General features: G+C 40.7%; 6 protein-coding genes across 16 annotated transcripts in view; 2 read left to right on the top strand and 4 right to left on the bottom strand.

Annotated features, from left to right (window-relative positions):
• Positions 1-1,761: 1,761 nt before the first annotated feature.
• ZBBX (zinc finger B-box domain containing) lies at positions 1,762-46,544 on the bottom strand. 8 transcript variants are annotated; one of them, XM_039489970.1, is made up of 21 exons: positions 46,458-46,518; positions 44,797-44,846; positions 42,267-42,400; positions 40,911-41,027; positions 38,798-38,891; positions 34,591-34,639; positions 34,094-34,203; positions 33,717-33,812; positions 20,737-20,904; positions 19,804-19,969; positions 17,057-17,177; positions 16,343-16,470; positions 16,000-16,103; positions 15,521-15,600; positions 14,122-14,288; positions 12,302-12,618; positions 11,031-11,190; positions 10,200-10,364; positions 6,609-6,857; positions 4,209-4,347; positions 1,762-1,998 (listed from the first exon to the last, which is right to left on the bottom strand). In XM_039489970.1, exons 3-21 carry the CDS (start codon positions 42,332-42,334, stop codon positions 1,923-1,925), a joined length of 2,574 nt encoding a protein of 857 aa, XP_039345904.1. In that variant the 5' UTR covers positions 42,335-42,400; positions 44,797-44,846; positions 46,458-46,518; the 3' UTR covers positions 1,762-1,922. The 8 variants fall into 8 exon arrangements, with proteins under 8 accessions (XP_039345904.1, XP_039345907.1, XP_039345905.1 ...); XM_039489973.1 differs by lacking the exon at positions 46,458-46,518 and adding an exon at positions 46,319-46,439; XM_039489971.1 differs by lacking the exon at positions 46,458-46,518 and adding an exon at positions 46,294-46,381.
• A 13,800-nt stretch (positions 46,545-60,344) lies between these two features.
• SERPINI2 (serpin family I member 2) lies at positions 60,345-78,452 on the bottom strand. The gene is made up of 8 exons (XM_039489604.1): positions 78,188-78,452; positions 75,021-75,248; positions 73,281-73,475; positions 72,984-73,176; positions 71,952-72,049; positions 71,185-71,271; positions 68,018-68,107; positions 60,345-60,432 (listed from the first exon to the last, which is right to left on the bottom strand). Exons 1-8 carry the CDS (start codon positions 78,450-78,452, stop codon positions 60,356-60,358), a joined length of 1,233 nt encoding a protein of 410 aa, XP_039345538.1. The 3' UTR covers positions 60,345-60,355.
• Positions 78,453-83,340: 4,888 nt separating this feature from the next.
• WDR49 (WD repeat domain 49) lies at positions 83,341-147,818 on the bottom strand. Its single transcript, XM_039489196.1, has 20 exons — positions 147,728-147,818; positions 147,194-147,410; positions 134,595-135,035; positions 132,359-132,535; positions 130,862-131,036; positions 122,539-122,706; positions 121,902-122,050; positions 118,916-119,149; positions 111,016-111,180; positions 107,133-107,248; positions 101,119-101,249; positions 99,031-99,129; positions 97,368-97,526; positions 96,256-96,443; positions 95,639-95,836; positions 93,036-93,232; positions 89,891-90,000; positions 88,364-88,510; positions 84,234-84,402; positions 83,341-83,596 (listed from the first exon to the last, which is right to left on the bottom strand). Exons 2-19 carry the CDS (start codon positions 147,350-147,352, stop codon positions 84,257-84,259), a joined length of 3,159 nt encoding a protein of 1,052 aa, XP_039345130.1. The 5' UTR covers positions 147,353-147,410; positions 147,728-147,818; the 3' UTR covers positions 83,341-83,596; positions 84,234-84,256.
• Positions 147,819-154,524: 6,706 nt separating this feature from the next.
• PDCD10 (programmed cell death 10) lies at positions 154,525-182,431 on the bottom strand. 4 transcript variants are annotated; one of them, XM_039488139.1, is made up of 8 exons: positions 182,232-182,426; positions 174,944-175,157; positions 170,396-170,449; positions 161,085-161,202; positions 160,131-160,257; positions 157,539-157,617; positions 156,991-157,073; positions 154,525-155,010 (listed from the first exon to the last, which is right to left on the bottom strand). In XM_039488139.1, exons 2-8 carry the CDS (start codon positions 175,037-175,039, stop codon positions 154,929-154,931), a joined length of 639 nt encoding a protein of 212 aa, XP_039344073.1. In that variant the 5' UTR covers positions 175,040-175,157; positions 182,232-182,426; the 3' UTR covers positions 154,525-154,928. The 4 variants fall into 4 exon arrangements, with proteins under 4 accessions (XP_039344073.1, XP_039344072.1, XP_039344074.1 ...); XM_039488138.1 differs by having other exon boundaries at positions 182,237-182,426; XM_039488140.1 differs by lacking the exon at positions 182,232-182,426 and adding an exon at positions 181,631-181,759.
• Positions 182,432-182,537: 106 nt separating this feature from the next.
• SERPINI1 (serpin family I member 1) lies at positions 182,538-256,437 on the top strand. The gene is made up of 9 exons (XM_039488137.1): positions 182,538-182,690; positions 221,264-221,531; positions 223,455-223,685; positions 227,087-227,281; positions 228,755-228,959; positions 241,524-241,621; positions 252,737-252,823; positions 254,234-254,323; positions 256,120-256,437. Exons 2-9 carry the CDS (start codon positions 221,282-221,284, stop codon positions 256,194-256,196), a joined length of 1,233 nt encoding a protein of 410 aa, XP_039344071.1. The 5' UTR covers positions 182,538-182,690; positions 221,264-221,281; the 3' UTR covers positions 256,197-256,437.
• Positions 256,438-281,173: 24,736 nt separating this feature from the next.
• Positions 281,174-288,358, top strand: part of LOC120372229 — a 13,736-nt gene continuing 6,551 nt past the window's right edge. The window contains exons 1-2 of the mRNA XM_039489144.1: positions 281,174-281,363; positions 287,213-287,363. Coding sequence (XP_039345078.1) covers positions 281,338-281,363; positions 287,213-287,363 — 177 coding nt within the window. The 5' untranslated portion in view covers positions 281,174-281,337. The remainder of the gene's footprint in view (positions 281,364-287,212; positions 287,364-288,358) is intronic.

The raw sequence follows: 288,358 nt of genomic DNA, 5'->3' as shown, positions 1-288,358 counted from the left end.
CTTTATTTGTTCCATATCACAAAACAATCTCCTTGAACAAAAACATGACTTTCTCTCAAAGCACCGTCTTCTACCAACAAACCAACCAACCTTATCACAGTTCTCTGGGCTCAGTCAAAAAATGGAAACAAATATGTACTTGCAGAAATATCTGGAAAGCACTAGGTAAATCTAGTATTAAACTAAAAGAGATAGACGCTCACCCAGTTTCTGAATACAGTACTTTGAAGAGGAGAAACTAAAACCCTTTGATCTGGAATGGCAAGTGAAGGTGGATGGACAGAGATGGATTTTAAGTGATAGGCTGTAACTTTATTCAACTTAACCCCCGAATGCCCCATTTCTCCATACCAGGCATTTAAGCAGATCCAATCCAATCCCATCTAACCTATAACTCAAGATAAGCTCTCCACTGCCTATCCCTACAATTCAGCTCATTCTTCTGAATCTTCTCACCTTCTCCCCTTCGAAAGGGACAGAAGATACCAAAGAGGGACCCTGGTCTCTACATATTTCCAGTCTCCCCTTTTCCCATAGGCCCAAGGTCTGACTGCAAAAACCTAAGTCTCTTATTTCTGGGCACTGGCCCTTTTGGCTGAACTAAACATTCATACAATTCTTATTATTAAATTTCTGACTCCTATTCCTAGCTGGATTTCCATGATGCTGTGGAGAGGGGAAAAAAACCAAAACCAAACCCAAAAACCTTACCAGGCCTCAGCCAATTTTGCCCTAATGGGAAAAATTAGTTCCTGACCCCCTCCTCCCAAAACAGATGTTTCTTTAGATCCACAGCATCCTAAAAACACACACAAAATACAAGGCAAAGAGAGTGGATTCAGCTAAAATGGGGCTATGGGCTTGAGAAACTCAGAGCAAGGGTTTAAATAACGATTGTGGGGAGCAAGGAGCCAGTAGGCTTCTGTGGCTCTCAGATTGGCCAATGGGCACTGGAGTGCCCAAGGGGATGAGGGGTCTAACCTTGCCTATATTCCCCCTTTAATTCTAAACCTCTCCATCAACTTGCAGATCCAATCAAGTCTCCCATCTGTAAACCAGGTGGGCGGGCATTAAGGAGGACCTGACCCTATAGTCACCTGAGAAAAACTGTTTTTAACTATATTCCATTGGGCACCTCCTGGGCCATTCCAAAGACAAATATTTGTTCTGAAGAAGAGTTTGAATGGGTTATCCCTGGCCAAGGATGTTTTAACTGTATTTAAAAAGACGGCGGAAATCCCTCAATCCCACCTTCTATTCAACTATTGTGCCAGCTCATAGGGTATTTGAAAAATGACCTTTTTTACTGATGAAGGTTAACATATTAATAATTCCATGTCATCACAGCCTAGTTTGGGGGGCTGAAATTCATCAATTAGCATCCATTCATCCTGAGGGTAAATAAGTTTTCAGCTAGGAGAATTCTGAATGGAAGCATGAAACCTAAGAATCTGTGCAGCTAGTACCTTTAAAGAAATACAGTTTCTTCCAAAGGGAATGTTTTGCAAAGATTCACAGGAAGGGTCTCCTATAGTCTTGGCTCACTGTGCTCAACAGGGAGAGTCAATTGTCTCTTTCCAACCATATACCGCTGCCAGGTCTTGAGCTTCCTCAACATTTTGTAGCACAGACAACTTGCAGGATCAAGCTTCTTGTTTCTCAACTTTCTAAGGTTTCAGTAAAATGGTCTTAAAAGATGCAATAGTATTGAACACATAGTAATATACTGTTTGTGCTTAAAAAAAAGCCAAAACCCATAAGTGATTTTTAATTTTAGACATGTTTTATTGGTAGGATAGACTTGCAACAACATTCTTCAGCAGTTAACATCTTCAGCACCTGAGAACTGCCTTCTAACAGGTTGCTTGTTTTATGCGATGCAAAGAAAAATAATTATTAGCAAGTTTTGTTTTTTTGGTTGGTCAACGTAGTGCCATAACTTCCTGCTTGTCCCTCAGAATCTCTTTCTCCTCATCTGTATGGCTTTCATCACAATCTCTAAAAAAAAAAAAAAAAAAAAAAAAAAAAAAAAACCACACACACAATACAATGATTATCAACAGTTTGTGTTCAAGTTCCTCAAGGAAACAAATCTTGATAGTATTTTTTGGTCCAGTTTTTCATACTCATCTAATGTTAGCTTGATTAATCATAATAAAAAAGGTATGCTGTGCAATCAGTAAATTGTAGCTTAACGTATACTTTTAGCCAAAACTACTGCGTCCATTTATTTTTCTCAACTTCTGACAAGTTCTTTCTCAACTCTCTCAACTAGGCTTGGTAGAATTTGATTTTTTTTTAAATTTCACTGTATAATATCAATGTTTATTTTTAAGCTTTTTAAATATCAATTTAAATGTTAACAGCTGTGCAGAATTATGGGCGGGTCAGACAATTATTTAATTACAGTGATGTTGAGATTTTAAAAGTTAAAGCTTTAACACCATTAAGCACAAATGGAATATTTTGATGTGTGATGCTGATAAAGTAAATATCCTTAAAATCAAATTTGAATATGTAATCAAGCAGTTTTTCTTACTTTCCTTATATGTAAATTTTGATCATTATTGACAAAAAAATATTTCCATTAGTTTGTGTGTGCATGGTGAAATCAATGTTTACCAACACTGACTAATGAAAATCTAATCCTTCCAACCCCACTCTTAGCTAAGTGGTGAGTCAAAAGTACCTTCATTATCCTGTCTCGACTGAAAATCCCAAGCCCCAGAATGAATAAGCTAAGTAAGGGGTTTTCATTTGTACCATCATCATTGTATTAAATAGCAATCAAGCAAAAAAAAAACTAGTTTGAAATAGCTTTCTAGAATCTTGAGCAGAACATTTCTTCTGCTACTTTTTTATTTAATTTGCAGATTTTGTTTAATTCCCTATGACATGCACCTGCTTCATTATTAACATAGAAATTCTAAAACATGTTTCATTTCCAAAATATTGTACAAAGTTTAACTAATCCTTTGAGGTCGAATCATTATTATTTCCATTTTATAGATGAGTTAACTGAGAGGCAGAGAAGTTAAGGGACTTTTCCTAAGGTCATGCACAGAATTCGTGTCAGATAAAGGATTTTCTGGTTTCCAGTCACATGCTCAGTCCACTGGACCATGCTGTACCATGACTGATGACAGAACAGTTATGGAATCAATGTTTCTAATTAAGCTATGCCTTTTGGTTAGTTGGAAAAGAGTTTCCATAGCAAACTGTTGAGGACTTTCATTAACAAGTGCAATTTTTATGTGTCTTGGCAACAGGGTAAGGTATTTAAAACCAAAACCCAACATTAATAATCTATAGGCATTTACCAGCAAATTACACAATTTTCATGATTTCTGATAGCTTTCTCTCTCCCATGAGAGGCGCAACAAATTTCCTATCACCTAGACCTGTCCACTAACAACTAGCAGTGTCGTTCTACTTTCCTGGCAACAGCAATCATACCACTGTAACTGCCAGATACGGAATTCCAAGTACCGTATCAGAGGGCAGATGCAGAGGACATGGTTAAATGATGGAATTGTACAATTTTTATCAGACATAAAGCAGTGACTGAGAAAATGGAAACATCCACACTGCAACGGTCCAGAAAAGGCTTAAAAACGAAGTTCAGCTCTGAACAGTGTTTGAGAACTCATGTTTTCCAATAAGAAAATAATGAAATTATGTTTTTTAAGTTAAGATTGAACAAGAAAAATAAATTAGACTAGCTAATGCAAATTACTTTGTGTGGACATGAAATTTCACATTTAATAAAGGGGCCCTTACAATTTTATTTCTAACAAAGAATAACTCTCTCTCCAAACAGAGATGTCATGAATTAGCTAGAAATTACTTGGCTAATTTACACAAGCAGCATATTTTTAGATTTATATTACTTCTATCCCAATATATTGCTATAATCTTGGTGGCTGGGGACTATTTTTTCTCATTTTTAATGGACTGTATTCCCTTACACTTTTCATCTTTACATGTTATATTAACTCTGTGATTTAACAAAACATTATGCAGTGTAACAAACATGTTAGGGTGCATTTTTTAATTCTTTTACAACAATCCCATCAATATAGTAAGTCATTCAGATGAAACACATATACTAATAATTGGCCCTTTTAAAAATATAGTATCTACAAGTAGTTTGCCAGTCAAGCATTTTACTATCCAGCTAAGAAAAATAATCAGCAGGTTTAACTTACCTAAAAATATCAACTCTACTGTGGTATTTTATTTCTAGGTTATTATGGAAATCTGTAATATTTTCACTTATCTTCTTTGAATGTCTGCTGAAGGCTGATAAGTCTTCAGAGGTAAAGCTGTAAAGTTTTTCCTGAGGATCTGAAATATTTTATGTCATTTTCAGTAGCCTATGTAACAAAAGTGCAGTATCTACAATATGTGGTCTCTAAAAACTTTCTCAGAACAGAATAGTCATATCAGCAAAAACATGACATCATTAAGATAATAGTGATAAAATACTCTGGTTTAGGATGTTACTGGAAACACAAATTAATTATAACTTTGTATTATATGGCTGCATTGGTGTTTCTATTATTTTCAAGAGTTCATAATAAGGACAAAATATGACAACTTAAAGCTTGAAATACGGGGTCCATCAGCAGCTGCTACTATAGTTGCATACATTCCTATGGTCTTGAAATACCACAGATAGAAAGGGTAGAGAGAGATGATTTGCTAGTTCACAATACTTCAAGAAGACTAAGCAACATGGATACCGACTCCTGGTGATATGTATGCACCAAAAGTTATATGGTCACTATGATCGCTAGAGGCTGCACCACTACTTTATGACACCGAAGATACATAAGATAACATAGCCTTAACTATCCTTCAATTACTTCCATTTTTTCAGAAGCCTGTAGCAAAGTCTGAAGAAGTGGTGTCAGAAGCAGAAATTAAGAGTGACACCATCTGACAGTCTTCTCAAAAGTTACTGGTATTTTATTTCTCTTTCTCCTTTGAGTACTGTCAGTATGCATCCTAACCCCTGGGAGATTAGCAGCAACAGAAACCTAAAAGGATGTGAGGTGGATGAGAACTAGATAAAATGATGACTGCAGGCCTGAAATGTGCATCATAACTCAAAACCAAGACTAAAGTAATGCCGCATGAACATATACATGGAACTCTAAAGTACCAGCATTATATGTCTCAATGATGGAAGAATCTTTTAATCTGGACTACACCTTCCATGTATCATGATGCATCACGGCCAGGGACTCCCAGGAGGCACCATGGTGGCTCATCAAGAGGAGACCATGATACATTATGGAAAATGAAGCCCTGCTCATAGAGGAAATCTGAGGCATGAAGCACTCAAACTACAACTTCTATGAGGGACTCTGCCACACCTGGAGTATTGCATCTAGTTTTGGTCCCCCCACTCCCCCCCATTAGAGAAGGGATGTGGACAAATTGGAGGGAGTCCAGCAAAGGGCAATGAAAATGATTACGGGGTTGAGCCACATGATTTATGAGGAGAGGCTAAGGGAACTGGGGTTATTTAGTCTGCAGAAGAGTGAGGAGGGATTTGATAGCAGCCTTCCACTACCTGAAAGGGGGTTCCAAAGAGGATGGAGCTCGGCTGTTGGTGGTGGTGGCAGATGACAGAACAAGGAGCAATGGTCTCAAGTTGCAGTGGGAGATATCTAGGTTGGATATGAGGAAACACTATTTCACTAGGAGGGTGTAAAGCACTGGAATGGGTTATCTAGGGAGATGGTGGTGGAATCTCCATCCTTAGAAGTTTTTAAGGCCCGGATTGACAAAGCCTTGGCTGGGATGATTTAGCTGGTGTTGGTCCTGCTTTGAGCAGGGGTTTGGACTAGATGACCTCCTGAGGTCTCTTCCAACCCTAATATTCTATGATTCTATGAATTCTAAATTAAAAAATTTGGTTTTCAATTTTTCATCAAAAAGTTTAAATTGTCTGAAAGAAAAAAAAAAGCATAATCTTATCCAACCATCTCTATTCACCATCAATTGTCCTTTAAACAAATGGTCTTCATAAAGGTGGCCTTAAAAAAAACAAAAACAAAAAAAACACAATCCCAGGAGGGAAATGTTTCTTTGCCAACACTGCCTGATAACTGGCATGTGTCATCTTGAAGATGACACATTAATAAGGTTTCCTTTTTGGCCTCTTTTTCCCCCCCGTTTGATTTGATCCTATCGGCAGGGTTCATCTGCCGTGTTCATTATCAAAGATCAAGGAAGCAGGTGGCTGTTAAAAAACTCAGAGACCCAGAGAAGGTACCCGACACATCCTGTCAGATTTCTTTGATAGACATGCAGAAAGTGAGAGATCCATAAGTATGAGCTCTCTGCAATATGTTCCTATGCAGCTGAGCTGAAGATTATATGATGGTTAAAACTAGGAAGACCATTCTATTAAGCCAGAAAACTAGAGTTTTGCAAGGCCCAGAAGGATGTGAGTACTTTGTGCTGGATCAGGTCTTTAATTTTCCACAAATCAGAGCTCAAATAATGATCATGAAAACAACAATAATGTAGTTTGCTTTACATTTTTGCAAGCATAAACACTGTTAAAGGACTCTTACAGTCTCACTGTAAATTACCTGTATGACTTTTTAGTTCATTTTCCAAGCCAGCTAAGGCTTCTTGATCAGCAGTATATTCTAAGAGAGGATCATTTTGTTCAGTTACATCAATGCATTCATTTTTTGAAATTTCAGTAGCAGCTCTAGATAAGGGCTGAGTAGTTAAATTTCTTGATCTTGTCTGAGAGAGTGTACAGCAGATACGATCAGACTTCGCAGCTTTAGAGGATGGTATATTTGCTGACAAAGGTCTTTGTAAACTATTATCTGAAAGAAAAACAAAAAAATAATTATTTCCTTCTAACTGTGAATCAAGATTTTAGATGTATAACAGAATTTGATCTCAATAATGTCATTTTCTGTAATTAAAGTAATAAATTATTATTAGTTTTGGCAGAATCTGATTTTTAAATAATTTTGACAGATAATTTTGATGATTAGTTTTTTAGCATTTTTATCAATTTCAGTTTTCACAGTTGTACAAAATTATTGCGGGGTAAGCAATGAGGTGGTCAGGCAAATATTAAGTACAGTAGACAGATTAATAAAGTTAAAGCTCTATAACGATTTTAATAAATTGTATATTTCAGCACTTGATGTTGATAAAAGTAAATATTCATAAATCAAACTCTAAATTAAAGTTCTCAAGTAATGTTTTTCTTTCTTTGCCTACCTATACATTTTGATTATTATTGACAAATATTTTTCACCTGTTTGTATGTGTGCAGGGACAACAACATTTACCAATAAAAATCTAATCCTTCCAAGCCTAACTATTATTACTGAACATGTACATAACACAATGCAAATTATAATGGGAAATGGCATCTCTGACACTCCTTTTATAGTGCCATATAACTTTCTGGAAAAAAGTATTCTAGATTGCAAGTTAGCACACTTGGTCTGCGTGGCATAGAATTTTTTAAAAATTTGTTTAAAACTATTTGGTTCTGCCATTTTTATTTATGAGTGTATAAAATAAACTAAAATCAAATTTCAGATTTTTTGCACTGAATTCAAAATTATTTAAATCTGTCAAGTAATACTTTCTAAACAATGAAAATGTCAACTTTGTTGCTCAGGATGAGCGAAGAAATAAGTGAGCTGTGTCTTTTGGGAGGGAGATAGTTGAGGTTGAGAAGGATAACTGATGAGATGAGAGAAGAATCATTTAACTGCTCATTCCTTTGGTTTGTTATTATTTAGCATTTGTAATACAATAGCACTTAAAGACTCTGACTAACATCAGGACCACATTGTGCTAAGCACTGTACAAACACATAGTAATAGAAAATCCCTGCCCTAGAGAATTTATAATTTAAATAGACAACACAGATAAAGGGAGAGAGTGGAAACTGAGGCACAGAGAAGTGGCTTACTGAAGGATATGAAATCTAAGATTAAATTGGAGTCTTTTGAGTAAAGTGAGCCGCGTTTGGCCCTAGTATAGTTATTTGCAAATAAGTACTGTAATACATTCTGTTTTGTTTTTCCTAGTGATTAGGTGAACTGAAATAGCCAAGACAACCTTGAGATATGTGCCTGTTATACACATATCTTAAATATGGTGGCTCCAAACTGAAGTGCCATCATTTACAGTATTTCTGGAGTATGGACAGCAGGAAATGGTACTTCTGAAAATTATTACACAATTATCTGTAACTGGCATTGCAGGACGTATCATTTCTTTAATAATAATTTTGATATAATTCTTCATTTAACCTATTGCAGAGCTGCTGCTTCCCCCAATACAAATCCCTGAAATCTCATATCATCATTATCATCCACTACCCACCCCCTATTGTGCACACAGAAGGGGAGATAAATCCAGGTTAAGCATTAATAGCCTATTGATTTGTAGCAGATTACTCCATACCGGGTATTTTGATTTCTTATGTGCAGATTAGTGGAAATTAGTTTGTGAAAATTAGGTATTTCAGATACAAGGCTGTTTTTAATATTAGAATCAAATAATAAAATTTGGCTCTGATAAAAAGAAAAAGCTTTCTAACACGCAAGAGTTCCTGTAAAGATTCTTCTTTAACCAAAGGCAATTTCAAGCAATTAGCTGGTAAAGCATGTACAACTGAAGTTCTATGGCCAATATACACTATAAGCTGTTACAAGCTTTTTAAGATTATAAACGTTCCTAAGGTGTATTTACATGGAGTTAAAATAAAAACTACAAGTTTTAAAACTTGTAGTTTAGAAAATATAATTTCTTCTGCCTGAAAAAGGGGAAGGCAGTGGAAACACACAGTTCCAACTTGTGTAGTAAAAGAACCAACAAATCAGTTAGCTCTCAAGCCTGCCTGCCTGCTTCATAAAGACCAGTGATACAGGACCAAGGTAAACTGGTTATATTTATGTGAATGTTTTGCATTCAACTATAGTACAGGTACAGCACATTCCAAAACTACCATAAAGTGAACGTTCTTAATGACATCAATTACCCTCTTCACACAACTAAAACTATCCTGGAACTCTAAGGAGTTGTCATACACGTTCAAATCTACAAGTTCCCTGATGATGACAGTGAGTTAAAAATGTGAACCACGATGAAATTTAATCATGCAGTGATTGTGCATCTTTGAACATAGTAAGTTCCTGAGAGAAAATAGTTACTACCTATTTTCTCTTTTTATATACACCTTTTATTATTCTCTCACAGGCTCTTTTTAGATTTTAGATCAATTTTATGATGTGTTCTGTGGATTTTAGGAGACCAGGCAAATTGTGGCAGTGATGCACTTGCAAATTTATTTATTCACACTATCACCTGTACTAACCACATCTTTCCAACTACTTCAGAGCCAGATTCAACTCTCATGGAAGAGTCCATAGCAAAGCCTTCACTGACTTCACTAGACATTGATAGGATATGCTATAATAAGCTGTAAGGGAAAAGTCAAAGAAAAGATGGTTAAAATTAGTGGACTCAGTCTAAGGGTTGTGCAGTACAGAAGCCAGCACTTAATATGTTTAGAGGTATATGTATGTTGGTGTTGCTGTCTGCCTGTTGCCAGGGCCACCTACTGTTACATCTCAAACACTGATTGTAGGGAAAGCAAACTGTCATGTAGCTCCTTGCACCTTTAGGGAGTTGCTCCTGTCTGTCTGTTGTTGAGCTCACCCTCAGCCCAACCCTAAATGCTGGCATCAGGAAGACCTCTGGGAGTGCAATTTGAGAGTCACAGTCTGACTTCTGAGTTTGTTACTGGATTTATCCATCTTTCGAATTGAGTTTGCATGACTTGTTTTTGGGGATGCGATTGAGGCAAAGTTGGGGATCCTGGTCTAATTTTTTTTCCAGTGTTCCCCAGATTACTTGAGGAACAACAGAGTACACTTCATTTTTCCAGTATCTAAATCTGTTAAACTAGGTAGACTCTAAAACTACCTATTTTAGAAAAGAATAGTAAACTAGCATTCAAAAAATAATTAATTACAAATTGTATCAGACAGATCTAAGCCCCCAATCCAACAAATCACAGAAGCATGTGCTTAGCTTTAAATCAACGGGACTGCTGATATGTTAAAGTTAGCCTGGGTTTACCTAACCTGCTAAATCAAGGCCTCCGAAAATTGTTATCTTGTCAATATTCTTACCAGTGGGTGACTTGTGCATTAATGTCCATGGTGAAACTCCAGCACATAATTTTTGTAGTTCCAAACTACTTGAAGACCTGCTCAGTTCACTTTGCAAGACATCCTGTACTACAAAATCATCAGCATATTCACTTAAACTAGTGTCTCTGAACCAATGTCCCTTTCCTGAAATAAAAAATGCAACATAAATAGCACCAGGAAAATATTAACACTTTTTTCATGCTAATATTTATTTAGCCTGTGAGACTGTAGCTGCTGTATTATTTAATATTTTTAAAGAGAAGGTCAACTGTGCTATAATTAAAAATTTCACACAAAAATATACATTTTAAAGTGACATGCAGATAATTTGTTATACTTTTTATTTTACAGATTCTATACTTCAACAAGTAAGGATTTAGTAACTTTTCATTAATCATTTCAGATACTTCTAGTGGCTTCCATTAGAGCAACAGAATAGGCATTTTAGGCAGACCATCACATCAAAATTTACCACCAGCAGAAAAGTGTGATTACTGACCAGAGTCCAAATTCTCAGGTGACAGAGAGAGAGAGAGAAATCAAATATGTTGGTGTAATTTACAACTTAAAATAGGGGGCTGGATTATCCTAGGCTTTCTTACATTCCATTAGTTGCTCTTCTTGGCAGAGCAAAATAGCATACCAATATCAGCCAATTTATCATATTGAGCTAAAAATTATACCACAGGACCTAGCACATGCCTATATACAGGTAGAAATACATCTACAGATAAAGGTTATGATGCACTGCAACATATGTACTCAATATGTAAAGTTCAGTTGTGGAGGATTTTATTTCCAGATTGTTACCTGAAACTGAAGTACTCTTTGTAGAGTTGCAATCTGAGAAAGGTGAAGGAATTGAATCAAGTGTTACTTGCTTAGAATTTGCATGCAAAATAAAGAATCCCTCAAGTCCTTGATATTGTGTCAAAGTAGGTTTTTCTCTTAGGGCTACTTCCTGTAACAACTAGGATAAAAGACAAAATATTAAAGACAACTGAAGGCTTATATTGTCTACTTATACTAGATCATGCCAAGTCAATTTTGATACAATGTTCGTATCATAAAACCTGAAATCATTCTAATTAATATATAAGTATTTTTGTGAAAAGTTTACAGTTTTAGACATGGAATATTTCTAAAAGAATAAATCCTAAAAACCTATCTTGCTTAGTAGTCACCAAAGTAATCAGAGTATTACCTCCACTGATCTTCACACTTCTGTTAAGCCATTGAGGGTAGGACTACACAGGGATAAAAAACCAAAACAAAAAAAAAACACAGCTGGGGCAGGTCAGCTGACTTGGACTCATTCTCCAGGGCTGCAAAATCACTGTGAAGGTGTTTGGGCTTAGGCTGGAGCCTGAGCTCTGGGATCCTGGCAGTGGAGGGTCCCAGAGCTCAGGCTCTATCTCAAGCCTGAAAGTCTACATAGAGATTTTTAGCCCCGCAAAACCAAGCTAGCCACAACCATGCTGCGGGTCTTTTATCCCAGTGTAGGCATAATCTGTAGTCTGCAACCATGAAAAGAGAATCAAGATTACTTGCCTTGATGAACACACAAAGACTGCATTCATAAATGGAAGCAAGCAAACAAACCTGCCCCTCAGACCTATATTCAGTGAGAGATGTTTGTAGGTTCCATAGGAAGGCATGCCCAACCTGAGACAGCAAAGTTAAGGGGGAAGGAAGGATGAGCAGCAGGCCTGACAGAGCAGCCCTTCTGAGATTGTGACTAGCTGCCTGTTTTCTCTTGCTCCTTCTGAACTATCCCCACAGAAGACTGAAAGTGGGCGGCTGGGGGTGAAAGCACTTTTATCTTCCCTAGTTGAAAGGCTGAGCCAGTGACAGCTAGCCCCTCCGCCTGCCCCACTAAAATTACATTCATGATTACCACTATTTTTAATGGAGTTACTTTGTTACTACATATTAATGTGCAGTATTTCATGGTAACTACTGTATATAGTTAACTACCAGTACCACTCTACTGCATTGTGCCAAGATAAAATGTTGAAAAGGGAGACAGGGCAACTAAGTAATATTTATTATATTTGGAGAATAGGCACAAAACATTTTACCACTGAAGCCTCTGTAGTTACAGGTAAAATCAAACTCTTGCTTGTGTGGAAACTGTTAAATTCCAGTGAATCTTTACTGTTTTTCAATGATCTTGTCATGAGGGAAGGTTCACTGCTTCCTAATTTAGGAAGGTCAAAAGTCTTCTCGGGTAACATACAAGCACTGAGAGATCTTCTAGAAGTCTTTGTTTTAATGCTTTCTTTTTCAGTTACAGCACTTTCATGAGGACTGCCGAGAACTGTTTCTTCTGTGCTGGAATGGATGCAATCAGTATACATTCTTTCATGATTCACTGTAGATGTTCTTGCAGATGAAACTAAACAAAAAAAGGACAAACTGGATGACTACAGATAGTCTCAGGGAATTCAAAACAAAAATGTGCAGTCTGACAGAATTTTACTGTTAGATAGCCCTAAGATGTCAAATAAGCAATTCATAAGGAGAGCAATTGACTTCCATGTAAACTTACAGCTTGATTTTCAGAGATGCTGGGTAGCCAGAGCTCTCACTGAAATCTATGGGAACCACAGGTGCTCAGCTTCTCTAAAAATCAGACTCATAACAACTCATTATCCATGAATGTATTAAGTCATTTTGTATCTGACATCCCTTGAGGGGCAGCTATCTCCAAGAAAATGCTTTATGAAATTGTAATTTTTCCTTTTAAAAAAGCGTGAGATCTAATTGGAAACAGTTGAACAACTGCAATAGCAGCATTATATTTTTACTACAAAAAAGCGAGACAGCTACTTGGAAGTACATTTCTTTGAAAGCAATAGAAGCTATGGATACATACTCCCGGGACATGAATCTTTTGCATGCAGCACAAGAGTAATGATTAAGGTTTTTTTTTCTTTTTATCTTAAAACATAACTATTTGCCTTTCCTTTTCTGCCCCCAAGGCCACTCATAGCACACCTCACTGTCCAACTGTCAGTTTCTCTTTCACTATTTGGGCCTGAGCTTGAATCAAATGCAAAAAAAAGAGACTGGCTGATCACATACAAGGACTAGTTTTTGACAGCTCGCAAGGAGCAATTTAATGTAAAATCTTAACCTAACATACTAACAATTTAAACACTAATTATTAAAGAAAATGGCATAGTAAAATAACCCAGTTTTCTGATTCTGGAATAAGAAATAAATGTTTTTCTGACTACTGCTTAATAATGACTTCACAATACAAAGCTGCTAAATTTTCAGACATCTTTCACTATTCCATCCACAAAATTTTGCAGGTACATCTATTTAAGTATTCAAATACTGCCTTTGTGCAAGCAAAATCAGACAGACAGCTAACCAGGCACCCAGTCTGTAAACATAAAAGCCTATGTGTACATGAAAATTGATGCACACAATTTGTGAATATATCAATGTGGTCCATTAAAACTTTGAGTTAAGGGGCCATTCTGAGTGGTTGTATAAGCGTACAGTCCATTTAACTCACATTCTCTAAATAAACCTAGAGACTTTGGACCGAATCCCCACCTAGTGTAATTGAGTCATAGTTATGCATGTCATATACCCACATATTGCAAATATTATCTCTCCCTCATAATCAAGCTATAAACTTGTGGCATTACTGTATTCCATGCAGAAAAACCATGACCTAAAATGAATATTCAAAGTATCTTTAAAGAACAAATGTTTTTACTTTTAGCACAAAAAAACTATTGTGTTTAATCGGTTACAATTCTGTCTGCTACAAACACAGAAAGATCATCATATAAAATGCTGTACTGCCTACTAGAACAAAAGTTCTTTTCTCTCCGCCCAAGTAAGGAAAGTGATAGCAAAAAATAATCTTACCAAAATTTACCTTTAGAAATTTCTTTAATGGGAACTGTACTTCTATCATGAGGAACGAAAAGGTCTTTTTTGTCAGATGTAGAAGCAGAATTAAGAGATGTCTTGCTAGTTACACCAGCAGCTGGTTCTGGTAAAAAGTCTGATATTGTATCCTTCTGATTTTCAGGTACTGCATCACTTTGGATTTTAAAAAAAAAAAAAGAAAAAAAAATTCACACACAAAGGCTCCTAACAAACAATCACATCCAAACATTAGATAGTTTTCGGGAGGTCATGGAAGTTGCACAAGTGTCAATGGCAGTACTCTATACTGACTTTAATTTTTAGGACACAAAAGTGAAATAAAACAGTATTAAAAAAGATAAAAGGCCTTGATTACAGTGATTCCTAATTTTGCCTGGATATACTAAATACCCGAGGGTATTTCTTTAAGAACATAATGTAATCATAGAGCCAGCTTTCAATAATATAGCACCTTGGATTTCTTGGCACCCAAATCCTGATATGAAAGTACACAAAGGTCATTGTGCATGCAAGGAAAGATTGTCAATCATTTACAATGTGTGTTGCACATTTAAAGCGTGGGTTTTTTAAAGCACCTTGCAACCTCTTACTCATACAGGACCTTCACTAACAAGTCATCTATGTAAGGTGAGATGAAACCCTTCCATCAGTTAAGAAAAATGGAATAGTCAGGATCTTTGAAAAGACCCAGAGGGATGGGGATGGGGAAGTCAGTGTTATGTATTAAAGATACTAATCACCTAACACAAAGTGAATATATTTTTATGAGTAGAATGAAAAAATACACATCATGGGCATCTTTAAATCAATTAATGCCAACAAGGCCCCCAGATTCCACGGCTGTTTGAATAAGCTGCGTCTCCATTGAAACTTATGAAAAAATTCAGCCACTTCAGATCCAAGACAAGACTGTTCCCCTTCCTCTACCACAAGGATCTCTGCTTTTTCTGCGACCTTGCAACTGTCTTTGGGGCTGCATATCCATATATAATATCATGTGAACGGATCCACAATATAGGCTGTCTTTATGCTTGTTGCCTTCTAGATGGTCTGGGACTCATGGCATTGATTCATCCACTCCTAAGAGTGATTGGAGAACTGAAGCTGCAGTCTCAATGGAGAGCACTGCCTTTTAAAATTTGTTTTGCATAACAAATATTCATATTCAGGCTCTTATGGCCTGGACTGGGTTTTTATAGCGAAATATTTTCTTTAACTCAAAAAAATATACAACAAACACTTTAATAATGAGGTTCAAGGTATGGTACTGTACTGTTATGGTGAAATATTTGCTCAACTATGATATATCAGTCATAACATATCACTGGTTCAGTTCCTGGAAAGTAATGAAATCACAAACTACCCTATCATATTGTTCCATTTACCTTTGTTCATTACTCAGTTTAGTGGATCCAACTTCCATCACTACAGAGTTACATGATTCATTTAGATCCTCTTCACAAGACTAATTAAAAAAAATACAGACAGACACACAGAGAGAGAGACAAATTAGCTAAACAATTCAAAGAATACATCACCACAGTGAGTGAAAAACTGGACAGATTACTTTTGTGTGACCTCTGTACAGTTGGTGCCATCAAGGGAGAAATACTAGGAACATTTATTTACTTTGGAAAACTGATCTTTCTGTGGATGGACTGACAGCATTAACAATATACAAAACAAGTATTTTAACTATATTTCTGATGATCGACAGTATCCCATTTAAGTCTGAAGTCTAGCCAACTCAACTTTTCTGTTTGGATCTTACTAATTTGAAAATTTAATTGCTCAATTTTTTTAAAGGGTATAAGATAATTAAACTGAACCATGTGCAGTTTACAGCTAAGAAACATACACTTACATCACTGAGTACCTCAATTTTCAAAGCAGACTCAAGGTTCCCAGGAACTGTGTCAGACTCTTCTGCTCTAACGAGATCTGTCCAATACTTTTTCATATCTTCAACTGTGAAATACAATTAGAGCAGTGCATTCACTTTTTATTATGTTTATTTTTATGTATTAAGTTACTGGGTTGGGGTTTTTTTGGGGGTGGGTGGAGGCTGTTTTGTTATTTTAACCATCATATGTTTCCTTTGCTTCCTGACTACTTCAGGAAAGAACAATCTACATACATCTTCAGGAAAGAACAATCTACTTGCAGTTGTTCAGGAATTGTAAGGAACTAATAGAAGTCCAACAAACCTATTAAATCATCATCATCTCCTCCTCCTCCTTCTCCTCCACTCTGAGCATCATCGGGTTCATTCATCAATTCATGCTTAGGTCTGAATTCATCTGCTTGAATACCAGATATTTGATCAACTGGCATTCTTAAAATAAGAAGAAAAAGAGGAGTCAAGTCTTTAAAAGTTACAGTATTATTACTATCACTCTCATACTATTATAGTGAACACTGAAACTTCGTACAGACACTCAAGTTTGGGCCTCATCATGCAGATCTGCTTGTGAGAAAGGCTGAGCACCCTTGACTTCCATTGACTTCTGTAGGCATTGATGGTACTTAGTACCTCCCAGAAACAGGGGTTAACAGAATTATCAAGCACCCTCTATGGTTCAGATAATGTATTCTTACAGTAGTAAGCTCCTTACGAGTGAACTGAAACTCCTAATTTTTGTTACTAATACTATAAAGTTCTACAAGAGATTGTTATTTTTGTATTGATATTAAAGAAAACCTCTCTAAAATAATTCAAAAATAATGATTCATCAAAATATGGACATAATTACTAATTTATTTTACAGGAAAAACAACCAACACAATCACCTCATCTAAATTTTCCAATATTTGTTTAATATGTTCTCAAATATTCAGATAAAATTGCTTTAGATTGCTCATATTAACAAACGAAGCTATTTCTGGATTCTTTTATTAGCAGTGTGTGATTCGGTGACTACCTTCTATGCTTCTTAAGCCACAGTTTCTCCATATAGTTCAGGCTTTCTTCTCTGAATTCAATTTTAACAGGTTTTCTCAAAATTGTGAGATGGGTCTGTACCTCACAAACTCCCATGGATTCTATAAGTATAAAGAAAACTGTAACATATATCATTCAAATATGTTAACAATATGCTTTCCTTTTATTAAACTATAAAATTCATTTTAATTAATAGTCTATGCTTGATTTAGATGTCTGCTTATGACATTTAAAAGGTTAATCTCATATTATTCATATTCTGTTGAGAGAGTTATCTGAAATTTGTGGCCCATATGAAAAGTGAGTTTACAATCTAATTTGGATTGATTGGATTTGACTGGGGGGGAGGGGGCAAGCACACACACTCTCTCTCTCTCAGGGCTAAATCATCATACCCTGTGCGAAAACAAGCTTTAAACTGAAGATTTATTCAGGGTGGGTAGCTGACATCAGCTGACTTCTTCTTCTGCTCCTCAATTGGTAGCAAATAAATTGGAAGTTAAAAGGATATATGTAAAGATTCCACTGACAAGCGGTAAAGGAGAACTGTACAGTTAAGTTTTTCTCATGCCTAATAAAAGACAAGGAACTGGCTGTTTAAAACAATGACATAGCCTTCAAGGTATGTGCATTATCTGTACTATGTAAGCTGGCTAATTAATTCTGATGGTCACGTACTTGGAGGTATAAGACCTCAAAAACAGATTTACATGGGATAACCGAGTGTCCAGATTGATATGTAAGACCTCAAACCTGCACACAATTATGTCTTACCTTTATGCATTGAAAGCAACTGGGCTGCTCATATGCATAAAGTTAAGCCCATGCACATTTGCAGGATCAAAGCCCATGGATTTCCAAATAAAAACCCCAAATCACCAAAAAAGGTATTACTAATAAGTGCAAGATTATTCTAAATGTATTAAGTAGCATAGTATACTTCAGAAAGAGAAAGCATAGCAAACTGTTATCTGTATACTAGTGGAGACACAGAATATCCTGCATAAATCCAAGTAAACACGATTTTGTTTCATGGTTCATGATTAACTGATCACATCTCTTCACAGGGAAGGATTCAACCTAATACTCAGAGACTGATGCAGATACTCAGCTATCAGAGAAAAAGAAAATGCACCAAGATGTAACGTACATAATCCTGAGGCATGTGCATTGCTCACCTCAGTAAACAGGCTGTAATTATTAGGCTTTGAATTTACTAGTATAGAGGTCTCAGGTGAAAGCAAGAGAGACAAGATTGGAGAGGTATATGACAGAAGTTCTTTGAACTCTTAGCAAGTACCTTTGAGATGAATATCTGAAAAATCTGTGGCAGCTAAATCTTATTAAATTAGTTTTACAGATTTCACTGAAGAACAGCGGTTAAATGACTTGCCCAGGGTCACAGAATCAGAAATAGAACTCTAGTCCTCTGCACCATCAGTAGACAACACTGTCTGTATACTAGTCCACTATTCTAAATAATAATGAGAATACTTAACTTTAAGGAAAATATATTCACTATTTCTAGAGAATATTATCTCCACCAACAGTGTCTTAGAAACAATTCCAAATACTCAAGTCCCTGTTTGCAAAGTACATAAAAAGGCTAGAATATTCCAGTAACATAATGTGGCCTGCTTGAGCAAACTGAAGTTATAGAAACAGATTAACCAGCATTCAGAGTGCTTCAATATACAAACAAAGGCACTAATATTCATTTGGTGTATCTTACATAGTGTATACTTGAGGAACCATATAACCATCACAATAACAGTATGAAAAAAACAAACAGTAACATTTGAAAAATATTCCAGAAAGTACAGACTTGCTAGCAGTATGTAAATGAGCATGCTTGTTCTGTTCAGTGCTCCATTCTGGTCTTTATTTGGTTCTAGGAAGCCCAGCATCAGTTTCCCTTCACGCCAGAGCCCCTCAGTAAGTCCACCAAGTCCTTTGTCACATACCAATGCTCCTTCTTAAGGACTAGTTTATCAATGTACAATTTGCTCAAATACAGTCTCTTTCATCCAAGACTCTCACAAGGTACAGCTCCTCCTTTCCTTTCCTCCTCCTATTTCAGCTTCAAATAAAGTCTGTTTCTGAGGTCTTTCACTTAGCACGGCCCCTCCTTTGTGAGACTTGTCTAACACAGCTACTTCTTATTCTCTCTCCTGTCACAGTGCTCTGGATTACTCAGGCTTCTTTTCTTAAACCTGTGCTCCCTGGATTCTGGGTCATGCCTCCAAAAGGCTTCTCCAATTACTTCCCTCAGCAACCCTTTCACAGCACCTCAGCCTCAGCTCAAACAGTCCCTCCATTCCTTTTGTCCACTCTTCCCAGTCTTATAAAGCCGAGGTTAATCAGCCAGAGTTTCAGTCAATTGGGCATCAAGGAATCAGTCACACTTCCACCCTCTGACACACATTTTATCAATCTATTTGATGTATTGTTAAATCAGTGCAATGGGTGGATAGGAAATGATTTACCATCTAAGAAAGAGACGTACAGTTTGTGTCATGAACTATGTCACCTTCCAGTAGCATGGTAATCAGCTGGAGACTTAGAAATGGTCATTTTAATAAAAAATTATAAATTCATACATTACAAGTTGATACTGTAAAGGCTGATATATGCTCATCAGTACATAAGCTTTGAGAATATACACTATTGACCAAAATGGGTTCAGTTTTCTTTTTAAAAATGTATTGAGCAGAAACAAATTCATACCTTGTTGAGCCTCATCATCCTTTTTGTGTTCATGATTTCCATTTCTCCATTGAGTTAAAGCTTCTTGAAAGGACTCTGCAGATTCTTCCTCATCAAAAGTACCATACAGTAATAAACCACCATTCTGATTCTCAAAAACTGCCCCTGCTGGTACTGTGGAAACTTCCTGAATCAATTTTTTAAAAAGTGATCAATCAAATATGTCCTAATGGCAACAGTCTTCCCCACCACACATACAAATACCTGATGACAAAGGATTAATGGTTTCGCATCTTAACTACTGAAGGGATTCAGTTCTTGGATGTGGTACCCTTTCTTATGCACTACCTTTGGTTTAAACTGTGATCAAGATAATTCAAGGCTATTTTCGGAAACCGGTCCTTTTGGCCAGATTGAATTGAGATGCCACATCAACAGAGCTCTAAGCCAGACTGCTAAACAAATGCATAAAGTCATGCAGATTTATAGCCACAGAGTTTAAGGCCAGAAGGTACCACCAGATTATCCAGTCTGATTTAGTGTATATCACAGGCCACACGCACACTAAATTCAACTAGGAATGAATGCAATTTCTAAATGAAGTTATCACTACTATTAAGACCATTCATATATAGTGATAAGTATAAAATAGTTTATTACTAAAAGAAAATAGTTAATTCTAATGCTATAGATGTCATCTGCCAAAAGGCTAATAGAATCAGGGCTTGTTTAATTACAAGCAAAGCAGTAGCAATCTGAGGTCCCGCATCTCATGCGGGCCACATGCACAAACATGGATCAGAGGGGTGGACCAAATGGATAGCCTGATCTGACTAGGCAATTTGTGGCACCAGAAATCACAGAGCCAATATATTTTAAGGAATTATGAGCGTAAAAATTGAATTTTCTGTTGTTTTACAGGAATACACAGCTCACAGAAATTCCTCAGCCTACCTCAGCATTGCCTGTTGACGTTAGCAGAGATGAAGACATGTCTGACATGAGCTGATTCTTGCTATTTGCTTTCTTCTGCTCATGATTCTTTTTGGATTCATCAGGACTGAAGTCTTTCATGAACTGATGGGTAGTTTCTAATTTTCCAACTGATACATCGGTTTTTGCCTACAAACAATATAGACCACCAGATTAATTCAAAATAAACACACACACTTTCCACTAAACAATGCTCAAATTACAGAGGCAGAAGCATAAAAGAAACAGAGCAGACTACAGAATGATGTTGGACCGAACATATCCTATCATCAACAATGTGAATGAAACCAAATATTCAGATCAGACACGAATGTAAGAGACTCCCAGATTATTTAATGAATATGGGAGATAATCTATGCAGCGCATGTCATATGTTAAAGAACTTTATAATCAATGTGCTATAAAATTAGTAACTAATGAAGGTCAATCAGATATTGGTTAGATTTTATCTTCTTTAGAACTGCAGCTGGAGAGACCCTTAAGAGGTGAAACTGATTTAAGTAGCTCAAAGAAATACCAATCAACGTATCAAATCTACTGTGTGAGAGACCAAGCGTATGAACTAGTTTAAAGATCTAGACAAGTTAACCTAGGACAAAGGCTGGAAGTAGTTCTTGGATTACAACAATAATTTTAATCACATTGTTGTTTGCATTGTTGTTGTAGCTGTATTGGTCCCAGAATATTAGAGAGATCAGGTGGGTAAGATATTTTTTATTGAATCAACTTCTGTTGATGAAAGACTCAAGCTTTTTCCAACAGAAGCTGGTCCAATAAAGGATATTACCTCACCCACCTGGTCTCTTTAATTTCATTGCCACTTTCCTTTATTCCTCTGCAACTTACATTAGTATAAAGCAAACTGCTCCATAAATTTCATCTTATGAGGCCCATACTTGAATAATTACCTAAATGAGAGAAGGTAAAACTAAAGAGAATAGAAAAAAGAATGCAAATCTCCTCTCTCCATTTGTCCTGTGGAAATATTTTGTTTCAGAGCCACATTTGAGATCTAGATAATACAGTGAACCTAGAGTGCTAAGTAAAAATATGTATGTTGCCACAAAGGTCCCTGTGTTTCCCTCCTGTGTAAAAATATGCATAGAAGAAAAAGCTAATAAGAATACTCCTTGGGTCTCAGGACGAGCAAGAACGTACACGGGAAGTGTGGCCAGAAAAAGCTGAAGAGCCCAAAGATCCATCATAAACCTAGGCCCAATCACTTCGGCTCTGTGACTACATCTACTCCAGGGCTCTCCCTCTAGCCCCATCTACCTATGACAATACACTTGATCTAGTATCCTTGCTGTCACTGGCTTGCACCTCGCATACCATATTCTATGACCTTCCAATGAGTATGCAAGAAGAGTTAATGTTGCTTCAAGCTACATTCGCTGTTTGCCATTTTGACTGCATATATTCTATTCAGATTTTTATCCCATAACTCTCATGATATAGTGGAGGGTACATTTTTTCCAGGGGAAATATACTACTTTGTTGTCTCCCCTAGCTCTGATTCCCCACAACTGCTGGCAACATGGACAAAAGATTGCTACACTCGGAGACCAGAAGCACATATTTAGAGAGAAGACCTTCTCTACATAACTGCATTTCCTCTTGGCATTTTCCTTCTTTCCTTAAGGCATTTTATGCTCATTTGCTTCCCTCCAGAGGTGAAGTATAAGGCCAAAGAAAATGAGTTTCATGCTCTCTAGTCACTTTATATTTGACCACAGCATTCAGGTGAAACTCAGCAAGACTAATATTCCCTGCTCAAGAGATAGTAGTATGTGGAAGCAAGTGAAGCAACTCACTGCATTGTTTGTGGATCTAAATGGTACGATAACACATTTATATATGTCTATCGCCGATATTTGTAAAACTGCCACCTAGAGTTCTATCTATACATTTTACACAGCATTACTCTCGATTTGGCATTTTGCTCATTTGTTTCAGAACAGTTTTGAAATTCTATTTAACTGATTTCAAAGAGAATACTCGGATAAATGTACTGGATTGCTTCCTATATTATAGTTCCTAGCAAGTGAATTTAGATGCTCTCTGAGTTTCTTCTGTCTTGCTAACTAAACAAGATAAGATGATGGTGAAACATTCCAATTGGGGGTAGGATTTTGAAAAAAAACTTAAGTGATTTCAGAGTACAAGTCCCATCAACTTTCAGTGGAACTTGTGCTTTCACAAATCTCATCCATGATCCTTTCTAAACTTGGTATGATATGTAACTGGCTGTTTCCACACCAATTTGTTGAATTTTGAATTAATAAGAATTGTATCTTAAATGCATAAAATGATCTGGTAAATAATGAAAAAGGGTCTTATTCTATAGGCTGAGATTGTGACAGTAAAACCTGTGAATCTACTGCAAACTGTCAGACTAAGAAGTTAAAAAAAACCCACCTCCAATCATCTATTGTGTTCTTTAAAAAGAAATGCTAGTTCTTTCCCCTTTCCCTCCCCACAATTTCTACAATTACCTGCCATCCAGTATGATGGCTCAATTAATCTAAAAATGAATCTAATTTTGCTTTCCAAGCATCAAGCTTCTATAATTTACAAAAAGGTTAAAAAAAAATCATGAAAACAGAACAATTAATAATGAGCTTTTTTATTATGATACTTGTTTTTATACAAACTTCATGGCAGACACGCAGGTGGTATAAATTAATTACTTCAGTGGTGCTCTGACAATTCACAACAGCTGAGGATCTGTCCCTTCCTTTCAAAGGAAAATTTTGACACTGCCACCAATTTTTAAAATCAGGGTTCAAGTATTATTCAGAATGTGTCTATATGAATATTTCCTTCCCACCCCCTCACAAAGACCATTTCACTAAATGTATTTTTAGAACATGAAGATCAATAGCACTTAAGTATTTAGAATGATGGCAGGCTGTCAATCTTTTGGACTAACAGAAACTCAATTATTTTGGCACAAATGTCATAAAGTTATTTTAATGTGAAAGCATTCCAGATAACATAATGTCATAAAGATGATAGCAGCAGATCCAACCTACTTCCATTCCTCAAATGTAATGTATCTTGATTGCCAAGGACTTTCCTGAAGGACTGTAAAAGCAGCAACAAAGGCCACAGATGGATTTTCTCCTTTATCACATTAAAAATTTAAAAAAAAAACTTATTCCTGCCATTTCATACATGCTGAGCAGTTGAGACTGGATGTACAGCTACTTACTTGTTTTCTGAAGCCCTAGAGGCACACTAAATAGATGCTCTAGCACATATCAATACATTCAGTGTTAGGCTTTGTAGGTCAGCTAACACTTTCCCAGAATTTAGCAAACATCATTTTATGTAGTTAGCTTAATTGTCACTGCCTCGCATTTCCCATTATGTGCTGTATTTTTCCTTTGTCTACACCGCTGACACTAAGATTCCTTCTTCCTTGCTCTTTTGCAACACATCTGTTTGCATGCTTTACTAGATGTTTGCCAGAGTCTATACTACAAGGCAAAATTACTATCTATAACTGTTTAGGTATTTGCTTCCAGAGATCAATCATCATGGGGATTTGGAGTCCTAGTACCAGGAGCTCTGAGCAGTCTAGAAGGGCAGTCCCTGTTGAGGCCACGTAAGCGTTTCTTGCTTTGAATGTTCAGACCCCATACAATTCTCCCCCAAGGAGTTCAGTCACAAATTTAATTAACGCATTATTTTTGTAAACGAGCACCATCAGTATGGAAGCATGTTCTCTAGAATAGTGACCAAAGCATCAAGGGACATATCAATCTTTAGCGCATCTGGCACAAATATCTTGCAACGCCAGCTACATCAGTGCCATGCAAACACCTGTTCTCACTTTCAGGTGACATTGTAAACAAGAAGCGGGCAGTATTATCTCCTACAAATGTAAACAAACTTGTTTGTCTGAGCGATTGGCTGAACAAGAAGTAGAACTGAGTGGACTTGTTGGCTCTAAAGTTTTACATTGTTTTATTTTTTGAATGTGGTTTTTTTTTTTACTTAATTCTACATTTGTAAGTTCAACTTTCATAATAAAGAGATTGCACTACAGTACTTATATAAGTGAACTGGAAAATACTATTTCTTTTATTTTTACAGTGTAAATACTTACAATAAAAATAAATATAAAGTGAGCACTGTACACTTTGTATTCTGTGTTGTAATTGAAATAAATATATTTGAAAACATGGAAAACATCCAAAATATTTATATAAACAGTATTCTATTATTGTGTAACAGCACGATAAATAATTATTAATTTTTTAATCGCTTGACAGCCCTAGTTTCTGCTATATAAAGGGAAAAGAAAATATGGTGGCATATATCCTGTCCAGGAAAGGGCTCTGACCTGCTGCCTACAGGTTGCCAGCAGCTAGCCCTCCTGCTGCTTTATAAGGGGGCAGACCCTTACGTCTGACCTTAAGAGCTTCCCAGTTTCAGCTGGCTTAACCAATTCAGTGTACCCCAACTCACTATGGTTATAATCTGTATCTAAAGAGTGTCATGTAAGATAACATTGGAAAACTAATAAAACCCACTGATATTAATATTCTTGCATGATGTATGTACGTGGTGCATACAAAAAGTTATGAAGAGGAAGTTACGTACCTTGTGCAGTAACAACAGTTCTTTGAGATGTGTCCCTATGAGTGCTCCACTGTAGGTGCACTTGCATCACTGCTGTTGATCAGAGAACTTTGAGAGCAGTGTCCATTTGGCCCACACACATGCTGCCCCCTACTCGTGCCCTGCCATGAGGCTAACCAGAGCATGCAGGCGAACCCCCCTCAGTTCTTTCTCTACCAGAGAGTCCTTACAAGAACTCTGAAGTAGAGGGGAGGAGGGTGGGCTACGGAGCACCCATAGGGACACACATCTCAAAGAACCATTGTTACTGCAAAAGGTGAATAACTCTCTCTTTTTCTTTGAGTAGCAGCCCTCTGGATGCTCCACTGTAGGCAACTCCGAACAGTATCCCCACTGTAGGGCTGGAGCTTCGGAGTCAAGTCTTTGGATGACAATACTGTAGAGCCAAAGATAGCATCGGAGGGGGAGTTCCCGGTAATCATATAATGTTCTGCAAAGGTATGCACAGACGCCCAGGTTTCAGCCCTGAAGATTTCCAAGATAGGGATGTTCTTGAGGAAGGCGATAGAGGAGGAAACCGACCTCGTGGAGTGCATGCAAATACCAGATGGAAGTACTATGCTGTGAACCTAACAGCAGTGTTTGATACAGTTTGAGACCCATTTGGAGAGTCTCTGGGCTAATATTGCTGCACCTTTAGACCTTTTCACAATGGAGAGGAAAAGCTTAGGACCTTCATCCTGTCCAGGAAAAAGGCCAGAGCACTCCTAACATCTAGTGTGTGCAGTATAGCCTCACTGTGATAACAGGGTAAAAGGTTGGGAGTTCAATCAGTTGGTTTATGAGAACAGACGAAGTCACTTTGAGGATGAGCTTCGGGTACAGTCAGAGTAACCTTGTCCGGAAAGTATAGTGTATGGCAGGAGTGTGCCATTAGTGCCACTACCTCCCTATTCTCTTCACTGAGGTGATCGCCACCAGGAATACGGTCTTCATGGACAGGTATGTGAGCGAACTGATGGCCTTGGTTCAAAGGATGGCCTAGTCAGGCTTTTTAGTACTAAGTTTAGGTCCCATGATTGGGAGGGGGGAGACATCTGGGTTGGAGAAAAAGGTTTATTACATCCTTGAGGAATCACTTTGTAGTGGGGAGTGAAAGCACTTAGTATCTCTCTAGTTGTTGATGGAAGGGTGCTATGGCCTCTAGTGAATTTTGAGTGAACTAAGGGATAATCCTGATTTCTTGAGAGCCAATATATACTCTAGGACCACTGGGAAAGTAGCAGCTGTCAGGGAAATTTGCTTGGAATTACACCAAACATGAAACCTGGTCCACTTTTGCAGGTAAGTATGACAAGTAGCCAATTTTCTATTCTGTAGTAACGCTTCCTGTATCTCCACAGAGCAGGATCTTTTTATGTGTTAGAACCACGAAGGAGCCAGGGTTTGAGTTGGAGTATCCGCGAGTTAGGGTGGAGAGTGCATCCTTTGTTCTGTGAAAGGAGACATGGAGTGTGATGAAGAGGGATCAGCAGACACTTCACCAACTATGACAGGTAAGGGTACCAGGTCTGTCTTGGTCAGGTGGGAAAAATCAGTATAACATTTTCTCTCGCTCTCTTTAACAGGATTTTTAGCAATAGAGGAAATGTGGAAAAAGCATATAGAAGGCCCTTCTCCCATGAGAAGAGGAGAATGTCCCCTAAGAAGTGCTGTCTGAAGCCTGCCTGGAGTAGTAATGTGAGGATTTCCTATCCACGTAAGTGGCGAACAAGTCCACTGTCAGCGTTCCCCACAATCCGAATATGTTGTGGAGTACTACCGAGTTCATCTCCCACTCGTGGTCATGTGGAAACTTGCAGCTAAGACTGTCCACTGTTGTGTTCTGCACTTCCGGTAGGTAGGCTGCTGAAACTGTCACACTGTGGGAAACATACCAGTTCCATAGCTTTAGTGCTTCTGCACAAAGGAAAGGCTATCTGGCACTCCCATGACGATTTGTGTAGTAAATGAATGCTATGTTATCTATCATGATCCTTGTGTGTACACCTCTGATCAGCAAAGGGAAGTATGCAAGTGTTCCTCACCGCTCTGAATTCGAGGAAGTTGATATGGACGCACCTCCATGGGTGACCATTTGCCTTGTGTTGTGAGGTTGTTAAGATGTGCTCCCCATCCTAGGAGGGATGGATCGGTGGTGAGTCGTAGTGACGGGGAGGCTGTGCAAACGGGATCCCCATGCAGACATTTGGTGGGTATTTCCACTAGTTCAAGGATTGTTTGACCTTGGTGGGTAACAATAGCAGTTTTTTTAGAGTGTCTCTGTTCAACCTGTATACTGAGCTGAACCACAGACAGTTCCTCAGATTTACCCTAGATGACACTTCATGTGTAGTCTGGTCTGAGCTATCACAAACGTGCCTGCAGCCATGTGCCCCAGAAGTTGAAGGCAGTGTTTGGCTAATATTTGAGGGCTGGTCTGCACTGTCTCTGTGGACAGATTGAGGAATCTATGTTGTGGGAGGAGCACTCTCGCTCAAAGAGAGTTGAGACCAGCTCCTATGAACGTTAATCTTTGTACTGGGGTTAACATCGATTTTTGGACATTGATTTGTAGGCCCAAGCTTCTGAATAAGTCCACAGTTACGTGGGTAAGACACAGGGCTTTGAAGGAGGCAGGCGTCCAGATAGGGGTAGATCATGATCCCCTGGGAATGAAGGTGAGATGTGATTACGGAGAGGACCTTGGAGAATACTCTAGGTGCCGAGGATAGCCTGAAGGGGAGTACTGTATTGGTAGTGATCCCATCCTAGGGTAAATCTGAGGAACTGTCTGTGGGAAGGTAATATTGAAATATGGAAATAAGCATCCTGAAACTCGGGGGCTGAAAACCATTCTCCCTGTTCTAAAGCTGGAATAATCACTACTAGAGTGACCACCTTGAATTTTTGAGCCTTGACAAACTTGTTGAGTGCTCTGAGGTCCACTATGGATCTCCAACCCTCCCTTTCTTGGTATTAGGAAGTAGCAAGAGTAAAAACCTTTCCTTCATACTTGCTGAGGTACTGGTTCTATGGCTTCTACGCAGAGGAAGAGATCTGTTGTCACAATAAACTCTTGTGAGAAGTGTCCCTGAAGAGGGATGCGAAGGGGGGTGGGGGGCAGGGAGGTGAAATGAATGGGATAACCATTGCAGATGATTTCTAACACTAATTTGTCAGATGTTATCCCATTCCCAGGTGCAGTGGAACAGAACAAGGCATCATCCAAAGGGATGCAAAGGGTTGGTCAGCATCAGGTAGCTCTGAAGGGAGTGATCTGTCAGCGCCCCAACTTATCCACCACAATTGATGTTTTGAAGTGGATGGTTGGAAAGACGAAGGTTGAGGGTCCAATGGTTTGCACTTTGAGAATCTGGACTCTCTCTTTTGTGGTTCATAAAAGCATTGAGACTGATATGCAATTTAAGTGAGGGTTAAGAACTATATTTTCTCTTCTGTCCAGGTACATAAATCCCCAATGACTGAAGGATAGTCCGGGAATCTTTGACTTTGTGGAGGGATGAGTCCATCTTTTCCATGAACAATTTGGTGCCTTCAAAGGGAAGGTCCTCCACAGTTGTCTGTAGTTCCTTGGGGAACTGAAATAAATGTAGCAAAGAAGCTTGTTGCATCACTACTGCTCAGGAGATGGATCTTGTCATGGTATCAGTCATAGAATATCAGGAAGGGACCTCAGGAGGTCATCTAGTCCAACCCCCTGCTCAAAGCAGGGCCAATCCCCAGATAGATTTTTGCCCCAAATCCCTAAATGGCCTCTTCAAGGAGGGAACTCACAACCCTGGGTTGAACAGGCCAATGCTCAAGCCACTGAGCTATCCCTCCCCACCATGTTGAGCATTGATTGGAGTGCCATCTTGGCCACCAGTTGTCCTTTATTGATAATGGCCCTGAACTGATCTCTGTAAAATTCTGGAAACTGATCAATATATAAACTGAATTTGGAATAATCTAAGTAGTCGTATTTTGCTGTTAGCACTTGATAATTTGCAATGAGGAATTGTAGTGTGGCCGATGAATAAGCCGTTCTTCCAAACAGATAGAGGTTTTTCTAATCCCTATCATATGGTGTTGAGGAGCTCTGATATTGATAGCATCTACAGCAATCAAATTAGGTGGTGGATAGGAAAAAAATTCTGTATCCTTGGCTGGGATGTAGTATTTCTTATCAGCTCAATTACAGGTTGGCACGACAGATGCAGGGGCCTGCCATAAAAGTTTGTCTGGATCCAAGAGAGCCTCATTGATGGGGAGGGCTAGAGGTTAATTGCAGAGTGTCTGCCACCCTCTTAGCTAAGTCTTGGAAGAGACAGCAGAGGGGGCATCACTGCCTCATCTGGTGAAGGGGACAAAATGTTGGTCAGAAGTGTGACCTCTTTGTCGAGGTCCACCTCCTGTTTCTCCCTCATCTCTTCTGGAGGTTCAGCAGCTCTAGATGCAGAGGTTAATGGAAGGTGCCTCATTGATTTGTAATGGGCCACACTTGATGCCCAGTAGGCTTAATGTCTATACGCCTCCCATGGGTCCCATCGGAATGGCAGGAAGGGTCCCGGTGGCTGGCACCAGGGTTGTCCATATCAGGGTGGTTGAGAACCCGGTGGACTGTACAGCTGTGCAGGCCCAGACTGGTAATGGGCACTATAGGGTGCATGAAAGGAGTGATGGGAAACAAGCTCCTCCTGCTCGCTATCAGACTCTCCATTGGACAATGGTGGTGCATGACATGGTGCTGGTAAAGACTCCCAAGTTCGGGGTAGACTCAGTACCGAGTAGTGGAGATATTAGATATTGTAAAGTCTTTGGAGCATCTGAACTGCTGTGTTGCTGTGGAGGTTGGTACCAGTGATGGCTGCTGGTGCCGAGACGATGGTACTGACTGGGTCAGCAATGTATACCAGGCCAAACACGCCAACGTTGTTTGGCATACCACTGATGGTACCGAGGCTGTTGCCCATACTGAGGATTCTTCCCCTAAGCATGGTCTCTGTCCTTATCTCTCCCAGTCAATACCATAGCTTCAGTGCCTGTGCCCATTGGACTTTTAGACATGTCAATGTGTCCCGTTGAGACAGTACCATGTGAGCTCTGGGTACCATGTTTGGCCAGTTTCAGGGCCATCGGTACCAACAATACCGAACATGCCATGGATTTTTCCAACTGGTCCGGGCTCATTCTGAGGATTCACAGCGGCGCTGGGGGAGGGATGTGCTGGCCGCCGCCCGCATGGCCTGGAGCAGCAAAGCTCAGCCAGTGGGAGCCGCGATTGGCTGAACCTGTGGACACGGCAGGTAAACAAACTGGCCCAGCCCACCAAGGGGCTTACCCTGGTTGGCCAAGTGCCAAAGGTTGCCGATCCTTGCTTTAGACAAACAACCATTTCTCTGAACTTCCCAGCAGAGGGCTGGACATTGCAGAGCACACAGGTCTGGGGAAATTCAGGACTGGGAGTATGTTGGGGTCACCTTGCTGGTTGTATCCCAGGCTGGTGGAAACCAGAGTGGGGCTCTGGGGCTGTAGACAGGCTGCTGGGGTCAGAGCTGCTGAACCAGGGCTGTCTACCACACAAATACTTCAGGGTTTGACTGGCATGCTTATAGGTTGATTGTGAACATCCCAGGCTGGGAACTACAGCAACAAAGCATTGTAAGGTACCTAGGGTTGCATGGCAAGTGATCTCACAACCCCTCAACTGGTCTGGACTGCACTGCTGAAGACCAGGACAATCTGCCCCGATACACTGTATGATCTAGTATAAATCCCTTAATCTCTGTGGGTCTCAACTTCCTCATTTATAAATAAATATGACAAACAATTTGTCCTCCTTTATAAAGCATTTTGAGACCTATGAATGAAATCACTGCAAGCACTAAGACTTCTTACTTACTAATACTCCAACCTTATGTTCTGAATGTACAAATTGTGAGAACTGATAGATCACGTAGATTTGATAAATCACTGTTTGTGACTGTTCAATGTGGTGAAAATGCTTTTAAATCCAGCCAAAATAGCTGACAGAACACATATATCTTGCTGTATAAGGTGGGCTAGTAATAGGAGTCCAAGAAGATGATTTACTACCTGCTTTTCTACACTATTGACTACCATCCCTCAATGTGCTGGGTCATCCTGTAACTGTCTTAAATGTTTTCCTCTTAATGTAATCTTTCAAATAATACACTGTGAGTGTGCATCATTCTGACAAAAATACATTAATCAGAGCAACAACTTTGATAATTTATAGCATTACTAAAAAGATTACACTTTTTGGGGAAAAAGGTCTGACATCTGCAAATAAATTTCAGTGAGAGAAAGTACCGTAAGATAGTGACAGGGCACATCTTGACACTCAAACATTGGCTTGTCCAAAAGTACAGTTTGACTTGGTAATAAACACAAATTAAATGGAAAGGAAATATTTAAGTTTCCTAAGATTCAGTCAAAATGCTTTTATACATATTCCCTATATTTATAACAATTTGCATATTTATCTTAAAGTAATTTTCTCTCTCTCCACGGAAGAAAATCTAAATGCTTCTACATACAAAACTCCTGACGTGTTTTCTCTTTGGTTCATTAAACCAGCCCATAAAACAGTGCAACCATAATCAATGTAACAATGAAACAAAATGAAAAAATAGGATAATTATATATAATTTCTACAAACTGAACTGCATAAAAACACCACCTCATTTAACAAAAATCAAATACTGTTTGATGTGTAAAATGGAAGAAACAGTGATATAAAAATTGGACAAAAGTTATTACTATGACCAATTTATGCAATATAGCAAAATGTAATGGATGAGATATAAAGCAGTTTTAAATAAGTGTGCTATTATAATTTTATGCAGAAATCCTTATTACAGTGGTCATTAAAATGTTGTCATTACATCAAAAGAATAAATTGTACAAATAAAAATGTATTTTAAAGATGAATTATTCTGTTAACTCAGGCCCAAATGGCAATGAACTATACTACTTTACAAAGAACATTACACTCTTCAGATTTCACCGTTGTTAAATTATTTGTTGTTCTGAAAAAGAAAAAAAAAACCTTTCCAATTATATCACTATCATTTTCACCAATATGTGATTGTTCATTTGACAGACAAGAGCTAATTGTATGCGGGAATTCTCTACAATTAAAACGTATTAAAGCAGCAAACAGAATACAGTAGTATGTTAATTATGCTAGCAGGCATTTACCACTGTATTTGGCTACTTTTATGACATCCAGATAAATTTGCTGCTTTTAGAGCTGACTCAAATATATCTGCACATGTGATATGAAAACTGCTTGACACCAAACAATCTGAACAACAGATTTATAGGCCATATAGCATAATGCCACCCCACCCCACCCCATCCAGTATGTGGAAGTTTATGTATGCAAAGTCTCTTTAACTAACAACCTGCCACTACTTTTTAGACCCTTGTGGCATGACAGTTATTTCAGTCTAAGTATTATTTTTTTCCATGAGGAATCAAAAGACTAAAACCCATTAGTGCATAAAGTAAGAACTGCACATTTTTTTCAACAGACCATTAGAATCAGGATAATACACATTTGTTGTGTTTTACAGGAAGTTTCTGTATAAACACTAAAGCTCCTTTTGATTAAAATCTGTCTTCTTTTTTCTTAGGTAAAATTTAAAAATCCCACTTTTTATAAATTGTTAAAAAAAATGCACTACACACTGCATGGTACAAAATTCAGCTTATTTTTAACCCAACTGATCTTATAATTTAGCCCTACTTCTTCGGGAGCGATATCTCAGTGGTTTGAGCATTGGCCTGCTAAATCCGGGGTTGTGAGTTCAATCCTTGAGGGGGCCACTTAGGGATCTGGGACAAAAATCTGTCTGGGGATTGGTCCTGCTTTGAGCAGGGGCTTGGACTAGATGACCTCCTGAGGTCCCTTCCAACCCTGATATTCTATGATTCTTACTTATGAAGTTTAAGTACTACTCATGTGCATCAGTGTTTCTAGGATCAGGGCCTCAGAAACAGATTTTGGTATAAATAACAATTGTGGGGTATTAAAACAAAGTTGATGACCTTATTATAAAACAAAATCTCTAACTTACTGATGAATGAAACTGAAAAGTATAGTGAAGATGTAATAATAAATACATCTGCTACAAATAAACACAGAAAATATGCCCTGTGACAAAAAAAGGCTTGTGATGAATGAACACATTTAAGAAATGCAATTATTTAAAAAATTAAGTTTGGAACTATTTACAGAGACAATTTTTATTATAAATACAGAACTACAAAAAAGTCTGTACCTGTAAAGGAATCATTCTATGGAGCTTCAGCGCCCCCTTCTGGTGGACTCTGGCAAAGCAACTACCACAGTAATCTTCCCCACATTCTAAGCATACCTTGAACAAAAAGTAACATCATCAAAAATGGGTTCATAATATACAATTACTGTAGAGGGTTTTTATCCTTGTTCATATTTTCCAAAAATGTCACAAATAAGACTTGAGGAAATAAAATTAGATGTTTTGGGGGGCGTGCACTAATTAATGCACACACCTCATATCCATTAGGTCATAATTAGACATTTTAAAGGAGGATTATTTTAAATTAATCCAATCCAAAACCCATTGGCTAGCTTTCTATACTAAAACATTAATATTTTTTGCTGTCATCTACCCACCAGCAAAGCATTTTTGGTCTCACACTGTCCACATGCCTTCCCCTTCATTTTAGGTTTTCCAGGGATTGCAACATTTGCCATTTTATGTATAAATGGCTGTTTCATTGGCTCTGGAAAAATACAATGGAAGTTAATAATAAAGATCAATATTTTATAAGACATTAAGCATGTATTCTGACTAATGGGAGTGGGTATTTTGGTTCCATATACTTCTTTTTAACACCTTTATAATTCAGTCTGTTAATGTCTTCAATACAGCTATTTAAATATTCTTAAGAAAAAAAACATCATGCAGCACACAGGAAAATAAAATTCAGTAAGGCTATTAATTTTAATTTTAGGCTTCTTAGTGGTAACTATAAACAACAGTGAGGTTCTTTTTTTCTTAAACTATGAAAAGTATCTTCCAAACTATTTAATTAACAACCTCTAAGGAACACATAAAATATTAACATATTACATTTTATTTTACTTGGTGAATACAAACATCACTTTACCATGACACTGTTCTTTGAGTATCTTCAACTTCACTTTTCCTGAAGAAACCTATATTGAAACATTTATACATGTATATATGGAAAAGTAAAAGAATTATCAATAAATATAAATACACATTAAAATGCTAAATGACAAAATTTTATATTTGAATAATGTTGTTTTTAAATGATGTTTTCATTTGAAAAGATACAAAGAAATGTTGGTCATATTCATGATTTCTGTGACAAAACCATGAATTTTACTGGATTTTCATAAAAAGCATAGTCTGTTACCCCAGCACCAGCAAGATTTTTCCATTAACTTATATTTCTATGGCCCCAGTCCTGCAATTCTATTCTCTCTCATAAACAATCTATGGCTCTTAAAGCAGGGATTGGACCATACTTTGACAATAGGGAGAGTAATTAATGGGATTCTCCTGTTAAAGTTCACCCGGTGGCTTTGTTACATAGACTTGCAAGGTACCCATCTGTCACAACAAGATATTATTCTATCCTGCAAAAACCCCTTGAATTCCCTGATGCTCCACACAGATGCAAGAGGTCTGCCTGCAGAGTCCAATTGCAGTATCAAGGCTTGTTGTGGAAAAAGTATAGTGAAATAAAGGTTTTAAATCTTTTTATTATTTATATCTTTATGTAATGTTTTAAGCCATTTTTAATGTAAAATAAAAAACACTTGACTTTACTCATAAATTCCCATGGAAAACCACTTAGTTCCAATTAAACCATTGTATGCCATGAATTAAAAAAAAAAAAAAAAAAGAGGACTTTTACATTTTTTGCCATGCTAAACCATGAGTCTTGGCCACAGCATATACTCTAAAAATACATTCCATAATCTACACCCCTTCTCATAGTTTCACATATTTGGTATGCACACAGAATCTGTCTATGGATTAATTCCACAACTGACAAAGCCAATTGTAGAACTTTAGATATGATAATCCATGTGCATTTGCCAGGCCGAATTGCACAGCCTTGTCTTTCGCCTGCCCCTCTTCCTCACAGAGAAAGTAGTCATGTAGTGGATCAGCTTGAGGTCTGGAATAATAAAAATGGGAGGAAATTTAACAGTACAAATGCAAGGTCATTCACTTCAGGACTAACAACAAGAATTTCTGCTATAAGCAGGAGGCTCATCAATTGGACATGATAGAGCGGGAAAAAGACCCGAGTGTATTAGTCTATTGCAGAATGACATGATCAACCAATGTGATGTGGCTGTGAAAAAGGCAAATGCAATCCTAGAACGCATCGGGAAAGGTATTTCCAGTAAAGATAGGAAAATATCAATGACATTGTACAAAGCACTAGTAAGACCTCTTCTGAAGTTCCGTGTACAACTCCATGTACAAAACCCCATATGTATCAAAGATTAACTCAAACTGGAACAGATATAGAGATGGAATACTGGGATGATTAGGAGAATATAGAGCCTAATTTATGAGAGGAGACTAAGAGATATTGGCTTGTTTATACTAGCAAAATGGAGGCTGAGAGGGATATAACTGCTCTATATAAATACATGGTGGGAGAGGGGGAAGGCACGGTGAACACCAGGTATGGAAAACAGAGAATAGCTATTAATGCTGCAGGCTAACATTAGCATGAGAACAAACGGGCATAAACTGGCCATAGACTGGAAACTAAAAGAATGTTTCTACTCATCAGAGGTGTGAGGTTGTAGAACAGCCTTTCAATAGTAGTGGGCCGAACAACCTAAATAGTTTCAAAACTGAACTTGTTACGTTTATGATTAGGATTATATGATGGGGTTGCCTGCAATAGCCAGGGATTGGACTTGATGGCCCAGGAGGTCCCTTTCAGTCGTATGTTCCTGTGTAAGTCTAACCAGCAATTCACAATCCAAGACAGCTAGGGAACCTCCAGTAACCTGACCTTGCTGCCTGAGGCTGAGGTCTCTGTTCCACCTGCCCCCCGCCATCTAATATTGCCTAAATTTTATTTAAATGCCATTCGCACAGTCTATTGTGCAAGGTACAAGCAACCGTAAAGAGCTCTACATATCTCCTTCTGCAACAGCCTTCTGTGACTAGACCCCCATTTTCTAGGGGAAATAACTGATCCCTTTCAAAAAATTCTCCGGCATTTTTCCTTCCAAACATAGAGAACTCTACAGTGCATCCACTTTCCATCCCTTGTGCATGTTGCACTTTTGCCTTTTTGAAATTGTTGCCCTATGTGTCTTCACCAGAACAGACAGCTTCAGGCAGAGTCTATGCATCTGCAGTTTGAAGTCTAAGGTTGTAAATGTCTCTTTCTGGACTTATATGAATTTTATCATAAAGTTTCTAATTAGGTCTATTAAGTAAAACTAGCATTTCAGGATGAGGTATATAGCTTGGCTTCCTAAAGAAACATAGCAAGAAACTCCCTCTTTATGCATTGTTCAGCCCAATTTATATGAATCTCTGGATAAATCAATTTGAGCTGAAGAATTAGGAAGTGTATATTTATTTCTAAGATGAATTTAGACTGTTTAGACTTGGGTATCCTTTTAGGATTCTTCATACTAATTGAGACTGTGAGCAAAGAAAACTGATTCTGCCATCAGAACCAATATTTTTAGCAGAGATCATAAACATTGTTTGATTCAGTAGGTAGTTCTTGAATCACATGCAGTGCAAGCATGTATCAGTTAATACCTCAAGGCCAAAATCCATATCTAACAAAAACATGAATCTATTTTCCAAGAGCTCTGACACTCAGGAATGTATGTTGTTATAGGTGGCGCTAGTAGCACTGGATACAATTAAGGTTCCCCAACACTTCCCATTATAAGAATATGTTTTCAACTGCTTATAAGTTTGCCAAACTGTTTGGACTGAAATTTCCCAAACGGGCTGAATATTTTTGTAAAGTTTCACCAAAAACAGTTCAACCATTTCCATGAAAGAGATTAGGGAAAAATACATTCTTTTGCCTGTGTAAGAAAAAAAAAATTTGTTGAGAAGCCTAATACCCTGCATACTTTGGAGAATGGACTTGAAATTTGGCCTGGATATTGCTTTTAGTACCAGGGATATGTCTTTTACTGCTCTTGAGGAAAAAAAATGCCCATGTTATAAACCTTGGAAAAATCTGAATTTGCACATATTTTACAGAGACTTGCCAGCACTTTTAGCAGGGGCTGAGCAGGATTTTGCCTGCAATTGCTGCAGCACTGGACACCAGAACTGAGAGCAAGGACAATGTCTCTCCTGCACTCTCAATAATGCCCCCTTTGCTGGCAGTCAGGCAGCATGGAGGAGAAAGCAAACTGATTTGAATGTAGACATAACAAGAGTCAGGTTGGGGACAAATAGAAGAGGGAGTAGATTCCAAAAATCAGCCTGGGCAGGAGAGTACAAGACACTGAATGATGCATGGATCCTGTGGTAAAACGCATAGGTGATTATTGTAATTAAAAAGACTATCATAATGTAAGTGCTCAAGAGAACAAGAAGACTAAATTAAGATTTCACAGGCAACCTTAATTCTAGCGATCCTTAACTTCTGACTGCTTGACTTTGCAACCAACCATACCATTCTTTTAATGTAGTTATTTTGTATGTACTTGTATGTATATTTCACTTTGCAGAATACACCTGTTTATCTTGAATCTCCCCTTAAGCTAAATTTTTAGTATCTTCCTAAAGAAAATTGAGGATTCCAAATTTTTCAGACTTTTCTTCTATAAAAATGTTTCCTGGTAAAGGGTTTCTACACACACACAAAAATACTTTGGACTGTAAATATGATAAATTTAGCTAATACAGCACAGATTTATACTTGGGTCTCATCTAATGCCCACTGAAATTAATGAGAAGATTCCCAAATTCCTGCAGTGGGCACTGGATCAGGCCCTTAATAATTTGTCTTTGTACAGGTAGCACAACCTTACCCCTTAACTAACCTAATTTATGTAATACAACATAACACCAAACAATTATTTCAAATACTGTACTCCAGAACTGAATCTTCCTCTAGCTCAGTGGGATAGTATATGCTTTGTACAGAAAAACAAATACCTTTGAAATGTTATTTATAAAATGTTCCATTTCTCATCTTAATACAATACTTAAAACTGTCTTATTAATTCAGTCACATTACACCAAAATAGTGAATGACTATAACCAACAAAAATCTCTTCTAAATCTTGTATTTTATGAGACTATCTGCAAATCCAATGAAATTTTTGTACCTTAACAACATTTTCTTTATTTTGTGACCATACTTGAGGTTGAATGCCCAATGGTCCTGCCTGTCCAGATTGCCAACGATATCCACTTGATCGTCTAGGAAAAACACAACACCCAAAACTTAATTACTAAGCATATTTCTCCTGTAAATTGGGATGGATGAATCATTTTCCCAATATGCAGATTTGTAGTTAATATCAACAAACAGGATACCAGAAAAAATTAGGGAAAAAAATCTTCTCTGTAGTAGCACGGATAACATAACTCCCCTTTAATTTTGATTGCTTTCATGTCAGGATTGCAAACCTGAAATATTGACAAAGTAACTCTTGTTGGATAATTTAGCAAACTAAGTATTTTTTACTGTCACATATAAACCTGCACATTACATTAGTTTCCTGGATGTTTACAAGTAGTTTGCTCTAATGACATGCCCCCAGAAGTAGATATCATTCCACTGTGAAAACTATCTACCCAGACAGCTGCTGTGACAATATCCATCAGCTTTTTAAATCCCTTCATTGTCTCCCATGCCAATGTCCACAGCAGATTTATGCTGCTTGTTACCTTCAAGGTCCTGCACAATTTAGTACTTTTTGCCTTGTCTTTTAGCTCTCTGTCACCTCAACCAAGACACACAACTCAGAGCTTCCTTACTATCCATCTCCTTGCCTTCTTCCGTGCAGCTCGTAAGCCTGGAAGTTTTCTTCTGGACCTAGTCTGCTATGATTCTATACTCTCTTCTCTCAAAACACGCTTCTTCCACAAGATCCATAAATCCTAGCCCTCCGCTCAGAGAGAGAGAGAGCTGGAGTAAGACAAAGTGCAAGAGAGATTAGAATTTTAAAAATTATGGAACTCGCTTGTGTGCCTGTCAATTCTCAATCGTCTATTTCTCTTGCTTTCTCCCCATTCCTTCTGTCCTCTACCTGCTCTCTCTTTAAGTAGGAATAAATGTAAGATACTGTGTCTTTGTTTTTGTCTGAAAAGCGTTTAGTATACTATCAGTGCTACACAAATTAAATAATTAAGAACAGTAGCAGCACCTCTCTGATAGCCTATCTTGAATTGATTAGTTTTGAGGTGCAGCCAAGCTGGTGGTCTCAGTCTCAACATTAGTCTTGCACCTTTCAAAACCACTACATTATTTTTAGCAAAGAAGAGATGGCATAAAATCACTGAAAACCTAAACTGGAAGCTAAAGAACTATCATATTTTAGCTATTTGTTGAGATTGTCAGAGCATAAAGGCAACTAGAACCCAGCTTTAATTGCTCTGAGAAAAAGGAATTTAGAAATTAATTACTATGATCCAACGCAATTAATGGCACTTAGTGCTCAAATAGCATTATATACCTTTTAAAGTGCTGTACAAACATTAATGAATTCATCCTTATAACACTTTTGTGAGGTAGGAAAATAAGTATTATCCACATTTTACAGATAGGGAAGCAGACACAGAGGTTACAATTATTTGCTAATGTCACACAGTGAGTCATTAGCAGAGCCAAGATTAGTCTACGGCTCACTTCACCAGACAATGCTCACTTCCTAAATGGGTTCTTTCCATCATATATAAAACTATTACAATGTTCTAGTCTTTTTGTGATGTTATGTACATGCATTTAACTCACTGAAACAGTGAAAGTGAGATACACTAGGAGATACAGGGTACTGATTGGCTGACTTAACTCCAATGTTACAATCTCACTGGGAAAAAAGAAAAAGAGAATGTTGGGGGGGAAAAGGAAACGGGCTGGCAGTTCTGATATCATATTCCACTGGGGAGGAGAAAGAGAAATGATTGTGACATCAGAGGTAAATCAACCAATCTCACAGGAAAGACTTTAAAAAAAAAAACCCACCAAGCAAAAAACATGCTTATCACAGGACAGCAGGAGGCTGTGGAGAGGAAAGGAAAGGAAAAGAAAAGAGGAGATAAAAGACAGAATAGGGTAAACAAAGAAGAAAAGCAGGCAAAGGAAGGAGCTTAGAGGGAATAGTGCAGAACACCACCAAAAATGCTAGTCTTCCACAAACAATTTTTCAAAAGAACACACATCTCATTGGGATTCCTTGATTTTACAGTTGAAAATTCCAAAGAAATTTCACCTACTCCCTCCTCTCTTCTTTTTCTCTGCTCATACTAGATTGTAGTTGCTGCAGTTTCTTCTCCATCTCCTTGTTTTCTAGTTCTAACTGTACCTTCTCCAATTTCAGCTCTTGTACATTTCTGGAGAAATTAAATTGAAACATTTAAATGTGTATTAGCAGGAAAATTATAAAGACATTCATCAGAACATGAAGGAGAATGAAAACAGGTACCTGAATAGATTTGAAGCAGCAGGGCTGTTTTAATAACTTTTAATATTGAAGGTGTGTAACCCGCATCCCCCACAGCAAGCCTAAAACTGTCAGTTTTTTGTCATTTTTCAGACAGGGCTATTTTCAGGGCTAAAACAGCTGTGTGCGCCCAGGAATACTTAACCACAGAAGAGGAGTTTGCTGGAACTAGTCAGCTCCATCGCTCCCCTGAACTTGTGGATGACTGACAAGGAGAGATGGCGATCTACTCCACTCCACTCTCCTGAGTGGATTCAGGCATGTAGGAGGGGAAAATAAAGGGGGATAGCATGCCCTTCCTCCAACATAGGATCAGTCTAACCAACCAGCAAAGCCTTCCTAGTATGGACACAGTACAGTAATTAAACTGTGTCCATTCCAGCACTTATACTGGTATAGCCATGCCAGTAAAACAAGCAAAACAAAAACATACCCCCAACCAACATAGCTATTCTGGTACCAGTTTTAAGCATAGATAAGTCCCTTCATCCACAAAGAATTTTGAAGACCAGGGAGTAGATTTTGCTCTGCATTCTGAATTGGACAGAAAAATGGACCCTGGAGATTTCTGAGGCTTGGAACAACATGTTCCATGTTCAGTCAGGGGGATAAACCACTCTATTTTGAACAGAATAAACTTTGGAAGATATCAGTGGGGCAGAGGGAAAATGAATTATCATCAAGAAAGTCAGGACAGGCTAGATTTAGGACTTGCCTATTTTGAAAAGTTACAATGGTAATGTTGTGTGGGTTAGGGGTGTAATTATTTTTTACCGACATACCTATGCTGCTATAAGACCCTATGCGGTATAACTGCATCCATACTCAGAAGGTTTTGCTGGTTACTATGCTGGAAAACCCTCTTTAGGGTAGACAAGGCCTTAATAAAGACAGCATATATTAGATTATCTTCATAGCAATAATTCCCATGAATGAATTCAGTAAGTAGGTTAAAAAAACCTAAGGAAGAGGAGGCAGATAAGAATAAAAGCCTGGAAAAACAGTAGTAGAGAGACGTATCTATGATTCTTACTTTTGTGCAAACATAATCTCATACTTAATGTTGCATATAAAGTTATTAAAAGCGTAGAGTCAACATCTCTATCATAGTCAGAGGAAATGCACTTACTTCACTTTTAATTTTACAGAAGTTCCAGTTTTTGAACCTGGCAGTATTACAAAGTCATTGATGTTCATGATTCCCAATGTGAACTCTTCTTTAAAAAATCAGAATGATTTGTGAAATTCTTTGTGGTTAGTAACCTGTTCAAATGGAACAACGGGATTGAAATTAATATGTTGGAGCATTGTAATAGTTTCTGCAATTTTTAATGTACAGAAAAAGAGTTGGAAAGCAGAAATTCATTATATAATATGGCTCATGTGATCCAGTTTCAACTTTTTCAAGACAAAACATGAGCATGTCCATACTTGTCATGACACTAATCATGTTTTATTTCATTGCATTTTGGGAAAATTCTCACAATCAGAAGCACCAGCAGCCTGAGAGACAATGCATGGCCTACTACCCAAATTTCTGGAATGGCTGAAGATCATGTTGTGCATATATGGTTTAGAGAGTTCCAGCTATATAGCAGAATGACATTGTTACAGCCTAATCACAGGAATACAACCATGAGCCAGACTAGGATGCTGGCAAGGATGACTCATGATTAGCAGTCTCAGTTTCTTAATGCACACTAAACTTGGTGAAAAGTCCTAGTACAGAAGCACTGAAAATGGTGACCATTTTAATGCTGAAAGAAGTGTCAGAATCATGCACCAAGTGCATTTATCTAATGTGACTGGATGCCCTTGGCAAGACATGATGCTCCATTCATCTCAATGGATGTTCAATAATAAAAAAAAGAATCTGCTGTCAGGGTACATGTGGTCTAGCAGCAGTGAGGCAGTTAAACAAGCTGGCACAGCTATTCTAGTTTTGATTCAGACGCTGAATACTTATGAAAAATTAAAAACCCATACAACAAAGGACTGAGGCCAGCTTAGTGGCCTCAAGTAGTATTTTTTTAAAACTATATTTCTAAGCCATTGTTTAGATTTAATGCCTGTAACACTGTTGTGACAGATATGGCAACTGTCTACAATATTCGTGAAAAAAAACGTATTGAACCATTATCTGCTGATTACTTCCTGGAGTCTCAAAATCAAAGGTCTAAGATGTATAAAGGAAAAACTAACCTATTAATGTATCAGAGGGGTAGCCATGTTAGTCTGGATCTATAAAAGCAGCAAAGAGTTCTGTGGCACCTTATAGACTAACAAACCTATTGGAGCATGAGCTTTCGTGGGTGAATATCCACTTCGTCGGATAAACGTATTGGAGCAAGAGCTGTCATCCGATGAAGTGAATATTCACCCATGAAAGCTCATGCTTTAATACGTTTGTTAGTCTATAAGGTGCCATAGAACTCTTTGCCGCTTTAACCTATTAACGGATATTCTAGTTCTGAATCTGAGAGAGTTATGAATTTATAACCACTGAGAACATCCAGTTGTGTATCTGGAAGGCTGCCACCTACCAGAGGTTGGAGTTGGGGTGACTTCTGGTAAGCTTTTTAGCATGCACAAAGGCTCTTTTATGTTTGTTTGTTTAATTAATGTTTTGTGTGTAATGCTTTCACCTTAAAAATAAATGTGCTTGTTTAGGAAAAGTTGTGTGGTAACTTATAACTGTTGCCAATTACACCTCTGGAGTGCAAGCAAAGTGCAGACCTGGGCCTGTTCAGGCAGTCTGGCTTGCTGGGAATATTACAGTGTAGGCAAGGAACTTCACAGCCTGGAAAAAAAATCATTTAGGAGGGAGAGAGACGTGGGTCTCGACCCCAGAGATATGATGGCTGAGGAGCCAGGAGCCTACAGTGGGTGCCTTCGAGGGACCACAGAGCAGGAATACAGGTGCAGTTGCCCTGAAGTGTGACAACTGTAAGCTTGTCTAAACACAAACTTAACTCTGTGTGAACACACTTATATTGGTTTAGAATTGGTTATATCAGTTTCACTTGCCCCATTGCCAATGTACATTTACAGGAGCAAGCTAAACTAATACAAGGCTGGTATAAATCAACGTAAGAGTATCCATGCACTAAGGTGCACTGACTTAATTAAATCAGTTTAAAAATCACACCTTTAGTTAAAAGTGCAACTTTGTGTGTAATAGGCAATGCCTTATACGTGCAGTTCAGTGACTCCGAATCAAAATTAGTAGCTTTTACAAGCACTAGCATTTGTTTTTCCACATAAATAAAAAAAGAAATTTGCAGACTTTTTTCCCTGTTTCCCATATGGAGCAGTCTCAGACTTATAACAATTACATTATGTGCAAATTAATCAATACATTTTATTTATCAGCCATTTTCATGTCACTGACTGCAATTAGCAAAGTTTCCTTTTAATAAGACTTTATCAAGCCATAGCAGATCCGTCATTTTCTTACATTAGAAAGAGAGGAAGATGGTATACATGAGTCATACTGCTTTGACCATTTTCTTTGATGAAAGCCTGTAATAAATTATTACGCTTTCTGTCTGTGCATTTTATCACAGTACAACAATGGAAGGCAAAAAGCAAATTCTTAGCCATTCAATAATCTGAAGCACTTTATGTAAAAGTAGAATTTTCAAAACAATTCTCTTTACCTTTAGCAAGTGACCTTAGAACAAGACACTAATGACCTGCTGCTGTCAGGCTGTTCAAAAAGATAATCAGACACAAAACATCTGACTTATTTTGGGGAAAAAATATGATTTCACTTTACAATGATTTACTTTGTTATTCTTTTCATGTCTGCTGCAAGACCATTCTATCAGAACCAGAACAGATGGCAATCCTAAGTGACTTGGAACTAACGCTTGAGTATACCATACAGAGACCTGGATTAGATGTCAAGTTTTGATCTTTTGACCTTGAGTGGAGTTGGGGTATAAATCAGGGAAAGGATGGGCTCTAACAAGGATGCAGGATTCCCCGTACAGTAGAATCTCAGAGTTACAAACACCACAGGAATGGAGTGAACAAAATATTATGGTTCTTTCAAAAGTTTACAAATGAACATTGACTTAATACAGCTTTGAAACTTTACTACACAGAAGAAAAATGCTGCTTTTAACCATCTTAATTTAAATTAAACAAACACAAAAACAGTTTCCTTACTTTGTCAAATCTTTTTTTAAGACTTTCCTTTTTTCTTAGTAGTTTACGTTTAACACAATACACCTCTACCCCGATATAACGCGACCCAATATAACACGAACTTGGCTATAACCGGGGCACGGGGCTGTACACTCCAGTGGATTGAAGCAAGTTCGATATAACGCAGTTTCACCTATAACACGGTAAGATTGTTTTGGCTCCCAAGGACAGCGTTATATCGGGGTAGAGGTGTACCGTATAGTATTTGCTACTCTTCCCGCCCCCCCCCTCCCATCTCCTTAGTCTGACTGCATACTTCTGATTCCAGATGAGGTGTGTGGTTGACTGGTTAGTTTGTAACACTGGTGTTCTTAACTCTGGCGTTCTACTGTATTTCTAACATTAAGACACTTTCAGGCACCTGCGCTTGCTTTAAAAACATCTCGAGAGAGGGCCCTTGAATTTACTCTGCCTATTTCTTGGAAATTCAAAACCTCAAGCAAATTAAACTCTTGCCTTTAGCAATTTCATTAAAACTAACTCTTCTCTCAGCTAAGTAAGGTTCACGGGTTTGATTGCTCCTCCGATTAGCTAGACAGAGCTAGGAGGGAGAATTTCAATGAACTTTTACAGAGATGCAACATAACCTGAATCATGAGTTAGACTTATTAAAAGTTCCATGTGTCTCTAGCCATAATGCATACAGCACGGTAGGTGATTTACATAGAAACAAGGGGAAATACTATAATTGGTGTGCAGCTGTACCGCCATAAAGGGCACGCTGCCATAGATACGTGTAGGACCGTCTCTAGGGTACATCCCTAGGGTCTCTAACACCCACCCCAGCTGCATTCTCCCCGCCCAGGGCGGGGGCTGCTGGAAACCAACCATCCATAGTCCCCCTCCCATGCTCCCACCCAGGGATCTGCTGGAGTCCATTGCCCACCCCATCTCCGTTCCCCTCCCGGGGCCTGGGCCAATGCTCCCCCGCCCCAGAGACTCCCCATCTCCGTTCCCCTCGCGGGGCACCTGCTCCCCCACGGTCCGGGCTCCGGCCGCCGCTGCCTCCCCGCCCCCGAGCTGAGTGGCGGGGAAGGGGCGTCTCCCGCTCCGGCAGCAGCGGTTGCGGCCCGGAGAAGCGGCTCGCCCGGGATCCCCTCACCCACACCTGCTGGCGCTGCAGCACCGCCGTGCGCATAGCGACCGGCGTACGCTGTTCCCAAGACAACTGCGACGCGGAATGTACCACTGAGACCGCCGGGGGGGGAGGAAACAGAGATGGGAGCGCGGAGTTGGCTGTGGGAAAGTCCATTCTGGGCGGCTGCGGAGGGGGGGGGAGGTAGAGGCGAATCCATGTTACACCATGGTGAAGGGAGGGGCAGTGCTCGCTGCAGGGCCCTGTTGGGGTGGCTCCCCTGGTGCCCATTGGTTCAGGCCGTGGCTTGCTGGTGGCTTTACCTAGAGGAGTTGTTAGTTCTCAGGCACAGCTGGCAGATACGGTGACCAGACAGCAAGTGTGAAAAATCAGGACCAGGGTTGGGGGCGGGTAATAGAAGCCTATACAAGAAAAAGCCTCAAATAGCAGGACTGTCCCTATAAAATCAGGACATCTGGTCACCCTACTTGCAGATAAGCACCTAACAGCCCCCAGTAGCCCAGGACAAACTACACCAGCCCTACCCTGGCCTGCCTGGGCACCACCCTATTGCCCCCAGCTAATGCAGTGCTTATCACACATGCAGCCAATACACCCATCAGTGCTGCTTCCCCCCCACACACACGCACAACACATCAAGGGATGGCCCGACCCTATATTTTCAGCTCTGGGTGTTCAAAAACCAGGCTGCAGGCTACCAAATATCATGATATGACTTTGAAGTCTAAGATTTCTAAAAAAAATAATACATTTTGGGTTCTTTGTATGGGCCTGTTGATTACTGAATTTAGGGTGCACTACCTTTGTGTTCCCAAGCATTTCTCTCCAAACATGAGGGCTTGAGACTTACATTCCACACCTGCCCCCTGCACACTGCACCCTCACCCCCCGAAAGCTGAGATTCTCATGTAGTACTTTGATTCTAGCAGCTGGGAGTTTAAGAAAGCATTGTGAGACTTGCACTGAAAGCATGAGATTTGGTAAAGCTATCGCTGCTGCCCCCAAATCAGTTGGTATTGCTCCCACCATATTACCTTAAGGCTAGGCAGTCTTCCCCCCAACCAAGAATTCAGTTTGTACTGGTCCCCTACACAGAGCTCTCTGTGGGAGGCTTAGGTGTCCTCCTTCCAGAACTAGAGCAGCGGGCTAAGAAGCCGTGAGGCATCTTGCAACCAGAACCTATCTGCTATCATAGCTACTTGTATAGGTGGCTCCCCTCACTCAGATGCTACTAACCAAGCACAGGGTTCTGTGTATGTGTGGGTGCCTGTACTACCAGTCAGTGGGATCTGTTTAACCTTCTGCACAAGAGTTTAAGGGACCTCCAGATCATTCAGTCTGACTTCATCTATATCACAGGCCAGGAACACCACCACCCAGCACTTGCACGCTAAACTCAGCACCAAAATGAGACCAAAGCATCACAGCCCACAAAAGACTAGACTTTTCTGTGCCACAAGCAGACAATTGGAGGGACAGGAAAATGATTAAGTGAAATATACTCAGATAATCCTGTCAAGTGACCCACATCCACACGCTGGAGATGAAGGCAAAATAAAGTAATAAACCCACAAGGTCACTGCTAATGTGACCTGGGGAAAAATTCCTTCCCAATCCCACATATGGCGAGCAAAGCCCAGCCAGCCAAGTCCCTGAAAGAGAGAGAATGATCGGAGCCACCTCACAGCAGGGGGGCCACCCCACCCAATGTCACAGCAGATTGGTTTTATGAAGGGATCCCCCTCCACTTCCGCAGCTGCAGAGCTATTTGCCCCACGGCATTCTAGTCCAAGCAGCAGGGCCGCCCAGAGGATTCAGGGGGCCTGGGGCAAAGCGGGGGAGCTGTGGCGCTTGTACTCACGCGGCAGCAGTCCAGGTCTTCGGCAGCATTTTGGCGGCACGGGGCACTTCAGTCGCTCCACGTCTTCAGCAGCACTGAAGGGCCCCCACCACCACCAAAATGCAGACAATGACCTGGAGCGACTGAAGGGACCCCGCCGCCGAAATGCTGCCAAAGACCCCAACTGTCACCAGGCCAGGGCTCGTGGGGCCCCGGGAAAATTGCCCGACTTGTCCCCTCCCCTCTGGGTGGCCCTGCCAAGCAGCAGTGGCAGTTGTCCCCCACCGCAAACCTACCAATGGTGATGGCAGCACTGGATTTATCTTTCTCCAGACTTTGTAACCGATGCAGTTCTGTGTTCTGCTTGGTTCACATTGGGAAGGTTTTCAAGTGCTATTTTATTTTAAAATGAAAGTTTAAATTCGTCAGCAGTTGATGGACTTACCTGGGTGAATTCCTACAGTCAAGGAAATGGATTTAGGCCCTGGAGAAGAGTATGTATTGAGCTGTGCTGCTCACCAGGGTGATTAAGAAATTCTCTAGCCTGGGTCAGGCAGTAGATTGGCAGTTTCCAGTTGTGTCTCTGTCAGCCCTGTTAACAATTGATGGGATGACGCAGATCAGGGAACTGAGAGGCATTCTGTATGTCATTCTCTCCAGTTCATGACGACTTCTGGGATATGCTTGTGTCATTTGTGTGATTCAGTTAGGTCAAGGAAGATCCTCCTTGGCTGACAAATCCTATATTGAATAATTGTGTTTCTGCCATCTGAGCCAAGGTTAGCCTAGCCCACCTCCTACTTTCCCTCACTTCCCTAAGGAGCCTGGTTGGGTCCATGGCAGCATGATGCATCCAGTAGCTGCTGTAGCCCCCAGTCTGTATAGGAAAATACTGGAAATACCCTCCTTCCAACCACCCTTTCTCCCCATCCATGTTCTCTACTCTATTTGTTCTCTCACCCCCCTTGAGCCCAGTCCTAACACCGGGACTCACTGCAAAGGTTTGTGTCTCTTTCTCACCCATGCCTCTTAGGTCTTTTAAAAAAAATCTATTTAGAAGAAGCATCTCTGGGTGCACTGTGTCTAGAGAAGCCGATAAATAGTTGATGGCTGAGTGACTTAATCTGTACCTGCATGCCCCTTACAAAACCTAACTCCAAACCTACCTGGCTGAGGACATAGAAGCATCAAAGTGCTTTTCAAAGTCTCAAAGGAGCTGTCAGCCCCTTAACTGCTCACAGCACCATGCTTTTGGAGTGTTCAGCCCTCACTGGGCTCAGGGAACTTGATCATGCTAAGCAAGCTTTTCTGGAAATCCCCTGATGCGGTGAGCCCCATTTGGGTTGTGCAGCAAGCCACTTGTGCCAGCACAAGCTTTTAAAAACTCCAGCAATAGAATTTATATGCCTGCCAATGAATAATGACCCCCAAACCATTTCCTCAAATGATGGCTAAAATGCATGGCAACACACTCATTTTTAAATCAATCGTATTTCCCAGTTTATTTGCTTCAAGCCTAGCCCTGCCAATTTTGCTAGCAGACCATTATTTATAATTGATGTTCCTTTAGGGAAAAGCCAGTCTTTACAGAAAAGCTGGCATTTCAGGAAAAAAGTGCTTCATTTATGATCCAAGCCAAACGTTAATAAGTGCAAACTACTGTCTGTTTGAGATTTATGCACTGTGAGCTGTACTTCATTTGGAAAATTTGCATTTGTCCCTTATGTATTCAAGCTGGGAGGCACAAAATAAGTTACACAGTTTTTCTTGACTTCATAATCTGTCTGGCAGTATTTTTCCTTCATCAGCTTGGTTTCAGTACAATTTTAAAAATTTTGCACCAACAGGCAATTTTGTGATGAGAGTCTGTGGAAACCCATGTGATTACTTAATCTTAAGAAGGGACCCTGTTCTGCATAATATGTGTGAAGTTAAAACTATTAATACTCTCTTCTCTCAAACTCATATTGGATTGTTTTCTGTTTTGCAATAAGTATGGGTGAAAAAGCACAATAGATCATTACTTTTAACTTCTTTTACACCGAAAAAATGTTTCCAAGAGTAATAGAAACACACTGACTACACCTAAGAAATTAGTGCTCTATTACTTGTATAAGAAGGTGATCAATGTGTGTCACTGGTATTAAAAAATATTTGTTTTGGAGATGCTGTGCCCAAAACAAGCATCTTTTAAAAAAGTGTAAATACATACATAGTGAAATATTAGCTGTGGAAAACAATAGCCTCCTAATCCTTCTGTTTCTATCCCCTGTAGCACTGTTTACATTATAGTTGGACAAGGGGTATATTCTGAAAACTATGCTAGCCAAATTGTATTCCAGACCATACCTCAGGCATGGCATAATTGTCTAACACAGTTATAAATAAAAAAGTCTTTGTCCATACACATTATGGAAACCATGTTACCAATAATTAGGTAAATACAATTGTTAACTCGTTTTCAGGTGTCTTGTGACATTGACTTTCAATGACACATGTATTGCTAACCTGTTTGTTATTGTTAATGCATGTGAAAGACATACTTCACATTTCAATATAATTGAGAGAATGCTCAAGAATACCTTTATTTCAAAAACTGGGAAGGCTGTGAAACCTTTCTTTCAAATTGTATTCTAAGAGAGGAACCCACACAACACTCCTCTCTGGATAAAGTTGAAATCAGTCCCCATCAATTGTAAAGATTCCCATTGACTTCAATGGGCTTTGGATCAGGACCCATAGCTGGAAGATCATCCAGAGCACCTCACTCCTTTATGTAGAGGATTCGGACCACTAGATCTGAATACATGGGGCAGTCGGTGTAGTAAATTTAGAGCTGGTATTTTGAACTTCAGCAAATTTCACCATAAGTATGTTTAGATCATTTATGATCCATTCACAATATTTTGCACCTTTACTCTGCTGCTCAATTCTCATTTTTGTTTTGTTTGTTTAAATCTGATTTTTACAATCAAATGTTATTTTTCATTTTTGGCAAGTTTCAAAAATGCAGATTACATAAAATAGATAAATGCATTATTTCCTCCAGGTTTACTTTTCTTGAAAGTGAATATACAATCCAAGTTCAGAAGGACAAAACTGAAATTCAGCTAAAATCCATCTGGTGGAGTTGTGCTATAAGTTATAAACCCTCCTTGTTTTTCTAGGCTCTTAAAATGCCATTATCTACCTTTGTTTCTAATCTGTTTGTGATAGGTAAAACCAGGTTTGTTATCCTGGTGCTTTTTTATACTCAATCTATACTGAAAATATTTTGGAATAGTCTTTTTAAAACTGTAACCTGTAGTTAGAAAGGAGTCAGGAGTACAGTGTTACAGTTTGGGGCAACTGCACCTGTATTACTCCTCCATGGTCCCTCCTGAGGAGGCACTCTATGGTCCTCATGCCTCAGCTGTCACCTCTCTTGGGCAGAGACCTGCATCCTTCTCCCTCTTGACCAGGTGATAAGGCTGCACAGTTCCCTACCTACACTACGATATTCCCAGCAAGACACACTGCCAAAACAGGCAAGCGCCTGGACTTTGCTTTCTCTTCAAAGGCCGTGAACAGCAGTAATTGCCCACACTTATGTTACCGTACAGCTCTTTGTAAGTAAGCATATTTATTCTTTAGGTGAAAGCATTACAGAGAAATGTCAAGCACGAGGAGATGTCAGTCCTTCAAAACCCACAACTGTTGTTTCCCCCTGGTTACAAGTTGATAACTGTCTCAGATTCAGAACCAGAACCCAGACTGGGCGGATCAGCTGTTTCTTTTTACAGCTTGGGTCTTTGATCTCCAACCTCTGGGAACGGGTATTCAGCAGACAAGCACTCTGTCCTCAGGACATAGCTTCAAAAAGCCGAGTTTTTGTATAACTGTAGGTAGGGAATTTGTATTAACCTTTCCCTAGATATTTACCAGGAAATCCATTTCACACTTATTGTCCCAAAAATCCATTCTCATTTGGCACAATTTCAATATAATCCTTTGAACTCCCAGGCCTCGCCCTTACATACAATCCCAGCCCATAATGATACATAAAGTTTGCATTTAATACCATAAAATTTTGCAAGCATATTGCAGGAATTTGCCATATCTATCACATATAGCTCATTGATCCTTAGCAGGATTGGTTTGCAAGGGTTTGTGCCAACTTTTGTTCTAGTTCTATTCTGGAATAACTGAGTTTTTCTTAGCATTTTAGTTTCAAATTACATAAAAACCCAAATTCAATTGTGGAATAAGTGGGTGCAGATCCCACTGGCCTATGAGGAACTCCCAAGTTCTAATCAAATTTTGAAATTGACCCCTTTTGTACCTTTGGGTAACTTACCTTTGGGTAAGTTACTTAGGATTTGACCCAATATTGTACAGACAGGAAGCATTAAGAGAACCACAGGGAAGTGAGGAGATCTGTTCAGTTCAGTTAGGTGACTCACCATCCTTCACCAAGATCAGTGATGGAATGGTTTTGCCTTCTTAGTCATTTTCCTGGTTAGTGTACGTTTCATAGAATAGAATATTAGGGTTGGAAGAGACCTCAGGAGGTCATCTAGTCCTGCTCAAAGCAGGACCAATACCATTTCCATACTATGTACAAGGTCTCATGCAATTGAATTCTACTGGTATAACTATTCACAGAAAGGAAATTTCAAAATCCCTATGCAATTTGTGGGAAACTTTAAATTTGCTCTGGAAAACCTTGTGTAATTATCCAGTCAGGGAACAGAAACAACACCACTCTTCTTATCTGAGTACCCACAACTAATCACCACAGTTTGAGCAGAGACACAGAGAATTTTTGCAATCAATCTCCTGTAACCCGCTAGGTACCAATATTCTGAGCACATTGCACTTTTAATCACACCACTACAGTTCAAGAAAGTCTGAGGCCTTGCAAACCCCTAAACAGAGTAAAATTAAAATTATGCAGTGTTGTAGCCATGTTGGTCCCAGGATATTAAAGAGACAAGGTGGGTGAAGTAATATCTTTTATTGGACCAACTTCTGTTGGTGAGAAAGAAAGCTTGTCTCTCTCTCCAACAGAAGTTGGTCCAATAGAAGATATTACCTCACCCACCTTCTCTCTCTAAAATTAAATGTGCAATTTGATTTTGTTCCAGCCTCCTTTACGTGCTAGGAGAGGGGTGTTCAAGGTCACAGGGGAAGTGTCCTGAAGCTTTATGTTTAATGAAGGTGTTCGAGGAACATTAGACAGAGGTATCTTCTTAGCTAGGAGGAGATGAGAACTTGCAAAGAGCCCCAGCCAGGGTTGTGATAAACCATTGTGCTTGCCTACGGGGCTGAAGTTACCATCGTGGTCAATAGGCAGCTGCTCACACTCCATACCATAGGCACTAAAATACCACATAAATTTGTCACTGAAGAGAACCCCCCCATCATCCATGCCCCATCTACTGGTTTAGCAGCATTGTAAAAACGGTCCTTTAAACACACCATCCAGTAGCTGCCTGCACATCTCAAAGCTAAATCCTGATATTCATAAGTTTCAATAGCCTGTACTCTGGGGAAACTCCCATTGGAAGTCCTTGGGCTCGACTTGTTCCCTGCTAAGCAATATGCATGCAGCTCAGCATGTGTGCACATCCCTTAATATCTGATGCAGCAATGAGTGCTTCACTTCTGTGACTCAGTTTCTCTGGAAAATATAGAGACAAACTTGTGTCCTGGAGGGATGTTGTGAGGACTATGTTATTAATTATTGATTGCAGATGGCTTAGAACAGGGTTTCTCAAACAGGGGTCGCCACTTGTGTAGGGAAAGCCCCTGGCAGGCCAGGCCGGTGTGTTTACCTGCCCCATCCGCAGGTCCAGCCGATCGCGGCTCCCACTGGCCGCGGATCGCTGCTCCGGGCCAATGGGAGCTGCTGGAAGCGGATGCCAGTACGTCCCTCGGCCCATGCCACTTCCAGCAGCTCCCATTGGCCTGGAGCAGCAATCCGCGGCCAGTGGGAGCCATGATCGGCCGGACCTGCAGACAAGGCAGGTAAACACACCGGCCCGGCCTGCCAGGGGCTTTCCCTACACAAGCGGTGACCCCATTTGAGAAACCCTGGCTTAGAAGATAAAATGTTACTATTACTCTCATTCACACCAAAGGATCACAAATCTGAGTCAAGCTTTGGCTTTGTGGTAAAACCAGGTGAGTTTCAGATTTCATTACCAAGTGTTGCTCAGCTTTCTAATCTGTGGCCTACACGGCTGCCAGTAAAGCAGGGTGATACTTACAAAGGAAAGCACTTTCCAATAACAAATGGAAGGGATTATCTTTAGTGCTTCTAGTGAATACAGCTGCTGGGATAGTGTTTAATTTGTTCATTTTGTAAGGATAAGAAAAAAAACAACTTGTCTTAATCCATTGAGGCTTGTGATGGCCTTGCATTGTCTTGGTTGGAAGACAAGGGTTTTTTTTTCCTACCACTTATTAGGACCCAATCTTAATCATATCCATTTATGAATGTCTTGAAACTGTCTGAAATATTTAAATGTGATGAAATGAAAAGACTGAAGACAACTGAAGCCTTAAGGAAAAAATACCACAAACCGGAAGCTTTATCTACAAAGATTAAGAGAGCTTTAGTGACAAGGACTTAAGAAAATAAAAGCTCTGAAGACTAAAAACAACAGTAGATTTTTTAAAAAGACAAATTAAGATATAAATATAACAAAATGACTCAAGAAATATTTGTTTTAACCACTTAATTGCTGCTTGATTGTGAAATCCAAACAGAATGCAGCTGCTGTCTTCTGCCTGTCTATCCATCAATTTGTCTAAGCCCTCATCACTAGTCAAAGAGATGAATGCTGAACACACAATAAAACCCCATAGTCATTCTTATTTCTTGCTGGAGAGACTTCCATAGTCAAGATCCAGCTCCTGTGAAAGTTATGTCTCCTCCTCCTGGTTGACATGTTTATGGTTCTAGTGGAACATAGCTGTCATTGACAGTCATGATCGCAGAAGGCAAGGCACTCTCTCAGTCCCAAATCTTGGTAGGCCTTTGAAAATGAGGAGATGCACCTTGAATTGAACTCTCTTGAGTGGAGAACCAGTGCAAAGAGCAGAGCTGCAAGATGTGTCCATGGTGACCTATACTGTTAAGCAGACGGCCTGCTATGTTTTGTACCATTTGGAGCTTTTTTCTGGGCATATGGATTAATTCCTAGATACAATGAGATATAATAGTCAAGCCTCAGGGTCACAAATGTATGGCTCACCATAGTCTGCACTGTATTCAGTAAGATGGGGCACAGTCTTCTGGCCAGTTGCATATGGTATGATTTGTTTGTTTGTTGGCTGGTTATGTCCACACCAGCCTTTTTTTTTTTCCTGACACAGCTATTTAAGCATCTTGTGGCACTGAGGAGTCTAAAAATGCTATGGATCAATTCAATCTCAGGACAGATGTCTACAATAGCATGTGCCAGACTGAGAAGTATGACAAGTTTCTTCAAGGCATTTTCTTCTTCCAATCAGCATCTCAGTGTTGCTTGTGTTCAACTTTCACTTGCTGCTCTTTACTGAGACATTGAGGAAGCTGGGAGATGTTGTTATCTATGATTGACATAAAGGAGATGTAGAGCTGGATGTCATCCATATCTTGGTGGCATCTCTGTCCTTGCTCTTTCATCAGCTTTTTCCAATAGCTTCATATCCATGTTGAATAATATAGGGGAGAGGATTGATTCTGGTGGACTCTCAGCTGAGGGGCTTTGGGGACAGAGGGACAACTACATATAACTATCTTCTGGATTCAGCCTGAAAGAAAGAATCTGAGTCATTTTAGGACCCTGAGTTTACTGCTGCAGACTTTACCTAAATTGAGTTGAGCTCTTCTGAGGTCTGAAATGGTTAATATTTTTCTTTAATTTTCAGTGCTCTTTAACCTCAGCCTCTCCAGGTTTTAGCTTGAATCAGAAGTGCCAGATATAATAATAAAGCTGGTTTGCATGAATCCAGTTTTGGAGACCAAACAGACTTGAATTATTATTTATAGTTGGTATTACTGTAACACTTAGGGGCCTCGGTCATGAACTACAGGACTCCACTGTGATAGGCGTGGTACAAAGACAGAACTAAAAGACGGTCCATGTCCCAGTGATCTTACAATCTAAGTAGTGTGGACAAACTTCCTGTAAGGATCCAGACTTTCAGATGCTTATCTGTAGATTTTTTTGATGTCCGGTCATCATTGAGTGCCAGAGTTATGGCTTAATTTTTGCAAATTATTTCTAAAATTAGAGTGTCTCTTTAAAATCCTTATCAGCAGATTTCTACCTCTACTTAAACAGTTCCTTCAAAAACTAGGACATGCCAACAAGTAAAATGGATAGTTCACAATTATGAACAATACTGACTTGCCTTAACAGCAGGACCAAATCAACTCCCTTAGCATAACAGAATACTATACATTATATATAGAGAGAAGAAAGCATCTTTAAAGTATCAAAAGGAATTTAGACAACAATCAAATTTTTGTGGCTGGGAAAAACAAGTAATCTTTCAGATGAACTTTCACTGAAAGTACCTGCAGCAATCAAAAACGTTATTGCTGATTCAGCAGATCTAGAGGCAAGAGGGACAGATGAGGAACTCTGCTTCTCCAGAGTTATATATATAAAATCAAGAGAAAAATACACAGTCACATATTTTTGCCAGACTCAGACTGTCCACCTACTGCTACAGCTGTGTCTTCAGCAGCTTACATGCAAAATGCGGATAAGGATGGTTCAACTCACCTGCACAAAATCCTTTCATTGTTCAGCCACTGCCATCACCAGCGGCGGCTCCAGGCACCAGCGCAGCAAGCGCGTGCCTGGGGCAGCAAGCCGCGGGGGGCAGCCTGCCGGTCCCTGCGAGGGCAGCAGTCAGGCAGCCTTCGGTGGCAGGTACGCTGAAGCCACGGGACTGGCGGACCTCCCGCAGGCAAGCCACCAAAGGCGGCCTGCCTGCCATGCTTGGGGCAGCAAAAAAGCTAGAGCCACCCCTGGCCATCACATACCTAAATGAAGGGGAGCAGGTGAAAATTGACAGAAAATAGATAACATTTGTCTGGGCTTGTAGAGAGCTGAGCTACAAGGAAATCGACTTATTTCATATAATTTCCATTTCTTAACTTGCTAAATAATTTACCAGTTGCAAGGGAAGCATTGTGGAAAATGGACAAATGTTACTGAATTCATTGAGTAGCTACTGGTATCAGCTGGGTCAGGGAAGGTGATGGAATATAAACTTTTTTAGGAGAAACTGATTTGTGCATTTTCAAAGTCTTTATATTGTTATAGGCAGAGCTGGTATTGACCCCTATTTAGGTTGCTTAACGCTTTCCATTTTAAACCTCTTTTTGAGAAGCTGTCATTACCATTGCATGGTGTGCAGCAGGATTTTGAAATTCAGCAGGGAGAGAGCCCTTGGATCGAAAAGTGCCTTTTGTTTATCCCATGAAATTCCATTCAGGTTTAGTGAACTCTAAACTTTTGAAAATTGCTTTTTGCCCTTCTGCTTCTTGAGTTCCTCAGGAAACTGTTGATAACATTCCAAAATAATAACTGAATATAACTATCTTAAGGTATAGGACCATACCACTGCCAAAGCAACAGCAGCGTACACTATATTAGGAACATCTGGAAGCTGCTGTAGCATTGAGGTGGAGTAAGGAGAACCAGACCACATAACTCGATACTTGACCATTCAGACAGGACTGTTTAGAAAAGGGCTGCTCAAATCTTAATAGAAAGAGTATCTCATGGACCAACCCTTCCCTTTCATGATTTCACAGTCTGCCTCTCCTTCCATTTTTGCTAGCAAAGGTTTCCTAGTATTACTTTTCCATATATGGAACTTGGATTGATGTAGTTTTAGTTCTCTTTAGTGGTAATTATTTTGTCCTTTTTGAAAAGAAATTCTCACACTGTCTACTTTTGTTCTTCTGTGACCAGCTTACCTAACTGCAAACCACCAGCAAGTGCTCCGGACACTATGAATTGTTCACAGTTTGGGAATTATGGCTGTGTCTTAACTGCCAAAAATGGTGGATATTTTTACAGCAAGATAACTAACAAGTTAGCATTCTCACTGTAAAATCTTAGTGGAGACAAAGCACAGGTAGTTATTACCTCACTGTATCTACATGAGATCAACATTCTACTATCCCTCACCTTCTTATATCTAAGTAAAAACTAGAGTCATCGCCACTAGCATTTTATAGCAAGATAGCTAATTCACATTAATTATCTCACAGTAAAACACACACCTTTTTGGCAGTGAAGACATAGTAGTCTAAGTAAAAACAACAAGGAGTCCGGTGTCACCTTAAAGACTAACAGATTTATTTGGGCATAAGCTTTTGTGGGTAAAAAAACCTCACTTCTTCAGATGCATGGAGTGAAAGTTACAGATGCAGGCATTATATAATGCCTGCATGACACATGAAGAGAATGGAGTTACTTCACAAGTGGAAAACCAATGTTGACAGGGCCAATTCGATCAGGGTGGATGTAGTCCACTCCCAATAACAGATGAGGAGGTGTCAATTCCAAGAGAGGCAAAGCTGCTTTTGTAATGAGCCAGCCACTCCCAGTCCCTATACAAGCCCAAATTAATGGTGTTAAATTTGAAAATGAATTTTAGTTCTGCGGTTTCTCTTTGAAGTCTGTTTCTGAAGTTTTTTGTTCAAGAATAGTTACTTTAAAATCTGTTATAGAATGTCCAGGGACAGGGCCGGCTCCAGGCACCAGCACAGGAAGCAGGTGCTTGAGGCGGCCAATGGGAAGGGGTGGCACGTCCGGGTCTTCAGTGGCAATTCGGTGGTGGGTCCCTTCAGTCCCTCTCGGAGGGAAGGACCAGACACCAAATTGCCGCCAAAGAATAAAACGGCATGGTAGAGCTGTCAAGTATCAGAGAGGTAGCCGTGTTAGTCTGGTTCTGTAAAAGCAGCAAAGAATTCTGTGGCACCTTATAGACTAACAGACGTTTTGCAGCATGAGCTTTCGTGGGTGAATGCCCACTTCGTCGGATGCAAGAGTGGAAATTTCCAGGGGCATGGTAGAGCTGTCATCAAAGTGCCAATGTTTGCGGCTTTTTTTTTTCTTTCTTTCTTTTTTTCTTTGCCGCTTGGGGTGGCAAAAGAGCTGGAGCTGGCCCTGCCAGGGAGGTTGACGTGTTCACCTACTGGGTTTTGTATGTTACCATTCCTGATGTCCGATTTGTGTCCATTTATTCTTTTACATAGGGACTGTCCGGCTTGGCCAATGTACATGGCAGAGGAGCATTGCTGGCACATGATGGCATATATCACATTAGTAGACGTGCAGGTGAATGAGCCCTTGATGGTGTGGCTGATGTGGTTGGGTCCTCCGATGGTGTCGCTAGAGTAGATATGGGGACAGAGTCTAAGTGTTATTATATCATTAGTGTAATATCATTACCTGGAAGGGACAAGATAGAGTCCCCAGCAGCAAATTGCTGACAAGAGAGCATATCAGAGATTAAAATGAGAGAAATTGTAAGATTGCCTGTACAAAAAAAATAAAAAAATCTATTGTATTACTAACACCACTGGAGTCCTCTTTTGTCCCATAATGCAATAAAAATGTTCTTCTCTGCTAGCATGCTAGGGTAACAATAATGCTAAAGCATTAGCTCTCAAAGTACAACAAAAGTGGACAGAGTACTGTCTGAAAATTAATGTAAGATCTTTCCATCAGCGGATAAGATCAGACTATCTCTTCACATTCCAAGAAGCTGAGAACAGAGAGAATTAGTGACATGTTGAGAAGTGACTAGATTAAGTATGTTTTGATATACACACATTACAAAGAAATCTTGTTGTTAGTCATTTTAGTATAGACTCTGCAATGAACACAAAATCATTCTGTCTTTGTGAAGACAGAAAATCAGCTACTAAACAAATAACATTTTTATTCTGAAATTTCAAACTCCTTCATGCTCTAGCATTGAAAGAATGAAAAGGAAAAGTAGCAAGTTTGGCTGTAATAATGATCAGACTTTAATTTTAGAACATTACATTTTTCTGTCTTTGTTATGATTATAGTGACTCCATATCTCTTCTCCTTGTTTTTTGAATGTCAGGGTTTGCCAGCCTTCCCATAAACACAATTGAACCTAGAAATTGAAAGAGCATTACATATGTTTACTGGTAAACATTTCTGTGGATTTCAGTAACAATTATTAAGAATAAGAACATTTTTTTTTCCATCTATTCCTACTTTTCCTTGTCAATAGAAAATATGTCAGAGTTAAATGTAATGACACAAACAACATTAAATTCTATTCCCCTATCTGGCCAAACTGACCCTGCCAGCCCTTATTATTTGTATGAAGAAAAAATCCTATGCTAAATATATAAAATTTCATTATATCTAAGCTACAATTGTATAGCTTGGAGTACTTAAGATACACTATTTTGTATCATACACCATACTGTACATGCAAAGAAAATATGTGTAGTTCTGTAACAGTGATTGCTTTTTTTTCCTGTGTACCAGAGATTTGTATTATGGACACTTGTAGTAGAGACTCCATATTTAAGGTTACATTCTAAAAGGGCCTAACATACAACAGAAATTCCTATTTTTTCTCTAAAAGTAGGTGACCAATCAGTATGAAATTTCACTGTTTTATTTTTTGTGCCTTTTGAGTTCTCTGCAAAGTTTTTGGTTTGTTTTTCTTCAGAAGTTTTTAATAGGAAATCTTTGTATCTGAGCTCTGACAGAAGTTTATCCACAGTAGTCTTAGCTTTTATTGTTGAACGATCTCTCTTTTAAAAAAGATCATCATTGCAAAACTCGATAGAAAGGTGGATCCTGACTAGATCTGGTGCAGCAGGTAGGTTTTGCATGAGTAGATATACTGTTTAGGGTAATCTTAACTATTGTTCTTCTTCTAACTGAAAGTTTATGCACTGCGAACACAAATCTTAACAATACTTCAGTACATGTCAAGTTCTTGGTATCAATAAGTCACTGTAGTTTTGCATTTTGGAAAGATTAATTAGATCAACACAGTAAGTTACTTTAGGCAGTTAGAAAGAAATATTACAACTTGATGTAAAGAGTTTTTTCTGGGCTAACCCATGGGCAAGGTTAAGATTTTGTCATGGTTATTTTTAGTAAAAGTCACGGACAGGTGGTGAGCACGTGGCCTGTCTGTGACTTTTACTAAAAATAAGGGGGTGCGGGGAGGAGCTAATTGCCAGGAGCTCCAGGCCCCTGCCCCCCACAGCAGCTCGGGGTTGGCGACTCAGAGCTTCAGGGTTCCCGCCACCTGTGACAACTCAGAGCTCTGGGGCCGACAGCTGGGAGCTGTGGGGCCCCTGCTGCCCCAGGGCATGAGGCTGAAGCAGAAAATGTCACAGAGGCCTCAGAAAGTCACAAAAGCCATGATTTTCATAACCCCTGTGATAAAATCTTATCCTTACCCATGGGTTAGACATTTTACAATGATGAGAGGGGTAGCCATGTTAGTCTGCTCCAATAGGTCTGTTAGTCTATAAGGTGCCACAGGACTCTTTGTCGCATTTTACAATGTATGCCCTATTGTGCCTCAAGTCTCTCCCTGTTACTTACTGACAGCTCCAGTAACTCAGACTACCAACCCTAGGGAATTTTAGTCCTCTCTCTCCACCGCCTGGAATAGTTTACCATTATTAAAGACTTTTTACTTTGCCTCAGGAACTAATCCCTTTATGGTATGACCTCCTTGTGACTTCCTGCTGTTGCCAAAGGCCATTTCAGTTTGACTCTAGTATTATACATAGTAAAATCCCATTTTTGTTCCCTATTGAAAGTCTCTTTTTGCAGTGAATTCACTACTCAGGAATAGTGTAAGATTCGAAATGGAAGTCTGGCTCTGGGAGAGGAAGTCTTCATTAGAATCATTTCACAGAGCTGCCTCTACATCTCCTCCTCAGAGGCTACTCAAAAGGCATTGGTTCTCATCCATGGCAGACCCTGCTTCCTTGACATTTATAGAGCATTATTAAGTTATTATGCAGTGTGCTCAGACTTTTTAAAAACCTAGATCAGGGGTCGGCAATCTTTCAGAAGTGGTGTGCCGAGTCTTCATTCATTCACTCTAATTTAAGGTTTCACGTGCCAGTAATACGTTTTAATGTTTTAGAAAGTCTCTTTTTATAAATCTATAATATATAACTAAACTATTGTTGTATGTAAAGTAAATAAGGTTTTTAAAATGTTTAAAAAGCTTCATTTCAAATTAAATTAAAATGCAGTGCCCCCCGGCCCGGTGGCCAGGACCCGGGCAGTGTGAGTGCCACTGAAAATCAGCTCACATGCCGCCTTCGGCACCTGTGCCATAGGTTGCCTGCCCCTAACCTAGATAATAGTCCATTAGTAAGAGGTCATCTTTCCCATTTAATTAGAAGAGATTTTTGCCCACCATGGTCCTGGAGGCTATCAAAAATCTCATGTAGTTTCACTGGTTCTTTTGCATGTGAATTCACTTAAGATTTCCAACTTGGATAACTTATTTTGGATGACAGCATTCATATAAGGCCAGAAAAGGACATCTCTTCACATTGCCCAGTTAGGCAGTGTGGGTATTTAGCATTTTTGTCCCCATGCTATGCAGTATTGTGATACAATGTTCCTTATCCAGAATCTTATCTCACACAGCAATTTATTCTCCTGGTCCCAATAGGTTTTTTTATCTTCATTATAGCCATGACTCTTCCTGTTGGCCATCCATCTAGAATTACTCTCTCAAGTTGATATGAGGTTGGGTCTTTATTTATTTATTTAGCATATTTGAGCTTATCTAATTTTGTTTTTAAATGGAAATATCTGAGAGAGTTATTTATATATTCAGATTCCTCTCCCAGCAGTCCCTGGTTTTCACTCTTTATTGGAGTCCTGGAAGCTTTTTTACCAGTGCAGTGTGTACTGGCAAAAGATTGAACCTAATCTGCTGACATCTGACATGGTTCAGAATTACAGAAGGTTGATACTCCTGTTACATGACTGGGACTGGTGTCCACTAACTGTGATGGCTACTGTTATACTCCTATCACTCCACGGCACTGTAACATCTGAACACCTTTCTTCAGAGCATTAAGTGACATAATTAACCTCTGTCATGTGAGATTTATTCTCTATCTCATCCTCTCTCCAGGATGAGCATTCAGACAAGTCGTATGCGGGAGGGGCAGTATAGCAGCCTCCAGGAAAGGGGGTGATTTCATCAGAAGACCAGGAATTGATCCAAATATTCCAAAATAATCACACTGTTTTATAGAATTTGGCCCATTCATGCCTGACCTAAATAGGATGTATCAGGCCTATATTGGTCTTCAAATGCCTATCATTATGACAGATTTCCTGAAACTCCTTTCCAAAGTTGCTATAACAAAAAGTACTGATTGTGTAATTGTTAAAAATAACAGTAATTCTTCCTCTTTTATGGCAGCCATTACCAGCTTCTATAAATGAGTTGTCACTCCTCTTAATCCCTAATTTAAAGGAGTATCTTAGTTTTGACATTTTAATTTCGGCACAGATCATAAAACAGTAGAGATTTTCATTAAACACTGGTTGTTAAAAGTTATAGCTTAAAAAAAAAAGAGGAATTTTCCCGTGGTATCTCCCCCCCCACACACACACACTCTTTTGTGTGCTGATTGCCATCATATGGCTCTGTAATACAAAATAACCAATAACTGCTGCCATATGTAATGAAATAAAGGAATCAAACATGTTTATTTTGAATGGCATGATTTCCCATTGCATCAATGCCACATGCTCCTTTAGTTCCTTTGGTTCATGTAGTTTATGAAATGTATTTGTGCTAAGGAATTTGCACTACCTAAAGGTAAAAATAAAAACTGGTATCACTCAATTAAATCCTATGTGTGGGAGGGATGGATACGTGGTCTTAGCTTTGAATATTTCTGGAAAATAAGTGTTCTATTTCTGTTTTTATGTTTCTGTTTATTTGGAAGGGGTTTAAAGGATCTCACTTTAGCAGAATCATTTATGATGAGCAAGAAAAATAATTTGAGAAGAGCTAAAGCTAAAATATTAATGCAAGAAGCTGACCTCAAACTTCTGCTGGGACCTAATGCCTATAGGATTATGGAGTCTATTACTATTTAAAAATAAAACATTCTTAATTTCACATAACTTCAAAACAACAGTTTAGACATAAAGCTTATCTAAAAGATTCTTATGGATTCTGTCATGCCCAACTTTTAAATAACTGTATTAGCCTCAATGAACAAACTTTCCTCCAAAATCATTAGAATAGGGGTTCCAAACTCATTCTCTGGAAATGGCTGAATTACATTTTTTTAATTAATACACTTAGGTAAGGGCTACAAAGCTAGGGCAATATACTGCTCTCAAGCCACACAGTAGGTGTCCCAATGGTATGTCACTAGAGGTTTTGCAAAATGACTGAGGGAAAAATATGGTACTTAGGTAGTAACTAATATTTTAGTTAGCAAAGTTAAATGTTGCATTCAGCACCACTTGATTTGGGGAAGAGGTGGAGAATGAAAACCATGTTTAGGACTACCATAAATTCAGCTCTTTATTCTTTTCTGCGCACAGAACCCAGCAGTATCCATTCTCTGGGCCCCTTCTCTTGGAGGTACAGAGCTCAGAGGACAAGCATTAAGAGACAGGAAAAGAAATGAAAGCACTACATGCTAATAGCAGTGTACTTTTAAAAAGGATGTGGATGAAGCGGAAGGCCATCCGCCTTTGTCCAGTCCTCCTATATTGCTCCCTGCCTATATCCAACCACAATAGCTATACTTGCTAAGTGAATATTTCTGCTGAAGTGATTAGCAGTTAAATAGTTAAAGTCATCAGACTTGAGAGGTGATATCCTACTGAGGTGAATGGGATACCTTTTGGCCATAGGAGGCCAAATTCTGTTCTCAGTTATGCTGCTATTAATTGACATCAGCGGTATTGTCAGCTCTCATGTGATGGGATTTATAAACCCCTCACTAAGGTGGAGGCAGGGGAAAGGCTGGAGTAGTACTGGACCAGGAAAACGCTGCCCCTCAAGCACTTGTCTGGGGAAATGAGCAGTATAAAAAGAGCTCCAGCAACCCAGGCAGAGGGGAGGAGAGAAATCATTTCCAGGAGGAGGAGGAGGAGGGGCTCTTACGAGGAGGTCTTGTAATGAGTCTTTCTCCCACTTCCTTGGGACATCACCCAAGAGGCAGGGAGAACCGTGTACAGGGCACAAAAGGGTTGCCTGTATACATCAGCCCTGACACTTGGGGTTTGGAGCAAAGGACTGTAATCAAAGAACAGCCTCGCCCCAAACTGAGACATCAGGTGGGGGTAAGAAGTGGCCCACAGGAAGGTGAACAGGAGGCGGGCAAAGCATAGGTCAGCCTGTGCTGTCACACTTGGCCAGAACCTGGAGGAGTGAGAGAGCCTGGGATCCCCTACCCACCTGAGATTCATCTATGCCTAGCCCTGAGACAGGCAGGACTAGGAGGTTGCTGATAAGAAAGCTGAGCCATCTGAACCCTGTCCCTGACACATTGAACTGAAAGAGACTAAAGCAATAGGTCCTGACTAGTAGACCTACTTGCTGAATGGACAACCGTGCTACATCTCGCAATCTTATTGTGACATTGGATGTTTTTCTATCTATCTGTCAATAGAGCTGAAGCTAGCAAGATGGCTGCCATTTCCCTACAGCCTATCTGCATGTGGAAGGGAAGCTGCCCTGAATAAAACTGGCTTCCACCTCCCACTGTTTTCAGAGAGTTTGAAGCTAGGAAGGTGAATTGGCAGAATAAAGGGCGCAGAAGAGAGGAGTGGTGAGGGGAAATTCTGAGTAGGGAGAATACTGCCCAGTTTTGGGCAGAGAAGAGAGTGGGAGGGAAGTTGGGAAGGCTAAACCGATTCCATATTGTTTTTACTGTGCCATTATCACTTATATCAATGATTGCTAAAAGTTTAAAGTTCTTTCTGTATATCTGTAGCTCATCAATCCTAGGAAGTAATGTGTGTTCTATGTGTGAGTGTGAACCATGGTGCATGAATTAGGTCAGTGGTTCCCAAAGTACATACCATCCTCCTCTTCCTTTATTGAAAGGAAACAAGCTGGGGGGGGGAGAGAGTCGAGACAATTATAGAAAAGGGATGGCAGTTTCCTGTCTTACGGTTGAGGTGAGGATAAGCAAGCAGCCGGGAGAGTCATGCAGTTTTGTGTGCATTAAAAGTTGACTTTTCAACCTGAAATTATCCCACACACAGTGGCAGAAGATTAGAGGTGAGTTAATAAGTCGAAAGACAAACCAGAAAACATGATTTGATTTTTTTTTTAAATCTCATGATTTTGGGAGAACTGACATGATTTTTGATTTCTTGAGGTTGGCAATACTACATCAGTGAAATTATTCCAGATATACAGTAATGTAATTTAGGAGCGAATCTGACCTATTTCTTTTGTCTGTCAATGCAGGAAGACAGCACTGCCTTCATTCACATTAGGAAGGTTCTCTTTACAACCAGAATGGTTAGAATTATTGATTCTCATGTTGGAGGGGGAGCAGGGCAGAGAAAAGGAAAAGAAAGCTGAAATTCTGTAGAATTTTCAACTGGTGTGGGGTCTGGATTAATAGATTAAACAAGCCACATCAGGCTGACAGGCCTGAGATTGAAACACATATGTGAGAAGATAAAATGAAGACAGAGAATGGTCTGTATGTGAATATATGTGAAATTTACATACCTTGTTAAAGAGACACAAATTCAAACCAACAGCTTTCCTAATTTCCTTATTAATAGTACTTTAGATTGTTAAAATCAAAACAACTTTACAAAGATAGTTTTATTTTTACTGTTTATGTTTTTCTTTTTGCATTTCACTTATCTTAGCTAATGGTCAGACTATGCAGTAAGAAGAACACGAATACTTGTGGCACGTTAGAGACTAAGACATTTATTTCAGCATAAGCTTTCGTGGGCTACAGCTCACTTCTTCGGAGAACATGAAAAGGTGGAAGTACCCATACCAACTGTAAGAGTCCAATCAATTGGGTATGCGTACTTCCACCTTTTCATGTTCTCTGTATGTATAAATATCTTCTGTCTGTGTGTTCCATTCTATGCATCTGAAGAAGTGGGCTGTGGCCCATGAAAGCTTATGCTGAAATAAATTTGTTAGTCTCTAAGGTGCCACAAGTACTCGTGTTCTTTTTGCGGATACAGACTAACACGGCTGCTACTCTGAAAAAAGACTATGCAGTGTTGTTGTAGCTGTGCTGGTCCTAGGATATTAGAAATACAATATAGGTGAGGTAATATCTTTTATTGAATCAACTTCTGTTGGTAAGAGAGAGAATCTTTCGAGCTTACACAAAAAGCTTGTCCCTCTCACCAGCAGAAGTTGGTCCAGTAAAAGATATTACCTCACCCACCTTGTCTCTCTAATAGTCAGACTAATCAGTTTCACTCTTATTTGTAATTTGAAGTTTCATAGTCCATTTCACTTCCTTGTTCCCCTGCGCTAGTACAATGTGCTGTCCTGTTTGGGTTGCAGACACTGCACAGGAATGTTTAAATACAAACAAGAACATTTTTTTCTTAATTTTATTATCTTCCATATTTTCCCCATAAAAGCCACATTTGGGGTTAGTGCTATCTGACACGTACCCCTCTGAAAAATCTTAGGAGCAGGAGTGTAAATGCAATAACCTTACCTGTTGGATTATGTTTCAGGATAAACAGGAATGGGCGGTTAGCCACAAACTGGTTATGTGACATACTCATGATTGCTGCCATATGTGTACCTACAAACACAAAGCAATAGACTTTCTGTTAGGGAACAATCCTTAGCCCAGCACAAAGTCTAAGCAGAAGGTTCAGGTGCTGGAGGAGTGCCTTTGGGGTAAAGAAGGCATCTTCCGTCCCCAAGCCAAGGAAGCTGTTAAGAAGCCACCCTGTGTGCGGCGGTGGGAGCGGGGGGACGGAGCTACCTGAAGCCAGTGACTGAAACAGCTCTGTTATTTTCTAATGTCCAGGAGATTGGATGATCCACTATAGAGAGCATAAGCAAAGCTAGGCTCTGCACCATATAGCCAGTCACCTCCCCCTAGGATAAAGGAAGGAACCACACCCATTCTGGTACCAGAGGACTTCAGTGGCCATGGAGGATGGGCTGGATTTCTACATCACAGATTAGAAGTATCAGTCAGTCATTCTCACAAAAGAGAATTTGCTATAACAGATCAGACTATTGTCCCATTATGTCAGGTGTCTAGTATATGGTGCAGTAAGGAGAAGTGATGCATCTATGTAAAATGCCTTTCACTCAGAGTCACTCACACTGGATGAACTGCTGTTCTTGATTACCAAATGACAAATGTATTTTAACTGGCTTTTTTCTTTAGTTACAAATCATAAAGTCAACTGCGCAATTACAAGAACAAATCACTCGTCTATTATACAGCTGCTTTGTAATATGACATTTTCTTTGAGGACTTAGCACAAACTATTAAGATAATAACCTGCTGGAGATATCTTGAGACTTTAACTTCTTCAGCTCAAGATGTGGCATTTCATTTTAAAATTCATCTGAATGGAATATTGTAACTATATTCTGTTTTAACTATAGTTATTACCTTCCTAGCAGGCATCTGTCAAACTGAAAGCTTAAAATGGCCCATTTAAGCAGTGATATATGTGCTCAAGAACAATAGTTTACAACTGAAAATGGGCTGGTTAAGAATTAAGATATGATACTGCAAGACTCTGTCATTAAAATAAAATCAGGGTATCTTCTGTTTCATATTAACATCCTTGCTAGATACAGTAAATCATCTCCATTACAAAGGGCTTCAGGAGCAGCCCCTGGACAATATGGAATTTTGCCAGTCCTAAAAGCTAAAGCAGACGTTATCATAAAGACAAGATGAACTTTTTCACGCAATGTAATACAAATACAGTGCCAACAGGCTGGGCCCAGCAGTCTAGGGCTTACTTGTTACTATGTGAGGGAGCAGAATTCAAATCCTTTGCTCCTGGGTCAGCAGCAGCTGGGAAAACTGAGAAGACAGAGCATTCAGCCTTTGCAGAACTGGGCCTTTTATCACTCCTTAGCCACTTTGAGAGTGACATTGATGAGCTCAAAAAGAACCCTCTTCAACAGGCCTTAATAAGAGGGATGGTTGTCACAACACTGGGCATTTTGGTGGGGGTAGTTAATGGTTTTGAGGTGCTTTGATACTAAGACGCCTCCATCACTGTAATATCTGACCATATCCCAGTCAATAACTTGCCATCAAAATACCTAATATTACAACAATCATCCCTCTGATACAGAAAGAAGTAAATGCAAAAACTGAGAGGGGATATTTAGGCTTTAAGAAACAGTTCGGAGGAACACTATGAGGAAAGAAAATGCAGACAGGAACCAAAAAATCTAATAGATGGTATACTTGGTGTGGGAGCAACCTCTGACTTCCTGCAGATAGTGTTATAAATATCATATGCACTATGTAATTCAATTAGTGTTGTTCGATCCAGGGACAGATTATTTATTAAATACTTAATATAGAGAACACTTTCAAGTAGCGTGTCTGGGAGCTATGAATTCATTTAATAGCTACTAGCAAGCAGATTGCTTTCAATATTTTTCTTCACTAAGTGCTGAGTTGAGAAACAATGCACCTAATTCGCCTCTCTCATACACTCACAAACAGCAAGAGTAATTGCATTACAGTCCATGAAGGTACACAATGCAGAATTTGCTATTACCACCTAACTTTGTTAGCCGTGTTTTTAGTTTGTTAAAAATTCAAATCAAACATATATTAAATTAAAAACCCCTAAAAAGAAAGAGTCCAAGGTGTGTTTTTTCTAGGACCTAAATTACACTTAGAAAACAATTCCTGCAGAGGAAACCAAATATGAAAATACAGGCTTTGACAGTGGCTTTAGCAGTAGTCACTGCTCCACCCAACACTAGGGACTAGAGGGGTGCAGCAGTGATAATGGCCAGAGGCATTGTGCCTATGAAGGAGACTCAATTAAAATGCTGCCAGTGGTATTTGGTGGGGTACAGAGCAGAGCACCATACGACACACAGAATGGAATGTATATAACTACCCAAAAGCTGGCCTTGAAAATTCTCTGCTGGTGTGGAAGGAGGGTGGGGAGATGGCAACATAGCCAGGCTCCAACCTCACATCCATTTTATGGGATCAGGGGCCCTGGCAGTGCTGTGATTCCCTATGCCTTGCATTAAAGAAGAGCAAACATGAGATTCTGACTTCTCAGTACACAAGTTGCACTGCACTAGATCCTTTTGTCCTTCCTCTATCCCCGTTGCACTCATGCATAGACATGGATATTTTAAAAGTGTGCTTACTTTGAGGGGTAGGGACAAGGAAACCATACTGAAATTTGGAATAGGTACAGTGTCAAAAATCTGTTTAAAAACAAACAAAAACAACAATAGAAATCAGCACCGTGATTTGCATGACCTGCATTGATACCTGCTGAGCCTTTCATTTTGTAAAAGTTGCCTTAAAAATCATTTATTTTGGATCCCCGCTGAAGTAGAAGTCACCAAGGGAGAACAGGTGCCTTTGACTGTAAGCATACTGAAGAAAAATATATCAAGTTATAGCCAAATATGTGGGTAAAGACTGGATTTTTTTATGTCTGATTATGGGTTGAGGAATGAAGTCCAGACACACGTAAGCCTCTTGCGTGCATTTTAATAATTTAATTTGAAATGGAAGAACCATGGGTGAAAAGTGCACCCAGTGATTTGCATCCAACATTTACTAAAGATCCGCTTGCATCAAGTTCAGAATACATCAGAGTCATAAGTATTTATTCTGATAAGCAAAGCAAATCTTACTTGAGGATGCTGCAGCTTCACTGCCATCTTCATTGACCTCAATACAAACTTTTTGGATGGCTTTAGAAATGTGTATGTCAGATGATTCTGAAGGGGAAATATATAAGTTAATACATTTTACGTTGAGAGATGAAGGCTCATGCACAATGCTTAACTGTTAAAATCAGAAGACCCTTTCCATGTTCATTTCCTAGTTCCCACCCTCAAAAAATACATCCAAGATTTCCACCACCACCCACTCTCCCATTAATGTTTGATGAGTTAAAGGGTGAAGAAAAAAGAAGCAAAGTCTAGGCTGAGGGAGAAAATATAACATATACACTTGTCTGTAGATACACACATATATTATTCATGTAATATAAGGAAAATGGTCTTGTCGGAACACTGGGATCTGAGAAATCTAGGTCTTAAACAATTTTGGGTCCATTCTGTGTGTGTGTGTGTAATATTTTCCATAAATTAGGAGTCCATGAACTTCAAACCTTAGATCTTCTATACATTCAAAATTACAATTCAGTTGCTCCCCATATTTTAACATCAATCTAAGAATAAGCCACCCTGGTTCTCTGATGTAGAGTGAGGACAAAATTTGCTTCTGTGTTCGTGTGTGCATAGGGATCTGTGCTCGCATGCACATGCAGTTTTGCCTTGAGTATATATACACTGAAAAGTACATAGTTAAAGTACATTATTATAAATGGTGATGACAACTGAAAACAGAGATAAAAGTTTCATAATTGTAATATCAGAATTATTAATCACTGCACCTGTTATTCCAGAAAGGTCGCAGCCACCACTAAATATCTCTGTTACATTGAGGGAGCGCAGCGTTTCTTGTAAGTTCACTGTCTGTTCTATTTTAAACCTGTAGAGCGTATAGAAAACAGACTCATTGTATAATTATCAATATTCTCCCAGTCAATAAATGATTATCAGTGGAAGCAGCAAGCCTAATGGTTAGATCAGGAGGCAGGAAGATAGAAAATCTAGGTTATATCCCCTGTTCTGCCACTGAGTTGCTGTGTGCTCTTGGGCAAATCATTTAACCTCTCCATATCTCAGTTTCCCAATCTACAAAGTGAGTAAGTAGTTAAAGGCTACTTGCCCACTGATTGTAAAGTGCTCTGAGCTATATGGATGAAAAACACTATTTAAGGCTTTGATAGTACTACTATTACGATTTTGAACAAGGGAGACAACGCTTAAAATTATGAAGAAACCAGACATAGAGGTATTACATAGTCGAAAACTCAAGATGTAAAGTGTCATTGAGTGCAGCTGAACTTACCAGTGGATATTAAATAGTGCAAATCTTTAATTTAACTTTAATTTGTCAATGTAGTGTTACTAAATAAAGCACCTAATAAGATCAGTGGTGGCTAAAATAACCATATGAGGGCTCACTTCCAAGCCAATGTTCACGCTCTGCTCTGCCCTCCAGGAAACCTGGGTTCTCATTTTGCCAGGGTCATTTACCAAGAGAGTGTGAAGTGGGTACAAAATGCCACCACTTGTGCAAGTGAATGAAGAGTTTTCATCTGGTAACATTTCACACTTACTTGGAACAGATGTAAAGGTCTACACAAGGTATAAGGTAGTGGAAAATCAAGTCCAATTTGATCCTGTGTTCACTGACACCAATGACAAAATTCCCATTGACTTAAGTGGGAGCAGAATCAGGGCCTGATGTCAGTAGGCTTTCTTGACTATTTTTGTATCTAATCCCTAATGCTTCCATAAACAGGAGATTAGAAGGGATAATGAAAAAAAACCAGAATATTGAGAAGTACATTATATACCTAGGGAGGCTTATTTCTACGTCTTCCTCTTGTGTTTCAGCAAACCAGTCTTTTATCAGCTGAGCTGTAATTAGTTTTTCTACTTCTTCTATAGTTACATCTTCTGAAGGAAGTGTTAAAACTAAGCTGAACTCCTTCCCTTTGTAAGGTAATTCCAACACCTGGTAGCTCACATTATTGTCAGAAAAATGACCTAGAATAAAGACAAAATCATGGGCTGCAGTAAGCAAACTGCAACCACTAAGACAATATATATGATTTTATGGTCACCACACAGACATGCATATTTTACATTACCAAACTTTGTTCTCAGCTGAAGATGCATCATTGGTATCTTAGTTACAGAACCATCTCTCTTGGTAAAATCCATCTCATGGGTAGCTTCTGGGCTGAACTTCTGCTTCCAGTCTCCTTTGAAGTAAATAGCATTCACCAGAATAAGCCTAGTGAGAGGACCAAATTCTTCACTTGAAATGATATTTTTTATTTTGCCTATCAGGGGGAAAAAGGACATGAGCAAAATTTTCACACACTATAAATACCAGCTAGTCTATTTTAAATGCAATAAAATGAGCGTGCATGTAATATACAGGCTGTGATTTTAAAGATTCCCTGTTACGATAACACTCAAAAAAAGGCTATTGCACGCTGACATCAGAGAATAAATAGTTTGTCATTACACTTTTGTACCAGTGAAGTGAATGGGATTTTGCCATTGATATAAATGGGAGCCAGAGCATGTTCATTATGTTAGGAGGGTTGTGTGTATAATATGGAATATAATACTTTCCTGCAGAGTTCCAGGTTATATTGATATTGTCACAGTGCCCTGCACCTGAATGGAGGATTTATTTTTCAATGACTTTCATCTTCCCCTTATAAAGAAACACTTGATTCATAACATGAAGGTTAAGTGATGTACGGGTGTCTATCGGAGTCTGCAGACAGCATTATCTAAAAGGAGGTGTTAATGACGTGAGGACAATTTAAATGCCAACATTAACCATTTAATTGCTTGTTATTTTAGCAGAAACATCAAGCTAATGGGCTTCTCCATTGTTGTTGAATGTAGCAGCAGATATTAGGATGAGTACAGGGGGGCACATGGTTGATGTCAATAGTTGCTTTGGCAAGGAATGAGCAATTCAAATGCCTTTTGCCTCCAAATTTAAAGTCAGCTCTCCACCTGTCCGAAAGGGAAAGGGGAAGGACTCTCTCCTCTCCCTGGTACCAAACCCCTAAGTGACTCCAGAATAACAGCAGCCTCCCCATCACTTACCACTCCTGGATACCCTTTTATCCCATACCCAGCTTCCAAAACCTCCAACTTACCCCTGGCAACTTCGTTGGTTCAGTTATTCAATGTCAATACAAAATGTGCAGCACATCAGAGTTAAAATATAGGAGCAGCATAAAATAAATGGAACGTTATCAAACTGAATAACACACAAAATACCATATTAATTGGAAAAGGAAGGTCAGAGAGAGCTTAGAGGCAGAGTTACATAATTCTGTGGACCCTGTTATAAAATTAAGGTTGACTGTTTCACATTGGATATGGGGCTTTGGCTGCTAGCTTCTATATTTACATGGAGTATCAGAGTTTATTTAGCAGCTGTATAGTGTTCTGAAAAATACTAGATTTTACTAACATGTATTAATGATTTACAGTAAATGTGAGAAATGGAACACTTGTTATTAACAAAATAAATAATCATCTACTTGGCAAGGAGTAATGTGTAAAAATGCCATACTAAATAATTGTATTAAGAAATGCTTCACATGGCTATGAATCAAAAGATTATTAGAGTTAGCAAACAGCCTGGTATTTTTCTCTTTTTAAAGGCTAGTTTCTGGTCTTAATAACAGGCTATAATGGAAACAAGGTACTAACTTCCAGATTCCTTCTTGCGAAGTCTCATATCTGCCACAGATCAATGATACAACCACCAACCCGTTCTATATATTTTAGGGCATAAAAGGGAAGGAACTTAACTAGCAAACAGTGATTTTATGAAAGCTGTAGAGAGTTTTTACCATCTGTTTTGTTTTCTACCCAGGTACTTATGGCCTCTGTGCAAGCTTTTGTGTCTTGGAAATTCACCAGTTTTATAGCAGTCTGAAAAAATTCCTTGTTGCTATGGAGATACTGTTCTTTTACAATGAATCCTTCTTGAAGGTAGAGGGCATTGGCAAGATTAAATGTAAATTCTTTCTTTTCTGAGGTGACAGAGAATAGTGTCTGGAGCAGAGAGAATTCTTCACCTAAGGAAAATAAATGTTAATAGTAGCATCTTCATTTGAAGAACATAAAACAGCTGTGTAATAGCGTCGTTCTCCATATACAAACTGCATTCCCTAATCCCCTGAAGGCTCAGGTGCAGTACAACTAAGGCTGCTTTTGTAAATGAGCTGCAATATTCTGATTGTTTTCTTTATGCTACATGTACATTTTGAAAAAAAAATAGGAGATTCAGAGACCCACCACCACTACCACCACCACCACCACCCTGTCCCCAGAATACAGGTCCTTTCTACCCAAGCTATCTTGTAAAGGTAACTGGTAAGGTGACTAGATATTCCTGAAAACTGTCAGTGGTTTTAAGACTTCTTCCAACATCCCTGTCAATGTCATAAAAAATTATTTTTGTGGCACAAGCCACCTGCAGATGCAGGGAAGTAAGCTACAGCAAAAGGGTTCAAGCCTGGAAAACTCAAAGGAGGCCAATACTACCCCCCTCCAAAGTTTGATTCTGAAAGTGATGAGCATTGCTTGTTGGGGAGGTGAGGGTAGAGAGAGAGAGAAGTAGGAACTCTTTTTGTTCTCTCCCCCACCCAAAACTCTCCTACGCATACCTCCTGTACCCTCCACTGAAACCATTCTCTCTCTTGGTCCTCTTGAGTGAAAGGCATAAACATATTCTATATAAGGAACAATGTGCATTAGCCTACACATACAAGGTTAATTCACGTCACCATCTTTAGTACAGAGACAAATTATGCCCCTCCTTACTCTCACTGGGTGTACCTTACTCAACAAGCAGGGTCAGTGAAATCAGTGGGATTATACCTAGAATAAGGTACTACTCAGCATGAGTAAGGATGGCAAAGTCTGGCTCTTTTAACCTACATGCTCCTTCAAAGGATAGTATTGAATGAGCAAAACATGAACTAAATCTATTTAAAGACAGGGCGAATGAATCTCATTGGTACACTAATTAAATAGATACTATGAGTTGAGTATTCCAAGTGTTTGACTCTGCATGCTTTTCAGTATTGGTAACATGTCTGATAGAGAAGATTTTTGAAGCCACTTTCACACACTCAGGCTAACCTTATCTTTCTTGAAAGACACTGCAGGGGGCGGATAATGAGGGCACCCCTACCGAGTGTAGTTACACTTTAAAATCCACAATGTATTGATTATATATTTGATTTTTTAAAGTTCCCAGGCCAAATGCATTCCTGAAGTAACTCCACTGAAGTCACTCATTACATCAGGGCTGAATTCTGGCCTCCGGGAGTCATTTAACTCTATAATTTAATACATGTAAAAAATGCAGCTTGCAGTGTATCTTCCCTCTTATCTTATGTCCCAGGCTCAGCTCATTCTATTCCTCTCCTGTTGTGTCACATCTTTATAACAACACGGAGATATGAAATCCATTCGTGTTGTAAACACCCACTCTAACTAGTTTCCATTAGTGCCCTATTGCATTGCATAGGCATTTTGGAAACATCCCTTTCTGCCAGTGACTAGCAGCATGACACGTGGCAGAGGTCAGAGACTTGATTTTCTAAGTAACTTGTCTGTTTAAATATTTTCTAAAAAAATTAAAATGGTTAATATTCATCTGCTTAAATGAATGGATTTATTTCATGCACTTAAGATCTATGAATGTGCTATAAATGCCCAGCTGTCCCTTGACAAGTCATTATCCTTGGGAGTCCATGGAAAAAGACCATTGTACCAAACAAAGTGCTGCAATGTTAAAAAATGTACTTTCCACATAGGATTTGATCTGTAGCTCAATGATCTCTATTAGGACAGATTGGATTAAAACTATTCAAAGCAATTAAAATTGACTTACTACATTTCCTGGAACCTCTAATTGAACATGGGCTTCAATTATTTCTACTTCTAGCTGTTAAGAATGCAGTGGTTTTTGTACAAAATGTACAAATTTTAAAATCATTTAGCCAACAAATTTTTGAAAGTCTTTTTCATTGTAGAATTACCTACTGTAGGGTTATTTTTTAAACTTATAATGACTTTCCTATTACTCTTCATTAAGATGATATTAAATATAAATAAGGAAGTGGAGGCCAGGGGTAAGTGGCAGGAGTTGACTTCTTATACCCCTTAGACTAGATTCTGATACTCTTAACTCATGTTTGGGAGCACTGCACTCCGTAAGTAGTCTCGAGACTTCAATGGGATGATTTATGGATCAAGGTGCTATGCAAATTGTATACATAATGTATTAGGCCCTACCAAATTCACGGTCCATTTTGGTCAATTTCACGGTCATAGGATTTTAAAAATCACAAATTTCATGATTTCAGATATTTAAATCTGAAATTTCACAGTGTTGTAACTGTAGACGTCCTGACCCAAAAGGCAGGCAGTTGTGGGAGGGGGAGTTGCAAGGTTATTGTAGGGGGTCATGGTATTGCCTGTCTTACTTCTGTGCTACAACTGGCGGCGGTGCTGCCTTCAGAGCTGGGCAGCCAGATAGCGGTGGCTGCTGGCCGGGAGCCAAGCTCTGAGGGCAGCACCGCTGCCAGCAGAAGTGCAGAAGTAAGGATGGTCTGGTATGGTATCCATGTCAGTGACTGAGCTGGCTGCTATGGAAGAACCTGTTCTGAGAACAAGAAATGTCAGAAAGCAACTGTGGATCAGAGATGGTAGCTACTGGCCAATGTCCTCTATTTACTCTGGTCTGCATCTTAGATATGTCCATTTCTGTTTTACTAGTTAGCTTCATGAGTTTGAGATTGACATTTGATTTGTATTTTAAGATAAGAGAATGAGATCTAGCAAAAGGAGCTAGTGCCATGTGACAGTGATATAATCATTCAAAACCCTGACCATCATGTCATGTGACATGAGCGAGGTACTAAATGCCAGTCACTAACCAGCACTCCTGTGTGTTTCACCATCATTACACAGCATAAATGACAGTAGATCAAGTGATACTCACCATCTTTATTTCCTTGCAGTTTCAAAGCTTGTGTTATCTCATTAAGTGCTTTTCCCTTTGCCCCCAGCTGCACCGTTCCAAGAAGTAAAGCAACACCAAGCGGCGAGTGTATGATGTTCTCCTCTTTAGAAGAGCAATGAAGAACTTGGTAGAGATCCACTGCAAGTTGTGTAGTGCTATCAGCCATAGAATTAGAGATGGGGCTGCAAGTTGAGGACATTCCAGCTGTAATCAAGAGAAGGCTTTGAAATAAAGCACTTCTCATCGTAGCACAGTTTATTGCAGCGTTTTCCCCTCTGAATTATTGGAACTGAAATCACATTATAAAAACCAGAATAGTGATTTAACTTCTCATTACCACACTTGTCTGAGAAGTTATGATAAACAGCATCTAGCTCCTTCCCATAGTTCTACTGGTCAAGTTCTTTATCTCACCCATAAATTACACACCTAGTATAAAAGAAACTTGTTAACACTAGGAAATGTTACCTTTGATCTCTAATAGAATCTTATGTAAATTATCCCTTAAAGTAAACTCCTATACCTGAAAAGAGGTTTAATCTTGATAAACAAATACCTATATAAAAGAGTAGGTTAATGTGAATATTTAAAGATTGTTTGCAAGTATCATTCTGTGCAACTTTGGCATAACATATGAAGTGTTCCCCTGTTAAGTTCACTATTTACCAAAGTTAGACGTTATCCTTTAACAAGTCATAGGAGGGGAAAAGGAATGTCCTTTACAGTAACTCCTCACTTAAAGTTGTCTCGCTTAACATTGTTTCGTTGTTAGGTTGCTGATCAGTTAGGGAACATACCTATTTAAAGTTGTGCAATGCTCCACTCTTACGTTGTGTGGCTGCCTGCTTTCTCCACAGCTGGCAGCCTCCCTATGCCCCCCCCCTCGGTGCCTCCCGCCCGCCGGCAGACCCCCGGATCAGCACCTTCCCCCTCTTTCCCCTGCCTCCTGCCCGCGGCAACCAGCTGGCTTGCGGCATTTTGGAGGCAGGAGAGAGGGGGGAGGAGCAAGGACTCGGCGCACAGGCTCCCCCTCCCTCCCCTGTCTCCTGCCGGCAGCAGTCAGCTGGCTTGCGATGTTTAGAAGGGAGGGGAGGGAGGGGCAAGGAGCCAGGATGCACCGTGCAAAGTAAAGGGGGAGGAGGTGTGGGGGAGAAGAGCCGGGTTAAGGGTGGAGGCTTGGGGGAAGGGGTGGAGTGGGCAGGCTGAGGGTTGAGCCCCCTGCCCCTGGTGCTTGCATTTACATTAATTCTTATGGGGAAATTGGATTTGCTTAACATCGTTTCACTTAAAGTCGCATTTTTCAGGAACATAACTACAACATTAAGTGAGGAGTTACTGTATTCTGTGCTCTCAGTTAAGTAACTCATCCATTTAATCGAGGTTAGCAACAATCATATACACACAGCTATATTACCACAATTGTACATAGTAAAAAATACCAAGCTGTGCTTGATTTTATCTAGAGTGGAATATAGAATCCAAACGGAGATGGTCTGTGGCTGCAAAATATTAATCTGAATCTATACTTCTAACACCTTTAATTTTAGGGTGTTTGGATCTGGGATTTTAAATCAGTGTATTAAGATAACAGGGGGCCATTTGTACAATTCAGAACAGAGATGAACTTTCAGACTCAAAAGTGTGTTTGAATCCAGGATTTTGGTGTGGGTCACTCTTGAATTCCAGGTCAAATATTGCTTTAGAAATGTAGCCTTATAATACAAATGTAAATTTGAATAGATCTGGTTTTATAAAGCACCCTTCAAGTCTATCACAAAAAACATTTTACTAAATAATGAATTAAATTCTGGCACAGTAATACAGCAGATATTATAAAACTTTAAATTAACTCACATGAAGCCCGGAATTCAATGGACTCCCTCCTGCTCAAGAATTACGTTGGAATTGCTAAATTCCAGCTGTGCAAGCACCCAGGGCAGACAAGAGGGAGGATACCTCTAACGACGTCAGCATTGAGTATAAGCCTGAATCATGTTAAGAAACTAGAGGTTGGAATTTTCAAAGGAGTCTAAGGGATCTCCCTTAGGCTGCTTTGAGCAATCTGAGCCTAAACCCCTAACTATCCATTTCAACTGGGCTACACTAAATTCATAATCCAAAGTCCACTGAAAATCACTGGATGTTTTCCATTGACTTTAATGGCTTTAAACCCTAACACGTTAAGTTGCAGAATTATATTTTGAATTCAGTTCCAATTCCCCACTCCCATTCCTGCTGACGTCACCGAAAGCTCTTCCGTTGATTTCAATGGAAATAAGAATCAGACCCATACTTACTGCTCTGTCCTACCTTAAGAAAACTATAGCTAAAAGGAATTTGGATTAGGCAATAATAAAAAAACCCACTTACATAATTAAAAATATTTAGTTGTTTTATGCTAACAGCAACCAGTAATGTGTTTCCTGTTTCCAAAAGCAATTTAAAGAATTAATGCATATGCTTACCTGAAAAAACAGTTTCACCTCTCTCTCCACCCTTCACAGCAACACTATACCTAGAAACTGGTTTGCCTTGAAATGAAAAATAAAGGGCGACAAGGACAAGGACACGATTCTATGTTTATCATGAAAAGCAGCATGATTAATGTACCAAAACCCGTAACAGGTGGCCACAAAGTTTATGATGAAAATTTGTCTTTCTAAAATGTGTCAATATTAATTGGGATGTCTTGCCTTGCGTAAGAAATTAATGGAGAGAACTGTGTTTCGGTTGAATGGGATGACAGCATAACTCTGGGACGACAGAAACGTGACCACCGTTCTAATGTGCCCTTCTGATCCTTTTAGTTTACCTTGAGAGAGTCTGCATTTGAAGCAGAACTATGGACTATGCTCCTAACTTGACCCATAGAAATAATGGTTATTTTTTCCACCTGGTTTCACCTGCAAATTGCAAATACATCAGACATTGTGGGTGTATGTATTTTAAGCATAGCTGGGAGGGGAAAGGGGACAAAGGGTTACATGTGTTTAGCCGCAGTCTATAGTAGAATAGTGCAGAGCATTGGGAGGCTCTTGCCTCCACAAGGCGCAGTTCTGCCTGGAGTTCCCCATTGTGCTGGGGCAATGATTGGGGGAAGGCTCCTTATTCCATCCTCACACACACAGTTCATAAGGGCTGGTACAATTTTAGCCTAAACAGTTTAGTGCAACAAGCAGTGATAAAATACTGTGACATTATATAATAGATATAAGGAATACGTGACAGTGTGGTGTAGAGGTTTTAGGGGGTGTCTACACTGCAATTAAAAGCCCGCAGCTGGCCCATGCCAGCTGACGTAAGCTCCTGGGGTTCAGACTAAGGGGCTGTTTAACTGCAGTGTAGACATTCAGGCTCGGGCTGGAGCCCGGGCTCTAGGACTTTGCAAGTGTGGAGGGTCCCAGACCTAGGGCTGCAGCCTGAGCCCAAAATGTCTACAATTAAACAGCCCCTTAGCCCAAGTCTGCTGGTGTGGGCTAGCCACGGGTGTCTAATTGCAGTGTAGATGTACCCTTAGTCATCCTGAGTATGGAATGGGCTCATCACAAGTAACATATTGCCCCGCTTGCACCTCAGAGCCGCATGACTTTGAGACAAGGGTGGGAGGGGGTTGCCTTCCATTTCTAGAAGGCAAGAAGGAGCATTTCTATGGCAGATTGCTTTTTTTTAAAAATGGCTTCTGCTTGAAGCTAGTCAGTTCTGAATTTTAAGTGGAACTGAGATCAGAATAAAGTTAATTCATGTTACTCAGCACCACACAGTTGACAGGGACAGTATCCTCTGCTCTACCAATGCTCTCAGCCTTGTTCACTTTTCCTTCAGCTTTTCATGAAACCACCTCCATGCCTTCATCCACATGGACCCCCATGCATGGTACACCTCAAGCTCATCTGCAGTGCCCTTGCCCTGCCACAACCAAATTCCTCTTGAAGACTCCTGCCATGGTGCTGACAGTGAATTAAGATGACCTGTATGTGAGGAGCATGTTGTGCCTGTTGCCTATATTCCTCCTCCATGGTCCACTAAGGGCGCTCACTCAAGGGTCCTCAGAGACCCATGTCCCTCTCCCTCCTGATTGTGGTTTTCCCAGGCTGCACAGTTCCCTACCTAAACTGTGCTATTCTCAGCAAGCCAGACTGCCTAAACAAACTAGAGTCTGCACTTTGCTTTCTCCCCAGAGGCTAAAACCAGTATAATTGCCACAGTAATAAGTTACCAGATCTCTCTAAGCAAGCACATTTATTCTTAAGGTGTGAGCATTATAAAGAAAGCATATGAAAACAATAAAAGAACCTACACACATACAAAAAGTTTACCAGAGATTACCCCCCAACTCCAATCTAGTTCTCTGATAGGTATCAGTGCTTCAAAACCCACAACTGGATTTCCCCCATGGTTTCAAGTTCATAACTGTCTCAGATTCAAAGCTACAATGAATAGCTCAGTCTTTCCTTTATACAGTTTGGGTGTTTGATCTTGATCTCTTGTAACAAGTAATCAGCATATAATGGCCCACCCTTGAAGGCACAGCTTCTAAGGGCTGAGTTTCTGCATAATCGCAGGTGGGGAATTTGCATTCACCACCCCCTACAGATTCCCCAGGGAAACCACTTAACACACTTTGTTCCAAAAGTGCATTCTTGTGTGGCACATTATTCAATATAGTCCTTTGAACACTCAGGTCTCACATCGCATCCCCTCTCCCCCGAGGGGCTAAATACAATCCCAGCCCACAATAAAACAAACCATTCATACATTCATTAATACAATGGACCCTAAAGATATTTAAAGTTAATCTAATAAGGTCTCCCAAGGATATTGCAGAAAAAGGCCTATCTTTCACACGTGTTTCCTTTCCCCTAAAATCCGTGCACTTGTCTATCCTTACACTGTAAGCTCCTCAGAGCAGAGAGCACGTTTCAGTGTTTGGAAAGCACCAAGCACATAGTGAGCAGGACCATAAAAACACAGTAAGCCATGATAATAACGTGGAATATGTGAAATGGCTGCAGGTAATTTTTTCATATTTTATAAAATGCCATACAAATTTATGATGCTGTATAAATAAGATGCAGGCAATGTTATAGTACAGTTAAATTGATCTTAGGCACTACTTACTACAGTAAGTAAATAATTGTCAGACAGAAAAGTTGGATTTTTTAATACACTGCTTCTCTTTAGAAATAAATTTATACTCAGGAACAAAATAAAGTTTACAAACATTCAAAAACAGGAGTACCAGTTCTTCTAGCTATAAAAGTGTTCTGGAAATTTATTCTTCACATTCAAGGTCTGTAGTTTAATTGTTTTGTATGCCTGTGCTTGACTTATTGGTGCAATTGTTCACTGACATTTATTTCCATATTGCCAAGGTGATCAGAAACAGCTCTGAAAGGAAGATGTTGAGTTAATTATACATATGCTGTATTTATAAGTCTTTTTAGTTTTTATGTTATAATATGACTATTTATTAATGTCACTGCAGTGTTCTTATAGAGCACATTTTGTTTGCTTTAAATCACTCTTACCGTGAGTTTATCTAACATGTTTTGAAATTCATAAGGAAAAAAAACTGGAGTTCCTCCTACCAGTCAAAACTAGCGTTCTACCCCTTTAAATACTTATGCCCACGAGTTTATTTACACACATGAATAGTCCTATTGAACTCAGTGGGGAAATCACATGTTTAACAGTTTGCAAGATTAGGCCTGCAAAATGATCCAAATTAGCAACCCTCTGCATGTGGAATGGCCAGTAACTTCAGGCAGATTTTTTCTGAAAGGCTAGTCCTGCAGACAAACATGCATGTAGTGCTCTGATTGACTCCTGTTACTTCAATGAGACTTACATGAGTAAAGTTATTCACACTGAGTACCTGGTTGCAGAAAAAAGCCCTGTAAATCCTGTGTAAGGAGCAGGTCCCAAGCAAATACTGAAAGATTTGACCCTAAAGGTGGGGCTTATTCTGTTAAACTGTTTGTGGCAAAGTCAGCTTCATTCTATATATGGTATTCTTTGCACTTACCTTCTTTGTAACAACAGGAAGGTTTATTTTTCTTTCATCTTTGCTTGCTTCTTATTTCTTATCATCTTGCCTTCGTTGCACATTTGCTCACACAGTTGCCTTGTTTTTTGTTCACGATCCAGAATTTCTTTTGGGAACAGGCTCTTCTCATCAAATATAGCTTTCAAGGCTATAAAACAGGAAAGACATTCGCATCAAAAATCAATCATGCTTGGTAAGATGCACTGTTAAAAAAAAAAAACCACTAGAGGAGGGGGAGGGGAAACAGAAACAAAACCAGAATAAATCTGAGAGAACAATACTGACTTTTTGCTTCCAGATCTGCTAAGAGAAGTTTGTGGCTCTTTGGAAATTACTTTTCATTTTGCTCTTCCTTTCTGGCTTAGTCTGTACATTAAGCATTTAGGCCCAGATTCTGCAAAGAATGCCCTGTGGATGGAGTCCTGTGCCTACATAGTCTACTCATATGAAGCACTCATTCTAGGATCTGCACCTTAAAATTCCAGTCTGCCTCTGAAGATGTGAAGCTATGAACCCTCTAACTGAGAGGGAGAAAGAACAGAGGTTGTTGTGGTTTTTAAAAACAAAAAAACAAAACACTATTCTTTTAATTTATTTTAATCTCTTTACTGCTGCTAAAGGATCATAAAAAGCTGAAATCAAATTATCCTGTATTGAAACAAAAGAATTTAAACTGCTAGTTGACTGTCTGCATGACTGAGCAAGTGTATTCTACAATCATGTATTTGGGCACACAGCTGTCTGGTCTCCAGGGATCTCTAGTCCAAGATCAAGGACCAAATTCTGCCCTCTGGTGTGTATATGTCCCTTCCATTAAAATCAACCCAAAGGAAGCATTCAACAATATTTACTGAGTTGCTACCCCGATGCCTGAGAACATCTCTATGAGGAGCTCAGAGATGGAAGGCATACCTGAACCATTCCCATGGAAGAAGGGCGGCCCAAAGAATTCATTAACTTAATAAGGCTTTTATATATTCCTATGTTGTTACCCAGGTGATGCCTTGATCATTTTAAACTAATCAGAACACGTACCTGAGCTATTAAGATTGTGGATATGGCTTAATCACTACACTTAGATGTATGTTTACTTGCATTTTAACAAGCTTTATACATAGGAATTGAGCAATATTCCCAAATGACCATTAACAGTGCAGAGACCATAAAAATAATCATAAGTGCACTAAAACTAACTGTGCAGTGCTCATTACTTCTTAAGCAAGAAGCTGCATCCTTCGTGCAGAGTAGGTGATAAGGAAGCACATGGCTCAAAGAATTAAGAACATCATTTTCACAGGTGTTGAATATCAGCAGCTCACACTGACTTCACCTTGAAGTCAATGGGAGTCTCTCTATTGACTTCAATGGGCTTTGGACAAGATCCTTAATGATTTAAAGGATTAGAATTTTAAATAATTTACCATATCCTGATATTAAACAGAACTAGAAACAAAGGTAATCGGAGAAAAGATTAATTAATCCATTATCTGTGTTTAATACATAACTAACCTGTAACTTACTAATTGGCAAATTTCTGAAGAAATTAGAGAGCAGTTCTAAAAAATCATTCAGAATATATCTGGAATTTATAGTTTATTATATCTAGGTATATGTCTGAGCGTGAATAATCTTGACTATGATTTGTTGTTATTAATACTTAGGGAAACTGGGCATTTAGGTCCTGATCCAAAGGCCACTGAAGTCAATGGGAGTGTTTCCATTGGCTTCAATGGGTTTTGGAGCAGGACATCAAACAGAGTAAAGGTTGCATGTGTGCAAATTCCCTACCTGACAGGTGTTTTGCGAGGATAAATACACTTTCAGGTTGTAAGGTGGTCAGATACGACGGGGGGTGCGGGGCTATATAAGTGCCTTGGACAGGCAGAATTCCCATGACATCAGTGGGACTCTGCACAAGATCAATGGTGCGCTTGTGCACAGGCCTTAATTGAACAAGATAATCAAGCACATGCCTAACCTTCATGGGACTTCAATATGGCTACTAATGTGCTTACAGTAAGTCACTTGCTTAAGTATGTGCAAGATAAGGCCTAACTGCTGACATTTTAAAAAAAATTCTCACCTTTATTTTGGTAACTGATAGCCCATAACTACTAATTGACACAAACTTGACTGACCCAACAAGGATCTATATTAAAGATCCATGTTTGGCTAATAGTTGCTTTCCCAGATTAGTGAGATGCCATCACCACTGTATTATATACTTTGATTTACTAAGTGTTATGTTTGTGACATTTGATCGTTAGTTTTATTACTTTTGTACCTACCAAATTACACCTAATTCAATTCTTATTACACATTGGGTCCCATTCTTTCCATTTTGTGATTTTAGGTTATTTTGGTTAACAGAATAGAATGTACATATCAACGTGTAAAATCTGCTTCTTTAGTCTACGCATCATGAATTTCAGTTGGATTAATGAATCAGTCATACATAAATATAACCCTACTATTCCACACCTGAATCTTTCACAGGAGCAAGACAGAGACAAAGTGAGAGAGAGAGATAACACCAGTAGGTTGGCAAACATACACTGTGAGAAAAAAAGATATTTTTACCAGTTGGGAACAGGCACCTGACTAGTAAACGAAGTTCATGTGGCAATTAATCCAACTTCAATATATAGATTACAGAAGCAATCTTTAAAATTAAAATGTGGACATGCAATGCCAAAATTTGGCCTTGCTGATTCAGCTGCAAAGGCTTTCATTTAATTGGTTCATCCCCCCCCCGACACACACACACTCTCAATGCTTTCCTCATACTTGTCAATTGACCCCTGCTATCTGGCTCACACAAACCTAACAGTAACTCACCTATATCCATAAATTATTGACATTAAAATTGCTAAATTTTGTAGATAAGCCTTATCAAATAAATATTACAATGATGTGTTTTACAACAAGCCCTAAATGCTACAGTAGGATGGTTAGCAGTGATGTTTCAACATCAGCATTTCTGAAGGAGCAGCAGAAAGGAGAAGCATTAGGGGGTCATCAGGGAAAGTGCCAGAGAGAGTGTAGTCACAATAAACAATCAGACAAGCCAATTTTCTTTATGGATCAACACTTAAGCAGTTACATAAACCTTGCCAAAAAAGTCAGCTTGGTTTTGTGTGGGAAGGAAAAGTGTAGGTTGTCAAGAGGTACAGACAACCCATATATATTTTAAAGAACAGTCCGATGTCATAATTATTATATTGAGGATCCATTTTGTGATTGTTTTGTAGGAATATGTAAAGCACAGTGTAATGGCCCAAGGGCACTCAGTAATGATAGAGTAGAGCAGTAAATGTTTTCTCCAGTCAGCCTGCATAGAACTGCTCTGCACTTATCTTCTCACCATTTCCCTCCTTGTTTCATTGAATTTTTGGTTTTCATGAGTGCTTTTGCTATTGCCAGCCATCTGAAGATTCAGAAGTTGGGTGCGAAAAGCTGACTGAAGAATTGTCTCTTTCTGCCATTTCTTGAATGGGGCTACATCAGAGATGGCATTGTTCCTCATGCTTACCTAGAGACCCTTCTGCCCCATCTGGCACCTCCTGTCTTTTTTTGATTGTCAGTGGGAAGGAGACCAGTGTGTACTATGAAATTTTCCTTAAAGGGGTACTCCTCAGCATACTACCAGAAACATCCCACTTTATGGGGACACAAATCAGCTTAGCAGAAATTCACTGGTATTGCCTTCCAAATCTCTCTCTCACACACACTGGGATCGGTTTGTCAAAACCTGTTAAAAATAAGATTGTTCTTTTCTGCCAAGAACAGAATCAGAAGTGAATGCTTCAGAGTAATCCTGTCAATGAACATTTAGGGCCTGATTCAAAACCTACTGAAGGAAAGACCTCCCATTGACATAGACTGCGGTAGACTTTGGATCAAGCCCTTACAAAATAAGAAGCTGTTCAAATAGGATTATGTGTCCTGCTGCTGTGTTGAAGCCCCAGATCAGCAACTAAGCAATAAATCTTAGAGTTCTCTATTACCTTCATCTTATTTTTGCACAGATGGCAAAAGCTAGTGACCTTTATTTTTACTTTTCTGTACTGAAAGCTGGAGTAATGCGAATATAATCAAGGTCTACTTACTTTCTGAAAGAGTAGGGAGCTTCAGATTTTCAGGGCACTTCTTCTCAGTCATTTCCCTGAAGTATTTGTCAGGGTTTAGAACAAAGTCAGGCTTGTTCATTTCAACAACTGCCTCAAGGGCTCCAATATTTAATGACCTAAAAGTTCCTTTAAAATAGCAGGATTATTGAAAAACCAGAATTAATTCCACATAACAGCCCAATTGTATTTCTAAGATATGGTAACTTTTCTTGTCTATCTTCATTCATATTACTCCACTTGTGCTACTATAATACTCAGAGACAAGAAACATTCAGCACTGTAAACACAGCTGTACAGATTAAATCCATGATCATTTTTATTTGAAACAACCAGAGAAAGCTCAGGATTGCTGATTCTTAGCTGAGAATTTAAGGGGGAAAAAACCCACCCAGTTTTCACTTGGAAGTGACACTTTTCACCAGTAAATTTGGATATTCTCCAGTTTCTTCTCTATAATATATAACATCCTCCATAAAATACAGAGTAAAAATAGTTTCGCTTACCTATTTAAATAAAACCAAAGAAAATGGATCAGGTTTCTAAAGATAATTAACAATGTTAAGGGCCACCCACTTATTTTAGTTTTATCACTGACAACAACAATGGGTCTATACTGTGAAATTCCAGATGCTAAAAGATTTTCAATTATTTCTTAAATATGTAATTCAATGTAATTTGAAGCAAACTACATTTGCACTTGATAAAATTATATAATATTTATGTAGCACATCTCAACCAAATCAATGGTGCTGCAACCTCCTTTACGCTGCATTGGCCAAATTTGAAAGTAGAGATGTCTAAAGTACACCTGTAAGAAATGAATGTGCCCCCACCCACAAATCATGTAGCTCATTGAGTTCACTGCAAATTGGACCTATATGTCTGCACCTGGATTCTTTCTGCAGGAGAGCAGGTTGTGTCTTAGTGTAGACATCTATTGTAAGTAGGGTGACCAGACATCCCGATAAAATCGGGACTGTCCCAATTTTGAGGAGTTTGTCCCACGTCCTGACCAGAGTACGGTCAGGACGCCATTTGTCCCGATATTTTGTTTCCTGGTCTTCGGTAACAATTAGGCAGAGAGTCTTTTAGTCGCGGATGGTCTTCGGCGGTATTTCGGCAGCGGGTGCTTTTGTCTTTGGCGGCAAGGTTTATTACCCCCCGCTGAAATACCGCTGAAGACCGTCCTTAACTGAAGGGCTCTCTGCCGAATACCACTGAACTCCCGGAGGGGGTGAGTGTAAAAAAAAAAAAAAAAAAAAAAGTCATCCTCCCCACCCCCCGCGTGGCAGTCCCGATATTTTCCCCTTACTATCTGTTCACCCTAATTGTAAGATGTCCCAAGGAAGAGACTAGAATCATTATTAACTCCCTATCAGTAGAAAAATTCCATTACCTTTGGTTCTGGCTCAGGCTTGCTCCCAAGGAAAGACCCCATAAGATTCTGTACTTACAGATATGCAAGATAACAACTGCTGAGGTTGTGAAGTCAAAATGTCTGTTTACCAGTGGAGTTTTGCATGGTTTTCCCATTGAAGAACTTATGTTTCTTTCCTTTCTGGATTTTGCTTTCTTTATATTTTTTACCCAATATCGTGTTTTCCCATGGACTGATCCTAGGAAGATACAAGTGACTCTTTTTGGCCAAAATTTAAATGCAAACACAAAATGATAGGCATCTATTTTGTCTCCTCCTGCAGTTTCTATTTTTATCCTTTGCCTGGAATATGTTATCATGCATTCAAAGGGTCACACCTTTCTGTGCCCATATATGCTGATTGTCAGAATATAGAGCATGTTTATAGCTCCATATGGCTTTTGTTTCAGTAACCAGATGCTATATGACTACTTATAATCTTATAGGGCCTGATTAGAAGTCTATTGAAATCAATAGAAAGGCTCCCATTGACTTCAATGAGTGTTGGACTGGGCCCATAGTCATTTTTATCATTCATGTGTAAAATGACTATCTAATGATTGCAAAAATCTCTTTATAGTGAATGAGAGAAGTTTTCTTTCACTAAGATTCCATGACAGAAAGCACTTCTAGGCCATTTACCAAGACTCCGATCCATCCTCCTAGACTCAGAGAGTAAGCTCTTTTCCTTGTGACTATAACTGGGCAGAGAAAGGTAATTCTGTTTCGCAGAGGATTTCAAAATTTGGAACAAAACCCCAACATTTTGAAGTTCTCTGAAAAAGGGAGTGTAGTACCAGCTCTGGGGCCTTGTAGCCTACCCAGAGCTGTAGACCTGGAGCCCCAGACTGCCAAGGAACTGGGCCAATGGGCTAGCAGGAAACTTGGCAGGCAGGTTTTCGTTGGAACTTTGGCAAAAATCGAACCCTCTCTGTGAAACGTTGTTGGAATTTTTATGACCAGCACTACTTTCCATCCAGACTCACTGTCATTCTATTAAAAAATAATAAATATGATTAACCTACTACCTGAGCTACAGCCTCATGATATTATAGGTCTACAAAGAGAACATGCTGTAAAGGAGTGTCACTGTACCTTTAATGCTTTGGAACCACATCAACATGTTCTAGTAATAAGTATTAAGAGGCCCCACTTCTGATGCATCTGGCCCGACTGAAGATGTAATTGCTCCCAAGACTACATACTAGTGAAATATTTACTAGAGTACACAAACGCCATTCTCCTTTCTCATATGCTTGTAAAGAGGTATTAGAATTGGAACAATTCCACCTCTTTGTCTTCAGGTGCTTCTGAAAAAAATCAGCTTTCTCTCAAGAGAAGTCTATTAAACCACCTGTTCTGCTCCAGGGTAGAAGGGAAATCTCCAAGCACACATTAGGTATGTTTCTGAAAATAGAAGAATCTGCAATCTTACTGAACCCAGAGATTTTGCTGGGGAGCATTTGAAGCATGCTTAAGGCAAGCTATGTTCTCATTGTTATATTGCAGTGGTTCAACTTGGATTATTTTTTAGCAGTTTTTTTCATTTTCTATGAAAATATTAAAACCTGTGGATATTGGGTCTGATTCAGATGTCATTTACCACAGAGTAAATCAGGAGCTACTGTACTGATATAGCTGGAATTGTTCTAAGATTAGAACGATCTCCATTATACTTAAAGATGCAGCTCACCACAATAAATACTTATCACTTGCTTTTTAATCTTTAAGAATGTACCGCTATGCTCTGCACAAACAATCTTATCTATCACAAAAATGCTGTTAATTTTAATCATTTTGCTCATACTCTGTTGACATTATGTAACATTTCTAATAATCTCGTGTAAGAATATAACCTTTTAAAATCTTTTATTAATGTAAATGTTTCATGCTATTACATTCAGGAATTATTTAAGCCAAAGAAGGACTTGTGTACAGTTTAATTTTACTGCTCTTATGGCTTGACACAGTCCATGTTACAAAGAGTCATTAAAGTTTTAAACATTTAGGAGTACACTGTATTTTCTCAGAGATATACACCTAACTACTTGAGCATTAAGAACAAATATAAACCCTTGGAATGGGAGGTAATGAATTGCACGCTTATTATGGTTATGATAGAAGGAACAGTGTAGTCTAAAAATATATGACTAAAGCAGCATAAAATTTGTCAGGAAGTAATCCAGTTATGGAGAGTTTTAAAATGCTTAACAAACTAACACATACCACGCTAGGGCTCATTTATAGGAAAGAAGCATGGCCTACTGCAGTGTTTCCCAAACTGGGGTTGCCACTTGTGTAGGAAATCCCCTGGTGGGCAGGGCCGGTTTCTGTACCTGCCACGTCCACAGGTTAGGCCAATCACGGCTCCCACTGATCGAGGTTCACCGCTCCAGGCCAATGGGGGCTGCGGGAAACGGCAGCCAGCACGTCCCTTGGCCGACACGACTTCCAGCAACTCCCATTGGCCTGGAGAAGTGAACCACGGCCAGTGGGAGCTGCGATCGGCCGGATCTGTGGACGCGGCAGGTAAACAAACCGGCCCAGCCCGTCAGGGGCTTTCCCTGCACAAGCAGCATCCCAAGTTTGGGAAACACTGGCCTAATGAATTAAGCATTGACTTGGACTCAGGACACCTGAGCTCTGCTTCCAGGTCTTCCACTGGCCTGCTGTGTCAGTTCACCTCTCTGTCTCAGTTATAAAGTATATAAAACCATAATATAATGGGGGGAAATAGAAAGTATAATCATACTTAACCCCTTCATAAAGCATTCTGAGATTTACTGATGAACAGAAAGAGCTAGGTGGTATTATAACATAGGAGCACTCCTGGAGGAATTCCATGCAGAGACGCTGAGGCTCTGTCCCTTCAAAGGGTATGTGATTTTCTGACAGAAAAAACACTTTTGCAAAATTGACATTTTCTGTGGGGAAATTTCAATTTTGCCAAAAAAAAATTTTTTTTGATTTTCCATCAGGCAACAAACCACAATGAAACATTTGAGTTTTGGGAATGTAGAAACATTTCATTTTGATCAAAAATGAATAAATAAGACATTTCAAAAATTCCAAATAAAAATGGTTTGGAATTTCTGTTCCACAATAAATAAATAAGTAAGTAAACACATACATAACAAAAAGCAACTTTTTGGTCTCGATTTGGATGAAAACAAAAGTTTTTAAAAAATATGCCCTAGCCTGCCATTGCAAAGCCCCTTTTGATAAATTACTTACATGTTTACAGATTCCTCTTTGTCTTCCATACCAAGTATAGCTTGTTCCAAGGAGTTAGGAGATGGCTGTCCTCCAAAAACAGGGGCTTCTTTTTTCTTTAGAACATCATCCTTTTCTTCCCTTTGGCCCACATTTTCATCTTGATTTTGCCCTCCTTTAGGGTGGGAAGGAGTATTTTCAATTCGCCAGTGCTCTTCCTAATAAGCAGAACAAAAAGCATTTTAAAGCCGCTCAGAATTAGAAATATTTCTTACTACTTTTTTTTTTAAAACCCCTTTCATATAGAAGTACCCCCAGATGCAAAGTTTTAAGATAGCTATTGATTTTCATTATTTTCCTGCATACTTATGTGAGCAACTGGTTCCCTGGATCCAGATCCATATTATTTACATTATAGTACCTCATAGAGAAGTTGTGGGCTCGTCAGGGTAATCCGCTGGCGGGCTGCCAGTTAGTTTACATTTGCACAGTTGCCCACAGCTCCCAGTGGCTGCGGTTCATCATTCCAGGCCAATGGGAGCGGTAGGCAGCACATCCCTTTGGCCTGCGCTGCTTCCCGCAGCTCCCATTGGCCGGGAATGGCAACCGCGACCCCTGGGAGCTGAGGGCAGCCATGCAAATGTAAACAAAGTGTCTGGCGGCCCGCCAGCGGATTACCCTGACAGGCCACGTGTGGCCCAGGGGCTGCAGATTGCCCACCACTGTCAGAGGCTACACCCAAGATGAGAGTCCCCTTTGTGCTAGGCACTGTATAAACACAGAGACTGAGACAAACACAAGACCCTGCCTTGAAAAACTAACCATTTGAGCTAGTTCAACAAATTCCCCCCTCCCTGCACTCACTGAAAATATAGTTTAGTTTCTTGTGAAAATAATGTATACTTTGATTAAATTGTTCACATTGCTGATCAGAAAAATTGAAGACTCTCATAGCAACGTCAGATAATTTCTATTAAAAATGTCAGTTTTCTGTTTCAGCATTTCTGATTTGAAACTTTTTCAGAATTTTTCATTTCCCAAAACTTTCTGATATTTTGACCCTCTGTTCTTATTTGGAACAAAAACTAATTTCAAAAAGCCAAAATGTCCCCCCAAAGGGATAAATCCATTTTCCTAGCACCTCTGCTAACAAACTTAACAGAAGCTGGTAACATTTTTAATGTTTTAGGCAGTGACGGAATGAGTGACTATGATGGGGTGGATAAACCCCATACTGGAGAGTTAAGGACACAGGAACAACTCTGGGCCCAGAAAGCCCCACCCCCACAGCCCTGCTCCAGTTGGAGGAGGGACTCAAAAGAGAGACGCTTCAGCACAGCAGGGTGGCAGGCAGAAAGAGGCAGAGCTGCACTCACTGCAGCAGAGGGACTATACCAGGGAGGCCTCCTCATGGGGATATCTACCGAACAGAGCCGGGAATCCCTAGCCTGCTGAGATCCCCAGATTGCCAAGGACAGCCACCAGTCATGACGCACCCTGATGGTGGGAGCAGAGCCACCCAGAGGACAGTGTTCACAGGACCACAGGTAGCAGATTCCTGCTTTATAGTGCTCAAGAGGACTCTGGATGGGAAATCCGATGGAGTGGGAGGACCCAGGTTCCCCTACCCCCATATCACTAGGTGGACTCTTACCACTAGGCGGGCAGGCTCATCCCACTCATAGTGACTAAATATGATGCATTAAATTATTATTTATTCTTATTAGCGCTATGACGGTTTCACAATGTTACATCTGTTCTTAGAAAACATGTCTCCATGATTCAGATATTATCTACTGGAGCTGAAACATGGCTTCAAGAGTAGTGGTAGGTAAGAAAAAGTCAGCGGTGACTAGAGCTGGACAGTAAATGATTTTCCTGCCCTACAAAAGTTTTCCAAATCAGGCAGAGCAGAGACTTGAATCTGGGTCTCCCTAACTACTTTCTCTCTGGCCCATTGGTACAAAGTTGTGCAGCTTCAAGAGGAGAGGTTGAGAGAAGCCTAACTTAGAATAGCCAGTAGCCTATGGTTTAAGTCAGTCACCTGAGCTGTGCAGACCCAGGTTCAAATCCCTGCTCTAAATCAGCTATTGGGAGGAGGGGAGTATCTTGTTTTGATCAGAAGTTCCACCCTGGACTTAAGAAGCCTTTCCGATAAAAGTTTTGTCAAAAAGCATTACATTTCCATAAAATGTTTTATCATTTTCCAACTAAAAACCATTTTGTGAGGAAATTCTGACCAGCTACAGTAATGACTCAATCTTTGCCCAAAACTTGTGTGGGACTGAAACCAAGCATTCTGAACGTAAATAAAAAGTGTGAATAACTTCCTATCCACATGTATGTTTTCATTTGCATTCTGTTTTCCCAGACAAGAATTCAGGTAGAAATGCCAAAATCTAAAGAGAGAAAATCTGTTCAAGATATTTCTGCTATGTCCTGCACAGAAATAGCAAACATGAATAAACTGAATGGCAGACCCCCACAGGACTGCTCTGGCAGTACAGAAGCTGATGTGAAGGACCAGCAGTGAAGCAGTTAATTAAAAAGTCATCTCTCTGGAAGTGAAACATTCTGTGTCAGCCAGCATTACCCATAAGAGTTGCTAAGAGAAGTGTTTCTACCTGGCCAAATATTCCAATTGTTGTACCATATACATCACTAAGAACAACACTGCAGTCTGAAGAGGAGGAGAGGATGAGCAGGCAACTGCTTCGCACACAGGTCTCCAGATAAGTAACACAGTCATCGTGTGGCTGAAACGATCTTATCAGGGGAGGTGGCTGGGTTATCTTGTTCTCACTGGAACCAAGGCAGTAGTCCTGGTGAAAAGGAAATGGCAGTTATCAGAGGAAGGGGGATATTTTGGATCTGGAGATCTTCTGAGCAGGCTCCATAGCTTGCTGTGTGTGATAGATGGAGGGGCAAAACCTGCCCTTGAAGGAAAGATGGGAGCAAATCTCTTTAAGATTTTCTTCTCCCTGGGTTTTAAAGAAAAAATGTGACACTTCTGACAGTCAGGCTTTGTATTAGGTGCATGGCTATAGGCACCCCAGGGTCTGATCCAGCACCCACTGAAATCAGTGGAAAGACTCCCACTGACTTTAGGCCCCAAGTTTGAAAATGTTGGTCAATCTTTTTCCTTTGTTAGAAAACAGGTAAAACCCAACTTATTTGCATGTATCCCAACAAACTGGGCACATGAGAAATACAAAAAGAGAGTCAAATATTTTCCTTGTACCTGTATATTCCATATTTTCACCCATCCAGCTAGATCCCCCGTTATGAGGTATTGACTCATTTTATCAATGGTCATGATAATGGATCCAGCTCTACTGTGGGCTTCAAACTCTGCCATGAGCTGGCTTTTCGAGGTATTCCAAAACCTAACATAGCCAGCACCTCCACATGACACTAAGTTTGCTCCACCTAAAACACAGAAATGTGGCTGAATAAGCAGAAAGAATCATCAGTTTTCATTATTACAAGCAATTCTCTGTGATGCATGAACCTGTATTTTTATTTTTGTCACTGTTTTAATATTGTGCAGAGCACCTTGGCACAGTAAACTCCAGTCACATGAAATATCTTTTACTGAATAGATATTTGAGGTATGCAGTTCAGAGCAATACCAACAAAACAAAGTCTAGTACTAAAAACACTCTTTAGAGATCTGTTGTTAACCTTTTTCCATGAATATTATGATACACTGTAATCCTTATGTAACTAGTTTTCTTTACCTTTCTTTCAAAAGGAACCCTGGTCAATCAATTTATTTTATATATACAGAAAAGAAAAACCCTAAATAATGCTTTTAATAACAGATTTCCAGATAGTTTCAGATCAATCTGCAGATGCTTTCCAATGTTGACTCAGAAAATGCCTGGTTAAAGCAGCAGACATTATAATTTACGTTCTTAAAGGCAGAGCTGCATATATCAGTGTGAAACCAAATTCTGCCATGACTTGCATCCCGTGCAAGCTCATTGACTTAAGTGGAAGTGCAGGGGTTATAAATCAATACACAGTTTGGATCTCTGTATGTAGACAGGCTTCAGATACAGACCAGTTCTGCTGGATTATTTAAATGTACTGTCAATATGAGTTTGGGGCAAATTAATTCAGATGACAATGAGAATGGATGCAAAACAAAAGAACATTGTTTGAAAAATATTCTAACATGCTATAGGAGAAGTATTGTAAGGTCTTTTTTGAGGGGCAAGAAGGAAAGGAAACTGTGAAAGCAATAATCAGTTATCACTATTAATAATGAGCTTTTCCAAGTACTGTTGTTCAGTATGGGCAAAGTAAGCAGAGCCATGATTCAACTGTGTAGAAATTACTTTATGGTACCTGTCACTGAAATATTCTTTCTAGCTTCTAGGAATAGAAGCTTAGTAATAGCATTGTTGCACTCAGTGTCAGTGTCATAGAAGTCAGCTACAGACATTGTATGTCTTCTAGAGGACGTTCTTCGAGCAGATCTAAGTTGCTGTTGTAGTAACAGAGTATCTGTAAGAGATGTTCCCTATTATAGTCAATAAAAGGGATTTATGTGTATAAGTAGACATGTCAAAAACACTTGGCATCTGATTGTTTTAAGTTTTTTTTATCTGTTACTTTATGAATTCAAGCTAAATCTTTTGGATGTTCATGCTATTAAAACTATTTATGTGAGCCAAATTCTGCCACCCTTACTCTTGGTGAGCAGTATCTTATCCTGCAAGCTGCCCTTTGGATTTCAATAGCACTATTCACAGAATAAGGTTTTTACTCAGCAGTAGAAATGGTGGATTCTGGCTTTATGAGATTTCCAGTCTCCTCTTTAATGAGCACAAACTATATTAACTAGCTCATTTTCTATTGCCAGCAGCTGGATCAATGAGTTGCGTACATAATTTATACTATGAACAAATACCAATTTGAAGAGAAGCTTTCCCCAATTATGGTGGGGGGCATGGGGGCAGATCCTCAGAGAGTATAAAATGACATAGCTCTATTCATGTCAGTGCAGATGTGCCAATTTACACTGTCTGAACATCCGACCCATGATCTCTGCGGAATGTTTACTGAACAGCAGGACCATTAAGGGTCACTTAGCTGTAATATGATCTGCACTGCCTGGACCAGATCTTTATCTGATTAAAATCAGCATGGTTCAACGCAGCTATGCCAATTTACATCAGTTTAAGATCTGCTCCTCTGGATTTTAGACCCTTTAAAGATCAGAAAGCTCATAGACTGGTAGTTCCTTTGCCATATCTACTGTATTCACAATATTTTAAGCATTCTCACTCTGAAGTGTCTTGCTCATTATAAAGGGACAGTCCACCATATATTCCTGCTGAGTAGTGTATGTGCAAGTAAGAAATGAATTTCAAGACATGAGATATAGATATAGATATATATCAATCAGTATTTATTCCCCCACAAAATTTGGAGGAAACCTAAGGAAGTCTAAATAAGAACCTCAGAAGGTTTTTTTCCAAGCCATTTTCCTTATACTCAGATGTGCGCTGCCATAGAATGTACTACGGATTACAGTGGGGAATAATTATAGATTTCCAACTGGCATGGTGCTTAATATATGTTATGCCACTAGTCTGTGCAGACTATCAACCCAGTGAAGTTTTCAGGTTCTGGGTAGCCTCAAGGGTAGCAGCCTCTGCAAGGTTCAGTTGGTATTATTTATTATCCAACACCGAACAAGGCAAAAATTAAGGGAATGCTCCCTGCTGAAGGTAATAATATAAAAATGCTGATGGAGATCTGTGACAATAAACAGAAGCAATAGCCTTGAGATGTATAGAGAATAAACTAAAGTATATAAAGCAAGTACACTCTCAAGGCTGCTTTCTGTCACTCTGACAAGACAAAGGTATAAATAAACCCCCTAATCTCCATTCAATTATCAGTAATTTAGTGGCACACTTAATATTATATGCATAAGGCAAACAGTAGGTATGTTTTGCCTAGAGCCTGAAAGCAGTGCTGCTTCAATAAGATGCTCACTCACCTGATTTGGATTTCAGAGATTTTTGGGGATCCAGGTAAATTTTAAGGTAGGCATTTTCTGTACTATTATTCCAGACAACAATTTCACCACCACAGCTCCCTGCATTGGACAAAGAAAAGACAACATATTGTTACACTCACTAGCCAATCTTGATCTTTCAGGCAGCTAGAAGTATTTTATTGCCAACACAGCAATATTTTCACTTTTTACGTGATAGGTCATATGACAAGGATTAGCAGGGCTTGTATTCCCATGCATCTGTAACCTTTCGATGTTTAATCCTCTCCTACAAAGGTTGCTGTAAAGAGGACATTCCTCTGGTTTTACAGAAAAACAGGCCAAGGAAAAATTGACAGATTTTCTAAGCAGTCTAGTGGATTCAGATGCATATCTTCCATTAGTTGTAATGTGTCCAAATCCCCTACAATGCTTTGAAAATCTACCAATTCACAAAACAAAAAGTAACAGATCTCAGACCTCAGCCAAAGCTACCCTTAGACATAAGCAGCACAAATGATTCTCTGGAGCCCTGTGATTTTGGGTAGATTCAGCAACTAATGGCTGGAATCTATCTGCCCTCAGCAGGACTGAATGAGGATGACGGCTGAAGTTCTAATTCTTGCTTTCAGTTTAACAAAACATAAGGTCAGACTTGCCCTGATTTGACAAACTAAGCTGTTTACCATACATTGGACCTGAAGCTATTCTCATTTCCACTGGGGTAATTCACAAGTGGTCACCGGAGATGCATCTGTATGAGCTCATTGTACAGCTACATCTACATTTGGAGCTGAGCTGGCTTCTCATGGAGCTAGTGCACTAAAAATAGTTGCATAGCCACAGTAATTTGGGCAGTGGCTGGTTCAAAGCCAAACTAGAGCTAGGATTCAGTTTGAGACTGGAAGATGCCAAAATCTTGAGAGCTGATATATGTCAGGCACCCTGGGCTTAAATATTACGCAATTAGCTGCTCTTACAAGATTTCTGCCACATGCAAACCAACCAAATAAATAAATAACTAAAATAAAAATAAATCTCTCCCAGTTTTTTTATCTAACTGATAATCAAACCATTGGTTTGGACTCAGAAATTTGATTCAGAGCCTTTTCTCAGCTCTTTGCGTAAAACCATCTTCCCCCTGGGCTTGAGGTTCTGCCTTATATCTAGTAGCAATAAGCATTTTACTATCTGAGGATTATTTAGTGGCTTATGGCCTCAAATTTTACTCTAGTAAGAAATCCACATCACAAAGCTTACACTTTTTTAGCCATCTCAGATAGTGCCCATGCTAGGGACAGAGGTCACCAGGGATAGCTATTCAGTATCCTTCCCAAGCACCAGATTCGAAAGGAGCCAAACCCTGCATCCTTCTCTCCATCCTCCCATGACGATCAGCAACAATCAAACCAGGGATCGTCAGCACAAACCCTAGCCACCTGGGTTGAGGAATAACTCCTTTAGCTGTTTGTAAGTAGCAGGCTGTTCCTGAACCACAAAGTACAATTGATTAAATTTCCACTGAATTCAAGTGAAGAATAAGTCTATATGCCACCGTATTTAAATCAATTTATTATAACTGTGCCCTCTCCTCAAAAAAAGGACCCACAACATTCTAGTGTATGTAATTTTTGGTAAACTGAACCATTTATTCTCAATCTTTTTCTATTATTTAAGTCCTGATAACTCCAACCACCACCTCCATAGAATTCCCATTGAATCCAGGATAATGGGCCTCCTATTATAAATGTTTTCAAGCTTTGGTACGTGAAAAATATCTAGGTTTAATCATTCTGTTCAGATATGAAAAATATGGGGTGGACTTCCCTGTCCTTTTCTCCAATGAGAGTCTGATGTAACCCCCTTGAAGCAAATTGAAATTCATTAGCATAAAAGAGAATAGAACCAAAAGTGTGCTTTTCCTGTCTCCGTAAGAAGTTCTAATTTGTTCACATCTTGTAAGTTATGTACCTCAGCCAGCAGCATATTAGCTACGCCAGCCCATGCAGTAACAGAGTCGGCCTTGCATAATAATGATGTCCCTAAATCCCAATTCCTGGGTGATATATTAGGCAATAAATATTAGGCTACCTGTAACTAGAGTATGTGGAGGTAAAAATGCAGCACATAGGATGTCATCTTGATGCTGCACTCCTCCTTTCCATTCTGCAGGCAGAACAAAATACTGAGTCAAGTTGCTCAGTCGGAAGACAGTAATTATTCTAATAAAGGAGACATAAAAACAAAAGAAAAGCATAAGTGAACCTAGTCATATTTGACCACTTCAAAAAATGTCATTGGTATCTTTTTAATATAATCATTTACTCTAATAATCTTGAGTGGTAAAATTTAAAAGCTCTGTCCTTTTGCTTTCCTTTGCCACTGAAATTCTTCTGTGTTACAATCCAAGCATGATACTTTTAGCAGCTATTGTTCTATCACTCTGCCAACACAAAATGCTGAATCTGTCCCCATCATAACAAACTGTTCCCTGCAGCATTAGTATTAAGGGGATATATAAACTAACCAGAGCTGAGACATTATGAAACATTTTACTGATTCTAGAAAGTGTGGAAAATACAATAAAATAAACCTGCAGATTTTGACATTCTATGTGTCAAAAACTCCCAAACACATGGGATGTCATCTTCTTTCTCAAGACTGTACTCAAAATCTTTCACAGTAAGAATTTCACTTCCACATCTTCCAGTTGGGGATGCAGCAAAAACTAAGCAAAACTGATGTCCATATCCTAAATGAAGGAATCAGCCCTGCTTCCACTGAAGTCAGTGAGAATTTCCCCATTGATTCCATTGTGGTCAGCACCACATGAAGTGTCACTATTTGCAATAATGCAAAATCCAGCATTTCTTGATTTGTGTGTGGTCACTAGTCTTAATGACCAATGTACTTCATATTAACTGATGTAGAACATCAAAATTATCATTCACTTCTCCTTCCCAGTGACAGAGCAAACACTCTTCTTAATGGCATGTGTTGGCTTTAAATTAGAGACTGTTATTTAATAGAGTGTAAGAAGGCCACCACTAAATCTATTTCACTTAGATCAACAGATCAGGCATCTGACCCACTGATATAAAGATGATGGTTTGTGACAGAGAATTGTACTGGAGTTATGACTTCTAGAGTAAAAAAGTTTTTGATGGTGTCAGTTTCTCTTGGCCGGTTGGCTGTAGCTTAAGATAAATTTATTACAACATCATACCACCTATGAGACAATGGCATAAGATTCACACCACCACATCATTTTAACCACCTGCAGCCCCACTCCAAAAGGTTCCACACAGGTAGACCCCTGCACTCACACAGAGCTTAATGAAAACCAATGATGTTTCCCTGGGGACAAGTCTGCACCCATGCAGAGTTCTTTGAAGCAGGCAGGAGGTGATAAGCATGGTCCAAATCGCCAGCTTCTATTTACCCACAGTCTGGCAGGGAACAAATTGAACCAGCTAACAAAAGTTCTTCCTCGAACGCATCACAGTTGGATGAAATCCATTGCGTAAACTTAGCACCTCTGCCTTGTCTATGAGAGGGGTGATGGCATATGGATTGTCTTTGAAGATAAGCAATCATTCCCAAAAAGATCGGTGAGAGGAAATGTGATATATATAATTCAGTTAATCTCTACCTACCAGAAGTGGAGTGTGGGGGCAGGAGTAGTAACAAATACCTGATCATCACTTTCTGGAAGGACAATCAGAAAAAGGGCTTGTTTCACGATTGGCAAAATCGGTGCCGCTGTGATCAATGCAGCGGGGCATCAATTTAACGGGTCTGGTGAAGACACGATAAGTTGATAGGAGAGCACTCTCCCATCAATGTCAGTACTCCTCCTCCCCGACAGGCAGAAGTTATGTTGATGGACAGCGTCTCCCATCGACACAGCATAGTGTAGACACTGCTGTAAATCAATCTAAGCCACATCAATTTAAGTTACATAACTTACATAATTTAACTAACATAACTTAGATCGACTTACCTTGTTAGTTTCAGGTCAGTTTCTTTGTCTTGGTCTAAAGTGCTGGACTTTCAACAGGCTGCTGGGAAAAGGCCATGCAACCTTTGCTGAAGTGCAAGTCTTTTAGTCATGTCTAATTTATAGATTGTAACAACAGGATTTATCCTCACTGAATGAGGCTTTGCATAGCGTCCAGTTCCAACTTGTTTTATTCTGCATAAGTTGATTTACACTGATTGTCTATTTCCAATACCAAATAAAATATGGTCTATTTAAGAGTGCTGGTATCATTGGCTACTGTTGAAGAAAATTTGCCACTAGAGGCTGGTTTTCAGTATGGGGAGATTGACGCTGCTGCAATTGATGCAGCAGGGGTCGATTTAGCAGGTCTAGTGAAGACCCGCTAAATTGATGTTAGAGTGCTCTCTGGTCAACCCTAGGACTTTGCCTCTCCGAGAAGAGTAAGGTAAGTCACCAGGGCCTGATGAAATGCGTTCCAGAATACTCAAGGAGCTGACTGAGGAGATATCTGAGCCATTAGCAATTACCTTTAAAAAATCATGGAAGATGGGAGACATTCAAGAAGACTGTAAAAGAGCAAATATACTGCCAATCTATAAAAATGGAAATAAGGAAAACCCAGGGAATTACAGACCAATCAGCTTAATTTCTGTATCCGGAAAGATAATGGAGCAAATAATTAAGCAATCAATTTGCAAACATCTAGAAGATAAGGTGATAAGCAACATGGATTTGTCAAAAACAAATCATATCAAACCGACCTGATAGCTTTCTTTGACAGTGTAACAAGCCTTGTGGATGGGGGGAAGCAGTAGATGTGGTATATTTTGACTTTAGTAGAGCTTTTGATACTGTCTTGCATCACCTTCTCATAAACAAACTAGGGAAATGCAACCTAGATGGAGCTACTATAAGGTGGGTGCAAAACTGGTTGGAAAACCATTCCCAGAAAGTGGTTCAGTCATGCTGGAAAAGCATAACAAGTGGGGTCCTGCAGGGATCAGTTCTGGGTCTGGTTCTGTTCAATATCTTCATCAATGATTTAGATAATGGCATAGAGAGTACGCTTAAAAAGTTGTGGACAATACCAAGGTGGGAGGGGTTGAAAGTGCTTTGGCGGATAGGATTAAAATTCAAAATGATCTGGACAAACTGGAAAAATGGTCTGAAGTAAATAGGATGAAATTCAATAAGGATAAAAGCAAAGTACTCCATTTAGGAAGGAACAATCAGTTGCACACATACAAAATGGGAAATGACTGCCTAGGAAGGAGTTTATCTTGGAGGCATAGTGGATCACTAGCTAAATATGAGTCAACACTAACACTGTTGAAAAAAAATGAACATAATTCTGGGATGTATTAGCAAGAGTGTTATAAGTAAGATACAAGAAGTAATTCTGCTCTACTCTGCACTGATTAGGCAGTCCAATTCTAGGTGCCACATTTCAGGAAAGAGGTGGACAAATTGGAGAACGTCCAGAGAAAAGCAACAAAAATGATTAAAGGTCTAGAAAACATGACCTATGAGGGAAGATTGAAAAAATTGGGTTTGCTTAGGCTGGAAAAGAGAAGACAGAGGGAACATGATAACAGTTTCCAAGTACATAAGAGGTTGTTACAAGGAGGAGGGAGAAGAATTGTTCTTCTTAACCGCTGAGGATAGGACAAGAAGCAATATGCTTAAATTGCAGCAAGGGAGGTTTAGGTTGGACATTAGGAAAACTTTCTAACTGTCCAGGTGGTTAAGCACTGGAATAAATTGCCTAGGGAGGTTGTGGAATCTCCATCACTGGAGATTTTTAAGAGCAGGTTAGACAAACACCTGTCAGGAATAGCCTAGATAATACTTAGTCCTGCATAAGTGCAGGGGACAGGACTAGATGACCTCTCGAGGTCCTTTCCAGTCCTATGACTCTATGAAGTTGTCAGGAGAGTGTCTCCTGTCAACACAGCACAGTGAAGACACCGGGGTAAGTCGACCTAAGCTATGTCGACTCCAACTACATTATTCACATAGCTGGAGTAGCGTAACTTAGGTCGATTTACCCTGGTACTGAAGACAAGCCCTTAGATGAGTGGTCTCCAACCCGTTGATCGCAATCTCTGGCCGCTAAAAGTCCAGCAGTGCAATGGGGCTAAGGAAGACTCCCTGCCTGCCCTGGCTCTGCACCACTCCCAGAAGCAGCCATCATACCCCTGAGGCCCCAGGGGTGGGAGCAGAGGTCTCCACGCACCACTCCTGCCTGCAAGCACTGGGGAACTGTGGCCAATGGAAGCTTCAGGGGCAGTGCCTGCACAGAGAGTCAATACACAGAGCCATGTGCCCCCTCCCAGGGACTGCAGGGGCGGGCTGGCTGCTTCCAGGAGCAACATGGGGCCAGGGCAGGCAGGGAGCCTGCCTTATCCCTGCTGTGCCGCCGACTGGGAGCCACCAGAGGTAAGTAGCGCCCGGCAGGATTCCACACCCCTCTCACACTCCAACCCCCAGCACTGAGCCCCCTCCCAGAGCCAGCACCCCGTAAACCCTCCTGCTTCCCAACACTCTGCCCCGGTCCAGAGCCCCCTCCTGCACCCAAATGCCCTTTCAGGGCCCACACCCTGCACCCCGTCCTGCACCCCAACACTCAGCCCCAGCCTGGAGCCCCCTCCTGCACCCAAACTCCCTCCCAGAGCTTGCACTCCTCACCCCCTCCTGCACCCCAACCCCCTGCCTCAGCCAGGTGAAAGTGACTGAGGGTGGGGGAGAGTGAGCGACGGAGGGAGTGGGGATGGAGTGAGCGGGGTGGGGCCTCAGGGAGGGGGCAGGGCCTCAGGGAAGGGGCGGGGTAGATCCTGGCTTGCACTTAAATTCAAAAAGTGATCTTGTCTGTAAAAAGGTTAGAGACCACTGCCTTAGACATTCCTGAGACAAGGAAACCAACACTCTGTCCCTAGCAGTACCTGCTTATGCTCCCGTTGCCTCAGAAGCATGGGCACAGGACAGCCCATTCTGAAAGAGATGCTGAAAGGATGCTGCTCATTTAGAGCCAGGGGAAAGCCTAATAACCAGGAGAAGCATTAGGCTCTGAAGATCTCAGGTAACAAGGCTGAATATTTGCCTGCTTGCCATGAACCAAGTGGGGACAGCTAGTCATCAAATGAAAATGATGCAATACCACCAGTGCACTCAACTCATTTACTTCTGTGTAGTTCGCTATGAATATCACTGCAATTCAGAGTAATGAAGTGAATTTGAGTCACTAATGAGCAATGATTGCTTTGCTAGCATATGTAAGCAGCAGCCATCTTTATACGGTAAATTTATGTTTCTAGACAGAGCCTCAGAACACATGCAATGAGCAGTCTTGATATTAAGAGACACCTTTTCTCCTTTTTTTCAGAACATTGCTTCTGTCTATGACATGTTCATGGTCATTAGTGGGGGTTTTCTTTCTGATTCTATAGCTGTTAAAAGTCAGAAAAATATATTTGGTTCTCAGAGTTTCAAAGGGAATGACGCAAAGATACAAAAGCAATTTATCCCATCCTATTCCCACCCCATTAGCATAATTTTACAGTGAACAACTGCTCTATAAATGTATAATGTAGCATCTGTATACTGTCTGGATGCAGAAAAGAGAATGTCTTTGATTTACTTTTTATTCCTCCAGAAGCTCAAGCAACATTAAAGAATATTTTTCCATTAGCAAAAAGCAAAGGGAATAATGCTTTATAAGGCCAAGCAAGGCTAAACCTGTGGTAATTACGTGCTTTAGGCACTAATTTTACAATGGTTTCAATGTGGACTTAGATTCCAAATGGGATTCAGCTTGGCTTCTAGAGATCCATCATTGCAATACCACTGCAGGATTGGGACCCTAGTTTGCAGGAGAAAGCAAGTAATTTCTCCAGCTGTGCTGTATCTTTTAAGCAACACACTTTTTCTCCACTGATGTGCAGCCAGATCTAAATCTTTTCCTGAACTGAGTTGCCAATTACTCAGTGAGTTACTGTGCTTGGAAAAAATTAGACTTTGAAAGATTTTATCTCCAGAAACTGAGGCAAAGAGTACATTTTAAGAATGTATTTCTTCCTGCATTTTTTAATAATATATACAGTACCTGTCCCAGCCTGTAACTAAGATAGTCCTCTTTAGTACCATGATCTGGGAGATGTCAACTGCTCGGTCTCTTCCAACATTGAGTTTATGGTAACAGTGTCCATTGAAATCCCAAATCTTCAATTAAAAATAAATAAGTTATCCATAACCTCTCGGTATACGCAAAGCAGAAAATCATCTGGCAATTTAAGGATCAATGAAGAAATAAATCTGTTGGATAGGATTTGCCTCATACCCTGACGTAACTCAGAGGTAACTGCATTGACGACAATTCAGTGTTCATCAGAATCAGGCTCATAGGATTGAATAGTAAACAAATAATAATAATGCCTCCCCATAGCTTTTGTATAGCACTTTTCATCTATAGATATCAAGATACTGTAAAAAAGGAGGCAAATATTAGCCCCCTTCTATAGATGGAAAAATGGAGAGACAGATGAAATGACTTGTCCAACCACAAACAACACGGCAGGAATAGAACGCTGTGGCAGAGCCAGGAATGGAATCCAAGTCTGATTGTCCATTCAGTGCCTGCCTTCCCCGCCCCTGCCCGCCGCCTCTCTCACATGCACATAAACACACTCTGTGATGACCTACATGTGACAGCTTCTTTATCCAGGGAACCCCTTGAAACCATATGCAAAAGTGCATTTATTTTGCACCTTTGACTGCCTCACCTGTTCACCGCTAAGCAATCTTTTCTGGGACTCTACTAATATGCCAGCAATTTGAACATCTTTCTGACAGTTTCTTCTTTAAAATAAGAATCATTTACCTACCATAAAAGACTTTTCCCTACCCCACAGTGAAGAATTCGTAAAAAACAAAACAAAACAAAAAAACGTTATGCTGGTCCAAGATCTTGAATTGACATGTTTGTGTCTTGGACCAGTGACATTTTGAAGGTCTGACCTTTTAAATGTAGCCAGTTGCAAGACTGAACCTTATAATCATGACAGTCTCATTTAGAGAAAAGCTATTTTGGATGCATTTTAAGCCATCTAAAAATTAATTTTATTTATATTATATTAGGACCTAGAGATCCTAGGCCCCATTGTGCTAGGTGCTGTACAAAGAGAGACAAAGACCTCACAACCTGCATAGAAGAGACAAAGGGCAAGAGAGTTTCCAAATGGGAAACCAAGACACAGAGTCATTGAGTAACTTACCCAAGGAATTAAATGGAGATTTCTCAAGTCCAGTATCTTAAGCACTAGACCATGAGTCCTACTTTTCCTGTCACATTGAAATTTGCTCAGTTGGACTCCCAGTAGTGAGGAAACATCTTTACAGGTGAAGGGAGACAAATAGTTCTAATTTCTAATAAATTATCTGGAGTGGTGTTAAGGGCTTTCTGGCACCCATTTGAGTTGACCTCCATAATTCACTCATGTTTTCACCAATTTATAGTCATCCTATACACAAGGCAATAAGCTCTGTTTATGCCACTCACCCAGGTATGTGCTTCAGCTTGTTATTAATTAATTTACAGTTCATGGGCTCCTGTAAATTAAAATAACATTTAAAAAGACATATGATTTGGGAAAATATTGCTCAAACATCTCATTTTACGTATAAATCTACTGGATACAGCAATAATGTATGTATGTAGTGATTTGAAATAAAATGTATTTGCCCTTTAAACACAATACATTCATTTCACAAGTTGGTATTCCACCTTCTTACATAGATGTGTGTTTTATATTCGTAAGAGTCCATTGCAAAGGCACTGAAGTAATTTTTTCATAAGAATGAGGTTTGGGAAGCTTCCTTTTCAAATTGTACTGACAGTATGAAATACTGAAATAAGACATTGCCATCCTGTAGTATTACTGCTGGATAGACTTACCCTGTGCTTCCTGACACTAGCTCAAGACTCTGTCTACATCCTAATTGCGGATTTTCTTCAATTTGTTCTTTGACTAAGGCCTGAGCTACACACTGTTTAGAATGTGGGGTTTTTTACTGAAATAGTTACACTGGTACAACAAGTGGGGACACAATTATACTGGTATAAAGGTGCCTGTACTGGTATAGCTTATTCTGCCTACCATATAGGAATAAACTATACTGGTATAAACCGCCTTTATGCTGGTATAAGTCCCACACACATGCATTGGGCTGGTTGTGTTGCTTTAACTATGCTAGTACACATAACACGGCACAGCTTTTGTATTCAGAAAAGCCCTTAGGATGGGTATTTTGGCATGAATTGAAGCCATAACTTTTCCCTCCCACCTCCTAGGTACTGAATGTTTTGTCCTTAGGATTTCCACTGCTTGGAAATAGCAGAGTGCTCCTTGGGCAGCATTTAAGGCAGGCCACTTCTAATCAGCCAATGCCAACAGTATAACTCAGTACAGTCCCAAATTTCAACACAGACTCTGGTGTTTAAGAATGTGTTTATTAATCTTGATGTTCTCTCATTAGAACCTGGGCAGTCAAGGAAGTAACAAGATGAAGCAATAGAGGACATTTTGTCTTGTTATCCAGAAAGGTTTTTTGGGAGATGCTCAACTGCCAAAAATACCTTGAATGATACCTGAGATGGGCAAAAACTCGAATAATAGATGCAAATTCCACACCACTCTCCCCAACTGCCAGATTTTGGCAGAGTTTGGTCCAGATTCCAGAATTGGTGGCTTTGTCTTATCTCTATAATGGGACAGAAATCTAAACATTGGATTTGGATCTGAACTTTATGACTCAGGCCCATCTCTACCACAGACACAAATTAAGAAGCAAGAAAACTGAGAGACAGCATGGCACAGAGGACAGGGCACTGACCTGGGACTCAGGAGACCTGAATTCTATTGCCGGCTCTCCCACTGAACTTCTGTGCTATCTTTGTTACGTCACTTTTCTGTTTTCCCTTCCACACCCTTTGTCTTCTCTGTTTAGACTCTCCAGAGCAGGGTCCTTTCATAGTTATGTTTGCCCAGTGCCTAGCACAACAAGGCCCTAATCTCAGTTGAGACCTCTAGGAGCTACCATAATATAATAAATAGCTACATCTGACTAGTTATGGCAAAATTAGCCAAGTCTGGGGAAATGGCCTCTCAGGTTGGTGATTTTCAGCAACTTCAGCCAATAAAATAGGAAGAGCCAGAAATCTGTTGGGCAAACCTATTAAGATTTTTAAATGGCGTGAATTTAGTGTGCACTAAAGTGAAAGACTAACAGCACTGGCTTAAAACCTGTCATAATGTTGGCCAGTGTTCTGTCAATACATCTATATCCTGATCTTAACAGCATACACCCTTGGTATTAAGCACAAGAATCTCTCTTTAGTAGAAACTAAAGCACAAGTTATTAAATTTTATGGCGGTTTTGTAATGTGGTTAAATTCTCACTGAGATGATTAAGAAGATTTAAAATTCATTTTAACTTTCAATAAACCAAGATTTGAATTGATGTGCCCAGGGGTGAAAGGCTAGTGTTTTAACTAACCTAGCCACCATTTCAAAATAGTTATTTTACAGTCACGCATTGGCTACCATGATAATATGCCCTTGTGTAATGGCAAGTGAGTGCTCCAAGAAAAGCAACGGAAATGATTGTCTGGTGATTAAGGCAATAAGGGCCATGTGCTGTATAGAGTCATAGACTGTAATGAAACTACTTGGAAGGAAGGAAGGGAGGTAACAAAGAAGGAAGTGTTCCGTAAAGCACTGTGTGTCTCCAAAGTGTTAGACAGGCAATTAAATTTAACTACGTTTTCCCAGAAGTGTTAGGATTTCAGCCTCTAGTTGCTGAGTTCATCCCATCTCCTTTTTAACAAGGCCAATGGAAAAACCAGCCATTGTTTAGTAACTGAGTGTTTTGGCACATTGTGGAAAAGACTGCAATGGAAGCAAATAGTTTGAAATGTTTTCCCCTCACACCTTTACTGTTCCATCTGTGCTCCCAGTTAAAAGCCTTGTCTCAGTTGCATCCAGTGTCATAGTGCTGATCTCAGCATTGCCATGGCAACCAGTAAACTGGTTGATTTTCTGCCCAGTGTCTATCAGCCAGAAGGTAACAGTAGATCCTGTATCTGAGCTGATTACCTGGAGGGAAAAGCAGAAATTGAGATGGAATTTAAAATCTTTATATAAAACAATAAGCTCATACATATGTCCACTGCACTTACATAATTAGCAACATCTGAAATGCAAATCAGATAATTTTTGCATTGATTTTCCCCATCTTTTCCCTTTCATCTCATTACAAGCTTTATCATTCCCCACAATCAAAGTTTATGGGCAGGTCTGTTCCTTGTAAAACCTGTATCCACAGCTAGTTCCAATTAGCCAAAGAGCAATAATTTACTCCCTATTATCCTTCAGCACAGAAGACAGGTGACCAGCTCCCTCAAGAGACAATATCCCAAGTTACATGCGGGAACTAGAAATGTTCTCAGCAGGGATGAAACATGTCCACAGCCCTTCAGCTTGGAATCTTGCAGGCATGCTCGACCGAATGCTTTGTACTAAATGGTCAGATAAATCTTCCCTGCTTATTTCAGAGAACTGATCCATAGAGTAATGGATCTTTAAAACTACATCTCTGGAAAGGGAAATAGTTTAGGGAAGCTCTCAGCATACATTAGCCTCAATTTAGAATTCAGTAGTGAGACCAGACATTATAAATTAGGAAAAAGTCCATTTGGACAGATTATGGTTATTTCTTTTTTGGCATGTGGTGTGTTAAATTGCTCAAAAGAGATGCACTCACTCTTACTTCCATTTGCTGTTTATTTACTACTGGGTGAAATCTTCAGTCCTTACCTCAGTCCTAATTCAAGCAAGATTCCCACTGAAGTCAATGGGAGTTTTGCCTGAAAAAAAAGCATTCTGGGATTTCGTTTTTATTAATTAATTATTATTATTATTTGCCTTTGATGGTCATCATTAAAGAGGTTAAGGTTCATCAACAGTCACCACACTGGTATCACTGTTATATCTCTATTCTTACCATAGGAAATAACGATGATATCTCAGTCAAGCATGGCAACTGTTGCCAAGTGGTGAATTTTTAAATGGCACCCACTCACTATACACATGCTTTTATTTAATCCCTTCCACGTGTCAGTTAATAAACAATAATTGCTGAGATTTAGTCGTTCTTCACTCTTTTCAAAATACTTTTCCTCCTAGTTAAAATCAGATGCTCAAAAAGATAGTTGGCTATTTCTGCTGGGAAGGAATCCAATTCCTCCCCCAGAAAATGCTAATCAATGAGTTCTCAGCAATCTTAACAAAATCAAATTTTGTTGATGATGCAATTCACATTTCAAGAAGTTCAAAGACATGTGCCTAGTATGTATGTGGAAATTTTATATACAATAGAATATTAGATTGGAAGAGACTTCAGGAGGTCATCTAGTCCAATTCCCTGCTCAAAGCAGGACCAACACCAACTAAATCATCCCAACCACTTATCTTTATTCATAATACCTCTGACCACAAACACAATGAAGTACAGCTTCTGCACAGCTCATGTTCTCTGACCTTAAACCATTATGGAATTATTCCAATGACAGGTTTTTTAATTAGTTCCTGGCAAAATAAATAAACAATGGACTCCCTTGATTGTTTAAAAAAGAAAATGACTATAAATCCACTGAAATAAGGAGGTTTCCCTTCAAATTTTAGTAATTAAATGAGGCTTTCTCATTGAGAAGCAATATACTGCAAACGTATTGTGTTAAATTAGCTATGTTGCTTGCTCATGTCCTTAAAAGCGCCACCCAAAGGAAACCCAAATTGAACTCTAATTATAACCAAGTCTGCTTTGAATATAAATTCTGCGATTTGCCTATGTTATTCTAAACTCTTACTCTATTATCTAAGGAGTCCTAGATCATTTAAATAAGGAGTGTGAGACAAGACAGCATTGTCTAGCCGTTAAGACAGGCGTGGGAGTCAAGAAATGTAAATTCTGTTGCTGACTGCCTCTGCCTTACTGTATGATTTTGGGGGAGTCCCGCAACTTCTGTGTGTCAGTTTTCCCCATCTGTAGGATGGAGTTAATAATACCTACTTACCTCATGAGGCCTCCTTAGTGCACTGAGATTATTTGATGAAGGACACCGTACACACTGAAAATATTATATTAATATTAGAGATGACCAAAGGAAGTGAGACTCCGGATGAGTGCTAAGCCGTCATAGTTCAAGACAGAGTCAAGGCCAGGGATCAGAGGTCAAAGTCTCATGAGATGTTCTTGTGAGATTTCATCCCTAAATTAGAGAAAACTAACAGAATCACTTGATCTCAGAAGAGTTTCATCTCATCCTTGGGAGAATGACTACCGCCAATTTCTCACAGCAAAGGTCAATCAGAACCTTCAAGCAGGGCCATCCTGTTTAAGATCTCACCAAGAACCAGAATGGTATAGATGGGTTTAAATCCAGTGATTTGAATTTGACGCCCCCATTTCCTAGCTCTTCCAAAAGCACAAGGTGCTTCGGACTAATGTCTTTACTTTTAGTCCATCTCCAATTAGTTTTATTTATTTTAAGTAATTAGCAAACTATAAATACCTAGCCAAATACCGATGCACAGGCTGGCCACTTGAACTTGATCTCAGGGAAATGTTATGGATTGCGCTACCAACATTAGCACTGACAGGTTTTGCTAGTATGCTAGTAACTACTAAGCACAGTGAACTTTTTTGGCTACTTCTCTGTATATAGGTGTTAAAATAATACAGAACATAAGACTATGAAACCATAGCATGAATGCAGGCCTCAGATGTGTTCTCAGCCAAAAGGTGTTTATTTCTATATCAGTTTGACCGTGAATCCATGAGTGTTGTTAGACCTATTGAGTTGCATCCGACGAAGTGGGTATTCACCCACGAAAGCTCATGCTCCAAAACATCTGTTAGTCTATAAGGTACCACAGGATTCTTTGCTGCTTTTACAGATCCAGACTAACACGGCTACCCCTCTGATACTTGAGTTTAAGGAGTTCATTAGAAACTACTTGAGGACTAAGGCACTGTGACAAGGTTACAGAGCCAGGCAATAGCAGAGCTAGGGTTAAAACTGAGGAATCCCAAGTTTCCCAATCTCGTGCTCTATCTAAGGTACTTTATATGGCTCCCATTACTATAATATCCAGGCATCTCGCAATCTGTAACATTTATCCTTCCAACACTCCTAGGAGGTGGGGCTGTGATATTATCCCCATTTTACAGCTGAGGAACTGAGACACAGAAAGACTAAAACCTGAATGCACAAAAGGAGTTAGATGTTGTGACACTGAGCCCCTGGAAAATCACTGCAATCCACAAAGACTGTGTTAGATGCCTAAGCTCCTGTACAATGAAGGGGGAGACATAGGTGCCATAGTCTTCAATGAACTAAAGCCGGCCTGCGAAGCAGAGAGCTGCCTAAGCTAGTCAATGGAAGATGCCAACCAGAGTGGTGCATGCTAAATGCCACCCCTCTCATGGAGACAGGTACCTAAGTCCTGGCTGCAGGGATGTGCCTAGCTGTGCTTGTGATTCACAGCTGGCAACCCTCTTTGGAGTTAGGTGCCTAAGCCATTTTAGCAAGATGTGAGGAGCAGGAGGAAGAATTCCATCATAATTTTAGCCTAGTAGTTAGGGTACTCCCCTGGGATGTAGGGCAACCCTGGCTCAAGTCTCGCTTCCACCAAGGGAGCAAAGAGATTTGAACTAGGATCTAACACAGGGTGGGCAAACTACAGCCCAGGAGCCGCATCTGGCCCTCCAGATGTTTTAATCTGGCCCTTGAGCTCCCACTGGGGAGCAAGGTCTGGGGCTTGCCCCACTCCACGTTGCTCTCGGAAGCAGTGGCATGTTCTCCCTCCGACTCTTACACATAGAAGCATCCAGAGGGCTCCGCACACTGCCCCAGCCCCAAGTGCCGTCCCCGCAGCTCCCATTGATTGGGAACTGCAGCCAATGGGAGCTGCAGGGGCGGCACCTGCGGACAGGGCAGTGCGCAAAGCTGCCTGTCCGCACCTCTGCTTAGGAGCCATAGCGGAGACATGCCACTGCTTCTGGGAGCTGCTTGAGGTAAGCACTGCCCGGAGCCTGCACTCCCGACCCCATCCTATGCCCCAACCCCCTGCACCAGCCCTGATCCCCCTCCCACCCTCCAAACCCCTCATCCCCAGACCCGAGCACCCTCGGCCGGACCCCTCACCCCCCACACACCCCAACCCCCTATCCCAGCCCCAACCCCCCTCCAGAACCTTGAACTGGCCTCACCCCGGAGCCTGCACCCCCAGCAGGACCCCTCACCTCCTCCTGCACCCCAACAGACAATTTCATGAGCATTCATGGCCCATCATACAATTTCCGTACCCAGACATGGCCCTCAGGCCAAAACGTTTGCCCACCCCTGATCTACCATCTCTCCAGGCAGCACTCTACCCACTGGGATATGGTATAGTTTGATGTGGAGCTCCCTTAGTCTCTCCCATTGAACCTGTTGGACTCTGGTTACATAATTAAAGAGTCATTGGAGCAGGGAGACTGGATCCTGGGTGAGAGCTCTAACCCCCAGGAGTCATTCTCATGCTTGTGTTGTCTCCCTCACTGTCCCAAATGACTGTTTACTACCACTTTTTGAAAGCATAGTAATCCAAGCCCTCCTCTGGGACTGTCACTGCATTATAGCAGCATCCAGACAGGATGTCACTGCAGGACAATCTGGTACACTGTAGATTCACACCCTGGCTTACTGCACAGTAACTTGTTGTGTAGACAAGCTTTACAACAAAAACACAAAGTAGCCCAAGATCTCTCAGCAGGTCCATGGCAGAACTAGGAGTAGAACCTAGGTCTGCCTGAGTTCCAGACTGGTGACCCAGCCACTTAAACCACACTGCTACCCCTTTCTGGTTGGCATATACCATTTTGCATCACTGTCTATGCTGTTGGTATTTCATTTGTAATAATTATTTTGGAATTAGATACACTTAGAAGGAAAGTAGATTACCTATCTCAGAGGGTTGTTATGAGGATTAAGGGTGGTTCTGTGCTCCAAAACTATGATGTATCAAGTATTATTATCAGTGCCAAAGTGATTGTACATATGAGCCACACTTTTATCCCTTAGACATAAGCTCCCCAGAATGCCTGCAACTTAAAGGAATGCATCTCCCTTTTCTTCTGTCTCCCTTTCTCATGGCTCACAGAAGCCTTTAAAATCAATAATTTGACTGAAAACATGTGCTGCTCATTAGCACAGCCTCCAGCACCTCATACTGCTTCTTTCAAAAACATGCACCCTAAGGATGGATGGTGGATTCATATACTGTGACTTGGTTAGCAGCTAGGCCCAGGAACTGTGATCTTCAACAGGGAAATACAAAGACTCCTGAAGTCCTTTACCAAGCCCTTTGTTAGAACAGGGATTTCTCTCTTCCTCCACCTGCCTTTTCTCATGGAACCTCACATTATTTCATTCCTCCCACCTTTTCTGGCCTTGCCTTTCTCTTCTTGAATCCTTCTACCAGTTTCTATCTATCCTTTTCTAATGCCTCCTTTCTCTCTCTCTTTCTCTGACCCACTCACCCACCTCTGATTCCCTGGCTTGTCCAATGCCTAATACAGAGAATTCCAAGGCACTCCCTTTCCCCAGGGCCAGTGCAGCTGGTATGCTCATCAGCCACTCTAGCGATGTCATGGGACACTAGCTCTGCTTGGGCCCTGGCTAACCAGTATTTTTATTAATAATAAAAATCTATATTATAATATTTTACTATATCCTAAATGGTTTTGGAAACTTAAACACAAAAGGTACAAGCATCCTATCATTCCTCAGTGAAATGCAGCTACCTCAAGGGTGAAAACATGACCCCTCTTTAACAACACACAGTCACAATGCACAACTGTTTAATGAATGAAATGAAGACTATGTCAGCCAAGTGGAAATGCAAGAGGGATTTAGGTAGGCAGAATGCAATGAGCAGAGTTGGAATCTGGCCAGGACACCCAGCCTAAAAACCCTACCCTTTCAAAAAGCACCACAAGCTCTCCAGTGATTACAAGAGGTCAGGACATCAGTTTCACATCTTAAAGCAAAACACCTTTAGCAGCACATTTCACCCTAACTCCAAGCTGAGGCATTGCTTCAGTACTGGTTCAAGGACCAGCCACTGAGACTATTCCTTCCTGGCCCAGCCAAATTCTGCTGACCCAATCCAGTCATGTTTGGCTTGTGAGATCTGAATGGATTACAGCACAAGAAGATGTGACAGGGGCTCCCACTACCTTAAAATCTCAATCCTGCAATTCACAGTGCTTAGAAGGCTGCCTCATCCACATGAAGCCCCACTGACTTCAGCGGGGCTTCACATCTGTGCCACAGTCCACTTCCATACTACAGATCACAGAGTCAGGCCATAATTGGTTATCCTGCTTCCCTTTAACTCCTAGTGCCTGGAAGGAATGCTTCAGTACCCATCTCACAAACTAGTCTTGCTGATCTAAACACACACCATATTTTGCAATGAAAAAATTAAAGTGCTCCATAAGTTATCCAATGCAGCTGAATTAGACTGGTCACCTGCATAAACTACAATGATTTTGCAACCAAATTTGGCCCCATGAGTGGCATTTTAAAAAGTAATTCTATGTAAAGGGGCTTTTCCTAAACACGCAAGCTTCTAGCAGAAGAGGAATACAGCAATACTTCCCTAGTGATAATATAATAAACTACATTCCCTTAGACTGGGTGGGTTTCTAAAGCTTGAACAAATGCAAACAGTTATTTTTAATGTAAATTCAGTGTCTGTTCCACCAAAGTGGGCTTTTTTTATTGTTTAATTTACAGCATGGGTTGTTTCTTTGACCGCATGCAGGAAAGCTGCTTTTTTTTCCTTTTTCTTTTAATCACTCAGGCTACTGCTACCATGCTTTAAACGCTCATTTGTACCAAACAAATCACCACCAAAAACCATGATGATCTGTTGATACCCCATATCATACCACTCTGTGCTCTGAGGTTTGCCTTAGCTGAATCTCAATCTGTAGATAAAAGAGGCTGGTTGGGCAGAGCTCAGGAAAATCTATCACAGAGACATCTCCCTGTATAGTAACTGTGGCTCTTCATTGAGATGCAGGTAGTGCTCTGATACCAAAGACTGCAGTGCATCATTAAAGTACTGTGAAGACAAACAACACTCTCACTGCATACCAAGTGGTATTACATTTAACTGAATCATTTTATTATGAATACATCCAGGTCTGCCACAGTATGCCACTTGTGTAAAATGTTCTAGCGAAAATGAATCTTCACTAATTACATTTCATGCATATTTCAGAACTATCCTCGGGGATACTGTAAGGTGGCTATAAAGAGGAATTTTATAATCAAGTTCATTTGCAATTGGCAGTCATACCAGGACTAACCTACACCAGAGATAACCCTAGATCATCTCACAATAGCGGTTTTATTTTTATCATCTGTGTTTCTTAGAAATGCTGGGAACACTGATATCTTTTATCACTTTTTAACACTGAACCTTTATTGGAAACCAAACCACTTTTCAAAGATGATAGAAGGTTTAAAGAAAGCAGGTAGTTTACTAGTTAAATTAAACTAGAATACCCGCAGTCCTTTGCAGTAAAGTCATACAGAGACTGTAATTAGCATGCTTTAGTATGAGATAATTTTCTTTCCAAAAGTAAATGGTCTCTCCCTCTGAAATTTAACTTTCTGAAATCAGATTAAGAAAATCACCTTGTAGTAATGCACATTTTCAAGTTCCTTATCAGGAAAATGCAGAAAGGTTCTTTATTTCCTCCCCCCCCCTTTACCTGCTTAAAGACTGAATTGTAAAGAACACAAGTAACTGCTTTCCCATGACTTGTGACCTTTCTGCTGGTTTCCTGCTTCATTTCCAGTAACATCAGCTGGTTATTAAATGAGATAAAAAGCCGTCCGTGAGCTTCATTAAAATAAAGGGCGGATTGGAAGTCCAGACTCTTTGGAAATGAGCCCGCAATCCTCTGGATGCACAGCTGATGCTGAATATCCCAGAGCCTTAACACCTGTGCACATAATGAAGAAGAAAGCACACATTATCTCTTTTTTTTTTGATTCAGAATACATTGCAATCATTAGTTATTGCAGTGATAGCTCTGGCTTGCTTCATTTGCCTTATTAACATCTACCACCAAATACAAGATGAAAGAAACCATCTTTGTTCAGTTTATTTTACAAAGGGTTGTCCGTGAATATTTTGTTTTATTGTTTTTTGTATTATCACCAAGGTCAGGGCCCTGTTGTGCCAGCCATTGTACAAACGCATGAGGCAACCTCTGTGCTGAGGAGTTTTCAGGTTAGCAGACAAGACAGAGAAAGGGTGGAGTGGAAACAGTGACTTGTCCAAGGTTTTACATCACTGTAACGCCATTGGTTTCCTGGTTTATACTGGTGCAGTTGAGAGAAGAATCAGAGCCACTGTTGTCTAAAAGCCTCTGGCAGTTACCCTTAGAAAAACAATTAGTGAGTCAGAATAGTCAGAACAAGGTTGAAACAGCAACCTTGTTGTGCCTATATTTTGCTAGTGTCCCCAGGGGGTTGGAAGTGTTATATATGAGCTTTGCATCCACTAAGGCAGGGTAGAAACAGTTAAAATAAAAATCTCTCTCATAGAACGGTATGAGTGTTGACACAGGAGACTAACAGCTTAATGGCAAATGGTCTGTTGTGTATATAAATAAAAAGGTAATTTTTATGCCATTATTTACTTGGTAGACTGTAAAGGCTCATTATAAATATACGACAGCTATAGCTAATAAGAAATGGCCCATTCTAGAGGAGAATAAAAGGGAGCTATTTTTTTAGCTTTTTTGAAAGCATAATGCAGAAATATATCAGCAAGTGGATGCGGAGAAGTAGTTGCTATGCAAGCTTCTTCAAACAGCATTGCCAATGCACTTGCCCTGGTGTGCCTCACTAACCTGGCTCTCTTTTTTGCACTGGGTTTCTCAACAGAAGCAAAGACTAACAAATGAGCTAATGTGCTAAGTTAAAGCCCCTCTCCAGAGTGATGGTCATTAGATGTACATCCAAACTCATTGAGCCTACAGGTCTTTGCATACAGCAGGTCTCATCTATTTCAAAAACCCAAGCATTGGGTGATGCAGTTATTTAAATGTGGTCACAGCCGTGTGGCAAATCCCAGAACACTACCAGAGAGTGGGCTGGGTAGGCAAAAGCATCAAGTAGATAATACAGAGACAAGCAAGAAACAAGCATTCTCACTGGGGAGAGAATGAGTAGCCATGGAGCGATAGGGCCTGGAGGGCTGCCATCTTGACCCAGTCCTAGTTGGAATCCTGAGTATTCCCATACTGAATCTGTTCTATGGATATGGAGCTTCTGTCTCCAGGTCTGTGAACACATCTCAATTCACAAGCAATACATTGATTCAAGTGTTAAAACATGTGACTTTTGTGCTGGTTTAAAACAAGCCCACTATCTCCATGAATTATCCATTACAAAACATGGGTGCAATCAGTGACTCAGAATTTCTCTTGTGCTGTCAAAATTCTGCCTTTTAAAATGGTGAATGTTATCTCTTTGCATCCCTCTCATGCCACATAACATCGGATGGCAGAAGTTTGTTGTGGTTTCTGCTGGCAGTAAATCAGAAAGTGCTCTTGGTAGCAGAGGGGGCTTGTTGTTTATGATATAGACATAGAGACTCAGATTACCATGCATTCGTCAGAGTGAAATAGATTCATACTAATGCCAAGAACAACACGCACTGCTCTGTGTATAGCATAATGGTTTAGCAATTAAAAAGAAAACACAATTTTAATACAGCAATTGAAAGAGATACCATGGTGTTTAATATTGGTGCTGGCCTCACTTGTTCCAGGAGCGTCTCCAAGCACCAGCACTCCAAGCACATGCCTGGGGAGGCAAGCCGCAGGGGGCGCCCTGGCAGTCCATGCGAGGGCGGCAGTCAGGCAGCCTTTGGCGACTTGCCTGCAGGAGGTCCGCCAGTCCCACTGATTCGGCAGCAATTCAGTGGTGGGTACGCCGAAGCCGTGGGATCGGGGACCTCCTGCAGGCAAGCTGCCAAAGGCAGCCTGCCTGCCGTGCTTGGGGCGGCAAAATACATAGATCAGCCCCTGCTTGTTCTGCTTAGGTTTTGATCCTTTCTTGCCTTTATAATGACAAACCTGGATCACAATCTCAAATTAGCATTAGAGAAATGTTGAGTGTGAAAATGAACTAAGGCCTGTCTACATTTAAAACACTACAGTGGCACAGCTGCAACTCTGCTGCTGTAGCGCTTTAGCGTAGACACGACTTACACAGATGGGCTAGGCAATCCACCTTCCTGAGAGCACAGACACTACGTCCCATTGGCATAGGTAATCCGCCTCCCTCAGAGGCGGTAGCTAGGTTGACATAAGAATTCATCCTTTGACCCAGCGCTGTCTACATGGGGGTTTAGATCAGCTTAACTACCTCACTCAGGAGTGTGGGTTTTTTGCACCCCTAAATGACATAGCTGGTTCAACCTAATTTTCTAGTGGAGACCAGCACTGAGACACACCATGGACCATATTTTCAAGAAAGTTTAGCGTCCACAATTGGGGTCATATTTTCAGAAGAGCTCAGCTCTTAACTAGGCACCAAAACAAATGGCCAGATTCTCACGTTGGGTTTTTCGAAAATTTAATCATGTCACAATGGGAGCTGCTGGCGCATTTTGCGGATCCAGTTCTGTTTGCCAATGCAGGGACTGCAGGATCAGGCCCGGTAGGCAGTTTCTATATTTACCTTGTCCTTTGAGAAGCTGAAAAGCTGTTTTCGTTCAGTAATGAACCGAACAGCTATTACACTGGCTGAATGGCCTTGAAGAACTCCAGCAGGTTTCGAGGTGACGTAGGGGTTCCAGAGGCAAACTCGGTGATTGATGCCAGCAGTAGCTGTTCACAATCACAAAGCAAAATAGATTAAAACTAAAAGTACTCTTGAAAGGGGATTTTATTTTAATTAATAATAAAGAAACTGCCATCTCTCTGAAACACACAGCAATAATTGCTTTGATAAATGAGAATGTGTTTATGTTACAAGTGAATATGTGAGAGCGGTAGTGACTGCAATAATTAATAATGCAGAACAATTTCCATTGTAATCGCACCTGCAGTTTCTCAGAACTTCCCTAAACTTGCACTTTTTGAGCAGAAATTTCTCTATGCCCTTCCCCCCAGCTAATTTGTCTTCCACTTCATAAGCTGGAAATATAAAACATCATCACATACATATAAAACACTAGGACTCGGTCATTCACTTTTGCAGGCAGAATGCATACAAAGGAAGAAAATGCCTATATATGTACACATACAGAATACAGTTTTCTTGGCCCCTTAGGCTTTACTATAGACCATAAATTAGTCAGTTTTTTAAAACATACCAATTAAGTTGAGTCGAGAGTGGAAGTCAAAAGCATTAATTCCCCGGGCAATGTCGAAGGATGTAGTTTTAAGACGAGGCTTTAATTTTTCTCTCCAAGCCAGCACCAATGTATTAACATTACTGGTTGTACTGGAAATAAAGGCATCAAAAGAAGAGCTGTATGCAACTAATTGGTGAGAAAAGAAAAAGAAAACCTTTGAATTGATTTCTTTTAATATAATCCAATCAGAGCTAGTTTAATAAAGAACAAGGTATATTAACTCTAAGCCTAATTAAAAAAAACTATTAATGTCAGGGAGAAAACTAACCTTGACTTCAAAAGGGTTTGGATCAGGCCTGCAGGACTCAATCCTGCAAGGTGCTGAGAACTCTGGATCTGATCCAGGACTGCTCACACACTTAAGTGCTTTGCTGGATTGTGGCCAGAGTTCTCAGCACATTTCAGCGATGAGTCCATAGATGACAAGGACATACAATATACGGTGTGGGTCTAATAAGGTGCTCAATGGCTTCAGCTCTCATGAAGTTCAGTGGTATTAGAGGGCGTTCAATACTTTGTAATTGGACAAGAAAGAAATCTAACAGAAACGTGGTAAAAATACATCACACTGCTTTGCTAATACAATGAAGTCTCATTTACATTTTTGGTATAGAGACTTAATGAACCATACAGAACACTATATACTGGTAACAGCTAACTCTCCTTGCAGTGATCCCTTCTGAACTACAGAGCTTTGCCACTGGTTTCTAATCCCTGAGCAGCTTGGATATAAAACTGGTGACAAAATATGGCCCCAAGTTACTAGGCTAGTGATTCTTAATTCAGTAAAGTGATACTGAAATCTAAAGTCTGCATTATACAATAATTATTCCTACACAAATACATGGTAATGCTACAGTATAATTACTGGGTGATCAAAAAGTGCAAATATCTGGGAAATTACTTTGTTATATTTCCACTTAAAATTCAAATGCTGTTACAATTCTTGCTCTGCAGTCCATCGGGAAAGACAAATTGGAAATCTTAAACTCAGAGTGTTGCTTTAGGATTTGATTCTGGAGGTTATAAGTGACTTTTGTGGGAACAAGATGTATGTTTCAGGAGCTCGGTGATTTGCACAGTTTGTTACAAAGATATAAACTCGTTTCTGACTAAACTGTATTGTAAGTCAAGCTCCTTGAAGAATGTCTGACTAAAAGGTGAGGTTAAAGGAATTTCCATAACATCAAAGTATGTGGCAAATTAAAATGCTCGTGTGCATGGAGAAGGAGAAAAGGGGACAGATTGAGATAGAAAAGGCTTCTTAATGACAAACAGAAGTTAGGGAAACAACCAAAATATGGCCATGAAAATATCTGAATCTGCATTGAAAAAAAGTAATTTTATTTCCAAATGTTTTGTAATGAGTAGCTTTGTCCTTGGAAAGTGCTCTATAAAATATTCTCTATGTCCAGATCCTCAGCTGCTGTAAATTAGCATAGCTCTATTGGTTTCATTTGCAGTTACACTATTTTACACCAGGTAAGGATCTGAACCAAAATGTTCTTCCAATAAGCATGATCAACAATTTTATTCCATTCACAAACATGGAAAATCCTAACATTACCCTCCGATATTATCAGAAAAATTGGTGACCTATTAGAAGACCTAATTAGATCAGCAAGTCCTTGCAAATGCAGAATACAGCCCCACAACAGAGGCAGTATCACAAATTAAAACGGATGGAAAGTGAACCCACAGCTACCTCTACTTTCCATTCTCATTGATGCACCTTTGACTAAGGAATCCCTTTTGTTGTAGGAAGTGTTCATCTTTGCAAATGGAGTCACATGGCTCTCCATGGTTCAATAGCTTTTGTAGAACAGCCAGCAAAGTGCATGATACCATGGGACCAGCAAGTTTAAAAGGAGTCAAAGATCCTCTGGAATAGTCACTTAAGACCTTGTGGATCTCAGATCATATGCAGATTCCTATGTGGGTCTGAGCCCTCTGTTTTGTCCTTTCAGCAATGGCAACAAGCCACACTATGATTGGCTGTCCTGCTCCCCCAGGCAACTACAGTTCATGTGTGTTCCACAAAAGCCAGGAAGAGGGTGTTAGTGCTTGTTCAGATGGATTTTTTTTAGGGTAAGGATCACTGTTCTGAAAGGGGAAGGTGCCATGCTGAGCAAGCATTTCCCAACTCCTATCCCAGGCCGCACTCTGTGGCCACACACGATGCTATGCTCCATGTTACACCCGCAAAGGGTCTTTGTGGCAAGATGGAGCCTTCCTTGGAGCAGCTTTCCCCTTTGTCCAGCTCCCATGACGCAGTTTATGCTTCTTCCTGCCATTTTGCTCCCCCGTTGGGGAAGCAGGGAAAGGCACACCCACCCCTTTCCTGGATCTACCACTACCTCCTTTCTCACTAAAATATTTCCTAACATTTCTGCAGTTCAGCCATGTCCCTTCTCACCATTGTATTTACCACCAGATTTTGAATCCTCTGAGTAAATTTTCTTTATATTTTGTTCAACAGGAACTTCAACAAGCCCCACATATACTTTCCCATCAAGAAAGCATGTAACATCGTTCACCTTTCCTCCCTCACACATGTTTTTGAGACCAAAGAGGAGATTTTTCAGGGCACAAATGGCAGTTGGGCACCTACATCACAGTGAAAGTCCTTGGGAGTTAGGTGCCTAATTTGTTACTTGTGCTTTTGAAAATCTACCTCCTTGTGCGCAATTTGCTGTCAAAAATTCCATGGATTTCAATGAGGGTTTACCCTAGACTTTGTTTTCCTCTGTCTATAACGCCTCCTGTTCCATAGTAACACCGTTTGTATTACCACAAAATTACTCCCAGTTATTTTGGGAAAGTTTAATTTTGCTGCACTATTTGCATCCTTCTCAGTGAACTATAACCCTTTTCTATGAATGACAGTAGACAAGAAAACATCACTTTTCTTTCAAGTCTTCATGTAAGTTGATCAAATCCCATCTTTAAAAAAGGAACTATATATATTTGCCTTTTATCTGGCGTTCCCACACGTTGAATAAACCTTTGCCCTGTACTGTGAGTTTACCAAAGTCTGTAACCTTAATCTTAGTAGACAAATAAAGGACAGAGTCAGGGCCGGTGCAAGGATGTTTCGCGCCCTAGGCGAAACTTCCACCTTGAGCGCCCCCCCATACCCCCGCCCTGAGGCACCCCCCTTGCAGCAGCTACCCACCCTCCGCCCTGAGGCACCCCTCTACCCCAGCTCACCCCTGCTCCGCGCACAAGCACGAGCACCCCGAGCACGCCGTGGCTGCTTCACTTCTCCTGCCTCCCAGGCTTGCGGCGCCAGTCAGCTTAGGTTCTGCAAGCCTGGGAGGCGGGAGAAGTGAAGCAGCCATGGCGTGCTCTGGGAGGAGGCGGGGCAGGGGTGAGCTGGGGCGGGGAGTTCCCCTGTGTGCCGCCCCCTCCCCTTACTTGCTGCAGGCGGCCCTCCCTGAGCTTCCCTGCCCCAGCTCCCTCCGCCTAAATGCCGGTGGCGACTGGGGTGGCTGAAGATCCGGCCACCGTGGTTGCTGCCAAAGAAAATGGCACCCCCCAAATCCCAGTGCCCTAGGCGACCGCCTAGGTCACCTAAATGGTTGCACCAGCCCTGGACAGAGTACAGGACATCAAAATGACATTGACTATCTATAAAGTATTTTATCGAGGTCTCAGGTTCTATCTCTGCCTTTACAAGCTATCCTGTTTCTTCTGTTACTTTCCCCTCAGCTTTAACACATGCATGTTCTCAAGAATCCAACATAATTTGGAAATGTTGAGCTTGTATTTATTCCCTCTATTTATGCTTCTCTCTTTTTCCCTCCTTAACTTCTTTTGTCCTTGTGGTAACTCAGGTATGTCTGGAATCTATCCATATTGCACTGCTTTGAGGCTTCTTGTGTTCTATCATCTCCCCTTCTATATATGAACCCATTGTTGCTAACAAGTGCCTCCTCACTTATTTAAAGCCCCATGAGTATGTGTAATTCCCTCCTCCAGCTACCTCCCCTTGATCAGTATTTCAAGGTAATTTAATATCACATCTGAAATGTCCTCCATTCAAAATGAAAAATTATACATCTTCAATCCGAGAAGAGAGAAAAAATCCTTTCTGTAAAGATGGATGTACTTTTATTACAGTGCTCCATGAGTGGTTCTGTGAGAAGGGTTTAGGTGTTTTTTTGTTTGTTTGTTTGTTTGTTAAAGAAAAAATAGAAATGAAAAATGCTGACACTTGGAGAGAATTATATGGACAATTCAGAATCCAGGGGAAAGTACCTGTAGATTGGGAGCAGTTAAGAAGTGGGTGAACTTTGAACTGAAATTGTTTAGCCGGGGATTGTATGGTAACTAACAAATAGAGTAAAATTCACTCCTAAGCAAGGCCCATGGCAAGGCCTACACACCACTTAAATCCTCAAAATAGGGATTAAGTAATGCATTGACCTTGAGCTAGCCCTCTGCACAAGAGTGAATTTCACCCATCAGCCTTAGTAAGGGCTTGATCCAAAGACCACGAAGTCAACAGGAGCCTTTCCATTGACTTCAATAGGCCTAAGTAGCAAGACTAAAACCAGCAAATTATGTGATTTTGAATGCCAAAGTACTGAAGGGGTCTCAGAAAAAAAAAAAAAAAAAAAGCAGTTCCAGGAAGGGCTACAGAAAGAATTCCAAGATGCAAACTAAAAGAGGCTGAACTCATCAGATATGAGAAGCTTTGAAGAGGTGTTGCAAAGAGTCTTTCTGATGGTGGTTTGTATGTCCTTCAGGGGTTGTAACAAAGAAAAAGGGGAGACATTATTTGGAGTTTGTCAGTGAGGACAAGACCAAGCATACTGGCCTGAAAACAGAAAAAGGAAAATACAAGTTTATTACAAAGAGACCTAAGAAGTGGTCAGCCAAGTGATGGAACAGTAAACACTAGTATTACTTATTGCATTGATATAATACAGCTGATCCAGAAGAATCGTGAAATGCTTTTGCAGGCTAGTCACCTTAAAATGGGAGATGTTGGAGCTCAGGCATTCAAGATTTAGGTCTGTGAGTACATTGCGTTCAACGCAGCACTACATAATAGTTCAGCCGAGAAAATGAAGAAGAGATGAGAAAGAGGAACCCAAGAATTACCTGGAGGTGTCATTCAGACGCCATCACAGGTCATACTGAAGAGTAATATGGATTTAACACTCAGTAGAACAGGATAGAGGAGCTCTTTACTTGTGCTGGGAGTTGCACTAGATGACACAGGCTAGTAATAAGAAGTCTGAGCTGGTTTGAGAGACTCTTTTGGAAGGTACTTTTTGGCACTACCAGCTGTGTAGTCTCCCCAAGTATGGCGCAGTTGAGCACATCAGGAAATCCATGCCATACATCCATTTGGATAAATAGGTTGCCTTTAATGGAGTGCCAGGATCTGTGCCCTAGCATGATGCATTTCTGTGTGTGGATAAAGCGAAAAGTCCTTCTAGACACCACTAGGTGTTCTAAGTCTCAAACTGCATAACTGCTTACTTTTTCAATGTAAGAAAATGAGATATTACAGCTCAGAATGCCATAAACTCACTTTAATGGGATCCATTTGCAACTAGATCAGAATGTTGCATTACTTTACTGCCTTTGTCCTAAATGCTGAATGTGTGAAGTACTCTAGATGGGTATTCATTATAATACCCCGCTGATTTATCTTTCATGCTTCCTGCCTCCCATATCAATAAAAGCAGACCTAAATGCCTGATTTGCAGTTACTTAGATAGGTGTACAAGAACATTTCACATTTCTCTCAGAATTTATGAAGTTAAAAACAAAAAGCACTCGCTCTCCCTGTGGGCCCAGTTGTGGCAGTTAGGGACAGGCCTGAGTAGGAAGCAGGAGAGAGCCACACCTGCCCAGGGGATGCTCAGGAAGGCATTGCACCTGGGGGAGGCACAGTTCCTAACTGTCTGCCTTACAGAGGGGCAGAGTGAACATTGCAAAGCCTGCTTCCCCCACACCTCAGCCCACTCCCCTCACACAGCTCAACCCACTCCATATGGCTAGTTGTAGGAGTGGTGGGGCCATAGGCTCTGCCTGCTCCCTGCTCCATTAGAGTGATGTCCAACCCTGGGGTGCCTGGAGTAAGCAGTGTACCTGCTCAGTGCAGAGACTGCAACTGTTCCCCACCCTTGAATTCAGGGGAAGCAAAGGGAAAGCTCACAAGAGAGCATGTGTTCCTATCAGCACTGAGCTGTAGTAAAACACAGAGAACATGGCATGCCCCTACTAGTCCCAGCAGCTAACAGGCTCATCTGGGGTAAACAGTGTTTTGGGCTACTAGATTTTTAAAGACACACTTTGAAATGCTTGCATGTTAACATGAAATGACTGAGCTGATTTGAAGTTATGAAAATGCTGGCTTTTCTTAGGGTAGGTACTAGAGCCAGACACCATGACTGTGCTTTATACTCACAGACAGATTCTGACTGATCCAGGGGAGAGTCCTTGGGGGGAAGTGCAAAGGAGCTGCCCACTCCCTCCATCCTTTCAGCTCCTGCACAGGCACACAGACAGCTGCAGCCCCCATGCACCTCCCTGGGTTTGCATAGTCTGGTCCATATAGCTGCTCAGGAATGAACACCAGTGTCCAGAGGCCTGGTGTGCATGAATACAAACAAACATTCAGCTGTTTAATTTACAGAAAGGGGCAGGGAATCCTTGTAACCAAAATCTCACAAAGAGAAGGAGAAGTGAGCAGGTATATTTGCAAGGATCTTTGGCCTGATTTTTATTTTATTTCTAGGAGTTGAAACCCCAGCTAATCTGCCCTGGTTCCACACATCATAAATAAATTACTGCATCAGATGCCCTTTCACCCCATGGTCTGATCCCCTAGAGAAACCATAGCCAGCGATTGCTTGGGAGTATCTAGGTGAAGATTCCAGCCCCCCAACTGGAGACCTCTGTTGGAATCCATGCCCCTGACAACTCCAGAGATTCCTCAGATTACCAGGTGCTTGGCCTCTTCTTGTGGGATTGGTGTCAAACCTGAGAAGGGGCCTGTTAAGCCAACTGGTAGGGACATAGTGTTCTATTATACAAGCTACTTCTTCCATAGAACCAGAGTTATGCCAGTGAACTCAGATTTGCTCATTCACTGTCAGAATGTCCATCTTGTTGTTCCGGTGGAGTGGAGTCCAATAGGTCACCAACTGGGTGAAGCTTGATCTGGAACTACTAAGAGGCCCAATCCATCCTTCAGGCTCCCAACTCCGGTAGGGAATCGGGAGGAACAGGTCTGACCAGAATTGTACCAGTGAGTCACAGAGGATACCCCGATTCAGCCCAATACTGTCACCTACAGACCCTACTGGCCAAGTAATCTTCCAGAGCCCTATTGGGGCAGGGTGATGAACCTCTAAAGCACCTCTCTCTTGTCCAGAGGGTGTCCAAAATCCTACTCCTAGCACCAAGTTGTAATAGGACTAAGGCAGAATTTTAAAAGAAGAAATTCACAGGTTTGAGCACACATCATGTTCCCTGAGTTGGCGTGTTCTAGTTTATCCCCAACTGACAACAAACATGATATGCTAGCTCCATTAAAGTCAATGGGAGCATTGACAGACTTCAGTGGGACCAGGATCACACTGCACCCCAAGTTGACAAAAGTCTTTAACCAAACAATACAGGTAGTTTTCCACATAAACTCAAAATATGCAAAATGCATAAACCATACAAGGCAGCTCCTATGTTTCCCACAGAACTCCCTATCCTGGCTTTTGGTCCCCTGTATGTCATTATCTCCTGTCTTTTAAGGTGCTTAGCCAAAATGCCTCAGCTGTACCTAATTAGCTGGTAATACCTCCCTGAGCTGTCTCTGAACCTGCCCAGAAATTAACCCCCAGTGCCCCAGGCTGTTTACTGTTTTGCAGGGTCTGGTCAGAGACACTACTGGGGCCGGGCTTCAGGACCCTTTCCAAGGGACACCAAAAGGCCTGTGTACACCATCACAAACCTCCTGACATGAAAAGAATAGTTATTATGAAGAGAACCGGGCTGCAGTTACACAGATCCTGGCAACCACAACCGCTTCCCTCTGCTCAGCATGAGAGTTCAGGTGCAAAGATGAACTGTGTACAGCAGAAAGCCTTCAAAGGAAAAATAATTCTCCCAGCATTAGTGATACTCATTACTATAGATACAGTACCAGTTTCCCTAGACATGCAATTAGCAATAGCTTCTCAATGCAAGCAGACCATCAGCTTTTAGTAATGAATATAATTACGGCATACAGCAAGGGATTTTTTTAAGCTTTCAGATTCAGTACCTTGCTTGACCCAGTCTTTATAATGAAGTTTGTGCTTTAACGTATAACAGCATTTGTGATACCCAGAGACCAGCTCCTGCCAACTAATGGTCACTGTTGCTTCTTCACCTTCAGCAGAGCTAGCAGGTCGTTCAAACAAAGAGATCAGAGCAGTGGTAAAGGAAATGGCTTGAACCTGAGAAAGAAATAACTTTTATTTAACAAAAAAATAAAAGGGGGGAGGGGTGACCTACAAACCCCATACCAAATGCAGGCAGGAAGAGATTAAGAACATTCTCTGCCTGCAGATAGCAAATACTGCCCCAGGCCAGCTCATCTGGGAGAAATGTCAATTATGGAGATGTCATGCCCTCACTGGCTGTAGTTAATAAGGACAAACCCAAGTATATAGGCCGGGCGAGGGGTAGGGAGGGTGGTAGATGAACTTGTGACTTCACAGGATAACAACTTTCTGCCAGAACAGTAGCATTAGCCTGCCTCTGAAGGACTTAAAAACCTTTGGAAGTACAAGGGAGAAAGATAGAAGGAGAAGCCCTACCGATAAAGTGCTTTTTGACTTGTTTATATTATGTTAATGGACTGTGCCTTTCTTCCCCCCAAGTTGATTTGATTTAAGCCACTGATGACTTTAGTCAAGGACTGACTGAGGCTGCTCAAACTGGGGTTTTGTACAAGGTGGTGTCCATCACTGCTGACAGCGAGGTAGCTAAATTGAATACAGCACAAACTCTCTACCTTATTACAAATTCATAACCTGCAGATATTTGAGTTTCAGTATTATTGCTATGGCTATCTTCTTTAACGAGGCTGCAGGGATTTGCTTGTGAGCAGAGATTAAAAGAGCTAAATGTGTATAGTTTGGCTATATGACAAATAAGGGGGTGACAAATCTAAAAGTAATTGACAGGAGTAAGCACATAGTCTGGAAACAGACTGTTTTAGTGCAGTATAAGGTGTATGACTGAGTAATGGGATGCAATTGAGACAATTTATTTTGAATAGTAGGAGATGCTCCTTAGTAGTGAAGCTGTGACTTCAATCTTTCAAGCTAGGAGGTAGGAATCACATTGCTGGACAAAATAGTAGAAAATGCACTGTAGGGAATAATTCTAGACTGGCAGGAGGTGGCCTAAATGCCCTGAGAGGTCCTTTCTGTCTGTGACCACTAAGATTTTATAACATAGCAATAATCTGTATCCTGCCCTTTCATATGTAATACTGTGCATAGTATCAGTGTGTGCTACTTGGATTTTTTTTTTAATATCGTCATTCACTTTAGCGTTTTATTCAAGAATGGGCCGGCTTTCTGACTTTATCAGTCGCTACATTGTTAGATTGCTGTTACTACTCAAACAAATCCAGGGTGAAAATTCCATAACTATCTGACAAAGTATAATGATGATACAATTATATGATTCAGCCACTAATAAACATTATCTGCTGAGAAATAGGGAACTCTCTGTGCTAACCTTTTAGTTTTCTTTATACCATACTTGCCTGTCCACAGACATCCCCCAATGTTAGAATAGCTTCATTTCCATCATGAGGGTTATACCAATAGTCCATACATATCACTGTTCCCTGAAGGCCATGCAGCCTGTACTGACAAGACAACCCTTGCTTGGAATTCAGATCATAGAAGCAGACCTCTTTACTCGTAAAAGCAACAGCTATCTGGAGGAAGGAGATGGGGAAGGGAGAACCACATTGCTAGATTAAGCATTTAAAATATTCTTTAACATAGAACAGATTATATATAATCTTTAATGAACTGGTCAAAATTATAGCAAGACAAATTTGCAACAAAAAATCTCCAATTATTTTCTGGAATAACACAGCCTACATTTAAAACTCCTTTAGGTTCCCTTTCTGTATTCTAACAATCAAATTGGCTGGCAGGAATGTTCATTCCAAAAGTGAACTTTAAATTCAAAATTGCAAGTATTAAGATTATGCAAACCTGATGCTAAAAGTTACTCTCATCCAGCCAGAGCAGGCAGCAAAAATGTACTAGGGAAGATTCAAAAGGCTGGAAACTTCCTCTCAGTAAAACTGTGTGTTCAGCCTATTCCTAGCCAGCATAAGGTCACTATATCCCTGTGCTAACCTGTGCTTGGACCAAGGCAGAGAATCAGGGAGCCATAACTGGTTCCCTGAGGGAGTTCCACATTATGCTGTACCACTGGGAGCCGAATGTAGCAGGGGATCTGCCCCAACCCAGTGACCTGTGTGTCCAGTCAAAACAGCTTCAGTTTTTTAAATATCAAATACTTGCAACAAACTGAGCAAATGAACTATGAACCAAGGTTTATTTGCAAATATGATCTAATGTATCATTTTGACTAAAGATTAAAAGTGAGAAAGTTGCAATGTGTTCTGACAATTTAGGCACTGAACAAAAGGTTACAATTTCCCTGAAGAGTGTAAATTGTTCATCCAGCCCTAGTCAAGATATGGTAACTAGTTAAAACATATCTGAATGTACCGCATGCAAATCCAGTGACTGACTTTCAAACTTTTACAGATCCTACCTGTATCTGGTCATTGGAACTGCTATCCCCTTTACACCTGACTTCATAAATGTTGCTCAGCTATATTAGGAGATATCATTCTGAGAAAAGATAACCATATGGGGCTTCATTTAATATAGAGTATGTTGCTAGTCCTTTGTTAGTATTATGGGATATAGGGCTTGTCTACACTTACAGTGCTGCAGCAACATAGTTCAGCTGCGCCACCATAGCGCTTAGCCAAGCCGCTATCCATGCCGACAGGAGAGCTTCTCCCATTAGCATAGGTACTCCACCTCCCCGAGAGGCAGTTGCTGTGTTGAGGGGAGAAGCCCTCCCAACGACAAAGCTCTGTCTACACCAGGAGTTTAGTTACTGTCACTGCTCAGGAGTGTGGATTTTCCAAACCCCTGAACGACGCAGTTACACCAACATAAGTCTGTAGTGTAGACCAGGGCTCAGTTATGGTGTCTCAGTTTTGGGGATAACGTGGGTTGAAAGCAATAAGGAAGCACGTTCAACTCTCAGCAAGGTGTAGACAGGGGGAGAGAATACTAGTGTTTTTGAACAGTGCCTCTTCTGGCTGATCTAAGGTCTATAGAGGGAGTCCTTTCAAACTGTCCTTAACCTAAAGGATGGCAGTTTTGGGATGGGCCATAAGCATGAATGGGACTGGAATAAGATTTAAAAGAGGGGATGTCTGGTTCTCTGAAGGTCACAGAAGATACCCCAGGACCTAATGACATGAGTGGAACTTCCTTATTTAACTGTGTAAGCTGGGTGGCAAGGGAGTTACCCAGAGTTACTGCCAAAGCTACTGGAAGGGGTGGGTATTTTACTCCTTATCTACATATCTATTTTGTTGCTGTGTTTTCCCAAGCTTATGACTGTTGCCTTTCCCTTAATAAAGATTTCCTTGTTTCTGCACAGTCTAAAGTGTTTGAGTGTGTGGAAGTTCTTCCTGTTAAGGGCACCCAGGGAGGTGAATTTAGTTTCCCCAGGTTTCTGGGTGCTGGCTTGAGCGGGTTTACTTATTTGCCAAGAAGCATTCTACAGACTTTGAACCCAGCACTTTTGGCTGACATTCCCCATCTGGCAAAAGTGTAATACTCATCATCATTCCTCATGCTGTACTGGCCTGGCGAATAACCAGAGAACTTCAGTGGTTATCAATCTGATATTTTACAAGTTCTAACAGACTTTTTTAAAAAGGGGGTTTATACCTTGTTTACATTTCCTAGCGAGATCAGCGTTGTCACCCACAGATCTTTCAGTTTGACAGCTTCTGTAGTAATCTGCAGAGTTCGCTGTAGCTTTAAGTTTTCTCCCCAGACTCCCAGCAATCCATTTCTACTTACAGTCAGGTAACAGCTGGCGCCTTTCAAAAAAGTTACATTTTGAATAATATCTTTGTGGATGGGTGAAAGAAGTCGGAGATTCTTCCACTGAGGGATAACTGATGATCTTGTTCGTTCATCCTTCTCATTAAGGTCTAAGAGCATGAAAGAGGTCACTTTGTCCCAGTCAATGATACCATCTCGGGTCACATCTATCTTATCAAACATCTCACCAAATTCTTCTTTAGTACTTGGTCTGATCACTGCACACATCTGCTCTGTGAACTCTTCTCTCGTCATGACCACTCTTTTGTTTAAACCTGGAGACTTCAGAAAGGACACAGTGAGACAATAGTAGTTGCACTGGTGCGCCCCTGCTAGTAAACATAAACATGGATTTGCCACACAGCAAGTACTAATCTTATTCGTGGTGTCTAAAGGCACATTCAGTCTGTAATAATGAACTATTTTACAAAACCTGATCAAAGGAGTCTGTCCCTTCACAAGAGGGCCATGTAGATATTTTAACAATGAAATATTTGTATAATACACCAGATTGACAGCCCTGGAGTCAAAGTTCTCTAGACAGCCAGGATAAAATTTTCCTTTGTGCAGAGGACCAAACACAATGCCCCATGCACCACTTAACTCTTGTGGCTCTCTGCACAGGGGTGAATATTACCCATTGCCTCTCCCTCCCGCCCCCCCAAAAAAATTTTCTGCTGAGACTGCTAAGTTGCAATGGTGCATTTTAAACTGTGGACACCTGTGACCAAAAACTCTTCTCATATGGACTATTGAATAGCTGTCAGATGGTAGTGATTTTTAGTCACTGGCCTGGATTTGACCTGGTGAACTTGGCTGGAAGACTCTGCATCTTATTACTAATCTCCTGAGCCATTCAGTCAACTCTGCATATTTTTTCTGATTCCATTAATTTTCTCATGCCATTAAATTAAGTGTACTTACATTTTTTTTAAAAAAGGCTATGAACGCAATGCCTCATGCAAGCTCACTATTGCAATTAGTTATTGAAAAATCTAGCAGAGGCTGACATGACAGTTTTTATAGTAAGTAAAAAAATGAAAAAAAAAGTAAGTTCATGATAACTTTGTGGAAAATCAGGTTTAATTATTTCTCCTATTTGCATCCCATTAACATTTCTTTGTTATCTATCTTGTCTTTCCATGTCTCACAGTAATGACACACTATACTAGAATGCAAATTATCTTGTATTTACACAGGAACTTTTATTTCACTTTTGTGTAGGAGTACAGAGATCTCCTCTTTTGTAGACTGATATTCAAAAGTGCTGCACAGTGCCCACAGTGAGATCAGTGGGAGTTGCAGATGACCAGCACCTAAAACTCGGGCCAAGTACCAAATTGCAAAATGAAAGAGTTGGAGTCTGCAGTCCTGTATCCCCAGAAGGTGTGAGCTACAGGGAATGAGGTACCAACCTTTATCCTGAAAATGCCCTGCCAACTTGCCTGAAACTTGACCTTGGGGACAAGCTCTCGGATAAGCAAATATGTCTGTCTCCATACCCATCCACTTGGCTAGAGCCTTTGCTGATACCGACCACAAAGATGTAGATTTGCAATGGTGATGTGGTGAACAGTTGTGCATCAGAAACAGGGCTGAGCCCACCAAACCCCATTTCCCCCCGCCCCCTCCAATGCGCGCACACACCTTGAGAATCTCATTGGGATACCTAACATCCCTCAGATGGTTACACTTTCAGCCTGGGGAGGATTGATAGCAGCAGCTTAGAAATGAAAAGTTCTATACCCATTCCCAGTCTTGCATTTACCAGCATTATATATTTACATCTTAATGTAATATTAATACAGGAGCTAATTTAACATTTTCCCACTGTGATGTGTTTAGCATCAAGACATTGCCATGTAAATGAGACAGCCATCTCCAGGGATATGTTTTGCATTTACCCAATTTGGTCTCAATTCACTGAGATGTTAAAATGTGACATGAGAAAGAGTTTGCTCCTTTTTTAGCATGGGACTCTCAGAATACCAGCCATCCCCGCAGAGAATCACATAGCTTAGAAGTTTAAAGGTGCAGTACAGAGAGAGAGCTACACACACTTCATTTAAAGAGTATTGAATATAAAGATTTTTTTGAAAAAAAGATTCACTGGAGTCTTTTATTTCAAGATTTTAATTTTTAATAGGCACACCTCTTAGGCCCTGATCCTGCAAACTCATAGGCACGTGCCCAATTTTAAGCACATGAATAGTTATATGAGCTTAAGTATTTCCAGAATCAGGATAAATTGTCTACTGAGGTAGCCCAGTGAGAAGGATTCTACTGTACTCCCTCTATTGCTATACCTTCCTTTTATTTTCCCCATCTTTTGATTCTGTGCTTCTCTGGTCAATTTTACTCAATTACTAAATATATTTTTAATGAATATGTACAGCAGAATCACTGCCAGCTACTGTGAACAGCCTCTCAAGTAGATTGATATGTTGTTCCAGCACAGATGCACCAGTTTATCTTACTCCTCCGCTATTTCCACCATCCACTGAACATGGTATGCTAATGAAAGATTGTAAGGAGGCAGACAGCATGTAACTAGACTGCAGGTTGATGGAAGGTTGGAGGGGCTTGTTTTTTTCCTTCCCACATCAGTGGTTTTACTAGTTATTAAAGTTTCAATTATATCATTTTCTGGATGGTTTTCTGCCTAAGAGTCTAGAGTAACAGGCTTTGAAGCACGGGCAGCGCGTGAACCGCCGGCTGCGGGAGGCTAGCCCCCAGCCCCGGCCCTTCCACCCAAAGTCCTGCTGGAGCCAAGCCCCTCCCCACCGGAGCCCAGAGCCACCGCCGCCCCCTCTCCCCACCCACACACACTGTGGCCGCCAGCCCACTCCCGCAGCTAGCCCACAAGCCCCAAAGGAGCATCAGAAAGGCAGGCGGCGCGTGGCCCCAGCCTCTCCAGCTCCAGAGCGCAGGTAGGCAGGTGGCCCCAGCGCACTGGGGGACTGGACTCAGAGCCGGGAGGAGGACTGGAGCCACAGCCACACACAGGAAGCGTCAGAGCAGGGTCATGCCTGGCTGTTTGGGGAGGCAATTCCTCCCCCTGCCTGTGCGACCCACTGACCATGCTTTGAAGTATTCATGGAATCAAATGGTGTATTTTTTTTCTTAAAGAGAAGCAGGTTGGCCTAGTAAGAGGTGGGATAGTCTAGTAGATTGAACCTAGGTTTCTTGAGGCTCAATCCAGTGTTCTCGTTCCCTCTCTGCCAGTGTCCTTAGACAAGTCCTTTTGCGCTTTCCCCTCCCACCCTCTATCTATCTTGTCTATTTATATTGTAAACTGTCTGAGACAAGGATTGTCTCACTGTATTTGCATACCACTTAGCATAATGGGACCACAATCTTCGTTGGGACCTCGAGGTGTTACTTTAATATAAAAATAATAATTTTCTAAGTATTTTACAATTAACAGAGCACAGAAACACATACAGATTTTTTTTTCATTTAAACATTGAGCGCTCACATCATATTCTTAAAGAATATGAACAGTTAGAAAAAGAGAGAGGAAAAAATGGTTACTAACTTTTCCATAACTGTTGTTCTTCAAGATGTGTTTCTCATGTCCATTCCACATTAGGTGAGCATGCACCATGGCCAGAGATTTTTCCCTCAGTGGTATCCATCAGGCCAGCTCTAGTGCCATGGTGCTTTGCACGGATGCACCGGTATAAGGGTTCCAGCTAGCCCTGCACCCTCTCAGTTCCTTCTTGCCGGCTTACTCTGACAGAGGGGTAGGAGGGTAGGTCGTGGAATAGACATGAGCAACACATCTTGAAGAACAACAGTTACAGAAAAGACAGTAACCATTTTTTCTTCGAGTGCTTGCTCATGTCTATTCCATGACTCCCAAGAAGTACCCGAGAAGGTGGGCTCAGAGTTCGTGGACATGTGGATTGAAACACTGCTCTACCAAACTTGGCATCATCACCAGCCTGCTGGGTAATAGCGTAGTAGGATGAGACGGTATGTAGCGATGACCAGGTCACTGCTCTGCAGGTGTCTTGGATAGGGACCTGGGCCAGAAACACCACTGATGAAGCCTGAGCTCTCATTGAGTGGTTCTTTCAAGATGGCAGGAGGTGGGACACCGCCTTCTCATAGCACATACTAATGCAGAAAGTGACCCAATTGCATTTTTAATACAGTGGACCGTAAAGGTATTAAAACTAATTCAATAAGGTTTAACTTAACTCAGTAAAGTTCAGTCAAGCTATTTCAGGAAAGTGTCAGTCTGTGTCACTCTCCCATACTGAACTTGCCAAAGGAAGAAGACTTGTGAGGGACTGTTTGAGATTAAAGTCCATTCTTCAGGCCACCATGGCTAAATCATAGACCTATACATTTGCTGCTGCCAGCTGTGTGGGGATTCCCCTGGTGCAAGCACAGTGAACGCCAGCTATAAGGCTGCCTCTAGAAGACCCCTTCAGAAACCAGGCTGAGAGCTAGACAGGCGTACCAGGGGTGGGGATAGAGATGGAACGGTTGTGTCCAGGTATGCAGCACACAGCACTGAGGACATTACAGGTAGCCTTGCAGTCCATTGAGCAGGCTGCCATCACTTAGTCCTCTAGGGCAATGGTTCTCAAACTAGGGCCGCCACTTGTTCAGGGAAAGCCCCTGATGGGTCAGGCCGGTTTGTTTACCTGCCGTGTCCACAGGTTTGGCTGATCGCAGCTCCCAGTGACCGCAGCTCCCAGTGACCGCAGTTCGCCGCTCCAGGCCAGTGGGAGCTGCGGGAAGCAGCGCGGGCAGAGGGACCACACCCAGATCAGGAAGGGAGGGAGCACACCAAGATCAGGAAGATTTAAAGCCACCTTAGCCTCCTCCTTCCCCTGGACTACAGTTCTGTGCTGCCCCCCTTAGAGACACAACACAGAATATCACCCTTCAGATGTAATATTTCTGCAGATTTGGGCCTATATCCTCTTCTCGTTAGTTGCTTCATTGATTTCTTCTGGCAGTATAGTCCATACAGGAGCCTGTTTCAGCTCTCCAGATGAAAAAAGTTCTTTGTCATATTGCTAACTGCTGTATAGTTAGATGACACCACATAGTTTTTGAATGTTTCCCCTGCTGTAAATTATTTACCTTTATGGAAGTTACCAATGATATTGATCCTGTTAAAGACTTCTATTCAGCGCTATTTAAAAGTGTAGCAGGCTCATTGGCCCTCAAAGTCTTGTCTTTATGGCACCTATAAAAGCCTGCCTATGTGCATTCCTGGGAAAGGAAGTTTTATTAATATATTTTATAGTGGCAGTGCCTACAAACCCTGACTGACATCAGGGCCATGTCGTGCTGGGCATTGTACAAAATACACAATAGGAGGTAGCCCTTGCACAAAAGAACTTACAGTTGCAACCCCAAACGGGTTCATGCCATCGGCAGATGGGGTCGTGGCAATATCTAGTGTGTGGAGGACACCATTTTGCGCCTCATAGCATGACCTCATATGTATGATGCATGTGAGGTCACACGGTGGAGCATGCCATTTTGCTATTCAAAATGGCATCCTCCACACTGTCTGGGGTCCCAGGAGGAAATAATTCATCACAATATGGTCATGGCAGCAAAAAGCTTGGGTGTCACTGCCTTACAGTCTAAAGAGAGGGAGGAAGGAAGCATCGTTAGCTCCTATTTTGTGGATGGGGAACTGAGGCACACAGAGATTGTTATTTATCCAAGGTTATGCAGGACTTTTATGGCAAAGAACCCAGATTTTATGAGTCCCAGTTCAGTGCCTTAACCACAAGGTTATCTATTCTTCCTCTCTGCAAGCGTTTCAGCACCTATTGATGTTAATGTTCAGAATGTGGCTAATGTGCTGGGAAACCTTAGGAACTGCCAGGGACAGTCATTCTTTGATACAGATATGTCTTTTAAAAAAAAAAAAATCTAGGAGGGAACATTGGCACAAACTTTATGGCGCACATACCTAGAAGTATGGCAGTGCAGAGCATACATGAATATTTAATAAAAAAGCATATAACTTGTGTTCTTAAAGATCTCTATTAAATGCATGCTCTCTCCTAAGTATCCATCCCAGCAATTACATTTTTATGTTAACATCACTTATAAACAGCCCACTACATAAAAAAAAAATACTTGGTAATCTACAACTGTCATATCCAATTGTCTCACACATGATAGTATCTGATTTGACTTCACTGAACTCCTTTAAAACAGGAAATAAATCCTGTGATACTACACTGATTTGCTGACACTGTCAAGAACAGAGCTGTAATTTTTCTCACTAGGAGGGGGGGTGGGGAATGAACCACTTGTGCTAGGCAGTCAGCAGGTGATCTTAGTGTTTTTATATCAAAGTATCTGCGGTTTGTCATTTATTAAAAAATGCCACGACAATGCCCATCCTGATCTGAGTATCACGTATTGACACATGTAGGATGGGATTTTCATTGGCTGCAATGAGACTATTCATTTAGGGACTGATCCTACTTCCAACAAAGTCAATAGCAAAATTCCCATTGACTTCAGTAGTAAAGGATCTGGCAAAAATGGAGCTGGCCAACATTTTTTTAAAATTTGCAAAATTACTTTTTTTTTTTTTTCAAAAATGAAAAAAGTTTGCAAAAAATTGTCAACTCTTCCAAAATGTTTTGCTCAACCTTTTTAATGCACATTTTTATTGAAAACATTATCAAACCCATTACTGCAATGGTTGACATTTTTCATTTATCAAAACCATTAGTTAATAATTTCCATATTGGTTTTAATTAAACAATTATTTAAATGTTTCACATAACATCCAGAATAAAACAAAATCTGGGTCCTGTTTGATCCATATTTTGGGAAAAATATTCCCAAATGCATTTTTGCAATGCAATGCAAATATTCCCAAATGCATTTTGGGAAAAAATATTCTAAATTTCAAAGTTGTTTATGCTCAACAACTTTGTTGAGCATAAACAACTTTGAAATTTAGAATATTTTTTCCCAAAATATGGGGGTGGTGAGAGGGCAAGTTTAGCAATTCTACCATTTGAGTGAAGTATTACTCAGTGTGAGCAAGGGTATATTACTCTAAGACATGAACATGAGAGCAATGTGCCCGAGTGGTCCAGGTATGGAACTCTGAGTCTGGAAACCGGTGTTCTTAAACTAACACGGCCAATCAAACTGGCTGCTCCTTTACTAAGAAAAAGCACTGACACTCAGTTTTACAGTATTTCTAAGGTAAATTTTTAAAATATTTTAGTTAATTATAGCATTTAAAACAACATTCCAACTTTCTCATTTCCTGTCATTTTAAGTTCCATCTGCATTAAACTATAATGCATCCACATTCCAGGTAGTACCATCAAAGTCCACTGTTTTTAGATTTATCAGTTAAAGTTTGGGAAAAAAAGTTATAAACAACTGAAAACAGGGTCTTATAATGAAAAGTGTCTTGCAATCTTAACAATTGGTGCATCTACCAGCACCACCTATTTGTGCACATACTGGAATATGAATTAGAAACCTGGGGTCTTATCCTGTTTCCACAGTAGCAATATTCCAATAGATTTTAGTGGAAACTAGGTTTGAATCCTATATTTTTTGTATAAAAATGAATTGATGTACAATACAAACCTATGTAATACTGGAAACGGGCAATAAGGCAAGATTGCCTCAAACTTCATTGCGCTGTGACCCCCTGATGCCCTAGGTCAGGGGAGAGAGGGTCGCATCCCAAACCCCACTGTCCTGGGTGGGGGTGGAGCTTGGGCTTCAGCTTCAGCCCTGGGTCCCAGCAAGTCTAACGCTGGCTGTGTGACCCCATTAAAATGGGGTTGCGATTCATTTTGGGATCCCCACAGTTTGAGAACCACTGACCTAGAGAGTCAAACAAGAGACTATTTTGGGGGATTCAGATGGGAGGAGAATATAAATGTAAAAGCTAATGTGTTCATCTTCATTTTATGTAATTGTTTCCTACAAGTTATGTTGATGAATATGAGTGGCCAGTAGTACTAATAATTGAGTGAATGCATTTGAGAGTATAATTTATCAAACAAAATTTAATTTGGTTGAAATTTGCTTCCATATCACTCAAAAGACTCTCAGAAAAGACTTATCTAAAGCCTGTTTTTAGATAGATATAAAATTACACAATTAGACTTACTAAAGGCGACTCAGCAAATTGCAACCCTCTACAAATTGTGTTCCGGAAATGTGATTCAAAGTGACAGATAGCTTGGAGGTAAACAAGCGATGGTTGGTTGCAGCTGGACCATACCCATAGTAAAGTCCATGTATCTTAAGCATGTTAGGTGACGCACCATTCCATTTGTTCCCAAAATTAGGCTCAAAGGACAGTGACTGATAGTCTGGAGAGAAATAGAAATTGTGGTTCTTAGGCTGAACGCACACAAAAGGAAACCCAGTGACTGCAGCTATGAAAATAAATGGTAGTTTGCAGGTGTATGTTGCACAAAATGAACTCCATCCATTTTAAGCAGTCTCGAAGGCCACAAAAGCAGGGCAACTGGAAACAAATATGAAGCCTGCACTAAAAATTATACCCCTGAGGTAAAGCTATTGCCTAGCACAGCACAGCTATAGACAGGAAGGGGATCCAAATGCAGTCTAGTCCATCTGCCCGGAACATTAAGACCCAAAGGCCACAAGTGCTTTTTTGCCTTAAAAGCAAAAACTACACTCAGAGGCAACTTTATATCATGTGAAGCTAAAACCAATGATTTTGTGTTGCAATCACTAAATAAAGGCTCTCTGATCTGTCGAGATGTTTGTACTTGATCCTTGTCTGTCTGTCTTGCATTTTGTACGTGCAATTTATTGTCTGCATTGGGGGAAATGGTAGCTATGCACAGTTTAAAGTGTTATCTTATTGTGTGTGTCGATATTGGCAAATGAAGAGCAATAGCAGAGAAGTTCTTTTAATCCCTGTAAAGCACCTAGTGCGATCACTGAGCATGTCCTGCTGGGCTCAACGTCCTTGCAGATGAAGCACTAGTGTGAGGTCACCCATAATACTTGACATCTCAATAAGCGATGGTTGGTCAGATAGAGTTTTTGAGATCTAATTATTCCATTGTGTCAGGCAGGTGATTTAATTTGGGTCTAATGAAGTACGTGATTACAATAGCTTCCTCTGCCTCAGCTGTACCTTCCCTGGGTGTTATTCTGCTAATGCCTGCTGCTTCCGTATTTATTGTACTGTATCTTGGCAGGAAATTACAGCAGTGTTGCTTCCATGTTCATGAGAAGTTCCTCCACACAGAAGAGGGATCAACAGGTTGATCCTCAGTTTCATCTTCAGGTGATATTATTGCTTGAATTTCATAAAATAAAGTTCTGTTGTGCCAAAATCTACAATCTAATGAAGTGGGCAAAACATATTTCTGCTCTGAAAAGTCAACTCAGATCACCTCTGTATTTCTTAGTTAGATATTGAGTGACAGGAAACATTTCTGTGCAAATGAATTGGGTGCAGGAATAGTTTACCTGAAAACATCCATTACTCACAGCAGTATATAAACTGTAAGTAAGACTCAGTTCAGATTTTTTTTTCTTCAGCGCTTAGGTTTCACAGAGGCCTATTCAAGTAGGTTTAGAACATTTTGGCTATTCTTATAAAGCTATCAGGCCTGAATCTCCTCTCATTTAAACCAGTTTCACTCTGCTATATCCCTGACAACTTCACCAGAGTTACTCCAGATATACACCACTGCAAGTGAAAGGAGAATTATACTGTACCTTCCCACCCCCTCCCCCAAACAAACAAACAAAAAAACAGGTATTTTTCCTTTTGCAGTGTCATAGGGCTCTCTTCTTTGGGCTACTTTGTCACTTCATCTATCTGAGCACTTTATCTCCCACTCCACTCCTCATAGTTATCGTATCTGAGTACCTTAATAATTAAGTCTCTCAGAACCAAGAATAAACCCCAGATTTTCAAAATCCCAATCCAGTGCTTTAAGGCACAAGACCACCCATTCCTAATTCTGTGTCTGCTTGTAACCGGTCGAGCATTCCAATCCCCTAAGCCCATCTTGCCTCAGTGACCCACTACTAGTCCTTATCTAGCCCCTTCCCTCAGGGGCAAACTGCAGTCTGAATTGGCCACTCATCAGCAGCAAGGGAGTTTGGATCTGCTGCCTTTCCCTCAACCCCAGTACCTCCTTAAGCCTTCCTGTCAGACCTCAGCCTGGGAGGTCACCAGGCCTGAGCTCCCGAGCTCAGCCTGCCCCTTCTCCAGCACTGCTCTGTCCAAGATACTCTTTGCTTCTTCAGGCAGCTAAGTCCATCTCTCTCAAAAGCTAGAGAGATACTGACTGCCCCTTCTGGTCTGCCCATTTTTATACTGGCTTGGCAAGCCCTGATTGGCTGCCTCCCAGCCTTCTCCGATTGACTCTCAGCCCGGGTCATCTCCCAGGGCTGACTTTTAACCCTTGCAGAGCTGGAGCAGGGTGACATCCCCCCTTCACTGCTTCATGGATGCAGCCCATGTTTTACGTAAGGACTTGTCTACATGATGCAGTGAAGCACTCTACAGGAGATTGATTTGTAGAGTGCTCTAACTTGCCCATGTAGACCCTGCTGGCGCACGTTAAAAGGTAATGAAAAGAACATGCCAGCAGGGTCTACATGAGGCAGTTAGAGAGCTCTAAAAATCACACCCCTGTAGAGCACTTTCCCGCACCATGTTGACAAGCCCTAAGACTCTGCTTTATGAATGCAGCTCCTGTGGAGATTATTGATGGCAACTGTTAATAGGGCTGCCCACCTAAGAGAACATATTTACCATCAAGAAAAGCTATTCTGTCTGAGGACAGGAAAACACTGAATCTAAGTTGGAACTCTGAACTGGGCCCCTGCAAATGTCATTATTTTTCATGGAAATGTTTTGCCCACTGCACTCCAACAACAGATGTCATGATTAGAGACAGACTGAAAAGGAAGTGGGTCAGATTCTGATTTAATTTACACAGGCATAATCTGGAGAAACTGTAAATCCTGAGGCCATAGTCAGTGGAGATACTCCAATTTTACGCTGGTGTAACTGACATCAGAATTTACCCCCCGGCCTACAGGTCTCAGATTTAGGAGCAAATTAAGATTCCAATGACATGATTCCCAAAATCACAAGATGTTTTTGTGACATTTCCGCTCCAAATGGGCAGAAATCTCATGAGATCAGCTATTTTCATATGATTTCCACCATTTACTCGTGGTATTTTGGCTGCTTCTCAACCAGACAACAGGCCCCTTTCTCCCCTAGATCCTATACAGCACCAAAACAGATGGGGTGGGTTCTAATCTAGGAATTTAAGTCTGAGCCACAGAATCTGCCTGAAACTGGAAGAGGTTCAAAATCATCTAAGTTTCTGATTTTGGCTCATCTCTAATTGTGGTCAGTATTTGCCTGAGTCATGGCTGCACAGATAAGTAGCATGGCTTCCTGAAAAGCAGTGCTAGGTCAATGGCACCTTGTTTGCCTAAAGCTAGGGTTGTATTGTGTCATGTTGAATACGTACGGGAGTTTTATTTAAAGCCACTCCTGGGAAAGAAAAAAGACAAACCTTTCTTTGGTTGCCTCACTTTTAGGCAGTGAGATTATTCCTGATTACTCTTTTTGTTGTTGTTTGTTTGTTTTTCATTTGACTAGTATTTCTAATAATAGAATCATAGGACTGGAAGGGACCTTGAGAGGTCATCTAGTCCAGTCCCCTGCACTCGTGGCAGGACTAAGTATTATCTAGACCAGTGGTTCTCAAAGCTTGTCCGCCGCTTGTTCAGGGAAAGCCCCTGACAGGCTGGGCCAGTTTGTTTACCTGCCGCATCGGCAGGTTCGGCCGATTGCGGCTCCCACTGCCCGTGGTTTGCCACTCCAGGCCAATGGGGGCTGCAGAAAGCAGCACGGGCTGAGGGACATGTTGGCCGCCCTTCCCGCAGCCCTCATTGCCCTGGAGTGGTGAACCGCAGTCAGTGGGAGCCACAATTGGCCAAACCTGCCGATGCGGCAGGTAAACAAACCGGCCCAGCCCGCCAGGGGCTTTCCCTGAACAAGCGGCAACCCTAGTTTGAGAACTACTGATCTAGACCATTCCTGACAGGTGTTTGTCTAACCTGCTCTTAAAAGTCTCCAGTGAGATTCCACAACCTCCCTAGGCAATTTTATCCAGTGTGTAACCACCCTGACAGTTAGGAAACTTTTCCTAATGTCCAACCTAAATCTCCCTTGCTGCATTTTAAGCCCATCGCTTCTTGTCCTAATCTTGGATTCACACCTAAGAGAATTTTGTCTGTTTCTACATCCTATATTTCCTTATGCAGACACAGACCCACCTTTTCTTGATACCATATGACAATATAAGCATAATTGATAATGCTTTCTATATTTCCTTAATAAGCAACTCAAAATCCTTTCAATTAATATTTTAATTAGGAAATTCACTTACCATAAAAATCTCCTGCATTTTCATAAAATCATAAATACTTAGTCTGTTTTCAAGTTGTTCCATAACATTTTTCATTGCTGCAGTGTCTTCTGTTCTGTCTGAGGTCAGACACCCAGCACTGGGCTGGGAGTCAGTAAGTGAAAGATGTGTGTAGTTCATGCTTGATTCACTTTAAAATCTTCTGGCACATAGGGTCATATTTGACTCAGTTCTTGTCCTTTAAGAAGAATTTTAAAAAAAAAATTTTTTTTTGTAGAAATCCAATAGTTCAAATTCTGAGACAACATATATCAAGCGGGAAAAGATCAATTTAAATTAAACAATAAAAACATTTTTAACTCTTGACTTTGAATTTTATTTCATAACATACCAAACCATTAAAGATACTCTCCAACATTCTATTTATTAAAGGTACAGTGTACCTGGCTTCCTTTGATTGCAACTAACTAATACAGAAAGCAAGTGTACAAACATTTCTATTTGCTATCTAAATATGCATTAGAAAGTCAGCTATTTAAAATCCATTTTACTTACCTTGTCGTTGTTAATGTGATATTTAATGTTGTGATTGGATGTGATTATAACCCCATTATTTTTGCAGAACACTTTGGTAAGCTCTACAACTATTTTTACTCTCGAATAAAGAGTTTAAACTAAAGGAACGTACAGAGTCCTCTGCTTTTCTTGTTCTTGGTGCTTACAAATGTTTCCTGGCAACGTATACAAAGCTGGCTAAGCTTCCCTCCCTTCTCTCCTCTGGTTATTGGTCAAAATGGAGGTGTTTGCATAAGAGGGCTATTTGCAAGCATAACTAGATGTACAGGATAGTTATAAAGGAATGGCAATGGCACCATTTAATCAAATATACTACAAAGCCCTCCTTTAGAAGTGACCTTTTTTGCATACTACCGAATAAGATTTGTTTTAAGTGAACCAGCTTTTACATCACAGTAAACTGCAGATTTGGAGTCCGACGTGCCAATCCTCATTGTACCCACTGCCAGGCACAATCTTATTGATTTCAATGAAGTTTCACCAGGTAATAAATGATGCAATTTGGCAAAAAGGGTGGGAAAGATTTGACCTTTTATCCTGTTTGGATTTAGATCATAATTATATTACAGTAGTGCTCAGAGACCCATATCAGGATCGGATCCCCATGTGCAAGGTGCTGTATAAGCACAAAGGTAGACCAGGTTCCCCTGCCCTAAAGAGTGTGCAGTCTATGGGTATGTCTAGACTGCAAGCCTGCCCCCTTTTTGACCCCTCCCCCCCAAAAGAGGCAGCAAGTCTCAGAACCCAGGTCAACGGACGTCCAGGGCTCACACTATTGGACTAAAAATAAGTGTCGATATTTGGGCTTGGCCTGGAGCCTAGGGTCTGACTGGGGCTTCAGAGCCCAGGTTCCAGCCTGAGCCCAAATGTTTACACTGATATTTTTAGCCCCATCATGTGAGCTCTGCACACCTGAGTCAGTCAAGCTCAGCTCTGAGACTTACTGCCGGAGGTCTACTTTATGAGGCCTCAGCCCTGCCAACACTTGTCCATGAATGGTAAGAAAAGTTTCTTGCATGCATATGTTTTGCAGGATTGGTGATGGAGCAGACAAGCAACATATGCAGGATTGGGAAGAAGGAGAAAATCAAATATACACCATTTATATATATATTATATATATGTACACACACACACACACACACACTTGCTATGGGTTTGTTTGTTTGTAATTACAGGCAAGTCTTATCTTACGCGGGGGTTCCGTTCTGCAGTTATTGCATAAAGTGAAAACCGCGTATACTGAAAATTATATCCCCAAGCCCTTTAAATCCCGCCCGCAGCTCCGGCGGCCGGGCTGGGGTGGCATTTAAAGGGCTCCTCCAGGCTCCCGCTGCTGTGGAGAGCCCAGAGGAGCCCTTTAAATGCCACCCCGACCTGGCCGCTGGAGCTGCGGGAGGGATTTAAAGGGCTCTGCCGGGCTTCCCGCCGCTGGGGGGAGCCCGGAGGAGCCCTTTAAATGCTGGCCCGCAGTTTTGGCAGCTGGGTTGGGGCTGGCATTTAAAGGGCCCAGAGCTCCACAGTGGCTGGAGCCTCGGGCCCTTTAGTTTGCCCCAGGGGCTACCAGCCACCTCTGCAGCTGGGAGCCCCCTGGGTGCTTTAAAGGCCCTGGGACTCCCAGCCACAACTGGTGCCCCAGGACCTTTAAATCTTGAGGCCACGCCTCTTCCACTTGAGGCCACGCCCCCCGGACTCCAGCCCTTCAGCGTAAAGCTGAAATCGCGCATGTTAAATGCGCGTAAGTTGCGACAGACCTGTACGTTGACTTTTGTCAAGTGGGTGTTAGTCTAACTGTGTGTTTTCTTGCAGGCATCAGGCAGAAAACAGATCTTCAGAAGGGATGTGAAGGAGAAAGTGGTAGGGCTCTTACTGATTAGTTCAGGGAGAGTGTTCCAGCTGTAAGTGGCTGGGTTGAAGAAAGCACAAACATGGTTATTGGAAGAGTGGAACTACTGTATATTCCTTTGAAATACCAATTATGAATAATTAAAAGGACATTTCCTTTCCTAGCTCCTAAATCCCATAACTAGTCATTTAAAACAGAAAGAAATTTAAACATCTAGTTTCTTTTGCTTTGCTGATACTGTTTTGTGCATTTCTCTTATCTTGGACATGGAAAATAAGGATATATTAATATTAATAATATAACTTCATTTTATGATATTAAAATTAGTTTGTACTACACTTATCACTTCCACTCAAGTTTTCATGCATTAGAACAATGGGCCAGATATTCAGCTGGTCTAAACCTGCAGAACTAGATGTAGCTGATTTATGCTATCTGAGAATCTGGTCTAGTGATGGAGCATTTCGGTTTATTAAAAATTGTCTTTGTTGGAACTAAACAAAACAATGTAACTATTCCCATTAGTTTTGGAGAAGATTATGCTCACCTAACTGAAGTTCAGGGTCAAATTTAACCTGGAAGTGTCCCTTTAAATCCTCCATAGTGCCCTCTTTCTTTCCTGTAGAGAGCACGGTAGCCAGATTACAGTCACCTTTGCCTGATCTCAGTGTACCTCCCAGGCATGGGGATTTCTTTAAGTCCCTACTTGAGTGTATGGAAATATAGCTATTACTTTTCTTTTCCTTCCAGCAATCATGTAAACCCTATCTTACCTTCTCTTCTATTTTGTGAGAATGTAGCTAGATTTATTTGCAACGCCTATTGTTTTACCTTTTTAGTTTTGCCTCTACATTTGGGCAGAGGATTCAACTATATTCTCTCTGCTCTGTCCTAGTAAAAATGTGAGGTGTTAAAAAAGTAGGGTCCTGAAAACTCACCATCAGTGGGAGGTGCTCAGAGGCATCACACAGCTGCTGTGGTTGGACATGGAAGGGAGGTCTGCTCCTCCTACACCTCTTCTAATGGCCTATTTTGACAGCAGCTTCTGCTAAGGAAAAGGGAATGAGAGGGAAAACGATATACCCAAATAAAAGCATGGCAGAACCTATAGATACAAACATGCAGGGCTTGATAACTCCTTGAGTTTCACTGGCAGAAGCCAGTTTGGAATCCCGTCACAGGGTAAACTGGTCAAGAGAGCAAATCACCTGTAACCCCCTCTGCTGGAGAGACCAGAGCCAGCAATCATTGCCCACAGTAAGGTGGGGCCAGACTGATGAGAAACATTGATACGTAGTTTGGGCCACTTCCCCAGAAGGGGCTCCTACAAAGATCCAAGTAGAAAGTTAATTTATCCTACCCTGCAGAACACCTAGGGAAGGATGATGTCAGGCTGGCCCCAACTCCATCACCCCTGGGTTGGGGAGAAAAGATTATTGCAGCAAACATCAGAGATTAATCTAGACCTAATCTATCTTGGACACTGTAATTCCACCTCCCTTAAAATTCCCTTTAAAATTTGTTTGCAGTACCTATCTTGGTCCCAAGAGAGATTAGAGATACAAGGTGGGGGAGGTAATATCTTTTTTTGGACCAACTTCTGTTGGTGAAAGAGACAACCTCCCTCCAACCACACACCCCTAGTTGTCACCTACCCTCACACATTGGGACCCATATTAAACAGTTAACAGTTGATGGGAACCATATATTCTGAAAGAAATCTTTCCCAACACCCCTCTTCTGGACTTCAATACCCCCACCCCTGGACACCCAACCTCATCATCAGAAACATCCTCCCCACTGATCAGTACTCACAAACTCAAACTGGCAGCAGACCCTGCCAGAACAGATGCAAAACCTGCAGACAAGTCTTCACTGCTACATGATCAGTTCCACCCCCCACAACACACCTTTCAAGATCCTACACACGCCTATCACAAGTGGTGTACCTTATCCGGTGCACCACATGCCCCAATAACAACTATGTTGGTGAAACCTGACCACCACTATGCTCTCAAATGAACTCGCACAGAAAAATGATAAAAGACAAAAACATGTCACGCATGGGCAAACACTTTTCACAAAACTATCACTCTGTAGCCGACTTCTCAATCCTCGTTCTCAAAGGAAACCTACAAAACATCTTCGAAGACAAGCCCGGGAGCTTAAATTCATTACTTTGCCAGATACTAAAAATTATGGTCTTTATAAAGACACTAGATTTATGGCTTATTACAATAATCTGTACTCAACAACTCCCCTTTTTTGTCCTATGACTCCAGTGTTGTTAACAAGCCACTTCACCTTAAAATACATGTTAATCATTTATGCTAAACAATTTGTGCCACCTTGTATTCAGCTGACACAAAGTACCTTTCCCAGATCTGAAGAAGTCTATATGGCTTGAAAATGTGTCTCTTTTTCACCAACAGGTGGTGGTTTAATAAATATTACCTACCCACCTTGTCCCTTTAAAATTTGGTCATTTATATCCTTTTTCTAAGCCTTAGATTTGTGATCTGTTTCTGTCTAGCTGATTAAAAAAAAGAGTCAAAGGTTCATGAAGCTAAAATGGAAAGCAGTGGCCTCATAAATCAAAGCCTTATTTTGACAGTGGTTCTATGTGGAACATACATGTGCGATCATCCCTGTAAAATGAACAACAGACAATTTCTTTCAGATCATTAAATACAAAAGGAATATTTCCCCGATATGTAGGAAAAGCCTTACCAGATATGCCCGTTAGTCTGGGGTATGCTCATTTATTAGGGTTACTCTTCTGGGGTGGAGGGGGGGAAATGGGGTTCTGTAATTCTATCAATGTACTGCTTGTGTCACATGTGTTCTCATACGGAGCTCTACTTTTCCCTGCTGCAAGTTCTCTCCCAATGGAGCTATCCTGCAGGACCTAGGTTCCCCAGGACTGGGTTCTTCCAGCCCCAGAATCAGACAAACACACACATTAACAGAGCGCGTCTGAGAGGACTGGGTTAATCAGCACTCCCAAGCTGACCTCTTTTATGTCCCTGGACTCAGTAGGCTGGGTCGAGCAGGATTTCCAAGCTGTCCCCCCTCATATGCCAGTGGCACCACACCAGAATAGAGCACGCCTGAGCAGGCTGGGTCGAATAGCACCTCCAAGCTGCCACCCTCATATGTCCAAGGTTCACCACGTCTCTATCCCCACTTTTACGTTACAATTATTCTGGTACTAACCCACTTGATGAGCAAACGCCACAGGATTTTTGGGCGCTGAAGGGATCTTTTCCTTAGGTACGAGGAGTGTTGCTGCAGAGCGAATGAGGAAACCAAAAAAAACACCCACAGGGGCGAGGAGGGAAAGAGAGAAGCAACCAACTTAACTATGAAAGTTTATTGCCGGGTAATAACCATAGGGGAGCCAAACAAACAAAACAGTTATAATAGTAAATCCAACTTATATTGGATTATAAAAGTCAGGTTTAGAAAACTATAACTGATCACACAAGTCAGGGTCAGAAGGCTATACTGAGAGAGAGCGTGCGCGCGAGCATGCAGGGTTCTCACCACTTTGTGAAGCTTGAATTGTTTGGGGGGTCCCAGGTGGTGGTGGTGGTAGCTGAAGGTCCGGAGTGCTAGAGTCAGGCAGATCCCTCAGCATGACCAGTCAGCAGATGAAGTCCCACTGGAACTGATGCAGATTTTGGATCCAGGCATCAGAACACTTACTTGAGCATGGGTAGAGGTTGTTGTAGGGAAAAAACAATGGTTCAACGGAGAACACTAGATTTGTTTATGGGTAAACTGAGGGCTTAAGGGAGTAGACCAGTTGTTTTGTTCAGGTTAGACAATATGAACTGATCATTCCTGGCTATTGGCGATGTTCCTTAGAGGGAGCTCACAATGCAATTAGGGAGCTTCACTATTTTGGATACCAATAAAGAATTTAAAGCATCACCAGATTGGACTCAAGCAGTCCAGTGTATTGGAACAGCTGAAAAATTCACCAGAAAGCCTAACTGATGTAACATTTGGACACCAATTCTAGGGCTCCTGAATCCCTAGGCAAATCAGCTACAATGTGTCCCTCACCACCATTAACAGACCATTAACAGACTTGCAGTTACCGAAACATTGGCTGTCTGCAAGATAGAAACAACTCCTGTCTTTCCTAAAACAGGATAGTTTTAAATACAGTTGTTCTTCATGGGAAAGGGTACAAATAAAGCTAATTGTCATGTAAAATGAATATACATTTCAGAATGTCATTTGCTGAACAAAGTCAGCTGTGTGTGTGTGTATAGAGACACACACACATATATATAAAAATAAAGTATTGTAATTCAGTGCTCATACTTTAAATGCTTAAGATAGTAATAAAGAAAATGAAGTGCTATGGATTGTTCTGCAAGCTTCCTTCCTGAACCAATATTAGCAGTGTACCTAGCCCTGTTTCTCAACAGCCTCAGCAATTTAAAAATAAATGTTAATTAGATGCCACAGTTGGGACGTAAAGAAATGCTCACTAGGATGCCTGTCACATATTTTATCTTTAATTGAGATTTAAACTAGATTTGACAAATTACCTGTGTAATTTGTCAGCAACATGAGTGTAATCCCACTGCAGCACCTTGCCTTTAATATATATTTTTTTTAAACAAATGGCTACTTTTGGGTCCTTTGTTTTGTCTTTGTGATTTAATAATAGAAGTGTGGCTTAGTATCTTACTCAAAGTTTAACAATGGATCACACATTTCAAAAAAGTTTGCTCTCAGATTGAAATGGAAAACAGGAAAGCTCCCCCCCCCTTTTTTTTTAAATGGTGTGATTTAAAATGCCATTGACCTAAAGCACGCACATAATTTTCTTTTACTTCTTACATCTAGCGTATATTCTTTAATTATAGGGAAACAGGTTACACATTTTTTGTTCACATACAAACAGACAAACTAACAGATGTAAACTATTTATTGAATATTTGCCACCAATATTGTTAAATACATAGTCTTGCAGTTTTTCACTTTCAAGTTAAAATGTCAGAAATAGAACACCAAATATTTACAATTCTTATAAGGAATGTTACATAATGACACATTAAGGCGTAAATTCTTTTGGCTTATAATTCTGAAAAGAATGATAATAGCAAAGAGTGATGCAAAATCTTCATCGTGAGATTATGATTAAGCTACAATGTTTTACAAAAATATGGTGTAAGATGGCAATAATCCCATTCGAAATCCTGCATTAGGTCCCTTCAAGAGGGACTGATAATTTATACAGTCAAAACTTTAAAATTTACATATAAAGGTATCCTATCCACCATTGAAAAGTACAACTCTCAACATATACAGTTTTCAGGCCACAGTTTTGAAGGTTTGGAGTATCAAGTTGGTTTGATGAATTAGTCGGTTGGCACTTACGAACACATTTATTGCCCTGTTATAAGAAAAGAAACATATTTCAACACCAAGAACAGTTTCAGACAAATATGGACTGCTTTAAAATACTTTATGCAAAAAATTTTAGTACCAAATCTGGATAACTACATGCATCTTGGCTCAGCAAAACATCACAGTGAAGCACATTCAGATGTTTTGCAGTATAGCAGCCTCCACTCAATTTACAGCTGGTGACTAGATATCACAGTCTTGCATGCCTTACCCATGCAAAGAACACTAGCAACTGATGGTAGGATCTTCAATACTATTGGCTCCTGAAAATTTAGTTTAAAAACCCAAAGCTAGCTAGAAACGAGTGGAACAGTGGTCATTAAAAGTCTTATTTTCAGAAGTGGTGAGCACTTACAAGTCCAGCTGAAGTTTACAGGGGTGGATGTTGACTAATTTGCCATTTTCTCCCTCATCCCCATACAACAGGGGAACTGTACTGTGTTGCTTCAGCATTGCTCAGTTATCTTTAACTTAAAAAAGACCAAGAATGAGGTCAACACAGATGGGATTTTTCACCTCCCTAATCCATACTTGTCAGACTGCTGTCATTTTGTTTGCTTTATTGTTGCACTTTTTCTGGTGCCTTTCAAAAAGTCTTGCTTTGGGCAATGGCCAGTTTTATGCAGGTTATATCACTTCTTGCATCCCAACATAGTCAGTAATTCAAGTCTCAGATGGGATTTCATGCAGTATTTTTCAGACTCTCCAAATCCTAGCACTGGCTCTTCCATGCTTTAAGATTATCAGATGAAAGGCACTACAGGAGTGTAAATTATTAGTGTGTATTTGTGTTTGGTCTGATGGCTTTTGTTGATCATCATCATTCCAGGTTTCTAGTTTCCCACGCTAATTTTGCCCTTCTATCACTTGTGTAAACCTGTTACTTTCAAATGTATTTTACCATGCATATTATGGCGTATTCCTATACTAGAAGATCCTTTCAAAGCTGAATACAATCATTAGCAGATTGCTGCATCTTATTTATAACTCCCGACTGATGTCTGATTATTATAGGAAGCTTGCTATTTATCTAGTTTGTTGGGTGTTCTTCACATTCCTAGTACAGACTTAATAACCATTCTATTCAGAACTACACTTTTAACCCTCAAACTTCAAGGCCCTACACTGCTGTCACCATCTTCAGGCTGATGACAGACATTTTGGGGGAATCCTGTCAGTGCCACTCTTAGCATGTGGTTGAAATACACCTCTACCCCTATATAACGCTGTCCTCGGGAGCCAAAAAAATCTTACCGCGTTATTGGTGAAACTGCGTTATATTAAACTTGCTTTGATCCGTCAGAGGGCGCAGCCCCACCCCCTTGGAGAGCTGCTTTACCGCGTTATATCCGAATTCGTGTTATATCAGGTCGCGTTATATTGGGGTAGAGGTGTACAAAGATTCCCTGCAACCACAATGGAATACCAAGAGTGATTCTCCCCTTCCTCCTAAGGTAGTTGAAACACCAAATAAGTTCACCACAGATATTATCTTTCAGCTCTGGCATAAAACATAATGTGGACTCTGCATGAATATTAAAGATTCCATGCACTCATGTGAATGTGTGTTATGAGACAAATATTGGCCAAATGCATCTCGATATCTCCATACGATGTAATCAACTGTAGAAATTTGCTGCTAAGTCCTTGATCACAATTTCTCCTCTTCTCTTATTGGTCTGCTGACTACATCTAACTGGTGCTTATTTTATCTGAAAAGTTTTTTGAGATACTGCAGTATGAAGGAAATTTTCTAAATGTAAAGTGAATCACAATATTCAAAATTACACACCTGATTACTTTGTCTGGATGTTTAAGTATTTATGGGTTTATTCTCCCTTTACAGACACACGGAGAAATGAAGATAGACAAATGCCATGGCCATATGAGCCCAAGTAATTTAACACCACATAAAAGGGAACACACACATTTGTTGTTGTGAAGCTGCATTCAAAAGCATACTTACTTTCCATCTTTAAAATAGGTTTTCAGAGTATCACTGAAACTTTTGGAGTATTTTACAAACTCTTTCTTTTGGTGCTCAAGTGCCTAAAAATATACAAATCCACAATTAAATAAACAAAAATCTCATTCAATACCTTTACAGAACAACATACTTATAGTAACTAATCAGTAACAAGCTACAAAGGACTAGGGAGCAAAAACAAAAAGAGTGAATTAAAGATATGCAGATCCAGGAATTCAAAACATTTTGAAATGAAAAGGTAAGTGATTTAAGTTTCTTGTCAGACATTTCCAGAAAATGACACATCTATACATATTAAAAACCCATGCATACTGGAAGAAATAAATAGAAAAAAGTATATGGCCTTAGTGACAGATTTGAATTGGTTACACTGCTTTATCTTTTCTTTTCATGTACACTTCCATCTGACTCACTAAATGACTAGCTAAATTCTACCACTGACCCTTACACTGTAAGAATGAAAGATCTTTCATATTTATATTTAGCAGTAATAATACAATACTACAGGCAAATCTTAATTCACGTACCCTCCGATTCTGGTATTGATATTTCTTGAAGACATTATTTACTGTGTCAAGAAGTTCCTTTATTGCACTGGCGATGTCCCTATTTGATTAAAAAAAAAGATAACATTTTAAGTTAGCCTAATTTAATGCTGAATTTTAATCACTTCCAGGAAAAAATCATATTTGATATTTATTTCTAAAGTATTTTAGAGAAATAATGTAGATCTGATGCAGGAAGACCAAATGCAAAGAACTAATCAGATTATATAGTACTTAAATCCAAATTAAGTTTAATGTGCTCCTTATACTCTGAACGCTAGCATCTGCCCAATAATATGGAAACCTATGTTAAACAATACTATATACTCATTGTTTTAACAGTAAGAATTAAACTGTGTCTTCAGTATGCACACACAGCTCCTAGCAATTTAAGAGGTAGTTGCATGCATGGATCTAATAGCAGAATTAGATCCTTAATGCTTTTTCCAAATATGAAAAAAATAATCCATTATGTACCTCATACTTAGGATGCCAAGGGGCTCATAACAGTTTGGGATTCCTTGTAGCTTGCCCAATCACACCAAAAGAAATTAAACTACCTGGCAGAAAATGTTTACATCCAGTGCCTTTGAAAGCAATTTGATGCCACTAACCCACACATAGGACTAATGTGTACAACAGAATCTAGTTTTGCAGGATTTAAAATCAATTTGAAACAAGAACAGCTAGCATCTCTCTTATTGTACTAAGGGTGGTCAGAAGAGAGTAGTTACTGTGTTGTACCATTTTCTTTATATCAAAACTCTACAATAGTGTGCAGAGTTTTATAAACACCATTATATAAAATGTCAAAAATTATACTCTATGCAATTTTACTACTATCTTACCAAAATTAAAAATTGCATTTCAGGATGTTTATAATCCCATTTCCTAGTCACTGAGCAGAATGCAGAGATCTAGGTACTCTTCTGATAGAGTGCTACAGGCTATTTCCTACTTGAGAAATTGCTGACACTTTGTATCACTATATCAGTCCAGAACAGTGAATTCAGAGTTCATTGAAAGTAGCCCAACTAATCAAGATTAAGTTTTTGCATAGATATGACATTTGTCTGACCCTTTTTGTTTCATGTTTAACATTAGCTATTTTCAGTTACATAACTGTTCCCCTTAGCTTGTGAATTTCAAGCAAACTCAAGCTTGCTGTATTGTTGGGATATGAACATGTCTTCCTTCACCCCACCCCCTGTTAAAAAAAGCAAAGGCACTGCCTCAACTCTTTTATTGAAATGTCAAGCTCTAAAAGTGAAGACTGCCACACTGTAAGACAAGCATTTGGGAAAAACAAATGAAACCCACATATGTAATAGAAATAGAAATTGAGAATGGTTAACCAATTTAGTAAGCCAATGCTGTTTATAAAGCCAGGGGTTTTCAGCCAGTACAGGACTTAAAAACAGCAGTACAAACATGGGCATGTATAAGCCAATCAGCATTAAGAAAATTTTACCCCTTCATCCATCAGTATCCACTACATACACATATACTATAGTAAGCTGTGTTGGTGTCAGGGAAGATAAAACTATTGACATTTAGATACATTTACCTGGATACGTGATATTACAACGTGTATGGAAAGCCTCAAAACCAATAAAATTCAGTTCTAAGATTTATACATTATGTATTACACAAACCCCTCTAAAATCTTTCATTAGCCAGTATTGCCCCATCTGTGCATTCAAAATCCCCATTAAAAAAACCAAACAAAAGCAAGTAACTGAAATATAAAGTGTACAAATTAAATAGCATTATATCATCCTGTTAGGCGAACCATGTAACTTTGCTACTTCCATGTAACTTTGCTACTTCCATGTAACTATAGATTCAACCATTCTCAAATAAGCTGCATCTTGTACTAAGTTAACAACTGTTAGCATATAGCATTACTATAATAATAATAATAATAATAATAAAAATATTTCATGGACATTAACTAACTTATCCACACAACAGATGAGTGACTTGCCTAAGACCACAGAACAAATCAATGTCATGGTAGTAACACTGTTAGTCTCATGCAATTATTGACTACCTACATAATCAATCCTGTCCTATATAATTTGTACTGTGATTTATATTTTACTACTATGACACACAGTCTCTATGCGTAAGTGGAATATTGTAAAGGTATTTATCACACATTACAACAGAACTATTTTTTAATATATAAGCATTTAATATATAAGCAAGATTGGTTGTAGTTTGACTTTTCATGATCATGGAAACTAAAGTCCTATTTAGCCACAAAACAAGTGCAGTACAAGCATAGTAGTACAAAGTATCTTAATGCACCAGTACGTCTTCCACATGCTACACAGAGATGCAATGTATGCTCCTCAACTCCTGCTTCCAGTTGGCAATAGATAGAGCCAGGCACTGGTCATGCTCTCTGAACAGAATGGTCCATTCCTCTAGAGCAGCATAGTATTGCCAAAAGCTCCAGGAGCACTGAAAGCACCATATCACATCTCTGAAACACATATAATATCATCTTAATATCCAAGTCGAGGCTTCCAGCTTGATCTGCAGATAAATACAGAATGCAGTACTTACTTGATTGTCTGAAGAAATCTCACTCTATCATTGATCTCATCAGGAATCTTACTGAGAATCTGTTTAAGTGCTCGTGCCTTTTCATTTAGGTCTTGGAATTCTGGCTCTGGCCTTTCAATCATATACTCTGATAGGAAAAAAAAAAAACTATTACTTACCCTCAAGCATATTTCTGGTGACACTGTGAATATTGCCATTCAAAGTTCCATCAGTACTTCAAAGTTCTATTTTAAAAGAGGTACGCAGACCTGCATTATGCATGTGCAATGGATTTCTATATTGATAGAAGCATAGTCTGTTTCTTATAAATGCCTTTACTTGATTTTATCCACTCAGTTCAAAAAATCCAGTTCATTATTTTAATGTAAATTACAAAAAACATAATCCAGGGAAGAGCCATTGAATGGAATGACTGCATTGCGCTAATCCAATACAGTATGAAAAAAAAGTTTACCAAATGGAGTGAAACTCTCTTACAGTGAATTCCTGGTTCAATGAGGAAAAAAACACCACCATATTAGAAAGAACATTTTGCCTCCTAACTTGTAGAAAAGACAGATTTCATGCTATACTGAGTGAATAACATGCACTGTACATTCTAATCATTTATCATTTTCACTGCAGAGGTGAATTATCCTTTTAGAATTACAGAGTATAATAAATATGAAAGTTAAATTACTATGTTCAATAAAATACCCATACCACCATAAGTGCTCATTATAATAGGGTTTTTACTATACTGAAACAGGATTTGTTAAAAAAAAAAAAAAATGCTCACTAAGATGAAACCTGTCCCAAAAAAGAAAACTGACAGATTTTCTATGCTAATTTTCAGATTTAATGTCACATTTGTCTCTGAAAAACAGTATCAAAAGGTAGGCTTATACCCATCAATATCAGAGAACATGGGTTTAAATGCAATTCCCACCTCCCATTCCCAGAGATGATAAATACCTTCTACATCATCTGCGGCCATACGCAGAAGAGACTCTGTAAAGTTCACTTCTACGCTTTTTTTCTCCAGAATTTTCATAATGATGTCCTGTGTGAGACCTGGATTTTCTTTTTCAGCCTATATTATAAAGAACATTTTGATTAAGAAATATTTAGGACTTCTAGCTTTATGCTTTAAAATGTCACTGATTTCAATAGGACAACAGACTGTACATACGAGATCAAATTATTATGGACTAGAGAAGTTGAATAGGCTCATAACAGCAGACGACTTTGTAAAGCATTTTTCCACGATCCCATCAATGTTTCTTGAACTACTGAAGAGTTTTTGCATCCGCAATTTTTCCCACTAAGTCGTTTCACTCATTTCCATAAAAGTATTTATGGGTATCTCACACTCTCCCTTTACCTGGTTTTACCCTCTGAATAAAAATTGAAAACATCAAAATTATATTGACATAGAAGGTGAGAAGACATTTTATATATTTCTATTTAATTCCTCTCAACCATATTTTTTTCAGATTACACAGATATTGTGATTTTCAATTTGTCCTCATAACTCTCACATATCACTAGTATTACTTTTTTCATAGCTTTTCAAATGCTTCAGTGTTTCTTCTAATGGTGTGTCAGTAACAGAAGATGACACTCTTTGCAGGTGTTACAACAGATCTGCATAATCCAATAACTGGCTTCACACACGGCTATTGCTCCTTTTTGTATTTTAATTATTTTCCACTACTCATGTTTACTTTAGTCCCTACCACTTACTATTCTATTATTAAGAGATTTTGTTATTTAAACTCAATAATCCTTAAATGTAAATATTAATTTAGTTGCACTAAACACAAAAACGTTATTACCCCTTGGGTCTAATACAATATTTCACCCTCCTACATGTCAAACAAAAATATAAATCCAAAATAAATCAACATTTTCAAAATCATTTCTGCATAATATTCAAACATCTTACAAGAACACAGTCCTAAGAAATAAAGTACAAAGCAGAAACCCCTAAAAAGATGAAACAAACAAAAAATTAGAGATGTTTTTACACTAAACTGTTGTAAGCATAGGATGTTAATTGTATTTTTATCCATGTAATCAATAAAAGTTCTCTATATACTGTTAAATTATCAGTTTTATTTTGAACTCAGTTCTCTCACCAGCAGCCTAGACATGTACTATTTTCTTATTATACAAGTCAACTGTCATAATATTTTCCTGTCATACGTTTGGATTTAATTTTTTCATCCATCTACCAATTTTTCCGTCCACCTTCACTGATGACTTCCTCCTCTTCGTTTTTGAATTACATGGATAGTATATCTCTACTGTCTGATTTTATTCCAGTCATGTCATGTTTGAGTCTCACAACAGCATGTTGCACTGTACTGCACTGATAATAAGTGAAAACTTCTTATCCAAAACTCCATTCCAGTATCAGAGTTCATAGTTTTGTACCCATATACCGTCTTGGATTTAATTAGAATTCAAGAAAGAATAACTGGAAAGCTTTTAGACTGGAACACAGAGGGGGGAAAAAAAAGATTATTTAGCTGTAATGCTGTTTCTCTGAATCCATCATCTTGCAAGATTTTCACTGTTACATCTTAAGGGTTTTTTGTTTTTTGGGACCCTTGAGTGCAGTTGTAATGCTCAGGTTTGCTGGTGAGGAGACAGAGCCCTTTGGTATTCAAGCTACCCTAAAAGTTTTACGAGATGAAGCCAAGCCTGCATCAACATAGGCAATGCTGGCACTGAATCTCAGTACTCAATAGGGTTGGCTGATGGGCTTTAGCTTTGAAGATTTTACTCTTCAAAGCATTCTGGACCAACCTCAATACTGGACTCAAACAAACAGTCTCCTGGAGAATGCCTCAAAGAGATCCTGAAGGTATTCCCCCCATTTCTTTAGCATTTTACGTGACATCTACAGACATATGTGGGCCTTCTGTACATCAGGGCGGACTTCGAGGAAGTCAGAGCAAACAAACATGGTCACCACCTTTTTGACATTGGTCTGTCGTGCTCTGACAAGGTTGGAACTCATGATCATCTTCCTTTCTCAGAGCCCTTACTTAAAATAAAGAAAAAAGAAGCACCAGTATGTTGTGCCTTTAAGGGCATTGAGGAAAGCACTGAACCAACATATATAGAACAAGTGCTGAGACAGGTATAGAACAAGGCGTTGAGATGGAAGGTGTTGAGATGCCTAACAAATCTGACGACAGAGCATCTAGACTCAAGTGCTGGTAGACAGAGAACAATGCTGACACTGGAGCATTGTACATTTAGTAGAGAATGCTAAAATAGTGCTGAGGCTCTGATCAAAAGAAAAAATGCATGTTAGAATGCCCCCAAAATGCCAGTTACTCCCGGCACCAACCATTTTTTTTTAAAAAAGGTATTAAATCACCTGATGAAAAGGCTTCAAAAATACAACCACCATATCAGACCTGGCTGAAAGTCAGGGTTACTGCAGGTGGACAGCCAATAAGACATTGTTGGGATCCCATGAAAAGGTAGAAAAATGACCAGCTCAAGGCCAGTGTCTGATACGGAGCACCTTCTCCAACCATGGTCAAAAAGAAAACTGATTGGAACATTTGAAGGGCATCTTTTATACTCCACAGAGTACCTAGTTCATGCTCTACCTTGTTACTGCTACCCACAGGATCAGAGAACTTTAAAAGATAGTGAACTACTAGTCTCACATTAAAGAGTCAAGATTCTGAAGTGAAAATCCTGCACAGAATGGACTCTTTAGAGAATATGAATTTGATTTCTCAGGATAGTCAGTATATATAGAGACTTATCAAATGCTATTACTTCCACTGTATATTTTGTAAATGATTGCCAATGACAAGGGATGGCCAACAGCATTCTGTACAGCAGAGCACATTCTAAACCCTATATCAAGTGAAGCATCTCACTACACCGTTATATTTTTTGAGGTAATACTTTCATGATATATTTGCTGCTAACAAGCAATACCAATGGTATTGGAACAATGTGCTGTGCCTCTAAGGGTATGTCTACACTGCACACTAAGCCCAAGCTGTGTCTCAAGACCCTCTTCTGTCTGCACACAAATCGATTTGACTGCTTATTGCTATGGTTTTATTTAGCACTACAAACATATACAGTTCTTTACAGAAAAGACAGAAAGGCCCTGCCCAGAAGAGTTTGTAGTTTAATGCCTCCACTATAATCACTGCAATTTTCCCACTCCATATACATACTTGTTTAATCAGGAAATTCGAATATCACTCCAAAATACATCTACAGACCCAGTGAGAGAGCAGCTGAACTTCAATGAAGTCAAACCAAAGCAACGATGAAAACTGTACTGCAATAAAAGTTGTCTCATTGATGAAAATTGGTCTTCAGGCCACTAGATATCAGTGTTTTAGAGCAGAAAGCAAGTATTTATTATCTACATAGGCACCAGGTGCTTGAGATGCAAGCGATGTGACTCACCAACAGTTCCTCTTATATTTCAGCACGATATGACGACGCCAGAAACTGAACCTTAATCTATGTTCAGAAGGATCTAACACCTAGTTTACAGAAGATAGCTAAGGAAATGTGCCCCTGATTCTATCAAATGTAAATTATGCTCATGTATTAATAGTTTGATTAATGCATTTAAGACCAAGTCCAACTGCAGAGTTGGAATTTCAAGAAGGTAATGAACTTTAAGAAGCTGAAGTAGATTATAGTACATATTCCTACATTAAACTGTATTTTTATGGAGATGACAATAAATGTTTAATTTAAAATGTTTATTGCAATCTATGATAAAAATTTACACTACAGTTGATTTTTTAAAAATACACCTAGCTTTCATATTACAGAAGCACAATGATAAAAGTCAAGGACCTTTCTGTATTTCTGTTCAGTGGATCTTTGGATTGTTGTTTCTTTGCCTCCTATATAGTATTTTGTGCAGCTAATGAAAAGAAATCTGAAGAACTTTTTATATTTTGTATCTGAAGAAAGGTAGAAGGGCCAAAGCTACTCTTAAATACATAATTCTTACCTGATCAAGGACAATCCTATTCCCTACTTTTCCCGTCTTTCCTCTCCTAAAGGCAGTTTCCTGTGGTTCTGTCATTATCTTTTGTCAATCAGCATGGAACACTGGATATCAGTTTAAAATGTTAAAAGTCTGTAATTTTTTTGACCAAAAACTAAGTTGCATGGATATTCTCTATTTTTGTGGGAGAAGCATAAAGAGAACATCTCAAGATTTAATTTGTAAAGAAGCACAGAGTCTGAGTGAAAATCTCATCCTTGCTCGAACCCCTTCATGCCATGTAAAAGGATTGGAGTGGTGTAAAAAGGCCCTCAAAGTCACATATACAGCTGGGAGAGGATTATGCCAGCACAGCAACAGCAGAAGAGAGCCATAAAATTACCTCCAAAGGACATTGCCTCAGCTGAATCCAGTCTGTACTAGGAAAACAACAGGATACTTCAAATCAGTAAAATTAGGCTGCATATTTTTACTCCACAAGCTCTAGGGAGGCTTCTGTAACTCAGTCAGAGCTCTCTGCATCCACCAGAACAGTCCAGATTAAGCCACCTCTGTACCCACCTGAAAGTCACTCCCTGGGCTGTGAGTTCTGTGCTAAACCTCTTAAGTTATGTGTACAATGTACACTAAACCTGGATCTGCGGGATACAGGCTTGTGGACTCAGTATTTCCAAGACCATGCTTGAGAGTCCACCTGCACTTAAACCTGGCTTTACAATTGCTGGACCCAGGTGTCTCAGCCTTGCTAACACATCCATATTGCACTACACAGACCTGTAACCTAAGCCCACACGGTAAAAATTACAAGGCTCGTACCTGAGTCACAGCAGGTGGGAAAACTATGGCCCGCGGGCTGCGTCTGACCCGTCAGACCTTTTAATCTGGCATTCGAACTCCCGCCAGGGAGCGGGTCGGGGGCTTGCCTTGCTCCGCATGTGCCGTGGCTCCATGCAGCACCCGGAGGCAGCAGCATGTTCTCCCCCTCCAGTTCCTATGCCTAGGGGCAGCCAGGGGGCTCTGCACACTGCCCCCGCCCTAAGCGCCAGCTCTACAGCTCCCATTGGCCGGGAACCACAGCCAATGGGAGCTACAGGGGCAGCACCTGTGGATGGAGAAGTGCACAGAGCCACCTGGCCGGTGCTATGCCTCCGCGTAGGAGCCGGAGGGGGGACATGCCGCTGCTTCTGGGAGCCGCTTCAGATAAGCGCCACCCGGAGCCTGCACGCCTAACCTCCTCCCGCGCCCCAACCCTCTTCCCCACCCCGATCCCCCTCCCACCCTCAAAACCCTTTGTTCCCTGCCCAGAGCACCCTCCTGCACCCCAAACCTCTCATCCCCAGCCCCACCACAGAGCCCACACCCCCAGCAGGAGGCCTCATCCCCTCCCCCCACACCTCAACCCCTTGTCCCAGCCCAGAGCCCCTTCCTCACTCCAAACCCTCAGCCCAGAGCCCCCTCCCCTGCACCGCAACCCCCAGTCCAGGTCCGGAGCCCCTCCCTGCATTTCTGGCCCCACCCTGGAACCCATGCCTCCTCCCACACCACAAACCCCTGCCTCAGCCCAGAGCCTCCTCCCATATTCCAAGCCCCTCTGCTCCATCCCCAGTCCCCTCCTGTACCCCAAACCACCTCTCATCCCTGGCCCCACCCCAGAGCCCGCACGCCTCCAGATGGAGCTCTCACCCCCTCCTGCACACTAACCCTCTGCCCCAGCCTGGAGCCCCCTCCAGCACCCTGAACTCCCCATGTCTGGCCCCACCCCAGAGCCCGCATCCCCAGCCGGAGCCCTCACCCCCCAATTTCGTGAGCATTCATGGACCACCATGCAATTTCCATACCCAGATGTGGCCCTCAGGCCAAAAAGTTTGCCCACCCCTGCCCTAGCAGGTTTCTAGGACTCCAGTCCTGAGTGCTTGCTGACTCAAGTCAGATTGATTTGGGTGTGGGCAGAAGTGGGGCTTGAGTCAGAGCCCAGGCTTAGTGTGCAGTGCAGACATTCCTTAGACGCACAGCACAGAATCTCAGGCCTACCGCACAAGGAATTTGTTTTAAGTTTCAACATTGTTTTTCCATCTTAATTCCAGGCAAGATTTCATCTGTATAATCTATAAAAGCAGTAAAATTAACTAGCCTAGAGCCAGTTTACGTCCTGTCATTGGGGGAGGGGGGGAGGATTGGGGGCAGAAGAGAACCACATACATAGAAGAAGGAAAACTCAAGAGGCTCCTTGCAGAATTTCCACTGAAATGATTTACTGGAGATAGAGTTTGTCTGTCTTAGGCAATGAGCAGAGCGTTCAGAACCTACAATCCACCCGTCTCCTACTGTACATTTAATGTGAAGTAGCAGTTGACAGTACGTCTATACTAATGATGATTTTTACAAGTATCTTCTACTAAGGTTTTTCATATCAGAAGTGCTTAATACACTGCTCTACAGCCAAAATGCTTCTGAAATAAATATAGTCAAACTTTACTAATTCTGGGTCACTGAGAACGAAAATGATGCTTAAAATTCTTGATTGGCTCTAGTTTTCGAGATGTGCTATTGGGTCAGTATTTATGACCCTTGACTTGGAAATGGTGGAGGATAAGTGAGTTATAAAGGGACGGGATCTCAGTTTAAACCAGTAATGACTAAAATCCATCTTTGACTGGATCTATGAATAAATCTATGAATGGGTTTGGACAGTACTTGCTTTTTAGGCAAAACAATGAAGGATGCAATCTGAAGCTGGTATTGCGTCATGCATGATATGAATTGCATCATGTTATTCCTAGAAGTCATGGATGATGAAATCATAATGAAGCTGAACCAATTGCCCTATATCAGCTCTAGAAATCATACAGTGTCATGCTCTCTTATTTGTCAGTGTTTGATTTTGCAAAGGGACCCATTTCTCTTTAGCCAAAGTGAGCAGAGATGCCTCGTACTTGTGTGAACAGTGCAGATAACTTCTGCTATGTTTGTGGTGAAGTGACTTTTGCATCACAAAAGTGCAGTAGAACCACTATGGTTAAGAAAGCCTATCACTTTTCTTTTGGCTGCAAAATTGGAGATCAGGACAAGAGGTGGGCCCCACACATATGCTGCAACACTTGTGCAATAAATCTTCGCCAGTGGTTGAACAGCAAAAGGAAATCTATGCCTTTTGCATTGCCAATGATGTGGAGAAAGCCAACAGATCATACCAGCAATTGTTACTTCTACATGGTGCCTCCAGTTGGGAAAGGTGTGTCAAAGAAGAAAAAGTGGACGCTGCATTATCTAAACATTCCATCAGCTCTATGCCCAGTACCCCATGGAGAAGGACAGCCGGTTCCTGATGCACCACAATCATTCTCACTTGAGTCAGACGAGGAAGAGGAAGAGGACGAAACTTCTGGTCCTGAACCATCAATGTCACAGGACCCACATTTTCTCCCATCCTCCTCCTCTGAACCAGACCTCATAACACAAGGTGAACTGAATGACCTTGTCAGGGATTTGGAACTACCCAAGAGTAAGGCAGAGCTGTTGGGCTCCACACTACAGCAGTGGAATCTCCTGGCAGGTGATGTTAGGGTTTCCATGCTCCCTGACCGTCAAAAGGATCTTGTCCCATTCTTCTTCATGGAAGGCCATCTTGTAGCCTGCAACAACATCGATGGTGTGATGGCAGCCCTCAACATCGTTCAGAATCCACATGAGTGGAGACTGTTCATTGATTCATCGAAGACGAGTCTTAAAGCTGTTTTACTGCATAACGGCAATGTTTTGCCATCAATTCCACAACAGTGCAGTCCATATGAAGGAAACCTATGAGAACATGAAACAACTTTTGAGGTGCATAAACTATGACCAACATCAGTGGCAGCCTTGTGGCGATTTGAAGGTTGTTGATCTCTTGCTTGGTCTGCAGACTGGATACACAAAGTACTGCTGTTTTCTCTGCAAATGGGATAGTCGTGCAAGAGATTCCCACTACATCAAGAAAGATTGGCCACTCCGACAGTCATTGGAGCCTGGGAGGAAAAGTGTTCAGCATCCACCACTTGTTGAATCAAAGAAGATTTTGTTACCACCCTTACACATCAAGCTGGGTCTGATGAAGAACTTTGTCAAGGCCATTGACAAAACACAAGCAACTCCGTGGAAAATTCCCAAGGTTAAGTGAAGCTAAGATAAAAGAAGGTGTCTTTGTTGGTCCTCAGATTCATGAATTTCTTCGAGATGATGCATTTGACCATGCATTGCGTGGCAAGGAAAAGACGGCATGGAAAGCCTTCCACTTAGTGGCATTACATTTTCTCGGAAACAACAAGGCAGACAAGTACAGGTTGTTGGTGGAAAACCTCCACAAGGCTTACAAAAGCCTTGGTTGCAACATGTCACTAAAGAGACATTGTTTGCACTCTCATCTAGATTTTTTTCCACCCAACTGCGGAGCAGTGAGCGACGAGCACGGCGAGCGATTTCACCGGGACATTGAAACAATGGAGAAACGCTATCAGGGCAAATGGAGCCCATCAATGCTTGCAGACTATTGCTGGACAGTGACAAGAAATGCTCCGTTTAATGAATACAAGAGACAAGCCAAGAAGTGTCGAGTAGACACTGAATAGGACTAAACTATGGACAGAATAGTTTTTTGCCTTTTGTTTCATAATACATTTTAGCTAGATAACCCTTTAGCTGATTTTTAAATTGTTACATAAACAGGACAGGTGAAATATTATTATGTAAAGCAACCATAAACACACGAAAAGACCTAGGTTTAAAATTGATGATTAAAACTCTGCTATCTACACAATATACATAGACATAAAATGTAAAAACTTAAATATCTTAGAAACAGAAGCCAATCAGTTGTTTTAATTGTCATATTTGAATTGAGCACATCAAAATACATTCTAAATAGCACATTTGATCTCTGAAGCAGACGACTTCTGAAAAATTGTAGACCAGTGATATCAGGACATTTAGCAATTACACAAAATAATTCCATCTCCCCCATGAGTCCAGTACAGAACACCACAAACTTTTAAAATCAATCATACAAGTTTAAGACAGCCCAATCCATTAGTCTTTCTGAAGAAGTGGAAGCTGGGTAATCTCCTTGTAGGCCACTTGATTCTTACTAAATATTGCTTTTAAAACAAGATGGCACAAAGGGAAAAACAGAGCAATAAAGCTGAAAACACATTTATTTTAAACTGTGTTTCAAACATTTATTTATAGTGTTTCTGAGTGACACACAACTTGTAATAATTCTTTATTAGTTTCTCACCTTAATAAAAGCTGCTCTCAGGGTCTGAGCTGCAGATAGATTTACTCGCTCTAGCTGCAATGAAAGTTCAGAATCATTAGTAACATGAATTTCATCAGAACAAGAAAAGCCAGTAGTTACCTCTGAGCTTTTGTTTGGCCTTTTCTGCCATAATGGGAAAGGACAGAACAAACAAGAGGCACTCAGTGGGTGGTCTCAACTGCGGGACAGAGGCTTGGAAAATCCAACCACTAAAAAGGGAAGATTTTGCTCACAGTTGTCCTAAAATAAGCTTTAAAAACTGTAATACTAATGGATAAGGCAGGAGTGTTGATTCTCCACTGTGTGCTCCTGAAGTCAGAGAATTTGAACCAAAGACAGAAGGAGTTTGACCAAAACCCAGAGCCACATGAACAAGAAGGGACATGGCCCAGATTGGGGAAACGATATCGCAATTCAGAACTAGCATTAATCTTACAATATAGAAAGTTACATTTTAGATTAAAATTATGATCCAAAATGTTTTAATTGGGCCTTTATAAAAATAAAATATTCACTTTGTATAAAGAAAGTTTCCTGCCAACCTCAAAGACATCACCTCAGCTGAATCCGATCCATACTGGGAAGATAATGGGATACATCAAATCAGTAAAACTGGGTTGCATATTGTTATTTAAAACAAAATTAAGTATTAGCACATATTGCTGTCTTAGGAACTTGCAGAGTGTAAAAAATCATTTTGAATTGTGAACAATTATCACAAAGGATTGACAAAATTCAGCATTGGCATGAAGACTACAAAGTGTATCATGCAGTAGCAGGAATATGCATAATACTTAATCTTCTAGGGTAAACTATGCCAAGGAAAATGTTAGTGCTTTTCATCTTATTCAAACTAGAACTTTAAGAGGCAGCAAAAGAACTAAACTCAAATTAGTCATGCAGTAACAAGTTTTTTGTTGTTTGTTTTTTCTAAATTTCAATTTGTGCATGTGTGTTGTCTATATTTATGTCTACCAGTGTTAACGTCCTCCTGGGATCATTATTCCCTCAACGAAATAAGCCTTACCATTAATTGAGACCATAGAGTCACAGGACAAATACATACACTCACCAGTTTTACATTTTAGCCAGTTTAATTGTTGTAACAACATCTGCTTTCACAGATTTTTGAGGCCAACAAGGAGCATTATGATAATCTTGTCTGACCTCCTACATAAGATAGGCCCAAAGAACTTCACCCAATAGCTTCTGCATCACACCTGTATCTTCTGTTTGAGCTACAGTATACCTTAAAAAGATATCTATCCATCACATTCCCTAGGTAAATTGTTACAAAAAATAATTAGCCTCAAAGTTAAAAATTTGCTTCTTATTTTTAGTTTGAATTTATCTAGCTTCAGAGTCCAACCACTGGATCTCATCATTCCTATTTCTGCTAGATTAAAGGGCTTCCCCTACCACTGGACCTCTTCTCCTGTAGGTATTTATAGATCGTGTTCATGTCACTTTTTCATAACTTTGGATAAATTAAAAAGGCTGAACTTATTAAGCCTCATTATAAGGCATGTTTTTGAGCTCTCAAATCTTCCTTGTAGCTTTCTTCTGAACCCTCCCAATTTTTCAACATTCTTTTTCAAGCGTGGACTCCACAATTGGACACAGTGTTCCAGCAAGTCTCACTAATACCATGTACAGAGGTTATATCACATCCCTATTTCTACTTGCTATGCCCTTCATTAAGCCTTCAAGGATCATGTTCATCCTCTTAGCTACAGTATCACACTGGGAACTCATTCAATTGGCATCTACGATGACCACTACCTTCTTTTCAGTGTAGCTACATTCCAGGATAGTCTCCCATCCTGTAAGACCTACGTTCTTAGATGTATGACCTTGCATTGGGCTGTATTAGAACAAATGTTCAAATGGACCCACCTTTCCAAGTGATCCAGGTCAGTCCATATAACTGATCTGTTTCTATCATTTATCACTCCAATTTTTGTGTCACCTGCAAATTTCACCAGTAATGATTTTATCCTTTCTTCTAGATCGATAAAGATACTAATTAGTAATGATTCAAAACAGATCACCGCAGGACTCCACTAGAAACACCAGACCCCTGAGATGACAATTCCCCATTTAGTTCCTTTTCGCAATCTGTTGAATACGGGCTCCATTAATTTTGAATGGTGCTTCTTTTTCTTTTAAAAAAAATAATCAGAATACCACATGGAACTAAGTCAAAGAAGGGAAAGTACATTATCAACCACATTTGTGATCACATCAATAAATACTAAGTTTATCCAACAAGACCTCTTTTCCATAAACCATGTATGACGAAATGGGAATGTTCTTAATGTTTTCTTTGAATACTGTGTGGGTGCCTCAGTTTCCCTTATGCATTTCTTAGGTATCGGGGGAGATTAGGGTGTGTGATTGCTGCAGAGCCCAAGGGGGCCCCTGTGATATGGTCTGCACAGAGAATGGTCGACACTCTGTCTCCTGGCAACTAATTGCCTGGGCCCCTCTTCTACAAAGGTGCCAACTGAAAGTGTTGGAGAACAAAGAGATCAAAGGGAGAGGAGAGGCTGGAGAGTTTCAGTTTGGAGCTGGCTGGGAAAATGGAGGGGAGGCCAGGCAGACCTCCTGGCCTCCCCTGGCCCCCCAAGATGGACCTGACAGAGGGGGTTCTGTTGTCTGTACTGCAAGACCTGTCTTCAACTGTGTTCCTGTCGTCTAAATAAACCTTCTGTTTTACTGACTGGCTGAGAGTCATGGAGAATTGTAGGCAGCCAGAAGTGCAGGGCCTTGTCCTCCCCAAACTCCGTGACACCATGCTGATTGGTATTATTTATGCTACTACCCTTTATTTCTTTACTGATTGTCCCATATCAGCCTATGATTCTGCCTGGGATCAATGTCATTCTAACTGGCCTAGTTACCCAGGAATGCCATATAACCTTTTAAAATATCATTATGACTTTAGGGAAGTTCTAGAGAATTGGAATAAAGTTAATGATCCAAGATTCATTAAAAAAAATCAACATGAATGATACAAAGAGCTCCTTGGACAATTCTTTTAATACTCTTGAATGGAATTTCTCTGATTCTACAGAAGTTAATGTTTTTTAACTTTAATAGCTACTGTTTAATAGCCTGCCTAGTTACTGATGGACTAGAAAGTATGTCTAACTTTGATAATTCAGCACTCATTTTACCACATTTCTGGATTAGCCCTGTATTCAGAGTTAAATTTCCCACCTATGCAACATTTGCAGATAACCTTTGCTGTCAATACAGTGATCTTAAGGCACGTCTTGAATATGAAACAACTGAAGTGATCCATGAATTACCTGCTGTTTCTATTCTGATCTTACAGGAAAGTGTCTGTTCATCCACCACTTTACACACAGTTTTAAAATTTTACTCTGATTAAAAGATCAGTGATGTATTACAGCAGGGGTGGCCAACCTGCACCCAAGAAGGAGACAGTATTTACCAATGTACATTGCCAAAGAGACACAGTAATATGTCAGCAGCCCCCATTCGCTCCCCCTGACAGCCAGCAGCACCGCTGATCAGCACCTCCCCTCCCCCCTGGGTCTCCCATGGCCTGCAGGAGGCTGGGGGGGTGGGGGGGTGGGAGGGGCGCAGGGGCCGAAGAGAGGAGCGAGGCCATGGCAGGCTTGGGGGAGGGGGTGGGAAGGGACAGGGTGGAGTGGGGGAAGGGCATGTGGGAGAGGCAGTAGTTGAGAAGTGAGCACCTCTCGGCATATTAGAAAATTGGGACCTGTAGTTCCAGCCCCGGAGTCACTGCCTATGCAAGGAGCCACATATTAACTTCTGAAGAGCCGCAGGTGGCTCCGAGCCAGAGGTTGGCCACCCCTGCACTACAGTTTGATCACTGATTACCACTATCTATTTCAGGTTCCCATCACTTAAACATAGCAAAAAATCTAACTTGATAAGCAGTAATCAAACCATTTAGGTGTTCAGCTTTGCTTTGAGTACTACAAAATGCACAGATTTCTATCACCATGAGATCATTTTCTTTTAATTTAAAATTATATTTTGCTGTTAAATCCCCATCTTTACTTCCCAAGTCATAAACTGAGGCATTGAAATAACTATCCCAATGGAACAGTATTCTCTAAAATAGGCATTACTTTACAGGGACAGGCTGCATCCTACTCTTTCCTCACTTCTAAAATTGGAGGGGGAGGGGAAAAAAAATCTACTGCTACTTTAAGTTTACGTTTTTTATACTTGCAGCCTGATCTCTCTCTCTCAAGGTCCTGCTTCTCTCTGAAAAACCAGAGTTAAGGAAAAGATCGGGGCAAAAAAGAAAAAAAAAAACTTAAATTGTTGAAGATTATGTTAAAGGTTGCTGATGGCTTTCATGGATAAGAAGGATGAAGAAATACAAAAAAGAACATATGGTAGATGTTGGACTTGAGGGCTTGGTAGGACATCCTTGCATATCAGGGCAAACAGCATGTATTAGTGTGCCACTTGCCTCCATGTCAGAACAGAGTATTACACTATGAACAGGAGAACACAGCTTACCTCATTAAAAACAGGATACATAACAGCATAGAGTGGCATGGAAACCATAGAAGTGGTCTCTGCTTCATTCTTCATCTCTTCCATTGTCATCCTCATTCAAAGATCCACTTCTCAAGAAAAATGCTACAAAAGCAAAGACTCCTCATTCACTGAAGGTTTTCTTCTTTTTCCTCGTTGTGCAAGAATATTTAAAGTCCTTGAAAAATAAATTGCCCTGGGAGGGAGGGGAAAATACATATTATAAACACTAAACTACTGCCACAATTTTCAGATGAAAAGTTACTACAAAAGGTTTCAAGTAGCAGATCTAGTACTGCATGATAATTAGAGGAAAACACACATTACATTCACAAGAAAAGAATCCCTCAGTGAATGGGATTTCTACTTAATGAAGTTCTAAAATTTTAAGTCACTGTAGCCCATCCAAGAATTTGTTTTGATAAGCAAGGCACTACTGGAAAGGCTACAGCTGTATCTCAAGTTCTCATACACAACTTTTTTTTTCCAAGAAAAGTACTGAAAAGGAGAAAGAATTGATTCTTCCCTTATAGGATTCACATTGGAAGCTCTCACCACCACTAGTGAGCAGAAACATAAGATTTCTAATAATATAATTCATATATGTAAAATGCATACTTTTAAAGTGATATGTACTATAGTCCTGAAATGGCAATACATATTTAAAGATGCACAATTACTATAAATAACAGAAATACAAACACACAATCAAATTTTAATGTATACACCTATGTATCTAGTTTCATTTTCAACAGAATCCTAATAATCACTCATTAAAAGATACAATCAATCATCATTACAGGCTGCCTCCGACTAGCTCAGTTCTCGATATCAGATTTTGCCTTTAAATAAACAGAAATCTTATGTCTTGTTCCTACTCAGGGTGTGTCAGCAACTATGTTAGCTCAATGGAAAATAGCTGTTCTAGTAACTGAATCTAATACTTAGAAGCTCTCCACCCCACTCAACCCATCTAATTTGGGGATCTGCATACAAGCACTGTATTGAAAGGAAAAAATACTCATACCTCTACTTTATCTGGTTCATGAGAAACCCACAAGATAGAGCTAAATACCTGTACCATATTATCCAACTTCAGGATTTATCAGTGAAAGGGTGTTTTATTCAAACATCAAATCTGTAACAAATATTAAGGGATTTTTAAATATAGAATTTAGCAAGGGAATTCATTCTTTAATTGTCTTATTACAGGTCAACGAATCAGTCCATTCTTCTTACTCATCTGTCACTTTGTCTCACATTCTGGTTTCTATCAACCACGATAACCCCATTTCAAAGTTAATTTGGGCTGCATGTTAACAGGGAAATGGCAAGCAGAAGCTGGCAGTTGTACACTGCCTGAGACACAAGGAAGGTTGACAAGCAGTCTGCATTCAAACCAGCTTACCACTGGCTTTTTTGCATGGAGAATGCATGCTCAGGCTTAAGTGTAGTCTGTGTAGTCAATGCATATCGAGTGTATGGGGCAAAGGAGGATCTCAATTATATCTAAAGAAAGGGACTCTCAACACATATGTAGAGGATGAACAGGATACATACAGTGCGATTTCCAGATGCTGAATGTGAGAACAGTATAAAGTATCCAGATGTCTGCCTCCTCCAAGCATTAAACCAGTGTGCATTCAAGCCTGTATTCCAGTCCCTCTACTGACTCAATGTGCTTCTGCTGCCAGTTCAAAGACTTAATTCTAACTTTTAAAGTTGTTAATGGATCAGATCTCAGCTACAGTAGAGACTATCTCTGTGTTCATGAGCAACCAAGACAGCTGCATTCCTCTGGTACAATGAAGATCACAAAGCACAGAATCAAGCAGGAGAATAAGGCACTCCCAGTTGAGGGGATTTAGCTGAGGAACAAACTTCCAGAGGATATTAGACTGACCCAGATAGTGACCATATTCAGGATATGCTACAAGACTTTCTTGATATAAGCTTTTCCACAATTACATTTAAACCAGTAATCCCAGCCTCCCTAAAATAAAATAAAAACCTACCCCAAGTAGAGCTTCCTATTCCCAAAAAAGAATAGCCAAAGAATCTAAGAAATCACTTGGGCACTACCTATGCCCATCTAAAAGGACAACTACTTAGAATGGTAATGAGAGCCAGTACAAAACCTAGGATAGAGACAGCCAGAATAGGAAGTCTGAACAAGATAATTACAGAGCTAAGCACACACCTGGCACTGCAAAAACATAGGACATTGTCTCTGCTCCAAGGAGTTTAACTGAAGTTGGCTCTCCAGCTCATAACATGGTGGTGGAGGAGGAAGTGTATTGACTCAACGCTGTATCTCTGAACCACTATGGTAGAGTAGCAGGTCTCAAACTGTGGGTCAGGACCCCAAAGTGGGTTTTAATGGGGTTGCCAGGGTTGGCTTAGACTTGCTGGGGCCCAGGGCCAAAGCCGAAGCCTGAGGGCTTCCACCCTGGGCAGTGCGGCTGAGGTTACAGCCCCCCTGCCTGGGGCTGAAGCCCTTGGGCTTTAGCCCTCCCCCCCCCCCCCCAGGGCAGTGGGGCTTGGACAGGCTCAGGCTTTGGTCCCCCCCTCCTGATAAAAAAACTACTACACGACCCCAGAAGGGGGTCGCAGTGCTATGTTTGAGAACCCCCTGTGGTAGAGGATTCACAGGACAATACATTTAGTATATGTAGTGGTAGTAGTGGTCTATGGCTCATAATAATGGAAATGAGGTAAGATGCAAAATCCCTGGCACATCCTGGGAACCCACTTCAGTTACAAGCACACCTACCATGAAGATCATGGAAATTCTAGATTTCCAACAGAGTTCAGGTTCTTTTTTGTTTGAATTTACAAAAAACTTAGAACATTGCCTCCACAGTGGACCTTACTATGTGTTGTTATACATATAAGCACACACACAGGTGACAGGTGGGGACCAAAGGTGGACGAGCTGCCCTGAAGGGACACGACACGCCCCTACACCAGAGGTGCTACCCCTCCCTGAACACCCCATACACCCCACACACACATCTATATCTATACAAACACACCTATTATAATCCGCTGGTGAATTTGCCAAAAATTAAACATAAAAAGTCAGAAGTAAAATCAGCAGGTTATCCTTACTCCAAAACCAGGAAAATAGCCTACTACAACAAAAATCAAATCCTAACAATACCATCGGAAACAACTGCCTTTATTGTGCTGCTCCCACCCCAAAATGCTGGATAACTAGAGAGGCAATACAGCATACCTTGAAGATTAACAAAATCAGGTTATTCAGACTGCAGGACTAAAGGGAAGGGAGAAAAAAAAGGCGTGCTCCAAAACAGAGCTCCTCACAAAAAAAATGTCTGTCCGTCCCAGCTCCCACTCCTTTATACAGAGGAGTGTCAACAGAAGCACCAAACCAACACCTTAAACTTCACCTGAAAACCAAGAATAATTCAGTGCATATCACAAAGCACTGATGTTACGCGTTCCATACAAGATATACCACTTGAGACTCAGGTTGCAGCATCCTGCTAGTTGACAGTGTTTAGTGCATCTTGAAAGGCAACCCCATGTATAGCAAAACTGTAACCTTAAAGTGACAAAGGCATGGATTGCAGTAGCAAAGTCCATATCCAAACAAAACATAGCTAAGCAAAGATGGGTGAGAAATGTCTTCCTAAACATTGTTACCATCAACTCCAGTTTGCAAGATCTACTAACAAACAGAGTATCTCAATCCTCAATAAGAGAAACATGATAATTTTTTAATTGTCTTCTGGTTGCTTCCCTCAAATTACCAGCATTACTTTGGTCTTACCCTGATTGAACTTCAGCAGCTTACTTTCATCCATGCTCCAGACATTAAGCTAAGCAGCGGAAGTTTAGAGCTGTATGTGATCAGCATACTGAAAACACCACATACCGTACACCGCCTCAATAATCTTCCCAAGTGGGAAGATAGGTTAGAACCCTGTGGAATTCTACATGACAGCACCCTGGGGTATGGAAAAGCAGTTGCCTGACATAACTTTTTAGAAAAATTCAGAAAAAATGATGCCATCTCTCATCAATTCCTCATGATTAACTATATCAAAAAGCAGCACACTTTAATCAACATGCAGACAACACCAGCAGAAGTTCTCCCAATACCACCAGTGCAGTCTCAGGTCAAGATTATCTGAAGCATCTAGATACTCAGAATTGTCTCACCACAACCTTCCCTATAATATTTTCCAAAAATGGAAGATTAGACATCAGACAATAATATAGCAGATTCCCAATGTCAAGTGTTGGTTTCTTGAGCAGACACTGCATAACAATTTCCTCAGAGATGCCACCATCCTACCTGACTATTGGAAGCACTGCTAATCTGCAGCAAGTTCTTCCTCACTTTCACTAGACAGAAAAAAGATAAGGGTTCAAAAAAGGTCAGGTTGAGGAACAACAAACCCCCTACATCCCTAGTACATCAGACTGTAACTGGCCTAAACTCAACTAGAAAAAAAAAATTAGCATTTGTCCTGACTAGATCCTATCTTGCATTCATGGAATCAGGCAGTTTGGCTCTTACCTATTTTTATCTGCAGAGTAATCAGAAATTTCCTAATATGAGGGGGGCTTGATTCAGTCACCAAGTGAAGACAAGTGGCAATGTTGGTGATTTGATGAAAAATAGTAAAATGTGGTTTGTTTTAATCATGTTCCAACTTTATGAGTAAAGTACAGTAACTTTATTTAAGTTTCTAAATAATTAACAAGCTCTGAACAAAATATAAACCACTATACTAAACTATTTTTATTTGTTTTAGGAAAAATTGTGACAAACCTAATGATCAGTTCACTTTTGAAGGATCTTTTCTTTTATTGAATGAAAATTTAGTTTACGAAGAGCAAATGACCACTGAATGACGTTATAAACATGATGAGATCAATAAAAGTTAAACCACTGTAACTTTGCCAGTCTAACTGGGCAAAAATAAAATAAAAAAGGAATATGCACTCATTTGTATAGATTCTGGCCTCCCCTGCCTCACACACCAAGCAGTTTCATTTATCAGGGGACTAAAAGAATGTTATCAGAAAGTGAAATAATATTCCATTAAAGTTTCAAAACTGGCTTGCCCCAAAACTTTCCAAAAATAAAGAGCCACCTAAGCAGAGGCTATACTTGAGAAACTGTATGGCAATAAGCTATTCCAAAAAAGCACCATGTGTATGGCAAAACCAATAAAAAAAAAATCGGGTATTTTATAATCTTTCAGACATTATTATAGCGACATGTCTCCAAAATGTTATATTTATATAGAAAACATATATAAAAGTAATTATAATTATAATTGGGCTTACTTGTGATAAAAAATGCAACTACATATTGGAAATTAGGTACCCTTCACTGTTGTGAATGTGGCTGAGCGCCACCATTCAAGAAATTGTGTGAACAATTTACAGGAAACATGAAAGTCTACCAGTCAGCTTCATTAAAACTGTTCTGAATCTCATCCGCTTTGCAATTCACTCCCATCTCCATACATTATTTTGAAATAGTGAACTTCAATGTGAGATTAGCACCTTAGACAGTCAAAAGGCAGATATATTAAAAATGAGTCATGTGTTTATCTCTACCTGTCACTTACACAAGAAAGCCCTGTTAAATTGGGCTCCAATTTTTGTACCTAGCCAAATTAAAATGATTATGAAACCTAAAAGAATTAGCAGAGATCACACCACCACAGTTTAGTCAAGCAACAAATTATCAGCATGGATGCAATGCAACTACAGCAATGAACGTGGTGAAGGTGACAGTATGCATCAGTTCCTTTATCAAGTTCTCTCTCCCTATGCAGTCTCAGGAATTTGAACATAGAGCTATTGTTACTATCCCCGTGATTTAATCAGATGCTTCTAGAAATTAAAAAGCAGCATATATTTTAGAAACCATAATTAAAACTAACCTCAATGATACCACAACCCACCAAGTAAATTGATACTGTGAGGCTGAGACAAGGTGGTTACCTTTTTTTGAAACAAGGTGTCCGGTGGCACCTTAAAGATTAACAAATGTATTTGGGGATAAGCTTTCATGGGTAAAAAACCCACTTCTTCAGATACCATGCTTATGCCCAAATAAATTTGTTAGAGTCTTTAAGGTGCCACTGGACTCCTCGTTTTTGTGGATACAGACTAATACGGCTACCCCTCTGATATCTTTTATTGGACCAACTTTGGCTGGTGAGAGAAACAAGCTTTTAAGTCGCACACAGCTCTTCTTCAGGTGAGCTTATTTCATACGGAAGCAACACAGAGGCTTGGCCCAGATACTGTTAGGCTGGAGGAGGGAAGTCAACCAGCCTTGACAGTCAGATGTGCTGTTTAAAGGGACAGCCAGGTTACAAACTATTTGTTTTAAGTTTTCCTTAAGTTCCTCTTCAATTATTAAACTGGAAAAACACATCAGCATTTATGCTGTTTACTTTTTGCATTTTATTCAACTTGGATAACAAATAGGTCAGTTTCACTTTCTCCGTCTCATGCACACTACTGCAAGATTGGAGTTACAAAGACTAGGAAAGGGAAGTTATGAATGGACTCCCATCACTAAATTTAATAAATATTTTATAAAACCTACATTTGTAAATCAAACCAAAGCCCCCTTTTAAAACATTACATGCCAAGGACACACAAGATACACACCCAGGCCAAGATTTTCACAACTGAGGGAAGGTGCCCAACTTGCCATTCAGAAACTGCTAAATCCGAAAATCGGGCCCCCTTAAGGAGGTCTCAAAATGTGGGGGGAGGGGAAATAGCCACACAGGATCACTAGCCCCCTTGGAAAGCCGTGGCTTCCGGCACGCGGGGGGGGGGGGGGGGGCAGAGGTGAAGCCTTGCGATAGGGCCGAAGGGCAGCCTCTCAGGGCCCGGGTCTGGCTGTACACCTGCCAGCCGCTGGCTGACCCCCTCAGCCTGCTGCTGTTTGCCGGGGCGGGGAGATGCCCGCCCCCACCCCTGGGATCCCAGACCCCTCCCCCTACTCCTCCCTGGGGCATTACCAGCCCCTCCCCCACAGCGGCTCCCGAACTGCCAGGCCCCAGATACCGCCCCCGCCCCACCGGAGACCCACAGGCCCCTCAGCCGGGGCCCGCATTCTCCAAAGCGTCCTACGCCCCTAACGCAGCGTAGCCGCGAGGGAATCACCAGGCCCTAGGAAAAGACACTAGTGACCCTGCCCGGCCCGTGGGAGCCGAGCACCGCCTCCCCACCCTCCGAAAAGGGGCCAGACACAGCCCGGTACCTTACCTCCCCCCCTCCCCTCGGGGACTTTAACGCTCTTGAGTGGGCTCCGCTGCCGCGCCGGAAGTGCCTGCCGAGAAGGAAGCGTCCGCCGCTGTTACCACACACCAGGCGTTGTCCGGAACCAGCCTGCAGCCGCATGGGCCCCTGGGACCTGTAGTGCAGTTCCAAAGAACTACAATTCCCACAAGGCAGTGCGAGGGGGGGGCTGAGGGGAGCGAGAGGAGTTGGAGGAGGAGCGGGAGGAGAGCTAGCCCAATCGGAGTGCCGCTCCGGGGGAGGGGGCGTGGCCCCGAAAGGGGCGGGGCAGGCGGGTGAGTATGCAGGCGTCGGCGGACGGCACAGAAACAATTCCTGAGGCGGTCCCTGTACAAGCGGCTGCTCCAGCGCGGGGAGTCACCCCAGTCTAGCGGAGCCGGGGCGGGGGGTGTCCGCGTCTGCTGCAGGAGCGCGCCATCAGGTACTTCGCTGTGCGGGCAGCCCGGGTGCGCGTGGGGGGCTCCCCGCCCTAAGAAATCACTTGGTAGCTGCCCCCCCGTGTAATGCACGGTAGAGCTTTGCGTGTCAATTGACTTCGCGTTCCTTGTTTGGGATCTGTTCGAAAGTCTCCCTCTGGTTATTGCTGAACATAAATAGACGGCAGTGTGTGTGAGTCGTTTACACCCAGCTCACTTTTCAGTTATTTAGAAACCTCCCTCAGTTTCGCACAGCGTGCGGACCAAGCCCCGTGAAATAAATTCCTGGATCTGGGTGTGGGTGTTACCTACTCCAGGGGTATGTTTGTCCCTATCCCAGCCCACCCCTTTGCATGGTGTGTGTGGTTTTTTAAAATCTTCTGTTTTATTAAAATGTTGTTTCTCTTCATTCCCCAGTGGTGGTTTTGACAGAGGCTATTTCCACATCCGTTGTAGATTTGTAAATCTGAGTCCTGGCTTTTGTTGTACTTGCCTTATGACTTTGTCAGTTATCGGGGGGTAGCCGTGTTAGTCTGGATCTGTAAGAGCAGCAAAGAGTCCTGTGGCACCTTACAGACTAACAGACGTATTGGAGCATGAGCTCATCCGATGAAGTGGATATTCACCCACGAAAGCTCATGCTCCAAGACGTCTGTTAGTCTATAAGGTGCCACAGGACTCTTTGCTGACTTTGTCAATGACTCACTGTAAACTGGGACCAACATCTGGTGTTTGTTGATGCAGTTCAGAGTTCTCAATATTATTTTCTACAGCAAAGCTAACACACTCTGAAGATTTAAGGAGTTCTTAAAACTGAAAAATAATTCAAAACATTTTAATTAGAAATGTTTCAGTTTCAAGTCACTTCAGAATGAGTGTAGAAGTAATGTATTTAAAATGGGTGGCTATTTTAGAGCATATGTGTGTGTATATATATGTGTGTATATTGTATGTATGTGTCTGTGTGTGTTTATTCGTAAGTGTCTCCTATTTGGAGAAAAACTTTTTTTCAATTTGAATATATTTTAAAGTGCCTTTCTCCTTACAACATAAGATTTTTGCCTTGTGTGGCTCACTAAAACATGCAACACACCATATTTGAAATCTCCCTTGTTCAAAGTCTCAGGCACATCTTGACAGCTCAGTAAAATGAACAGCAACCTCTCGCAGTGTACATTTACCAGCCTACTAATACAATAATTATCCCAAGGTTTAAAAAATTATGCAAAAACTAAGTTTTATTTCTAACCCCTCTTATTATGAATAAAAATGAAGATACTATAATAATAATGATGTAAAGCACTTTGAGATCTTTAAATGAACAGTTCTGTAAATATCATAATAATATCACTGTTTTAAGTCCATCCATTTCCCTGTTTAAACAATGGTAACATGTTAGTTGCTAAGAGCAACTGTTACAGGAATGCTGTAGAACTTTAAATAACATGTGACAATCAAGAAATATGGTTTTTTTAAAATTGGCTTTAAAAATTTAAATTCAGGTCTTTTAAACTTGTTAGCTCATGTAAAGAGAGTTTTTAAGAATACTGTATAGCATGATAAAGAGGGCACTCTTCCTACACATCTGTTATATGAAGAGTTTACAACACCTGAATGAATAGATAAATGACGATTAAACCTATCAACCATTGGTTATAACTTTTGATAACAAAAAGGGACTGTCTGTGGAGAGCTGTGCATACCTTTTGAGGCGTCTAGCTTTGCAGTGTGGGAACAGAGATCACAAATATTTGGGACAGCAACACAACATGGAACCACCCATCACATGTTAGGTCCCGATAGCTTAATGCATAAAGAAAGCCAGAATACCCAGGATGAGATCTGAATGTTATGCTCCATTAAAAAAAATACAATATTCCCCTCATTCTACCCTGCTTTTGTATTATTTTTAATCTGTCTTTGTGCAATCCATCGAACACCGAGTAATGCACATCCCTCACTATTGGTGGGGTACATCTAGAATATGTGTAGTGTACACAAATATTAATATCATTAATAGCTTTTAACTTTGTTTGGCATCCCAAAGACTTCAGTTTTAATAATTGAAGGACTTATTTCTGTAAGTCCCAACCAGTAGTTTCATTCTCCATAGGAAAGATTTTTTTGTGCTTTGAAAAGTCCATAAAACAAATCAAGGGATGGGTGGGGCTGTGAGATACACAGACACTCTTGCGGGCGCGCGCATGCCTGAGAAAATTAAACTAAGTATGTTTTTTAAATGAAGCTGTGTAGTAATGCACACTCTTGTTTAAAAATTCATAGAACAGAATATTCTGTTAAATATCTGGTTCTCTTCCCGCAAATTATTTAACCACAGATTTGACTTTCCAAGATGAGAGTCTATAGTCAGAGATTAATACGTTTTCCATTCTCTTACCCCTTCCTGGTTTTTCAAAACTGCTGTCTGTTGTGCTTTTGTGGAGGGGGAGTTTGAGGCTTTTTAAAAGCAACTATAGATGATTGCCCTGTTATAAAGCAAGTCTTATGATATCTTTAGGTCACTTTTATAATATAGGTCAGCGGTTCTCAAACTGTGGGTCAGGACAGTTTTAATTGGATCACCAGGGCTGGTTTAGACTTGCCTGGGGCAAATGCTGAAGCCTGAGCCCCACCATCCAGGGCCAAAGCCAAAGAGCTTCAGCCCTGGGCGGCAGAGCTCAGGTTACAGGCCCCCTGCCTATGGCTGAAGCCCTTGGGCTTCGGCTTTAGCACCCCACCCCACCCCCTGCCCCCAACCCGCCTGGAACAATAGGCAAGCCTCTCCACCCGGGATGGTGGGGTTCAGGTGGGCTCAGTCTTCCGTCTACCTTCCTGGGGTGGGGTGGGGGAGTCATGATGCAGTGATTATTGAGAACCCCTGGTATAGGTCATAGATAGTTGGACATGTATCAGTGCAAAGTGGTTTTGCTTAAGGCACAGCTATTTCCACTATGTTCTTTCCAACATGGGGGGACGGTATAAAATTATAGATAAATGGTTGAATGAGCTACGTTCAGATTGGCCTCAAGTGAGTGAGTGGCAACCATATGATTAAAGCCCTGCAAATCTGCGAATATCTGCTTTATGTCTGCGGAACATTTTTGCGGATTGTGCATGGATGCAGATCAAAATTTTATATCTAGAGCCCCGCAAATCTGCAGATATCAGTCAGCTTTACATCCGTGGATTGCGAATCAGACACAGATACAAATTTTGTATCCACGTAGGGTTCTACGTATGATTTACCTCGCTCCATGGGGGAAATATGGAGACAGTGAGAACCAACAAAATATGGTGTCTTTACCTCACCTTGCCAGTGTAGGAAATATTCCTACCAGCTACCTCTGAAGGTTATTTTAGTTATGATGAAAAGTTAAAAAGCTCAGTAAACTGCAAGTGAGAGTTCAGCAAGTATCATTAATGTTAAAACAATAATTTTTTTACTGTTTTAATCTAATGACATTGGCTAAAATAAAAATGTGAAGAAAATCAGGCTTACAAAACAATCAAGATGCAGTAAAAATATTGCTTTAAAAAAATCTCACCAAAAACATATACATGAAGATTTGGGTAAAGTCACAAATCTACATGTAAAGTAAGGGTGGTGGGGATGAGGAGATTACTTAAAAACTGATTCTCCTATCACTCTGAATTAAATCAGAAATATTTCCCTTGAAGTCAGTGGAGGTACACTGACAAACGAGAGGAAAATTAGAGTTATTAATGTTGACAGTATCTTTTCTGGTTAATCTAGATATTTAAGGTTTGGCTATTTAAGATCTGCACTTTATCACTAGTAAGTAGCTAAGTATTTCAAGAGCACGGTCTTGGAATGTTTTATGTAACTGTGGGAGAAGGACGGGAAACCCCAATTTTTTTATATAAACAATGGTTTAATGGATAAGGCATTGAGTTTATGGTATGTTTCATATCCTACCTTGTACTTTTGAACTTAATTCTAACCTGATGTTCAAAACTGAGTCTTTGATCATCCAAGGGATATCTTTGAGTGTGCATTATCAATTTAAAGAAAAGATGGATATCCAGGCTTTTTAAATATGTTTATGTAAATCATTCTCAGGGATGAAATCAGATCAATTTCATCTAGATTTTTAACTTGAATTATCAGTAAAGGAAAGGCTTGTTTGTGTAATTGTTGAGCCATAATAAAGGAGGGAATGTTTTCCTCCCCAGTGGGAACAGTGTTTAGAGCAGATGTTTTAGTCATAAAAAATTGGCTAATTGTTTCATGCATTCCCATTTATATACTCTTATGGCTATGCTAGTTCTGAATTCTAATCTGGGGGTGTGTTTCAAAGTTCTTTGCAATTTTTGAGTGTCTCCTACACATAGGTAGGTAGGTATATACTATCTACAGTACTACACAGGGCAGGTAAGTGACTTGTCTAAGGTGACACAGAAAATCTGGCAGAGGTAGGCCATCCATCCTTTATGTACATATTATATCTTGAGGTTAAGCCTGTTTCATCCTGTGGTCTATTTTAATATATGTGAGTAAATTGTTCACTTTCCAAAGATGGTGAATACCTGCTAATGCACAAGTAGTATTCTTCCAGCCCCATTTACTCTCCATAGATCCCATGTCCCTTATTGGCTGTATTTGACTATAGTCAAAATACTACATAGTGAGAGTATTATTTTCCTAGAGCAACCTCTTAGCTGCAGGAATTCTGACTCTGATATCCGCTCTTGCATGAAAGTGGCTGTCTAGCACCTCCTTTGAGGTGTTGAGCCTCTTCACTTTCTGTTGGAGACCATTGCTTTTCAGGGTTGGGCCCTCTTACTGCATTTCTCAGGTACAACTAAACCTATGGCCACTCATTATAGCATTGTGCTAGTGATGTTGTTGTTGTGAAGGCACTTACTATAAGCCTTAATTTACACGTCCTTAATAGCTTTATTGAAAATTACCTAAATGTGCTTATTTTTAGCCAAAGCTGAATTATATTTTGTGGGCTGGAGGTAGCTTGCCAATATTCTATTTAGCCACCTCTGATTGATCCTGATGTGGAAACTGTTACCCATAGCTTTATTATGGCTCAACAATTACACAAACAAGCCTTTCCTTTACTGATAATACAAGTTAAAAAATCTAGATGAAATGTATCTGATTTCATCCCTGAGAATGATTTACATCGAGAGGTGTCGCCGCCGAAATGCCGCTGAATTTTGGCGGATACTTGACCGCTGCCACGGTCCTTTGTCTGGCGCCTGCCAGACAAAGGTTGGGGACCACTGATATTCAGCAATGCGAGTGGGTTGAATTACAATACCTGCAGGAAATTTATGTTATGGTTCCTGAGTCAGATAACATTTTTGTTGTGTTTTTTGGGGGGAGGTAGGGGGCAGGGCCAGCTTTAGGCTGATTTCCCTGATTCCCTGGAATTGGGCCCCACGCCTAAGAGGGCCCCGCGCCTTAGGTGCCTTTTTAATTTTTTAATTTTTTTTACTCACCCGGCAGCGGTCTGGGTCTTCGGCGGCATTTCAGGGGTGGGGGATGGGTTCACGAAAGACCCAGAGCAAGGGAAGGCCCCCCCCCTCCCCCCGCTGCCGAAGTGCCGCTGAAGACCCGGATCACCGTCGGGTATTAGAATTGGGCCCCGCAGTTCCTAAAGCCAGCCCTGGTATGGTGAAGATATATCAGCCATAAATCCAGATAATAAGACAGCCCATACAACTTGTACTCCAATGACTTTATTCAGCAGTGCTCTAATCAATAAATCTACACTACATTGCAGTGCTTCAAAAACAAAAGTGTGATTCTGCTTTTGGTGGATTGGACTGATTGTGTGTGTGTCTCTCTCTCTCACTCACACATTTATATTGTACTCCACATCCTGTCACTCATTTCATCCCAGACAAAATCAAAGCAGAGCTGCTTGTGCCAAAAATTGTCTGGTCATTCAGTGTTGAAAAGTACCCAGTCATGGTACTTGGCAGAGTGGCCATTCCTGTCATCACAGGGATCTATAATAACCATATTCTCTGTTTGTTTTGAAAACGCTCTTGGAATGATTCTTAATATCTTCACTGTCAGACTTATGCAAGTATGTATGATGACCACCTTTGTGAAGTAATTAAAATTTCAAGTGTCATGTCACGTGTCCATAGATCTTTATATCATAAATTTATATGAATAAATGAAGATAGCTGCAGAATATAGCTATATTAATATAATGAAAACTGAATTTATGATTTCCATTTTGATGCTCTTGATCTGTATCAATTGTTGCAAGATTGCAAATTAGTCAGACAGATTCTCTTTCAAAGGGGTGGAGGGGGACTTTTTTTTTCCATTTTGTATCTGTGACTCTTGGGAAGCTAATGCATTAAATACAATAAATATTTTTTTTGTCAAAAGGTTATTGACCTTCTAGCACATTATTTTAAAAAGCTAGCTTTTTATAAGAAATATTTTCCGTTTTTAAGACAAATTCTCTCCAAAGGAATGGTCTCCTATGTTGTTGATTAGAATTCAAGCTAGAAGAAAGTTAAACAATATAGCCATATTTTAGTTAGTTTATGCAAATACTAAAATGCTAACTAAAACTAACATGGGGGGAGAGATCTGTTGTGGTGCTGTACTTAACTTGTGCAGTTGTTCATTTTAATTTAATAGTTATGCTGGGCATTCACTGAACAAGAACCTAATACTATAAAGTGCTAAGAATTCCCTGTGAGTTGCTGACATCTCTCAACCCTTCATACTTGATAAAGGCAAAGGGCACTCAGTTCCTTCCAGGAAGATCTTGGCACTTAACCAGACTGGACTGCAAATACTCTTACAACGCAGTCCCATATGTGAAGTAGGGTTCCTTAGATCTAAAAGTGTGAATTCTCCCTTACTGGATTTAACCTTGACAAGAATGCTTGAGAGAGACTTTAGTTTCCTTAGCCCTTCCACATTATCCCCTTTCCTTCCATGGATTTAATCCATGTACACAACTTTCGTGTTGCCATATCTGATGGGGGGGAAACTTAAACTCCCACTGACTTGCCATTAAATGGACTTAGAGTTGTTTTGCTTCAGTAACCCTGAGAAAGGGGACTGAATTCTTCATTATGGTGCATTGGCTTGTGCACCAGCACTTCGTAACAACATAAGAGCAGCCATACTGGGACAGACCAGAGGGCCAATGCCTGGTGCCCCAGAGGGAATGAACAGAGCAGGTAATCAAGTGATCCATCCCCTGTCGTCCATTCCCAGCTTCTGGCCAACAGAGGCTATGGACGCCATTCCTGCCCATCCTGGCTAGTAGCCATTGATGGACCTTCCTCCATGAACTTATCTAGTTCTTTTTTTAACCCTGTTTCAGTCTTGGCCTTCACAACATCCTCTGGCAAAGAGTTCCACTGACTGACTCTGCATTATGTGAAGAAATACTTCCTTTTGTTTGTTTTTACACTTGCTTCCTATTAACTTTATTTGGTGACCTTTAGTTCTTGTATTATGAGAAGGAGTAAATAACACTGCCTTATTTACTTTCTCCACACCAGGCATAATTTTATAGACCTCTATCATATCCCCCCCTTAGTCGTCCCTTTTCCAAGCTGAAAAGTCCCAGTCTTATTAATCTCTCCCCATACGGAAGCCGATCCATACCCCATATCATTTTTGTTGCTCTTTTCTGAATCTTTTCCAATTCCAGTATATCTTTTTTTGAGATGGGGCAACCACATTTGCACACAGTATTCAAGATCTGGGTATATCATGGATTTATATAGACGCAATATGATATTTTCTGTCTTATTATCTATCCCTTTCTTAATGATTCCCAACATTGTTAGCTTTTTTGACTGCTGCTTCACATTGAATGGATGTTTTCAGAGAACTAGCCACAATGACTCCCAAGATCTTTCTTGAGTGGTAACAGCTAATTTAGACCTCATCATTTTATATGTATAGTCGGGATTATTTTTTCCAATGTGCATTACTTTGCATTTATTAAAATTGAGCTCTAGCTACAATCTGCTTTTAAAGAGCGTATCTCCCTGTAGTTTATTTCCCTTTATTGTATTGTATTCATCAATGCAAGATAAGTTAAGCTGCCTTAGCAGTAATTCACTTGCTCCCCACATTTGCCCATGATGGTCAAATCCTGGCACTTGTACTCATGTGATGTAGAACCCAGTTCCATTGTAGTACCATTGGAAGCTAGGAGTGAGGTACTACTCCATGTAAGAAAGGCAGAATTTGGCCCTTCGCCTTTGCACCAGTTCTTTGTTTACTATTTCTTCATTGAACATGGCCTCCTTTAAGTCTAGGGGTAATTTAGATGCATTTATCTAAAGATGCCCTGTATTAATTGCTTGCTGTCCAACAGTTACCAAAGGTGTCTGCACATCTGCCACATTTCTCAACACAACAGCAAAAATTGCATCTTCCAACAACATCTGTTTCCATGTCTGAAGATTTTATGGTGATGCTTCCTACCTCAGTTTATCCAGTGAGGACTTTGGTCATATTTTATATATCTAACTACAACTTATATATTTTTAATTGGCTCAATAAATCTATTCTAGAGTACTTTTTCCCCCTCTGTCCACATTAAAGCAGTTATTGGAGCATTTAATTGTTGTGTACTTCACGTAGCAATTTAAGATCACTGAAGCAGTTAATATTTTTTTCTTTTCCTCAGACATATTCAGTCTTCCAGATAAAAGCATCCTCTCCAATTCCCTCTACTATTTATAAATATTAATCAATCAAAACCCAAGGCAGGCTGATCAACTTACTATAATAGCAGATCTTCAGCATGAGATCACACTGTTCTAAATGAAAGATTCATAGTAGTCTACCAAAATGATGAGTTACATATAAAACCAAGATATTCTTTGCTGTCTGCCTGAGAAGTCCTGTGATAGATGATATAGAAAAATCCAAGTTCACTTTACTGTACATATGCTAGTTTATTGTCGTCTTACTTTCTGATTCATTCAAAAGGTAAGAGGGAGGAAAACATCAGTTTGCCAAGTGGACAAAGAGAAAAAAATCAATGGGAGTAAGAGGCAACTAAGGAGATCTTAAAAACAATAAACAGAAATACAACAAAGGAAAATAAACTACAGGGAGATGTGCCTTTTTAAAAGCAGATTGTAGCTAGAGCTGGATGAAATTTTGTACACACAACTTTCTCTTTTTGCCCAAAATAAAAGGAGATTTGGGTTGACCGAAATATTTTGCAAATTCATGTTGAACTCAACAAATTGTTTTTTTAAGTCAAAACGTTTGTTTCAAAAAGTCAAAACAAAACATTTAACTATTGTGATTCAAAATGTGTGTTTCAAAATTTACTTATTTTTTATATAAATGTATAAAAATAAAAGCTGTACTGAATGGTGCAGAGATCAATTGGAGCCACTTGGCAGAGCTGAGATCGTGATATCACGTCTAGGGTCCTTGGAGAAGGAGGGCTTGCGCTCCATGGAGGTGTGAGATCAAAGGAAAGAGATGCAGGGATCCCGTATGCCTCATCTCAGTGCTGAGTTCTGTAGGTTTTCAGTAATGTGACATGGGGTGGGGGAGTCTTTTTGGTATGGGGATTGGAGGAGTGAGATGGGATATGAGAGCGGTCTTTGGCTTTAGTGATGGGTATGTGGAAGTCTAGTGTGTTAGATGGAATCCTGTGGCAAAGGAGTTGTGACTGGGGTAAAAGAATTGTAAAACATATCGGATGTAGTATTTTTTTTTCCCTGTGAAGGAGGCTGAGGTTTAAATGTAGAACAGGTGCAGATAGCTCCTGTTCAATACAGTACAGTTCACATAAATACAAGTTCTGTCTTAGCAAAGAGAAGGTATTAGAACCTGTGCTACTGTAGGGTTGCCAGGCATCCAGTTTTTGACCAGAACACCCAGTTGCAAACAGACCCTGAATGCTCCAGTCAGCACAACACAGCTGACCGAACCGTTAAAAGTCCAGTTGGCCCCAGTGGCTGGGTCAGCGCAGCTCCCAGAAGCGGCCACCACATCCCTCCAGCTCCTCGGTGCAAGGGTGGGCAGGAGGGCTCTGCGCGCTGCCCCTGTCCATGGCACAGGCACCACCCCAAGTGCCAACTCCACAGCTCCCATTGGCTGGGAACCACGGCCAATGGGAGCTGAGTGGGTAGTACCTGTGGATGGGGGCAGCGTGCAGAACCCTCAGGCTGCCCCTCTGCCTAGGAGTCAGAGGGACATGCCAGCCACTTCCAGGAGCCGCCTGAGGTAAGCGCCGCCTGGCGTCCATGCCCCATGCCCCCTCCCAGAGTCAACACCCTTTCCCACATGCCGAACCCTTCAGCCCCAAGCCCGGAGAACCCTCCTTCACCCTGAACTGCTAATTTCTGGCCGCAAGCCCAGAGCCCACCCCCCGCTGCACCCTAGCCCAGCCTGGAGCCTCCTCCCACACTCCGAACCTCTCATCCCTGGCTCCACCCCAGTGCCCGCACTCCCCAGCCAGAGCCCTCACCCCCCCAGCACCTCAACCCCCTGCCCCAGCCCAGAGCCCCCTCCTGCACCCTGAACCCCTCATTTCTGGCCCCACCCCAGAGCCCAATAAAATCCTGGTGCTATTGACTTCAGTAACACAAAATCTGTTGCATGCAATGCGGCCAGGATTTCACCCAGTCATTGGAACTCTGTCACTGACCTGAATATAGAATTTAAGGCTCCAAAAGTCATGGAAGCACTCCTCAGAGAAAGGTAATGAGTGAGGCACAGCAGGTCTCAGTGCTGTAATGTAGCTTCAATTATTTGGAAGAAGGAACGAGCAACATCAGATCCAAATCTGCAAGTAGGAACATAGGAATTGTCCTGCTAGAGTGGTTGTAATGTCAATCTAAGTTCTTGTCCTCAATGACTTACTGTGGCCATTAGTTCCACAGTCTGACTAGAAGAAAAAATGTTATCAGTTTTGAATTTAGCACCTTTCAATTAATGTCTCCTTTTTTTGAGTGTTAAAAGGCAAGGAGATCTACCTTCTCTAGATTATTTTATATAATTTGTATCTCATCCCTTCTTATTCATCTCTTTTCTAAGGTGAATGATCTCAGTTTTTTTAATGACTCTTCATATATGAGTTTTTCCATGTCCTTGGTCATTCTGAGTGCCCTTAGTTCTGGAATATCTTTTCAAGATGGGGTAACCATCACAGCTCACAATATTCCCAGTGATGCTGCACTATCCTATTCGATAGAAGGACTTTTATAATATTCTCTACCCCATTCTTTATGCAACGTAATATATTTTTTGACAGTAACTAAACACTAAGGACAGGCCTTCACTGAGCTATCTGCAGTGTTGTCTCTTTCCTGAATTGATGCAGTTAATTTAGAATCTTGTAAAGTGTACGAGTAGTTTACATTTTTCCCTCAAGTGTTCAGAACTTTGCATTTATCAACATAGAACTTCATTGAGCACCATGTTATACATTCATTTAGCATGTTTAGGTCTTTCTGAAGTTCCTTAGAATCCTTTGTGGTCCCAAATAACTTGGATAGCTTTGTGTCATCTGCTAATTTTGCTACTTGCCTACTCACCTGTGACGGTGCTGCCCGTGGGAGCCAGCTGAGGTCACTCAATCAGGGTGAACTGCAAAAAAGTGCCCAGCCTTTCTTCCAATCCCAAAGGATCAGCCACATACCCAGGCCATCTACAGACAGACTCCCAAACATCCTGGCAATTTTACATATCTCATCACCTCTCCTCTTTCCATAATTAATAAATATATTAATATATATGTTTGTGTGCATAACACCGGACTTACTACAGAACTTTGAGGCACCCCACTTTTACCTTCTGCCATGTTGAAAATTGACTATTTAATCCTACTCTTAGTTGTTTGTCTCCTAGATGACACCAAGGGACTGTTTGCACATGTTGGGGATGGAGGGTGAGGGGGGGGTCATATTTGTTTGTTTGTTTGTTTGTAATGTTACCCACTGTTGATCAGCCTGTGAGGATAGGTCCTGAGACAGGAGGATCTACTAGCAAACTATTCTGCAGTAAATTAGGCTAAGTCTACACTATAAACTTGCATCGATATAAGTGTGTTGCTTAGGGTTGCCACCCTAACCCTCGGTGTAGGCAGTGCTGCGTCAACAGGAGAGCTCCTGTCGACATAGTCCACCTCCACGAGAGGCGGTGGCTAACTACACCGCCAATGGATTAACTACACCGCTGCAGCGTTTCAAGCGTAGACTTGCCCTTTACAGAAAGCTAGCACATAGATTTCCAGTGTTAGGAAACATATGGTGATGCACCTAGTGAAAATTAATAAGAAAATAAATTGAACTGTAGCTGATACCTTATTCAAGAAAACAAAGGCAGCAGGAGACTTTGGGGTAGTTATGAATATAATAACTTCAAAAACAGGTGAGGGCCCAAAGAGTGGCTTCAGTGTTTGGTACTTATGTGTGGCAGGGGGAAAGCAAGCAAGTAACTAGGCATCTTGGTTTCTGGGATCATTTCAGATTCCAGGATTGCATCCTAGGAGCAGGGCCGGCTCCAGGTACCAGCACAGCAAGCGGGTGCTTGGGGCAGCCCATGGAAGAGGGCGGCACGTCCAGGTCTTTGGCGGGAATTCGGCAGTGGGTCCCTCTCAGAGGGAAGGACTGGCTGCCGAATTGCCACCAAAAAATGAAGCAGTGTGGTACAGCAGCTGCCAAAGTGTCGTCCATCGCAGATTTTTTTTTTCTTCGCTGCTTGGGGAGGCAAAAAAGCTGGAGCCGGCTCTGCCTATGAGCACAAGGAAGAATAGTCAGACGCTAGGGCCCTGAACTGGGACCCAGAAGACTTGAGTTCAGTTCCTAGCTTAGCTACACACTTTCTTTGTGACTTTGGGAAAGTCATGTAATCTACTCTGTTCCTGAGTTTCCCCACCTATAAAATGAGGAGAATATTTACTTACCTCATAAGGGTGTTGTGAGGATAAAACTCCTAAATCATAATTTATTAAATGGCCACAATACTCATCAAATGTGGTGACTTTTTTATTTTCACTCCCCTGGAGCAGGGTAATATGATTCCCAGTGGGAGTCTACTAGAAATGCTATTCATATTAGGTTCTCTCATAAACTGTAATCAATTAGTTTTGTAAAACTTTTAGGAACTTTGAGTGTAATGGCTTGAAATAACATTGTTGTACCCAAAATGAAGTAGCTATTACTGAACAGCCTAGATTTGTGTCAGTACAAACAACACTTGCCACAATTCTGATCAAAATGATACACAAAGTAAATATCTTTCACGACACCTGTAAATGTAGCAGGGAATGGAGATGCTATAGGAGAACATCAGAACTCCAGAAGGAAAGAAATTGTTCTTTTTATTTTTATTTAGAAAATAAGCTCAGGAGACTGAAATGTTGGTTGGTTGTTTCGCTCATACAGAAATTCATGGTGTTGAGTGGAATTGAAATAAGTCTATGCAAATTAGCTTGATGTGCTCTGGAAGCAAGAAATTGTTCCATCATTTACGTTTTTTGTGAAGTTATAGAAACAACATAAGATAGGCACGCTCACATGAAAGTTAAATCAGTTTTTCACGCTTGAGTAGAGTAGGTGTGATGAAATGGGTTTTAGCCCACGAAAGCTTATACCCAAATAAATTTGTTAGTCTCTAAGGTGCCACAAGTACTCCTTGTTGTTTTTGCTGATACAGACTAACTCGGCTACCACTCTGAAACCTGCCAACAAAATGTATATTTCTAAAATAGCAATTTAGGACTGTTTTAGGGAGATGACTTGAGGCAATGTGCTCTTGTTGTAAGAGGATGTTTCACTTATGTGGGATTATGGAGACCAATGAAGACTTTTTACTCGTAAATTGTTATTAATCCTATTTTTAAAATTTGTCCAGGTTGAAACACTTTATTATTGAAGTTTGACTGTCTCTGAGCTTGCACAAAGCATAATTAAGACCTGTTGCACTTCCCCCCCTAGAGTCAAAGTATAATGTTCAGCTGGCTGGCATGTATGAATAATCCATCACTGTGAATCATTAACTTGCAAGACCAGCTACAGTAATTGATGTCTTCTTGCAAGCTATGAAAATGTTCAGGGAAATCATTTATTTCTCTTGCTGGTGCATTTTTATAATTTAATTTATTTATTTTAGAATGCTTTATGTATTGGGTAGCATTGGGCTGTAACCTGTGAACCAGATTTGCTTGAGGTTAAACACCTGAAAGGGAGCAATTTTATTTAAACTTCTCCTGACTCTTCCTTTGAATAAAAGAAATAGGTGTTGGAGGGAATAAATACATATTCTGTGATACTATGTATTTCAAGTTAATTTAAGCTCTTCTTCTTGGTACATATAATGGATGATGATGCACTTTGTTAGCTTTGGTTAGAAATAAAATTAGTAATCATGAATAAGTTTATTAAAAGGCAAAGGTTAATTTGCATATGATTAATATTAAATATTGTATTTGGCAAACGGATAGCTTTAACATAGTATGGTAATAAGCAGTGATACTCACTGTGTAAAAATTAAACTGATACGGTATTTAGCCTTTTTTATGTTTTGTTCTAATATAGTATGTGATTACTTAATGATATAGCCTACGCATTTTTGAGAATCTGCTGAACTCGCATATCAGACAGTTATATTTTTCTGAAGGGCATACACCGTGAGGCAGTATAGTTTACCACATAACATTTGAAGGGCTTCATAAATCAGGTTATAATCTCCATGGTAGTCACCTGGCTGGAAAAATGACATAGTAACATTGGCCTCTTTTGTGAAGGATTTTCACCATTGTCAGTGGGTTTTAAACTACTAGGGTCTACTTAATCTGCAGCCATTCCACCATGGGTTGTGACCTCCTCAACTGTCCTAAAATAAGCAAAGTAAGGCTGGGTTAGTATTTGGATGGGAGATCTCAAAACAACCCTCAGGGAATTATGGCGGGAGTCTTCTGAATTGGTATTGAATCAGTATCCTAGAATAAAGGCACAGTGCTGCTTTTGTGGTGTGGTGACAGCGTTCTTTATTTTGATTGAACTGTAAACCCAAGGACCTGTTAGTTGTCATTAAAGACCCGATGGTACTCAAGTAGATATGAGGTCATTTTAATCCCCATGTCTTGGATGTTATGCTCTGTCAGTATTTACTTCTATATCTAAATTTCCCTTGCATTTTCAAGTGGAGAAGTTATTCATAAAAAACCCCAACAAAAAACGTGTGTAGTGTAGTGGTATAAAATGACTGCCAAGTTCACTCTCAAAGATAGTTTTATTTCAGTAGCACGTGAGAAATTCTTGTGTGTTTATGGCAAAATCTTCAAAAACAAGCATTCACTTTTGCATGCCTGTTTGTGTGTACTTGGGTAGCCAGTTCCAAGGCCAACTGAAGTCAGTAGGAGCCTTTCTATTGACTTTAATGGGCTTTAATGGGTATGAAGACCTACAGGAATAAGTGGTACAGCCATGTTATCTGTTCTAGAAGGGAGAAACATTAAAAACACAACCAGTTATCAGCTGAATGGCAAGGAAGGAAAGGGAGCGAAGTGGCTCATTGGGATACCATGACTGACTTTCCACTTGAATTTCTGAAAAATTGATTGTGTAAATGAGTACATGTGTTAACACATGAATGTAACCAACACCCAAATTATACAGTGACATGCACTTTTGAAGTAATTATAGGTATCCAGATGTCTGAAAGCAAAAAAAAGTTAAATCTGAACATAATGAACTCCTCCAGACCAGCACAGAAAGTCTGGTGAAAATAAATCTGTATGGACTTTAGGGTTATGTGTATCAGGGTGTTTTTTATTTTTTGTTTATGATGTATTACTTGTTTTTGTTGTTTTAAAGCAATCCTACATACTAGTATGTGTGAATAAATTTGGAATGATGGAAGCTCAAGAGTTTAGTAAAATGTCCATACTGTGGTAACTACCCCAACCAGATTAAACGTGTGAAACAGTGAGTTCCTAAAATGACTGACAGAGAAAAGGTCTACATTGTTGAGAGGATTCTCATCCATCATATTGCCAAATAAATAATTAATAGATGGTATCTGGGCTTGGCAAATTTGGCTGCTACTAATGTGAAGATTAAGCCTAGGGGTCAGGATGGAAAATCTCTGCATGGTTCCCCATACAGGTGCATCAGTTTCTGGTACGCTTACTTGTACTGAATGCCTTAATACATAGATGGTCTTATTAATTTAAGTGGGACATCTTTCTACTTGATATAGATAAAGTTATTGGTACCTGGCCCTAAAACAATAAAACCAGCTTTTTGTAGTAAATTTAAATGTAACATGATAGATCAGTCAACTTTTTACTTAATTTATTTTGAAAGTAATTTACTGTTAAGGCTGATCAAATAGTAGAGAAAAAAATACTTTTTTTTTTTTTACTTTATTTTTATCACTATCTGATAACTAACATCCAGCCAGCTAGAGACCTTGTCTGTCATTGCATCCAGGGGCGGATTAGGATTTTGTGGGGCCCCTGGACCACAGCAAGTGGTGCCCCCCTGGCGCCGCTGCCGGGGAGCGGGGTTGGGATGCAGGGGCAAGCCCTCATGCCCCGAGCGGAGCGTGGGTGGGCGGAGTGGGGCAAGCTCCCGCACCCCGATCCTGCTCCTCAGCAGGAACACTGGGCGGAGCAGGTCAGGGTGTGGGGGCACTCATTTTTCCAGGGGCCCCCAATTGGCCAGTGGGCATTGGTCCCATTGGCCCAGCAGCTATTCCGCCAGTGATTGCATCATAATATTTGTCAAATTATCTGAAACATCTCTAAAACTCATCAAATAAAATACTGACCAACTGTACTTGCTATAGGCTTACATTCCTTCACTTCCGGCCTCCCCTCTCTTTCCTACAATAGTCTTATGCTGTATCTCTTAAGTCCTTTTTGGTGCCTATTTCTCCCCCTCTCCCCCACCAATATTACACTGTGTTCCCTTCCTCCTTCCGTATATTTTGTCTCCTTTCTGCATACGGTATCTTTCCTTAACTTATCCTTTTAAGGATTAAATTTTTCAGAAGCAGCTGAGTAATTTAGGAGCCCAAGTCCCCTTAACTGTCAGTTATCCTTAGGTACTGTTGAAAATCCTAGCCATAATCTTTCTCTATGCTCACACCCATATCCATCCACACACCTTCACGTGGGGCTTGGAAATTCTTCCAGACACCTAAATGTCTACATCTATTAGACAGACAGTTACAAAGGAAGAGGAAAGGAAGATCTAGTTTTTCAGGTGTAACCTCCGTGTCAGAAACATTGTTGCTAAGTCTCATGACTCCCTCACAAGTCTTGTCATATTTTGTATTTTTTAAAGCCCCAGTTCTTGGAGTCAGGTGACTATATTAGAATCCCAGCTTTTATTTTTTTAAAGAAAATAGTTTCTAGCCCCATGGTTGTAAAGAAAAGCTTGAAAATGCAAACCCAGAAGACTTAAAAATCAGAAGGCAAATAAAAAGAAGCGCAGATTTATTACTTCACTATTTTTAACCAAATTTCATGACTTTTGGGCACCTGACTCGTGAATTTGGAATACTTGAACTTTGTAATATTGGAGAGGGCAGTCCCTCTTCCGCTCCAAACTACTGGGAAAGAGACTCCTTACAATGATTATTTGTATATCAGCTTCTGGCTAATAGAAGTCAGGAAACTCGAACCTTTCCCAAAGGTGCCCTCATCACTGGAAAGAAAAAGAGCATGTTCGTTCTCTCTCTCTCTCACTCTTTTCAGGGGTGGATGAGAGAGAATGTAATGTTTAAAAATAAGTTTAAAAACTTAATTCTTATTTAGTGAAATGCTCTTTCAGCATTTCCAGTTAGCTAAAGATATTCCAGAATTTAACACTGCAAATACCAGAAGTCCCCAGGCAGTCCATATGTGACTGATAGTTGTATCGGGATGCATGGGTTGTATGTTAATGAGCTTATATGATCAGATATGCTGGATACCTTTTCATATGAAGAAAATTTATTACTGTTCCGCCTACATTGCCTGTCGGCTTGCCCAATTATCCCTTCAGGTTGAATTAATCTCAATGGAACATTTTTGATTTTCAGTAGATTTTTTTCAACATGGAATACTGAATGGAGTCATGTTTATAGAACGATTAAGTTGAACAAAAGAAAATGGGCCATGTCCTTATCTCGAGTAAATTGGCATAGCTCCCTTGAAATTCAGTGGTACTATATCCGTGTAGACCAGCTGAAGATCTGGCCCAGTGTAGTGACTGTGTATGCAATATTAGAAATAGGTATGCTACTTAAAAGCCAGATTTTCAAATGTGCTCAGCACCCACAATTAGGGTCAAGCATTTCTGAAGTGTCCGACTCCTAGGTACCAAAATAAGTAGCTAGTTCTTCAAATGCTTAGTAGCTCCCATTGTTCTCACAAGATCCTGGGTACTGAGCTCTCTCAGTAGTCTAGCCCTAAATGTTGATATGTATATGGGAACACAAAGAGGCCTTTGTTTATAATCTAGTTCAAATGCCAATGTATTCAGACAAGATTTACCATTCTGGTTTGACTTCAGAAAGGTGAATCAATATTTGGCCTGTTTTTCAGTGGTGAAGAAATGGTAAAAGCATTTACCACTAAAGGAAAATGGGCCCTGGTTATTTATATATATTATTGCTTTTGGCATATGACAGACTTGTCTTTCAGGATCCAATTTCCTCTGTGGTTTATTGCACTATGAAGAGTGACAGAGGGTCATGTGGGAGGAAAAGTGCATGTGAGCAAATCAGCCACCACTGTATGAATTGGCCAGAACAGCTCCAAAAGTGACAAGATCGATGAAAAGGGGAGATTATATTATCTGTATTACTGCCTAGGGGCTGCAGCCAGCATGGGAGGCCCCATTATGCTAGGCAAGGTATAACCATATAGTAACTACAACAAGGAGTCCTTGTGGCACCTTAGAGACTAACAAATTTATTCGGGCGTAAGCTTTCATGGGTTAAAACCCACTTCATCAAATGCATGGAGTGAAAGATACAGTAAGTAGCTATAAATATACAGCACATAAAAAGATGGGAGTTGCCTTACCAAGTGGAGGGTCAGTGCTAATGAGGCCAGTTCAATCAGGGTGGATGTGGCCCATTCCCAACAGTTGACAAGAAGGTGAGAGTATCAACAGAGGGAAAATTACTTTTTGTAGTGACCCAGCCACTCTCAATCTTTATTCAGGCCTAATTTGATGATGGATGTGCAGGTGAATGAGCCCGTGATGGTGTGGCTGATGTGGTTAGGTCCTATGATGGTGTCCCTTGAATTAATATGCGGACAGAGTTGGCAACGGGATTTGTTACAGGGATTGGTTCCTGGGGTACTGTTTCTATTGTGTGGTGTGTAGTTGCTGGTAAGTATTTGCTTCAGGTTGTGGGGTGTCTGTAAGCAAGGACTGGCCTGTCTCCTAAGGTCTGTGAGTGGGGGATAGTCCTCCAAGTTGTAGATCCTTAAAGGTGTGCTGGAGACGTTTTAGTTGGGGGCTGTAGGTGATGACTAGTGGCGTTCTGTTACTTTCTTTGTTGGGCCTGTCCTGTAAAGGTGACTTCTGGGTACCCTTCTGGCTCTTCTGTCAATCAGGTAGGTTGATAGAGATTCTGTAGGTATTTGTCTCTGTCTGAGGGATTGGAGCAAATGCGGTTGTATCATAGGGTTTTGCTGTAGACAATGGATCGTGTGATGTGGTCTGGATGAAAGCTTGAAACATGTAGGTAAGTATAGCAGTCAGTAGGTTTCTGGTATAGGGTGGTGGTTATGTGACCATCACTTATTTGCACTGTAGTGTCCAGGAAGTGGATCTCTTGTGTGGACTGGTCCAGGCTGAGGTTGATGGTGGGATGGAAATTGTTGAAATCCTGGTGGAATTCCGCAAGGGCCTCCTTCCCATGGGTCCAGATGATGAAGATGCTATCAGGGTAGTGCAAGTAGAGTAGGGGTGCTAGGGAACGAGAGCTGAGGAAGTGTTGTTCTAAGTCAGCCATAAAAATGTTGGCATACTGTGGGGCCATGCGGGTACCCATAGCAGTGCCGCTGACTTGAAAGTATAAATTGTCCCCAAATCTGAAACAGTTGTGGTTTGAGGATAAAGTCACAAAGCTCAGCCACCAGTCTGCCATGACATTATCGGGGATACTGTTCCTGACAGCTTGTTGTCCATCTTTGTGTGGAATGTTGGTGCAGAGAGCTTCTACGTCCATATTGGCTAGGATGGTGTTTTCTGGAAGATCGCAAATGGATTGTAGTTTCCTCAGGAAGTCAGTGATCTCTTGAAGATAGTTGGGAGTGCTGGTAGTGTAGGGCCTGAGGAGAGAGTCCACATAGCCAGACAATCCTGCTGTTAGGGTGCCAATGCCTGAGATGATGGGGCATCCAGGATTCCCAGGTTTATGGCTCTTGGGTAGCACATAGAATGCCCCTGGTTCGGGCTCTAGGGGTGTGTCTGTGTAAATTTGTTGCTGTGCTTCTTCAGGGAGTTTCTTGAGCAGATGGTGCTGTTCCTTTTGGTACCCCTCAGTGGGATCAGAGGCCTGTAGAATGTGGTGTCAGAGAGTTGCCTAGCAGCCTCTCGTTCATACTCTGACCTATTCATGATGACGACAGCACCTCCTTTGTCAGCCTTTTTTATTATAATGTCAGAGTTGTTTCTGAGGTTGTGGATGACATTGTGTTCTGATCGGCTGAGGTTATGGGGCAAGTGATACTGCTTTTCCACAATTTCAGCCCATGCACATTGGCGGAAGCACTCTATGTAGAAGTCCAGACTGTTGTTTTGACCGTCAGGAGGAGTCCATGCAGAATCCTTCTTGTAGCGTTGGTAGGAAGGTTTCTGTGGGTTAGTGTGCTGTTCAGTGGCGTGGACTGTCAGTGTAAAAGGGATAGCTAAAGTGGCCAGGCTTCAGATGATCTACTTTGATACAGGTAATATTCTGTACTGTATTCTGAAAGGCATCATTTGGGGGGCAGAAATCTTGTATTAACTAAATCTCTCTTTCCTGTTATCTTTTGTCATACTTTTTCTCTCTTGACAATTTACCAATAAAATCTATTTTTTGAAACTACTACAATTGGATATGGGATATTAAGTGGAGGGACTTGCTGATGAGCACCCCAGAGGGAAACTGAGTTTAGAGATTAACAGAGGGAGGGAGGAACGAATGGTTTATGCACGGAGTCATGGGCAAAGTGAGTTGCAATCCCCCTCCCCGTAGCGTTCAGTAAATGGCAATGATGAGGGACATTGTGGAAACAGGGAGAGACAAATAACCCATGGTTCACAAGCTGTAGTTACATTCTAGCATTTGTAATGTCATGGGCTGATTCGTTGTGGAAAAAGGTCAGATTTTTAGTTTCTTTCAAATAGATACAAGGAAAACATCTGCTGCGTAAGTGCAGAATAAAGATTGTCTAACACAAGCAAATTAAAAGCAATACTTAGTATTAGAAGCATGTGAGTTTAGAGATCCGCTATGACCCTTCATGCATGTAATTACAGCTGTGATAAAAAGTGAGTTTTCAAGCCTCATTGTATTAGTAATTCCTCTTTTGTAGTTAAATTTTTTTAATCCTTTTTTTTTCTGTAGTCATTGCAATGTCACTCCTGATACATAGAAATCATTCCTGAAATTCAGCTGATTATTGGAAAAAGACAACCTCAACTTGCTGCAGCATAAATTTAATCTTGCCTAGTCTAGCAAAAGAATGAAATATACTAGTGGTTGCTATAACAGTAGTAGTATTTGTTTTTGTTAACGCCTATAAGCATGTCTGGGGGCATGTAAAATAAACTATGTCACTCTCACAAAGTACAACTGCATATGCTATTAACCAAGCAGTGCCTGCATTTTTATCCTCATTACCTGTATGGATATGTCCTTTCTAGGAAGCCCTCAATAACATATATCCCACTTGAGACTTGGATCTTGTACCTAATCAACTAATTTGTTACCATATTAAACAAAAATGGAAGTGAAACATCAAATGTTTGGTGGCATATAATTGTGTACTTAAACAGGACTGGACACTTTCAAGTCAGATCAGCCTTGAGCCCTTTTCCTTAGGGCTCCTATAAGTTAAGCGGGCTCGTAATGACCCTCTCTGAGTCTCTGTGCTGGCACAGAATAGCTGGAGCATGCTGCACTCTGGCTACACTCTCTCCCAACGAGCCCTGTATGCTAGGGGCTGTGAGGGTAGGGCTGAGCAAATAATGGAATTATTTCGTTTGAAGGACTGAACTGAAAAAGCCAGAAAAAAGATGTCTTCTAATCAAACTAGGTATTTTTTTGAAGTTTTCATCCAAACAACCTCCCTCCTGCCAAAAGTTCCTTTTTGAGAAGTAATTAATATTTTTCTTTAAACAAGGCCACAATTACTCAACTCCATGGACGTAAACTGGGTTCAATTTCTGCCTGTCAGGAAAGCTTGTAGCCAAAATTGTAAAAATTATGTAGTGCATAGGATCTCTTTTTAATGAGATGATTTGGTTATTTGCTATAAATTATTGTAACATTCAGATTTTTAAAAGAACCGTGGATGCCCTTTCTAACAAAACATTAAACAGACACTAGTTAAAAACAACAAACCTGGGACCTCAACTATATCCATCCAGTCACAAGTGAGATTGCATGGCAATAAGTGAGGGTGGAAATTGGCTCATTGTGAGAACTATTCTAGCAGTTACAAGTTGTCAGATCTGACCCAGTACAGACTTCTTTGTCTGAATTGTGCTAGTTGTCTCTCATAAATAAAATGTGGTGGGAAATTTCACTTAGAGAATAGAGAGAACTCCTGGAACAGCAGCAATTGTGCTGAACCTTTTATCAGGGAGATTTGAATAGAGATGTATGTCAAAGCCAAGACGACCCTCCCAATGCACAGCTTGGGTACCGGACTCTGCGCTAGCCTGCTGACTCTACTGGGGAGCCAAGTGGGAGGAATCTGCCCCAGCAGCGCTCCCAAGCCAGGATAAACAAACCCTTCAGAACAAAGACACAATTGTTCCCATAATATGGAATTAGAATTATTCAATTCTATGGAGTGTTTTCTCCCTAAGGGCTTCAGTGGAAACAGGATCAGGCCCCTCGTAGCTGTTTGGAGACCTAGGTCAGATGAGTAAGTCCACAGCCAGGAACTGCAAAATGGGAGGGAAAACTTAACTGAAAAATTTCAAACTTCAGGGGGGGAAAGAAGTATTACTTTGGGTACTGGATGAAAATCTGTGTCTGAAACAATTTGCCTATTCTTGTGAAGCCCTATTTGAATCAAAGACTTAAAACCAGATTCTGACTGCATTCACACCAGTATAACTCCACTGAAGTCAATGGAGTTACTCTTGGTTTAAGCTGGTGTAATTCAGACCAGAATCAGACCTTTAATTTCCACAAAAATAAAATAAGGAATCAGTAGACTCTGTTTGTTTAAGGATGGCATCAAAAAGAGCATTAGCATTAAAAGGAGATGTCACACAATGTGTGAGGAATGCCAATTTATTATTACAAAGTATTTGTTATAAAATAACTAGCAGACCTTGCTTCTCCAACGTTTTTCAGCTTTATAGGCAATTACTGTATACAGGATGAAAGACTGCAGCAGCCGCAGCCATTGGTGAGCTCCCAGACAGACTGCAATTATCCTTGGAAGTGATTTCATGAATCAACAAACAGTCACGATAGCCACAATGCTGACAGCCGACCAACAGACGTGTTTTAAAAACGGGACTACAAGGCACATCAGTAGGCCAACAAAGCTTCCGAAGGGACCGAGCTAGTCCTGGCAGCTTCTGTACTGGCAGATGTTGTGAAGCCAGACAGCTATGGGACTTGTACTGGCAGAGTGCTGAATCTATCACCATCCGGTTAATAGAACTGTACTGGCAATGATTCTGAACCTGGCCAAGAGCTATAAATGACTGCTACCAAAGCCTGCTGAAAGAGCTGTTTTGGCAGAGATGCTAAGCCCAACCAACTGACCAGCAGAGCTGCAATGGCTGCAAGTTTGAAACAAGCTTTCCCATAAAACTGGACTTGTACAAACATTTCCAAAAACCATCTAACAGAAAAATGGAAGGAAAAAAAGTAACTGAATAGATACTTCTTTCTAAAAGGAGATTGAATGACTCTCTCCCTTTTCTGCAATCTACGTAGGTATATTCATTACAGATCTGAACTGTATGGAGATAAAGGAACTATCATGAGCAGTTAACCACATTTCTCAAGTATTTCTCTCTCTCTCCGATGGGATATCCCGTTATAACATGTTTGACATAAAATACGTTAATGAAGCGTTCCTTCTTAGGACTGCTGAACAACAGACTCGATGTGAAACATGTAGCAAGGCTGAAGTGTCATATACTGTAACTTCATATAGTGAAAGAGTCCAAAGACTACAAAAAAAAAATTAAGACTTTGTACCATTTTTGATGCAGAGGATGTTGATTACTCAACATTGATATAGCTGTAACTAAATAGTAAGAAATCAGAAAATATCACATACAGAAGAAGAGGTTTCATTTTAAATCAGCTCCACCTCAGACTTTACTTGGCATCGCATCCTTCCTGCCCTGCCAATAATATCAGCCTTCTTTATTTCCATCTGCTACTTCCATCTCTAGGCATCATTTCCCTTGCTATCCCTGTTTGCCAAGCCACCAGATTCTCCTCATTCAGATCCCTCCTGAGAAACACTTCTTCCTGGCCAGAGAGGCTCCCATGGCAGCAGAGCTAGTGCTGTTCTGCCTTTTGGCCCCCTAGCTCAGCACATATCCCCTGCACAGCGTACCACACTGCCCCTTTGCATTCCAGTGTGCAATGGGGATGGGCAAAGAGGGAAATGATCCACTGCTATGCAGCTCCTTTGCCCACAGTGGAGAACCTGTGCAACAGCCGTGGGGGACTTCTTCAGTCACAGAGGAAGGTGCAGGATTTGTAATCTATTGCAGATCCAATTCTCTGTTCTCTAGCATGGTTTAAGGATATCATTCTCTATTATATTATACAGGGTTTTAGAATGATTCCAATAGAACCCTAGAAGACTTTTCCACAAGGAAATCAATAGCACTCATAACAGTGACTTCAATGTGAGAAGGATCATTCCCCAGATAGTAACAACTTTAGTGTACTATCAGCCGAGCGCACATTCACATGACCCATCTAAAGGTGAAGGGATCCCTATTCTATCCCCAGTCTTCTTGAGCCTTCAGTTAGTTGAACTCTTTAGTCTTCCAATTCTTGATACTCAAAATCAGCTATCAGCTCGTTTAACACATAATAGCTGATGTGTGCCCAGGAATCTCCCACTATGCTACTAGCATGTAGTTCATCACTGAGAAGTACTTTGGGACACTCAATATAAGTATGAATGGAGTTTTAAGTCTCTTGTTGTTCAGTTTGTGTATGCGCTTTGATCTTTGTTTTCAAAGTTTATCAGCTGTAAATGCCTTCACAAAATAAGAGAGACCAGGTGGATGAGGTAATATCTTTTATTGGACCAGCTTCTGCTGGTGCGAGAGACAAGCTTTCAAGCTTACACAGAGCTCTTCTTCAGGTCTTACTTGATACTTTTATATTCTGCTGATACTGTAATATCAGAAGGCATTACAGCAATTTCTATAGCATAAGTGACAGCTTTCATTACTTATAAAAGCATGCTTCAGTACATGTGATAATGTCGCCTTTAGACTTAAACTGCAATGATTCCATCTGGCAGCTGCGTATGGTGAAACTTAGCTACTGCCCTTTTAATTAAATGACAATTGGGAGTTAGCTTCTGGGATCGCACTGATCTACCAAATTTCACAGTCGAATACAAAATGTGTGACTTGTTTAAATGATGGAATCTGTGATATGTCTGAGAGCAGAGGGGAAGATATTCTTAACTTGTGGAGTTTCTTTAACAATAAAAATTGAGAACTCATTGCTGCTTCTGATGGAAAATTATTTGACCCAGTGTTGTTCAACCCCTCACATCTTCATGCCTCCTTTGAGGAGTCTTCCCCAGGTCAGCCCATTGTGGGGAGGGCACTGCACTCACCTACCCATAGAAAAAAGCAAGGGGTTGTCTCTTGCAGATCTGTCATGTTTGTGGGTATCTTGAGGGACTCACTGGGGCTGCCATCTCTGAGGTACAAAAAAGAATATCTGGGATGATCCTGAGCCATAAAGCTAGACAGCTGGCAGTGTGTACTGAGCACCTTTATAGATTTCCCAGGACAGCTATATCAAAGAAGAGACTATCCTGGGGAAATCTGGACAAGTGGCAATCTTAGGACCCTCTGGAGGCTACTCTGTTTTAGAAATCCTTCTGCAAAGTCTAGATCTACCTGTTTCAACTATCCTTTGTCCCCCAAAGGATAAACTGTAAACCAGAGTAAATACAACTGTAAACCAATCAGTCTTTCTTCAGGTGGAGGTAGGAGCTGAGTATTTTAGGGAGTTCAGGATCTTGTCCCCGTTCTCCTCCTGCATACATCTGCCTTCTTTTTCTGGTCATTTTTCTAAAAATGGCCAGTGACAGAACCTACCTTCTAGAGACTTCCAGTACCTCATCAGATGATTGCTCTGATTAGCCTCAAGCCCCATCTGGTGATCCAAGTCAGTTGTCAGGTGGTCTGTAATTTGGAGTCTAAACTTGAAAAACTGGTTTACACTGGGCAGTAGCCACTTCTTTATCCAAAGGTAGGGGGGTCTTCATTTTAATGGACAATCATCAGGGTTTAACAGCCTCCATTGTTAGCCCTCTTCTCGGTGCAAGAATTTCTCCTGATGCCTCCTGTGCATTTCAGCTCAATATGGAAGGTACAGAGCCCAGGTGAAGGATCTGTACGGTCTTATAATCAAAATGGTGGGTTCAGGAGGCAAAATGGAGGTTGTCGTTTCAAATAGATACAGCATTCATAAGCTGTATATAAACAGGTTCACTTAACCAACACAACGCACAGAAGTTGGCAGCTGTGAAAATGAGGCCACTTCTCTTTAAGTGCCTGAATATCAATTTAGGTGTCTACTGTAACTATAGGCTATCCAGGCTTGTGTCTTTTGACCACAGCCTCACAACACTCTTATGGAGGAGGAAGTATTATTGTTGGATTAATTGTTAGAATTGAGGGAATATGAAGTTCAAATAAGCTGTCTGATTTGATTAGCTGCTTTTGGGGGACTAAGTGCAAACTACCTGCAGGATTGAGCCCCATTTTGGAAGATGATTTAAAAAAAAAAAAAGCTTTGCATTTTTTTTCTTTAAATGGAACTTTCCATTCATCCCTAGCAGGTTTATGGCTGAGGCAATCACACATCCTGAAATAGCATGCCTGATACCAAAAAAAATTCTCAAACCTTGTGATATCTCTACAATGTTATCTTTAGGAGGACTTTTTTTCTTTTTGATTTAGTTCCATGTGCATTGGCTCTAATGGCTAATGTCCCATCATCTTTGAAATAACTTTGCTGTCACTTTTTTAATACTTCTATGAGGTGTACAGAACAGCAGACAAAATGAAATTGACCTCAGGGTTTCCTGCTTCAGAAGGCAGTGACTCTGTGAATCAACAGCTGGTGTTAAAATGTCATAACTTTATTATTAATGTTCATGGAGATTAAAATATAAATGTAATTGCACATTGGTAAGGCAAACATACTCACTCAGACAAGTTTGATGCTTGACATCTGTCCACAGCAACTCCGTGACAAGATAATAAGCTTATATAAGATCCAAACTAACACGGCTACCCCTCTGAAGCTTATATAACTATATTAAACTCTCCTGAATACTCAGTTCTTGCAAATGTGCAAGTCAAACAAATGTGCATATCATGAACCAGCTGAGTCACTGGCTATGTGCAACCAGAGTATAACAGGCACTAAAATGCTACTGATGGAACACAGTAATAGGGGCTACATGGGTGAGCAATTTTGCAGGGTTGTCCTGATAAATTTGGGGGAAAGCCATGGTAACAATATCACAAGTTATGGAATCCTTTGAGCAGGAGGGGATTGGAATCACAGCGTCCGTCACTTTTGTAGCAACCAAGCTATCTTACAGACTTCTTAATGCCACTCTTGCAGTGTTAAGAATAGGGGTATCTGGCAACTTTATTGACAACTGGTTACTGTCCCTCTCCCTCAGACATAGTTCTCCTGGATGCCCCAGGCTTCTAATTTTTTTAAAAAAATCTGGCCTTTAAAGCAATGGCTCTCAACCTTTCCAGGCTACTATATCCTTTTCAAGCGTCTGATTTGTCTTGTGTACCCCCAAGTTTCACCTAATTTAAAATCTACTTGCTTACAATATCAGACATAAACATACGAAAGTGTCACAACACACTATTACTGAAAAATTGCTTACTTTCTCATTTTTACCATATAATTATAAAATAAATCAATTGGTGTATAAATATTATACTTGCATTTCAGTGTGTGTGTGAGAGATAGATATATATATATATATATATATATACACACACACACACACACACACACACACACACACACACACACACAAAGTATATAGAGTAGTATAAACATGTCATAGTCTGTATGAAATTTTAGTTCGTACGTACTTCACTACTTCTTTTTATGTAGCCTGTTGTAAAACTAGGCAAATACCTAGATGATTTGATGTACCCCCGACAGACCTCTGCATAGCCCCAGGGGTATGCATACCCCCTGGTTGAAAACCACTACTTTTAAAGGTTTGCTTTAGCACTACCTCCTTTTCCCACCCCCACCCCACTTTTTGCCTGGTTGCTTTGACCTGCCATAGTATATGATTGATTATTTATTCCAGTAAGCCTATAGACCAACTGAAATGAAGGCCCTATTCTAGGTGCTGTAGAAACACAGACGTAGACAGTCCTTACTCTGAAGATATTACATCTGAGTAGACAGGACAGGCAAAGATCAGGGGAAAGGAATATCACAGAGTGAACAAAATGACCAGGGCTAATGCTAATATCATGTTAAATCCATGATATGTTCTTGGGGCTGGGAGGGGAGGTTTTTGGGTGTGTATGTGGAATTTAGTTGAGAGGGGATTACTTGAACAAAAAGACGAGAAAGGGAAGGGGGCACTGCAGGAAGGGAGGCTGGGGGCAGACAGGGCAGTGCAGGAGGGAGGATATGTTCATGGTGAAGTATAGGAAAACTTTACTGTCCAGAGGACAAAGAAAATTGGCTTGTGGGATTGTGGTATATTTTTGGCAAACTCAGTGGGGCTGCGTCTACACTGGAAAGCAAGAGGGCTTGAACCCTGGGTCCTGGCTTGATCCAAGCTTTCACCCTCCACGCCTCTGGGGTTCTGGGACACTGGATCCAAGCCGTAGGTTAGCATGATTTGTGTGTCGACAGAAGAAAGGTTAGGCTTGAGCCTGAGTTGGAACCCTGGACTGACACTGCTCTACATAGCAAACAAAAAACCTCACCACCACAAGTGCAGCTCCACCAGAATCCCCTCTAACCGTCTCTTTGTCAGTCAGTCTCCCTATGTTTGGACAGCAAGTTAATTGAGAACATCTTGTAGCACAAAAGCAATTCTGTCAAACTTTTGCATCTATCCCTTATTTATTCCTCTCTGAACAAGCGAACACAGTCAGTTCTGTCTCCTGCACCCACACACTTCCCCTAGCTGTTGTCTGAAGTTCTGTTCTGCAGATCAGAAATGAAAAGCTGCTGATGCTTCTTGCTCCCCACTCCCCGAGTGTTGTTTTGCTTACAAGTAGCTAAGTGTGATCTATAAAATGACAATTCTTAGTCTCATCCCTGTGTGCCAGGGAATTGAGGGAAAGGATCATGGGTTTATTCTGGGAAGTTACTTTCTTTGAAAAGTCATAAGGATAATTTGTTTATAAAATTAATAAGTGTATTGAATGTGTGACCAGGCAAAGAACTGCATTTTTTTTAACCTGTCTGGGCATGCAGAAGATTAGAGTTTGACACTTTGTATACACTTTTGTTCTGCTCATTCCTCCTTTGTTTTGGAGTCTAATTTTTCTTGATGCTTCGGAAAGCAATTTATATTTCACCACCCTGGTGGGAGCTGCAGGAGGCATAATTCCTTTCAGAAAAATCTTGGCTTGCAGGCGGTGCTAGGTCACTTGAGTGTCTCTTTAATGGTGTATACAATGAGCTGTGTAGAGTAGGCGCTTTGATTCTGCCTCTCAGGCCCTGTTTGGGTGGTTACTAGTGCCAGCCTTGTGTTCAGGGAGTGCAATCCTCTGTCTCATCCCCTGACCCAGTCACAGCTCTGTTTACACCATTTAGACTAGAAGTTACACCCCCCACCCTGTTGCCATACAGGAACAAAACTGAAGCTGTTCTAGCCAAGGGGCAGGGTAAGGGAAAGCCACTCCTAAATACCCGCTACCCTCATCTGCTGTGAGGGTTTGCAGGGAATACTTTGAAGCAGTAGGATCTTTCTATTCACAGAAGTTTTCTAAAAATTGTCCAGAAGAAACATCGGGGGAAACTGAGTTTCCCATTGGCTGCACTAAGGCTGAGTTCAGTGTGATCCTCTTTTGACATGATCCACTGTGGGGATGAGCTTTCTCGAGTAACTCAAGACATATTGGAGGAAATTAGATGAACAAGAATATATGGAGGTAAATTTCAGAGGGGAAAATAATATGCCGTTGGGGGAGACCAGGATTGCATTTTACGGTGAACTAGTCCAACTTCCCAGACTGATTTAACAAGCTGCAGTTAGCGATTCCATAACATCGCTACTGGAGTGGTCCCTTGGGAATAAAATACAATAAAATTATGTGGCTCACAGTTTGTGTTGCAAGCCAACTCTACTAAAGATGTGGTCTTGTATTGTGTTCAGTTCTGGGCACCACCTTCAGGAAAGATGTGGATAAATTGGAGAAAATCCAGAGAAGAGCAACAAAAATGATTAAACTTCAGAAAACATGACCTATGAGGGAAGACTGTAAAAAATTGATTTGTCTAGAGAAGAGAAGATTGGGGGGGGGGAGTATAATAAGTTTTCAAGTACATAAAAGGTTGTAACAAGGAGGAGAGTGAAAAAATGTTCTCATTAGCCTTTAAAAATAGGACAAGAAGCAATGAGCTTAAGTTACAGCAAGGGAGGTTTAAGTTGGACATTAGGCAAAACTTCCTGTCAGGGTGGTTAAGCACTGGAACAAATTGCCTAGGGGGGGATGGTCTAGTTATTACTTAGTCCTGCTTTGACTAAGATGCAGATGGCCTACTGAGGTCCCTTCCAGTCTCACACTTCTATGATTTAGTGTGTTTTGGGAAGGGATGGGGACCTTAATATGCTGGTCTGTGTAGAGAGAATTTTGTGCTAGGATACAGAGCAGACAGGATATGTTTCCCTCTAAGGGAAGCCCCTTTGCTGTCACTCTGCAGATGGTTACACTTTTACAGTATTTTGGGAACTAAGGGCTTGATACTACATAGAAATTGTATGACAGCCACTATCCTGTTCAGTGTATTAGGGATTGAACCTGGGACCTCTAAGAAGTGTGAGTGCTACAGCTTGAGCTATGGAGCCAAGCCTGTTTAGCTGGAGCTGTTGCAAACCCATATCTTCTAGATCAGAGGTTTTCAAACTGTGGTCCATGGACCACCAGTGGTCCGTGAGCTCCATTCAGGTGGTCCGCGTATAGTTCCCTCTAAGGTGCGCGCCTTGGGCAGTTGCATGTGAAAGAATGAAAGGCCACCCACCTAATTAGTGGAGCCACACAAGTGAGGTGGTGGCCTTGGGGGGAATAAGGTGTAGGTGGGAGGGGGCAGTGGGGTGAGAAGAAGGGGTGGGGGAATTTAGGATGTGCAGGGCTGTGGTGACCAGAGAAAGAGGCGACTTTCCCCAGCGCCAGGGCTGCGGATGCTGGGGAGAAATGGCCCTCCTTCCCAGCCTCAGCTCTGTGGCTGCTGCGGTGGGGGTGAGAGGGCGCATCCATCGCATTAGAAAGGTAAGGCTACTGATATTAAAATATGAGTTGTGTGCTTTTATTTGTAGAACAAAAAAAGTTAATTATTATTAAGGGGTTTTTTATATAGCGCTTTTATCCAAAGCGCTTTACAATAGTTAGCTAACAGTACAAACAGCATTTAGAAAGATCATTAAGTAGTCCGCCAAGACCCTCAGCAATTTTCAGGTGGTCCGTGGGAAAAAAAAAAAAGTTTGAGAACCACTGCTCTAGATTATGCACAGAGGGGTACTGTAGCACACTCTCACCAGTGGACTGCACTTGCATAGCATTTTCCATCTTCAGACAAAGTCTAAGTGCTAGTTATGGCTTAAAACCTCCTAGTGAGGCATATAAATACTTCTCATTCCCATTTCACAGGTTTTGGGAGAGAGAGGAAGAAGACTTGGAATGTGGAGACCTAGAGATGAAAAATTAAGTGCTTCGTTCTTAGTACTGAATCTTCTAGTCTATTGAATCATCTTGTGCAATAGGCTATGTCCACGGTGCCTAGCAGGAACAGCAGTGGGTACATTAGAGACACCTAATATAGACGCAAAAATGGTATTGTAATGGCTTAATAGGAAAAAATATTAAATGAAACCCTGAACTGAAAGAGATGGTATCAAAAATGTTTAATTGAAGAAGTTTTCTGCAAGATTGCACTCTTTTTTTTAACTTTTCTTTAAGACTTTTTTTAAAATCCTTTTTTCCCAAGCCTCAGACCCTTCTAACTCCTCTGCTCTGGTGTTTTACTAAAATTCATGAAAACCAGACCATCCTAGACAATTGGCATCAGGTTTGCCAAATAGACCTGGTACAGTGGTTTGACAGTGGTAAAGCTAGGATTTAATTTTTGTAGAGCACTGGAAATTCCCAGTGAAGGAGGGAAAGAAACACATGGGTGGGGTTATGAAGAATTTACAGAAGGGGCTGAGTGTTTGACATGTCCAGCGGCAGCATAGCCCTGTGGATAGGGCCCTGGACAGGAACTCAGGAGACATGAGGTCTATTTCCAGCTCTGCCACTGATCTGTTGTGAGACCTTGGGCAACTCACATCACCTTTCTGTACCTGTTTCCACTCCCATCCTTGTCTGTTTAGATTATAAGCTTTGTGGGGGAAAGACTCTCTTACCACATTAATACAATGCCTAACACAATGTGGTGCTGATGAAATACAAATAATAATCTGTTAATCCAAGTATGTGCTAACATTTTTTGGTCACTGTGAGTACTCAAAGTTGAGCTACCCTATGGTAATTAACAGAAGAATGTCACTAGAGCAGAATGTTGCCACAGGTAATTGTTTCTTAATGTTAGGTAAATGTCAAGCTGTAGTCAAGTCATTTATCAAAAATAAACATGAAGGAGAAAGAGACATTTTATTTTTAGGTGACACGGTGTGGTGATTTTTCTAGTGTAGTGTCTTAATTTCTGGTACAACAAGAGACATGAGTTTGCATCATCGGGATCTGATGTAACATGTTTCGTGAGGAAGCTGAGGGTGGCCATTCCACCTGGCAACATCTGAATTATTGGAGGTAAAAGGATTTCAGAATCTGAAGTCCTCTTTCCAGCCTCAAGAAGAATTCTGTGGAGCTCAGAAGTTTCTCCTTCATCAACAGAAGTTGATCCAATGAAAGATATTGCCTTACCCATTTTGTGTGTCTCATATCCTGGGCCCAACAAAACTACAAAATCACTGCAAACTTCTTAGACTACATCACTTGGAACACTGACGCCACCCCATGAGCTACCCACCTTCTGTGCTTCCTGGCTCATCTGGTAAAGAAATCTCTCTGGCTTCCTCCACTGAAGGCAGGTTCCAACTACAATCCTTTAGAAAAGTAGGTGATGGCACCTGCTTTGGAACTGAAATAATAAAAGGAGTGTGCTAGATTATTGTGTATTAATTGATTAAAAATAATTATTTGGGGGAAAAAATAAACACCTCCTTTCTGTAATGTTCATAAGGAGAAGATACAGCTGTCTCAAATAACAGATTCATTATGATGGAAAGGCTTATTATTTTTTAACAGTGATGAAGGCCACCACAGTTCTACAGAAACTACTCTTACATTCAGTAGGCTTTTAGAGCGATACACTTTCTAGAATCTTGAACCATTCTATATAATTCTCTGTTAAATTTTATTGGATTGCCCAAAATACTTCCAGAAAGGTGATAATTTTCTATTAAATACTATAGGTCTTTTGCAGAAGAACTTTTTAAAAGAAAAAAGTGTATTTGGGGTGAAAAAGAACAAGATACTGTTTCCCTGGCTAGAACACTGACTATATTAATAAACTAAGAAAATACTAGGGCTGGCTGAGCATGTTTAAAAAATTCAATTTGCAAATATGTGCATGTTTAAAAGGAGTGAGGTTTTTTTTTCACCATGGTTCGTGGGATCCTATTCATTTTTTGCATAGTCATGTAACTGCTGGGTATTTGAGAATATTTGCTGCTCCCGAAATTTCACACGTAATTATTCCTCTGTAAAGGCACTATTCTCCAGTGTGGATTACTGAAATATTTTTAGGAGGGAGATGAGAATTATACTGTATGAATTAGGCATATACAATGTGAGTTATAAACAGGAAGTAGTGGACGCAAATAGATAACCAGCAAATCATTGTATAAAAACAATTGCCCCAAATATTTGGGGATAGGAATGTATTAAAGGAAAGAAGAACTTGATTATAAATTATTTGCCAAGTTGCAAAGAGACTAAAGCCCAGTCTTGTACTGAGAACCTCTCAGACCCTTGTAGCAGCCTGATGCTCTATTGACCTTGCTGATGGAGGGGTCTGGGTTTTGTTGTTATAGTTATCTGTATTATCATAGCTTAATTTTAAGCATTGATGTCAATGGGCCATAAGCACAAGCTTAAAGTTAAGCATGTACATGAGTGTTTCACTGAATAGGGATGCTTACCTGAATTGAGGCCTGAATCAGTTTTCAATCTGTTATCTTTCTTCAGGTTTAAACTTCATTATTTCTCAAAACTTTGCCAGGATGTGGTTAAAAAAGCAAATCTCCGTATCCAAATTGTGGAGGGGGAAAAAACTATCAGGTAAAAGATCCCTGTCTGTCCACTAAAAGGAAAGGTAGCATTGAACAAGTATAAAACTGACTAGAACTAGAGAAGTTCATAGAGGATAGCTCCATCAATGGTTATTAGCCATATGCAAGGGTAGTGTCCCTAGCCTCTGGGAATGGCTGACAGGATGGATCACTTGATGGTTACCTGTCTGTTCATTCCCTCTGAAGCATCTGGCATTGGCCACTGTCAGAAGACAGGATACTGGGCTAGATGGACCTTTGGTCTGATCCAGTATGGCTGTTCTTATGATATCCTTTTAACTTATTACATTAAATATAGTCATCCAGTTTTTGCTTTTATATATTGATGCTGCTTGACTCTAAATATACAAATAAGGAAGCATTTTATCTACCAGAGAACTAAATGAAACAGCACTATTCTCTTTTCAGGTAACTTAATGGCCATGAATCTGCTGTTCTTCATTTACAAAAATAAAAATAAAAAATATGCTCTGATTAGCAAAACAACTAATATATATTTTAAAAGTTTAAGATCTGGGATTTTTGTAAAAGGAAAAGGGGTGGTGTTGGGCATGTGTGTATTGCATAAACCTGATTAAAAATATTAGCATTTAAATGGTCCAAACTAGCCATTGAAGTTTTCTCTCTATAAGATGTGTGCATCTCCCTTTCTGCTATTGTTATAGCCTATCTGGCTGTAGCACATATGGCAGGCTCTTGATCAGAGTGTTGAATAGCTATCTTCACAACCAGAAGGTAATTGGAAAGCTTTTTTGAAATGACAGATAAGATGATGCAATGTGCATCAAACTAATTACCCCTTTCAGTTTTCAAAGCAAGCTGGCATGAGTTAAAACTACAGCCTTAATGTGGCAAAGCACTTAAATATGTGCTTAAGTCCACCTCCATACAGCAGAGCATATGAAGTTTTTATTTTAATCATTATATGATCTTTCCCAAATTTGGGGGAAAGCTCAGAAAGGCAGGGTGTTGCTTTGGACCCATCTTTGGAGAAGGGTGATGGACATCTGTTTTAAGGCTTTGGACTGGGATTCAGGAGATCTGGGTTAAATTCCTGTCTCTGCAGACTTTGTGTGACTTTGGACAAGTCACTTAATCTCTTTGTGCATCAGTTCCCCAGCTGTAAAATGAAGATCATACTGCCTTCCTCCCATTCTTTGTCTGTCCTGGCTGTTTAGCTTATACATTCTTCACGGTGGAGGAGTGTCTCTTACTAAATGTTTGTACAATGCTTTGCAAAATGGGGCCCTGCTGTTTGGAGTTTCTAGGTGCTCTTGTAATAATATAAAATAGCCTACACACACGTCCGTTGAGAAGGAAGCCTTAAATGTTCCAACAAGCAAAGGCAGTCATGTTCAACCTATTAGATTTATATAGTATGAAAAAGATTAAATTCCTAAAATTGCTGGGTTAGCCAGCAGGCAGGTAAGAAATCCTTAGTGTCATTAAGGAAGATAAGTGGGAAGCTAGTGACAGATAAAGTTGTTGTTAGTTTGGAACAGAATGAATTCATTGCGTCAGTGTTCTTGAAAGAAATAGTGAAGGTCATGCCTCAAAGACTGGGAGACATTTTCCTAAGGGAGACCAAGAAATCTTAGATGGTCTTATGATTATGCTAAAGTAGGTAGTCAAGCCATAAGCAACAGTCAAAGCTGACAGGGCTCCAGACCCAGATGATTTGTTTTACATAAAGCAAAAATGAATGAAATAAAAATCTCCACTGCAGGCTTTCTTGATATCTTGATAAGAAGGAATAAGAGACACACAGTTAAATTCCATTTTAGGGGGTCTTTATTGGAAGCTAGGGGATGGGACAAGGTCCATACAAATATATAAGCAAAAAAGAATATGGATCCATAAAACAATGCCTGGCTAATATGCATGAGCTCCTTTAGTTCACCAGTAAGGCCTCATTTTTGTGAATGTCATGTGGATGCCACAGCAGTTAACAAGTTAAAGTGTTTTGGTTTCTGACTGAAAAAGCAAAGCAAAAATCTTATCTGTGATGTATGTGGCTAAGGGTGAAGGGAGATCCCTAAATAATGGCTACATCAGAGTTGTAGCCAAAACACATGCACGTTTGATTAATTCTTGTTTCCTCATCTGTGAAAAGGGGGTGATAATGCGTAATTGCTTACCACTCTGGGGTATTGAGTTTTAATTGGATAACACTTGTTTAGTGCTTTGAAGATAAAATGCACTATATAAATATTAAGTAATATTATGTTAAGGTCACTGACTTCAAGAGCCCTAATGTCCTGAAATAGTTAAGCAATCAACTAATCAGCATTGCCAGCCCCAAGCATTCAGAAATCATGAGTCAGGCCCTACAAGAATCATGAGATTTAATCCAAAAAAAAAGTGTTTATTTGCCTTCTGGCTTTGGAGCCTTTTTGAGTCCTGTTTCCAAGCTTTTCTCTGCAATCATGAGGATTAGAAACTTAAACTTTGTCAGTTTTTATTTAAAAAATAAATTCTCACATAGAGTTATGTGATTAAGAGCTGGGGATTTAAGAAAAACATGAGACTCGTGATAAAATTGTGAAAGCTGGCAGCGCTGTTCTTTGCTGAAGCATTTTCAGCTGGGCCTGCAGTGCATTGACAGAGAGAGCTGAGTACCAGAGCTTGTTCTATTGAGTTCTCCTTCCCGCCTTTTGTGGCACTCTCTCAACAAAGAATACTCCAGCCAAATACTGTATTAACTGACCCCACTCCTAAAGATTCCCAGGTGGATGTTTACTCTGGCTGGAAAAACTAACCCCTTCTTATTTGCTTTGCTACCAACAAGGGTCTTATTTCACTCAGATGCCCTTTTTTCCCCCACTAACCTTTTAAATTATTTTCCTTTCAAAGTTCACTCTAGAAAGTTGACACATGCTTTGTGACCAAGCAGCCTCCCTAGTATGTTTCCGTTGGTCTGGGTATCGGTGGGCTCAGTCAAAGCAGTTTCAGTAGGAGACGACATATCTTCATCTGATTTGGACATTGATTTCAGTGTAACTGGAGGGCAAAGAGAGAGCTCAGCAATGCTATGGATGGTCTGCCTTTTTTGATCTCTCAACTAAAGAACAAGTTTCTTTGTTGCAGAACTGCAGAAACTCATTAACACCACAGCCACTGCCTGACGTGCCACAATTTTAGCTAAGTAAATGGGACCTTGACAAGGTGGACAAAGACAAAGCCCTGCATGTAACTTCATTTTTAATACACATACTATTGATAAAACCCGTTTGTAAGGAAAGTTGTTGCTAGACTTTATTTTTTTAAGAACAGGGATGGACAATCAAAATAGTTTTTGAACTGCAGGTGACTTTTGAAAGTAAAAGGGCACAAAATAGAATAAATAAATATATCTATCTTAATAACCTGCTACAGAAATCTCTTTGGAACACACACATACTAGCTTTACCCCTTTCCCAATAAATAAGTTGCATGTTAAAATTCTCTAATTTATATTTTTTTTCAACCATGGTACAAAACAATATAATTAGCTTTACTGTGCTGTGCCCTCTCTCCCTCCAACCTCTTGAATGGAGCCTGTTATTTCTTAAATGCAGTTTACTCATCCTCTCTAAAATTTTATCTTGCAGACGTGAAACTCGCAAGACATGTACTTCCTTGGGCTGTTGTCTTTGCTGGTTTTGCAAAGTAAGGCCTTGAGCACAAATTTTCCTAATGAAGCTATTGCAGAGTTTTCAGTGAACATTTATAATCAGCTGCGGGCCACCGGGGAAGATGAGAATATTCTGTTCTCTCCTCTGAGCATTGCAATTGCCCTGGGGATGGTGGAGCTTGGAGCTCATGGATCCACTTTAAAAGAAATTCGACATTCCCTGGGATATGACAGCTTGAAAAATGGTAAGGTCTTCTAATTGTGTTTCTCTGTGTATTTTTGTTGTAAAGGAAGAGATGGAGCCTATTGAACAATCATGGAAAGGTCAAGGTTTTGTTCATGGATTTCTTAAGGAGAAAGTATGAACACCTGTTAGTTGTTGCACTTGAAAAGTAGTAGAATTTCTTGAAACTGTAATTTTATGCAATTTGTGTAATGTCTAATGTAAATATTTTTAGTATAACTATTTTTTGTGATTCCTTGACGGTACTAGGTGATCAAATTTAGAATAGAAGAAATCTTAACAGCTGGTGTACTGGGGTAAATATTTAGCATCATTAGATAAACTCCTGTTTAAAATTGGTAACAGATGGGCAGATAATGCCTATTGTATGAACTAGTGAGTTGAAATACAGAGACAAGAAAATATAAACCTAGAAAAATTTCCTATATTCTATGTTATCCTTTTGTGTGTAAATACCTGTTCTTAATAATATAGGATCAAATTCTACCCTCAGTTACATCTACGTACCTTCAATATCATTGTGTGGACATACTTGAGGGCAAATTTTGTTCGCAGGTATTAGTGGTGGTTGTTTGTAGTGAATCTGCTGGGCATTTCCACTTCACTGCATGTCTCTGAGTAAATGTAACTACCCCATAATGTGACTGTAGCTAGAGACCGTCACGTCCAAGGATCATAATGATTCTGAGAGGTACTGTATGTAGGTGTTTGCTTGGAAACCCGTGAGTGAAATTTCCGGCCTTTATTAAAACCCCTTGGACCTGGGGGCCTCTGAGGAGCAGCATTTTGAGGGCAGCCTAGGAAATAAGGTGGTGCTCTGGAGGTATATGCATGTAATTCCACTGGCCCTGCAATAGCCCTTTTGCATAGTCTCCTACACAGATGATGCCTGCAGATTATATTTGCTGCCTAGTTCTACAATTTTGCCTCAAAGGCTAGGTCTACACTGCGGGGGGGTCGACCTAAGATACGCAACTTCAGCTACGCAAATAGCGTAGCTGAAGTCAGCGTATCTTAGGTCTATTTACCTGGCCATGAGGACAGCGGCGAGTTGACTACTTCTGCTCCTCCGTTGACTCCACTTCCGCCTCTTGCTGCGGTGGAGTTCCGGAGTCGATGGCAGAGCGATCGGTGATCGATTTTTATCACATCTACACTAGATGTGATAAATTGATCCCTGATAGATCGATCAGTACACACCAATCTGGCGGGTAGTGTAGATATACCCTAAGGGATTAAAAACAGACAATTACACTCTGATATTTGAAAGTGTAGTCCAGTTAATGCAAACCAGGCCATGCTCGGATCTCAGACACATACTTTGTGTACACAGCTATCAACTCCTATTTCAGCTGTTGCAGTGCACTCTACATGAAGCTATCTCCAAAGACCAGCCAGAAGCTTCAGCTATTGTAGAAAGCAGCAGGTTGCTTGAATCTTTGTTCAGTACACATTAAACTCACTACACTTGTTCTCCATATGCTTTATTGGCTTCTGACTTGACTCCAGGAGCAATTCTGGTTGCTGGGATTTTTAATCTGTGAAACCTGTTACTGTCAGAGTTCCTGGTTATCTAAGAGACTGCTTTTCTCCTTCCCTGGGCAGTGTCCTGACAACTGAAATTAACTGAAGTAATTTTAAAGTCCCTAGACCTAAGTTCCGCTGATGAAGAGTTCTCAGTGGAGGGCTTTAGCATTGAACTCATTGCTTTTTTTTTTGCCTTTTTCTTTTTTATTATTATTTTTGACGTCTGATTTGTTTACATTTTCTGTGTCTGTCTTTTAAAAAAAAAAGTAAACAACTCTAGAATGTTAATGGATTTTCTGTACTTGAGGCTAAAATATCATTATGAACTGGTAGTGGGGAGCCTTAAGGAAAACAAACTACTTGTAATGTTTTTCTTTTTCTTTTATTTTCTTTTCAGGTGAAGAATTTTCATTCTTGAAGGACCTTTCTGATATGGCAAGTACTGAGGAAAGCCAGTACGTGATGACAATTGCCAACTCCCTCTATGTTCAGAATGGATTTCACATCAGTGACAAATTTTTGCAATTAGTGAAAAAATACTTTAAAGCTGAAGTAGAAAATGTAGACTTTAGTCAAAGTGCAGCTGTAGCTAGCCACATCAATAAGTGGGTTGAGAATCATACAAATAGTAAGTCCATGTAGTTCTTTTATTTCTCTCTGACTGTAAATGTTTGGTTGTGTCGTGCTGAAGTAGGTCAGTACTAGTTGACCTTTGTCTTGTCTGTTACCTTAATCTTAAGTGAGAGAGAAGATATCTTCTCTCTCAGACAATTCTAGCATCAGTTCTTACTACAGTTATTTTTTCCTGTACTATGATAGTCCTTTCAAAAATCAGCTTTTGCCATCACTAACCACACCGTGGTATCTGAGAGAGACTCATTTCCTCTTCTACATATAAGAAAATAACTGCGGTATCTACTGGTAAAATAATGACACTTTACTAGCAATCACTCTGTGATTTGAGTCTCTATTTTCTATTTAATATAAATGTATTTTATTAATGAAAATTAAATTTTTTTCATGCTTTCTTTCTAAAACTGTTGGTTACTAAATATAAAATATGTTTAAAGGCGTTACTGGCCTGAGCTTAGTAATGACTTAAAATGAGAATTGTGAGTGCTCATTACCTCTCAGGATCAGGCCCAAATATATTAAGGAATATAAAGTCAGTTTTGGTAGACATGTGCAGATCCACTGACAAAATCTGGACACATGCAACCCCTGTTGACTTCAGTGGAAGCCATATCAGTGTTGCCAAAGACAGAATTTGACCACTGATAACACTATCACTACTAAGGTGAACAGAGATCTCTAGTAGGAGAAAACAGTAAATACATTTGCTTTTTTAGTTTTGCATTTGCTCAGATTTGCTGTTGAATTCTGATCATTGCCTGTGTGGTGCTCCCGTTGATTGCTTGGTTCCATACATACTTGGAGAGCAAATAGAAGCAGAGCGTGTTCCAACTTGTGGATCAGAGAAAATAATTATGCTCTAATTCCTTTTCCACTACGTCTCTTAAATTAGTTTGTGGTGATAATATTTTAACAAAAGAGGCCAGATTCTGTCCTTAGTTGCAACACTGTAAGTCTAAAGGTAAGGTCAGAATCTTTCTAGGAATTTCTACCACACACACATCCCCATGATATCTGAGAATCTAGCTGTAGAGCTGTTATGGGAAGAAATGCTTTATTTAATATGTAAATTTGTGGCATAAATGGAAAAAGTACTGGCTCTTGCTCCAGTTTGAATTCATCCTGTTTTGCCAAAGTATCTGGGAGTGTGTTGCACCTCAGAGTTAAAATCCTGCCTTGCTTTTTGGAAACACAGAAATGGAGGGGACAAAGTAGCACTAGCCATGCAATAGGTCACATCATGCTGGCATAGGTGAATGTACAGTTGTGTGAACCTTTGTGTTTTTAGAAGGCACAGTATAAGCACCTGTCTAATGCCTGCTGCATAAGCATCCTTGGTGCTGACCAAGCTGGCAATCCACAGTCCACTGGGGCCATGATGCACTTACAGGCAGTCGTAGTCCCTCAGCTTAATGTCCCTGTAGCACCAGAGCTCATTCTTGCCTGGTTGCTATCAAGGGAAGAGGAGACCCTCTCCCTCACAACAGTGCCACAGAGGGGTAGTCGGGATTTCATCCATGGCTTGTTAAACACACTTCTCTCAAAGCTTTGAGTAATGAGTGCTCAACAAGGTTCAAAATAAATGAGACATACCTGTCTTAAGAAAATATTCCACACCATATAGAAACCTAATATACAGTAATGTGTGTTACCAAGAACTGTTTAGAAAATGTCACTGAAAATGAAATTTCGAACAAGGAAAGGAAAGACTTCAGATTCTCTCCCCCCCCCCCCCACCATTCAAACAAGCTTTTAGAGTGTGTGTGTGTGTGTGTGTGTGTGTGTGTGTGTGTGTGTGTTTTCTCTTGACTGTGGTAATCTTTCTGCCTCAAGGGACATTGCTCTGAATAAACTGAAGTATAAACAAAAACAGTTACTCCCAGGACAGCATGAACCAGATTCTGCCCTCAGATGCACAAATGTGATACCAATTGGCTGCTCTGTGGAGTTCTGCAAATGCATCTAGAGGCAGAATTTGACTCTAAACACACTCACGAACAAATCATAAATTGAGAAGTAATAACCAGATAGTGCCTTTTTTTTTAACCCATTATATAGCATGTTGGTCATAAATGGGAGTAAGGAATCCATCTGGGATGAATTATTAAATTCAGTGACTAGATTTGTCACTATTCTTACAGAGTTATAAACTCAGAATTATTTTACTGAAAACAAGTTGTATCCAATCAGTAACAGACAATGCACTCTGATTGGAATAATTTATTTAGGAGTGTAAGCATAGCAGCTGCTATGCTCGGCTAACAAGCCTCTCATGACTACAGTAGATGTAAGATGTGGGGCTTTGCCTGTGTGAAAACCAAGTACCTGACTCACTCTCAGGGCCGTAAGCAAGGCCGGGCAACTGCCCAGGATGCAAAGTGGTGGGGGCAAAAAAATGATGGGGGCAGGGGTGAAAGTAACTACAGACACTTACCGGTATGGGGCTGGGGCTGGCCCCCAGAAGGGGCAGAGCCTCAGGCGGAATGGGCAAGGCTGGGGGGGTCAGCATCCCCCAGCCAGCCCTTCCATGCCACCTGGCCTGTGCTGCTTGGGGCTCCAGTGGTGATTTAAAGGGCCAGCCCCAGGGCAGCTGCTCTCTTTGCCCCCTACCTGCCCATGGGAGCACTTTAACATTGCTGCCGCTCCCTCCCCCCCCGGTCAGTGGCCTTGCTGGTAGGGCTGCCAAGGTGTGGGGGGGGGCAGCAATGTTAAAGCACTGCTGCAGCAAAGGACCCTTCTTAAAGCACTGCCGTGGCAGCACTTTAACATCCCTGCCCCTTTTGCCTCCCCTGTCAGCAGCCCTGCCAGCACAGACCCTGCCTACACGGTACCAGCCCGTATCGGCTCACTTTCACCCCTGGATGGGGGTGAAAGAAACAGTAGGGGGTGCAAATATGCTTGCTCACTCCAGACACTAAAATGCCTTGTGATGGTGCTGCCTGCTCTTGATGTCATTGCTATTAAAGGCCCCACTCCATGGGACTCTTTATGTTCTTAAAGTTAAGCACATCTTCAGGTGTTTCTTTAGATTACAGCCCAAGTCCATAAAAGTTGATCCCCTGGGAGGGAAATAGTGAACTGTACTGTAACACCAGGAGAAACTTTCTTTATTTGACCTACGTTTCCTCAAGGTTTCAGTGTGGGTTATATTTTAAAAGTGATGCTTAGAAACAAGTGACTGATAGCCACTTGAAGGATTTACATACCAACACTGTGATTTATGTTTTGAAAATGCTGGAAATTTAATTTGGGATTTACTGAGGAAATCTGAAATGGAAATTTTATGTTAGTGCTATTTTTTATTTTCTTGCCTTTTGCGAGCTGGATGAGTTTTGATTGAATATTCAATTTTACGTGCGGTTTGAAGCACTCCTTCTTTTCCTTTCTATCTGACAGACATGATCAAAGATTTTGCCTCATCAAGGGATTTCAGTGCTCTAACTCATTTGGCCCTCGTCAATGCAGTCTACTTCAAGGGAAACTGGAAGTCGCAATTCAGACCTGAAAACACAAGGACTTTCTCTTTCACTAAAGATGATGAAAGTGAAGTGCAGATTCCAATGATGTACCAACAGGGAGAATTTTATTATGGTAAGCTGGGACCTGGACAGCTGACTTAATTAGTGCAGATAACTCTAACTCATTGTAGCAATAATATGACACTACTTATTCAGTCGTGCACAATTCTGCACACGTTTGTATATGGTTGCCCAACTATATGCAGTTACCTGATTGGCATTCCCTTGTTGGGTATTTCTTCACACACATGGTCAGTTAAATGTTGCCTTGACAGAATTCATCTTTTATTTTGTTTTATAACTTCAACGGGTAATATTGAAGCTTATTTTTAAGCATTTTTTTTCTTTTTTATCAATTTAAATTTTCAGTTGCGGGAAATTATGATGGGGTAAATAATAATTAATGACGGTAGACATTGAGCGTCAATAAGTTTAAGCTTTATAATGGTTAAAACACAAATTGTCAACGTCACTTGTCAAATATACAAAGTAAAGATCCTTAAATTATGAAATGTTTGATTTTGAAGTTTGATTTCATCATGTTCTGATGTGTAAGGTGTCATCTCTATCCTATTCAAAAGCAGCTCTGAAAGTTACTAGGCTTTAGGGAAACTGAATTTTTTGGTCTACGTTATATTTTAGAAATCTAAAGCAATAAATAAGAAGTGCCTGTCTTGTGCTCTGTATACCTATTTCATAAATTATAAATTTCATATGCTTATAAACATATCTACCTCAGACTGTGAGAGAAAAGGGGTGCCCAGAAGGGTAACAAATCTGGGTTCTGGCAGACCAAGCAGGGAGCAAGTTAAGTAAGTTATTTTTTTCCACATGAGGATGTAACTACACTTGGAGAGAGAAAATGCTAGACAAGTAAATGTAAGCAGTGTATAGCTGAATTGTTTTGATGATGACACTAAAGTAATAGAGGAGGATTGGTCAAGTGATAAGTGGTATCAAAAGCTGAGATCCACGTTCAATCTAACTGGCATGGTTTTTTTCTGAATTGTATTCTAATATACTTGAGGGATCTACTTTTTTAAATACTATATATTATCTTAGAAACACTTTACAAACTTTAATTGACCATCACAAGGAATCAAGTATTGAGAGACTATAGACTAAAATTTTCAAAAGCGCCTTTAAGTTACATCTACGCTACAGATGTCTGCTAGTATAATTATATTAGTTAGGGATCCCACCATTTCACGTCCTGACCCAAATAACTATGCCAGCACAAATTTGTAGCGTAGGCCTGGCTTAAGCCTCATTTTAAAATATAATTTAGGCATTTGGGAGCTTAAGTTTCATTGAGAGTCAGTGAGCCAATTTACTTAGGCTCTTTGGAAAGCTTAAAATGAGGCTAGTAATTTAAGGTTTGTTGTTTTGCTGCCTTCTGAATACAGTGTACGTATTTGTTATGTTTAATTTAATTTACATCTGATAGATTACTAGTGTTGCATAGCGTGCATCTTCCCCCAGTTCGTTTAGTAACGACAAAGTTTAACGGAAATGCTTATTATGGAATTATATTCCTTTTTTGTAGGGGAGTTCAGCGATGGCTCCAATGAAGCAGGAGGTATCTATCAAGTTCTGGAAATACCATACGAAGGCGATGAGATAAGTATGATGATAGTTCTTTCCAGACAGGAAGTTCCACTAGTCACACTGGAGCCATTGGTCAAAGCCCAGTTGATTGAGGAATGGGCTAACTCTGTGAAAAAACAAAAAGTGGAGGTATATCTACCAAGGTGAGGATATATTTCCAAGTACACATTTGTATGTGCTTTGCCTGCTGTGTCGTCATATGACTGTACAGGGTAGTAGAGAAGGATGGGTGCAGTAGCAAATGCTGTTAATCATCACAACAGTGTTCTCTGTTTTCAGGATGGCTTGAGATTTGTCATGTGCTTTGCAGGGGGGTGGGTTTTAGAACACAGATGTAAAATTTCTAGGCAGTGAGAGAACAGGGTGGGAATCCTTGGAGATTTCCCATTAAAATTACCTCCAAGAGGCCATTTTATTTTGATGTAAGTTGATCCAAATTGAAAACTTTCTTACTGTCAGCACTGATTTTAAGGATTGATTTACACTGGTTACTTGGAGCAATGATAGATCCGTTCCATCAGATACAAACCTCTCATCGGGCTTTTCTGTAGCCATCTGTTGCAGTGGTGACCCTGGCCAGTTACCTTTTGGATAAGGAAGTATTTGCAGTTACATAACCTTAGTGTTTGTAGTATGCAAGGTTATTCTGTAATAAGCGCAGGAACATACAGGAATCCCTCCACATTTGTTTTCCCTTTGGGCCTGATGCAAAGTCCGCTGAAAATCAATGGCAAGACTTCTATTGACTTCAGAGGACTTTATATCAAGCTATTGCATCTGTTATCCTTAGGTGACATTGACAGTTTTTCAGTGTATAGCAAGAACTTCCCTCAGCGATGTATGCAGTTTTTGAAAAGATGCTCTTTAATCATCTTAATTTCTCAATTTAGACTAGCTGAACTTTCATTATATCTATATATCTAAGAATATAATTGTGCTTCTCATTTATTGTTTTGTGTAAGGCTTCTGTAGGCCACTCTACAAACTGAACAACTGGAGGGGAAAAAAAAAAGTGGCAAAGGAATGGTTTGAAAACAGGGAACAGATGGTGGCAGAGGACATCTGAAGTGTATTATGGTCCAGTGGTTTTAAGGAACTGTTATCTTTGCCACCATTCTGTTGTTGCTGAACAAAGACATAAAATGGTAGTTACTGCTCTTTATTGCAGTAACATTTAATTGAAATGGTGTACGTATGACCCGAGGGATAATTTATAACAGTTTTATTTGTTTAAAATAAAACTTTCTTAGCCAAACCCTTGTTACCCATGTGAAGGTCCTTTTCACGAAGATACCTGCAGCCATGGGAGCATGCTATGGATTGTGGAGCAAATCCAGAATTATAGGGCTAGATGAAGGCAAGCCAGGGCCCTGGGCACATCACACCACCCCATTCTGGTCCTGTCTCAAGCCATGCCCCATCCCACCACCACTTGGAGTGGCAGAGGCTGGGAAATCCCTCCCAGAAAGGCAAGAGAATTATCTTGGGGTCTCCATCTCCCCCAGACAGGAGGGTAACTCCTCCCTTCACCCCGAGAGCAGCACAGGTAACCACTTCTTCCACCACCACCCTCGTCCCCTGCACTCTGAAGAAGCACTGGGGAGTGGGAGGGGGCTTGCACAGCAGCCAGGGTGTATCTACTTGGGCTGGACCCATTACACTGTTCTTCAGTTCGGGTGGTGTTGGCAGGGCCCTCCAGAGCAATGCCCCCATTGAGATGCATGGGGCAGTTCATCCCTCTCAGAACTACTGTTCCAGGCTGTCTGCAGACTCAGGCAGGTGTCATTACATCTGTTACAGTTCTATCACATTTTTTTCAAGTTTTTTTCTTTGCAACCATAAGTGCTAGAAACTTAAAAAAAAAAAAAAAAAAAAAAAAAAAAGCATAGACTATCAATGTTCCTCTAATTTTTTTCCATCAATGTGTGGAATAAATTTTGTTATGTGCACTGAGTGTCACAAGTAGAAACAAAAAAATTAGATATAATTATATATTTTTAAAAAGTTAAATAAGGATAATTACTCCAGCCAGGCCAGGTTAGGCATTTTAGAATTCACTACTCAAAGAATTAAATTTTAAGTGTAAGAGAAATAAAAATTATGAAATGCATAGACCAGTCAAAACACTAAAATAACACACTTTGAAAGAATAAAATGACAGCGAATATTGTGCATTGCAGGAAGTACCAAGAAGTAACAATAATAATACAAGTATGTGTTGGGAGGTGAGTGTGACACAGAGACTGTGTGTGTGTGTGTGTGTGTGCGCGCGCGCGCTGGCTGCTGGGGAAGTGTCTGAGAGAAACCCTGTGCTGTCTCTTTAAGGCACTCACTGAAAGCTCTCCTGCTCTGATCTGAGCCCTGTTGTCTCCCCTCCCCTGCTCTGCAGAGAATGGGGTGCACGGGCAGGGGGAGAATGACGGGGCAATCTCAGAAATAATGCACTGTCTCTTTAAGAAAGTCCGGCGCACCCAGCAGGAGGGTCCCAGGGGCAGCTGCAGGATAGAGCAATATTGGGGGGGGGGGGGGAGGGGCACCTGAACACATGGCTGCCGGCTGTCTGCAGCACTTAAATCTCTCCGTCTCGGCTGCTCAAGCGTGCAGCTTACAGGGAACACATGACTCTCTAATGTCACATGATTCCAGGAGTCAGGATCCTAGGCATGCGCCTATAGTGCATAGACTTTAATCCAGTCCTGCTGGGTTATGTGCATTTCCCCACTCCTATTGTTCCTCCTCCTCTAACCAACTGCTCCTCTTCTGCTAGTCTTCATGCTCCTTGATATGGAGCAGCCTGTCCCAACCAGCTGGGAAATACAGATCTTCTCCTCCCAATGTAACCTCAGTTTGCACCTTCCATCCAGCACCTTAAAGCATTTTGTACATGTTAATGAATTAACGATAATCAAACTGGATAAAATTGGGTGCCATTAATCTCCTTCTGTATTTTTCAGATTATTAAAAAAACTAATGTGGCCTTGAAATTCAACATAGAGATACAGTAATTTCCTTACTAAATTGCAGAGATTAACTGTGCACTCCCAGCATGCTAGATTTCCATTAGGATTCAGAGGTGATCTGCAGGATTTTATCAGTGCACTAAATAAACACTTCATAAATATTTTATCCTCTGACTGAAAAGGCACATTATGAAATATGGCCTGCAGACTCTGTCCACTGAGAAATCGAAAGCAGCAGTGGAATAAAATTAAATTTTTATGCCCCCGAAAGACGGTATCCAATTATAAAGTGAACATTTTTTAAACTTATACATTTGTAATCGGGCCTGAATGACTAGCCACAGCAGAGTTAATCACAACTTTTCCAATTTCTATCTGTGTGCAAATGAAACTCTGTATTACTTCTCTTAATAGCAAAGGGGAGAATTGTACAGGATTGTTTAAATTATACTTTCTCATTTTTCATTTTCAAATCATTGTTTCCAGCTTAACCAGGGCTAAAGTGATCAACATTTTAATCCACTTCTGCGTAGAAGTGAAACAGACCATGAAACTAATTTACAAAAATGTCTCCCAAACATAATTTATTGGAAGAGAACCAAAGGGAGAACTACTGGCTAATAACAAGAGCGCAGTCTGAGCAGCTCTTCTTATGGAGTGTCTAACTATGCCCGGACTTTAAAATTACTGTCCTTCATTTATTTTTATTTACTTGCCATCCTTTTTAAAATATGTCTTAAACTGGTCAAAGAGTTTCACATGCCACAGTTGGTATGTCTTAAAAACAGGAGTGGGGGGGAGAGCTTTTCCCACCTGCTCATTCTCTCCTTGTCCCTTCTGCTATTTCTGGCATTTGTTAGCTCTGGTTCTTCTTGTGACATGATCATAGAGATGTACAGAACTCGAGGTAGAGCAGTTCTTACCGCTGTGAATGATGGCTGTGGTAGAGTATGCTTATGGCCTGGTCCTGATGGACAAAGATGAGGAGGAAGGAGACTGTTTCAGTCATGTTCGCTTAGATGAGTTAGCTTTGACACCGTTGAAAAGCCCTGTTAAGATGCAGGCTAATATGTCTGAAGCCATGTTAACTGACCATATAGAAGCCTAGGCTCCCTAGGAGACTAAAACACTGCTTCAGATGCTGAGGCTTATATTGGCCATCTAGGCAGGTGTGAATTTTACCTGTGATCTGAACTAATGCACCTGTTCCTCTTTTTTTTGCATTTGCTTTACTTTTATGCAGAGCAAAAAGCAATGTGCTATGAACTAGTTTGAGAACCTAGATTTTCAACTTCCTCTCACAAACTAAGTAACTTTGAAACGATAACCTCTGGCTGAATTACATTTTTGCTCCAATTCCTTTTGCTGTATGAGCAAAAAGTAGACCCATTCCTGTTTGATTCTAAGTACTCTCAACTCCCATTTGGTTCAGTAGGAATTCAGCACCTCACAGGAGGCACTCAGCATCTTGTGGGACTGGGCCCTCTCTCCTTTCTCTTCTGTCCTTTCTGAACCATAGAAGGTTTTGGATGAATCGTATTAATTAATTCTCTACATAAACTCTAAACTAAGGACTCTGTTCTGCAAAGGACATAAATGACTCCTCTAAATCTCACTGCTATATAACTTTAATCCTTGATGCAGGGCTCATCTTCCATAACTCTTTGAAAACTGGCATTTATTGGAAAGCTGGATCATATCAGAGAAGTTTAGATATTGTGTTTTGCTATTGCTAGATGATACGGTGCCTGCTCTAAAGAGAAACATGGTCATCTACTTTAGTGATCTCTGGATCAGGCCCACAGTTCTAGGTAGGAAGTGAAGAGACAGACCAGGTAAACCTATTAAAAATATGACTGCCACACTAAGGCCTTGGCTACACTTGCGAGTTATAGTGCAATGAAGCAGGCCCGGGTGCCCTAGCTCACTCCCCGTCCACACTGGCAAGGCACGTAGAGTGCTTTGACTCCGCAGTGCTGCTGGTACTCCACCTCGGCAAGTGGAATAATGTTTGCTGCGCACCCGCTGGAATGCCATGGCGCTAGTGTGAACAAGGTGTTGCGTTACTGTGCTGTGATCAGCCTCCAGAAACGTCCCATAATCCCCTTAAGTCAAGTGGCCATTCTTGTCATTGTTGTGAAATTTGGAATGCGGAAATGCCCTTTCAAAGCTCGGTTTCGGAAAAGCCGGCTGCTTATCAGCTCAGAGAAAAGCAAACATTTACTGTTTGCTTTGAGTGAGAGAGAGAGAGGTGGGGAGGGAGAGGGGGGGTCTGAATTTACAAGACAGCATGCTGACACACTCTCAGCACCCCAAAAACCCACACTCTCTCCCCCCACATGCGCACACACACTCCCTGTCACACTCCACCCCACCCTCCCCATTTGAAAAGCACGTTGCAGTCACTTGCATGCGGGATAGCTGCCCATAATGCACCACTCCCAATGCCGCTGCAAGTGCCACAAATGTGGCCACACAAATGTGGCCACACCAATGCGCTTGAAGCTGTCAGTGTGGACAGACTGCAGCACTTTCCCTACAGCACTCTACGAAGGCGGGTTTAACTCTCAGCGCCCTACATCTGCAAGTGTAGTCATGCCCTAATGCTCATCCCGACTCTTTCTCATACTTGACTATCTCCTCAGCCTTGTTGTGCTGCTTCTTTGCCTCTTGCCAACATCTGCTCTCTTTATAAAAGTCTCCAAAGAGATATTAACATGGGAATACATATATATCAAAGCTACTATAATCCCCAGTGTGAAGCAGACGTAGATGTTCCCCTTTGGATGAATGTACTATACAGTCAGACCAGTCGTCTCGCCTCTTAACCTATGATGTTATGGCAATAAACATTATTGGGTTCTTTGAAAGTGGATCAGGTTCACAAGTTAATGCTTTCTCAGGGAATAGATCATTGACATTTTTCATCCTCATGGAAGCATGAGGTCATGTAACAGTTTTTCCAATGTATTGTATACAAACAAGCTTTTATTCAAGCTCAGATATTCCTGTCTCTCTTCTATCTCTTGTCTGTTTTTTTGGGGTTTTTTTGTATTTGGGTTTGTTTGTTTTTGGTCATTGCAGAAGAGTCCCGTTTTTCACTTGCTGTTTGCATTACTCTCCCTATGGTGTCTCAGGATGTTGATAGAATAGATTTAGGTTTAAGATGTAGGTTTTCTTTTTGTCAGATTCCACTTAAGTTTCAAGTGCTGTCAAATAACTGCAGTTCTTCAGTGACTATGACTTCTGTCTGATGGGTATGAAAATTTGATTTGCCCTGTTTATAGAATTTGAAGCTCCAAAGTACATCTCCTTTTGTCCAGTTGCCAGTATAAGACTGGAAGATAGATACTTTCAGATCTCCTGGAAATATGCAGTTCTTCTGCTCTGCATGATGCACCCACATACTGCCTGCACATTATGGAGGAAATTACTTCTTTATGGTTGAATATCATGTAATGCAGCATTCCCAAAGTGTGGGGTGCCCCAAAGGACTAGCCTGGGGGCTGGGGCTGAACAGACTGCTCAGTTGTTCTCTGGACTGTCAACTTTAGTTATAATAATAATAATAATAATAATACAGTCATCATTGTCGTCAGAATTGATTTAAATTGCTAGCTGTTACAGCTGCAAAGAAATCCTTGAAAATGTGACCTGAGTGTAACTGATACTATGATGTCTCCCTGAGTTTGCCAAGACCCTGAGGTGTGAACAGACCCATTACTTTCAAGGGGAGCTCATTCAGATGCCAATTGTGATATTTTAATTGTAAATTCACCGCATAAAAAAGCAAAGAAGGTATCCTATTAGAAAGATCTACAGAATCTAAATTGAGTCAGCTGATTCTGAATAAGTTTTCAACAACACATGGCAAAGTTGAACAGGGTGTGATTAGTGTCACTTTTCTTAAAGGGCCAGCTTGGTTTTCAGAAGTTCAAGAAATACTTGTAACGTTATCTCATATCTAGGAATGTACATTTTTTCTGATGATCAAATCTGATCATCTGATGAGATCCCTCTTGCAGGCCTTCTGGTGAACTTCACTCACCCAACATTTGGCCTGTCCGAGGTCTGAATGAGAATACAGCCTATGTCATATATACTGTCAATATAATATTTGATATAGTTCTTTAGTAATATAACAGATAAACTCTGCTTTTTTTCCACCCTCCTTCCCATCCTCCCAGACCTTGCTTCTGCAGCATATTCAGTTTTGGGGTTTAGAGATTTTTCAAAAATAACTCCCAAATCTCTTCCAAGCTTAGTATGCAAAAGTATTTTTTCATGTATCTGTTTGCGTTCTCTATTTTTTTCTAGTTTATTATTTGTCATTTATCTGCTAAGCCTGTTATTTGCGGTCTAGTAGTCCAGAGACTTAAATCCACTTAAATCCCTTTTATATCTCCTAGAAATCTCTCTACAGTTGGAAGTTTCTCTTTGCAGTTGTTGGGGCGGGGGGGGGGGTTGTTTTTTGTTTGCAACCTCTAGGTTGTTTTTCAAACCAATTATCCTCACTACCATCTTACCTCCTCACTTAATGGTTAACCAACAGTATTGAGGTTCATCAGATGTGTATAGTTATGTTTATTCTCTGTCAGAGCCTGTTGCTGGTGGGAACCATCTAGCTGATTTGACACTGGCAGTATGAGATATTAGTAGGCACCTTTATTGTAATGCTTACTCTTTTTTTTTTTTTAAATTGCCAATTGCTTTATATAATGCATGTATAACCAACTAACCTAATACCAAATAATGTCATCCCCTGTGCATGTAGATTAGGGGACATGCTTGGGCTCTAAATTGTGAAATTTATCTGAATTGTAACATGGCAATAAATATTCCTCAGCACGTTCACCTTTATATAAGGTGCCCATGCAAGTCCATCTGCTCCAGTTAATCCCTGTATTGAAGGCCAAGCACTATTCAGTTCCTCCTAAAAGTTTGCATTGAAGTCAGTGGAGTAACTCTAGATTTACACTGGCATAACTGAGAGCAGAATCTGGCCCACCATTTCAGAGCCGTGAAGTCAGTGAGGGCTTTGAATGAATAAAGACTTGAGGATTTGGCCCATAGTGTAGTGTAAAGTTGTTCGAAGGGCCTTGCGTTGGCTGACTGCATGGGCAGGGGCGGCTCTAGAAAGTAGGCTGCCCCAAGCAGCGCGGAGCGCTGCGCCGCCTTCCCCGGTCCCGCGGCGGGTCCCCTCTTCCCGCGGCTCCGGTGGAGCTCCTGCCGGCATGCCTGCGGCAGGTCCACCGGAGCCCGGGACGAGCGGACCTGCCGCAGTCATGCGTGCGGGAGCTCAACCGGAGCCGCGGGAAGACGGGACCCGCCGCAGTCATGCCTGCGGCAGGTCCGCTCGTCCCGGGCTCCGGTGGACCTGCCGCAGGCATGCCGGCGGGAGCTCCACCGGAGCCAAATGCCGCCCCCCGGGAAACGGCCGCCCCAAGCGCCTGCTTGGCGCGCTGGTGTCTAGAGCCGCCCCTGTGCATGGGGCTTTATTCCACTCTGTGTGAACTCCCAGTTCATTGTCGTGGCCAAAGTGGGTGCTGCAGCCTTTCAAAGAACAAAACTAGTTAAGGACACTTTCCCCTTCCTGAAGCCATGTTGGCTGCCTTTGGTTCATCTGTACACTATGCCTTTACATTTTATTCATTAAGAGTGTGCAGTGTTCTGACAAAAGATGTCAAGCTGACTGCAGTGAAATTTGCTAGAGCACTAGAGGGGACTTTCCCAACTAATGACATTGTATTAGTCACTTGCTGGTCCTCTGGTATCCTGCCAAAGCAATGAACTCTTAAGGGGGAATGCATCTCCTCTTTTCCTTCCAAGCACCATGAACCTCCTGTAGGTTGTTTGGGCATGGTGCTTTAATTCTTTTGCTGTCACCAATAAGCTGTAGCTGCTCCTGTACTCTCCCCCATAAATCATCTTTTCATTTAGACAAATTCTGCCTTAGTAAAGAACATTAGTGTCTGTTTAGCTGAAGTTTTGTTGATTCTCTTTGGCTTGTGTTGTCACTTTTTGCTGCCTACATTTTTGTTGCATGAATGAGTCATGTTTTCCATTTTCTTCTGTTAGATTTTTCTTGACAATGGGAAAATCCAGCTGACCTTTTTCATTTCATTCTTCTTTATCTCTAGATTTTATTTTTTTTATTTTATTTTATTTTTTGTTCAGCTTCCAGTTTTTGCATATGCTCTGACATTCCATTAGATCATCTCCACACTTCATCAATTGCTTTATGCTGGGTCAGGATTCTGTGCAGCCCCTCTCATTTCTCACAATGCTGCTGGATGATTGACATATGTTGTATTATACATGGTTTGTTAATATGAAATAAGACTGACTTGTTAGTTATTTTTATTACAAGAAATGGCACACTGGCACAATAGTTTTTTCCACTGGGTCAAGAGTATATGAGAGAGATTTTAATAAGAACTGCAGTCTGAATGCACAGTACTGGATTTACCATGGTGCCACTAGCACCATGGAACCAGGCCCACAGTCCAAAGGGGCCCCGGCCCGCTCTTCTCCTCTTCCCGCCCCTGCTCTCTCCTGTGGGGGCAGAAGCTTGATGCTGCCGGCTCCTGCTGCAGCAGGGCATGCTCTGCCGGCAGCCAAGGTCCTCCCCTGCCTCTTCCCTGGAGGGTGCTATGTTCCCTCCCCTCCCACTCTCCCTGTCACTGATCAGCTGTTTGCCGGCAGGAGGGAGGGGGAAGAGCGGAACCTCAGCACACTCACGGCTCCGGGGAAGAGGAGGAGAAGAGGCAGGGGCAGGCCTTGGGGAAGGGGCTGGAATCGGGGCATACCCCCTCCAGCCCTCTGCCATGAGCACCCCCACGACCCCAGCCCACCTCCTCAGCCCCCTGCACCTCCTCACACCTCCCCTGCCATGAGCACCCCCACGACCCCAGCCCACCTCCCCAGCCCCCTTCACCCCCTCACACCTCTCCAGCCCCCTGCCCTGACTCCTACATCCCAGACAGACAGACAGACAGACAGACAGACACACACACACACACACACACACACACACACACACACACACCCAGCCCCCTGTCCTGACCCCTGCACTCCCACACATATCCAGGCCCCCCACACACCCCGTGCCCTGACTCCTGCACCCCCCACACACATCCCCACCTGCACGCCTCTCACCAAACAGAAGCTGCCCCAGGTAAGCGCTCCACACCCCAAGCCTGAGCCCACTTCCTCACCCTAGCTCCTGGCCAGACCCTGCACCCCAACATTTTTTTTAATAAAGCGCTCTTATCCAAAGTGCTTTACAGTAGTTAGCTAATGGTACAAACAATATTTGGAAAGATCATTAAGTGGTCTGTCAAGACCTTCTGCAATTTTCAAGTGATCTATGGAAAAATAAGTTAAACTCAAGAACAATCAAAGTACTTCACTTTATTTTCATTTACTTGCTATTACTTATAGAAGGAGGATGAAGAAGAAAAGAATGAAAATAAAACAGGGCCAGAAGGAGATAAGAGAGAATGTTCTTTTTCTTGGCTGGGTCCCAGGGAGGGGCCCCAAAAATGAAGCTGAGCACAGGGCCAGGGGGGCCCCACTAGCTCTAAATCCACCACTGGCTGTCATGTCACATAGGCTGGGGATACTGTGTCGACTGATCCCCAGTCTCCAACCTTCCTGGGCAGTTGAGCAGACATGGCCCTGTCCCCTAGCACTCTCCACTCCCTCCCCCCCCCCTCCCCCCGGGAGTGTGTGGTTAGCAGTGCTGACTGGAAACTAAAAGTCTGGTTATAGGAGTAACCACATTAGCCTCTGCTCTTCCCACTCCCAACACCCACCCCAGAGGCCTGGAAGAGAACCTGGAGCTCAGTGCAGAGAGAGACGAAGAGAATGGGCTAGAACAGAGGTGGGCAAACTACGGCCCACGGGCCACATCCAGCCTGTGGGACCCTCCTGCCTGGCCTCCAAGCTCCTGGCCTGGGAGGCTCGCCCCCAGCCCCTCCCCTGCTGTCCCCCCTACCCCGCAGCCTCAGCTTGCTCGGCCGCCGGCGCAGTGCTCTGGGTGGCGGGGCTGTGAGCTCCTGGGGCAGTGCAGCTGCAGAGCCCGACCTGACCCGGTGCTCTGTGCTGTATGGTGGCGGCAGTGGCGTGGCCCGGCTCCAGCCGGGCAGCGTGGCTGTAGCGCCGCCAGCCACTGGTGCTCCAGGCAGCGCAGTAAGGGGGCATGGAGCAGGGGGGAGTTGGATAGAGGGCAGGGGAGTTAGGGTTGGTGGTCGGGGACGGGGTTGAATGGGGGCAGGGGGCAGTCAGGAAGGAGTGGGGATTGGATGGAGGGGCAGGGGGAAGTCGGAGACAGAGAAGGGGCGGTTGGATGGGGCAAGGGTCCCGGGGGGGGGGGGCGTGTCAGGAATGAGAGGAGGAGTCGGATGGGGTGACAGGGCTCTAGGGGCAGTAAGGGGACAGAGAGCAGGGGTGTGTGGATGGGGCAAGGGTCCCGGGGGAGGGGAGGGGGGCCATAAGGGAACGGGGGGGTTGGATGGGGCAGGAGTCTTGGGGGGGGGGGCAGATAGGAAGTGGGGACTGGCCCACGACCCCCTTCCCTAACCAGCCCTCCTTACAATTTACGAAACCCGATGTGGCCCACAGGCCAAAAAGTTTGCCTGCCCCTGGGCTAGAACCAGGTAGGTACCCCAGCCCTGCCGAGCTTGCAGTTTACCCCGGCCCCTCCCTTGCTCCAGGGAACAACCCTAGCTCCTGCCTCACTGTGCTTTTGCCCCCGGCCCCTTTTACAATCATTCCCCCGGGGGGGCCACAAATATGTTTGGCGCTGGACCCACAAAATGTTAATCCGGCCCTGTGAATGCATCATAGTCTCTAGCCATATGGCTTGCTGAAGAAATTGTGTAATGAAACCCATCTATACTCTGTGCTTTCTCTTTGTGACCCTACAGTTGTTGACCACATAATTGAAATTCTTTATAATTAATGTTCTGGTCATTTTACAGAGAGCCTTTATTACATGAACATTTCCTATTATGCTTTCTCATCTATCAATAGACCTCTGTGACATTTCTAATCTAGCTAAGGGTAGCCCTTTCTCGTTATTACTTTGATAAACTCCTTCACTACAGGACTTCCTAGTCTAGGACCCAATGCTGCACTATTGAAACCAATGAGAGTTTGGCCACTGACTTCATTGGAAGCAGGACCAGAATGAATTGCTATAGCCTTCTTGGTATTCTGTGGTTTTTATTTATTTTTTTTAAATAAAAGCTGAGCATCTTTATTTTCCTAATCTTTCTTTTTGCCAACAGCTGTCTGTAAAGTTTCTGCACTCTTTTGCATCACTCATTGTTCCTATTATCTAGATTAAAGTCAATTAGATTCGGTTTGATATTAGCTAGCTTTTTTTCTCCTATCTGTTTAATCTAACTACCTTACTAAGTTTTTACAGGCAGGGATTTTGTGTATACCTCTTGTATGTAATATTGTTAGCATATTTGGGGAGCTACTGCAATACAAATAGTAGTTAATGGACATTCGTGGCTAGAATATTCTATATAAATAAATATATGTATTTATAATGTATTTATTGGCATTTCTATAGCATGTATCACCAAACTATAGTATCTGAGTACTAAATTTGCTACTTTTTAAATTTAACTTGGTGTTTCAACCTCCATTAACTACAATTTACAAACATGCTAATAAAAATAAATACTACTAATAAATCCTTTGATTTTGCAATTCTCTGTTATGCCCCCACAGGTTCACAGCAGAACAGGAAGTTGATCTGAAAGATGTTTTGAAGGGTCTTGGAATCACAGAAATATTCAGCAGAAATGCTGATCTCACTGCAATGTCGGGTAAGAGGCTCTTGTTTCCAGGCTTTCAACATTGAGAGAGAACCGAAAAGGACTGCAAAATTTGTTTTTGCCAATAATAATACAGTAGGTTTTTGTGACCCTGCAGAATTCTTGCAATATCCGACAGCGTGCATTTATCACAGGATTGTGAACTTTCCAAGAACAGTTTTAAGAGAGATTATTTTACAGGCTTTACCAATCTGTGTGGGTTTTACCTTTGCTTAAGAACCCCCTACTCTTAGTGTTTTATAACTAGCAATGCTTCTGTTGCATGAGTAAAGAGAAAAATGAACATTATGCAAAAGGTGGATCCCTCTGGCATGATGAACAATATTGAGGCCTCTTATAAAACAATACTCATGGCCTCAGTGGTTCAATGGATTTGGTTTTTTATCTCGTAGCCTGAATTCAAACAGCAAGTGACTTGTCATCTCTTACCCGAGGGGGCATTTGTCCACAGCATTAAGCTATCGTGCGGTTAATCATCTTCTGTGTAGAAGAAGCACTGGAAAGGAAAAGTTTTTAAGATTAAGGCACATGAGCACAAATAACTACATCTGCTGCATGTCTGTTCAAGCCAGTTGTCAGCATTTCACTTTCATACCTACCAAAATCCTTTATATTTAAAAATTCATTTTAAATAGAATCAGTTAATGTTAATGTTAGAATCAGTTAATCCTGGAGTGTTAAGTCCAGGAAAGGTGTTGAGCAGACAGTCACAGGAAGTGACAGTGCGCCGTCCTTCTCTGAGGAAATTACTCCCTTATCCGCAATAACAGCAGGCACTTCTGTAGCACAAGCTCCCCCGTATTCAGTCCTGACCTGAAGGATGAGAAACTGGTTCAATCTCCAGGCTCATTTGGTCCTTACTTTCTAGCTGCCAGCTATTGTGCTTTGAGCATTGGCCTGCTAAGCCCAGGGTTGTGAGTTCAGTCCTTGAGGGGGCCATTTAGGGAAGTGGGGTAAAAATCTGTTTGGGGATTGGTCCTGCTTTGAGCAGGGGGGTGGACTAGATGATCTCCTGAGGGCCCTTCCAACCCTGATATTCTATGATTCTATTGCCAATTAGCTCACTATGGTAGGTTAATAGATTCTAAGGCCAGAAGGGACCATTATGATCATCTAGTCTGACCTCCTGTATAGCACAGTCCATAGAACTTCCCCCAAAATAACTTCTAAAGCAGATTTCTTGGCACAGTGTCCAATATTGATTTTAAAATTGCATTGATGGTGAAACCATTGGAACAATTTACCAGTTACTCTCACCATTAAAAGTGTATGCCTTCTTTTCAGTCTAAATTAGTCTCGTTCATGTCATACCATTCTCTGCTAGATTGGAACACTCATTATTAAATTTTTGTTCCATATAGGTATTTAAAGACTAATCAAGTCACCCCTTCTCTTTGTTAAGCTTAATTGAGGCCATAGCTGCAGGATGTGGGAGGCTATATCCTGGGAACTAGTGACTCTGAAAAAGATTTGGGGATCACGGTGGATAATCTGCTAAACATGAACTCCTAGTGTGATGCTGTGGCCAAAAGGGCTAATGCAATCCTTGGATGCATAATCAGGGGCTCCACGAGTAGGAGTACAGAGGTTATTTTACCTCTGTATTTAGCACTGCTGCAACTGCTGCTGGAACACTGTGTCCAATTCTGGTGCCTGCAATTCAAGAAGGATGTGGAAAAGTTGGAGAGGGTTCAAAGAAGAGTCCCAAGAATGAACAAAGGATTAGAAAAGATTCCTTATAGTGAGACACTCAGGGTGTACTTTTTGTTCCTAGATGTATATACATTTATGTTTAGCCTTATTAAAATGCATATTATACCTCTACCTTGCTATAACGCGACCCGATATAACACTGGTTTGCATATAGCACGGTAGCAGCAGGGCTCTGGCGACACTTTAAAGGGTCCGAGGCTCTGGCTGCTGTGGGGAGCCCAGAGCCCTTTAAATCACCTCTGGAGCCCTGCCTCCGCTACCCCGGGGCTGCAGCAGCGGGGCTCGGCTGGTGATGTCTGATGAAGTGGGTATTCACCCACGAAAGCTTATGCTCCAATACTTCTGTTAGTCTATAAGGTGCCAAAGGACTTTGTCGCTTTTTACAGATCCAGACTAAGACGGCTACCCCTCTGATACTTGACGCCATTAATCTTGTAATCAACCAAACTTGTAATCGCATCAGAAAAAGATATCAAGTTAGTTTGACAGAATCTGTTTTCCTGAAATCCATGTTCATTTGCACTAATTACATCACCTTTCTTTTGTTCTTTATTCGTTAAGTCCTATAGCAGCTGCTCCATTATTTTCCCCGGGATCGATGTCAGGCTGACAGCCCTATAATTACCCAGGTCATCTCATTTACCCTTTTTTAAAAATTGGCACAACATTAGCTTTCTTCCAGTTTTCTTGAACTTCCCCAGTGCTCCAAGTCTTATTGAAAATCAACACTAATGATCCAGTGAGCTGCTTGTTGTTGTAATTTACATTTATATAGCTCTGTCTCCCTTGTCCCAGAACACTTCACTAGTCTTAACAAACTGATACACAATCTATATCAAACTTCAGTCTGGTGTGGACATTAGAAGTTGGACTGTGGGAAGAAAACAGCCATAATTACTTGGTCACTGCCATGCTGGGCTGGATTTGAGCTATTAAGCCATATCCAACACCCAAACTCCGGAGTAACCCAGTTCCCGCAGAAATACTGGTTGAGTTGTTCATGCTGTGGTCTTCTGCTTGCAATACTTATTCTGCATTAGTTCTGCAGTTGTGGGATTTTTTTTTTTTAATACATTGGTTGTCCTCAGGGGATCCTACAGTCTTTCTTTCATTCTCAAGGCCCTACATTGCAGCCACTGTCCTTCCACCCAGGAAGCTGTAGACCAGGGGATGTCAAACTGGGGGTCGCAAGGTTATTACATGGGGGTTACGAGCTGTCAGCCTCCACCCCCAAACCCCACTTCACCTCCAGCATTTATAATAGTGTTAAATATTTTTTTTAAAAAAAATAATAATTTATAAAGGGGATCGCACTCAGGTTTGCTGTGTGAAAGGGGGTCACCAATTCAAAAGTTTGAGTACCACTTCTGTAGCCCTTTTGGGTTGCTACTTAATCACCCAGATGGATACCTGAGCCATGAGAAGTCTCCTTTCTCTATCACCTTCTACTGAAAATCAGAGCTGAGTGAAGGATTTCAAACAGCAAAAAGTTTTTTTTAATCTGAAACTTTTTCACCCGAAATGTTAAGGTTTTGTTTTCCAAATGTTCCCTTTTTCCTTCACCACCATTCTTTCTCCCCCACCCCCATAAACCCACCCCATCTCTCTCTCTCTTTTTTTTTTTTTTTTTCTTTTTCCATTACATAAAATGGAAAAGGGAGAGGGCAGGACAAATAAAAATGAAAAAAAAATAATATACAAAAAATTGTGCCCTTTTAAAACCTGTGGAATGAATTTTCCACATTTTTCATGAAGAATGTCTTCCATTGTTTTGACGACCTGTAGTGGAAATGCTGATCCCACAGTAATTTGTAGCTCTAACCCAAGAAAAATCTTAAAATGAATGTATTGAAGATAATTTTGGAAGTTGGGTGGTGGTGGGACCATCTCTCCCTCCCAATCTGTCTTTGATGTAGTATCCAATAGGGCAGTGGAGTATATCCCTTTATTTCACTCCATATACAACCCAAAGAGAGGCATAAACATCAGTGAGCAGCCCTGTGCACAGGAGTGCAACAGATGGATTGAATTTGTTAGTGTTTAATCCATAAGATTAATGATTTGTTCAAAGATTGTATATTTTGTACAATTATGTCTTGCAAAAGAGAGTTTAAGACCACATATATAAATTGTCCAAGCAAGATAACTTTGCTTTTTAAAGACACAGAGGCACTGGATTTATGGCTTATTACAACAATCTGTAACCAACAATAACCCCCCTTTTGTATCCTGTGACTAGAGAAATATTAATGGGCAACTTCACCTTAACTGGTCTCTTAGCATATGTGTTAACTGCTTATGATAAACAATCTTTTCCACCTTGTATTTAATTCTGCGGCTCTGAGGGCTTGCCCATGCTTACAATGCTATGGCTTAGACACTAGCTACACCAATGGGAGGGGTTCTCCCAATGGCTAGATAATCCACCTCCCAGAGAGGCAATAGGTAGGTTGACAGAAGAATTCTTCCATCCACCTAGCACCATCAATGGCTATTAGCCAGGATGGTCAGGGATGCAACACCATCTTCTGAGGGTCCTTAGCCACTGTTTGCCAGAAGCTGGGAATGGACGACTCATTTGATTGCCTGATCTGTTCATTCCCTCTGAAGAACCTGGCATTGGCCACTATCGGAAGACAGGATACTGGGCTAGATGGACCATTGGCCTGACCCAGTATGGTCATGCTTATGTTCTTAGGACTGGTTGGCTTAACTATGCTGCTCATAGTGGGATTTTTCACAACCCTCACCAACGTAGTTAAAACGACCTATTTTCTAGTGTTGACCAGGTGTGAGAATCTTTCCCAGACCTTAAGAGCTCTGTGTAGCTCGAAAGTCAGGGTTGGTCTGCACTGGGAACTTATAGCTGCGTCTCTCAGGGGGTGTAAAAAATCAGTACCTTTGAGATGTAACTAAGCCGACCTAACCGCCAGTGTAGACAGCACTTGGTTGACAAAAGAATACTTCAATTGGCCTGGCTATTGCCTCTCAGAGAGCTGGGTCACCTATGCTGATAGAAGAAACCCTCCTGTAAGCATAGTTGGTGTCTACACTGAAGCGCTACAGCAGCTAAGTTGCGGTGATGCAACTCTGCCAGTGTAGCATTTCAGTGTAGACATAGCCTTGTCTCTTTCATTACAGAAGTTTGTCCAATAAAAGCTATTACCTCACCCACCTCATCTATTTAAAGATTAAGTTCTTTATAGTGTAATGTAAAGCATTAAGTACAGCGATGATTAACGTTGCTGCACTCTAATTTTTCCCACTGAATGTCTGAGGCAATGTCTAAGGACATTCATAGTTTGCCTATTTCTTAGTTTAATAAAGTAATAATATTTTTAAATTACTTGGAACTTTGTCTTGACAAAGTTAACACCAGTGCTGCGGTTACTTTCCTTTCTTACAAAAGGTTTCTCTTTTGGTTGTTTTTGTTCTCTTTTTTGTTTACTCCAGTGTCAGACAAGGAAAAGAACTTCTTGGCAAAAAATTTTTAAAAGCCTGCATTTTAAATTGATCTACAACATGCCTGGTTCTAAAACATGCCTGGTTAACAGTGGTTTGATATCCAAAAATTCTCTCTCAGATCCGTGCATACACTTTTTGGAAAATGTAGCACTTAATGAAAGTTAAATACAAACAATTGGAAGCTTTTTTTATTCAGTGAAGTACACCTATTTAGATGTTGTTAAAATGTAGGTAGATTAAATAAAAGAAAATACAGAAAGGCTTTAAATGAACACTGGCACTTTTTTAAATCACTTTTTTCTGCTACTGCCTTTTGAATTATCGCCATGTAAAGCCTCTTGAATTTCTAAGGCCCAAGGAGATCTGATTGAAACTTCAGGATTTCAATTTCATGGAAATTTCTGAAATTTGAGAAGTTTTCATTCCAAATATGAACACAAACTAGAAACTTTAAAATCTCCTGCAGAAAGGAAATTCTGAAAAAAAGTTTTCAGAATAATCTAAACTCTCAAAAAAAAAAAAATAGAGCCACCAGTTGACTCTTAAGGACTGCCTGGGGCTCCTCCTGGGGGTGGGTGGGTCTAGTCCTTTGTTCATGGTGCAACATAGGAAAACTTGACTGTCCACCAAACTTGACTATCCGGAGGATGAAGAAAGTTGGCCTGTAGGATTGTGGGATACTTTTGATGGACTCCTAGAGCATGAGTTCTGTGGGGCTGCACGTAAACTGCAGAGCACTAGAGCTTGAAGTCTGGCCCCGGGTTTGATTTAGGCTTGGAACTTCCATTCCTGTGAGATCCTGGGACCTGAGGTGCTGGAACATTTTTCATAATGGGGGTGCTGATGATGGAAACAGTGTATTTGGTGTTTAATACTACTTCAAGCCAGGTGGTGTGGCAGCATCAGTGCCTGGGTCCCAGGGTCCAGACTCTGGGTTAGTGCTATTTTGTGTATACGGAAGGGTTTACACAATGAGTTCAATCCCTGGGCTTACATTGTAGTGTTGACGTACCCTGAGAGCCCCTGCTTGAGCCAGACTTCCTAGGTTTCTGTAGCAGGGATGCTGGAAGCCCAGGATCACAACCTTAATTTTCACCATTCTTATTATTTGTATTGCAGTAACATCTCAGAGCCCCATTTCTGGAGCAGGTGCTGTACAAATCCAGAACAAAAGACATTCCCTGCCCCAAAGAGCTTACTATCTGGTTGTTCACTTTTGTACTTCATTCATCTCAGAAAATGGAAACAGACTAGTCAGCTTTACTGCGATGTCTGGATCATGAACAATAAAGGGGAATATTTGAATCCGAATGTTAGCCCTAGAGGTAGCATGCTTGTGGGGACAAAAGCTCTTTGGCACCCTCTAAAGCTGACGTGGGAAACTGAGGACGTGTCATTATCTGCTGCTGGTCTAATTCCCATACTCTGCTCTTTGGATCCCCTCGGTGCAAAAGGGGAAAACTGAGGTTCTCTGAACTTCCTGGCAGGAGTAATGTGCATATAACTGAGGAACTCCACAGGTGCCCAAGACTGAACATTCTGTATTTGCCATGAAATGAAAAAAACCATGAAACTGCTTCTGTTGATATTGGGTTTTATTTTTATATACATATAATATTTTGTTTACACAGACCCTAAGTTTGAGGTCTGAACTGTTCAGCATGGTTTAAGAACTGTCTTGGAGCAGCTAAATTCTGCCTCACTAGAATGCTCCCTGTATTTTCAGCTGAATATGGTAATTCTCGCGTTCTGTCCTGAGGTGATATATAGTGCTTTGTGTGCACTGCTAAAATGATAGCTGCCTTTATCCCCAGAAGGGACCTGCATTTCAATGAGGAGTGAAGTGATTTTAAGGCAGAATCTTACAGGATGGAGTCGATGGAGGTACATCACCCCAATATGGGTTCCTGGAGGCATTGTGGTTGAGGTAGCTATCCTTTCTCTGGAGGAGAATAGGCCAGGGAAGCTCCTACTACACACTTTTCCAGTTACTGAAAACCTGAGGAGATTTTGAGGCACTTCAGAATGGCTTGACTGAATACCACTGTGTTCACAAGGATGTGAAGTGCAAAGGCAGATTAAATTTGCTATCAAGGTCATGCTTGCTAGAAGGAGTAATTTGAATAACTCTTACACATTCCTGGGCTCCTAGGCTGGGATTTTCAAAGGAGCCTATAGAGCTTGATACCCAAATTCTACTGAGTTTCTGTGGGATTTGGGCTTCGAACCGCCTCAGGCTCCTTTTGAAAATCCCAACCTAAATTAACAGTAGCTGCTGTGGGAAATGGCCAGAGGATTTTAGTGGACAGTTCAATTAAAAGCCTCATTCATTATGCAGAGGTTTAAAAAAAAACAAAAAAAAACACCAAGTAGGGTGTATAAAGGGGAGAGAAAATACTGAGGAGATATTAATGGCATTATACAAATTACAGTATTAAGCTGTAATACTATGGTCCATTCTCGCAATCTTGGAGCTATAGCAGAAAGAGAACGGGTCCAGAAACAGGGTGACAAAAATGATTATGCTTCGATATGGAGAGAGACTGAAAAGACTGGTATTGTTTTATTTAGAGAGGGGATGAATAGGACAGGATGTGATAGAGGCATATAAAATAATAAATTGTATAGGGATGGAAAACTGGAATGAGGTATTACTCTTCTCTCAGTATAAGAGCAAAGGGACAGCCAGTGGACCTGAAAGGCAATCAATTTAAAACTGATAAAAAGAATACTTTTCTTTTAATGTAAAATTCACCCCCAGTGCTTGTTGCCACTGGATATCATTGAGGTCAAGAGCCTAGGATTCAAAAACAGATTATATGTTTATGTGGACAATGAAAAGTATCCACAGTTACGCTAGATAGGCATAAACCTGGCGCTAACTGACAAACTTCTCCTGTGAGCAAGTTAGGCCATAGCTATGAGATTTCGTGCACCTTCCTCTGAAGCATCTGAACCAATCCTGGCTATGTTAGAAGTAGCATGGACTAGATGTGTGAGTTCCTGTGCCCTATAGTTTCTATTCACTGTGCAGCGCTTTTAAGGTCCAGATCCTGCCATCATTTGCAGCCAAGCACATTATTATAGGACTACACCCTGAATAAGTGTTGTTATTATTATTAAATGTTGCAAGATCAGGCCCTACCTGCACAACACCCACTAAGGATAACAGTGATAGGGCCCAGTCCTGCCAGGTGCTGAGCACACTCAGTAGCCACACACTTCATTGGAAATTAAAGGTGCTCAGAACCAGGCACAATCAAGAGTTTTGACACTGGGTTTCAATGGAGAAGGTTCAAACACCTGATACTTCAATTAGCGTATTCCTTAAGGCAAGATTGAGTGGTTTGTCAGCCATTAAGCATGACAGGGTGAGTGAGGTACTACCTTTTATTGGACCAACTTCTGTTGGTGAGAGGGACAAACTTTTGAGAGCTTTCTGTAAGCTCAGAAGCTTGTCTCTCACCAACAGAAGTTGGTCCAATAAAAGGTAGTACCTCACTCACCTTGTCTCTAATATCCTGGGACCAACATGGCTACAACAACACTACATACAGCCATCAAGCATAAGCATTCCTTAGGGTTTAAGACTACCATGTGCTTATAGTTGGCATTTTTCTTACTCCAAAGGGTTTCCTCTTGGTAAATACATTGGTCAGCTCAAATATTTAATCAAATTGGCTAGAAGAGGGACTATTATAGGAGTGAGATGTAAAAGAGAGACTTCTAGCTATGTCGATAATTAGAAGTGTTCATCAGAATATTTCCATTATAATTGACTGTTTTTGTATATAGCACTTGCTGCTGAGAATTTACTTGTGCCATGTGACAGAGTGGGTGTAGCCTTAGAGCTGGCTCAGCACTCTGAACTTCCTAAAGGTCTCCACATCTGCTGAATAGGGAGATAATTGATTAGTTCTGGGTGATTAACCAGTCAATAAGGTGATTCAGTTAGTCTGCTATGGACCTTTAAATGGGCAACAGGGAAGTGGGGTGGGGGGAGAGCTGGATGGAAAGGTCTCATCTCTCTGAGATTCTTTACTTTTCTCTCCCTACTCCCTCACCCCCCATCTAAGGGCTATGCTGGAGCTTTGGAAAAGCCATATGGTGATAGGACATGAAGCTGCTGAGATAATGTAAATAAAATGTGAGCATGTGTGGAGACTGCTTACGAAGAGAAATTCAGAGTGAGGAAGCACACCCCGTGATGTGCCAAAACGCTGCAGTTCATTCTTCAGAAAGTTCATTTTATTTAAGTCTGAATACTTTCCTATGAGTGGTAGCTTTACAGGAAGACTAGATTTAACCACTTGGCCTCTGGATTAGCGGTGCAAATAAACCATTTAGACAAACAGTAAAGTGCAAAAAGTAATGATCACATGTGAACACTTCACATATTATATTTGAGATCTTTCTATTAATAGCTGTTATGTCAATACCTAAATGAGTGAGATTTTGTGCTTAGTCCGTAAACAGATGCTTTGTGACAGATGTGCTAAAAATAATACAGTGGAGGCTCTTTCTCTCTGCTTTCAAGACAACAGCAGCATTTCTGAAAGCTTAGAACTGAAGCCTAAAACTTGTACAGTACTTAGCAGTCTTCTGTACATTTTACCACATATGGTCCCATAGGAAATCAGTTGGGGCTTTTGTTGAAGAGATGCTGAGCAGCTGAACTGTGAGAGCTAGTTCAATTCAGAGCCAACTTAGCTTATCTTGAGTTAATGAGACCTACTGGAGTCATGTGATAGGCAGGGCTGTCTTTCCTCTCAGTTGTTTACATTAGCACCAGAACCATTATCTTTTGTTATGAGAGAGAGCTGACATAAATGTAGATCAACTACAAGAATATTCCAACAGGCTTTTCTTATGGTGATGATTCAGTGTGTTCAGTTAATGATTTGATAACCCTTAGTACACAATACCTGCTATGTCATGGAAGGCTTCAGAAATAGAGAAGGTTATTGATTTGCTTCTTAGTTTAGATTTTGCATGTTGATTTATTTCCCTGTTATGAACACTCTATTTCTTTCCTAGCTCTCAATTTTATTCTCTCTTGTCTATGTGAATATGAGCTATTTCATAGTGCATGCACTTGTGTGGGTATATGTACAGCGTAGATCTAATCCACTGTGTATCTACTACTTCTGTAATATATTATGTTGCTAGAGTAGGGTGGAAAATTGTTAATAATAGTACTAACTAGGAGTGTAAGGGCCTATTCCCAGGACCTGATACAGTCTGATCCTACTGCTATTGAAGTTGATAGCAAACCTCCCAATGATTTCAATAGGAGCAGGATCAGATCCATATTGGATTGCTGGGATGGGAAAGAGAGCACACAAGAGGGAGAAAGCAAAAGCCCAGTCCCTCTCCCAGTGAACTCAGTCAATGACAAAATTTCCATTGGCCTCACTAGGTATGAAGGTGAATCCTTGGTGACCACTGACGGTGATTCTATTGCAATACCATCTGACGTTTAATTTATAAAGTCAGGATGGAAAGAAAATATACATGAAAAATCTGGGCCTGATTGTGCAAGCTCCTCCCAGAAGTTTATATAGCATCTTTCAGCACTGGTCCCAAATGGAGAAACAAATAATTACTCTCCGCTTGTAATGTTACATCCTTTCCTCTCCAGCTCTTGGTCTGCCTTGTCTGTTTAGAGTTTAAGCACTTCAGGGTATGGACTGTCTTTTATTCTGTGCTTATATGGCACCTAGCAATGAGGGCTCTGTCTCAGTTGGTTTTTCTAGGTGCTACTGTGATACAGATAATAGTTAAATAAAAATATAAACAAGGAAAAGGCTGTTTAAAACCAAGATGGGGGAGGAAGCCATCGCAGTTGAACCCGCCTTTTAAAAGCTTCACTTTTTACTAACCCACTTTAAAAAGTCTCCTTTTTTTCTTTCTTTCCTCTCCCCCCAGATAACGAAGAGCTTTACCTTGCTAAAGCAATTCACAAGTCGTTCCTAGAAGTTAATGAGGAAGGTGCGGAAGCTGCTGCTGCCTCAGGTATCTGACTCTGAAAACCTGAACTAAATTATAGGTCTGGCTGCCCTGTATTAATTAGTATTTTTAAAATGCCTTGGCGCAGGGCCAAAAAGCTGAGCCCAATACAGCATGAGGACACAGTCTGGCAAGTGTCCCTCCTTCCCAGAGAGGATGCTGGAAATTGAAAATGCCAACATTTTTCTTAATATGAGTGTGTCATAAAGTGTCTCAAGTGCTCAGTGGAAAATATTGCTCCTTTTTCCCATTTCCTTTCTAATGAGAGGTGGGAGGCTACATGCTGCATTTTTGAAGATAGATTTTCTTTCTAGAACTTGAATCTTGGCAATTTGGAATGGTTGTGGTGGTTTTATTTTTCCCCATCATGTGTGATTTGCTAATTGAGACAGTCTGTGTGTTTTCTGCAAAATGGTTAGAAGTACCTCAGAGAGATTGTTGTGTTTTAATAAGCACTTAAACAGGCATGTGAGCAGGCATGCAATAACTGGAAAAAGCTAGCTTGCCAGCCGTGATGTTTCAGGGGCCAGATGGTGAAAATGCTTGGTTGTCACAGGCAAATCTTGACTCTCCCTCTTCCAAATGAGTTACTTCATTTGCCAACTTGGTTGCATTATTATGTGATTTCTCTCCATAAGCACTTGTACTATTCTTCGAGCAAGAGAAAAGCAGCACCCTTTGTAGTCAATCCTGGTGATTCTTTTGAGCCTTGGCATTTAACAGTCATGTGGGCAGAGATTATTGGCATGCATAGGTTTTTTATTGCCAGTGCAGTCAAAATGAAAAAGTTAATAAAACTCTTGTAAATAATAAAGCCCTAGTGAAAACCTTAGAAGATTTCCAAATATAAGAAAATACCAAAGGGCCAAAATCTACCTGTCTCCTCATATATTTTGCCTTTGACTTTATTCTTTAAAATACAGTAAACAACAAAGAGCTAAATTAAAAATTTCAAGGTCAGCCCACACCCTTAACTCTTCTTCTATCTAATAAGGAGTTAATGTGAGTACCAGGGTCAGGCTTAGAGATCTGTCGAGCACAATAAAAGTGGTTAGTGATACTGTCTACTGTAATACATTTTCCTTTGAAAGGGAATGGCCTTCATTACCCAGAGGTTCTGCCTTTTTGTAAGTTATAAGCTGTTCCATCATCACTGGAAATAAATTGTGCCATTGCCCATTGTTAATCATTCTCGGCGCATACACAGACATGTAATTACTTTGGAAGTCTGCTTCCTTTTAGATTAGATTGTTCATGCTATTTGTTGGTGACAGTGCAATCATGTAGGCTTTAATTCCCATTCATGGGCTTTACAAGTATCACGTGTGAAGAAGTTAATATGCTGTATCTAGGGAGCGTATTGGGAAGATAAAATAATACCTGACATGCTGCTTGTGTGTGTTTTCTCCCCTTTAGGAATGATTGCCATTAGTAGAATGGCTGTGCTGTACCCCCAGGTTATAGTCGATCATCCATTTTTCTTTCTGGTCAGGAACAGGAGAACAGGTAAGTGTATGCGGTTTCCAAGCTGCTTTCTCATTGTTTACCGTGAATCCCCATCAGACCCATGCAGCAGAGGCTGTTTTGGATCAATAAACTGGTCTCAGAGTGTAATTTTTTCTCTACTTTCTGCTCTGTGGTGCTTTGTGTTGAGGGATTTTAACTAATCTCTCATAACACACATTCCTTTAACACTCCTCCCAACCCCAACCTCACACAGGAATGGCCTGGAAAATATTATTGCTCTTTTTTTGGTAAGTGATTGTAGGAAAAATTCACCAATGAACTTCCTGAGGGTTGAGGCAAAATTGTCATTGTAATCTTAAACCATAGCTCTACGTTTGACTTCATCAGGGGATGCAGTCGTGACTCCCCTTGTGCAGTCAGCATTCGTGGAACACACCCTCTGACTTCCGTAAGAGCTTCGCTTTAGAAAGTCCAGCAGAATTTGCCCCAATACCAAGTGATTTCCAGAAAGGACAGATATTGCAGTTACGAATAATTCTCTGGTGCCATTGGTATATATTCTGTGGCGGGCAAGGATGAGAACAGTATTCACTGGCAATATGGCCTCTGATGAAGCAATGTATTGGTTTGATTTTTGTAATTTGTTCTTGGTAATGTTGTGGAGGTGACTGGATAACAAATAGCATGTTACTATGTGGCCACCCAGGAGCTGGAGCTGTCTGTTATGACATCTCACCTAGGCTGGAGCAAAATTCAGTAGCTTCAGTTCACAAGGGTTTTAGTGCATCTGAGATCAGTCTGGCCCAGCATGTGCAAGATGTGCTTTCTTATTATTAAACATTCATATTGCAGTACTGCCTAGCATTGGGGCCCTGTTGTGCTAGGTGCTGTACAAACATTAACAGCCTTTGTCTCAAACCTTGCACCTGGTGAGCTAGGTGCATCAGAGACACCCTACCAATATACTGTCCAAGAGGATTAAGCTACAGTGAACTAGACTCTTATTACTTCTGAATGAGGGCATCCACACAGGGCTTAATACACAATAACTTATGTCCATTTACTGAGTGTCCCCTTAGGGACCCTTCCAGAGAGATGAGGAAGGGGAATCTGATGTGTCTCAGAAGACTACAATCTGATAGTGTCTAGTGAGCAATTTATACACTGAAGATGCTATGTATGGGAACTGAATGACTGAGGACAGTAGTGCTGGTATATAGAACTTTTTGCCTCTTGGTATCCATTCAAATGAGGAACAAGTCCAGTAGAAGACCAAATTTTCATTCTTTTTGGAGTCATTGGGAGCCTTGCCAGTGAATTCAATAGTAGCAGGAACATGAAATTATCATGCAAGTTGCCTGTGGGCAGATGTCCACATTTCAGTTGATACTAGCTGGCAGCCTCTGTCTAGAAGCCAAGGACTGAAAGGATGTGGAGACTGAACTACCCATTGACATCAGTGATGGTCCCTCTAAAGCCCAATGAAGTCCATATGCATCTTTTTATTGATTTCAGGGGCTTTGGCGCAAGCCTCTGAAGTGTGTTGAGGTGCATTGTCAGAGCAGTGGAGAAGTTTTCATTGCTTCTGTCTGTGCTGTATCTATTCTGAGTAAAAACAGAGGAACTCATTCTCCAAGTCTATCAATCCGTCACCTCTCATGGATACTAAATTCAGATGCATATGCGTACACAAAATTTATAACCGTTGTGCCCTATAAAATCTGTATCTTTATCAGATGATGAATAAATCACCAATAACTTCAAACAATGGAGTGTGGTTTAGAAGTGTGTCCTTCTGTGTGGTTCTGATTTGTGTGTTCTCTCATTTGGTTCAGGTACTATCTTGTTCATGGGAAGAGTCATGCACCCAGAAGCAATGAATGCAAGTGGCCATGACTTTGAAGAACTTTAACTGATAATGCCACACACTAAAAAGGAAAGAAATAAGCACACTGAGTTTATAATTGATATATTTAAGGTTTGCCGTGTTTTACAATGTACCTTAAGACACCGTTTAAATACTTCCATATTTAACGCGGTTTAAGTTACAAGCCAAGCTTATGGAGGAAAGCTTTCAGTATTAAAATAATGGTTCTGTTGCTGTCATTGTGATTGCTGTGTCAGTCCTTAAAATAAAATTGTATACATGTCAACAGCTGTGTTTCTTATTTTAGTGAATTGTAATGCAAAAGTTTGTTAGTTCATAAGTACTGTATTTGTTACACCTCAAAGCTAACATGGATCAGTAAGACCGGACTAGAATGTCTACAGTTTTAAATAGTACCAGTGGCAAAACTTGACAAATTATTCACCCAGTTCTATTAATTATTTGAAAAATGTAGTCTCTCTCGAAATATTTGCAAGCAGATTGTAATATCTTGTAATTCAGTCATTATTTGAATGCTCTTATGCAAATCTTTTTAACTCTCTGGATTGATTATGAACTGTTCTGAAAGTAAGTATTTGGTATTCACTGTGCTGGTTCATTGTGATTGTTCAGATAAGACTTGTGGGATGAAATCCTGACCTCCTTGATGTTCGTGTAAGACACCCACTGACTTCAATGGGGCCCAGGAGTTCATGCATGGTGACATTTAATCTGTTGGATAACTGTGGTAGCCCTTCTTCTGTGAAGACTCTCACATGTGAATCTAAAATGCTGTTTTTGTGAATACTCCTGCATGTGACTTTGAAATTCACTTTCCGTGAATGCTGATGCCAGTAAAACTCAATCGCATGAATGTTTGTGAATAGTGAGCACAGAACAGGTGTGAGCATGACTGAACTGAAATCATTTACATAGGCGCATAAATATTTGTGGATATTTTTCCACCTCGCTCCTCCCCCACCCCAGTGTTTGCCTGGCTCTACTAAGTAATTCTATCTCCACAGCTCTCTCACAGTAGCGAGCAACAAGGGCATTTCTACAAAAAAGGCTTTTTCAGATAATCCTAAAATGTGTGAAAATGATGTTCAGTTTGTGAAATAAATGTCTAATGAAATCTAATCCTCTTTCTTCCTAAACTTCTTATTGAGAACAAAGTGCCAGATGGAACAGAATGATACATGCAACAATCTAAATATTAGGTGGGATAATAAATGCCACCCCCACTCACAGGAAGGAAGAGAAAGTACCCGCCAGTGCCAGACACTGACATATAATTATCACTTCCCACTTTGTGTAAAATATAAAATGAACTGTAATTACTACCAAAGGTGAAAGGGAAAAGGAAAGAAGGTGGTTGGGCCAGAATCCAATCTATGGCAAAAAATACAGTCTGCGGATAAGAGGCAATATGGTTCCTTCTTCCAGTCAATAGGAATTTTGCCTTTGAATTCAGTGGGAGCAAGATGAGGCCTAATTTCTGAAAAAGTTATTGGCTGAGCTTTGGGTAGAATCATTCATAGGATTTCCTGGTATGTTTTCCGTTTAAACCAATCCCTCACAGGCACTGCTTACATGCTGTACAAGGGACAGAACGTCCAAAACTTGACACTGTTGTTCGTGGGACTCTTATATGCTCCCAGGCACAAAGCTTGAGTCTAGTACTCAGGTCAAAGAGCTTGCTGAGTGCTGGGAAGAAGCGCGTTGAGAGCAATGAAAGGAAACTTAACTGAGCACGCGCCTCCCATGCCAGACTGCAGAATGATGCTCTCCATGGAGGCTAGTTACAAATGCCTCATGGAAACTGGGCAGGAGGATCTATGGAGTGGCTGATACGCTCCCCACCTCAGGTTGGTCGAGCCATTTGAGCAACAATCTAGCAGCACCTTCTGCAGTGGAACTGCCCCAGTACTGCTACAAATTGGCCTCACAAAATGTCTTTATGTATTGTGTTCTGCACCCTTAGTAAGAATTTACAACCCCAATATCACCTCCACAGAGAATCCTATTTCCTAATGAGCCCCCAAATTAATTCAGGTGTTGGAATTTAGATTTTCATAGATTCCAGAAGGCCAGAAGAGACCATAATGATCATTGAGTCTGACTTCCTGTATACTTTGTTTACTTGGTCCTGCCTTTAGCACAGGGGGCTGGGCTTTTTGACTTCTCATGGTCCCCGCCACTTTATATTTCTGTGAGTCTATGATAACACAGGCCATAGAACTTCCCAAAATAATTCTTAGAATTTTCCCTTTGGAAAAACATCAAAGCTTGATTTTAAAATTGCCAGTGATGGAGAATCCATCCTGACCATTGGTAAATTGTTCCAATGGTTAATTACCCTCATTGTTAAAAATGTGTGCCTTTGTTTCCAACCTGACTTCCAGCCATTGTATTGTGTTAAACCTTTCTTCGCTAGATTGATGAGCCCATTGTCACATATATGTTTCCCCATGTAGGTACTCATAAACTGTGCTGAAGTCACCCCTTAACCTTCTCTTCTTTAAGCTAAATAGATACTCAAGGAGCTCAATCACTATAAGGCATGCTTTTCTAATCTTGTATTCATTCTTGTGCCTGTTCTCTGAACTCTCCAATTTATCAACATCCTTCTTGAATTGGGAACATCAAAACTGGACACATTGTTCCAGCAGTGATCACACCAGTGTCAAATACAGAGGTGAAAATGACCACCTACTCAATATTCCCATTTATGCATCCAAGGATCGCATTAGCCTCTTTGGCCACAGCATTGCACCGGAAACTTATGTTCAGCTGATGATCCACCATAACCCCCAAATCCTTTTCAGAGTAACTGCTTCTCAGGATAGTCCCCTATTCTGTAAGCATGGCCTACTTTCTTTGTTCCTAACTGTATACATTTAAATTTAGCCATACTAAACTGTATATTGTTTGCTTGCATCTATCTTAACAAACGATCCAGAACCTTTTGTATCCGAGACCTGTCCTCCCTATTATTTACCACTCCCCCAATTCTTGTCATTGGCAAACTTTATCAGTGATTTTGTTTTCTTCCAGGTCATTGATAAAAATGATAAATAAGATGGAGCCAAGAACTGGTCCCTGCAGAACCCCACTGGAAACATACCTGCTTGACCATGATTCCCCATTTACAGTTACATTTTGAGACCTATCAGTTAGTGAGCTTTTAATTCATTTAATGTGCACCCTGTTAACTTTATATCATTCTAGTTTTTTAATCAAAATATCATAAGTACCAAGTCAAATGCTTTACAAAAGTCCAGATATATTACATCAGCGCTGTTACCTTTATCAACCAAACATGTAATCACATCAAAAAAAGATATTGTTAGTTTTGGCAGGATCTATTTTCCATGAACCTATGTTGATAGGCTCTGATTATATTACCCTCCATGAAAGTTATCTGGACGTGCTGATTTTAAAATGTTTAAATTTACTAGCGACTGTTAGCAGCCTCCTGACATACTAGTGAAATGGAATGTATGCTCATATAACATGACGTCATCATTTCCCCCCCCAATACATAACAGAAACATTTATTGAACACTTGTGCATTTTCTGCATTACTATTGATAATTCTACCATTTCCATCTAGTACTAGACCAGGTGTTCTCAAACTGCAGGTTGAGACCCGTCAGGGGGTCGCTAGGTTATAACTTGGGGGTCACAAGCTGTCAGCTTCCATCCCCAAACTCCGCTTTGCCTCCAGCATTTATAAATGTATTAAAAAGTGTTAATTTATAAGGGGGGGGGGCACACTCCGAGGCCTGCTGTGTGAAAAGGGTCACCAGTACAAAAGTTTGAGAACCACTGTACTAGACCAATACAATTACTAGGATTCTTTCAGTTTCTAATATAGTTAAAATTGTCCTTATTGTCCTTCATTCTGCTGGTCATAGATTTCGTCTCATATCCCTTTGCATCCCTTATCAATTTTCTACAATTCATAGCTTCTGATTTATAATCATTAATCTTGAATACTGTCACCTTCTGTAAGCATTAGTCCTACCAACATAAATAAAAGCCATACTCAGATTTACTAATATATTTCTGTTGCTTGTTGCAGTTTTTCCATGTTCATTTTCAAGCCAGGGCTACAGAAGATATTTCCTGGTTCAGAGGTTTTTCCAGTGACCATGCTGGGCCTCTCAGATCTCCCAGGACATCACTATGCCATCCATGATCATTGTCCTTTACATAGTTTTCAGCAGTAAAGAGAAGACAAAAAACATGTACTTTCTGCTTGCTCTGATGGGAGACAGTTATTGAATGCTCCATGAGTGCCACACCTTATGGAGAGCACAGGTCACAACGTTACATACCATAGTAGTTGTAAAACTACTCCAGTTGATTTTAATGGCTTCCCTACAGTAAAACCAGAGTGTCACTACACCAAGTGGAAATATTGGGATAGATCTTACTCTATTAAAATCATTGGCAGAGTTCCCATTGGCTGCCATAAGACTGGGATTTGGTCCATTGTAAGTAAATTCATTAGGTGAAATCCTGGCTCCATTGAAGCCAACAGGAGTTTTGCGTGTTGACTTCAGAGGAATCAGGATTTCACCCATTCTATTGGGCTTTTATTATCACTCTCAGAACTTCTTCAATACAAATACGTCTTCATTTAAGTGTTTCACAGAAATTCCAGACTCATTAAAGCAAATTAAATATACTATACTGGAGTAAAATCAAAAGAGACAGAGGATCCATTTCCTAGTGTTGGAAGTTAATGGTACCTCGCACTTACAAAGCATTTTTATCTTCAACTTACATTCTACTGAGTATTATCACCATTTTACATATAGGGTGACAAAATCCGCTCTCTTAAGCATGAATTCAGTATCAAAGCCAGGATTAGGATTCAGATGTTAAAGGCTCCCCAGTGCTCTGCTCTGACTATGCCTCTCTCTACAATTCATACAGAAAAATGGAATAAATGTGCTACCTCTAATCCTTCTGTATACTCTCTGTATATTGCTGCATCTTTACTCTGAATCAGTGTTACTTTGTTCACTCAAGGGGGAGACTTTTCCTGAATGAGGTAATAGGCTGTTACTTTTCTATTATAGTTGATTACAGCCTGCTGAAAGAAGCTAAAGGAGCTGTAAACCTTTGAGAGAGACAAGAACAGAAAAAAAAAAAAGTCAACTAAATGTCCAGCCTAGAAAACTGAAGCAAAGAGATACATCTCTTGTTAAATTCCACGTCTTTCAGCAATTCTTCCTTCTCTTCACCAATAGTGCACACACTGTTCCTTTCCTCAACCACTGTCACCTACTGTTGAGTTTGATTGCTCTGTCATAGGTGCTGATCCTGTGATGTTATTCTGCACAGACACATCCTGGCCTCCCCTTGGAGTTGACCATAGGACTGGGGTATTAGACGGCAAACTTTCTGGTGCAGAGAATACATGTTACTCTGTGGCCCAGATGTAATTCTGTTACACCAGTATAAATCTAGAGTAACTCCACCAAGCTTGTTAGAGCTGTTCCTCATTTACACAGCTGTAAATAAAGAGAGCAATAAAATGTTGCCCTCTTTTTATAAAGTGATTAGCACATTTAAGTGATTGAAATAAGTGGAAATGGCTGACTGCCATAATGCAAAATGGCTTAGAATTCAGGTTGAGTGGCTATTTTGGGTTTCTGATGCAAATATTAACAACCACCATCACTTCTAAGATTGCTGTAACAACTTTACTGTTGGAAAGGAACATTCATAGGTGGTTCGAGCCAAGGACTGGCATCCCAGGGGGAATTCTTGGCCTTGCTGAGGACAAGTGGTTCTTCTGTTAATGCAGCACCATTCTAAAAATTGATAGTCTGTTACATTTTAAAGACCATAGATTTGACTGAATGGGGGCGGAGGGTTAGCTTAAAGTTTACTCTCTTTCACATTGGTTATTCCCATTTTAATTTAAAAAAATGCTGGAGTCCTCTAAAACTTGTCAGCATTTTTTCCCCTCAGAGGATGTTTTCACACACAATAGGTTCTTTCACGCACTGTGAGCTCTGGGAATGCGTAAATGAGCTGATCTCCCAAAGAGTGAATGCAGTCAGGCAGAACCTGAATATTGGTTTTTTGAGTCATTATTGTATAGGCTACTTTCCTTATTTGCTAGGGTGAAAGTTATGAAATAAATGCTACAGCCACATTTGGAGGGTGGGGAGGGGGAGAAGGCCTGAGAAACTGAAGCCTCATCATGAAGCTGCAGCAGCTTCATGTGCTTAACACGTTGTAAGGTACAACAGCAGTTGTGGCTATGGGCTATTGTGTCCCCACATATGCATGCATGAGGGCCAGCAAGTCTCCCCCACATGAGTCTCACTGCAGACGCCATCCATTTGTTAGCATGCCCCCACAGTGGAATCATAGTAACTACACTACACCATATAATGGCCCAGTACTGTCCCCAACACATCAGCATAAACTAGAAAGTGTACTTCCACAGGATGATACATCTACTGTATTCACAGGCAATAGTCAATCCCTGAGTTACTAGCTATTTCCTCAACTCCCTGGGGTTGAAGAAAAACGATACTTTCTCGAAAGGAATGAGAAGAAAATGCTGAAAGTTTGCCAAAAGCAGATAGCATTGGATTCAGTCATATATCTTGACAATGATACCCAGCATGTTTTCACTATCTAAAAAAAAAATGTTATCCAAGAGATGCTCTTGCTGAGCTATAGCTTGTGTTCTATAGCCTAACACTTGTGGATAACAACTTTATTAATTTGGTTTTCAGCAACACAACTAGGAATAAACTCTTGTATTTTCAAGAAACATGGAACAACTGTTTAATTTCTGCCAAAGCAGCCTGTGTCCCAAAGCACCCACCTCCTATTCTTGGTGTCCATAAGCCTCTGACTGTCAGAAGTTGGGACTGGACAACAGGGGATTGATCACTCGATAATTTCCGTTGTGGCCATTCCCTCTGAAGCATCTGGCACTAGCCACTGTCAGAGGATGGGATACTGGGCTAGATGGACCATTGGTCTGATGCAGTATAGCCATTCTTATGAATAGGATGTTTGCTCTTCTTTGCTGTGTACTGCTGTTCATATCAGGAATAAGCTTCCACATTCTGCTATTCAGGCTATTCTCATATAATGGCTAGGAAAGTTAATTTCTGCCTCATTCTCTCACTAGGGGCAAGAATCAAGTCCCTCAGACGTGCAGATAACCTAAGGTTGACCCACATTTCAGAGCTTTACCGTAAGCACAAGACACCTTGAGTGCTGTACCCAGCAGCCTTGTCTCCATGGCTGTGATAAAGGGCTACTTCTGGTACCCTTCCCTTATGGGAGTGATTCATATTACAGAGGAGGACCCTCGGCAAGTTAAGGCTGAAACAGTCAGCATTAACATGCACTGGCTTGTTTCCCAAAATGAAGTCGGAATAATATCATGGAGAGCAGGCATTCTCTCCAGCCCTACTCCTTGCTGCATCTTTTAGATCTGGAACCTAAGTCCTGGAGAGCAGCTTTGGTGGGGCTTTTGCTACGACATTTGGTCCATTATTAACACTATAAACAACATAAGTAGCACATTCACATAATGCAAACAAGTTCAGAATATTAAGCTCTCATCAATATCCCTGAACCAGGCTGCAGAATTTATGGTGATGTCAACAAGATTGAATACAACATACAGAAATGCAGTGTGAAAGAGCCAGCAATATTACAGTCTAAAAGCAATATTACTAAGACCATCTAATAAATTATTAGTATTTGTAAAGTGCTTTGAGAATGTAAAATGCTAAGTTTTTTTTTCTTATTAGCTCATAATCCAAACATTTAGATTGATATTTGATTATTAGTTTTTCCTAGATCTTTGCACTGGATGTATGTACTGAATAATAATAAAAAAAAGTATTTCAGACTTTGTGATAGCATGTTTGGCACCTGAAGATATTTTTAACCGCAGCCTTTGATATATAAACTATTAGCCATTTTCTTGTCTCCCACAGGTTTAATGACAAAAAGATCAAAATTACTTAGCACATCTGTAGCGTGTTTAAACATGCATTACAATAATTTTAAAAACAATGAAAAGTACTTTCCTGCAAATGGTAGAGGCTGTACATCTCCGGTAAAACTCAGACATTGGCCAACTTCACTGATGTCACTGGAATTGCTTCTACTTACACCAGAGCTGGATTTGGCCATTAACCTGAAAAGTTTAGTTTTTAAAGATGTTTCCTCTTATTCACCAACAAAAGTACAATTATCTTATTTTTTGATATATGGAAAAAAGCATAACAAGCATAAAATGAAGAAAATTATCTTGAATGCTTATGAATCAATGTCCTAACAGATACAGCACAAGATGGGATATTAGCGGATGTTGCTACAGACCACCAAATCACACTAGGGAAAAAGGAGGATTGGCTCCTTATGCACTTATCTATAATGTGTAGGAAAAAAAGCTGTATGATCACGGGGGACTTCAATCTGAGTGACACATCCTGGAGGTCTCATGGAGCCAGTACTAAAATATCATTGGAATTTCTAAATATTATAGATGAAGAATTCCTAACTCAAAAAAAGTGTTGCATCCAACATGGGGAAATTCTATACTGGAACGCATCTTGACAGATAGAGAGGAACTGATCACAGAACTAAAAATTCCGGCGCGTAGTGAAGACATACCCTTAGTGACATCTGGTATAAACCAATACATCTGCTTTGTTTGGGGGGTTTCATGAACCCGAAATGTTGTTTCTATATGCTCATGTAGTCTTACTAGCAATATACCTAGTAAACAGGCATAACAGCACTTCCCTGTTTTTTGCTACAGTTTTCTCAGATTTTTTTTTCCAGAAAATATTTTTCGAGACAGGCTTATTGAGTCATAGAAGAGCTGCAGTACATCAAACTGCTGCCAATAGATTTCCTCTGGTAGAAGGCTATAGTTTACATTCTGCATCTGCAGGAAGATAGACTACAAGATGAAATAAACTGTTCCCAATTTTACTGTGATCCCAGGACTGTATCAGCTATAACAGCCAACAACAATAACTAAACATATTTTTCACATTTGTATCAAATCAGTGAGCTGTAATGTCATACACAACAGGCTGTTGAAATTCTGAGCACTAATTAAATGTTAATCTCCTACAGAAGGACTGAATTAGAAAAATGCCTGATTAATATTTAAGAAGCAAATGTGGAAATTAGAAATACGGGCTGTTTAAAAGCCATCAGTTTTTCCCTATGACTTCAATGGGAATGGTCTAACACTGAATGCATTTGAAAATCCTACCCTTAAACTACACCAGCAGTAGAAGACAAGTTTTATTCTAGCAAACGCCACTTATTCTAAAACGTTAGTGATATTAACAAACTGTAGTGTTAGGGACAACTACATGTGTATTTCTTTAAGAAGACAGCGTGTCCTGTTCAAATAGTTAATTTTGTTATTAAAGGGCCAGTTTTTAAAAGGAATGTAATCATCGAAAGATGGAGATAGGCACCTAATGGGATTTTCAAAAGTGCCTAGGGGCCAGATCCTCCAATATATTTAGGTGCCTACCTCCCACTGAAACCAGTCACTTAACTTGCATTGAAATCAATGTAAATTAGGCCCCGAGGTGTTTTTGAAAATCCCACTAGGTGCCTATCTGCATCCTGAGGCACCTGGCTACCATTTAAAAACTGACCCCATGTTTCTATTGGTCATGAAGCATCTTTAAATTGATGTTGATATGGAGACACCAATCCTGTACAGTCTTATGCTGGTGCTTAAATTTATGCATTGACAGTAGGCCAAACAGGACTACAATCATAGGACGGGAAGGGAGCTTGAGAGGTCATCTAGTCCAGTCCCCTGCACTCATGGCAGGACTAAGTATTATCTAGACCATCCCTCACAGGTATATCTAACGTGCTCTTTACAATCGCCAGTGATGGAGATTCCACAATCTCCGTAGGAAATTTATTTCAGTGCTTAACTACCCTGACAGGTGGGAAGTTTTTTTTTCTCATGTCCAACGTAAACCCTCTTTGCTGCAATTTAAGCCCATTGCTTCTTGTCCTACCCTCAGAGGTTAAGGAGAACAATTTTTCTCACTCCTTGTAACAAACTTTTATGTACTTGAAAATTATGTCCCCTCTCAGCCTTCTCATCTCCCAACTAAACAAATCCATTTTTTTTCAATCTTCCCTCATAGGTCATGGTTTCTAGACCTTTGATCATTTTTGTTGCTCTTCTCTGGACTTTCTCCAATTTGTCCACATCTTTCCTGTCATGTGGCACCCAAAACAAGACACAATATTCCAGTTGAGGCCTAATCAGCGCAGAGTAGAATGGAAGAATTATTTCTCGTGTCTTGCTTACAACACTCTTGCTAATACAGCTCAGAATGATGTTTGCTTTTTCTGCAACAGCGTTACACTGACTCATATTTAGCTTGTGGTCCACTATGACCCCCAGCTCCCTTTCCGCAGTACTCCTGCCTAGGCAGTCATTTCCTATTTTGTAGGTGTACAACTGATTTGTTCCTTCCTAAGTGGGGTATTTTGCATTTGTCCTTATTGAATTTCATCCTATTAACTTCAGACCAGACCATTTCTCCAGTTTGTCCAGATCATTTTGAATTTTAATCCTATCAGCTTCTTGGACCTTATTCACTGCTGGATTTACTCCAGTTTTACAGAAGATACAGGGGTGTAAAACTGGACTAGTGCAGGGATGAATCAAGCTTATGGTATTAAAACCAACCTTCAGAGGTCTTAAAATCAGATTAGGTGTTGAAAACAGAAGTGTTAGACAAAGCTTGTAACTAATGTATACCTTTCAGAGAGAGAGAGAGAGGACTACACCACGAGATGTCACTCTATCCTAAGAAGCTGAGAAAGGTCACTGTCTTATGGGCAGTAAGTCTAAGGTGTATCCAGATAATTGATTACCAGAGGTGGGTTTCTGGCTCAAATAAGTAAGTACAGCTCCCAGTGGGAGCTGCTGAGGTGTAGTAGAGAACCTAACTGGGCTCATGTTTCTAAGATTAGCTTTTGGGCTAGCTCATTCTATTAGTGCTGCTGTGTGGTATAGACCCTCTTCCTTTGATTCCTAACCACAAAGTGCTATGCTAAGCTCATCATGGCTTCTGTGGTCATAGGGGACTTCTTTTCTCCAATCACAGCCTGAGTAACCAGGTTATGTGCTTGGTGGGGTGGGGTGAAAGGAATTTTCTTCTCAAAACAGAGCTGTTCTGTGACTAGTGCTGGAGCCCAGGGCTGCAGTAGCCTGTACAGGACATGTATGCTCTTTCTTAGTTACAGGGGAGAAATGGCTGGTGAATCCATGGTGAATGAGGTCATTGACCCATCTGGTAATACCACCTCTTTCTTCCCCCTCCTCCACCACCATCCATGCTTGCAGTATCCCTGCATGAGTGGGGTTGCAGCCCATTGTTTCCCTCCTGTGAGGGAGTCATACTCCTCTATGGATCCAGTGTAGTGCCCTCTGTTCATGGAGAGGAAAACAGAATTTTGTCCCTTAATGATTTGCAGTGCAGGACAGTCAACAATTATTCCCAAAGCAGTCCTTCCTAGCGCGTTATGGAGCTGTATTTTCTGTCTGGTTTGAAGGGGCTTCTTTGTCTCTTCTCTTAACATGGCAAGAGAGTGAAGGATTGGGGAAAACACACATCCAGAACTGAAGAGTGAATGAAGTTGTGCTCAGTGCAACTTTCCCAAAGAACACAGCATATCCTAGCCAGAGCAAGGCAACGGGCAGGCTACCATCATAAAGCCATACACAGAACAAAAATGCAACTCAGTAACTGATAATCAGCTGGGCTCAGCCAAGAGCAGGCTGTTGTGTAATTTGCTTTGTAAAACTGTTGTGTGCTGTCTGTAAGCATCCCTGTTCAACCTGCAGCAGCAATAACGGCCAGGACACAAATAAAGAGCGTCTAACCAGTACCTGAGGAGCTCTGCTAATTGGTTCACTGTTCTCTAGTTTCTGGCCACCAGTTAGCATCTGTTAAGAGCTGCAAAGTAAAGAACTACACCCAAGAATCCATTTGTGGTTCACTACTACAAAAAGTGTTATTGATCCTAGGTTTTGCAGGTTCAATGCTACGTATTCTTGAGCACCATCTACTGGCATTTTATTAACGATTTACAAACCTTTTTTACAGGCATGCTCCTGTAACAACATCCCTAGTAACATTATTATTTATATTGCACTAGAGCCATGGAGCCCCAGTTGTGAACCAGATTGTGCTAGACACTGTACAACTGTAGAACAAAAATCATAACCTCATCATGAAGTCAGAAAGTGTAGTTGCAGATGATAGTATAACAATATCCATTATCCACTGGATGGAGACTGCTCTCTCCAAAGGTAATGGTATTGTCCAGACCTTAGGACTAATATGTTATTTGAGGGCCATCCATGAGCAGTCCTGGAGAGCACACCAGACAAATGGGTGATAGTAGTGAAGGTAGATACCCTTATTTTACGAGTGAATAAATACATCTCTAAATAACAGATGAATCTTAGCCCTCAGATGCAATTTTAGAACCGCTGAGATTTTTTTCAAAATAACATACAAATCAAGTCCTCAAAATCTGTTCAAGGCTACACTAAGAACTCAAAAGATGTGAAATAGTCATGCTTAAGTCAGTAGGAGCCCAGGCTTGCTAATGGGTAGCTCAGCTCAAAATATTGTTAGCAATCTGCAAAAGCATACCCTGTAAAAGTTTCCTCCGGATAGTCTGACTTAAAATGAGGTGAGGTGAGCTGAGCTGAATTTTTAATCCAATATTATTGTAATGACATTTTTACTCATGATCTCAACCTGAAACTGTCTGAATCAAAATAAGCTCCGCTCCCTTATGAAAATCGAGCAACCAATAGTGGTATTAAAATGCCAGGTTCTCTAATAGTAGCCATTTTAAAAACCAGGGATCGAATTCATTCCTACATGAAACTCGGTGGGATTTAGCCCAAGAGCTAAAGCTACACCTTCCCTTCTTAAAGTTATCCACGTTTTCATCATTTACGGCCAGGTGCAGTCAGAAAGCAAATAGCAAATTCAGACATATCCCGTGCTCTCAAGTGACAAGTCTTCCATCTCCTAACTCCAAGGTTAAACAGACATCTGCTTTTGCCTAGGGGAAAGATGTCTCCTGTACAGTCAGACAGATTGTAGGTGAAGAGCTCTTATAGGCCAACAGTCCTATGTCCATGCAGATGTCTTTTTTTAATTAAAAAAAAAGGGGGGAAGTTATGCAAAAAAATGTGATAGACTGTAACAGGATTGTTTCTAAACCACATTTGCTAATGGTGCCTGCAAGGGAATAGTAGGTTCTGATTATACAAACTGGCCAAGGATAAAGCTTGCTATACTCCCCACCCAAAGTTCATTGTTTTGGTTTTTTTTAAAAAACCCTACATATTTGAGACTGGATGTAATGCTACTTCTTAGAGAGGATCTCAATCCAAAACTTAGGGGAAATTCAGATCCAACTCAGATCTGGATATTGTGTTCTGTTCCAATTTTATATCTAACACTCTTCAAGATCCATGTTTTAAAATCAAAATACTCAAAGTGATATAATGAATACAAAGATCGATAAGTGTACAGTACTTCAGTGTAGGATCTGATGGCTTGTCTATACAACTAAACATATGTCAAACATGCCAATAAACACAAGTGATCAGAAAAGCTTACCTTCCCCTGATCCTATTAGGAAAATGATCAAGATAGTGCAAAAATAATATCAGGTCAATAAGGATTATCTGCAGAAAGAAAAGCCTATTTACTTGATGCATTTTCCACTGTTGTGCACTCAATGGAAGGGTTATCTTTCAAATAATAACTTACATTTTAGTTTCAATAATTCTGCCTTTGCTCTGGTGTAAATCTGATGGAGTTACTCCAGGTTTACACCAGTCTGGAATAAGAATTTGATCCTAAAATTCATCTCATGTTCTATCAACAGCTCGCTTTGGGCCATTCTGCCTCCCTCTCCAATGGCACAGCCATCCAGGCTCATCATCCCACCCACCCTGTACCACTAAGGGAATCCAGTCTCCCAGGGGAATCTCCTGGGATTCAGTTAAGCCATCTTTGAACAGCAATTAAAGGTCCTCAATGGAGCCCACAAGTGGGCCAGTGCATTCAATTCAAATTCAAGCTAGCCCAGTTTTACAGCAATGTACTTCCACTGACTAATAGCATTACTCCCAATTAGCCATCTAAAGGAGAAGAGAATCAGGGGCAGTGTGATATTGTACATCTTAATCGTTTCAGATTATTTTTAAAGAAAGCCTTTGCAAGTAGCTACAGCATATCAACATTAGTCATGTAGTCACTATTTAATAGGGTAGGAATGGGACTGCCTAATCTTGAATCTCCTTTCTAGCCATTTATTTTCCAGTTCTCCTCCAATTCTAATGTATATTTATCTACTGAGGAAATGATCTGTTGATTGCTGACCTTTGTAGTCATGAGACAAAAAGGACTCAGAGGCTTGAATCTATGAGCAAAATAGATTACAATTCACCAAGCACTTACAAGAGCCAAGAACATTACTATTGCTCCTCCTTCACTCAGTAGCGTGATGAGTACAAGAAGGCAGGCGTAAATCATCCTAAGGGAGAAAGTGCAATTACAGACGGACACAATTTAGGAATGTCTCCTTCCAAATATTAAATGTTTAGATTAAGCAAATGATCGCACAATGTACAAATAAAAATAAATATCACAATAACAATGTCACTGTTCAGCCTGATGTTTTTTTCATTTAGGGCTTGGACCAAAGCTCATTGGAGTCAATGCAATCATTCCCATTGACTTCAATGAGCTTTGGAAGCCCCTACTGCTCTGCCTTTCTTTCTGAAAGAGATGCTATATCCTGGAGCAATGCATTTCCTTTGCATATGATACCACTAGAGAAAGATTTCGGTTAGTTGATTCTGACTGGTGAAATTAATCCATGTGCAGAGGGGATAATGTGGGACTGAAGTGGTACATAGGATCTGTTTTGGTCTTCTAGACAGGTGAGAATTTCACCCATAGTGACTGCAGCACTATTAAACAGATCAAATAGAAATACACACTCAAGACACACACACAAAACCTTTGGGATTTCCCACCCCGCAACTCAAGACACACAAACACACCCCTCAAATTCCATTGGTTGAAATTCAGTCAAGTGTAAAAAATAAACATGCATTATTACTAGCTCAAGTGGGCAAAAAGAATAGTGTGTGTGACGTCTTTATAGCCAAAATGTGTAACAACCTCATTTGCACATGCAAATAGTTGTCCACACAAAACTCCATGCACAAATGTAGAGGCAAGGTTCAGGCCCAATTAACATTTTTGCCCAAAATTATGTGTATATTTTTAAAAAGAGACTGTGTCATTCAGCTTCTAGATTAACAATATTTGAAAGACCTCCAAAAGTTCCACGTTCTCTATGACTATGAATAGCTGTGATTGTACATCCTGGCTACTGCCATCACATAGGATCATAGGAAATGCCATACTAGCTCGGACCACTAGGCTATCTAGTTCAGTATGCTGTTTCTGAGAGTGATCAGCACCATGTGGTTTAGCCAGAGTATAAGAAATGGCAGAGTGAGAAATTATGGTCTAACCTATATGGAAATTTCTTTCTAGCCCGCATCAGGTAGAGCTTGGCTTGTGCCTTGAAGCATGAGAGCTATAAAAATGAGGATGGACCCCAAGTGGATGTCATAGCTGTAATTTCAGTTTATTAATGAGATCTTTCCTTTCATTCAGTTAGTATAAAATTCGCTTCAAACAAGTCACTTACCTGCTAATATAAAATGGATCTCCAGGTACAGTGTTTCCAAAGAACTTTTTAGACCCTATGTGTATGAGCCGAGCTGTGGAATCTAGAAAAAAAAAAGTGAAATAAAAAAGGCACATATATATTACTAAATGTAGAGTTGCTGTCCAAATCAAAAGTGCCATTATTATTGTTGATATGTATTAATAAAGAGAGCAAAGCCTGAAAGTCCCATGCTAGCATGAAACCATGAGCCAAGATAGTGAGAGATGGAAAAGCTTTTAGTACATTATATCATTTAGAAACATAGCTTCTGGCATTGTTAAACAGTCTTTTTTAAAAGAAATTAATCTTCCATAAAGTAAAAAAAAATTTATAAATCTCAAACATAACTGAACACTCACCTCCATAAAATGGAGAAAGGCTGCTCCCAGAAGTGTTATTTCACCAGCCACTCTCACCAGGTCTTCAGGGGTCAAATATGTTTCCTAAATATCAGGAAAATTCCCCTGATATCAGCATGTTTGTTACTGTGCATAATTTGTCACTGTGATATGAATTATATATAAGCTATAACCTTTATGGAAAGAAAGAAAGGAAGGAAGGAAGGCTAGGATCTATTCTTTCTCTCTAACTAAAGCTTTCCTAATTTAGGCTGAGATCTTGAAAGAAGTCTAGGGGATTTACATACACATCTTCCATTAAGATGTGTCTACATTCCCAAGGCTTGATTTTTTTTTCTGCCCTTCCTCTTTTTTCTTTCAATTTCTGTCCCTCTTCCCTTCCCCTACACACTCCAAACTTGTTTCTCTCTGCCCTATCCGCTCTTTCTCTAGGTGAGCTGCAGCTGCTCTCTTAGGGTTTATCTTGAGGTTGGCCTCCTCCTCCTCCCAAGGCAAACTGTTTTGTTTAGAGCCTACAGGCCTAATCCTCCTAGTCAGACAGAGCATGACCTTGCTAGTGAGAAGCCCTTTCTCTGGCCTAGAACCAAAGCACGGATGGTCCTGTATCAGTCAGTTTGGGTGTGGGCTGCTATGCAATCCCAACAAACGTCCTCACTGATAGTGGATCAGTTTGAACTCTTACATTAATAGTTAATATTTAGACAAGAGAATGAATGTCAACATTATTTCAAACATTCCTGCACTTCAAAAACAATAGAAATCAAAATGTCTTATACTCAGCATTTTTGTGATCGTGATGGTTAAGCACTGTCCAGAAGAGAAAGTATTTGGGACCAAACATTGCCCACTTGTAACGCAACTGTTCCTTCAGTGGCATCAATTCCCAAAGTTCTCACATCTTCAACAATAGAGAAGACATAAATGGTGGAGCTACTTTTTGTTAAACGCATTAATGTTTCCAAAGTAAAATTACATGTTTAAATTGCCACCCTTTGTTCCTAGAGAATCATTCTTAAAATAGCAGCAAAGAGTCTTGTGGCACCTTATAGACTAACAGACGTTTTGGAGCATGAGCTTTCGTGGGTGAATACCCACTTCGTCGGATGCCGAAGGATCAGGGGAGGGCAAATGTGGCATAAATTGGGCACTGGATTTAGCCCACAATCTTTGCTTGTAGCTACATATGTTTGCTAACCTGCTTGTGAGGATGAATCTCAGGAGCAGACCCTTGTCTAATTCATAGGACAGTACTGCAGTTGTGGCAGAATTTAGTTCTGCTTTTTTGTTTATGAAGCAATTAATCCTTATTTCAGAGGAGTTGTTTTCACTATTGTTAGTGTGAGGCTGCTTTGCCTTTGTGATACTGCTGTTCAAGGAGCACCAGTATTAGGATTTCTGTTATAAATGGTCCTGTCATCGAAAAATTTATTGTTAGCAACTCAACAAGCTCACCAGCGTTACACAGTCAGTCATAATATACACCATAGAAATTACTCACTGCTTTATTCCTGCGGGTGCATAGGACATCTAAAATAGATTGTTTATCATCCCAGGTGTCAACCCCTATTAGCTCATATAAGGTGGATGTCATAGGTTTAAGAGCCCAGTGAACTCATTTATTTTTCTCCATTAAGTACTTAAACATCTATAATGAGTAAATCTAAGTTCCTAATTTTGTGTTCTCCAGGATTCCCAATGGAACAGTCTCTGTTTACTGCAGATCAAGAAATTGTTGTGCACAGGGGCCACAAAAAGTCACAAAAACCCAGAAAAATCAGAATCCAGGCAGAATTCTAGCTCAATTCGATGGACTTACACTAACCATCTCCTTCTAAGCAGTTTGTTGTTTTGTTGGGATGCAGCCCTAGTATGAGGGAGGAAGTATTTTCTAATAAAACCAACATGGTTGGTCCCTATGGAGGACATGGAGAAGAGGAAGTATGGCCAGGACATCTCTGTGTCTTGGCAATTCCTAGCTGCGGGAATACCCCTTAGAAGATGTTGGCAGTCAGTGCCAAGAAGAGCAGTGTAAGGTGGCTCTAATTTATGTTTGAGACCACCTCAGTGGATAAGTGGCCCCATGACTGGGGACTGGTTTTTTATCCTAATTTTAATTAATCTTACATATAGACATGAGTCCCTTATCTCCTTGTGGGAAGAACAGGGGTGGATTAAGCCTTCTCTCACTCTGGGTCACAAATCCCAAGGATTTTGCTTTGATTGGTCCCTGAGCATCAGGAGAGATGAAACCATGAAACACATCTGCCCCATCTCAGCAGCAGGGGCTGATTGTCAATGAAGTTATTACTCTGATTATTATTTTTATTGGTGGTGCTTGGGAGTCCCAGTCATGGTTCAGGACCCAACAGTGCAAGGTGCTGTACAAACACAGAACAAAAAGAAAATCCCTGCCCCAAACAGCTTACAATCAAAATAAAAAAAGGCAAGAGACAACTGGTACAGCTAGAGAGATGGGGGGAACAAGGAAGCAGTGAGACAGTGATGGTCAACATGATAGGCAGTGGTCAGAGCTCACTAGTGGCCTAATTTTTATCAAGTTGGAGTGCCTAGATGGGAGTCACTAACCTTGTTTAGGGATGCTGGCAGAACTCGTTATCTAGTATGTTAGATAATGTTAGTATCCCCCCAGTCTATCTAGCCCTTCACAAACTTTAGTGTATTTACACTTACAACAGCCCTGTGAGGTAAGGAAGTTGTATTATTCCCATTTCACAGATAGGAAAATGAGGCACAGAGACTAAGCTCACACAGGAAGCATCTGGCAGAGCAGAGACTGAGCAAATGGCTACTGAGTCCCAGACAAGGGCCCTAACTACTGAACCTTTTGGGGAGCAAAAAGTGGGCAAAAAAATGATGTTATGTGACCTTCCTGCAAACAATCAAAGCATTTAAGAACAAGTTGATAAATATTATGCAGCATTAAGGAACAGTAGCTGAGGTCTCACAAAGAGTCAAGAAGTGACATTTACATCAGACATATGTTTATCTTTGTCTATCCAGGAAATAGTTCATGTTTTGAATACTTATCTTTTACCTGGAGCATTAATCATGCGATATCAAACAACATGAACTGTTTTGGCTGACATTCTGCAAGATAATATAGTTATGAATATTCTAAATGTGTTCTCCAACTGTAGAAAGAGGCACCTCATGATTCAAACTAGCTGCACAGCAAACTCACAGTATCTGCTTCATTCCATTTTCTGTAGCTGCACAAAACGGTAGAGGCAGCATGTAAAATGAAGATGAAACATTACTTTGCTTATCTTCTGGTTTTTGATAATTCCACTGCAAAACTAATAGGTCAGAGAGGTGTAAGCATCAGCTCAGAAGCAAAACAAGTGCCATTCGATGGACTTACACTAACCATCTCCTTCTAAGCAGTTTGTTGTTTTGTTGGGATGCAGCCCCAGTATGCGGGAGGAAGTATTTCCTAATAAAACCAACATGGTTGGTCCCCATGGAGGACATGGAGAAGAGGAAGTATGGCCAGGACATCTCTGTGTCTTGGCAATTCCTAGCTGCGGGAATACCCCTTAGAAGATGTTGGCAGTCAGTGCCAAGTAGAGCAGTGTAAGGTGGCTCTAATTTATGTTTGAGACCACCTCAGTGGATAGGTGGCCCCATGACTGGCTTATAAAAAGTGGCTTATGGGCATCTTGTCTCTTCTTGTTCTACCTGCTGCTTTAGGGCTGAGCTGAGGCCAGCTCAGATGCAGCCCAGGATCTGGGTCTGAATGCTAAGAGCTTGGCTCTAATTCACTTTCCCGTTCTTGAAACACTTTCATAACACCTTTTTTATTACCTCAGTTTTATTACAGTTGAGTGCAATGAGAAGGAAGTTAAGCTCTAGTCGGAGAACAGATTTATTTGTGGAGTGGATTTTGGATGAAAGCAGTCAAAGTCCTGAAAAATGCTGAATTAAAATTATTGCAATTCAGGCCTATATTGGATCCTATTCAAAATGAATCATCTGGCCTAAAAAAACAGTGTATGCTACTGGTGCAATCACCTCATCCGTGATTATGAACACATGCTCTGGGACTAACAGGAGAGGTCTTCTGGGGAAAGATAAGGATTCAAATAAATAACAGTAGGATATTATCTAGCATACCAAAACTATCATCCTGGAGGCAGAGTCGGGCGAGAGCGGGGGAAAGATGCATTGCACAAACCATGGTGTCGGGAGGCCTTCCTCTCTTTTACACAGGTGCAAATCAGGAGCGCTTCAATGGGCCTGATTCTCCACTGCCTTGTCCCTCAGGTGGCTATTTACATCTGTGGAAATGTTACCCAGTCAGAATGTTCCATTACTCTGCATATGTATAAATGCTTAGCTGAGGTGTTAATGGAAGCCTCTCCATTGATTGCAATGGACTTTAGATCAGGCCCTACACATAAGTGTATTTGGTTCACTCTGATGTGAAAATCTAGAAAACCCTAGTAGAATCCAACTGTCTTTTGTTTTTAACTGTACACATGTAGGGTTTGATCCTGCTCCTATTAAGTCAATGGCACTGCTCCTACATGCTTAAAGTTATATATGAGCTTAAGTGTTTTGCTGGATCAGGCCCATACTGCCCAATATTTTTGATCAAAGACAAAAAATGTGTTTAACTTTAAATACCAGATGTCTTCCTTTCACCCATATCAATAAGAAATACTCTGGGTGTAATCCTGACTCCACTGAAGTCAGTGGGAGTTTTGCCATCGATTCAGTGGGAACAGGATTTCACATTCTATTTTTCATACACACGCAGATAGTCAAACTAACCGTCGGGCTCTTTACATACATTACACTTTCTTTCAGCAAATACACAATGTTAATCAAACAGAAAAACTTCCTAGAACAATTCCCTAAGCAGCATTTGCACACAGCCTCTCTTCAGAGTGTCAGCAAATGTCTGTTTCACCCACCAAGCGCCGACACAAATTTTATTAGCGTAGTTAAATCTGAGAGTGAACTAAACCTCTTCTGAATGCTATGAAGATGCCATTCATCTTTCCACAAGCACAAACATCCCTCTTCAGGGCCTAATCCAAAGCTCATTAAAGTCAATGGAAAGACTGACTTCAATAGGCTTTGGATCAGGTCTCTGTAGTAGATCTTGGCATTACAAGATGCAGGCAAAGTGTTTTTCCAGCAAAATTACTTAGGCCCTTTTCTTTAGTGGTGTGGCAGGCATAATACCCCAAGCACATGCTTGGGTGTTTTGTGGGCTCAGGACCTTTGCACATTAGGCTGTAAATAATTTTCAGGTTAATATGTGATTGGTGACTGCTTAACTTTTCTTAATCATTATGAAATGCACTTAACCCTGCATTTTTATTATCTTCTATTTGGCCGTTCACTGCAGATGTTCTCAAAGCTCTGCCATTGGGATTTGAATCACGTAATAAGATCCTAAATGTGCTGAAGAAAAAAATTCACTGCCTGGGCTCAAAGTGTATCCTCTTCATTTTGCATGTGTGTGTGAGAAAGTGCATGAGTGTGAGTGAGGGGGAGAAAGGCAGTGACATTGTGTTCCTTTTCCAAGTGCTTTCCTGCAAGCTGCCAGCATCTATGCAAATTACCCAAATTCGAATTCACAGAAAATCTCTCTAACTGTGTAATTTGTGGTGCCAGCATCAGAGATTGCTGTGTGATCCCGAATGCACTCAGACCAGGTAACCTCACCATCACTCCCCAGGAATGGACTTTGTTCTTCATAGCCAATAAGTGCTCAGAGCTGACTTTTACTGTTGATATCAAACTAATAAAAGTGTGAGCTAGTGGCAGCAACCTGGTTTTTTACTAGCTTCTGTGTTGTGCTGACATCAGAATATTAACCGAAAACTTGTTGATGTTTATTTTGCTTCAGTAGAGAAGTGCTTAGTGGTGTCATTTAAGTTTTTGGTGAACATTCTTAACCAATCATATAAATATCAGAAAAGCTCAGCAGTTTGGTGTAAATTCATAGATTTTAAACCTAGAATGCTCATCTGATCTGACCTTGGGAAAGTCACTTAAACTCTCTGCATGAAATCCTGGCCCTATTAAAGTCAATGGATGTTATCCACTTGTAACATTTGAGTAATATTTCCTTCCTTCCGTCCTTTGTCTGTCTTGAATATTTAGACTTTAGGTTCTTCAGGGCAGGGACTGTTTGTCCAGTGCCTAGCACAATAGGTCCTGATCTCAACTGCAGCCTCTCGTACTACTGTAATGATGCTAATATCAGAAATTTGAAGATTTTCCATCCCTAATCAGAGGTTTTCTGTACAGTTCAGGCATGTTCAGTGGTGCACCAGCTGAGTTTGCATTACATGCCAAATAACATGATAAGTCAAATGCACATCTAAGAAGCACCTGAGAAGGGTACATGCCTTATATTTGCTTCACTTGTATATCTCAGAAATAAAAGTAGTGTTCAATAGTTAGAAAGAGCTTCTGTCATTTTGTTATCTGGCAGACACGTTGCATGTTGCTGAACTTCAAGCCGGAGCAAATTTTTATGGCCAGGTTATAAGCCTCTGAATACTAGTGTTTATAATGGAAATGCTGGCACCACCTGAGATATGTCATTGTATTGAAATGGCACTTAGATAATTTTTCATACCCTTTGTGAGAAATACTTTTTCCATAAAAGTCTGCAGCCCATTAGCCCATGATGTAGACTAATGCCTTTCATTTTGTTTGGAGGAAAAACATAAAGAGAAAAAGCAACCACCTGCTGACTTCTTTCATTTAGAAACACGATTTTTTGTCTTGGGGTTTTTTTTGGGGGGGGGGGGGCAGGTATAGCAAAGGTCACTTCCCAGGCTGTGATCAAGGTATAGAAAAATTCTGTATACTGCAGCAGCTATAATAACTGCTGCAGCAAACTCAGTTTTCTCTGACCCGAGTGCTCATTAGTAGAACTCATCACATAATATTCATGAATTCACATATGCGATTAATTGCACAAGATTCTAAAAAAAAAGAGAATTGACAATGGTTATTATTTCCCATTCAGCTTTTAGAACTGAGTGAAGAATTTATGAATATTTGTAAATTCATACACAGCTGCTGAAATTTTAAGGCTGGCTTTAGGCTCCGATCCTGCACCGGTGCAGACCCCAGCACTTATTTGGAGTTCAATGGGTCTCTGCACAGATGCAGAAATCTATGTATGGAAAAACTATCTTCTTATCAGACACTGTGAGCCATACCACCAGAGTCCCGAGGTCTTTAGGATGCGTAGGGAAAGATAGGATCCAAAGTGCAAGGGAACGATTCTCCTGTGGAGGAAGGCAGCATGAGGAGCCTGAAATGTAGTAGTCAGTGGCTGTATCGCATTTCCAGTGGATTTTCCCCTGGACACAGAGGATTATAAATGTGTTTCCCCCAATACTGAGCTTGAACCTCCCATTTTTTTCTCCTCAGCATGAATCCCAGGACCCATGGAGAGTCCAAGGGAAGAGGGATGCTGCTGCTGCAGAGGTGGCTGATGTCTCCTTTCCATATGTCAGAGGAGGCAATCCACACAGAGATCAAAAGGGCATGATCTGCCCGTGTGCTACTATAACACCATTGTGCCCCCTCATAGTCAGGGATGCCTCTGCAGTGCCCTGCCCCTGATTTCCCCTTCTTCAGGGCTTGGGGTCTGGTTTCTTTACCAACAACAACAGCAACAAAATCTTCCACCCAGCCTTAAACTGGGCACAACTCCTCCTCCCTGAGGTACCGTCCCTTCCTGTTGTCTGGGCAGCTAGAGAAGGTGCAAGGCCTGGCCTGCCTTCTTTGCCTTCTCCCAATGGACAATAAAACTTTCAGCTCGGTATTCTTTTCCAGCCCCAACTCCCTTTTACAGGGACCACCGCAGGAGCCCCCCTGTCCCTGCAGTTTCACTCTGCAGTTCCCCTTCTAGCTCTGTCCTCCCTGAACGCCTCTGACCCAGGTGCAGTCCTGCCCCCTTAACTGGCTCAACTGGGAGCATTTTCTTTGGCACAGGGGAGCCGAATCGATTTCAACCACAGGGGGACAGCCACTCTGTGACAGCTTTCATCGTCTGTTTAATCAAACACTCCATTTAATCAAACAATCCCACACCAACTGTTATCAATGGAAAATCCTCCATTGACTTCAATGGACATTGGATCAAGTCCATAGGACATGGCCCTTGATGGCTCATTACAATCCCATCAATTTAAGTGCTTCTTTGGGTCTGTACAAGGATGGGTTTATTGGACTGGCTGTTGAATTTTCTATAAGGGAAATACCATACATAAACAGACACAACACTAGCTGCTATCATTTTCCACCAAAGAATGTCCATTTGCATTCATACTCAGAAACAAGAGGGGCCTGGAAGATTTGAGTATATGATGGTTGACAGTTTTATGTGATGCTAGGATGATAAATAGCATTGAAGAGAGGTGCCTACACCAAACAAAATAAAAATTCTTTGAACAGCAACATAACTTTCCATTCAAAGTATTATTTTTAATTATTATAGTTAGTTTTTCAATAACTGGACACCACACACAATGAACTTTTGTATAGGTGACACACTAAGCAAGGCCAAACGAAAATTCAAATTGGCAAAATATGAATGCAATTTAAGAAATTCTAGAAGTGAAGACAAGTGAGCACTTCAGAGATCCATCAGGATGATCGCATATCTTGATATGTGTATCACTAACCTATCTTCAGTCAGCTCACTCTCCAGACGACTCTTGGGAAAAGTGCTAATTGCTACCGCTAGAGCAGCACAGGAATTCGATTGATGCGCATAAGAGATTGGTAACAATAGCTCCTGACATGACTGTGTGTTGCGAGGTGACAGCTTGTTTCCTTGGCAACGGTGATTATGGAGTTCCATCCAAGACTCTGATCAGGGCTACAACTTTTCAAAGGATGCAGAATACAGCCCCACTGTGGGGAAGATGGGAAGAAAATATTTTACTGTAGACAAATAGCTTTATGCGAGTCGTGAGAAGTTAATGCAACAGCAAGACATGTCAAAAAGGTAGGAGGAATGAAAGAGGAAAAGTAACTTTAGTCTTTGTACTGTTGGCTTGACACACTTTGAATAAACAAGATAGTGTTACAAGATTGAATATCTTTTTAAAACGTACAGTTACTGTGCCTGAATTGTTGATGGTATCTGTTATGCAATAGAAGCAATCAAGAAATATGTCTCTTTCTTGTTGTAATTTAATTACTGCAAGACACACAGTGTTGTAATATAAATGGATTATTTATGATAAGTACAAAAGTCACATTGATTAAGATGCTAAGTTTGCAGTTAAGTTCATGGAAAACTGCATGGAATTTGAGTAATAAATATACCAGTAATGGCTCGTTATGTCTGTTATGGCTAATTGTGTTAATTAAATTTCTTTTGCAGGGTAGTTTTATTTTACAGAAAGCAAGATAATTTATGTTACAGTTAAGGATAGAGATGCATTGTAACAATAAAGTACAGGTGTGTATGTTACCAAATTATTTTCAAAAGCATTACATCAAAATATTGCTGAGGGTCTCATGAAACCCATTCAAGAAAATAAACAGGAAGTATCAGTCAGTCACCCACTGTACCTAGGGTTTAGACAGCTCTCAGAATAATGCTTGATCTTACCTGCATTGCATTCACCTGTTGCAATACCTAGGCACAGTGCAGTGAACTGAGAAAGAAGGGTTAGTCTCAATTCTGAATTTCCTGGCTTTTACACGACATGTTTAAGTTAGATTTGTAGGTTCACTTTACGTTCATTTTTGCATATCTGCTTTGGCATGTGCAACTGACTGATCCAGCAAAGTGACTGGGTCCCCATTTTGTGCATACAAACTGCTATTTGTGGGAGCAGTTTGGAGAGGGAAATGACCAGATATCTGATATTCACTTGCAAAAAATGGCAACTAGAAACTGGCTAAAATTTTGACCTATGCTGTTTTTCTTTTGGGGTTTAACATCCATATTTTGTTTATTTTTCTCTTAATGTATGATGCTAAAAACTCGATTAAAATGAGTATTTCAATTCATCAGTATTTTCGGAGTGGCCTTGTATCACCATTACAATGACTCTGGAGCACTGAGATGTTGACTGTGGGCTGGATCATGTTCCCAGTGGAGCCAACAGGAGCAGGATGGAAATGTGGAGGGCTCTTGGTGCTCCTTAATGCTGTTCCAGCAGCATGCAAGGGCTGTAAAGGGGCCCCAGGGAAATTCTCTTAATATAGGAGTTGCATTGGGGCAATATAAACACCCCCTTCCCACCATGGGCAGCACATCTAATAGGCTGTGCCCTGCCGAACAGCCCCACATGGCCCTGCCCATGCTTCACCCCGAGGCACCCTCCTGCTGCTAGTTGGCCCCAGCCCAGGCAGGCTGCTCCTCTTCTGGGAAGCCTACTGGGGCTAGGGTGGCTGGGATGGCCCAGTGCTGGGTGGGCCCCAGGCAGAAGGAATGGGCCGGTCCAAGGGCTAGCCTCCCTAAGCCCTTGGTTCACCCACCACCCATGCTTCCCACCCCCCAGTGTAAGGGTGTGCTGGAGACAGGACTTGGGGCATGAGGGAGCATTCTGGAGTGGCGAGGGGAATAACTCTAGTTCAAAGCACTATGACTATTCTGATCTGCAGAGCAGTCCACAGGTAGTTGGAGTAAGGCTGCTATAAATTAGACCAGACCCCACAGCTACTGTAACTTATAGTCAGAGACATTCCAGCCCCCAAAGAAGCCCAGGATCAAGGCAAGGCAAGGAATGGCCTAAAGGCACCTTTGCTCCCACTCCGTTTGTGGTGCGTGTTCTGTGCTGTGTCTCTCATGAAGCAGAACACAGAATTCGGTGCAAATCCTGGAACGTTTCCATTTTCATTAGATTTGCAGCAGCGTCAGAGGAAGTGTTTTGAAACACTGCTTTTGACATTGTCAAACATTGCAAATACTGCATAGGAAAAGTTTCCATCCCAAACATCTTCACTGCCATCTTCAGAGATAACACAGGGATAGCTTTTCAAAGCATTGCATTAGCTTTTAATGTTTTCTATCTTTAAAGTCAGTTGGAGTCAGACATATAAAGCCCATGCACTGCTCTTGGAAAACGTACCCCTTTCTGTTCCCATTGCCTATGGAAATTTTGCCATTGATTTCAATGGGAGCAGATCCATTTCACCAATATGCCATTGACATTGGGCAAGGTTCTGATTCTGTGAGGTTCTATCAGTGAAGTCCATGGGACTACGTCATCTGTTCACTGGCATGACTCGGTACCTCATTAAATCATACCCATTGTTTGGAGCATAGGTAAAATACTATGAAAGGTGCAGTAGCTGTGGTATGTGCACAGCTTCCAGTTTGCAATGTCAAATATTTCAGTTTTATTCCCTACTACTACCACTAAAAAATAAAATCCACAATTCTTCAATCAAAGCTACACAAGCTAAATCTTAGGATCATTCTGCTCTCACTTATATCAGGGTAGATAACACCAGTCAAACCATGGAGTCACTCTGGATTTACAATGGTGTAACAAAGAGCAGGATTTGTCAGCATGTTTCTTATTTAAATTAAGCAGCTATTTTATATGTATAGCATAAGAAAAACAAAACATAGGGAAACCACCCACAGCACCAAAGCTCTAACTGATTCAAACCATATTTAACCCTTTAAAATCAACATCTAAGCCACTTTTTTTGCTTATTGGGTCAGATTCTGAAATTGTGTTTATGGATTTAATATCAGGTGCACAACTACACTCATGCTATTAGAGACTCAGTTGATGCCAGCTAAAAGAATCGGCGCCTCCACGTGCAAAAGATATGTGCAATATATGTTTTTCACTTGACAATTTTGAGTTTCTCCCTCAACCTCCTTTCATACGATTTCTAAAATACAGCCAACACTGCTTGCTTTAAAGACATTATAGATCATCACTGAAAAGAGAGAGAATGCAGTGGGGTTATAGCCACAGTGAGTTTCCATTAGAGCATTAGTGAAATTAATTCCTCTCTCATAAGGATTTAGATGTGTGATTTATGATAACCAGTTTTTCACTGCTGGCAAAGTGAGGGGAAATGACTCAGCCTGGACAGACAGCATACATCTCATTTTTTCACTTAATAGTTGACATAATCTAGAGTGCTGCTCCCAAAGGTGTCACTGGAGATTCATATCCAGCCAAAGGGCCTCGCAATCAAGGCAGAGAATTTTGGTAGTTTCATACATTGTAAGCGGTAATTGTTTTGAATTGTATCCTTCCTGAGTCACTGTAATTTCCTTTAGATCAACTTTAAAAGGCAGTAGTTGAAAATGAGAGAGAGAGAACACTGGGCATGACAAGAGACAATGGGTTCAAACTACAGCACAGCAGATTTAGATTAAATCTCTGGAAAAAAAAACATCCTAACTATAAGAACAGGCAGACAATGGAACAGACGCCTAGGGAGGTTGTGGAAGTTCCTTCACTGGAGGTTTTCAAAAGGAGGCTGAACAGCCACCTGTTTTGGATGGTTTAGACACAACAAATCCTGCATCTTGGCAGGGTTTTAGACTAGGTGACCCTGGTGGTCTCTTCTAATCCTATGATTCTATTTCCTGAGCAAAATCTATTACAATAATGCTAGATGTCTAGCTGAAACGTACTGAAATCAAACAGCGCAGAGTCCAAAGCTCCATCCTCTGTCTGTCGCTCCTGTTGCAGCCCACCTGACATTCTGAATTGCTCCTTTCAGCTATCATTTCTGGAATTCTGAGTGCTAATTCAATACCCATTTATGCAGTAAGCAAAGACTTTTATAGTAAATTGGAGAGGATTCTGCTGCAGCAATCATGCTGACTGCAGAAAGTCCAAAGCTAGAGGTGGATCTTCAGCATGGGCAGTGCGTGAACCACAGGCTGGGGGAGGCTAGCCCCCAGCCCCACCCCTTCTGCCCAAGGCCCTGCCACTTCCACGTCACCCACACTGGAGCCCAGAGCCTCCCTCCCACCCCACCCCACCGCAGCCACCAGCCCCCACCCCAGGCTAGTGCTCCTAGACCCAGAGTGCCAGCGGCGCAGCCCCAGCCGCAGAGTGTGGTCACAGCACAGGGACCAGGGAACTGGCAGGAGGGAGTCTGGGGGCGGACCATGGGGGGGGGGCACACCTGGCTGTTTGGGGAGGCATTACATTTACTACAGCACCTTTCACAAGCACTAAATTTATGTAAAAAACAAACAAAACCAAAATAAAAACATAAGAGCAAAGACTTATTTCAAGTCACATTTTGTGTGTGAGCACATACATGAACAGAAAAATATAATCGTTTACATTATTTAGAAGTTTATCCTTAACATTTACGACAAAATCACATTTTCACAGAAGTATGGAGAAGATGCTATCCATAACTATGAAACCATTTCTATATATCTTACCTACTAATACCACTTTATTCAACCTGCAATGAATCAAGAGGGCCTCAGACCTCTACGCAGCAGCAATGTAAACACCATTTCAGATGGTCTAGCCACACGTTGTCCAAATGTAAATAATCACTCCATCCTTTCTTCATGGGGCTACTCCATGGTTCATCTGCTTATTTTTAACACTGTACCTGTATAAAAATAGGCCAACATTTTCATATCTGCTTGCCTAAAGACAGAGAGCGTATTAAAGGATCTAAAAAAAATAGGCTTGTTTTCAGAAATGCAACACACCACACAGCTCCCAATCAAGTCACCTGCGACTGGATATTATTTATTGTTGTTCTTTCAATCCCAAAAATAAGACAAAACAAAAAAGATAAGAGGAGCAGTTACAAATGATATTTCTACTTTGTCATTTACGAGTTAACATTATGAGCTTCCAGATAAAAATCAGACAAGATGTTGTGGGTGTTTTTGATGATACTTGAAAAAGGCAAAACAGAATCTTAGTTAGGCAAGTAGTAAATCTATTCATGATTATTTTCAAATAGGTATGTAACCTTGATTTTATTCCTTGTTTTACTTAATTTGTCTTTTACACTCTTGCTCACCATGAAACTTTCATTACCATCCCCACTAGAGTCTTTTAAAGCTGCTTTTTATTTTCCACTTCTGATCCCTTGTGTAATTGTTTTAATGATATTTCTTGACCGTTCGAAGAGCTTGTAGAGTAACAAGCAAATGATTATGCTTTATCCACACAGTTACTAAGTTGAAGTGATTTTTCTAAAGTGTTCCATGGTAGATTTCTAAATTGCAGCCCCGGGCTAGAGATGTTCACTTTCTTTGAAGCACAATTGGAGCAATTATGCCACTTTTGTTAAATAAAATGTACCTTTCAAAATTCTCTTGGGCCCTAGTCTAGCAAAGCACATAAGTATGGGAATTCATTTGGACTATACATGTGCTTGAAGTTGCACACAAAGTTAAATTCTTCCCTGGAACCTTAAGGCATTGTTAAAAATTACTGCTAGGAGAAAAAAAGGAGAAGATTCAGAACACAACAGTAGGGTGTTTTTCATACAAACTGTACAGTGTATCCCCAGATACAGCTAATCTCTGCAGGCCGTATCATGCCATTGATTAACAGGCACAAGGCAAGGTCCCATTGATTTCAATTGTGAGTTTGGCTTTCAAAGTGCTGATATGACAAGGCCTGTCCTTACAATGTTAGGGCCCCATCCTGCAAACATCTGTGCATGAGTAACAGTATTCAGGTGAGCAGTCCTCTGCATATCCCAGAGGATCATGTTGGCACAATCTTGTCACATATGAGGTTTTATTTACATTTTGTGATTTAGTTAACATGCATGAAAGAGGAGCCTTGCTGCTTTGTTTTCCTTGTCCATGAAACAGCCTGCATCACATTCACCAAATCAAGAGCATATTAATGGTTTAAAGTGTTATCTCTTTAGCTCCTCAGGTCTGAATACAAGCAGCCATAGATTCTGTAAATCCTATTCCTCTCACTGTTCTGCTCTAAGTGATACAGATACTACTTTGCCAGTTTTATCAAGACACAGAGGAATACTCCAGCAGAGCACTGACTCAGGGATATCTTCACCAGTAAGTGTTCTGTGTATCAGTCTGGTTATGAGTTTATAGAAAAAAACACTGATGGAAAGTAACTTTATGGATAGACTCTCTTTCTACAACATGCTAATGGATGTGTTCTGCCCACATTTAGCCTCCAGATAGGATTTGGTGGGCCAAATTTTGGCTAATCTAGGGAAAGTACTATAAGCAACCTGCAAATGGGTACACATACACGCTAAAAAAGCATACTCCATATGCTACCAAAGATCTTATTACAGGTAGTTCTGTGCCTAGCCAGCATACAGGCATCATCCATGTGTGGGGCTGTGCATAGGTGCAGTTGCTGGGCCAGGAATGGACTGGCATAGCTATGAAGACCAGATTTTGACTCTGAGGCTTGCCCTGAAATTCCTCTCTGCGACTGCTGGTCGGGAGTGCCCACAGAACAGTTTTTGGTGGGAAGACAAAATGTGTCAGACAGCTTCTGCTCCAGACTCCATTTCTGACTCTGGCTGCAGGTTTTCCGTGCTTCCATCTAGTGTCCTAAACTGGATTTTGTTTATATATATACTCTCTTCTCATTCATGTGCTATTTCATAACTGACTTTTATGAAGCATTTAACAAGTCATTGTTAAGGTAACACAACTCACCTGTAAACGTTCACCTAGAATATATTAGAAAGATATATTAGAACTGCAAAAAGTACAGAGAGGGCAACCAAAATGATTATGGGTATGGAGGAGAGATTAAAAAGACTGGGACTGTTCGGTTTAGAAAATAGACAACTAAGGAGGGGTATGATAGAGGTCTATAAAATCTTGAATGGTATAAAGAACATGAATAAGGAAGTGTTATTTACCTCTTCACATAACACAAGAACTAGAGGCCCCCTGAAGAAATTAATAGGCAGCAGGTTTAAAACAACAAAAGGACATGCATTTTCACACCGTGCACAATCAACCTGTGGAACTCATTACCATGGGATGTTGTGAAGGCCAAATCTATAAAAAGATAATTAGATAAG

This window comes from Mauremys reevesii, linkage group 9 (assembly GCF_016161935.1).
Source record: "Mauremys reevesii isolate NIE-2019 linkage group 9, ASM1616193v1, whole genome shotgun sequence".
Taxonomy (NCBI): Eukaryota; Metazoa; Chordata; order Testudines; family Geoemydidae; genus Mauremys; species Mauremys reevesii.
The sequence above is the reverse complement of the archived record's forward strand: the minus strand, read 5'-3'. Positions and strand labels throughout refer to the sequence as shown.

What these genes read in the sequence shown, in the direction of transcription:
- ZBBX (XM_039489974.1), bottom strand. Translation starts at nt 42,334, where the DNA reads ATGAACATCAATGACTTTGTAATACTGCCAGGTTCAAAAACTGGAACT. An exon ending in ATAGAATGATTCCTTTACAG is followed by an intron (nt 20,905 to 33,716) that starts GTACAGACTTTT and finishes TATTGTTTGTAG; the next exon opens with GCAAAAACCGATGTATCAGT. An exon ending in CATTAAAGAAATTTCTAAAG is followed by an intron (nt 12,619 to 14,121) that starts GTAAATTTTGGT and finishes TTTTTTGTTTAG; the next exon opens with TTTCATCTGCAAGAACATCT.
- SERPINI2 (XM_039489604.1), bottom strand. Translation starts at nt 78,452, where the DNA reads ATGAGAAGTGCTTTATTTCAAAGCCTTCTCTTGATTACAGCTGGAATG. An exon ending in ACTGCAAGGAAATAAAGATG is followed by an intron (nt 75,249 to 78,187) that starts GTGAGTATCACT and finishes TATTTTCCTTAG; the next exon opens with GTGAAGAATTCTCTCTGCTC. An exon ending in CCTGAAACATAATCCAACAG is followed by an intron (nt 60,433 to 68,017) that starts GTAAGGTTATTG and finishes TTCAATTTCTAG; the next exon opens with GTTCAATTGTGTTTATGGGA.
- WDR49 (XM_039489196.1), bottom strand. Translation starts at nt 147,352, where the DNA reads ATGAACTACACACATCTTTCACTTACTGACTCCCAGCCCAGTGCTGGG. An exon ending in TGGGGGATGTCTGTGGACAG is followed by an intron (nt 131,037 to 132,358) that starts GCAAGTATGGTA and finishes TTTCTTTCTCAG; the next exon opens with GTTCAAGCCATTTCCTTTAC. An exon ending in ATCTCTGAAATCCAAATCAG is followed by an intron (nt 97,527 to 99,030) that starts GTGAGTGAGCAT and finishes CATCTCTTACAG; the next exon opens with ATACTCTGTTACTACAACAG.
- PDCD10 (XM_039488139.1), bottom strand. Translation starts at nt 175,039, where the DNA reads ATGAGGATGACAATGGAAGAGATGAAGAATGAAGCAGAGACCACTTCT. An exon ending in TGTATCCTGTTTTTAATGAG is followed by an intron (nt 170,450 to 174,943) that starts GTAAGCTGTGTT and finishes CTTTCATTGCAG; the next exon opens with CTAGAGCGAGTAAATCTATC. An exon ending in GGCCGCAGATGATGTAGAAG is followed by an intron (nt 160,258 to 161,084) that starts GTATTTATCATC and finishes TTTTCCTATCAG; the next exon opens with AGTATATGATTGAAAGGCCA.
- SERPINI1 (XM_039488137.1), top strand. Translation starts at nt 221,282, where the DNA reads ATGTACTTCCTTGGGCTGTTGTCTTTGCTGGTTTTGCAAAGTAAGGCC. An exon ending in GGAAGCTGCTGCTGCCTCAG is followed by an intron (nt 252,824 to 254,233) that starts GTATCTGACTCT and finishes TCTCCCCTTTAG; the next exon opens with GAATGATTGCCATTAGTAGA. An exon ending in GGTCAGGAACAGGAGAACAG is followed by an intron (nt 254,324 to 256,119) that starts GTAAGTGTATGC and finishes CATTTGGTTCAG; the next exon opens with GTACTATCTTGTTCATGGGA.